We start from the raw sequence: 288,358 nt of genomic DNA, 5'->3' as shown, positions 1-288,358 counted from the left end.
AGAGTTTATGAGCAATGGAATGGTGGCTGTATTCTTAACTCTTTACTGAAGGCTTGTTTCCTTTGAGTTCTCATCTTCCATCTATCTTTACATCTATCTATCTATCTATCATCTATCTATCTATCTATCTATCTATCTATCTATCTATCTATCTATCTATCTATCCATCCAACTTCTATCCTGGTTGTCCTGGAACTCACTCTTTAGACCAGGCTGCCTGGCTCCCAATTTTTTTAAGTGTAATAGCTTCTTTTTTTAAATTAATTTTTTTGTTTATTTTACAAACCAAACAGTTTCCCCCCCTCTTCTCCTCCTCCTCCTCCACCTCTCTTTTTACCCTCCCACCACCACCATCCACTCCTCCTCAGTCTCAGGAAGGGGTAGGGCCTCCCATGGGAGTCAACAAAGCTTGGCACATCAAGTTGAAGCAGTACCAAGCTCCTCCCCCTGCATCAAGGTTGGGCAAAGCAATCCAGCTTGGGGATTAGGTTCCCAGATGTCCAGTGTCCAGTTTAAGAGCCAAGGACAGGTTCTGATCCCACTGCTGGGAGCCCCGCAAACAGACCAAGCTACACAACTGTCACAGACATGCAGAAGGCTAAGATTGGTCCCATGCAGGCTCCCTAGCTGTTGGTCCAGAGTTGGTGAGCTCCCAGAAGCTCAGGTCAGCTGTCTCTGTGGGTTCTCCTGTCATGACCTTGATGACCACCCTCCACATGCTGGTACAGTCCCTCCTCCCTCGGCCCAGTGTTTGGCTATGGATCTCTGCATCTGATTCTATCATGAATGTTCTCTGATGACAATTAGAATAGTCACCAATCTGATGAAAGGAGAGAAGGTTCAGGCACCCTCTTTTTTATTTAAGGACTCTTAGCTGGAGTCATTGTTGTGCATTTTGGGGACTTTCCCTGGCACCAGGATTCTCCCTAACCCCAAAATGCACCCACCAATCAAGACATCTCTTTCATTATTCTCCTGGTCCATCCTGTCCCCAACTGGGTGAGCCAGATCGCTCATGTTCCCATCCTTGTACCTTCACCCCCTCCGTCCCACCACTCCCATCCTCACCCCCAGTTTGTCAAGGAGATCTCTTCTATTTCCTTTTCCCAGGGAAATCCATGCTTCTCTCTTTGGGCCTAGTTTTTCTGGGGCTGTGAATTGTAACAGCTCCCAACTCTTATCTCGTTATACAAGGCAGTCTCCAGAATACTGACAACCTTTGAGTTTATGGTTAATCTCAGTTTAATCTGAGAGCTTGTCATAAACTTATTCACAACATAGGCTTCTGGTTCTTCGGTAAAAGATGGTTGCCCTTCATTCATCCTCCCTTTTTCTTTGCGGTCATATTTCTTTTCTGATCAGATTTTAGAAAATGTTTTCAACTGGGGAGGTGAGGGCAGGAGGATCATTGCAAACTCCAGGCCACCCAGGCTGTGTAGCAAGACCTTGTCTCTAGAGAACAGACATGCCCCTCAAAGTGCTCCTTTAGGAACATTTGGATTAGAAATTGAGCAGGGTGGTGGTGGCACAGGCCTTTTATCCCAGCACTTGGGAGGCAGAGACAGGTGGATCTCTGTGAATTCGAGGCCAGCCTGGTCTACAAAGCAAGTTCCAGGACAGTCAAAGATTTACAGAGAAATCCTATCTTAGAAAAACCAATAAATAAATAAATAATAAAAATAAAAAATTGAAACCAGCATTTGTATACTCAAAGAATATGGACTGTGTGTGTGTGTGTGTGTGTGTGTGTGTGTGTGTGTGTGTGTGGTGTGTACAGTGTTAGGGACTGAGTCAATAGGCTAGGGAAATACTCTGCCCTAAGCTACATTCCTGGCCTATTTCTACTTTTAAACATTAGTTTCTCATCCATATAAAAAAGAATAAGCCATGGATATATCTGGTTGATGTCGATGTCATTTTGCATGACTTTTTAATACTTTGATTTTATTTATTTTCCAAGTTCTTTTAAGAATGTGATGCTTTTATTATTAAAATGCCTTTTTTTTCCCCACGTTAAATCACAAAATGGCTTCGGGTCCATATGTTTTATGTGTGTGAACCTCACTATATTTAAAACATATTTGCAGGCTCTTGGTAATTCCCCACTGACAGCATCCTATTATGTAACATGAACCTATTATGTAATATGAATACGTTTTACTTCACTAATATCTAGTCACCCGTTCCTCTCTCGTTTCAACTGCCGTACACGGGACAATAACCATCCTTGTAGCTACCTCCCTCCATACTGCTCTTACTTCCTGAAGGTGCATTTGCAGACATGGCGGCCTGCCAAGGATTTGTAGAGCGAGCTCACTTCTCATGGCATTTTGTACATGTGCCAAATTCCTCCACAGAAACTTCTCCCTCATCTCACCCCCTCCAGTGGCAATGTTTGAGAAGTTAGACTTTTCCCTCATTGAACAATAATGAATGTTGACTTTGTAATAACTGTGGGTTTAAGCATTTCCTTGTTGCTTCTTTATAAGTCTTCTCTCACTAATTGGCTGCTTTGGGATTTTGTCCATTTGAAAAAAATCTGTTGTTTTTTTAATATAAAATGGATATATATATATATATATATATATATATCCATTTTATATTAGGGATCAGAATACTTTGTTTTTTTTCAGTAATTTTCTCTTTCAATTTTGGTGATTGGTGGGTTTTATTTGCTTATTTGTTTACTCACATGACCTCACATCATGTGGGTAAACTGTATTTCTTGGCATGTGATAATTACCTTTTCATCTGTCATCTGTTCTCCTGTGTTATCCCTGGATTTCTCACATCCTGCCATACATCCATTCATATCTGTCACACATCCATTCATATCTGTCATACATCCATTCATATCTGTCACACATCCATTCATATCTGTCATACATCCATGCATATCTGTCATACATCCATTCATATCTGTCATACATCCATTCATATCTGTCACACATCCATTCATATCTGTCATACATCCATTCATATCTGTCACACATCCATTCATATCTGCCATACATCCATGCATATCTGTCATGCATCCATTCATATCTGCCATACATCCATGCATATCTGCCATACATCCATGCATATCTGTCATACATCCATGCATATCTGTCATACATCCATGCATATCTGTCACACATCCATTCATATCTGTCATACATCCATTCATATCTGTCATACATCCATTCATATCTGTCATACATCCATGCATATCTGTCATACATCCATTCATATCTGTCATACATCCATGCATATCTGTCATACATCCATTCATATCTGTCACACATCCATTCATATCTGTCATACATCCATTCATATCTGTCACACATCCATTCATATCTGTCATACATCCATTCATATCTGTCATACATCCATTCATATCTGTCACACATCCATGCATATCTGTCATACATCCATTCATATCTGTCACACATCCATTCATATCTGTCATACATCCATGCATATCTGTCATACATCCATTCATATCTGTCATACATCCATGCATATCTGTCACACATCCATTCATATCTGTCACACATCCATGCATATCTGTCATACATCCATGCATATCTGTCACACATCCATTCATATCTGTCATACATCCATGCATATCTGTCATACATCCATTCATATCTGTCATACATCCATTCATATCTGTCATACATCCATGCGTATCTGTCACACATCCATTCATATCTGTCACACATCCATGCATATCTGTCATACATCCATGCATATCTGTCACACATCCATTCATATCTGTCACACATCCATGCATATCTGTCATACATCCATGCATATCTGTCATACATCCATTCATATCTGTCATACATCCATTCATATCTGTCACACATCCATTCATATCTGTCATACATCCATGCATATCTGTCATACATCCATTCATATCTGTCACACATCCATTCATATCTGTCATACATCCATTCATATCTGTCATACATCCATTCATATCTGTCACACATCCATTCATATCTGTCACACATCCATTCATATCTGTCACACATCCATTCATATCTGTCATACATCCATGCATATCTGTCATACATCCATGCACATCTGTCATACATCCATGCGTATCTGCCATACATCCATTCATATCTGTCATACATTCATGCATATCTGTCATACATCCATGCACATCTGTCATACATCCATGCATATCTGTCATACATCCATTCATATCTGTCATACATCCATGCACATCTGTCATACATCCATTCATATCTGTCATACATCCATGCGTATCTGCCATACATCCATTCATATCTGTCATACATTCATGCATATCTGTCATACATCCATGCACATCTGTCATACATCCATGCATATCTGTCATACATCCATGCGTATCTGCCATACATCCATTCATATCTGTCATACATCCATGCATATCTGTCATACATCCATTCATATCTGTCATACATCCATTCATATCTGCCATACATCCATGCATATCTGTCATACATCCATGCATATCTGTCACACATCCATTCATATCTGTCATACATCCATTCATATCTGTCACACATCCATTCATATCTGTCATACATCCATTCATATCTGTCACACATCCATTCATATCTGTCATACATCCATTCATATCTGTCATACATCCATGCATATCTGTCATACATCCATGCATATCTGTCACACATCCATTCATATCTGTCATACATCCATGCATATCTGTCACACATCCATTCATATCTGTCACACATCCATTCATATCTGTCATACATCCATTCATATCTGTCACACATCCATTCATATCTGTCATACATCCATTCATATCTGTCACACATCCATTCATATCTGTCATACATCCATTCATATCTGTCACACATCCATTCATATCTGTCATACATCCATTCATATCTGTCACACATCCATGCATATCTGTCATACATCCATTCATATCTGTCATACATCCATGCGTATCTGCCATACATCCATTCATATCTGTCATACATCCATGCATATCTGTCATACATCCATTCATATCTGTCACACATCCATTCATATCTGTCACACATCCATTCATATCTGTCACACATCCATGCATATCTGTCACACATCCATGCATATCTGTCATACATCCATGCATATCTGTCACACATCCATTCATATCTGTCACACATCCATGCATATCTGTCATACATCCATGCATATCTGTCACACATCCATTCATATCTGTCATACATCCATTCATATCTGTCATACATCCATGCATATCTGTCATACATCCATTCATATCTGTCATACATCCATGCATATCTGTCATACATCCATTCATATCTGTCATACATCCATTCATATCTGTCATACATCCATTCATATCTGTCATACATCCATGCATATCTGTCACACATCCATTCATATCTGTCATACATCCATGCATATCTGTCACACATCCATTCATATCTGTCACACATCCATGCATATCTGTCATACATCCATTCATATCTGTCACACATCCATTCATATCTGTCATACATCCATGCATATCTGTCACACATCCATTCATATCTGTCATACATCCATGCATATCTGTCACACATCCATGCATATCTGTCATACATCCATTCATATCTGTCATACATCCATGCGTATCTGTCATACATCCATTCATATCTGTCATACATCCATGCGTATCTGTCATACATCCATTCATATCTGTCATACATCCATGCGTATCTGTCATACATCCATTCATATCTGTCACACATCCATTCATATCTGTCACACATCCATTCATATCTGTCACACGTCCATACACATCTCCAGTGGTATTTTAGGTGTGCAAATGTTTTGAACGCACATTAATTACAGTGTGCTTCCTTTGCAGCTTTGCGAGGCTTCAGATTAAATTAAAATCTGGTGTTATTTTTCCAGCATGGTTTGTTCTATAGCTAAAAAATTTAGGTTAGTTTTTTGTTCATGTTTTTTCTTTTTTTCCTTACTTTTATTTTCAAGGTATAATTTACATACACAAAGTTGACATGCAAAAAATTGCAGAGCTCGGTGTCTATTGTTGATATGCGAGCTTCGTGTCCATTTAGTGTGTGTGTGTGTGTGTGTGTGTGTGTGTGTGTGTGTGTGTGTGCGTGCCTCATAATGTAAGTTGTAACACTCTGGCAATCCACAATGCTTTCATGCCCCCCCCCCCACATCATAAACCTTTCCTACCACTATAGCATAATTATTAGAATGCTTTCCTATAAATTCATTAAATTTAAACGTATTCATGATTTATATTCTGTTTGTTTGCTTCTTTGTCTAAGACTGGGTCTGTAGCCAGGTTTATCTTAAATTTGTAGTCATCCTCCTGTCTCCACCTTCCCTGCTTTAGCCTCCCAAGTGCCTGACTACAGGTGTATATCACCATACCAAGGCCCAACTACATTTTAATATGTATTTCTTTCTTTTTTTAAGATTTATTTATTTATTATATATACTGTATTCTGCACCAGATCTCATTACAGATGGTTGTGAGCCACCATGTGGTTGCTGGGAATTGAACTCAGGACCTTTGGAAGAACAGGCAGTGCTCCTAACCTCTGAGCCATCTCTCCAGCCCCCTTTAATATGTATTTCTATGATGAATGTGATGCTTAATTTTGATCATCAACTTCATTGGATGCGAGACAACTAACAGATGACTGCCACGTGGGACAGCATCAGAATTGAAGTCCTGCCCTGAATATGTAGAGTACCATCCAGCATGCTGGAGGATGGGTGGAAAACACTAGAGGAAGAAGGGGAGTCATCCTGAGCATGCGCCCTCTTCCTAACGAGTTTGTCCATTGCCATGTGACCCCATGGACACCAGATTCCAGCTTCTTCTGTTTCTCAAAAGAACTCAAGCCAACGATTCCCCAGAGCACTTCTAGGCCTTGAGCCTTGGATGGGGAAAGCACCACTGGTTCCTCTTTCTCAGCCTTCCCCATCCAGCTCCTTGAATTGAGAAGCTGCCAGGTTCTCTGCCTCTCCCGCTGGAGACGGCCATTTCTGGACCACCCAGTCTCCAGTTCTGTAAGGCAATCTAATAAATCCCTCCTGGTCCCCTAGAGAACGCTAATGCCATGAATAACAGAAACTGCCTTTTTGTGTCCATTTCTCCATTGTTTTAATCCTCATGAAAAAGAGTTGGAGGACACTTTTAAAAATTGAGTTATATGAGTTTTATTTTTCTTAGGTTTGTAGAAATTCTTTTTAAACGTTTTAGTCTTTCCTTAACACTCCTTTGAGCTCAAAGGTCATGAGTGTATTTTTTGTTTGCTTGTTTTTTAGACAGGGTTTCTCTGTGTAGCCCTGGCTGTTCTGGAACTCTCTTTGTAGACCAGGCTGGCCTTGAACTCAGAGATCCACCTGCCTCTGCCTCCTGAGTGCTGGGGACAAAGGCGTGGGCCCACCATGCCCAGCATCCTTGTGTGTTTTTGTTTTGTTCTGTTTGGAGTTTTGTTGTTATGATGAAGGGTTTCTCTAGCATTGGCTTTGTGGTATGGGGTGACATAGGTCAGAGTTGTCCCATGTTGTATACTTAATGGACCCAGAACTGAGAGAGGACAGCTTGTATTTGGGAGTCCCTTTATAATTTCTGTTTTCATAGTGGTCCTTGAAGTGATGGGCAGATGATACGTGATATCCTTTTCTTTTACCAAGATTTTAAAATTGGAGTTGGAGGGATGGCTCAGAAGTTAAGAATGACAAACTGCTGTTCCAGAGGACCCAGGTTCAATCCCGGCCCCCATATGATGGCTCACAGCCACCTGTAACTCCAGATCCAGGGGATCTAATGATGCCCCCTCTGGCATCTGAGGGCACCACACACATGTGTTGCACCATACATATGTACAGTCCAAACACCCATAAGCATAAAAACAAAATAAATAAATCCAAGCCAATTGAAATGTAATTTCAACACCCCTCTGTGTTGACATGCTGCCTCTAACTGTGAGTGAAAATGGACCCTTCCTCCTTGATCACAATGATTTTCAACTTGGGTCAGTTCACACCTTCTTAGGCAACCTGCTGGCCCCTGGCTCCTGGGGTGTCACCACACTGATGCATCATTTAGTGTGGACACATTATCGGTACAGAACACTCCTGGACTCGAGCAATCCTCTGCTTTAGCTTCCCGAGTAGCTGGGACCACAGGCAAACCCTTTCTTCTTTATACTACCTTTGGTATGTATTTTGACACAGCAATGTGAAAAAAAATAACTAACATATTATATACCTAAACTTGTGAAAACTTTATTGGTGAAAACAGGGTTGAAAGTGGAAAAAGTTTAAGAAGCCACGATTTTGTCCACCTGCAATCTGTTTAGGTAAAAGCTATATAAAAGCATGTTTATTGAAGTTTTTATTGCAGGGTTACAGTAAACGTTGACTGATACTTGACGTGATTACTGTTGGCCATCACAGTTCATTGCTATTTATTTCTGGGTTTTGTTATTGTTTGTCTATCTATCTATCTATCTATCTATCTATCTATCTATCTATTTATTTTGTGCCAGGGTTTTCCTATGTACCCGTGGCTGTCCTCAAACTTGTTCTGTAGACCAGACTGGCCTCAAAACTCAGAGGTCCACCTGTTTCTGCCTCCTAAGTGCTGGGATTATAGGAGCCCATCACTAGGCCCAGACTGGTCATCACATTTTGATTTCAGCTATCAACAGGGTATGTCTAGTTTAAATAATTATCTTTTGTAATAATCCAAAACATTTAAGTCAAGAGCCTTTACAAATATGCAAGCTTAATTTAAAATATGGCGGCTCAATGGACATACATAAATTTTACTCAGCCCTTATGTCAAACATGCTGAGTTATGAAGACCTTTGGATTAAAAGCAAAGAGACCTTCTTCAGCAAGGTCTATGCTATTGATTGGCAGTGAGGTGTCCACTGCAGGCTCATGTGTATGAAAACTTGGTTCCCATCTGATTGGAAGATTTTTGTGGCCTTCAGGAGGTGGGCCTAGCTGACAGAAATGGGTCACTGAGGCATGGGCTTTGAGGATTAGGGCAGCCCCACTTCCAATCTTCTGTTGATGTCCTGATCGACCCAGGTGTGGACAAGAAACCTCATGTCAGCCACTACAGCCAAGAGCCATTCTTGTCACGTTCCCCCACCACGGTGGATTGAACCCTCAAGCTGCAAAAGAAAATAAGGTCTCTCCAATATTTGCTTCTTAATCAGGTCACAGAGGTCTGAAAAGTAACTAAAATGACCTAGAGATGGTGGTCAGGACAGATGGGATCTCGGGAAAACATGATGAGTAGATAGCTTCAGAATCTGGAAGCTGCCCACGATTGCTATAGGGATAGAACTGTGTCCTCACTGAGACTCCTGGTATTAAATACATGGCAATGATACCTCTACTTTGCTTCTTGTCTTTTATGGATGAATTTACCCTCGGAATTTCTAGATGGAAGGAAGATGGGTAGGATGACACATACCTATAATCCAAGCACTTCAGAGTTCGAGGCAGGAGGATTGCCATAAATTCAAGGCCAGCCTAGGCTACATAGTAAATTCCAGGCTAGCTTAAGACACATGGTCTCAAATGAAAACAGAAACAACCCCCAGTAGATGGCCCATGGGCCATAGTTTACCAGGTCTTACTTGAAGGGATGCGGAAGAGATCTTGTCCATTCTAAACCATCCTGTTTTGTTCATGGACCCTGCTTTCCTTGCAAGAGTCTTATTCCATGGCTTTTTATCAGTGCTCACTGTCAGGCCTTAGGCGTGGCAGGGTTGCAACAGCAAGACCTGGCTACAGTGGTTGGCTGGATTGTAGTGTCAGTTATGTGGGCTCCCTTTCCTCTTTCTGAAAGAAGGTGTAGCATTGTCGTGTGACAAAACCTTTCCTGGGAGACACAACACACACATCTCACCCCAGACAGGGAGCCCACAACAGACCAAAGTACAGATATCACCAACGGCCAGTGACTTTTATTGGGGTTACTTACTGGAACGTGGGTGAGGAGTTACTCACAGAAGCGAAAGTTACTCACAACAGCTGCATCTGACTAAAGCCCACTCTAGCAAGGGTGACAGCCCACAAAGGTTGGAAAACCTGGAATACACTGCAGGCAGCTCAACATGTTGGAGAGAGTCCTTTCCAAGTGGCCCAAACCTCTTCCAGGAAACTCAGCTCGGTTCTGCTTCTCCCAAGCAGGTGGTCTGGTCTCAGAGTCACCTTTGCAGCTTTTGCTCTTCTGAAGTCTTTGCAGCATGGCTTGACTGAGAATCTTTCCAGACTCTCAGCTCTGCTTTCTGTCAGGGAGGGGCCTAATGAATCTGATCAGTTTCAGGGACTTCCTGAAGCTATTTTGAGTTGTTTACCTTTTTGCTTAAGGTTCTTCTGCCCGGTAATGGTGCCAAACGCCTTTAATCCCAGCACTCAGGAGGCAGAGGCAGGTGGATCCCTGTGAGTTCAAGGTAAGCCTGGTCTACAGAGCGAGTTCTAGGACTGGCTCCATAGCTACTGAGAAACCCTGTCTTGGAGGGAAAAAAAAGCACTTGTCTGAAGGACAAGTTAGAATGTTAGAATGTTTCAATGGCTGGAACTATTTCTCAAAAGGCACAGTGAGGAGATGAGCCTAGAGATGACAGAGTCTTCTGTATGAACTTAAGAATGAAGCTGATTCTATAGAAGGCAGAGCCAAGAAATTTTTTTCACATTTTGGAGCTCCTGGATCAAGTTTGTTATGCCAAACACCCCCGACCAAGGCTTGAAAAAAAATTTGTTTTATTATTTGTAGTATGTGTGTGCTCCTAAAGACACATATAGATAAAATTTTAAATAAACTAATTTTTTCTTTCCTGTGTTTAACAATGATATCTTGAAATTTGCATGCAAATGGATGGAACTAGGAAAAACCATACTGAGTAAGGTAATTCAGGGCCAGATATACAAACATGTTATATACTCACTCATAAGTGGATATTGCACATAAAGCAAAGGATAGCTAGCCTATAGTCTACAATCCCAGAGAAGCTAGGTAACAAGGAGAACCCTAAGAGAGACATACATAGATCCCCCTGGGAAGGGGAAACAGATAAGACCTCCTGAGAAAATTGGAGGGGGTGAGAAGGAAGGGGAGAATGAGAGGGGAGGGGAGAAGGGAAGGGTGGAGGAGAACATGAGGGAATGGGATGCTCAAGAAGGGGGAAGGACAGTGAGGGAGAGGAAAAAAAGATATCTTGATTGAGGGAGCCATTAAAGGGCTATCGAGAAACATAGCACTAGGAAAATTCCCAGGAATCCTCAAGGATGACCCCAACTAAGACTCTAAGCAACAGTGGAGAGGATGCCTAAATTGGTCTTCACCTGTAATCAGACTGGTGACTACCTTAATTGTCATCATAGAACCTTCAACCAGCAAGTGATGGAAGCAGATACAGAGATCTACAGAAACACTGGGTTGAGCTACCTGAGACCAGCTCAAGAAAAGGAGGAGTAATAATGTGAATAAAGGGATTAAGACCATGATGGGGATACTCACAGAAACAGCTGAGCTAAGCTAGTGAGAGCTCACTGACTCTGGACTGATAGTGGGGGAACCTGCATAGTACCAAACTAGGGCCACTGAATGTGGGGGACAGTTGTGAGGCTTGGAGAGTCTGTAGGACCACTGGTAGTGCGACCAGGATTTGCTCCTAGGGATTGAACTGGCATCTTGGAGCACATTCTTTTTGGAGGGATACCTTATTCGGCCTATATATAGGGGGGAGGCCCTTGTTCTTGCCTGGAAGTGAAGTGTCAGACTTTGTTGACTCCCCATGGGAAGCCTTACCCTTTCTGAGCAGTAGATTGGGGAGGTGGGGGGGGGAGGTGGAGGAAGCGGGAGGAGGGGAGGGAATGGGAACAGGGATAACTATGTAAAATGAGAAAAAATTGTATTAAAAAATTCTTAATAAAAAAAAGGAAAAAGTGTGTTCAAGTTGGGTTCTGTGTCTCACAAAACGGAAGCAAAATCTCTTACATCATACACTGGTTATATTCACTAAAGGGAAAAAACCCAGCATAGAGGGTGGAGACAGCCAGACTAACTAGTTGGCACCTGAGGAGTGGCACCTGCATACACTAGCTTGCACACACACACACACACACACACACACACACACAGATACAAATACACACACATAATATTAGTTTTAAAAGGTGAAGGTTGGGTTTTAGAACATCTCATCAAGAGTTGTGCATATAAAAGTTAAAGTGGCAGAATCCTGGCACCAGAAGGAGCTTCCCGAAGGGAGAGCAGGACGATGCTAGAAGCAAGGACCTGGTAAGAGATACTAGGTTTCAAAGTTCACCTCCTGTGTGAGTGTACCTTCATTGTTCTTGGCTCACTAGACTTTGGCGAGTTGGCTTTGGCAATTCTGTTTCTTCAAGGAATTTGGGTTAACAAAAACCAATCTTATCACAGATGATTCTTTTTTTATTATTTATTTATATTTTATAGTGTTGGTGTTTTGTCTGCATGTCTATCTGTGTGAGGGTGTTGAATTCTCGGGAAGTAAAGTTATAGATATAGGGTTGCCATGTGGGTTCTGGGAATTGAACCCAGGTCCTTTGGAAGAGCAACCAGTGCTCTTAGCTGCTGAGCCATCTCTCCAGCCCCACAGAAGATTCTTATCAAGCATGGGCTGTAATAGATGCACAGTGGTGTGTGTTTGAGACCTTGGGTACTGCAAAAGGGGACATTTTATAGTGACAAGGGATTTGTATGTGAAAATAGACGTGGATTTACTTTAGCTTGTTTCATCCTAGCCCAGCCCACAATTAGTGACAGACAGGAAGTCGGGGTCTTCAGTTACAGACACTAATGATGTGCCCGTGATTCCAGTCGGGAGTAAGCTTGACCTGGAAAATCTGTAGGAAAGGAACAAAGTCCAAGTTTAGCAAGACAATGGAACAACTGTGCATTCTTAGAATCTTCTGAAAATAAAATAAAACTCAAACCATTAATGAGACCTTTTACGACCTAACACAGCAAATGAGAAAAACATCAGGCCCACAAAACCTCATCATGTCAGCTGCTTAACATAATGAACCCCTTGTGGCTCTGAGCCAGAACTGAAGAACTTTGGCCAACATTCTAACTCTGTTTGGCCAACCAAGGTCATAAATAATCTCTCATGTGATGCTGCAATTATAACTTTAAAACACATGTATTGTCCAGCACTGAGGCAGAGGATGTATGTGTTCTGTTGTGGGCATGCAGAGGTTAGAGGACCACTGCGGGAGTTGGTTCCACCATGTGCAGTCTTGGGATGGAACTCAGGTCCTCAAACTTGGCAATAAGCACCTTTACCTGCTGAGTTGTCTTATGCTCTCTCTGTGGCGGTATCTTTAAGAGGCAAATGGAAGTCATAACATTAGCTTATACATTCTGATCACTTTCCAACCTCTCAAGAGTGATTTTTACTTATGTGATCGTCTTAGAGTTTGCAACCGATAAAAACAAAGAGATGTTACTTATTCAGGAATCTACATGGATGAAAATGGCGTAGTGTATGCTGATATATCCCTGATTTTGCATTGGGAAGTGCAATGGCAAACCGTAAAAGAACTGTTATTTAGCCTAATAAAAGAAAATCCAAAGAGTTTCTACATAGACTACTCCATATGACTTTACTTCTTTGATAATTTTTATTTTTATTTATTTATTTGTTTGTTTTTCAAGACAAGACTTCTCTGTAGCTTTGGAGCCTTTCCTGGAACTTGCTCTGTAGACCAGGCTGGACTTAAACTCACAGAGATCTGCCTGTCTCTGCCTCCTGAGTGCTGGGATTAAAGGCGTGCACCACCACCACCCGATTTATTTTATTGGATAATTTTTTTAAAATACAGCAAAGGAGACGCTTCTCACATATGCCCAACCTGCAGGACCAAGAAGTCACAATGGAGTTTAGGATTCCAAGTAAACTGCCAGAAAAATCCTTAACACCTGCCCCTCCCCAATCGGCCAGAACCCCAAGAACACTGAGGCTACCGATGCCAACAGCTCCTACTTGACCCATCTGTGCCCAGCACCATGTGGAACTCACCAGAGCCAGAGAGGTCTGAGAAGTTCACCTTTCAACTCAGTAGAGCAGTGCCCACACTTCACCAGTTAGTGCTGCTCTCGACCTTGGCCAGAGGAGCTTCTGCAGTGGGCAGCGGTTCATGCCGAAACTCTTCAGTAATACGGAAGATAAGCAGCGTGTGGGTGCTCAGCCCTAAACAGGACATTTATATGAATTCACCCAAGGCTGGAGGGGGCGGTATCATGGAAGATGAGAGCCAATAAAAGACCGGAGGATGGGAAGGAGTCCTGTGAAATGCCATCTTCTGGTTGTGACAATGGCTGCCTCATTCACCAATTCACGGTGCTTATGGGACCTGCGCAAGTTCAAGCCAACGGGATCAATCACTATTTCAGTAAGCAGCGCTAAATGGACCCAGCAGGTTACAACAACAACAAAAAGACACCAGGGTGAGGGGATGTGTTGGGGGTGTCAGGAGGGAGGGAGAGGAGAGGAGAAGGGATGGAATTACTCAATTTACATTGTTTCATGTATGAGGTGGTCAGGAAAGAAATAAAGGATTTAAAAAGATAATTACAAAAATACAGGTCATTATTGCTACAATGTACAAAAATAAGCAGTCTGATTAACATAGCTATCAGGTTTGTTTTAAATTTTCAAAAGCCTGGGACGACAGTGATCTTCTCTTTAGGTTATAAGCGTCCTGAGATAGGAAGTAAGGTGATAGATTGCGGAAGTGGGGGCCTAGCTGGAGGAAGAAATGGAGCCAGCTTAGGGTCTGAAAGGACAGTGTGGGAAGTGAAAGGTCGCAAGCAAGGCACAATGACATACATGTGACACATATGTATCTGCCACAATGACGCTCAAGTACTTTATCCATTAACATAAGAAAGCTAACTACAAAAATCAAAATGAAAGCATACAATCCTTTCAGTATATCTTTTATTAAAGTTGTTTCCTTTAAAAGCTGCCGGGAAGGCAATGGCCAGGTTTCTTGTTTATGTGGGGCACAGTGCCTACAATACCAAACATGCAGCTTTTCAGACTTTTGCCATTTATGGTCATTTACACACATGATGCTTTGGTTGAAATGTGATGGACAAGTCCCGTGGACGTGCGTGTGGGAAATTCATTTTGATCCTGTGGTATTGGTCACAAGGCCCCTATTGCAGTAACCACTGCCGCTTTATTTAACAATGTCTTATTTCTTTGTAGGCTTTAACATTTTGGAGTAAAGATTGTTTGCCCGTCCAACAATGAGCCACAGTATTTAAACTGACCAACCTAATATTACAGCTACTTTGAGGTAACCAAATGTAAACTAAAAGCCTCAATTAAGATGGGGCAATGTTGTTTAACTTAGCATCAGTAGTTCGGTAAATTTAGATTATTATGGAAAAATCCTTATAAAAACAACAACAACAAACTTTAGGGCTAGGGGTGTAGTTCATTTGGCTAAGCGATTGCCTAGCATGCATAAAAGTTCTAAGTTCGGGTTCGGTCCCCAGTATTGCATATGGCAGACTCAAGCCTATAATACCATTACTTGTGAAAGTGGAGTAGGAGGATTAGAATGTTGAACTCATCCTCTACTCTGTATAGAGAGTTTGAGGCTGACCTGGGTTGCACGAGAACCTCCTAATACAAATACCGAAACGATTTAGATTCTAATGAAACTATGGAATCAAACAAGTTTAAACCAATAATAACACAGCAGGTGGTGTTCTACTTCCTGAAGTCAAATTTCTCCCAATGTGAATGCGGCTAATCTGTTGCAGGTCCTTCTTTCTGCTTTTGTGTCCTACATATGAGCTGTGTGCTGATTAATGCGTCATTGGAAGCTGTCACAAAACCTCTACTCACAATGTTCCTTGTGACAACATTTGGTCTGTTCCTGGGGTGTGCTTGACATAAGTGTTCTTCTGGACCTTTCTCAGGAGCTCAACCGGACGAGCATCATTGTGCTTGCCCTTCAAATTCTGCTGGTATCAGGTTAAGGTACTCTTACATCAAATGACTCATGTCAAATGGTCTATGAGAACGCGCTCAGCTGTGAATAGAGAAAGAAGCTTAGTGTTTGTAAGACGAAAAGAATTCTTGAGTGATGACTGTCCATTGGCTGTTGGGACATGCCAGCTCTCAGTAGTGTCATGGGCAAGGCTCTGACAGCCGAGACTGTGCATTCAATGACAGCCTGTTTCTCTACTTTCTGCTTCTCCCACCCATGTTTAGGCACTCTGCAACAGCGTGGTTCATTGCTTCTATTAGAGATTTGTGTGTGTGTGTGTGTGTGTGTGTTTCATACACATGAGTGTGCAAGTGCATGAGCCTCTACTCTGAACAGTCAGAGGCCAGAACAAGTTATCAGGGGTCTTCTCCTATGACTCCTTGCTTATTTATTTGAGACAGTCTCCCACAGAACTGGCAGCTCTCCACTTTGTCTAGGCTGGTCAGGCAATGAGCTCTCAGGATCCACCCATCTCTGTTTCCCAATACTGGGGTAATGAGCATGCATAGCCATGCATGACTTTTCGCATGGTTGCTGGAGGATTCTAATTCAGGTTTTGGCTCCTTATGCTTACAGAGCAATGATTCTCAACTAGCTTCTTAAGACTTCTGCTAGAATTTTAGCTAAACTGGATGGGGTGGTATTGGTCTGTAACCCTAGCTAAGCTGGAGACTGAAGCAGGTTAAAAAGCTCAAAGGTTAACCTAGGTTACAGAGCTAATTCAAAGTCAGTCTGAACACCTTAGCTAGGGCTGTGTCTCAAAATTAAGCACAAGAAGGATGGAGTGAGGATGGAGCTCATCTATGAGCACCTGTTTGGCATACACAGATCTTAGGCTCCATCCTCAACACTGGAGGCAGGTAGGGTTAGATAGACAGTGTTGTCTGAGTTTTCTGATCTTGCCTGGTTCCTGCAGTCGTTAAGTCCAAAGAAATCGCACAGAGGTTTACATTAGTTATAAACTGATCAGCCCATTAGCTCAGGCTTCTTATTAACTCTTATAACTTATATTAGCCCATTATTCTTGTCTATGTTAGCCATATGGCTCAGTACCTTATTTGGTGGGGCAGACACATCTTGCTTCTTCTGTGGCTGGGACAGGACTGCATCCTTTTCCCAGAATTCTCCTGTTCACATTGACCTGCCTCTACTTCCTGTCTGGTTGTCCTGCCTATACTTCCTGCCTGGCTACTGGCCAACCTATGTTTATTTAAAATATAATTGACAGAATACAGACCAGTGTCTCATACCAAGTTAGTTAGATAGTTACATAGTAGGTAGATGGATAGATAGATGACAGGTAGAGAGATGATAGGAAGACAGATAAGTAGGTAGACAGATAAATAGATAAGTAGGTACATAAGTAGATAGATAATAGAGCAATAGATTAGGAGGTAGATAGATCAATGACTAATAAAATGCAGAACTGGTTAGAATCTCTGTATACAATTACATAAAGTCCTTGTAATTTATTGGTTGGTATAGCATAAACTGGACTACTAATGTGAACACATGTGATATTTAAATTATTTATTAATTTAAATTATTTATTAATCATGCTTACAGTTCCCCCAAATCCTGAGTATATTTCAACACGAGTGACTTGTTCTTTTGCACACAGGTCTGCAGTCATCTGGGTCAGCTCTGTGTCATGAGACATGTCATCTTGGCTCCGTTTTAGTCTTTTGTCGGATGTAAGGTTCTCTGTGTCCAGGCTGAAGGGATGGCTGCTGGTTGGCACAAACTCTCTTCAGGGTAATTTCAGGATGTTAGAGGTTGAGCCAAAGACGAGAGGACCTTTAAATCCTTTCTTTGTGTGTGTGTTATATTATCCTGCCCAGAGCAAGTTATGTGGGTCAACATCAGTGGAGGGGGAAGCATACCACATTACCCTTGTGTTGTTAGATTTATGTGGCTGAGGGATGGGGAAATTAAATGTAGGCAATAATCCAATCTAGTCTACAGGGCTTCACTTTATATGAACTCTGTCTGTGCCCCTCCAGTCCTCTGACCTCATTTTCTGTTGCTAATATGCCCAGTGGGAAAAAGAGTACTTTCCATAACAACTAAGACACAAAGGAAGTAGACAACTTCCAGGGAACTTGACAACCATAAATCTAGAAGCTGGTATAGCTGGTTTTCCATTTTGGCACAACTTCTGGCTTCTTTATTAGTTTATTTTTAAGATAAAATTAATGTTTTAACATACTTATTAGGGAACCCCCCCCAGTAATGCTGGAGATCCAATGCAGGGCTTTTACATCTTGGACAAGCACTGTACAGCTAAGTTACAGCCTCAGCTCAAACAATAGACTGAAATGTATTTTGCTTTGTGTTTTTGTAGTGCTGGGGTTAAACTCAGTGCCTATACCTGCCAGGGAAATGCTCTACAACTGATTGGTACTTTCCAGACCAATTTTGTTGTGATATGGTGCATAGATAGCATTCTCCATTTAATACTTAATGTAAATCTATAGCATAAGTGATAATAGGTAAGAGCTTCCATTTATAGATACATTTAGTTGACCCAGTTCATTGCTGGGAATATAATGATATGTTTGTTATTGAAATAATTGCTAATTGAAGTATATTATGTTCTTATTTTCTAATAATTATAACCGATCAGCTCACAATAATGTGGAGATAAGCAGACCTTTGAAAATATGATGACATAGTGTTCTAGTTTTGTTTCTTTTGCTGTGATAAATAAAATACCCTGACCAAGGGCAGCTTAGGGGAGGAAAGGGTTATATGGCTTACACTTCCAGGTCATAATCCATCACTGACGGAAATCAAGGCAGGAACTCAAAGGAAGAATACGAAGGCAAGCCTGGTAGCTGTTTTGTCCAGCATTACCTCTGCCCAAGGAACTCACTTGATAGCCAAAGAAGTAGAGCAGGACCCTGGGAGAATTCTGCTTGCAGCTGGATCCCATGCTAGCTCATACTCAGCAAGCTCTCTCGTACAATTCAGGACTACTCGACAACTCCCACAGACATGCTCATCTGACTTAGACTGTTCTTCAACTGAGACTTTCCTCTCGAAGGACTTTATTCGGTATCAAGTTGACAGTTAAAGATAATTAGGGTATATATATGTTCATTGATATCCTCTGACTTCCTTGGTATCTTGTCAGTTACACCATTTGTAACGGGGTGCATCAGAGAGTGTTATTTCTGCTTGCTCAGTTTTAGAACGAAAAAGTTGTGAAATGCTTTTTCAACAAGGAAAATTTGTTGGAAAACGATTTTTCCTCAGTTTTGGCTTAAAAGTTACTGCTTAATTTTTGTTCTTGGGTAAAAGCTAGTGTTGTTTAGGCCAATCCAGAATTTCTAGGATCCAGTGACCCTTCTTAAATTAGCTATAACTCCTGACACACTGAGGCCTTCCATCCTTTCTATCTGGCAAAAGTCCCCCAGGGCAGTCTCTAAATGAGAGGTTAGAAAGTGTACAACCCAAACAAAGCCTACCGCGTTTCAGTACTATCAAGGCCGTCCAGGGAAAATAACCATTAAACTGATTTTTAAATGGCATTCAAACTAAAATTTTATTTGCTAGTGAACTGTGGTGACCTACATCCTCCTGTAGTCCCAGTACTTAGGAAGCCGAGGCAAGAGGGTCACAAGTCCAAGGCTAGCTTGACAGCACAGTAAGTCCTGTCTCAATAAACAGGTGAGGAAGGAGGGAAAATATGCATGACATAGATGTCCAGGGACGGGAGGTGACATAGATGTCCAGGGGCGGGAGGTGACATAGATGTCCAGGGACGGGAGGTGACATAGATGTCCAGGGGCGGGAGGTGACATAGGTGTCCAGGGACGGGAGGTGACATAGATGTCCAGGGACGGGAGGTGACATAGATGTCCAGGGACGGGAGGTGACATAGATGTCCAGGGGCGGGAGGTGACATAGATGTCCAGGGACGGGAGGTGACATAGATGTCCAGGGGCGGGAGGTGACATAGATGTCCAGGGACGGGAGGTGACATAGATGTCCAGGGACGGGAGGTGACATAGATGTCCAGGGACGGGAGGTGACATAGATGTCTAGGGACGGGAGGTGACATAGATGTCCAGGGACGGGAGGTGACATAGATGTCCAGGGGCGGGAGGTGACATAGATGTCCAGGGGCGGGAGGTGACTGGGTGTCTCTGGAAAGAGTATTTCCTTCTTCAAAGGAAATAGATGCGTCTGAGAGTCGATGTGATGAACGCATAAAGCAAAGAGGATGCAACTGAGAGATGGCTTTGTGCTCTTTGTGGTGGCCTTCTTAGAAGAGCATGGCCGAACTCCTAACCGCCCTCCGAGGCTCTCTTCGCCGATTCTGGAACCTCACAGTAGATCTCAGTCTGTTTTTGTTGTTAACTGTTTTGTTTTAGAATTGTTGTCTTTTGGTTTTGAGAGGATAGCCTCTCAAGTCGCCCAGGCTGGCCTTCAAATTGCCATGTGGCTAAGGGGGCTTTCCAGGAGTTTGCCACCACCATACCTGGCTTGTTTGGTTTGTGTGGTAAATGAATTCACCCTTCAGGAGAGAATGGAAAAATAGTTTGTTGAGTAGACTTTAGTAGCAGTGGGCTGGGCAGTAGGTAGAGTGACTGGGTTTTTTGTTTTTCATTTGTTTGTTTGTTTTGAGACAGCATCTTACCCTGTGGCTCAGGCTAGAATGAGACATCTTGCTTTGCTTTCTTTTAAAATTTATTAGCATTATTTTCTCTCTTTCCTCTAGCTATTTCTTTGAAACTGTCTTACTCTGTAGCCCAGGTTTGACTCAAGCTTGTTAAGTAGCTGAGGCTGGCCCTGAATTCCTGATCCCCTCAACTGGTGGGATTACAGGTATTCACCACCCGCTCGGTTCTATGTGGTGTTAGGAATCAAAGACAAGACATGGTTTGTTCTAGGAAGGCATTTTACCAGCTGGGCTACTTCTCCAGCCCTCTTCCTTCCTTCTTTCTTTTCTCTTCCTTCCTTCCTTCCTTCCTTCCTTCCTTCCTTCCTTCCTTCCTTCCTTTTTTCCTTCCTTCCTTCCTTCCTTCCTTCCTTCCTTCCTTCCTTCCTTCCTTCCTTCCTTTCTTTCTTTCTTTCTTTCTTTCTTTCTTAAAAGATGAGGTCTCATTATGCAGCCCTGGCTGGCCTCACCACCTTCTAAGTGCTGGGACTACAGTGGTTTGCCACATACTCTGTTGTTGCAAGTTTGAGCCTCTGAGATGATGTTATTTAGACTAAGGATTGAAGCACGAAACACATCTTCTAGGCAGCCTGGCAGTGCTTAGGAGTCCAGTGCATACTTAGTTGTGATGGCACATATTTCTCTTATCAAGTTTTTAATTTTATGTGCATGGATGTTTTGCCTGCAGGCATGCATTTATACCACACGCACACTGTGCTGGTGGAGGTTAGAAGATACGGTTGGATCCCTTGGAGCTGGAATTACATTCAGTTGGGAGCTGTCATGTAGGTGCTGGAGGCCTAACCCACATCCTCTGCAAGAGCAGAGAGTGCTCTTAACTGCTGAGACATTTCTCCAGCCCCAATGGCTAATTTCAATTGTCACCATGACAGATCTAGAATCATCTGGGTGACAAATCTTTGGGACTATCTAAAGGGGGTTTCTAGATTATTTAGTTGAAGAGGGAACACCCACTCTAGAAATACACCCATTGCATGGGCTGTTTTTCTGACTCAGTAAGAAACTAAGAGTAAAGGAACATCAACATTCATCCTTCTGCTTCCTGACCCCGATGCAATGTGACCACTCACCTCACAACCCTGCCACCGTGCATTCCTCACCATTATGAACTTTAAGCCAAAATAAACTTCTTCCTTCTTTAAGTTAGTTTTTCAAGTATATTTTTATAGTAACTAGAAACGTACCTAATACATTGGTTAAAAAAGAGTGTGTGTGTATATATATATATATATATACACACACACACATACATACATACATACATACATACATACATACTATAATTGGGGACTTGCCAATGAAGTGTTTGTTTGTTTGTTTTTTGAGACAGGGTTTCTCTGTACCTTTGGTGCCTATCCTGGTACCTATCAGAGATCCACTGGCCTCTGCTTCCCTAGTGCTGGAATTAAAGGAATGTGCCACCACTGCCCGCTCCAATAAAGTTTTAAACACTGCCTATCCTTCAGTTTTGTTTTCATCAATTTTTTCATATGTTAAAAATTCTTCAAAATTGTGGTTAAATTTTTTTTTAAATATTGATTTATTATGTATACAATGTTCTGTCTGTGTGTATGTCTGCAGGCCAGAAGAGGGCACCAGACCTCATTACAGATGGTTGTGAGCCACCATGTGGTTGCTCGGAATTGAACTCAGGACCTTTGGAAGAGCAGGCAATGCTCTTAACCACTGAGCCATCTCTCCAGCCCCCCCCTTTTTTTTTAAATATTTATTTATTTATTAAATTTTTTTTGAGACAAGTTTTTTACTATCTACTGTTGGCTGGGCTGGAACTCACTATGTAGACCAAGTTGGCCCCGATCCCCTTGTTTCTGTTGCCCCAAGAGCTGGGATTTCAGGCAAGTGCCACAACTCAGCTTAAAACTATAGCTCTTGAAGGCTGCATTTATAGTCTGTTTTCTCTTCAGTCTGTAAAAGTCTTTTCTTTGTCTTTTTTTTGGAGTTCTTGGGGTTGGGGTGGGGATGGGGTTACAGAGTCTCAGGTAGATCTGGCTGGCCAGCTTAACAGTCTAACATTATTCAGCTAAGGATGAATGACTTTGAAATCGATCCGTCTTGCCTCCATCTCTCAAGTTCTGAGGCCAAAGGCATGCAGCGTCATAGCCATCCTTTCCTTGCTTCCATACAGGAGACATCTATTATAGCTTAGCCATGTTCTACTGTCCCCTGGGGTTATCATCTTGCCGGATATACTCAAGACATTTAAAAAAGGAGAGGGAAACAAATTCTCATGACTTATCTACTCTATGTGGGCAAGATGTTAAAAAAAAAAAAACTTGCTAAGATGAGAAAAAATTACCTTCTCAGAAACAGAAAACTGAATCAGAAAATGTAAGTTACAGTTTCTCTGCGAGATTCTTTGAGATGAGCCCAAACCAGGGAAAACAAAGCAAAACCAAAACCAAGAAACTGTCCACTACACTTGCAAGTCAGTAATTGCAGTGTGGCGAAACCATGTTTTACTCGGAGATAAACAAACAACTGTGTCCAAAGGTTTTGCAGTGGATAAACCCAGCAGTCTGAAGTCCTGCCGTGGGTTATTTCCCCATGCCACATTAAGATGGCCCAGAGAGTGGTTCAGGTTCACATCCATTGCTAATTGCTCTGAGGCTGAGTTGAGTTGACAAATGATCCCTCTGAGGCTGAAACTAGTCCTTGCGGGTATTCCCAGAGTCTGCAGCCCTGACCTTGCTCTTGGCCTCTCAAGTCCCTTCCTCCTGATGGTTTCTTTTCTTTATAGACTCGCTCTTCTGTGATGCCTCCAGACTTCATTCTTGGATGTCTCTTGATTTAGAAGAAGCCTCCAAATGCCTCCTAAACCTGGCGGATAGGATCTCTTCCATCAAGAATATTTCAAAAAGGAGGTTCTTCTCCGGTGACAGACAGCAGCAACGTGTAGCAAGTGATAGCTGCCTTCACATCCTACTTCTGAGCAGTCGATCCTGCCCTTAAGGACATTTCATAAGGAGAAAGGCTTTTGCTGTGAACACCCAGAGCCCGGGACTAGTCAAATGCGAGGAGGCTTCCTGTGGGGAAGGGAAACTCCCCAGGTTCTGAGAGATAGAAGAGCAGCGCAGGCTTAGCAAGTGTGCTGACCACTGCCAGTCTGGTATCGCTTTCTGGCCATGGTTAAATGACATAGCAAACAAGTGAGGAACACTTGGGGCTGTCCTCGAACCAGAAGGTTTTCCTTTGAGCTCTGTCATCATCCCTCTGCCCACAGAACCTAGTGCTTGCTTCTTGGAATTGTGTCTTCATCCTCAGATTCCCGGGCTTGTGTGAAAAAACACTCGACTTTCTCTGGGCCTAACAGGAAGACATTCTTGGGACTTTTACCTTGTCTATCTGCCATGTCCAGCACGGTTCCTGGGACAGTGAAGGAATGAAGAAAAGACAAACAAAGTCCCGGACAACAGAAAAGCCAGGATCAGATGGAATGGGCTCTCTGATGGAGAAAGTGTAGCATCCCAGAGCTCGGTATGTTTTTTATATACCATGGAACAGAGAGGTTATTGCACCAGCTGCATACTTGGTGTTGTTATTACTCACAGATAAACAAGGAAGCAGGGTTGATAGTAGACACCTGGATCAAAGAGTCTGGCGTAGCTAATCACTGCAGGAGATGTCTCTGTAGGGAAGCAATCTTCATACTGTGGATATCCAGGGAGAGAAAGCTATGGTGGAAATTCCCGGTACACACAGAGGAAGGCTTTGTCAGCCCTCTGAGCCTTGGGTGGATAAATGCAGAAGACTGCCATTTTCCTGTGAGTCTGAGGCTCAGGTGTTTGCCATGGCTGGGTCCATATCAACAGACACCTTCATGTAGGACGTCGTTCACTCAGGGCTTCTTCCGCTCTTCACAACTACCTTCAGCCAGAAGAGTAAGAAATGAATATTCGGCACAAACTCCGGCTCAGGAAAAACAAATCCACATTTTCCTGGAGAAGGCTCTTGGATTGCGAAGGTGGATGGTTAAGGCTTTGAAGTAAACAGACCTGTAAAGTGTCCAGATGGCTACGGAGTAGTCAGTAAAAGTTGAGGAAGTCCCAGAAGGCTTTCTCATAGCCCAAGGGAGTCTCAGGAAAAATCTGATTGTTTTCTTTTTGCCTTAGGCTGGCTGGTCAGTGGCTTTCTGAGCTATTCTCACTTCCTATGTGTTCATGGAGACAACTGCTGGGGGCGGTAGCGACTCCTTTTCTATGAATAACACAAGTACTCACATCCACGCAGCTATGGAGTGATGGATTAAAGTCCTGCTGAAAGGTGAATGTACGTTCATGAGCTGTACTATTAATTAATGCCCTTGAAGAATCAGCAGCCAGAGAGTCAGATAGTTCTAGATTCTTATTTACTCATTTACCTCCCAAGTATTTACTGCTCTAACTTACTAACCCAAGTCAATTTTAATGTGTGTGAGGATGTTAATAGATTAATAACATGTTAACCACGAACTGAGCTGTATGTTTGTATTTATAATTGGTGTGAGGAGAGATCTTCTAAAATTACATTTACTTACTTACTTTATGTGTGTATGCATAAGAGTTTTCTCAGACTAGGTGTGGGGCTGGTCAAAGGACAACCAGCAAGAGTTTCTTCTCTCCTGCCGCCCTGTGAGTCCCAAGGATTGAACTCGGGATATCAAACTTGGTACCAAGGGCTCACCCGTTGCATCATCTTGCTGGCCTACGGGGATGATCTTAGTATATAGTCACTTCTTCTTAGCTGTTCCTCAGAGCAGTGCAAAGTTGCTGCCATTGAACCCTTACCAAGAACCTCTTCACTGTACCTTCCCGGTACCTCAGATTCAAATGCAGAGGTAGGGGGTGGGCCAGGAGAGGTGAGAGTCTTTCAAGGTCTTCCTGCAGGACTCCTGAAGGACCCTGTGCCCTAAACTATACCTATAATATCCATGAGCCCAACTCTCAGAGGACGAGAACCCCAGTATGGCAGGTTTGCAGAGGCGCAACATTCAACATGTGATATTAAGTTTTCAAATGCCGGGTAAGCTTTGCTGGTAGCTAATAACGCTGTTTCCTTTTAAGAAAATTAACTTAGTTTAGATAGCAGGGCTTTCCTTCCCAGTTTAAGATCCAGCCATGGCACTTTCTTTATAAAATTAGAAGAATCAAGAGCGTTCTTCCAAAATCTCCACCCTCTCAGGGTTGAAGGGAAGAGGAAGTGGGTGACAAAGCTTGGGAATTTCCTATATTTGTTCTAAGATATGTTCCCATTTTCTTAATCTTCCCACCCCACTCCTGGAATAAAATCAGTACGTGTTTGTTGTGCCTTGATGTTTAAACCTAGCAGGAAGAGAACTAAAGCAGCCATGTGCTACAGTCTCACTGCTAATCCTCTCGAGACGATATATTTATTTTCTATGAAAAAGAAAAAAAATCTCAGTTTTGCTTTTTTTTCCCACAAGAGTTCAATATTGTTATAAACACAGCAAAAAAGGCAGTTCACATTGCATATTTGTAAATCAAATTTCTCAGGCAGTCCTCATTGAATTTGAAAAACAAATCTTTCTTTGGGTACTTTATAATTCCTAGAGAATAAATTACTGTTATCAGAGAACAGCGAGCTTTCCCTCCGTTGCAAATGTGCTTGCTTACAAGCTGTTAATACCCAAGAAAGAGAGGCTCCACAAATAAAGACTTTATCCGACTTATTTGGAGACAGACTCCCAGGGCCGAGATGATAACTAAGCCATACTTTCATGTAGGTGTTTACAGTGGTGAAAGACAGATTTACCTTAGCTGTCATATAATTGATCCAAATCAGAAGAGGAAGGAAGTACAAAATGGAAGGGAAGTGGCTAGTGCAGTCTGTGTGTGTGCATATGTGTGTGTGGACTAGTGTACACGCATGTGTGAGAAGGCCAGCTTGATCACCCTCCACCTTATTTTTTATTGAATTAAAAAAATTTTTTTAGGTATATGGGAGTTTTATCTACACACGTCTGTGTGCCACATGTATTGACAGAGACCACTTGTTTGTTCCCGGCTGCCCAGACTTGAAATAACCACACAGAAACTGTATTAAGTCACTGCTTGGCCAATAGCTTAAGTATATTGCTAACTAGCTCTTACATCTAGAATGAACCCATTTCCATTATTTTATATTTTATCATGAGGTTTGTGGCCTACTGGCAAGGTTCCAACTACCAGTTCACGTCTTTCCCCTCTGGCTGTTACATGGTGTCTCGTGACTCTGCCTTCTTTCTCCCAACATTCGCTTCGGTTCCCCCACCCCACCTAGCTCTACTCTGCCCTATCACAGGTCAAGCCAGCTTCTTTATTCATTAACCAATAAAAGCAGCACATACACAGAAGGACCTCCCACACCACACATCTGTGCCTGGTGCCCTGAGAGACCAGGAGAGAGCATTGGATTCCCTGGAAGGTTATGAGCTGCCATGTAGGTTCTGGGAATTGAAACCCAGCTCTGCTAGAAGAGCAACAAGCGCTTTTAACTTCTAAGCCATCTCCTCGGCATCTTTACCTTAGTTTTATACACAGGGTCTCTCATTGGATCTCATCAACTTGGCTAGACTGGCTGGTCAACAAGGCCCTAGAACCCACCCGTCTAAGCATCCTGAAGCACTAAGGTCACCATGACTGCACATCTTCCTTTGATGTGGGTGCTGGGATTCCAAACCCAGGTCTTCATGCTAAGCAGCAAGCACTTCAGTGGCTGAGCCCTGGCCAAGCTCTGCTGGATGAGGTTTTTACAAAGGTTTTCCAGAAGCCTCAAGCAGACATTTCTGTTTGGGCTTCATTGGCCAGACCCGGTCAGAGGGGCATCCTCCTTCCATTCCAGAGTGCACTTGAGAAAGCATCACTGCCCTGTGTACAGAAGAATGCTGGTTACAGAGGTGGTAAAACGTGTGCTCACAGAGCCAGCCTTTTAGGCCTGCCGCCACTGACTGGGACTCTTTACTGAGGGCTTGTCATGTGGAATTGTTTTAAACAAACAAAAAGTTCCAGTTTAAGAATGCAATGTCCTCACCACTTATTTCCTCTTTGAAATGATAGATCTGGGCTGTCTTGTCTCTAAATAGCTACTTTCGTAGCTTGTGTTTTAAGAGCAGCATATCTTAGATCAAATGACAAAATGAAGGGAAACATCTTGTGACCTTTGGGGTTTCAGTCATTTGAGAGGTTTTTTTTTTTTTCTCCGAGACAGACAGTTGAGTATTTTGGAATATTCTGGTATTTATTTATTCAAGTCTATGGCAGAACCATCATGAATAATGGATATATGACAAAAAAAAACAAAACATGGAACACACATTTCTGAAATTCACTTTAGCTTATTGGACAATAACTCAGTTTTAGTTGAAGAACTTTATTTCTTAGGAGGCAAGCATTTTAGTGATTGACATGGGAAAATTTTTCATGGGTAGTTCCTAAAGACATATGAACATTGTTGATCCCCAAAATATCTAACTTGAGTAGCAGGCCTTTCTTTAATTTTAGCCACTGGGCAACTCAGGGCTTAAAACATATTTCTTTGTTATATAATTTTGAGAATTCCATATATGGATTTAATGTAACTTCGTCATATATATTCATGGCCCCATTCTGCCACTTGACTCTCCCCAGATCCATCCCCTACTCCCTAGCCTGGCCACAAATTTGTGTACTCTTTTTTTTATAACCCACTGGGTCCCATTTGTGCTGCCTCTGTACTCATGGGCCTGGAGCCATTCATTGGAATGTGGTCGGCCCATCAGGGGCTACATCCTTAAAGGAAATCAACTGTCTTGAAGAAGCTATCAGCTACAGTAACTCTTCAGCGAGGGGTGGAGCTTCATGAGCCCCTCCCACCTCCATGCTGGGATGTTGGTGGGTTTACTCTTATACAGATCTTGTGCAGGTAGCCACAGCAGTGAGTGAGGTCGCACATGTCTGTAGTCATCTTGTCTTATCCAGGAGACTGTTTGACTGGTTCTCCCTGACCTCTGGCTTTTAGCCTCTTTCTCCCTCCTCTTCCATGATGGACCCTGAGCCTTGGGAACTAGGGCATGATATAAATGTCCCATTTGTGCCTGAGCCCTCTGCAGATACTTATTCTCTGCTCTTCGGCCAGATGTGAGTTTCTTTGTGAACCACAGCCTGGTGCACAGAGAAACTTCTATGATGAAGTCTGAGAGCTGCCCTAATCTGTGGGCATGGAGAGAGGAATTTAAAGGCAACTTGATGCTGTGTCTATACAGCAAAATAATAGCTGTAGATTCAACCCATAGGACCTATGCGTTTTCCCCACCATGGGTTCTTGGCCATATTTATAAGCAGCCTCTGCCAGAATGTTTCCTCCTGTGGAATGGGCTTAAGTTGGGACAGAAAGCAGATCGCTCTTCCCTCTGGTTCCATATTTCTTGCGTTTTTATTTCCAGTGTTTCTGGTGCATCCTTCCAAAGAACACGGATACAATATATTTTTTAATACTCCTTCTGTGGGAAAATGTACCTAGTTCTCAACAGGGAAGCCACAAGTGAAACTCTTGAAAATAATTCAGATAGACTGAAAAATCCAACACATGCATGTTCCTTGCGGTCTGTTTTACTTGACTTTGTCTACTGTTTTCTAGTGTTCAGGTATTTTTTGTTTTTGTTTTTATTTTAGGCCCATAAATCCTTAATACAGTTTTTTGTACATTCTATCATTTACATCTGGAAGAAACTCACTCATTTCATACGATATCTAATACCCATTTATGCTCAACAGAATTATTCTCTGTTGTTTGGCAAGATGCTCAACGGGGAAGAGCCCTCAATGCTCTTGCAGGGAGCTCAAGTTCAGTTCCTACCACCCACATCTTTTGTTTCTGCAGTTACTCCTACTAGTTGTGGTAATGTATACCTGTAATTCAGGTGCTTGGACAAAAGAGGCAGGAAAATCAAGGTCATTGTGGTGGCTAGTTTTAATTGTCATCTTGATACACTCTACAATCACATGGGAAGAGAATCTCAATGAGAGACTGTGTAGACCGGCTTGGTCTGTGGGTGTTTCTGCGGCTGATTGTCTTGATTACGTCAGTTGATGTGGGAAAACCTGAGCTGTGTAAGCATGCATGCATTCATTGTTCTAGAATTCTCTGTATTATTATTAATATTGCTTATTAAGAGCAAGCATGCATGTATTAATACATTATACTATATTATATTATACTATATTATATATTCCTTATTAAGGATCTCACTAATCAGTTCCCACTAGCTCCTGCTGCTGTGACTTCCCTGCTGTGACGGACTGTGTCCTGTAATTGTGAGCTAACAGATACTCTTTCTTCTCTAAGCTACTTTTACCAAGAGCATTTTATCATAGGACCAGGAAACAAAACTAAGATCATCACCTTGGTAATGCAGTAACTTTGAGGCTAGCCTGGACTAGAATCTTGTTTCAGGGCCTGAGGAGATGACTCAGCAGTTAAGAGCACTTGCTGTTCCCAAGAGTAGTACTCACATGGTGGCTCACAACTGTAGTAATAGGGGCGGGGCTGCGTCCCCAGCACCCTGGCCGCCTGCTAGCTTATGCCCGAAATAACAACACACAAACTGTATTCATTTAAACACTGCTTGGCCCATTTCTATCTAGCCTCTTCTAGGCTAATTCTCACATATTAATTTAGCCCATTTCTAATCATCTGCACAGCACCGCTAGGTGAGCTTACCAGGGAGATTCTAGCCTACATCCATCCTGGGTCGGAGCTTCATCGCATGTGCCTCAGAGAGCAGAGCTATCCCCGCGTCTGCCCAGGAGAGGGGAGCATGGCGTCTCTGAGCTCACTTCCTCTTCCTCCCAGCATTCTGTTCTGTTTACTCCACCCACCTATGTTTTAACCTATGAGGGCCAAGCAGTTTCTTTATTGCTTAACCAATGAAATCAACAGATTGATATATGACACTCCCACATCACACAACCATCCATAAATCCAGATTCAGGAGAACTAATGCCCTCTTTTGCCTCTGTGGTCACTGGGCGTAAGGGTCATGCACGTTCAAACATGTAGGCAAGCTGGGTATGATTGGCTATGCCTTTAATCCTAGTACTCGGGAGACTAGAGCTCTGTGAGTTCAAGAACATCCTGATCTACATAGGAAGTTTCAGGCCAGCCAGGGCTTCGTAGTGAGATCTTCTCTTAAATAAACAAAAATAAGAACCAGGCACAGTGGCATACACCTTTAATCCCAGCACTCAGGAAGCATAGGCAGGATGATCTTTGAGTTCAAGGATAGCCTGGTCTACAAAGCAAATTCCAGGACAGCCAGAGCTACACAGAAAAACCCTGTGTTGAAAAACCAAAAGAAAAAAAAGAGAAAAAAGAAAACCGAAAAGAAAAAGAAAGGAAGGAAGGAAGAGAACTCAAAGAAACAAAAATGATACAGCTAAAATACTCATACATCTAAAACAAAATAAATCTTTAAGATCTTGTCTAAAAAAAGATTTAATTTTGAAACAAATAATAGAAAATTTGCTTGAACTAGCTTAGACAGAAATCATAATTCATTGTGCCCGTGACCACATTGTGGTTGAAGGGCCTCAGCTAGCCACATCTCAGGACACCAGAATGTAAGGTCAGAACTCTGATGGGACTCACTGCTTCTCAGTTTCGTTCTCTCACTGCAGGGCAACATCTTCCTTCTAGAGGTCATTATCTTCTGGTACAAGCCTTTTATCAGGCATGTGGTATGCAAATATTTCCATTAAATCTGCAACTTGATGTTTTTTTTTCCTTTTCTTTTTAACCCCTGTAAACTTTTATTCAGAGCAGAATAATGGTGGCTCAGCTGTTCTGTGGCATGTACTTCACTGAGGGGACCCCAGGGGAGCCAGCTGCAGCCCGGTGAGGAGGGTTTGGGTAGGGAACAGCGTGGTCCCAGGCTGAGCTTTCTGATCTGCCCCACTGGTCTGCAAGTGCTCATAACACTAAAAACAGCCACTGCAGTGTAGCTGTGTCCGGAAGAGGGGCTCAGACAGTTTTAACATGAAGCACGCACAGCTCAGAGGGAGTGCACGCAGCCCTGAGTCTCGTAGCTCTGCTCACACTTAAGTGCTCTGCAAAGCTGAATGCTGGACCTGTGAAGAGGCGTCCTTGCTCTTCTTCCTACTCAGTGTCCCCACATCACTTAATGCTGCACCATCCAAAGAAGGGACAACAGACCTCCAGGTGACTTCACATGTCTGTCCTGAGTAACAGACAGACACACTCCTGTAACACAAATAATAAAAACCCAGAGACAGGTATTGGGGTACAACCAGAGCGAGATCCTGTCTCCACGAATCCTGAAGACTCCACACCCCGCACTCCACTGAGTTCCTGTCTCTTCCCGCTTATGTTCCTCTCTCCACCCAGCCATATCACTCCTGTCTCCACCTGCCTAGTGCTGGGGTCACCTTTGTGTGAGCTCTGTTTCTCTTTTAGACAGATTCAATCTTGTGTAGCCCAGGGTGGCCTTGAACTCACAGAGATCTCTTTGCCTCTGTCTCCTGAGTCCTGGGATTAAGGATGTGTGCCACCACTCCCTGGCCTGTATGGTTGACTAGTATGCCTGCTTTGCCCTCTGATCTTCAGGAAAGCTTTATTTGTTAAAACACAAATAATATACCACTCTACACTCCATACCTCTGGAGGTGGTACTGTTTGTGGGTTAGTATATTCCATTTCCCACAACTCTGGGAATATGCTTTTCTTTTTTGTCTTTGTCTTTCTCACTGTATTTTTTCTTTCTCTCTGTATTTCTCTCTCTCTCTGTATTTCTCTCTCTCTCTCTCTCTCTTTCCTCCTCCTTTTCCTTTTTGTTTCTTCATTTTTTATTTAAATTTTCTTTCTTTTTTTTGTTTTGTTTTGAGAAAAGGTCTTAATATAGCTCAGGTTGGCCTCAAATTCATGATCTTCAGTCTTAGCCTCCCAAGTGCTGAAAATCTGAGGCCTGTGCCACCGTACTTGGTACTCAGCAATGAAATAGCAACTGCAGTCATAATGCACAAAACCAGAAACAGACTAAAAGATTAATATATTAAATTTAATCAACATGAGAAACTCCTAAGATATACATATTAGATGTAATCAAAATGAGATACTCCTTGGCATGCCTGTACCCTCAGTGTTTGGAAGACTAAGACAGTGAGTTTGAGGCCACTGTGGGCTGCATAGAGAGATTTTTGTCTCAGAACAAAAACAAGGACGTGGAATGTAGTCCAGAGACTGCATGCTTGCATAGCATGTTCAAGGCTATCTCTCAAAGCCCAATTACCCACTCTCTCAAAGATTTCGGCTTATGTTATCACCGAGAAACTTCATAGTTATAAGCCAGCAACCAACCCTGAGATAATTATTTTTAAATATTTATTTATTTATTTATTATGTATACAACATTCTGCCTCCATGTATGCCTGCAGGTCAGAAGAGGGCACCAGACCTCATTACAGATGGTTGTGAGCCACCATGTGGTTGCTGGGAATTGAACTCAGGACCTCAGGAAGAGCAGGCAATGCTCTTAACCACTGAGCCATCTCTCCAGCCCCCCCTGAGATAATTTTTGTAAATTGTACATTTTTAGTCAATTTTCCTTTGCCATAACAGAATTCTCAAGCCAGAGTTATCTCTAAAGAAAATAGGTGTGTTTAGTTACCGTTCTGGATGTTCAATAGCTTGGCTCTGACATGTGCTTGGTCTCTGATCAGGGCCTCATTTAGCTTCAGTTCAGGGTGACAAGAAAAAGGAGAGGCTGCAGTGTATGGAAGAGAAACGAGGATGAGGGGAGGCGTTGGTCTTGCGTGATCACCATCTCCCTCTTGAGCCATTTTGCCAGGAGGACTCAACCTCCATGACCTGATTACCACTGAAAAGGCCAACCTCTCAAGACCTCTGCGTGTGAGCAATCAAGAGAACCGAGCACATGTGAGCCACAGAACAGTGTAGGATGTAGGCAGAAGTTCAAAAGTTATTATCTGCCTATGAATATGCAGTTATTCTAGTACTACCTGTTTGAAAAGAGGCCCTTTCTCCAGGGACACCTTTGTACCTTTTCTGAAGACTGGTTGTCCTTGTAGAGCTGGATCGATTTCTTATCCTTCTTTATTGCTTTGTTTATTGATCTTCATCAACACCACACCCCTTGTCTCCCACTCTTCCATGGTAAGTCAGAATCAGGCAGAGTTAGCCTTTCAATTTGCTGCATTTTTTTTCAAAGTTGTTTTAGCTATTTAGGTTCTTGGCATCTTCATGCCAACTTGTCAGTTCCTTTCAAAAGGACAGCTGGATTTTTTTTGATTGCTTCTTATTTGTTTGTTTGTTTTGAGACAGGGTCTCGCCGTGTAGCCCAGGCTGATGAGGAAGCTGGTTTAGTACCACCCAAGTGCTAAAGTTACAGGCATACACTGACCACAGGTCCTGTTCGGAGTTTTATGTTTAAATATAGGCAAAGGAGTTCAGGGGTAGTGCAGGCCCATGTATAATCTCTGCACCTGGTACGTGAAAACCGGAGAATTGGAGGAGTTCAAGGTCATGCTCAACTAGGCAATTGAGACCCTGTCTCATATATACATGTGTGAGTGTGTGTGTGTGTGTGTGTGTGTGTGTGTGTGGAAAACGTTACATAACATCCAGGTTCGGTGGCATATACTTATAATCCCATCTACTCATGAGGCTAAGGTAGGATATTGTATAGTCAAGGCTAGCCCATCTCCAAAGATTTTCACATAATGTGAAACTCAACAATTTAGCTCTTGCCTTTCTTCCTTTTCTTTCTTTCTTCCTTTTTTTTTTTTCAAGACAGGATTTTTCTGTGTAACATCCCTGGCTGTCCTCGAACTTTGTTTGTAGACCAGGCTGGCCTCAAGACATCTTCCTGCCTTTGCCTCCTTAGTGCTGAGATTAAAGGCGTGCGCCACCATGCCCAGCTAATTTAGCTTTTCTTCAACACAATTCAGTGAATTTACTTACAAAGTTGTATGACCATCAACATTATTTAATCCAGAGCATTTTCATCGCACACATGCACACACGCACTCCAGAAGATCCTTGTGTCAATCAGCTGTCCCTTTCTAGACCCCTGTCACTCTCCCAGACCCCTTTCTGTGTCTGTGGATTTGATTCATCTGGAGCTTTTCTGTAAATGAAATCCCACATGCTGGAAAGACGTCTCAATGGTTAAGAGTGCATGCTGCACACACATGACAAATAAGGTTTGGCTTCCAACACCCGTGTACCAACACAGTCCTCCGCATGCCCTACACCAAGTAGCGTGGAGAAAGATAAAAGAGCTATATGCCAGCTAAGCGACACCCAGCCCTGAAAATGTTTCATGCCACCGTAGGTTGTGGGATTTTTCTTTTTTCCTTCCTTCCTTCCTTGCTTGCTTCCTGCCTTCCTAACAGCCTCTTTTTTATTGCAAATATATAGAAACACAAATTTTTGTATATTTTCCACTGGATTTTGATGTTTCTAAATTAATCAATTTTTTTTTACATATATGGATATTTTGCCTGCACATGTGTCTATGCACTACCTTCATGCAGTGCCTGCAGAGGCCAGGAAAGGAATGGGATCTTTTGTGAACTACCATGCAGGTGCAGGATCAAACTCTTCCTCAGGAAGAGCAGCCAGTACGCTAAGTCACTGAGCCATGGCCTATCCCTTTCGTATTGTTTTGATTTCTATTTCCTCTTCTTCTTAATTATTTCCTTCCTCTGCTTACTCTGGTTTTAATTTGCTTTCCTTCTTCTAATTCCTTAAAGTAGAAGCTTTAACCAAATTAAAACTTTTTTTCCTACTACAGGTCCTTAATATTATAATTTTCCTTCAAAATTGTGATTCAGTTTTCATTTAGCTCAAAACACTTTCCAATTTTCCTTTTGACTTGTCCCCTGGCCCATGGATTACTGAGCAATGTGGTATTTTATTTCCAAATATTTGAGGATTTTTTTTTCTGTTATTGATTTCCAATTTAATTCTACTGTGCTCTGAAAGCCCATTCTGTGTGATTGGAATCCCGTTTCGTCTTAGGAAGACATTTGAGTGGTCAAGAATAAAAATAAATTGTCTTTGTACTGGGTAGGAAAAGAGAGTTGAAGAACGTTCAACAGAAATTTCTATCTAGGGTTGAGGGGTGTTGCTCAGTGGCAAACCGTTTGCCTGGGCCTGAGACCCAGGGTTTGCCATCTCTATACCACACACTTAAGAGACAAATGATGCTCTCATGCATCAGGCAGCCCCTTTATACTAACTAGAATTTTAGAAACTGTGTACAATGACAAGAGCAACTTGGGGCAGGGAAGAGTGTGTTTGGCTTAACCCTTTCAATCGCCCTTTCAATCGCAGTCAATCAGTGAGGGAAGCCAAGACAAAACTCAAGGTAGGAACCGAAGCAGAGACCGTGGAGGAAATACTGCGCAATGACTTGCTCCCGTGACTTGCGCAGCCTTCCACAAACAACTCAGGAGCAGCTGCCTGGCAGTGGCACTGCCTGAAGCGGGATGAGCTCTCCCCCCCCCCCCCCCCCCAATCAACCACTCGTCAAGAAAACGCTCCACAGATATGTTCACAGGCCAGCCTGATGGAGGCAGTCCCCCAGGTGGGGCTCCCTCTCCCCAGGTGACTCTAGTCTGTGGCAAACTGACAAAGAACTAAAAAGCCTAGGAACGGCTGGTGTTTTGTTTCTCTGTCCAGACTCCTGGGCCTGACAGACTACACTGAAACCTAGCCTGTCTGTCTTACGTGCTGTGTTTCTTGCCTGGGCGATGGCGGGATTGATAAAGTCTCCCTCGCAGTCCTGTCTGTGGATATTGAGATATATCTTGTGCAGCCCTTGGCATCTGGCCCAGTAGGATGTACGCCTTGAAAACATCAGCCATTTTTTAAAAAGGAAGTCACTGACAGATTCCGGGAGGACACTTCCGGTTTGTTTGTTTTTTTAAATCTCCCTACCCTCCAGTTTGAGGCACTTGATATATGTGGAGGGAGGAGCATAATTCAATTACAAACAGCTTTGTGGACAGAGCACAGTATTCGGTCCAGGTGGCATTATGAGCACAGTTATCCAGGCTCTATGTAGTCTGTGCTGGCTCGATACCTGTCACGGCATCACCACACACAGTTCTTTAGGAGGGGGCTGCACTCCGTGAGAGCTCTGGGAGCCCCGTGCTGGGTGGTTAAGTGAATTTGGAGCTGATGTCTGTTACACACTCCAAGGCGTAATTTGGAACCTGCAGATCTTGTAACTAAACCACTGCACTGCAGAGAGGCAGAAATACAAGGGTAAAATTACAGCTTCTCAAAACTATGCTCCACAGCTTACCAGGGCTGCCTGATTGGATCTCCCTGTAATTGCGCCTTGACTGTGGGCTACAGAATCTAGGTGGTTTGAGTATAAAGCTGTCTCATGAGCTACTTTTCTCTCTTGGAAGCTTTACGGTAGCCAAGATTGGCAAGCATGGCTAGGTTTTGATTTCTGGATTCAAACTACAGAGAAAGGTTTTTTTTTTTTTTTGAGGATTAGTAATAGATGTTATTTGACAAAGCCTTAGTTTCCATACCAAAAGATTATAATGGGCATGTAATTTTTATGGTTTCAACATATTGGTTACTTCTTAGCATACTTTGTTGTGAGAAGGAAGATACTGGGATGTTCTATATCAATTCATTAGAGGCAAAGTTTTTAAAAACGTTATGTTTATGACATCTTAATTGCATATTGAGTTGTTACCAGGTTTCTGTTGTCCATCAGGTAATGTGAATTATGGCTAAATTGTTAATAAAAGTTAAACATAATTATTAAAATTACAGTTGGGCTTATATAATATTAAAAATACTTTATTCACATTTTATTTCTATATTGCTTTCATAATCATCTTACATAAAAAACCCAAATGGACACATTTTTCTTTTTCAGTCTAGCACAATTAAAGCAGGGAGTAGGAAGCTGGGGGGTTGACTTATTCAGTGAAGTGCTTGCTGCACAATCATGAGGCCCTGAGTTAGATCCCCCAAACTTGTGGAAAACAGTCCCATGTGGTGTTACATTCCTCTAACCCTATGTATGGGAGATCCTTGGAACTGGCTGGCTAGCCAGTAAAGATGAATCGTGGAGCTTTAAATTGAGTGGAAGACCCTGTCTCAAAAAGAAAGGTGGGCAATGACAGAGGAAGATACCTGGTATCTTTCTCTGGCCTCCACACACACACACACACACACACACACACACACACACATGCACATACACACATACACACACACACAGACACACAGACACACACACACACACACACACACACACGCACACGCACACGCACACACACATGTACGCAGGCATGTACACACGTGAATGCACACGCAAAACAGAGAGGGAGCAAGAAAAGAGCAGAAGAGAGCTGGTTCGTTGACGTCACAACACTGCTTTACTAAATTGCTCTTTAGTTAGATGAGACACAGATCCAGGTTCTATGCAACCAGAAGCCTAAATCATTTTGGAACATCTCTTGCAGATAAAAGGAATACTCATAAAGTTCATTTTTGCAAACTTTGCAAATAAAAAAATAAATAAAAGGTGCGTGAAATACACCTTTTGAAAACATCAGTGAAACTTCTTTACTGGATCTGAGAAAAGCAAAGGAGGGACCCTAAGGCTTCAACTTTATTCACAGTAATCCAATCCTGACTAAGATATATCACGAGGGAATCGGTGAGCAAGTTCCAACCCCCCCAAATTAATGAAAAAATCTGGATCTGGTCCGTGGGGATGGGCAATAGTGCAGGCTGTCAGCTACCTGCATGGAATGATGAATTATTCTGTTCCTGATAGTGTTCCCTCATCAGGTTTTATTTACTTGAGTATGATAATTTGAAACATTAACATTTTGCATTTTCCCAAAAGAAACAGCCAAAATTATAATTAGCCACTTTCATGAGGTGTGAGAAATGGATAAAAAAGGATTATATGTTTTCCAGCGTTTTTCTCAGTGGAAATTTTCCTCCTGAAAACTTAATAAGTTTGAAAATAATTCCCCATTCATATTTACTTTTGTGCTTGAAGAGTGTTATATGCAAATATTAGGTTTAACTGCTAGGTTAATACAAACAGGAAAGTAAGGATCCTAAATTTAAAAACAAGTTCTCTATAACTAGAAAAGAACATTTTTTTTCAAGGCATGCTTAGAGCTTTTTGACCCAGAGAAGCAGACAATGAAGTCACTATTGCAGGTGGAAAAGACAAGCAATCTCTACAGAACATTCTAGAATGCGAGTTTCCAGAGTTTCGTGAAGATACTGGGACATGCGTGGAATGATAGATTTGGGGCCTCTTTTCTGTAAGACTGATTAGCTTGTGCTAGCTGTACACAATCAAGGATTTCACCGTGACATTTTGATGTATTTACATAAGGCATTTTGATAATATTCACCCAGCATTGTCCTCTGTCCCCCCAGCCTCCCATTCATCTCTTCCCAGCTAGCCCTGACTCTACTTTTGTGTCTTTTTTGGTGTGTGTGTGATCCAGTAAGTTCGGATAGGGTTGCTTACATGGCTCCAGATGAATCAGACATCTCATTATGTAAGCAGGCTGGCTTTGAACCTGCTTCTACCACTTGACTCCTGGGATTACAGATGTCCAGCCTCCTCCTCTTTTACCTCCTATCCTCAACCCCCCACTCCCACTCTGAAATGATCTTATTAGGTAGCTGTGGCTGGCCAGGATTTCACTGGTTTTGAACTCACAGAAATCTGCCTTCTTCTGCTTCCTGAGTGCTGGGACTAAAGGCATGGATTGCCATGCTTGGCCTAGCCTGCCCCAACTTAACATCTCAACGGATGTCCCTCATCTGAAACATGGATGGATCCTGGGAAAGGAAGAGAGAGGCCCTTGTGTCCCTGAGATGATTTGACATGGCCAGGTGGAACCGGACTGTGACTGAGGGACTTGCTTGGTCTCTTCAGTCTGGGCTCTAGGGCAGTCACTGCACTCCTCAGGGGGGCTTAACTGGTTCAGTGCCTTCTCTTGATATCACATTAAGAATGTGTGCAACCTTAGAACTGTGAAAAGCAGGAAGAAGAACAAGGTGTGTTGTTGTACGCCTGTAACTTCAGCACTCAAGAGACCGAGGTAGAGGGTCAGGAGGAAGAGGCCAGCCTGGGCAATGTAATGAAACCAGCCTTAAAATCCAAAACACACAGAAACGAAACGAGGGGTTCATGGGGGAATAATGTAGTTTATATTGAATAATCCACTGTTTATCAAATTTAGTGCACTCCTCACTTTTTCCACCATGGGTTTGAAGCAGGTCACCTGATACACACCTTGTTTTAAAGCACACCGTAATGCATGTGACAAAGAGAAACAGAACAGGAAGCGATAGTGCTGAGAAAAGGGCACAGATAGAATACACAGCCCATCCTGATGCTGTTCTCCAAGGATTTAGCTCAGAAACCAACTCTGGCTGGGCTTGGGATGCGGCTCATTTGGTAGATTGCTTGTCTAGCATGCTCAGAACCCTGAGTTCAGTCCCAGAACAATATAAGCCAGGGTTGGTAGCAATTGCTATAATCCCAACATTCATTCTTGGCTCCAGAGTGAGGGAGAGGACGGCCTATACCACATGAGACCCTATATCAAAATCTCTCTCTCTCTCGCTCTCTCTCATACGCACGCACGCACGCACACACACACGCATGCACATACACAGACACGTGCACACACACTCGTGTATGTGCACACACAGAAAATTGACATATAAAGAAAACTAGAATTTATAAAAAATTACATAATTAACCATGAGAGAAAATACTTTGTTTCTTTCCTAACATCAGTTTTAAAATTAAATTTCTCAAATGAAACTGTCGTAAATAGTATCTGTACCAAGTAGAGTAACGGGCTTTTCTTTTTTATCTTTCTTTCTTCCCTTCCCTCCCCACCCAGAGACAGAGCTTCTCTGTGTAACATATCTGGATGCCCTGAAGCCTGCTTTGTAGATCAGCTGGCCTCAAACTCACAGAGACCTGCCTGCCTCTGCCTCCCAAGTGCTGGGATTAAAGGCGTGCGCCATCACTGCTGGGTGAGTAATGGGTTGCTAAGCTGTTTATTGCATTGTCCGTTGACAAGTGCTGGATTTTCAGGCGAATCCTGGGAGACACCATGAAATGACCCAGATATAGTTGGCTAGCAGCTAAGCAAAGCACAGGCCTAAAATGAACAGGCTAAAGTTGTGTGGCGCAAGGTCCCGGTCCCTCTGACTTGGAAGATGTTTCTGCCCCTGGTTCTGGTTCAAGCTCTGCCTTGTTCTTTGCAAACTTTATGAATGATAATTGGAGAGCTGGGGGGAACTTATTTTCAGTTACTATGTTTGAGATTTTGTTATCTTCTTTCTTTTTACTTTTAAAGTCAGCATACAAAGGTTTAGAACTAGTATTATGGTTCTGTTTTAAAACAGGATCTTGTTAATGGAGCCCACACTGGCACCAAGCCGACAGTCCCCCTGCTTCAGCTTCTTGTGTGATATCCCCACTTTGATCCCGGAGTACATGTTCTTAGTTAGGGCGCACATGTGTGAAGTTTCCAAGTTGCAATGCCTGTCGGTTGAATGTATGGTACGGACTTGGAGGGGGAGGCAGAGTGGGATAGTAGCATTGCCCATGTACATCCCCTTTCTGATGGTTATACTTCCTAGTTTCTGAAGATAGGAGAGCAGGAGGAAGAGGAACATGATGGAATTCTGGGGACAAAATTTGGGGAACGTGGGACTTGTCAGAACATATGACGCGGCAATCACCCAAGGGCTAGAGTAAGAGGCAGGTGCCTGAGCCACCAGAAGAATCATTTCAAAGGAATGAGGGTGAGACAGCAGGTTGCGGATAAGGTTTGTGGACAGGAGACCTAAAGCAGATCCCTCTAGAAGCCTAACTATAAAGGAAAAGTGGGGAAATGATTATAACTAATTAATTAGACAAGGACAAAGAAATGTTTTAATCTTCTAATGAGGGAGACAAATACAATCTCTATCTATCTATTTATCTATCTATCTATCTATCTATCTATCTATCATCTATCTATTATATTCAAGTAATTCTAGCCCAGGTTTTCCTCAAATACAGAATTCTCCTTCCTTAGCCTCTCAAGGTCTAGGGTTGTAAGCGTGAGCCACCACTCCTTACTTGGTGTATTTCTGCTTTTAAAAGACAGGTTCTCAAGTGTCCCAGACTGGGTTGAATTCTTGGTGTAGCTGAGAACGGAATTAAAGTTCTTATCATCCTGCCTGTGCCTCCCAAGTGAAGTATAAGTGTGTGCGACCGTGAGCCCAGTCTGGTTTTAGGTGGTTGTGGAGATTTAACTTAGGCCTTCACCCGTACTAGGCATGCCCTCTACTAACCAACCTACACCCTCAGTCCTTGGGTACATGTTAAATGTTAGAGTGGAGAAGTTTGGGCTGGAGCGATGGCTCAGTGGTTAAGAGCACTTCTTGCTCTTTCAGAGGATCCTGGTTCAATTCCCAGTGCTCACATGGTGGCTCACAACCTTCTGTAACTCCAGGGGACTTGATGCCTTCATCTGAGTTCCGTGTGCACATACATACATGCATGCAGGCTAAACAATAAAACAATAATATAAATAATAATATTAAATCAATAATATAAATAAATCTAAAAATCAAAACAAATAAAAGCCCCCCCCCACAAAATAAAAAACAAACAAAAAACCATACATAGTATGTGGTTGCACACATCTAAAATCCTAGCACTTGGGAGATAGAGGCAGGAGGATGAAGAAATTTAATATCATCCTTAGCTACATATCAAGTTTGGCAGCAGCCTTGGCTACATGGGTCTCTGTCTCAAACACAGAACAGAAAGTGTGGAGACAGTTCTGTTTGCTGCCCCGCGTGGCTGTGAAGCTGGGAGGGACTGTGAGGAAGTCTCCTGACGTGTGGCTAATCGGTCTTTTTGACTCTGAGCCGCATCTGCTTCCCGAGTTCCTCCTGTCCACCTGTCCATTCCTCTCCCATGTGCATCTTCCATCTGTTCTTCCTTATTTCTATTGGCTGAGCAGGTGGGCATTGCCGCTGGGGCTCTGGGACTACCGGGCTCTCCCTGACTCCTTTCGCATCCTTCTGGGATTGCTAGTCCCTGGGGGCCTGGTATCTGCGAGTTCTGCATTCAGTCATCACAATTGAATGGGAGTAGTTTGCTTCCTTTCATAACTCAAATACAGACATTAGCCTTCAATCATACATATGTGCAAATAGAAGCTCTCACATGTTGGGAAGTTCAGTGGCCCATGATAGCAAGGCCTGACTGGGAGTTGAGGGCATGCATGTTTTGCCAAGGAAGTGACATTTGAGCCCAGATCCAAAGCTCCAACTGAACAAAGAAGATAAGGAGGAGGGAGGATGGTCAGAGTGGAGAAAGCAGAGGCTCTGAGGCTTGTGTTACTCAGTGGCTGTGACGTGAGAGAAGGAAGGAAACAGGAAATGGGGCTGACAATATGGCAGGGCTTACGTCCCTGGGCTCATTGTGGTCCTCCGAGATAATCCTAAAGATAATTGTTGAAAAGCCTGAAGGCTTTCGGTTGGGGAGGGATGCAATCACATTTGCCCCTTGAGAAAGTTCTCTGGCTAATTGAAGACCAGGCTTGATTTCTATCTGCAGGAAAATGACCACGTGTCTGTGTCTGCAATCAGGTTTGCTGAAGTTTCCTGATGGGCGAAGGTTACTGTTTCTTAGCTGATTCCATTCCTAGGCCACAGGATCCCATGGACCGTATCCCAAAGGGCCTGTTGAAGCTTTCTTCCATCAAGATGATTTGTTGTTTTCCGTTTGGGCTAATGATGTTCAAAACACACCCAAAGTTAGATTTGACGCAGAACCAGTGTTTACTGTGTAACAAAGGGCTGGAAAATGTATAGCCTATATGTGTTAGTCATACACACACCATACACACACACACACACACGCACACACCACACATACACACACACCCCCCTACCACTTCAGTGTTATAACGAGCATCTGGATTTTCCCTTTCCCTTCTCTTCAGATGAGTAGGAAACACTCAAGAGTGCTAGCCACCTTCTTACAGATGCTGCGTCCGAGGACCTCAGGAGTCCTTTCTTCTCATGACTATTGAGTCCAGATCTACAGTGTCACAACCACTTAACCACCAGTGGCATTAAATTATCCAAGAAACACATCGGTAGAATGTTTTCCCTGTGCTGTATTTACGACTTACCAAGTAGGAAGCTGGGACTAATGTTCACGAAAAATAACATTTAAAGTCCAGGGTTGAAGGTCAGCTAGACACTATAGTTAAAAAGAGTACAAAGTCGTCAAGTGACAGGAGATTGAGAGGTTATGAGTATGTGTTCATGTGTGTGTGCATGCATGTGTGCTGGTGCATGTGGGCACATGATTGTGGCTGGCTAGAAGTTGACATCTGAACTGAGGTCTTCCTCAGTGGCTTTATTATTATTATAATAATATTATTATATAATTATAATATATAATAACATTATTATTTTGAGACAAGGTCTCTCCCTGAACCTGGAGATCATGGCTGGGCTGGCTAGCCTGACAGCTGAAGGAATCCTCCTGCCTTCATCTTTCCTAAATTGGGATTTATAGGAATGCTCCACTACGTAGTTGTTTTTTTTTCCTGTTGGTTTTAGAGGATTTATTTAACGTAGCTCACAGTTTCAGATCTTTCCGTCCTTGACTGCTCTGCTCCTAGGCTGTGGCAAGGCAGAGACACAATGTCGGGAGGGGGCATGGCAGAAAAATGGCCTATGGGAAGGAGACAGGAAGTGGCAACAGCAGACATCCCCTCCAAACCTTATGCCCCCAGTGACCTACTTCTCCAGCCAGACCCCAAATTCTACTTTTAGTACTTCCCAATAATGCTATCACAATAAGAAGCCATCAGTGGGATTAATCTAGTTAATATATCTCTGTTGTTGGGGGAGGCTTCTGTCCTGCCCGGTCCCGCAATAAACACACAGAAACTATATTATTTGTAATATTATTTGGCCAATAGCTTAAGTGTATTTCTGGCCAACTCTTCTATCTGAGATTAACCAATTTCTATTAATCTGTGTATTGCCACATGGCTGTGGCCTACCAGCAAGGTTCTGGTGGGTTCCAGTAGAGGCTTCTGTCGCTGGCAGGCAGCTACATGGCTTCTCTCTGACCTTGCCAATCTGAAAAGTCTTAGTGAAGGTAGAAAAGACCTAAACAAGAGACTTTGAGAAGTGGAAGGAAGGAACGCCACGCTTGGGGTAGATGAAGCTCTCAGGATCCATCCACGGCCCATGTCGGTAGCATGGCCTCACTTGCAGTGAGGGCCCAGACATGTTCAGAGAAGAGCACATTCCAACAGTGCCCGCCTAAGCCGAGTGTGCCGTGAGCCCCATCCCAGGACTGCAGCCCAGCCTCCCCTGCTCTCCACCACTCTTCCTACCCTGTAGCATGGTTGCCAGCTGGCTGGGGGAGTGGGAACACAGCTCCTATAATTCTGCTCACAAAGGGCTCCTGCTGGGAATTGGGAAAGGTTTTAATTACAGAAAGCAAGCCTTTCATTCCCAGCCCCCTCCAGCTCCCTGCTTTCTTTCCTCCTTCTTAAGCAGGGTTTTGCTGTGTAGTCCAGGCTGGCCTTGAACTCAGTGACACCTCACCCTCCTGAATGCTGGGATTTCATTACCACATTTTGCTTCTGAAAAAAAAAAAAGGTCTGATAAAATGATGTCACTGGTTGAGAAGCGGAACTTAAATTCTAGACACAACCAAAAGGTGGAATAAACAGAATTCGTGGCCTATATTCAGAAAGTAATTTAAATGTTGGCTTTCATCACCCATTTAAAAATCTGCTTAAAGGCTGGGTATAATGGCACATGCCTTTAATTCCAGCACTCAGGAGGCAGAGGCAGGGGAATCTCTGAGTTCAAGGCCAGCGTGGTCTACAAAGTGAGTTGCAGGACAGCAAAAGCTACACAGAGAAACCTTGTCTCAAAACACACACACACACATACACCTGAACACAGTGGGTTTACACCTGTAATCTTGGCACTTGGGAAACTGAAGCATGATTGTTGTGAACTTAAGGCCAGCTTGGATTACAGCATGAAACCTGTCTCAAAAAATACAAAACGAAACAACAGCAAAACACCCTCCCAAAAGTGCTGGAGAGATAATGCAGACAGAAAAACCTCTTGCTGCTGAAGGCTGGCAACCCGAGTTCAAACCCTACACCCATGTAAAAGACCAGACGTGGCAGCACACATGTGTAATCCTGGTAATCCTATAACAAGATGGAGAGACTCACGCAGAAGCTCGCAGGCCAATAGCCTAGGGTCTGCAGTGCAGCTGATGGAGTAGGAGAGACAGTCTCCACGAGATGGAAGATGAGAACCCGTCCCTAAAGGCAGCCCTCTGACTTGTGCAGTGGTACATCCATGCCTAAGTAACTAATCAACTAATTACAAAGATTTTAAATACAACAAGAGGGGATGCAACTCAGAGGTATGGTGCTTGCCTGGCATCCTTGAGACCCTGAGTTCAAGCCCCATCACTGATCAAAGATGGAGGGGCTAGGGTTCTAACTCGGTGATAGAAAATTTTGCCTAGCATATTGGAGGCTCTGGGTTTGATACTCAGCTGGGAAAAAAAAAAGTTGGGATCGCTCCAGGATTACAAACTCACAAAAATATCTTTGCTCTCTTATTAAGTTATATGGGAACACAGCTGAACTGTATTTTCCAATTAAGGGATAAGACAATATGCTTAATTAAACTAAATAACAATGATCAATTTAGTCTCAATAGAATTTGGTAAGTAAATGTTGTATATAAGGGATTTAGATATAAATATATATAAAGACCTGTTATATCATAATGATGGCAGTCATCCAGTTAAGAAAGGGGTGGGAGCCAAAGATTTGGGTCAGTGATAGAGCGCTGAAAACCTCTGGGTTCAGTTCTGAGCACCACAGAAACAAAACTCAAAAAACCAGAGTAAAAACCTGAACAGACTTTTTTTTTCCCCAGCATTATCTTTTCCCAGAGATAAACAAGTGGCCAATAAAACACGAGATGTCCAGTATCGCTGGCTCTCAGGGAAACACAGACCAGGACACATCCAGTAGACTGGCCGGACTGGTAATGAGTGGTAATAACGAGGGTTAGTGAAGAGGTGGAATCCTCAGTCACTGGCGGTGGGAATGCAAAATGGTGCCACCGCCTGGGAACACAGCCCGTAATTCCTCAGAGGGCTAAACACAGAGCTCCCATATGACCCTGCAATTCCACTCCCAGGTATGTATACCTGAGAGACAGGAAAGTGGACGTCTACGCCGAAGCCCGGAGGTGAGTGTTTATGCCATTACTCACAGCAGTCAGTAAGCAGAGACCTGGATCCACATAGCACAGCCTATCCAAAACAATGGGATATTATTTAGCCATAAAAAGGAACCGAGGGGCTATAACATGAATAAACCTTGAAAACATTACACCATGAGAAAGATGCCAGCTACAAAAGATCACAGATTGATTCCCCCTATCTGAAATAACTGGAGTAGGTCAGTCTGTAAAAAAGACTGGAGCAATGGTTGCTTGCGACTATGGGCTTGGGGAGCAAAGAGAACCATTTGTGAGGAGTGACTACTTGCTCCAAATAGACCGTGGCGCGTTGGCAGGATCTTCAATATACTATATACAATATACTATCAGCAGGGATAGAATGCTGTATAGAATTTTAGTATTGCTTTGGGGCAGTCTCACGATATAGGTCAGCTGCAGCTGGCCTTGAATTCCTGATGGGTGCTCTCGTCTGATTACAGATGTGTGCCATGAGTAGTCTGACTTACACTGATGTTTAAACTGTTATTCATGGTCTCATGATGTCAGGGAAGAGCTGGTGGGAACATTGCCTTTTCACTTCAAGACCTTTATAGTATTTCATATCAAGACTTTTTAAAAAAGGACAGCAACTGTCGCCTTTGCTCTCAACCCTATAGGTGGTCCAACTAGGTGATCTGAGATCATTAATGTTATATATTGTAAAAAAAGAAAAACCAACAAAACAAACTGTTGTACAACCCGGGGAAGGTGGAAAAAGTTTGTCTACTAAATATTTTGTTTTTCTTTTTTCCCTTTTGGGTTTTTGAGGCAGAGTTTCCCTGTATAGTTCTGGCTGTCCTGGAACTCGATCTATAGACCAGGTTGGCTCAGGGATCCGACTGTCTCGGCCTCCTGAGTGCTCCTATTAAAACTGTGAGCCTCCACCTCCTCCTCGGCTTGTGTAGTAAGTTTCAACCAAGACGCTCTTTTCAGGCTCCCTGCTTGCTCTGCTTCTGTCCTGCAGAGGGGCTAACCAACACCACTTTGGAGACTGTGCTGCAATGTGGAGAACTTGGGGACAGAAATAAAAGGACAAGATTCCTTTTCGGAGCAAACACAGCGATGAGGCTAACGTGATCTTGAGTTTAGGGATATTGGGCCCAGTCTCCTCAGAAGCTTCTTAGCAGGTTTGAGTTAGTTGGGTGTCTCATGATTATAATCTTCCAGGCCCTGGAATCCGGCTTCTAGGTTCTAGTAACCTAACTCAAACGTTTGAGGAAATGGATGAGAGGCAACTGTCTGCCCATCTGACAGGACAGGATAGGTAGCCACTAGGGAAACACCTAGAAAAACTCTTGAACCATTCTGGAGGTCTTCGGAGTTTGTTTGTTTTTTCCGTTCCCTCCTCTGTACCTCATATTCCTAGTTGGCAGCCCAACTCCTGGCTACTCGGTGACAGATTGAGGTCTTCTTCTAAGTCCACCAAAGCATCCCAGAAATCTTGGCAGCCTTGCAGGGAGAGACCATGGGGACCCAGACAGGCCGCCCAGCATTCCCCGGGTAGCAAGACAGAGACTCAGCCGCCACCGCGGCAGCACAGGTGAGCAGCCGGATCCGGGTTGGCCCCGTTGTCCCGGCGCCTCCGCCTCCGCCTCCGCGGCGCCCTGCTGCGTCCCACTCGGGCCTGGGATGCGGGCGGGGACTGGGCCCCGGCGCCCGGGGGCTCGGCTGGGGGCGTGGGCGGCGTCCCGGGAGCTCGGGGACTGCGCGAACGCCCCAGCAGAGTGCGCTGGGGCGCCGGGTGGCCGCCGGCCTGGGAGCGGGGCGCGGCGGGCGCGGGAGCCGCAGGTGGTTCCCGGCCGGCCTTTCTCCTCCCCCTTCCCTTTCTCCCGCCGCCCTCCCTCGCGCCCGTGTCGGCGGCACTTCCCCCGCTTCCTCCTCCCTCTCCAATCCGGAGGGAGGGAAGGAGCGGCTGCGCTTTCCTGCCTACAAACTTCCAGCGGGACCCACCGCGGCAGCCAGGGAACTGCTCCGGGAACTTCCTCGGCCGCGGTGCTCCGGAGCCCTGGAGGAGGCACGTCGCCGCGCGGCACCCAGCTAGGGTCTCCGAGCTGTCCCCGCGCCTCCTCGCAGCCCGGCCTCGTCCCCGCAGCAACTGCACTGGGACTCTCCTTTGTGTTGGATGCGGACCCGCGCCCAACGCCCTCGGGGCCCGGCGTGAACGCCGTGATCGCCGGTCCCCCGGCGCCCCGCGTGCCCAGCCATGCCTTTTCACCAACGGAGCGTGGAACCCGCGCGGCTGCGCCGGCCCGAGGAGACGGCGGTGGCTCGGGCTGCGGGCGCGCCGCTCTTCCGCTCGCTGGAGCAGGTCAGCTCGCACACTCTGGTCTGCCTGCTCGCCCAGCTGGCCGACCTGTCGCGCTGCGCCGGGGACATCTTCGGGGAACTCGAGGGCCAGGCGGCCGCGCTGGGTCACCGCACCGCCGAGCTGCACCGCCGCCTAGACGCCCTGCATGCCGCCACCGCGCGCCTGGACCACCGGCGAGTGAAAATCCGTGAGTGGCTGATGGCCCCGGGGAGGGCACCGCGGCACCGAGGCGCTTGGCCAGCTGCTGCCTCCCGCCCCCTGGCGGCCCAGGCTCAGCTCTCCGGCCTCTTTGGGAACCCATAGGTGTCGGGGGACTTGGATGGGAGGCAGTGCAGGTGGCAGGAGCGTGTGGCGATTCTGGCTTCCTTAGGTTGCCTTGGTGGAGTAGGCGCGCGAGTGTGGCTTTTGGGACAGCTCATCCCACTGCTCTGTCGGTGGGAAATTGACAGCAGCCACTCTAAACGTAATGGTACCCCGTCGGAGACGTCAAGGGATATAGGATGGTTATAGGGCTGCCTTACACTTTAGGAGGATCTGTTTGTGGTCAGTCTCTGGGGACTGCAGCGAGCATTGGGGTGGCTTGTCGTCGCTGCCTGCTGCATACTGTACAAGTGGTCTTACCTACAAAGAAAAGCGTGCTAACTTGAAGATTTTTTTTCTTTTGGCCTTGAAGTTTATTTCCTCCCAGACTGACCATCCGCTCTTTATTATTTTTTAAGACCTTGACCTGGGATTCTGTCTTTGTTTAGCTCTCTTCACACCCCCCCCCCCCCCCAAATTAAGCCTATGTCCTGACATAGTAATCTCCAAGTGCGCATTTCATTTCAGCGGCTTTAACTGGCTCTGATGAATGAAGCGACTGGAATTTCCTGCTGGCCCAAACAGAGAAACTTTCAGTATGATGTCTGGGTGGTTTCTCTCTTTTCAGTACGTGGCCTCGGTCATAACACTTAGTGCAAGGAGTAAATTGGTGATGGTTGATGGATTGCAGGGTGGGAGGGGAGATACTGCTGTAACAACCCACGCCTAGGTGTCGGCAGCTCTGCATGAAAAATGGTCTCACTTAGAATCACTCCAGACGTAATCCGGAGTAGCTTGTTTTCCAGCTTGCTAGAGAACCTGAGTCAGGCTTAACTATCTTGCAGCCTAGGAGTTCAGATTTTCACGAACTTAAACGTACTGCATGCCCCTGAAATGCGTCTTTCCAGGTTGTGCATTTATATGATAGCTTTACATTTTTGGTTGGCTCTATTTAGAGTGTGTTAAAAACACATCCATGACAGCTTCTAACTCAGGAGAGTAGGAGGGGCTGAGGGGGTCAGGGAGTCAAGGTGATCTAATAATTTGTTGGGGACAAAATCAGATATATTTTGTCCATGTGAATGAGGACCTTGTGCATACAGATATTGTGTCCTAGGGGCCCTTCACTGTCTACCTGGTAATCCTGTTGGTTTCCGTGCCCTTTCTGTGTAGGGTGTGTGTACCTGGCTGAAGGAGAATTTCATCCCTGACGCGCAACGTGGTGAGGCAGATCTAGCTGCTGGGTGAACAAGTCTAAGGGAAGTAAACAAACCAAGGGGACACACTCTAGTGCAGGGAATGGAGTGTTGCCCCATCCTGCAGTTGCTAAATAAGGCCAGTTACCATTTTTAAACTAATTTTTAAGAAAAATAAACAACATTCCTTGATATTGAAACTTTCTTTGCTAGTTTCTTTTGCATTTAAATATATTTTCCCCTCCCTGTCCTCATCTTCCTCCTTCCAAGTCTCCTTCCTCTTGAACACACAGTCTTTGGTCATCCAGACTGGCCTTGAACTTGCTGTGTGGCGTCAGCGGGCCTTGAGCTCTCGATTATTCTGCCTCCAACTCTCAAATGTTGTTACACGCAAAGATGTCGCCTCCAGCTCCCTTTCTTTTCTTTGAATATGTGTGTATTCCAATGAGCTATATTGCCCAGCAGTCCCCTGAATTCTCCCTAAAGTTGTTCTCGAAGTGACTGAAATAACTCTCTTCAAAGTATTCGTGAGCATGTTAATCTTAAATGGCTTTAATTTCACACCAGTAATCCTGGCTGATCATCTTCATAGACTTTAACAAAAATAATTACTCCTAAGACCATAGGTGTGCATACATACAAAAAGACGAGTTATTAAAGACATCATTAGATTTGGCCCCATCTTTGTATAAAACTTTTTTGTATGCTAAGAAGCCATGAGTCACCTATACATTCATTCAATTTAGCATCTGCAGGAGAATTTGAAAACAACGCCTTGCCTAACACAGTGGCTTACACCTGCAATTCCAGCCTTGGAGAGTGACTGGCCTTGAACCCAGAATTCTAGGAGTAAAGGTGTGTGCTGCTATGCCTGTCCTTGAACTCTGAGCGCTAAGATTGAAGGTGTGCACCACTGTGTGCCTGACTTCTTGGTCCTTTTAAACCAGGTCTTCCGAGTCACATCCTCCATTGTGGGCCTTTGCACTGGGAATTTACTATAGATGCCTCCGATTTCATAAATGTGTAACCAGAGAAGAAATCCAGTCTTGAAACCATTTGTCCTGGATGAGGGCTAGAGCCCATACCTCTGATTGACTTGCCTGCTGTCCAGTGTGTGTGTAGCTTCCCTTTAGGAGTGTTTGGAAACAGAGATCAAAGTGTAGACCAACTGTCTTTGGGCTGCCTGTGAACCTTAATTTTATCCCTCTGGTAAGACAAACCTGTTAATGAGCCTCCCGTGGAGAAAGTAGCAGTCTCCCAGTGCACAAACGCTAAGAGGGCCCCGAGCCAGTCCATTCATGGCTGCGGGTGTCTGCCACCCTACGAGATGGAGCAATCCGAACAACACAGACTGTTTGGGGCACTAGATCAGCGTGTTAGGCTTCTGGGCCAGCCCTGCCGGCTCTAAAGGTTAGGAGGAGGATTTCTTCAGGCTTGCCTTTCTTCAGATGTCATAGGTCCTACAAAGCTCAAGTTAGGAAAAGCACATATTCCTGCTTGTCCATGTCCAGTGAAGACGCCTTTGATGCTATCTGATGATCCTGTATTGGGGAAAGTGGCCCCACAGATCCAGAATGGACCCTGTAATGGTTGCTCTCTGTTGTCAGCTTGACTTCCTGTGCAATTAACTAAACCCCAGTGGCTGGGTATACCTGCGAGACTTTTTTTTTTCTAATTAAATCATTTGAAGTGGGAAGACCCACTTTTAATCGAGATCTTTGGAGGTGGGAAGATCCACCTTTAATCTGGGCCACACCTTCTGTCCTATATAAAGGACAAGGTTAGAAGGAAACTCTTCATCTTTGCTTGCTTCTTCGCGCTCTTCACTGGAGAGTCTATCCCTTCACCGGCTTTAGAGCCCACTTCTTTGGGATTCTGGCATCTACTAAACACCAGCTGAGACATCCAGCCTAGTGGACTGAGTAACTACCGGATCCCTGGACTTTCTATGGGTAAACAGTCATTGTTAGACTAGCTGGAACACAGCCTACACACTAGTCTAATAAACCCTGTGTGTATGTGTGTTCATTTTTAACACTGCATTTACAAGGGACCGAAGTTGGGTCTTTTACACCTACTCTTTTCAGCCATCCAACAGTTGTTCAGAGTCAAGGATGGCAGCATGTCTGTTTTTATAGAGCTTAGCGCAGTGACTAGAAGGTGATATTAGTACATATATATTTAATTTTTTTTTGATTTTTCGAGACAGGGTTTCTCCGTAGCTTTTGTTTCCTGTCCTGGAACTAGCTCTTGTAGACCAGGCTGGCCTCGAACTCACAGAGATCCGCCTGCCTCTGCCTCCCGAGTGCTGGGATTAAAGGCGTGCACCACCACCGCCTGGATATATTTAAATATTTAAAAATGACATTTAACGTGTGATTTCGTGTGTGAGTGTGTGTTTGTGTGTGCACACGCTATGACACATGTGTGGAAGTCAGAGGACAACTTACTGCAGTGTTTTCTCCTTTCACCTCGTGGGACCCAGGGGTCAAACTCAAGGATTGGCAGCAAGTCTCCTTTACCCACTGACCCTTCTCACTGGTTCTGTTTCTTATGAAGTAGAACGTAATTAGTTTTGCTGCTGACTAAATACGGCTTTATTGAAAATAGGAACAACAGGCAGAAATATGAATAGTTATGTCTGGGCTCTGTTACCAATCAAGAGACTTTCCTGGGCAGAGGTCAACAGGTATTCCGTTAGCAGCCGTGTCTTACTAAGGTCTGTGGAAGAATGTCTCCTCCACCCCCTGAACTTTGGATTTGACTTAGCACATTTTAGGAAGTGTTCTACCACTGAGCTGGATCCCCTGACCACCACCCCTTTTTATTTTTAAGTTCTGAGACAGCATTTCTACAGGTTGTCCACGGCCTTCAGTCACTCTGTAGCCCAGACAGCCTTTGAACTCAACCATTCTCAAAGCTCAGACTCCCAAGTAGCTGGAATTATAGGCCTGTGGCTTTGCCTCAAAAATAGTCTAACTGGGATACAATTCCCTGGATTCACCCGCTTCCAGCACATAGGCCAGTGGTTTTTGTTCACTCAGAGATGTGCAGCCTGACCACAGTCCATATTATCACATTTCCATGGTCCTGAAAGAAGCCCATCACCGGGAGCCATTCTCCGTCTCCTCTCGACCTTCCTACCTCCGGGCCACCGCAAATACACTTTCTGCCGCTGTAGACTTGATTGCTCTGAACATTCCAGACAACTGTACTCATGCTTTCTGTCATCTTTGTCCAGCTTCCTTTAAGAAGCACCGTGTTCCCCAGGCTCACCATTTGCTGCTCTCCGTAACCAACAGTCACCGTCCCGTGGAGTACGCCTGTGTCTTAGAAACCTGTCATTCGGATTTCTTATGTGCTTCCAAAACCACGTGAAATAGAAATAGTATTTTTCTTTTTTTAAATATTTATTTATTTATTTTGTTTACAGTGTTCTGTCTGCATGTGTGCCTGCAGGCCAGAAGAACTCATCAGATTTCATTACAGATGGTTGTGAGCCACCATGTGGTTGCTGGGAATTGAACTCAGGACCTCTAGAAGAACAATCAGTGCTCTTAACCTCTGAGCCATCTCTCCAGCCCCCGCGAGGCTGTATTTTAAAGCCCATTTTATAGATGAAGAAATGAAAGTTCTCGGACTCGTAAAAGGCGCTAATAAATAGGAGAGAGTAAGTCTCGTGATTTCTGCTCTGAGCTCTTTTCAGGTGGTCTTAAAAGTCCTTACTGGGACTGGGCATGTAGCTCAGTGGTAGCTTGCTTGCCCAGCGTGCATGGAACTGGTTTAGTCCCTAACACTGAATATAGTGGCACATGCCTGAGATTCAGCCCCTGAGAGACAGAAGGAAGAAGATAAGAAAGTGAAGGGCCTTCCAGGCTACATAGTGAGTTTGAGGCCAGCCCCTGAAACCTGGTCTCGGCAACAACAAAGAACTTCTTGGGTGAATATGAAGGCCTGTTTAAAGAGAATAGGAAAAAGGCAATTTGTTAATCTGTTAAAGTAACAGTTCTAGAGTGCCAGCTCTTCCCCCACCTTCACTGAGAGGGCTTTGCTGTGCTGCCTGTGCGCTCACACAGCCGACCTGGTATACTCTGTATCGTTTTTAGAACCTAGATAGACGGCGAGGTGGGGGTGGGGAGCTCAGTGGTGGAGCATGCACTTAGCATGCACAAGGCTCTTCCTGTCTCTAGCAGTTGGCTTCCCTCTGAAAGGGGTAGCTCTTTGGCAGAAAGATTGGATAGGCATCGTCTTTGCGTAAACAGGTCTAAGAATCTGGTAGACGGTGTAGGCTAATACTTGAGCAGTGTTCTAGGTGGTAGTTGCGCCATCCCACACTCTCGACTGACCGTCGTCCTCTGACCTAACCAGAGTTTCTGGTCTCAGGATGACTACCTTTCCTTCTTCATCAGGATGAGTCGCTATAGGGTACATGGCAGTGTACTAAAGACAGCAGAGATGTAGATGTCACTGAACTTCTAAGAACAGGTGCTGGTTCACTCTTAAATGTATGTCCAGTAAACTTGGCATAAGCCTTGCTTTCATACTAGAGCGGTGTTGGTGAAAGTAGGGTCTCCACCCACCTTTATCCCAGGAGAGTTCTTAAATTTATTAGCAGAAACTGATGGTAGCAGAGTGGGCAGACTGTGCCATTAGGTTGAGCAGCCTGTGTGAGATCAAGCATTTCTTTTTTTTTTTTTTTTTTTTTGGTTTTTCGAGACAGGGTTTCTCTGTGGCTTTGGAGCCTGTCCTGGAACTAGCTCTTGTAGACCAGGCTGGCCTCGAACTCACAGAGATCCGCCTGCCTCTGCCTCCCGAGTGCTGGGATTAAAGGCGTGCGCCACCACCGCCCGGCTAAGCATTTCTTTTTCTACATGCTGTCCTTAAGAATTGCCTGCCTATGCCTAGTGTCGTGTGTTGGGGAAGATTATTTTCAGGTGTGTGACTTTTGTTTACGTTGCATTTGTGTAACTCTGTGAAGCTGTGCTATTGTGCCTGTCTAAATCGCCTGACGGTTCTAATAAAGAGCTGAATGGCCAATAGTGTGGCAGGAGCAAGTGTAGGTGGGGGGGGGGGCAGAGAGGATAAATAGAAGGAGAAACGAGGTGGAAGAAGAGCAAGAGAACAAGGAGAGGAGGACATCGGGGGTCCGCTACACAGCCAACCAGCTAGTCACGGAGTAAAGAAAGTTATACAGAGACAGAGAAAGATAAAAGCCCAGAGGCAAAAGGTAGTCAGGATAATTTAAGAAAAGTTGGCAGGAAACAAGCTAAACTAAGGCTGGGCATTCATAACTAAGAAGAAGCCTCCGTGTGTGATTTGTTTGATTGTTTGGTGGTGGGCCTCCCAAAAAGCCAAAAAAGCGAAACATCACACAACAGTGTGGTGGTACACGCCCTTAATTCCAACATTTGGGAGGCAGATCTCTGCAAGTTCAAGGCCAGCCTGGCCTACTCAGTAAGTTCCTGGACAGCTAGAACTATGTAGAGAAACCCTGTCCCAAAAATTAATAAAAATTGTCTGCCTAGTCTTAGTATCACACACCTGGTGGGGGTATAGATAAGACCCTGTCTTAGAAGAAGAGGAGGAGGAGGAAGAAGAAATCTCTTTTTAGATTCTTATGCTAAAAAGATTGAGTATTTATGATTAAATGGACCCTTTTTAATCAATATTTTATTCATTTGTTTTTATTTTCAGTATGAGAAACCCAGAGCCTTCTAAGCTACAGTCAGGGTGTTTTGTTGACGCGTTGGCATGTGGATGTGTGGATTCACATGCCGGGGAGTTAGTCATTTTCCAAGCATCAGGCAGGTACTTGTTTTAAGTTCGTGCGTACTCTGCCCACAGCACACTCATGCTCTCTGCAGACTTAAAAAGCGCCAGTGTCATTACGGAAAGAGGCCTGTGTTTAAATGCATTTGCCATATGCTCCGATTAGGAAAAAGGGAGTTAAGTTTTGAGTTAGGAGGGTGTATCCTTTGTTGCAAGACTGCAGTCTACTTGCTGATTCTTGGGACGCAATGCCTGGGAAGTATACAAAGCCTCCTCCGTCAATGTTATATGATAATGTAGAGACAAATCTCACATTAATTTCGTCTGCATGTATTGTTTTAGGATGGGAAGTAGGAAATGAAGACATTTTAAACATTAATTTAAGAAAGTTATTTTTGTTTGTTTTTCAAGAAAGGGTTTCTCGAGTAGCCTTGGCTGTACTGGGACTCACTCTATAGACCAGACTGACCTAGAAACTTATGGAGATCTACCTGCCTCTTCCTCCTGAGTTCTGGGATTAAAGGCATATGCCACCATTACCTGGTTTTATTTTTAATTCTATATAAATATATATAAAGTGTGTGTGTGTGTGTGAGCGCATGCCCATGAGTGCAGCACCCATAGAGACCAGAGGCATCAGACGCTTAAGCTGGGGTTAGAGAGTTGTGAGCCTCCTGACGTGAAAGCTAGGAACTGAGGCATCTCTCCAACCCCTGGGGGAAAATGTAATAAAAAAGGAAATAGTTGAGTTCCTTAATATTTTGGAAGAAGATTTGAAAGCAGAAAAGTAAGGCACTATATTCCATATGTGTGGGTACCTACAGTGTCCAAAAGTCCTGGATGCCCTGGAATTAGAATTACATGAGGTTGTGAGCCACCTGACCTGGGTGTTGGGAATGGAACTTCAGGTTTTTGGAAGAACAGCCACTTCTGCAGACTTTAAAGACCTTAAAAATATTAATTTTTTGATGGGGATGGTGGTGCATGCCTGCAGTCCTAGTACTTAGGCCGGATCAAGGATCACTGCATATTGGAGCCAGCTTTGCTGCATAAGGAGATCCTGTTTCAAAAAAGGTTTTTTTTTTTTTTTGTTTGTTTTTGTTTTGAGGCAGTTTCACAAATCTTTAGGCTGGTCTCACACTCTGTACACAGCAGACAACCTTGAACTTCTGATTTCCACGCCTCTACCTCCCAAGTACTGGAATTGCGGGCCTGTGCCTTATGCATGGTTTTATTTGACAGTGGGATTGAACCCAAGGCTTTGTGCTTGCCAGACTAATCCTCTTCCATCTCAGCTACTCTACCACTCTACCCTGAAAAAAAAAGTCAAATTGTAAGTAAAATATAAGATGTCTTGCCTCTAACTCAGAGGCCGAGGAACTTACTTAACTTTGTCTCTGCTCAAATTAGTTTGCACCCTGGCACAAATGAATTCTGCAGAAATTGAAGTTCAGAATCAACGAAAGTGTGTGGATGGCCCTGCCACTTCTGTGTATTGCTTTCATTGGTTCTCTCTCTCTCTCTCTCTCTCTCTCTCTCTCTCTCTCTCTCTCTCTCTCTCTGCCTCTCTTTCCCCCCTCTCCCCCTCTCTCTTCCTCTCTCTCCCTCCCTCTCCCTCCCTCTCTCTTTTCCAACCCCATTTCTTTCTTGACTGGGTCTTAAGTAGTTTTAGGCTGGCCTTGAATTCTTGATCCTCCTGCCTCTGCTTCCTACGGGCTGGGATCTCAGGCACCGCCACGCCTGGCTCCCGGTGGTCCACATTTCTCAGTGTTCCCCGTGGCAGTGTTTTGGAAAACTGTGGCTGTGGAGCTGGGCTTGTCTTTCAGTGAACTCCCAAGGAGAGGGCATGGAGGTCCTGGGCTTTATTCCCTTTCCTTGTGGAATTGTGACATGTTCCCACAATAGGAGGAAATAGAGGCTAAAGGGCTTGTGAAAGAAAGAGGACAGCCCCATGGAGGCCCCATCAGGAGGACTGGCAGCCTAGGCCGAGGCTGAACCCATATGAGACACAGGAAATCCAAGCCCTTCAGGCAGGGTGCATCTCGGGTCAGCCTGCCCTCACATCGTGTGGTACATTGTCAATACTACCTGAGCCAACTGCCAATGATGACATTCCTTTTTTCAGGGAAGAGAAACATATCTAAATCAACATGCTTGCTTAGCGGGCTGCAGCCCCTGAGTTCCCGCCCCAGCGTTGCAGAGTGGTGGAAGGCTATAATCCAGCACTTGAGAGGTGAGGAAGGTGAGGAATTCAAGGCCATCATCAGCTACAGAAAGGGTTAGAGGCCAGCCTGGTTTACAAAAGACCCTATCTAAAAAAGAAAAAGTTCGTCATGTATTTTTGAAGTTAAAAAAAAAAATCACAAAGTCTGAAAAGGTGTGGTGGCATAGTCTGAGCAACATAGAAATGTCTTACAAAAGGCCTTTTGGACTCTACCCTTAAAGAAAAGGTGTGCGTGTATGTGTGTGCACACATGCATGCATGCACACCAAGCATGCGCAAATGCACACACACATACACCATACACATACACACACATGCAACTTGTAGGAGCCTGTTCTCTCCTGCCCCAGAGTTCCAGTTCCAGAGCTCAGGTCGCAATTTGGGTAGAAACTGCTTTCGCTTGCCAAACCATCTTGCCGTACTCCCCCCGCCCCCCCCAAACCCAGTAAAGTCCTAGCAGATGGGCAGATGCGAGACCAGTATGCATGGTTCAGTGAGAACCCTGCACACACACTGGTCACCCCATTTGCCGCTGTTGCCTTAATGACGGGACAACTGAGGTAGCACCTGTGTGCACGTTCGTGGCCCTCTGTCCCACTGATGGTTGGTCCAGGAGGTTGGGCTACCGCCGCTCGGAAGACGAGAGCTGACCAAATCCCAAGGAGAACCGGTGGGAGAGAGAAATGTGAAAATATTACCGATGGGAAATCCAAACATCCTGCCCAAATTCTGGAAGCATCTGTAGTCCCTGACAGGAGCGTGGGTAGGGCTTCCTTTCTGTCTTGCACAAATGTGAGCTTGGGGGCTGGGACTGCCCGCCCTTCTGGGACCCTCGTGTGGATGTCCTTTTTCTTCCTCAGGCCCTTTCTCCGTTTCCTCCCATTGTGGGAACTGGGAAGCCAGCTCAGTTCTCACTGAACCTCCTAGCAGTGGGAGAACCCCCTCTCGGCCATGCCGCCACTGCCTGGGTGGTGGCTGGTCCTGGGTCTTTCTTGAGTCCTCTGCGCAAGCCCTATTCCCTGGTTCCACTCAGCACTGACTGCTCAGCTCTCTGCTCCTCTGGGGCCTTTTGGAACCACGAGGGCCGTTTCATTCATCTCCTTGTTTCCCACATGGTCTGAGTCATGAGCAATCACCCGGGCTCTGTTAAAAAAAAAAAAACAGATTCTCAGACCCCGCCCCTGGAGAGTCTGAATCAGAGGCTGGTGTGAAGCCAGGAACAGCCTGGGCCAACAAGGTCCCCAGGTGACTGTGATACACCAAGTTTTGGAAATACCAGGCTGTTGTGTATTAAGAATCGGTCCAGGTGGTGGAGCGGCTACCCATTCACAGAGTGCATGGTGGGGCTAGTGCCTTCTTGATCCCCAAGTCAGTCGGACAGTAGCCTTTTGTTGCTGTTTTCTGTGTTTGAGCTGCAGTCTGGCTAAGCAGTTCAGTCTTCCCAGAAACTCAAGACCGGCCTCCCTGCAAATGCAAGTCTTATACTAGCTCTAGAAGATCTGTTCTGAGTTAGAAGTGGCCATTTTTAGGGGACACTTGCCTCGAAAGACCTGTTTAGGTTGTGGGATGGCAGCACGCCCACGAATACAAAGTTGTGATTTGAAACATTTACAGTTTATCTTCTTCTAAAAATTATGTTTTATAAACAAGCAGAAGCGAGATATGTTGGCAGATACCTGTAATCCTGGAATCTGGGAGGTAGAGCTGGAGGACCGGGGTTCAAGGACATCCGGCAATAGTGGATGTCCTTTCTACAACAAGACAAAGAGAACCTCTCTGGTTTGAGACACCCCCACCAGGAGTAGTGGTGATTTTGTCCCCTGTTCTAGATTGCTTTCACAGACATAGACATGTTTTACTTTGAGAGGACAGACCACTGTTTTAGATCGTTCCCATGGGGAAATCGTTTATCATACTTCCCCATTTTGATTGGAAGACAACAAAAAATGGTGTGTTATCAGCAACCCGCAAAAGCTGAGCCGGGATGAGTTTGGTACTTCTCTCTGGCTAAGTTAGGCATCCGTTAAAAATGCTCCGAGGGCACAGACTGAGAGTTGGAGGAATTGAGTTAAGTAGGCGCTGGTCTATGTAATTGGATTACGCGTGATCACACGGAAGCCTGAGTATCAAAGTTGAGGTGTTCCGGAGTTTTCCCCGTGGATGCTCCCAGCTGACGATCTGGCTGCTGGACTATATACAGATGAGGAAACCAGCCTGTACTTCTCAGGATATCCGCTGTACTAATTAATCAGCTGGCGGACTCCGGAGCCCAGGGCTGCATTCATTACTCCTACTTCATGAGTGCTGAAGTCTGTGGCTATCAGTGTGCAGCTCGGATGGACAGAGCATGCATTTTCATTGAGTTTATTGAGTAGGAAACATATTTGCAATGTCCAAAAAACATACTTCAAAGGGCGTTTGGAGAAAAGTATCACTCCTGATGATGGCCTTCTGCCTTGACCCTCCAGCCCTCTGCCAGCTCTTCGCTCTTTTTCTGTAGCTTTCCAAGATTTCTTCACACAAACAGAATTTCAGGGTTTGCTCTGTCGTCTTCACTGTTCTTTTCTATGTCTTTTTGTTGGTTTCTAAAATTAACCACTTGTAAACCATACTTGTGAATTTCAGGTCAATCTGTTGTTGTTACAGTAGTCAATTGAATTGGGGGAAAAAGATGGAATTCAGATAGATTGCTAAATCCCTTATTAAAATTTTAAAAATGGTTAATGCTTTTGTTTTTAGGTCTATTTATACACAAGCTTTCTCAAGAGATGCTTGAGCATTTCCTGCATTAAGAAAGGATGTGGGGGTGGGGCCGAGGGAATAACTGGGTCGGCAGAGTGCTTGCCAGCATGCCTTCTAGCTGGATATCCTGATGTTGAGCCTGAACGTCTCCTGTGGGATGGAGGGATGCTGATCTAGGTAGGCGTGCATTCGGATTTGGTGGGGAGGGTTTTACTATGAGATAGTGACCTACAGTCTGAAACGTAAACGCAATGGCTCTCAAGGTCTGCCTGTTGGCTGCCGTGTCTTAGGTGGTACTGTCACAGTGACACGCGACAGGCACAGGAAGGAATTGTTGGAGTTACTTTTCTTTAGTCGTTAACCTGAGATCAGCCAGTGCTGATTTTGTTGAGAAGTGGCTGGTGAAAACATTATCAGTGGTGGCACAAAGCTTTATTCCCAGCACTTGGCAAACAGAGGCAGGGGGATCTCTTGAGTTTGAGGCCAGCCTGGTCTACAGAGTGAGTCCCAGGACAGCCAGGACTGCACAGAGAAACCCTGTCTTGAAAACCCCAAACAACAAACAAACAAAAACATTGTCAATAAAGTGTGGATCGAGAAGCAACTTGTGGTTACACAGTCTACTTTTTATAAATAAAAAGAAAAGTGAGGTCAGCTATGATGGGCATGTCTGTGAGCCCAGCCTTCAGGAGTCTGATGCAGGAGGATCATGAGTTGGAGGCCACCTTTGCCTACATGGTGAGACCATGTCTCAAAAAAATAGACAAAGTTAATGGAAAAGCTTTTGGTCTTAGGAGATACATTTCTGATTTGAACATTAATGTATATTCATCCTAAATTTCAAACCAGTTAAACAGAAGAAACAAAGAATACAAAAAAAATTTGTATTGGACAATATTGCTGTTTGTACAGATAGACATATGTATCTTCATATCTATTGAAGTATAGCAATTGATAGTATGTATCTCTGTCTGTCTGTTTATCTGTCTGTCTGTGGTATCCACGGCCTTGCACATGCCAGACACTCTTATCACTGAGCATCACCAGTGACCCAATTGGTCACATTCTCTGTACATAGTGTTCAGTTCTGACTGTCCACCCCAGCCTATATTGTAAGAATTTCTTCATGTCACAAGCACCCAGAGCCTGTCTTAAACAGGAGAGGCTCTGGGGTGTGTTCCTGACAATCTTATTTTGCATCGACCATTTGATGTTATCCTGGAACTAGGGAGAAGCTGCGACTGCCCTGGTGATATCTGGTGTTTCTTTTCCAGACGGTTGGTTCTTTGTAATCCGCTAAATTTCACTCACAATACAGTGTCTAGGAGGACGCGTGCTCGAGAACCATCAGTAGACTCTTCGCTAAGACTCGGAATTTATTACTGTCTTCTGGAAAAACCAACCGTTTTTTTATGTCTAGGTTCACCTCAGAAGAACAGTACTGTTCTTTACAGCTGGTCATGGTGTGGAGACAGTTAGCCATGGCTGTTTCTCATTCCTTTTGGGCCTAGTGGAGGAGTATGTCTATAGGACGAACATGTTATAATGCCGCCTCTTCTTTCTGGTTAGCTTTCTCCCTTTCCCTCACAAAGGAAATAAACTCTCCTAGGACTGTCGGTGAGTGGGAGGGTGCTGGACAGACTCGGATAAGACACTGGGCCCCAAACAAAACAACAACAACAAAAGGACGGAAAAGAAAAAAGCAAATACCCATTCCCGTGTTCCCTTCAGCAGAGAGGCGATTAGCCATCTGTCTCCAGTTTGCTCACCTTGGTGGGCGCCTCGTTTGTCAACATACGTGTGTGTATATTTTAATTTAGTCCAAGATTTGTAAAACAGACGGCTGTCAACTATCTCCTGTCTCCAGCTTTGGGTCTTGTTTTCTTGATAGCCTTAGATCTCTTAAATGCAGAAGAGCTTAACGGAAAAATACCGGGTAAGGAGGGATGGGGGAGTAGGGGCTAATTACCATGGTAAAGGTAGCTGAGGATGGAGCTGTGTAAATGGGTTGGGAGAGATGTCTGTCTGTCCTGCTAGTACTTCTTAGATAATCTGAACATATTTGCAAAGTGCGAAGCCCAATTATAATGTTTGTAAGGTAGCATCTATGACTAATATTGATAACATGTCTATTATGTCCCCATTTCATTTAGCGTTCATAACATTTCATAAGAAGGCACACACTAACATCCTGCCTTTTACTGATGACGAAATGGTGGCACAGAAATGTCAGTCTGTTCACAGGTGACTTGCCTTGTCTGGAGAGCTGAGTTCTTAGCTCTGTAATATGATTAGACATTTTATTTGGATGTGTGTGTTCATTGGTACCTGTGGGAGACCGACTCCATCCCAAGATGCTCCAGTCTCACACACAAAATGGAACTTTTCCCTCCAAAATTACTTTCAGTGGTTGAACATTTGATCCTCCTGCCTCGGCCTCTCAAGCGCTAGCATCACAGGCTTGCCAGGCCTGCTATTTTTGGTATCTTTAAACAGGGTCTTACTGTATAGCCTGGGTAGCCTTGAATTTAGTGTGTCCCTCTGGCTGGCTTTAAACTTCTGGTGGCCTCCTGCCTCAACATCCCAAGTGCTGGGATTATAGACATACACTGCTATGCCCAACTTCTGCTTATTCATTGTGATTGTGAGAAGCATCTTACTAAGCTAGGGCGTAGTAAGTATTTTCTATTTTGTTTTGAATCTTTGAAATAAATGATTGTGCCATTTGCCCAATAGCATATGGCCCTCAGACAAATCAGTAGCCCATGTGACCATGCCGTTGTGAATCTCCAGAGAGCGAACCACGTTTGTCTGGTTCTTTGCCCTGCACTGGAAGACAGTCTAGCCTCTGAACACGGAGTCTTTGTTAGTGCTTCCTGTTCTGGCCTCTTTTCCTCTGCCAGGCATTCATGGTCAGGGTCAGAAGACAGGAGTCACAGGAACAAATCCAATTTCAGGCTTGTTTTTGGTTAAGTGATATGCTAAAGAATTCTCTCTTCTCTCTCCCCAGACTCACTACATTCTGGTGTATGTACACTGTGATTCTGGTTTTACTTGGTAGTGAGTGGAGGGCCAGAAACAATGATAACACTAGCTCTCCAGTGTCTCCCCCATTCTGCCTCCTCCCTTTCCTTCCTCTTCTCTCCTCCTCCTCCTCCTCCTCCTCCTCCTCCTCCTCCTCCTCCTCCTCCTCCTCTTCTTCTTCTTCTTCTTCTTCTTCTTCTTCTTCTTCTTCTCTCTCTCTCTCTCTCTCTCTCTCTCTCTCTCTCTCTCTCTCTCTCTCTCTCTCTGAGACAGTGTTGCCTGTAGCCCAGGCTGACTTAAAACTTGCTGTATAGCCATGATGACCTTGAACTTCAGATCCTCTTTATTCATCTCTGGACTGCTGGGTTACAGGCATATTCCAACATACCCAAGTTTATGCATTGCCGGGGATCAAATCCAGGACCTTTCGAATGTTAGGCAAGCACTCCGCTAACCGAGCTATAATCCCCGTTTCTTTTACTGGTGAAAAATACCATTAACTGCTTGGTTAAGAGAATTGTGACCCATGACCCTTGAATGAGCAGTTCCCAAGCGTGACCCTGGAGCCTGCAGGTGTCTGCACCTTTTGGGTATCTATTACACCCCGTTCACCGCCGAGGCACTGATCTGAATCTCAGGTCTGGACCCTGCTGGCTTTCTTTTTGCCCGCAGCCACCTAGGTGCTGTGAGTCCATCCTGGGTTTGAAAATGGTTCTGCAGATGGCCCAAGACTGGAGGAGCCAATCAGCTTAGAGATCTTAGCATGCGGAGAGACTGTGCTTGGGATGGGCTGGAGCTACCAGCACTCAATTCCCAGCGGCTTCTCAAAGGAGCTGCTCCCTGGTCAGCAGGATATGGGGCTTCAGAGGGAACAGTGGGAGCTTTGCTGGACAGTAAGGGGTGCAGCTGGTGACCTCTCTGTTTGGGCATTAGTAACCTGGCCTCGGGCTTGCCCTTTAGTCTGGGAGCTAGGGTAATTTCTCTTTTCCCAGGAACTTCAAACATCGTCTAGGAGTGGGGAGGTGATTCACTCCAACCACAGGGCAGGGATGGACTTTTGGAACAAAACCCCAAGAGGGAGGGTTACTGTTTTTGAATACTGGTTGCATAAAAATTCATTTTGAGATGTCAAGTAGAGACCATATATTCTAGTGCTACTAGAAAAAGGTAAGAAACTTCAGGGGATTTTTTTTTTTTCGAGACAGGATTTCTCTGTGGCTTTGGAGCCTGTCCTGGGAGCTAGCTTTGTAGACCAGGCTGGTCTCGAACTCACAGAGATCCGCCTGCCTCTGCCTCGCGAGTGCTGGAATTAAAGGCGTGCACCACCATCGCCTGGCTTTCAGGGAAATTTTTACATAGGGATGAGCCAGATATGAATAAACATGAGGCAATTTTATAAGTGTGAATTAGTGTGGTGCTTTATTGCTTGTAGTTTTACCTTAACCCATTATAACTCAACTCTTCAATGTATTTTTATTTCTATTATCTGTCTATAAACTATCTCTTAGTGTGGCATAAGCTACTGCAATTTGGGGAGATTAAAGAGAAGTAGAACGGTTTGACAAAGGGCGGTGGGGAATAATGGCTAAGAAATGAGATTTATTAGCTTGTGTTCCCGAGAAAGTGACTCAACCTCTCCGTGCCGGGTTTTCTCCTCTGTGCAGTAGGCCTTGCACCAACACTGTAGCCCGTTATTTTGGATAAAATTATGTACCTACATAGGTGCCTGGCCTGAATGATGAAACTGGCAATGACGAGTAATAATTATCAGCTGGTGCTTTGCTCCAGTTGATTTTTCCTTTTGTTTCTGAGCGTTTTTAAATGTCTGAGTTTAGCTGGGCATGTTGGACCAGCCTGGGCTAGAGAGTGAGTTCTAGGATAGCCAGGGCTAACCTGTCTTGGGGGCCGAAGAAACTGAGGTGCTAGAATGAAGGACTGGACTTCATTGTTTGACTGGACTTTAATAATATGATGTTTATGTTCTGGCTAGTTGAGTTTTCTAGCGACCTGATGGGTAGGTTTGATATTATTTTGGGGTTCAAGGATTTTTTTAAAGATAACGTGACCATTGACATGCAGGTATAGAATCTTAGGTTGAAATAGTCAGTATGTTCTCAAAAAGGCATTTTGAGGATGTCTGATAGGAGCTTACTTTATGTCCCTTTTCCTCTTCTCAGGTTGGGATGACATCGGTGAGTTTTTATTTGGGGGAGTTCCAGCAAGTTGGGTTTATTATTTGCAGAAAATGTCTAATTTAGAAACCTGCTAAGTGACAGCATTTAATTTGTGAGCAGCTGCTGGTCTTCTATTTTCTTCAATAAAGCACAAGTATCAGTTTCCATCCCTGTGACAAGATTCCCAAGGAAATAGTGTAGCAATGAAGACAGGTTTGTGTGGCCTTAGCATTTCAGAGGCTGCAGCCCAGTGTTGCAGAGCCGCACCTCTTTGGCTCTATGATGACCCCGAGGGGGATGAGCAGAGAGAGAGAGCACACGATGGTTTAAAGGTGCTTGCCGCAGGGTGCCCGGGAATAAGGAGGAGAGAGAGGAAGCATCCAGAACAAATGTGCTCTTCAAACAGTATCTCGCTGGGGCTGGGGAGGTGGCTCAGTCAGCGAAGTGCTTGCTGTGTGATCACAAATATCTGTGTTTGGATCGCCAGCAACTGTGAAGGGCTGGGTGAGGCAACAGCATTGGGGAGGTGAGGACAGGGGCGGGGGCAGCTGACCAAAGGAGTGAGGGCCAGGTTCTCTGGGAGAGCCTGTTTCTAAACATAAGACCTAGAGCAACTTGAGGAAGGCTCTGATGTAGATCTCTGGTTTCCACATGGATGTAGACACACACACACACACACGAGAGAGAGAGAGAGAGAGAGAGAGAGAGAGAGAGAGAGAGAGAGAGAGAGAGAGAGAGAGAGAGAGAGAGGAGGCATAGCAACCTACCTGTTCACATCAGGCCCCAACCCCTGTTGATTCCACCACCTTCAGAAAGGACTATTAGGGTAGGCTGAGTCTTCTTCAAGTTGTCTTTTCAGGGACATTCTAGATCCTAACTGTAACATCACTCTGTCCTCACCCACTCCGCCCCATTCCACCCAAGCCTGTTTGTCATCATGTAAGAATGTGCACTGGGGAGACCCAGAGATGGCTCAGCTTCAGAGCACTGACTGCTCTTCCCAAACACCCAGGTCAGATTCCCAGCACCCACATGGCAGCTCACAACCTTCTCTAACTCTGGTTCCAAGGGATCATGTGCCCTCTTCTGGCTTCTGTGGGCATTGCACAAGCAGGATGGACGGACACATGCATTCAGGCAAAATCCCTATAAATGTTAGAATAAATTTTCTGGTGGGAAAACGACAATCAGGATGCAAACATGACACCCCTCCCCTGACTAAGTGATGTGATTTAAGGACATTATTTATAATATACCTCGTTTGGATCAGGCCTCTGGGTTCCATTTTCGATGGCAGCAGGGATGTGTTTGGGTATATGTGTGTGGGGGAGGGTGTGTCTTTATGAGATTATGGCATATGTGTGGGTACAAGCCTTTGGAAGCAGGGATAAAATCATCAGCAAGGTGCTTGGGTGTATGGGATTGAGAACAAAGGCCTTGTGCTCTCCGAATCCGGTATTACGTCAGAGCACCAGGGCAGGGGTGGAAGGTGAGCCACCAGGCATTGCAGAGTCAGTGTGGAGTGATGGGAAGCTCTAGGTAGAACATTTAGGTCTGAGTGCTTGTAATCTACTAGCTGCGGAAGTGACTCTGTGGTTTTCTAGGACTGGCGAGATGGCTCAGTGGGTAGAGGTGTCTGCCACCAGACCCGGTGGTCTGAACGTGATCCCACACGGTGAGGGAGAGCACGGATTCCTGAGAGCTTCCGTGCCCACCATGGCATTCATAGGTGGGCCCACACTCAGACACACCCTGTGTGCATTATCAACATATACATAAATGGAATACATTTTTTAAATAAAACTATGTTTTCTAGGGAACTTTAAACAGATGACCAACAGCTGTTTCAATAGCTCGCCTAAGCCAGTCGTGGTGCATGCCTCTAAACCGAGCATATGGGAGGCTGAGGCAGGAGAGTGTCGTTTTTGAGGGGAGCCTAGAATAAGCCATGAGACTCCCCTTCAAACAAGAGAAAAGCCTGTTTAAATTTTATTTTTGTTGACGAAAATTATTTTTTGTGTCTACATAGTTAATCCTTTTCTTGAAGACCATACCTGATGGTTTATGATTTAGTATCTCGAAATTCTATCTGCACATGAAATACAAGAAAACATTCATTTGTTTTTCTGTAGGAATACATTTGGGTTGAATTTTTGTTCAGAGACTGCGGGGTGCAAAACGTTGAAGAACCCTCTGGCTTCACTGTGCTTTTCTTTATAAAAGGAACTGAATTGTTTACAGAATCCAAAGAACTTTGGTAAAGTACACGCCTTTAAATCATGCTGAGCTTGTTAAAAAGGACCCCTGTCAAGTTTCAGGTAGCTTTACATGTCAAACATGACTTGGAAATGCCCCCCCCCCCCGTGACTGTGTCTCAACAATTTATGTTCTTGAGGGGGATCACTGGGAAGGAATTAAATTCTTGAAGGTCACAGTTTACTTTCAACTAGGAATTCCAAAGTGAAAATGAACTTCTGTTTTTTAAGTTGAAGTTGGAAAAAAGTTGCAATGAAGGGTTTTCTAACTGTGCGGCGATTGTATTAAATGGAATTGGGCTTCCCCGTCTCTGGGAACTGGGCAATGATTGTATTAACTAGGACTGGGTTTCCCCATCTCTGCAGCCAGAAATGGAACTCGACAGTTCTTACACTGTTTTCTTTCTTTGGCAGACTTTCTCACTGGTAACATGAATTGGTAAAAATGAATCTTAAAGAGCATGGGAAGATGTCACACACTCATTGCAGTACCATTTAAGCCGGGCAGTCGGAGTCTAGGTGTGGAATGCCAACTGTCTTCTCACCTTTTCTTGCTAATGGATCTGACAGAAGATGGAAATTGGAGTAATCTAGAACGATTTTTTTTCTATATTAAGTCCTTAAAAAGGAATATAATTTAGCCAGGTGGTGGTGGCGCACACCTTTAATCCCAGCACTTGGGAGGGAGAGGCTGGTGGGTCGCTGAGTTCAAGGCCAGCCAGGTCTAGGGAACAAGCTCCTGGACAACCAAGGCTACACAGAGAAACCACGTCTCAAAAAAAAAAAAAAAAAGCAAAACAAAACAAAAAAATCCCTACCCTTCTCCCAAGAAAAAAACCATAAACCAATCAACCAAAGGACTATAGTTCATGTTTTGGGAGTTACTATTTATTTATTTTACCTTTTTGAGATAGTGTCTCACTTTGTGGTTTGTCATAGAACTCATAAGGCAGCTCAAGCTGGCCTTGAACTTGTAGCAATCCTCTTGCCTCAGCCTCCTGGGATTACAGTTGTGAACCCATGTTCTCGTGGTATTTTGGCGACACGGGACAGAACCGGGAGCCTTGCACTACAGTGTGCCCTCTACCACTTAGCTGTACCCCAGCCCCCAAGTAGTGCTTAAAATAGAACCATGCCTGTTTTAGAAAGGATAGGGCTGTTCTGAATTCCCTGTCAAGTTCCTTTCATTCGGATATTTCTTTTGTACTTTAGTAAATACTAGAACGTTCCCTCATGCCGATTCCCTTCTTTTTTTGGAGATTTCAGTCTATGATTTCTGGATCCTTTGCTTTGGGCCCAAGACAAGGCTGAAACTTTATGATAGAAGAGAATTGTTCATCTCCCGGCATCTGGTAAAAGGGGGGGGGGGGAGGAGAGGAGAAAGGAAGGGGAAGGGATGAGACCTGGGAGGCATTCCTCTAAAGTTCCACCTCCTCCCAGTCAGGCCCCACCTCTCATACTTTCTACTCCTCTCAGTATCCCACTCAAGTATAAATTCATCTGTCAATGAATCCACTGATTTGGAGGCCCAAGCCCAACCATATCACTGCTTTGGGGCCCAAGCCTTGCTCTATGTGTTTTGGGGGGACTATTTTGTATCTCAAGCACAGCAGTGGATCCCTGCCTCTGGAAGCCTCCTGGGAAAGGTTAGTTGGAGCATTAGTTTTGCGTGTCTCCCGGCTCCTGTAATTAGCGATTTTGCCAGGCTGAAGCCCCCACTCTTTGTATTTTGGAGATGTTTCTCTGCCAAGCTCTTTAATCTTCTCCATCCCAGCATTGCTATTGAGAAGCCCAGTCCTTGGCATCTGATCCTTTGAGTAGCTGCTTTTCCCCTCTAAAAGCTTTTGTGGTCAGCTCTGTGATCCCCCACTGCTTTCAGAACTTTCACACACCCTCACCCTTTGGAATGCATAGATGTCTTAATTAATATCTGTTGGCTACCTGATAAGTCTAATGTTTTCTAAATTCTGGAAAAAGTTACTAAATTAGTTTTTTAAATCCCTTATTTTCTTTGTCTTTTTTGTACCCCGATTTTGAATCACACTTGAGTACTTTTCCTGTGATGGCTAGGCGTCTTCCCTGTCTGTCCTGTGAGAGTGGGGGAGGGCAGAGGCCGGTCCTCTGGATGGGCAGAAGCCTCCTGTTAGTAATGAGGCCATCATAGGCTACAGTGATGATAGTCCCTTCTAGTCTCTTTGCTATAAAAACGAGACCTAGCTGTCGGTTCCCTTGGGGCTGCGAGGAGGGCAGGCTGGAGCCTGAGCATGCAGAACTTTCTTCATCTGATCCCTGTATTTTGGTATGTCTCAACTGTGTATTCTCACCCCAGAAAGCCTGTTTTAACATCTTCTGAGGATCAACGTCCAAGCTTCTGCCAGGATGGGAAGAGAGGATTCAAGCTGCCTCAGCAACTTGGTTGTTCTTTGAGACAGTGTTTCGTATAGCCCAAGCTACCTCAGGCTTTCTATAAGCTGGTGCTGGCTTTGAATTCCTCATCATTTTGCCCTTGCCTCCCAAGTGTTACAACGACAGCCATGTACTACAGTGCCACTATCGGGGTGAGTTTTAACCAAGTCAGACTCAGGCTCTTCCCCCATCCCAGTCAGTTCACTTCTTCTCCCAACAGTCTCACCAGCATCCACACCCGAGCTCCGTGAACCAGCAATATAAATATGTGGGTTCACCGTGGCCCCAGGATGGCTCACTTCGGCTGTGTCAAGGGAATATTCAGCTGGTCACTGCTCTCAACCTTTGGTTTTCCAGCTTCCCCAAAGCCTTCTTTCTTTCTGGTGCCTCAGCCTCCATCTTCTGAAGACAGTCTCAGCTCCGGTGCTGGGGGAATGGAGAGATCTAGACTCAGTTCAGGCCTTTAGAGCTCTGGGCATACATCTTACCCCTGCTTTCTCCTTTCCTCAAATACAGCAGATTTCTCCCATGCTTTCCGTAGCTTCCTTGTTCCCCTAGGGATGAAACCATTCTGCTAGCCGTCCTAAGGGATACCCTTGAGACATATAAACCATGTACCTTTCCTTTTTTCTTTTCTAGAATGTCTGAGTTTATCTTTTCCCGTGCCCCTCCCCCCCCCCCCCCACTTACACACATTTTTTTTTTCCTGTTCCTTTGAAAATTCTTAGTTTCATCTTGGCATCCTAACACGTACCAGTAATCCTGCAACTTGAGGCAAGAACATCACCATGAGTTCAAGGTCACCCTAGGTTCTAGCATAGCAGTCTACAGGGCAATATTCTGTCGAAAAGCCCTCATTTCATTTCTGGCTTTAATTCTATTTTAAATTAACAAACGATGATGATATGTAATATGGAGTACAATGTGCCATTTTGATACACGTGTCTGTTGTGGAAACATCAAATCATTCATTCAGTTCTTCCTTGCTCTTTCGGTATTTACCCAACCCCTTTTGAGGAATTACCCCAAGATAATAATGAACAGTTAACACTTAATTGATTCAAGATATCCTGGCATGGTGGTGTTTGCCTTTAATCCCAGCACTATGGAGGCAGAGGCAGGTGAATCTCTGAGCTCAAGGCCAGCCTCGTCTATGGATTGGTTTCCAGGACAGCCAGGGCTACAAGAAACCCTGTGTCTTAGTTAGGATTTCTGTTGCTGTGAAGAGACACCATGACCATGTCGATTCTTATAAAGAAAGCATTTAATTGTGGTGGCTTGCTTCCAGTTTCAGAGGTTCAGTTCAGTCTGTTATCATGATGGGGAGCATGGCTGTATGCAGGCAGACATGGCGCTGGAGGAGTAGCTGAGAGTCATATATCTTGCAGGCAATAGGAAGTCAACTGACTCATTAGGTGGTATTCCTAGTATAGGATACCCCACAGCCTGGCCCCACCCCACCGTGACACACTTCCTCCAACAAGGCCATACCCACTCCAACAAAGCGACACCTCCTAATGGTACTACTTCTTAATAGATTATGGGGGCCAATTACATTCAAACTATCATACCCTGTCTTGAAAAACCAAAACCAAAAAAAAAAAAAGAACTAGTTTTTCTTAGTTTTGACTGAGACATATTTTTAAACATCACGTTTACTCTTCACAACAGCTTATGATTTTTTGCAGAGTACATTGTTTATTATGGCGGTAATAGGCCTGGAGTCTGGACCTTCCTTCGCCTCTGCTTGCTGGAATGCCTGCAGAAAACAGTTTGAATTTTAGGCAAATGCTCTATACCACTAAGCTCTGCCTACCACCCATAAACATTTTTTTCTAGCAATGGGGCTGGTGGGATTGCTCAGTGGTTAAGAGCATTGGCTGCTTTCAGAGGACCTGGGTTGAATCCCAGCACCCACATGGCAGCTTACACAAGTCTGTACGTGTAGTTCCAGGGGATCTGCTGCCCTTTCCTGACCTTGGAGGGCATTTCATGCACATTATTCAAAGATGTGCATGTTGGCAAAGCACACAAACACATAAAAGTACAACAATAACAAATACACACACACACACACACACACACACACACACACACACACACACACACTGCAATAGAGCCTTGCTAAGTTTCCTAGGCTGACCTCGAACTTGTGATCTCTGTCTCAGCCTCCTGGGTGGTTGGGATTATAGGTGTGTGTCAAGATGCCTAGCTTCTTTTTCTTTTTGAAACAGTGTCTTTCTATGTACCCCAGGTTAGCCTCAAGCTCAATATGTAGCCCAGGCTGTGTTAGCTGTTTGAGTATTAGGATCATAACTGCCACCAAACCTGTCAAAACAATTTCTTTGCTCTGTCTCACTTTGTCTTTCTCGCTCTTTCTCCTCATTTTTTGTTTATATTTTTTGAGATTTATTTTTATATGTTTGGGTGTTTTTGCTTACATGTATGTTTGTGCATGGTTTATGTGCGCAGGCACGATGCATAGCAGAGGCCAGCGGAGGTTGTCACATCTCCCGGAACTGGAGTTACAGATGGTTCTTAGTTGCCGTATGGGTATTAGGAACCAAACCTGGGTCCTCTGGGAAAGCAGTCAGTGCTCTTAACTGCTGAGCTATCTTTAGCCCCTCTTCCCTGTTCTCACTTTGACACAGAGTTTCCCTTTGTAGCCCAGGCTTGCCTCAGCCTCCACTAGGCAATGAAAGGGTCTGGAATCCTCTCCTTCCTTCAGCAGTTCCCTGTTTTGACTCCTGGGGATTTGGCGATTGATTGAAATCGAAGAAGAGGGGTGAAAACAGTGTGGTTGAAGGAGCCCTGACACTCTATCCTCCCCCTAGAATAATGTCTCAAGTGCAGGGAGTTTCCATTCAGTCGTTCCTGAGAGGAATTGCGTTGTGCTGAGTGATGCTCATGCCGTGCTTCTTAGTTTTTGTAATTACAGCTGGATAGAAGTTTCGCTTGTTTCTTATCTGAGATGATGGTAGAATTGGAAAAGCCAGCATTTCTGGGGTAGACTAAAAAGCAGTTGTTAGTGACAAAACTTGGTCATTTTCTGCTTTAAACAGTGTCAACGTGGCTCCATTAATTTTTTCCCCCCTTGGGCTGAAGATGTAGCTCATTTGGTAGGGTGCTTGCCTGGCATACAACAAGCCGTGGGTTCAATCTCTAGCACTGTATGAAGCAGCTTTGGAGGCACGTGCCTGCAGTTTCTGCGTCAGAATGGAGGGATAGACGGAGTTCAGAAGTTCAAGGTCATTCTTTTAACTACTTAAGGAGGTTGAGGCTGGCCTGGACTACATAAGACCCTGCTAAAAATAAAAATTAATTATATCCCTTTTTTTGTACTGACCAATTATAGAAGGAAATAGCTTTTAATTACAAAGATGTTATTATATAAAAATATGCCTTAAAATGCCTTCAACTGAAGAGGTAATGTAATTTGTTATTGAACTTTGAACTCCACATTGGTGAGACAGTTTAACATTCTACTTTGTTCTTTAACCTTCTGCTCATGGTTTTAGTTAAATTCTGCTTCCCTGGTCTTCCACGGAGAGCTTCAACTAGCCTAGGCCTTTGCCTTTCTAGGGAATTATCATAGTACAGGGATGTTGACAGGGGCTTACTGAGGACCTGGATCCTGTGGAGCAGAGCTTTATAATGCTCATGGTTGCAGAGGCAAGGATGTAGTTTGATCTTTAAGAACTTGATAAGATACTGTTCTGTCCACCTCAGAGAGGGCATTCTCTATCTACCAGTCACACCAGGGGAGAGTGCCTTTAATGAAGTACTGCTAAAGACATGCCTGGGGTTAAAAAGAGAAAGGAATCTGGAATCTGTTAGTTCTTCTATGAACCATATTTTTCGTTTGCACTTATATTAGGCATGATCAAATTCCCATTGAGAACATTCTAGTGTTACGGTCTACTTCTCTCCGCAGAGAGGGTCACTGTCAGCACTTTGGTATACATCCTCTCCCCCTGGGGGCGCCCCCCACCCCAACATCAGCATGCTCACACACTTCTCTCTTTACGAACACGATGGGGTCATATAACACACAGAGTACAGCTTGAGTAGCTTCTCCGCTGCAACAATACGGTTTGCAGTTTTCATGCCCATATACATTTTCTTTCACAATTGCCGGTTTCTCATTGCATGGGTCTTACATAATCTGCTTTGTTGTTCTCCAGCTGGTAGACATGTGGGTTGCATTGCAGTTCTGACCATCTCCAGTCGGGCTGCAGGGAGCATTCTTGCCTGTATACTCTGAAACCCACCACCTAGACCTGTTGTAGAGCTGCCTGTTGATGAGGGTGGGGTTAACTGGGGAGCACAGAAGGTTGCTTGACGGAAAATAGAGTGCTCAATTTTGGTCTACATGATGAGTTTCTTTTTATTTTGTTTTATTTTATTCTATGTGTGCGAGTGCTTTGCCTGCATGTGTATTTGTGCACCATGTGTATGTCTAGTGCCCATGGAGCCAGGAGGAGGGCATCAGATCCCTTGGTACGGTTGGGAGCCCCCAAGTGTGCTGGGAATCAAACCCAGGTCCTCTAGAAGAGCAGCAAATGCTCGTAACCACCGAGGCCTCACTCAGCCACCCTGCCCCAAGGATCTGAGTGTTTGAGTCAAACCGTGAACTATTTTCTGATTCCTTGGTCCCCTCCCTCACCTTCTCGTGGTCCATGTATTTGCTGTTCTTACAACATCCGAAGTGTCTGCTGTGGTACTTTGTAGGTGGTGTTGCCTTGTGGACCCCCTTACTCCCAGTCAGGCCCTGCTGTTTATTAAATACATGGTCAACTACAGTAATAGGGAGAACTGCAGGGAGTCGGGGGTTCCCCTGGGGAGAAACTTAATCACTGAGGGGAGAGACCTAGGCTGAATTCTATAGAATAGGGGTTGAGAGTGTAACACAGTGGTAGAGTCCTTGACAAGTATGGTAAGACTCTGGGTTCCTCCCTCAGCACGGCCAAACAAAACCAGTCCATTCTCTCTATCTGTTGTCTGTCTCTCTGTCATCATCCATGTATCTATCATCTATCTACCTGCCAATCATCTGTCTCTCCGTGTCTATCATCTCCGTGACTTCAGCTAAATGGTGATGTATACAGCCTATTGTTTCTGTTTCTCCAAAGGACCCCAATGTAAACACTGCGTTTTCTGTTTACTGAACTTGATTTTTAGGGTTCAGACCTATTCCCACTCTCTGAGTTGACAGACCATGTCCCCTGTACAAAAGTCACCGATTCTGCTCTTGCTCCCCAAGTCCCTGTATATTCCTAGAGTTGTCACCATCTGTACGCACTTCCTCAAACAAAGCAGCACTTGTTCCTATTTTCTTGTAGAGCCAGGTTCCCAGCCCACTTGGGCGAATTTGGCACTGAGTTTGTATTGAGGGAAAGACTTGAGTTCTGGCCTGACTGTTGAGTGTGGTCTGTGGGGTGCGGTGGGGGGGGGGGGTTGGGGAGTGGCTGAAGCAAATGGGGAAGCACTAGAAGAGACACACTGGAGAACATGTGTGACCCAGACGCGAGGGGAGGACGCGAGGGCAGGGTCAGTGTCTTCTGGTTTAGACCTTGCACTGGATGGCAGGTGTGATGTGCCTTAGGATTTTGAACACCCCCAGGAACCTCACTTTAAGCCACTGTGAATTTGCTTTTATTTTAAACCCTTTAAATATTTATGATTTAATTTTACCCGTACAAAGCCAAACTGGAAAATAATTCATAGAGACATTTAAGATGAAACAAAAGGAAATTCTTGTGAGCTCATCACCGGTGTTAACTGTGAATATTATTTGTGGATGTCTACCTAGCATCATTTCTGTGAGTAACTGTGCATTGTACTGTGAAACAGATTGACTTAGTTGTATTTTACGTATGTGTTTTGCCTGCATGAATATATGCACAGCACGTGCGTACCTAGTGCCTTTCGGAGTCCAGAAGCAGGTTTTGGATCCCTTGGACCTGGAGTTACAGAAGGTTATTATGAGCCACCGTGTGGGCTTGGGGACTCGAACCCGGGTCCTCTGCAGGAGCAGTGAGTGCTCTTAACTGCTGAGTCATCTCTCCAGCTCCACGTGTGTTGTTTTTAAGACCTGTGTAGGTTTCTACGAGAGAATAATGTGTGCTGTTTAATCAGTTTCCTCATCATGAATACTGAACCCTCTGTCATTCTGAGCAGGGGTTCTGTGTGAGCAGGTGTCTGTGTACTTGGTTGTTCTCCAGAGGTGAACTGCGGGACTAGGCATCCTGTAAGTTGAGGGACCGCCGGCTTGCTTCTCAGTATGCATTGGTTCCAGCAGTGTACGATAACTGAAGTACAGTCTGTATTTAAGACGGGCTTTTGTCAATGTATCTCAGGTTGCCCCTGAGCTCACTATATAGCCCAAAGTGGCCTAAATCTCTCAGCAATCCTCCTGCCTCAGCCCCTCTCCTCTGAGTGTTGGGATTACAGGTGTGTGCCACTACGCCCAGCTTAAAGAAACAGAGTACAAGACTGACTTTTGCCCCCCTCTTTTCCTCCCTCCTCCCTTTCTTCCATCTCACATTACCCACGCCCCCTGTCATTTCTGCATCAGTCCACGCCTCCAGAGGACCGCAGGTTTGCTGGGCAAGCAGCGCTCTACCACTGAGCTCCACTCCAAGCCCAGTCGGCTTTTTCTCAGCTGTTGACTATTCTGTATAAACTCTCGTTCAACCTGTTCAGCCATTAGTGGTTCCACTGGGATAAGCTAATAGGCATTCTAGACCCGAGCTTGTCTGAACAAAAAGCTTAAGGATCTAACACCTGAGCAGCCAGTTTCGCAGCATTCACGAGTGACTCACTTACTTGCCTGACACGAGAGAAAGTGGGAGGAGGCAAAGCAATCGATTGAATTTCCTGTAAAGGAGCCGTACTGTGGCCTGGAAGACTGCCCCCAGTCCTGCCTTTTGGCGGATATAGACAGGACGGCGTAAATCACATCCTACGTATTGTCCGAAGATTCTGAACTGTGATAAATGACAGGGCTCCCTACTAAAACAGTGCTGTCATTTACCACAGTTCAGAATCTTAGACTCCGTTCCTTTTGTATCTTAGTGTGTCTTTAGGAAGAAATGATTAAATATCAATAGTTAGATTGTTTTCTTATTAATGATTATGGTTAAGTTATAGTTGTCATGTGATGATGTCAGGAATTCTCCAAAGGGAAGAACAGGTGAAAGCTACCATGTTTATTTCAGCTTATTTTTCTCAGGAAGTTTTCTTCCCTCCCTATTTATATTTTATGTGAGTGTCTGTGTGTATGTGTGTCCTCTGCACACAGAGGACAACTTGCAGGAGTTGGTTTTCTCCTTCTAGCCTGTGGCTCCTAGGGACTAAACTCGGGTCATCAGACTTTACCCACTGAGCCATCTCTTCAGCCCCGGGAAGGTTTTTTGTTGCCAATAAAGATACATTTACTTAAAAAAAAAAAAAAAGAAAAAAAAAGATACATTTACTTAACTAAAGAGTTACCATTTATTTTAAAGTTTTTTTTTCTTTTGGAAGCCAGGTTTATTCCAGGAATACATTTGTGTCATTTTAATTATTCGAGGCTCTTCGCCTCTAGTTTCCTCCATTTTCCATGTAGCTCCGGGGACGTTTGTGAAATGTAAGATCCGCGATGACAGAATTAGTTTTAGTGGTTCTTATTTCTGTTTTCTGCCACGAATCAGTGGAATGGAGGCAGATCCATGATGAGAGAAATGGAATTGGAATGCTTTCATGCTCAACACTTTTTGTTTTGACTAAAAATCATTGCGTAGTTGTTGGAACTTTGAAGATGTGTGGTGACTTGAAGTTATTCCTCCGTACCAATAAACACGGTCTTGGGGGACTTGAATGATGTTTTCTGTATTTTTCTCTCCAAAATTCCAGGGGAGGGATACTTTTATTGTAACTTTCTCCCCCAAGTAGTAAGGTTAGGGAGGTCACAATCTAAAAAGTTCGGAAGTAGGAAGGAATGTTAACCTGAAGTTTTCTGTGCCTGGACTACCCTGAGGATCATCAGAGCCTTAGCCATCATCCTGGCTTCACTTGGCAGTAGAGGAAATAGAAAGAATCCCTGACATGCGTCGGTACTGCAGGAAAAGCGCCATGGCGGTTGCACGTCAGAGAGAGAGTACAGGTTGTTAGGGGTCTTCAGCTGCATAAATCTCTGGTCGAGATGCAGAGGAGCAGGAGGGAGTGGGGCGTTGTGGGGAGAAGACCTCACACGACTTGTCTGTTTCAGAAAGGGCGTGGTGGAGAAAGTGACACTCCCTCTCTTAATTGCTGGACTTCACATTACGGTCAATTAATGTAATAAGTAAAATGTCATAATGTGTCTGCCGCCACGTGTTCAAATTCCTGTGTGTTTGTCCTCCGGAGCCAGTCGTTACATGTCACGCTCCGCATTAACCTTGGCTTTCCTTCGGTTGTCGGGAAATATTCATTTTTATTTACAGCCACCGTTGCAAAAGGTCTTAAATTTATTCCTCCTTTCACTACTAGCTAAATGTCTTAGTTGCCTCTTTTATTGCTGTGATAAAATACTTTGGCAAGCAGCTAAAGCGAGCCAGGATTTATTTTGCAGTTCCAGAAGGAGAGAGACTGTCACGGCAGAGAAGACAGAGTGGCCAGCAGGGAAAGCATGGTAGCAGGATCAGGTGGCCGGCTGGTCACATTGCCTCTACACTCAGGAAGCAGGGATGTGGCTGGGTTACAGAGCATCAAGGCCCAGGCCCAGGGACTCACTCCTCCAGCTGCTAGACTCCACATCTTAAAGGTTCCACATTCAAGCAGTATTTGGCAGATGTGGACCAAGTATTCAAGCACATGAGCCTCTGGGGGACTTTTCCCATTCAAACCTCCGCACCAAGAGAAGTGTGGCGGTGATTATTACATAAGCTAAGCATCATAATCAACATCTCAGCTTACTGTGCCTTTGCCAGGCCTTTCACCCTTTGTCCGTCTCTGTCAATCTTGGGCCATGCTCTGGTCTTCTCTGGTGGAGTACAGATCAGATAAGTAGGCTGGGAGACCCAATAGGCATGGGAAGACAATGGGCTTTAAAACACGAGAAATTCAGAAGAAACCAGTTGTTCTCCTCATTCCCGCTAAGCTCCAAGAAGTTCCTTTTATTTTGGACTTTGTCAAATGATTTCAAATTTGAAGTAGCTGGCAGTCTGCTATGTGGACCCAGATGGCGGTTATCTCTGTGAAGGAAATGAAACCACTATCTCATCCGCATGTCTGTATTCATTTCTGTATTTATTTACAGTGGCCAGGACAAGTGACAAGGAAAAACAGAAAAAGAGAATGTGACATGTATACACACACAAACACACACACATACATACACACACACACACACACTGAACTTGAAAGACATACTTAGTGAAGTCAGCTAATACACTATGCAAAAAACAGCCATTGTGCAGTATTACTTATATGATCTGTAGGCGTTAAAGAGGTTAACTTCATGAAATCAGGATAGAATGGTGGTTATGGGAACTGGAAGTGTCAGAAGGTACCTAGTGACATACACTTTTGGAGGGTAAGTTAGGGAGAGCTAATGTTTGCGGTGTGCAACTGATGTGTGAAATTTGCTAAGACAGTGAGTCTAAAGTGCTCCCGTCACACAAAGCCCAAAGCCCCCCCGGAAGAGTGCAGGGGCAAATACGTTAATCAGGGTGATTGTGGTAATTGCTTTCCTCTGTATACATGTGTTCACCCATCCTGCTACACACCTGCTGTAGTGTGGATCTAGAATGTGTTATAGAGGTGTGGTCACAGTTGACCCCACCGGGAGGTGGTTGAGCCTCTCGCCGAAAGGACTTCAGTACTTTGGAGGTTTGCCTTTGAACGGTGAAGTAAGGCCCTAGCTTCTCCTTCCTTTCCTTTTACTTCGTGTGTGTGTGTGTGTGCACGTGTGTGTAGGGTGTGCACACACAGCCATGTGTGTGGAGGTCAGAGGGCAACAGCAGGTGCCTTCTTCAATCAGCCTCTACCTTGTGTTTGGAGGCCCGGTCTCTCCCTGAAACTAGAGCTCACTGTCGGAGCTGGACTGGCTACTAAGTGTGTTCTGTCACATTGATGACTCTGCTTCCCCAGAGCTTCGCTTTGCAGGTGCACACCACCATATGTGGCTTCTACAGGGGTGCTGGGGATCCGAACTTGGGTCCTTATGTTCGCATGCAAACGCTACAGGCCTCCAAGCAATGGTACCAAATGATCCTGCACGCCAAGAGAAAACCAAGCCTTCTCTTTACATACTGACTTGTCTTAGGTATTTTGTTGTTGTAGCAGTAATGGAAAACTGAGATACAGCTTTTTGTCAGTTATACCTCAGTGAGGGTGCAGGTGGAGGGCAGTTAGAAGGACGCAGACCAGCTCATTCATGGGCTGTAAAAAAACTCTGTGAGAAGCAGAGGCTTCACCTTTAGATAACTGCAGATAGCTCATTTTTCCCATGGTAGGGTTATGATTTTCTCATCAGATATCCTCTCTTAAATCAGAAACATGTGTTCAGGGATTTTAAAAATGTTTTCAAATATTGTATCCCAAAGCTTTTTTTTTATTAATACAATTGTTTTCCCATTTTTTGGTCTCTCTTTTGTTTAGTTATGTCTCAGATGCTTCGGGAAAATTCTGGCAGCATCTTGCGTTATAGGAATAGAAGGTATGCTTTCTCAGAGGCAGTAGGCAGGTCTACTGTCCATTTCATTAACGCTTTAGATTTTCAAGTTTGCACATTCAGTATTCTAAAAGGATTAATGTTGACTTCAGGGCTGACAGGCAGCTAGCAATTTTGTATCCTCTGCAATGACTGACCCTCAGCCCTTGTGATGTGTGGAAGCCTCCTCTCCCTTTCTTTCCCTCTTTTTCTTTTTATTTATTGATTTGTGTTTGAGACCGGCCTCCCTAGTGTTGGGGATTACAATCCTGAAGCCCTATGCATGGCTGCAAATGAGGCCTTCTGCTGTCTCCATAAAAAAACGTTCTTTGGTCTTGAGTTTCTAATGTCACCCAGGAACACTGGGAGCTTGCTTATAAAGCCTTTCAGAACATGTTTGAGTTTCTCTAAGAAGTCCTGGATAATTACAAACATAAATTACAAATAATTAAAATGCAAGCCAGGCCCTCATTAACTCCAGTTCTGTGAAATCTCGGCTATCCGGCTGCACAAACATTGTGCCCGTTCCTCATGCTCCTTGGGGCAGCAGCCCTCCTGTCAAGGATCTTGCTTTGACCGTAAATCATGCAGACTTCTCAGAGGGACACATCTGTGTGTGATTGCCTTGTTATGCATGAGCTTGGTCAGCAGGGAGATCCTGTGTGTGCGTGCGTGCGTGCATGCATGTTTTCTGGGAGGGATGACTGCTAAGATACATTAAAGGAGTGCTGTGTCCGTTTTTAATCTTCTATAGATGACTGTTGATTATAACACCTGGTAAAACCGGAAGTGGGCATTTCAAAGGCGGCATGTAAGGAGGCTTGTTTCCCTCGTGGTTGTTGTCTTAAGAAAACTGGTGGCGTTGAGAACCTGCCTGCTGGAGGTTTCTTCATGTTTCCTTAGCTGGAAAATTAGGATGTACTTACTGTTATGATCCAAAGAAGGTTCACCTCCACAAGAGCTGCCAAAGGCAGGGGAGCCAAGGTATATTCAAGCCAGGAACTGGAACCCAGCTTTTCTGTAGGGGTGAATGGCAGAAGCTATGTGTTGTGGACGTGGATGCATTGTATGTTAGCAGTTTGTGTTTCTTCTCGTTCCTTGTGAGTCTATCTCGTTGGCCTTCTGTTTCTCCATTGTTCCAGATCCTCTTCACCGCAGGACCAGTGCTGAGTGTGTCTCTCCATTGGTGGTCAACATCTGGAATGCTTTCCGTGGCTCAGAGACGCACACACTGGGGGTAGACAAATAGACAGATAGACGGATGACGTTCCTTTTCTTCCCGACAGAAGATCTAACGGTTGTTTGCGGTTACTCAGCTGGTCATTGCATTAGTCACAAGGCTCCTCTGGTATTTGTGTGTGAAGTGGAGGAGGGAGGCCCTTTCTCATAAGTGTTCCTCAAAGTCACAACTTGACTGCTGTGTTTGTAGCTTGTGTGCATGTGTGTGTGCGTGCGTGTGTGCGGAGCTCATGGGTACTATTGTATACGTCTACCACATTTGGGCATCACTCCTCAGAAGCCATTGCCCCTCTATTTTCTTGAGATAGGGCCTCCTAGTTTCTGGAGCTCACCCAGTAGGCTAGGCCACGTGGGGGTCCTCTGCAATTCTCCCATCTCTGCCTTCTCAGCATTGGGCCTACAAATGGGGACCACTGAGCTAGCTTTTTTCACATGGGTTTTTGGGCTTGAAATCAAGTCCTCAAGGCCAGTGCTTGACCGCTGAACTCTCTCCCCAGATCCACACCTCCAGGATTTACTTAAGCTGGCTAAAGCAAAGAAGGGAGGGCTTCCTTCTACCAAGCGTGTCTTTGGGTAAGGCACTCTCTTCCTGATGCCTTCTGCCCACGTCGCCATGGCGAGAACTGTGCATGGCTACCGTTGTCTGCCAGGGCATCTTGTGATTTCCTCTGCGCACATGGTGGCTAGGGGACACAGTTGGTGCTCTGTTAGCGGGAGGGTGAGTGGAGTCGTCCTGGCTTGACAACACAGAGCACATCACAGAGTGCGACTCTTCCTGTTCTGGCTGTATTTGGTTACAGTCCTTCTGAAATAATTGGACACATAAAACTATAAGTACCCCATCTGGCCTTACTTAATTCTTTTCAGTTTCAGTTATTAAGATGATAAAGAACAGGATTTATTGTGTTAGAAAAGAGAGACTGGTTGTAGTTCTGTTTCCAGTGATTGCTGTCGAGTATTGTCTGTTATCTCCTAGTTCATCTCTGTTATCAGTCAGGTAAAAGCCTTGTTAAGTTGGCTTCACACGTGGTTAAAAAAAAATAAGATTAAAAGGCCAAAACCCAAAACAAAGAGCTGCCATTCCACAGATTCTTTTGTAGTCGATGGACCATGGTCAGTGAGGGAGCTTGCGGTCTATCGGACCAGATCAGAAGCTGGGAGAGTGGGGCACGTGGAATACGAGTTGGATGTGGGGTCCAGGGCTTTACCTAGAGGGTGACAGCGGAGAGGAGAGTGACAGTGGAGAGGACCCATGCACTGTTATTGTTTAATTTCCATGTTTCTAGTTGTTGTTGTCAGGATCTGTTTTTATTTATGTATGTGACTGTATGAGCATGGGTGATTGCCCAGAGAGTGCATTGTGCCCCCTGGACCTGGAGTTACAGGCTGAGGTCAGCCACCTGATGTGGGTGTAGGGAACCCCCAAACACCTTTAACCTTTGAGTGAGCTCTCCAGCCCCTTGGTTTTGATTTTTAAAAGACAGGTGAACTCAAGCGGTGAGAGAACTCACTGTGTACCCAAGGAGAGTGTTGAACTCTTGATCTTCCTGTCTCTAACTGCCAAAAGCTGGGGTTGGAGGGGTGTGCCACCCAACCAGTTTTGGACTACATTTTATGATGTCAAATTGGTATATTCAAGGAAGATCTTATCACTTTAATGAGGAAAGAAAAAGACTTTACTATTCAAGTCACTTAGAAACGTGTTAATTCCTGCATCTCTTTCCCTCTGGTTTTGCTTTTTTGAGCACTAAGATTTTTTGCCTATTAACCATACACCTTAACATTGTGCCATACCTCCAGACTAGTCCTTTTTAAAAATACCTGCATTGTAGGTGCCCCAAAATCTTAGTTCTTAAAATAACCACTTAGGCTTTGTGACTATATTGTGGGTTTTAGTTTCTGTAACATCAAATACCAATAATATAATAAAGTTAAACTATTTATGCAGAAAGAAATACATCAAATAGATTGTGAATGGAGCTCGGTGGTAGAGTACGGCACGTGTCCAACCCTGGGCTCAGTGCCTACCACCATTAACCAAAACACCCATGATATAGAGATCAGTGCTTTGCATTGATATGGATCTTGGTTTATTGATATAAATTTAACATCAGTTTTGTTATATGTATATTTCTACCCTAGATTAAAGTATTTTGTTTGTGCAGCTCATTAAAAATGCAATGTATTGTTAAAAATAGAGTTAATAGATGGTCATTTATAATAGTCAAACTTGCAATCATGTTAGGTTGTCTAGATGTACAGAGATATATTTTAGATGAATACTTATTCTTCAACTCTTTCAAAGACTACAAAATATGGCATTTAAAATATTTTAAGAACTTAGGACTTTTCATGACAATGAGACACATCTGCTCCTGGCAGCACCAATCTACTTCAAGAAGATGATGGAGTTGGTTAGCCATTTGGGCAAGAAACTTTTCTTGCCTGGACTGCTTGATGTTATGCTGTATGAACTGAACATGCAGGACCCACAGAAAAATCACCGCTGAACTTGCCTAAAGGTGAGATAGTTCTTCGGGGTTCCTGCTTCATGAAAGAGTCTGCCAGACATTCTGCAAGACATAGTCTGCAAGACAAAGAAGAAAGTGACTGACAAACTGCCAATATAGGGGGAACTGTCTTTGAAATTTTCTGCTTCATGGAAAAGTCTGGATACTATGGGCCTGTAGGCTGAAGATGGATGCCCCAACTGTACAGAAGAACTTTGGGTGGCTGTCCAGGAAGCAAGATGTTTTGGAAGTTGCTTGCAATGTATTTCCTTTTAGCTTAGGTAATATTATATCCTTCTGGAGTCTTTGATGGAGTTGAAGAAAGACAGCTTTATTATTATAAAAAATTTATATATAAAACTTTAGACTGACAAAGATAGGATAAATGATAGAGTATTTTTCTTAATTTGCCAAATGTAAGTGTACTAAATATTGTAACTATAGTTCTTGCTTTATAAATGGTTTGTTATATGTAATTTTGCTGTTAAAATTAAAACCTTCCTTTTTATTTCAACAGAACAGGGGAGATGATATAGGAAGTCCGTCTGTATATTTGTTGCTGTTATTGGTTAATGAATAAAGAAGCTGCTTTGGCCTGTGAAAGGGCAGAATAGATCTAGGTTGGAAAACTAAACTGAATGCTTAAAGAAAGAAGGCAGAGTCAGCGGAACACCATGCAGCCACCTGCGGAGATAGACGCAGGAACTTTGCCTGGTAAGCCACAGCCATGTGGTGATACACAGATAATAGAAATGGGTTAATTTAAGATGTAAGAGTTAGCCATAAATACTCTTAAGCTTTTGGTCAAACAGTATTGCAATTAGTATAGTTTCTATTTGGTTATTTTGGGTCTGAGTAGCCCGGAAACAAACGAGCGGCTTCCGACTACACACCCAAGCATAGGATCATGTCTGAGGGACCAATGAGCTTTTTACTAACATCCCTCAGCTCAGCCAACCCCTAGCACACATGCCCAGAGTATGGTCTCATTCTTCTCCCATAATTAGAATCATATCTATCTTGTTCTGCAGCTGGAATGGCACCCCCAGTATAACATATTTTTGTGATTCTCTCCTCAGCACACAGGGATTGTTTTGTTTTCTTCTAGGATGGCGCCACCCTCTTCCAAGGATTTTCACTTTATTTTTATATTTGTTTACTTATTTTTTGTGTGTCTATGTGCCACTGTGCCACAGCACACATGTGGAGGTCAGAGGACAAATTGTGGGAGTCCCTTTTCTTCTACCACATGGGTCCCAGAGCGTGGACTTAGCTCTTTAGGCTTAGAGGCTTAGGCCATGACCCACTGAGTCATTCCCTCCAGAGTAGATAGATGTATAGGTGTGTATATTAGGGGGCATATGAAGACATAGCCTTCTCGTTGTACTTTCACATCTACTTCAGCAGCCGTGGATGTACCAGGTCTTTTAAAACGTTCTTTTTCTAGCTATGCAATGGGATTAGACTACAGCTGCTTCCTCGCCTGTGGTCACTGAGTTCTGGGCGTGTTCTAGAGCAGCGTATCCTTGAATCAGTGGCACATTGCTGATGTCATGCATCTGTGTGTTTATGCTTGTATGTACCTGCTGCACTGTGATGTCACACGTGTCCCTGGCCCGGGGAATGCTCTCACAGAGAAATCTTTCACAGCGCCTCTGCAGCACCCTTGATTTCTGACCTGACAGAAGCAACAACTGATAATTGATAATAGCATTTAAAAGGTAGATCGATGTAGCATCAGTACTTTGCAAAAGGTTACGAACTGAAGGGCCTTTTTATTGTATTCATTTTCTTACGTATCGTTTGTGTGTGAATACGGATGTGTGTGGTTGTTCCATGAGCCATGGCATGCAAGTGGAAGCCAGAGGACAACTCCCAAGATCCGGTTCTTTCCTTCTCTCACAGATCCCTGTGGTCAATCTTCAGGCTTGGTAGCAAGTGTCTCTAACCACTGAGCCATCTCGCTGGCCCAAGACCAATGATGGTTAAAGAGACACCTAAGTGCTTAATGATGGATGTCTCCTGATTGGACGTGGGGTAGCTTGTCAGGAAAGCCCTGTTGTTGTGGGCGCAGAGCGAAAAGTGACCGTTCCACCCTCCAGGAAGAATTGCACCAGGCCATCTACTGGCTCTGTGTGGACACTTGGGAAAGCGAGGGTGGTGGAAACCCTTGGATCCCAGATGTTACTCCCCAGGGCCAGGCACTGATCCTCTGGCAGCCGATGCTGGGAATTCTTAGCTCAGCACCATTGTGATGCCGCTCTCACTTGGCTTAGGAAATTACCTGTTGGTGATCATTATTATAAATGGTGGCAATTAAACATTTCGGAAAGTGGAACATTCTGCACGTGGGTGTGTAATGATCTGGCGGGTGTTCCTGTTTCGAGAGTGTGAAGCCTATGGATAAACAATGGCCTTTCTGTTAGAAAGCCTACCCCCACTTCTGTCTGTTCCTTTAGAGGTGGGTGTTCCATCCCTAGCAGGGTAAAGCAATGCAATGAATATGCGTTGTCCTGTGTGCTTCCTAATACTTTAAAAAGCTGTCTAATTTGTTAGTATTATTATTCCCCTGTGTGTGTGTGTGTGTGTGTGTGTGTGTGTACAGGCACACGGGTACCATGGCATATGTGTGGAGGACAGAGTTGGTTTTTTCCTTCCACTTTATGGTCTGACTGCTGCGTAAACTGTTGTCCCAGCTTAACAACATGCAGGCCTACGCTTTGAGAAACCTCCACTGTTGCATAAGAGGTACAGTTACCCACATGGAGAGGTCACAATGCATGTAGGGAGGCCTTCGTATACAGAGTACGAGGGGAGCCTGTCAGTCCGTGTCTCCTAGCTAAGTCTAGCCAGGTGAAGCAATTTCACACAATGACCACGGAACAGAAGAGAAAGGAGCTACCAAACTGAGCCTAGCCTGGTTTGCAGAATTGTATGGAAACAACTTTTTTTTTTTAAGTTTCATCTCGAGAGTGGGTTGTTATTACAGCAACAGATAAATGAAGATTCTCCTGGACTAATGGTCACTTAAGTAGCCGTTTGGCAACAGCTTGTCTAAGCATGCTGTCACTGTATTATGCACTGTTGACTAACAGAGTTACATCACAGGGCAAGGAAAGAAATGACCCAGCCACCAGAGGCTTGGGCGTTGCTGGATGTTATAATGAAGCATCAGCTTTATCACCATAACCCTGGTGACTTCTTAGGAATAATGGTGGGTGTTTCAACATAGAAAAGGCGACAGTTGAAATCGGGAAGCTGAGAGAAACGCAGGCAAGAAATAGACTGCTTTTTCGGCTGGTTGAGCATTCATCCCTCCCTCCCTCAGTCTTTCCTGTAGGATGTTTGAAGCAGAGTGCCTGGGGAAGTCCACTGGTCCAAATGTTTTGCCTCAAGCACACCATTTCCCAAATCTGCCTGTAAGCTGCTTTCTTAAAAAAGTGAATAAGCTTAGGGAATAATTATTCCTCAAAGTCCACACAACTCCCAGGCAGGCCTTTGTTCTGCAGACAGAGCTGATTCATTAAGTGGCATCAAGATAATTGTCACGATTTAAAAATTTAAAAGAGACCCCGGAGCCTTTGGCTCCGGTGTAAAACTTTCTGTTGCTTTCCTGGCATGGTGCCTCTGGCTGAATATTTCGTGCTGTACATTGCTCCATTTTTGGGGATTTGTTTTGTATTTTTGTCCCCAGGACAGGAAACTGCAGAACAAAATATATTCGCTTTGGTAACCAGTGCTGGCCTGGTGGTGACCCCCTCTTTTTAAGTGTTTATTAACGAAAAGGACCCGACACTTGGAGACGGTGCTCTGATGGATGCCAGCGACCGGCCAGGGCTTTATTCTCCCGTCACAAAGACATGGTAAAGCTAGGAATCACTATTTTGACACAAGCAGAGCAACATTCGCATTAACAGTTGCATAACGTATTTCTTTCAGGAAACACTGTGCTCGGTTTTAATTAAAATTCTTGAAGAGTACAGTCTTCATTGGAACACACCCGCCTTTGCTCCCTCTTGGGATTAATCCATGATTGTGCAAAAGTCATTTTATAGAGAAGTGTTTTCTCACTAGAATGTCACTGCAGGCAGGCTTCTGCCTCCGACTGCTGAATTAAAGGTGTGTGATATCAATGGTCTCTCTCTCTCTCTCTCTTTTTAAAATCATTGTTTTGTATCTCACAATCCCAATTCATTTACATCAAACTAAATTTGAGATAATATATTTTTAACAATGTTTTATGTCCTTCCTTCCTTCCTTCTTCCCTTCCTCCTTCCCTCTCTCCTTCCCTCCCTCCCTCCTTCCTTCTCTTCTCCCCTTCTTCTCTTCTTTCTTTCATGCTAGGCCATTTCTGTTGCTGTACCACGACATCTTCCCATCATGTACAAATTTGTGTGTGTGAGTGTGTGTGCGTGTGCAGGTTAGAGGACAACCATGGTGTGGTGATATTTTGTTTGGGTTTTAACAAATGAAGCTTGTTTTGAAGATCAGCGTGAAGAGCTAAACCACAAGAGGCCAGGCAGTGGTGGCACACACCTTTAATCTCTGGACTTGGGGGACAGAGGGATCTCTGTTAGTTCAAGGCCAACCGGGACAACTCAAAATTGATCCAGTCTAAAAGAGAAACAGAGCATACACAAAGTTATCCCAGCACTTGGGATCCCACACCTTTAATCCCAGCACTAGGGAGGCGGAGAGAGGAATATAAGGCGGGAGGAGACAGGAATGCAATGCGGTCTAAGGCAGTTAGTCTGAGGATGCGGTCTGAGGACAGGATCGCCTTTTGGTCTGAGCACTGGTAGAGGTAAAAGGTCTCTCTAGTGATTGCACTGCTTCTCTGACCCTTCAGCGTTCACCCCCTGATAGCTGACTCTGAATTTTTATTAAGACGAATTAGAATTCATGCTACGCTTAGGTGTCATCTTCAAGAGTGCCACCCACCTCCTTTGAGACAAGGTCTCTCATTGGCCTGGAGGTCACCAGTTAGGCCAGCTGGCTGATCAGCAAGTCCCCAAGGGTCTCCCATTCTCACTTCCATATCCTCAGGCTTGTGAGGCGCACAGTCTACTAAACGGAGCAAGCGCTCTCCCTTGCCCCAGAGAATCTTTGCACTGACTTCGGTATGGCAGAAGAAGTTGCTCATTGAATATCCTAACTGTAAAATGAAGGGTTTTGAAACTCTTTTCTCCACTTTTCCTTGTTCTAAGATTTCTGTTTTCAATTGACTAACAGAAATTTGAGATATAAGTTTTGTTCGTAGTAAAAAGGTAAAAGTAGCTGAAATACCTCTTGGAATCTCAAACGGGCTCTGCCTTCCTTCTCTTGAACCCCAGGGAACCGGCTGGTGCTGACCAAGTCCAGCAGGCAGTGCCTGCACCCAGCAGCCTTCCTAGCCAAAGTCCCTGCTGATGGCTGTCACCTTACCTCTGGGCTATGGATTCGGCTCAGTTTGTTTCTGTCCCTGATGTCTTCTGCTTGGTTTTGCATCTCTCCCGGCTGAGCCCTTTGAAAATAAAGCCTTCAGTGTTGATGAACAAATTAAGGAGGCAGATGCAACATTTCAAGCCATCTTAGAGTAGTATCCTCGGGAGTGAGTACCCTTTCATTACACTGCCTTCCTCGGAACTCTTAATTTCCTTCCTGTAGTTTCCCTTCAGTAGCCACAGCCTTTCTCTCCTTGCGCCTCGATCGCTGTCTTAGCCTCCCATTGCGTCTCCTCACTAATTACCCCTCGTCCACATTTCTGTTCTACTTTTCACACTTTCTAAAGCACCATGGTACAATGGACAGGGTTTGGTGTATCCAGAGTTGACCTGGAACTACCTATGTGGTTAAGAATGACTTCCAACCTTTGATTCTCCTTTTCCACTTCCCAAGTCCTGGGATTATAAGTGTGCTGCCCTGCCCAGTTTAATCCAGTGCTAGGACTTGAACTCAGGGCTTTGTGCTTACTAGGCGGGCATCCTAACAGCTGAGCTACATCTCCAACCCCACGTTTTCCTGTGTAAAATTTATTTCTATTGCCCTGTTGGTGTAAAATCTGAACCCTTTGCCTAAACTTTGAATTTCACTGTAATTTCTAAGTCTGTGTGCTGTTATTTGGGAGAGCTGGTGGGTCAGAGTTGACCTGTGGTCCCCACAAAATACTCTGCCTACAAGATCCTTACTGTTTCATATTGTTTGATCATCACAGTCCCAAAACCATACAGTGTGCACTGCCCACTGACCCTGTCTGCGTCACAAGACCCGACGTGGGAGCGTTTGTGTGTGTGAGCCCTTCTTCCAACGTAGGTTGTTCTTCGTCTTCCGCTACTCAGACCCATTTTGTAAGCATGTAGCCAAGCTCTCCATTCTCTTCCAAGTTTCCCCCTTACTCATGCAGATGTGTTTCTATTTTTCATTAAATGCAAATTAAATTAGAGAATGTCTTTATAAGGTACTGAGTGTTTTCTTAGTCTTATATTTGAAGTCTATCTATCTATCTATCTATCTATCTATCTATCTACCTACCTACCTACCATCTATCTATCCATCCATCCATTCATCCATCTATCTATGTATCTATCTTGTATGTATCTATGTATCTATCTATCTGTCTGTCTGTCTATCTTGTTGAAACACACATAAAGTAAATTCCGATTGAATGAGGTTGCCTGCGAATCTATTCAGGTATTTAGTTGTCAGGACATAGTCCAGCTCCTCTCCAATAACCTCCTCAGTTATTAAGTTGATTTCTAAATGAAGTTAGGAGTCCAGTATGGTTCATACGGGAAGATTTAATCAGGTACCACAACAGCGGACTATTTTTTTAAAAAACATTAACCATTAACGTGACTGGCAATGTAGCTCAATGGTAGAACATTCTCAGACTTGTATGAGGCACGCAGTTCAATTTCTAAGATGGAAAAAAAAAAGGCAAAAAGCCTCCCCCCATATGCAAAACATGATATCTTTCAGAGAACATGGGGTTGTTTCTGGCACTGATTGTGGGTGTCGATGGAGAACCAGGAGATGTTTCTCAGGTGTGGTACAGATACTTTGGGTCCTCTCATACAAACATGGAAAGGGGGAGGGAAAAGAGGTGGAGGGAGTGGAGCGGGGAGGGGCAGCAGGGAGATGTAACTGATGATGTGAGCTCTCTCTAGCTGCCTTCACTGCACCTTCCTCTCAAAGCACCAGGATGTAACTGGTCGGTATGCTTGCTCAGCGTACACAAAGCCCTGAGTTCCATCTGCAGCACCACACCAAGTGGACATCTGTGCATGCCTGTAATTCCAGCACTCAGGAAGCAGAGGAAGAAAGATCAGAAATTCAGGATTGGCTTTAGCGACATACAGAGTCAGAAGTCATCTGAGCTACATGAAACCCTGTCATTAAAAAAAAAAAAAAAAAGACCTTGTCCAAGCAGCCAAGAAATGCAAGAAATGGGATGAGCCTAGCTGGAGGATTGTGTCCCGGCTCAAATGATGTGCTCTCTTTACGCTCCCGTTTACAGCTAGCGGGGGTTGGCCCCCAGCATCTCACTGGCCAGTCTGCTTTTGTGCGTTACTAAAATATATCTTAGAGCAAATAAAAACCACACAGACTTTACCAATTATTTAGTCTCTAAACATATGTATTCTCTCCTCTTCTTCCTCCTCCCCCCCTCCAGAGCTGAGGACCAAATCCAGACCCTTGAGCTTGCTAGGCTCTACCACTGAGCTAAGTTCCCAGCCCCAGAAATATGTATTCTCAAACAACAAATTGTGTGCCGTTCTGAGTGGCAGAACCTCATGCCTCTCCCTTCTGTATATATCTATGTTGTGTGCCATCCTGCCAGCAGTCACCTACCTGCCGGGGTCATTAGATTGCCTGCTATGGCCTCACAGTTCTTAGGTTTAAGTAACCCTTACGTAGGAGGGTTACACACTATGTCATATTGCCCGTGATTCACTGAGAACCATCTTACTAGGTAAATGTCATCTTACATCATCACAAGGATAAGGCTGGGGGACAGTACAATAGGTGTTTTGAAAGCTGGGTGCACCTGTAGTTCCAGTTACTTGGGATGCTGAATGAAGAAGGAACAGCATTTGGACCCAGGAGTTTAGGGTCAAGCTGATAAACAGTGAGACTCCTTTCCGTTTTAAAAAAATCTTTTTTGAGGCACTAGAGAGATGAGTCAGTGGCTAAGAGCACTTTTAGCTCTTGCAGAGGACCCAGGTTCAGTTCCCAGCACCCACATGGCAATAGTAACTTCAGGTCCAGGGGATCTGATACCCTGAGCACCTCTGGGGACAGTATATGCACATGGTCCACATCCCTATATATATACATAAAGTTAAAAATAAATACACAAAGTATTTCTGATCTATGTAGTGAAGTTACATTCCCATAACTGCTATTGCAATGTATTGTTGTAATTGTTTTGGTCCTTAGCTGTTGCTGTGCCTAATACATAAGTCACACTTCATCACAACTGTGTGTATATGGGAAAATACATACATACATACATACATACATACATACATACAGGAATTGGTGCCTGCAGTGATTTCAGGCATCTCCTGGTGGTTATAGGAATTCATCTCTTGTTTTTCTTTTCCTCCTTGCTTCCCTCTCCCTACTCTTTTCTGTCTGCTTCCTGCCTCTTCTTAAATGTTCCCCGTGCTGGTCTTCATCTTACAATCCCCCTGTCTCAGTCTCTCCAGTAGCCATTATTATGGGCGAGTGCCACCATACCTGGCAGAAGCAGATAGTTTGTGTAAGTTTGGAAAATTCAGTCTGATAATTCATTAGCTTGTGTGCACGGATGGGGTCAGTGTTGAAGATGCCTTCAGTCTTACCAACCAGTAAGTTGACTTGTGTCTCCCTCGTGTTAGGGATGTTGGCAGGTGTTGTGAAAGGATTGAGAAGTCCTGTGACATTATGGAAGAAGTTTGGCTGCCCTGGCTTAGCTAAAGATGAGCATGCCAGCTTCCTTCCTTGTACCAGGTCTGCCACTGTGTAAGCCAGTGAACGTGCTCAGCAATTCCATGACTGCCAGGGAAGGTACAAGGGGAGAGGGGAGAAATAGGAGATAATATATTCTGGATGGCGGGGCCTGAGGCTGTTCAGAACAGGAGAGGACCATGAAGTTTGTGGTGCTGCAGCAGTTGGCATGGTAGCCCAGAAAGCTGGAACATGGGGCGCTGGCAGCTCTCCATGGTATTGCCATCTGCGCACCACTGGTGAGGAACCAGGAAAGGTGGGTGAAGCTCTCCTGGGTTTTCCTGGTGAGATGTATGTAGCCTTTTGGACAAAAAGCCGAGTTGCTTAGTAAGAAAAGTTAGTTTGTCTGTAGAGTTGTTTATAAGGATGTAAACCACTGATCTCAGGGGTGTCCCTGTGTTTTAATTGTTTATAAGTAAAGTCATTCTGTGGGGATTTATTTTGTGGTAAGTGAGATATACTATATCCCCTCTTTTCAAAGGCTTTAGACAGTGCATTTTGTCTTTTATTTTCTAAGATTTTCCTAATTGCTCCCAGGTGGAGAAGAATAATCTGGCAGTTTCCAGATGGCCACTTAAAAATAAATAAGTAAATACACAAATTTCCTCTAGGTTCTTGATTGCCCACCCCGCGTCTCTCCGCATCTCCAGGCAGATCAGCCATTCCAACGTGAGCGTGAATGAGCTTTAGCCCAGATTTAGCTTTCTGAAAACAGATGGTGCAAAAGAGGAAGGGAAGCCACTTGCCATCCCCTCGGGCCGAGCCTGAGCGTGTTTGTCCTCATTCATGCAGAGGCAGTTTGTCTCTGTTTTGGCCTGACTTCTGGGAGCCCAGAACTCTCAAAAAGATGTTTTCTTGAAAATAGGGAGTCCTTTTCTTGTTTGTCCGTGTATTCTTGGCTGAGTTTCTTATATTCTGGCTGCTTTGGCTCATTGGTACCCAGCTGGGTCCGCAGTGGTGGAGAAGGCAGCGAGGGGTGGGGGTTGGCGCAATGGAAGGCCAGCCTGGGCCTCCGAGGAGAGATGCCCGTCTCCTGAGGAATAGCGGAACCCGGTTCGCTTTGTCCATCAGCTGGCTACTTAAAGCTCTCAGCTGATTTAAGTAGCTTTTCTGGTCTCTCCCTTTTTAAAAATGTAGATTCAGTTGGACTGGAACTCTTTTGCCTCCTTGACAGTCCACATGCTTTTCTCATTGAAAGTAAAATGGTTGATCAAGTTCAGCAGTATCTTTTTTTTCTCTTTTTTTAGCTCAAGCATGTTTCACAGTTGGACAAATATTAAATTGTTTTTTAACAATTTCTGTCAGCAATATGGCCAAAGTGAAATTGATTATAAAAATGGAAATGGTTACAACCTCAAATGAGTTGTTTCCCTTTTAGCATATTGAAAACACACATTGAGATACGCATCCAAGATTATAATTATTTCTTTGAAAGATGTCTTTGAAAAGAGTAATCAACATGTGCAGTTTATAGGACGTTTGCAGTTTAGGATCTCTTAACAGAAACTTGTTTATTTTGGAACGAAGAAATTGTGTTCCACCAAAGCAAACTGGGAAAACATCTAATTGAAGAGCGTGTTCGGTTTTTTATTTTATTTTATTTTTTTCTGTTGTAGTAGTAGTTAGGAAGCCGGGTCTCACACAAATCATTTTCTTATTATGGTCTCTTTGCCTGACTTGAGGCTTTTCACATTGTTAGAAAGAAATCCTATTATCTCGATAGCATTTGTAACAATTACTCCCACAAGTAAGTATGCATAGATAGTTCTGTCCAGGGGACTGGGGAGATGGCGCAGCCAGTAAAGTGGTTGCTGTGCGCATGCGCTCAAGAATCCTCGCCCCCTCACAGAAAAGCCAGTGCTGGGAGACAGAGACGGGCGAACCCGGGGAGTCACGAGCCATCCAGTCTAGGTGAAATGATGAATTCCAAGTTCAGTGAGAGACGTTGTCTCAAACAAATGAAGAACAACAACAAAACAAGTAGAGAAGAGATTGAGGAATACATCCCAGGGCCAGCCTTTGGACTCGACATGTACCTTCATAGCAAGCAAGCGCCCCCCACCCCACCCCTCGTGTGTGTTTGTGTGTATGTGTGTCTGGAAATTGCTTCTCTTTCAGCAGTGTTGGGGAACAACAAATGATTTTTGGTCTTTTCAGGTCATAATTGTATTTGCCTTTCTCTGAAACATATCTGATGTTTTTTTTTTAAAAAAACAATTATTAACAGGGAAAATCAATTCTGCATATTAACTTTGATTATATAAGCAATGTTAATGAATGCTGACAATTGGAAGATGATAGTGTTTTAGCACACGGAGCTGGATCATCAGTCCCAACAGGCAAGGAGAGGCGGTTTAAAATTTTTGACACTCCGTTAAAGCCTTTCCCTTACCTAGCAACATCACATGTGCCTTGTGACTTAGCCAGACTTACAGTCTACAGAGTCAGAGCATCTGCCAGTACCAAGTGCGAGGAAATGACTGAGCTGGTTTTTGGTCTTATCCCGAGATGGAAGGGATTCTTACACTGACATTCTCCACGAGCTGACTGTAGAGTAGAATTAATTTAAGCAGACCCATCGGGGGGTTTTAGATGGTACCGTACAGGTGTTTCGTCCCCGGATCAACAGGTGTTTATTTGTGGGTTACAGGATCAGATGAAATGATTGGGACACCCCGGTGCCAGGGATCATGTGAGCACTCAAAACCTCAGAAGACAGCTTCTGACCTGTTCTCCATTCCAACAAAGGGTGGTTGTGGCCACTGGCTGTTAGGTGTGCAGGGATGGATGGCTAGTCCAGGGCTGGAGGTGGGAGGAAGGGAACGTGGTGCTAGCCTATTCTCAAAGCACTCTGGCCCTGAAGGAGTTCCCATTCTAGAAAGAATACTGAGCAGTTAGCCAGAAGGACTCAAGTAAGTTCTAGACTGAAGTGTGGGAAAGCCCCAATCAGGCTGGAGAGATGGCTCAGCCATTGAGAGCACTGACTGCTCTTCTAGAGGTCCTGAGTTCAATTTCCAGCAACCACATGGTGGCTCACAACCATCTGTAATGAGATCTGGTGCCCTCTACTGGCCTGCAGGTATGCATGAAGGCAGAACGCTGTATACATAATAAATAAAAAATTTAAAAAATAAAAATAAGGGGAAAAAAAGAAATTCAATTCTGATAAAGAATCCTTCCAGGGACCTGCTGCAGTTTTGTAGACACTACCTCCGCTGCAGTGCAGGGCCCTCAGAAATGACCTTCACCCGGCCTTTTCCTTCCATAGGAGAGAAATGCTAGACAGGGTTTGGATCATATTTAGTCCAAGAGAGAGAAATGGGAAGGGGAGGTCATTTCTTTTCTTTTTTTTTTTTTTGGAAGATTTTTTTAATGATTTCTTTAACTTTATTTTATGTGCATTGGTGTGAAGGTGTCTGTGAGATTGCCCTGGAACTGGATTTGCAGACAGTTGTGAGATGCCATGTGGGTGCTGGGAATTGAACCTGGGTCCTCGGGAAGAAGAGTCAGTACTCTCAACCACCGAGTCATCTCTCCAGACACTTGGGGGACCGTTTCCAAGCAGGGCAGAGGCTGAGTAGCTTTTAGCATGGGGTCCTGTGATATATTAATTGCCCACTTAGGAAAAAGGGGACGCTCATTATTCCTCCCCCGTGTGACATGATTCCTCTAGAAATCTGCTTTATTCGGTCTTTCCTCTCCATCCCCACGGTGTACATACAAATCACTCTTAAGCCAGTGGCACCAGGAAGGGATCCCCGATCTCACCATCCAGCTCTTATGGTCCAGGGTTGTCTCAGCCTTGGACTCTTGCCTTTGCGCCTTTTCCTTCCCAGTGACACCATAAACATGCACGCTAGTCAATTACAACACGGAAGGGCTTGGATGTAGGTAAGTAGTAGAAGAACGTGCGTGGCTCTGGGTTCAGTTCTTAACACTGTAAAAATGAAAGGCTGAGCAGCAAGCACACGCCAGGCAGAAGCTTGGGAAGACCAAAGCACTGAGCATCCCTGTTGCAAATGCAGGCCCAGGCACCCTTGATGTCCTCCGTCACTTTTGGTCCTCGCCCTTCCTGTTAACCTTGGCCATGGCTGAGTATCTTGCCCTGTCCACCTGCCCTCCGCTACACCCATTCGGCTGTTATTTTCTTAGTCTGAGTGACTGTCAGGGCCTTTCAGCCGGCCTTTTGCCTGCATCCATCCATCCTCATCTCTTTTCTCCTAGCTCCACCTACCTCTCAGTTCCACCTACACCTAGCTCTGTAAATCCAGACCACACCTTCCCTGAAAGTCTGGGGTGGCTTCTCTTGACTTTATTTACTCCCTGAAGCCCCTGCTGTTGCTGACACCAACGCTGTAGACAGACTTTCCTACTGTATTTCTTTCCGCCTCCTGTAAGGATGCTCACTCTGTGGCTCTGCGAGTCTGGGGAGCATGCATCCCTTTGCTATTGACTTTGTTAGCCAGTGTGCCGTGTACAGGTCTGGTACTTACCCTGAATAGTCGACACACATTATTCATCTCAGATTGCTCACACTGACTTCAAGTTTGATTTGCTTTGTTGGAATTATTAAGAGGCAACTGAGTCTTATTTTTCCTGTGCATCATGGGTACATTCTGGCTTCCCTTTGTTTTATTTATTTGAGAATGAAATACACACAAATCCCCTCAGCAGACAAGGGTATGTCACTGTCAACTTTACCTGTGTCTTCCAGTCGTCTTTTGTGTCATTGCCGACATTTTCTTACTCTTGATGACTTATTCTCTGTAGCCATGTGTGAGACTTGAAAACGGTGAGCTTGTTCCTTCTGAACCCACTCCATCCCGTTATAATTCCATGATGTTGTTGGGATCAAACTCAGTTCGTCAAGTGTGGCAGCAAGGACCTTCATGCACTGAACCATCTTGCTGGGCCAGTAACAATTTCATTTGCGGAGGGCATGGTCCTTGTTTATAGGAATTTCTGCTCATAGCGACTGTTGTAACCACCTATGCTGGTCTTGTGATGTGATCTGTTTCAGTCATTCAGGTCATGAATTACTTTTCTTGTGTCCTCGATAAAACCACAGTTTGCTTATGTCCTGGGCCTGTGATGACACTTCCTTTGTGTCGATTTGCTCTCAGGCCCTTGTGTCCCTTATATCATGGTGAGGGATCCCTTTTGCTTGCATTGTAAGTGTTTTCTTATTCTGTTACTTTGGCAGACACTACCATCTTGATCTCAGTTCTCCATCAGTCCCACCTCCCCTCTCATCAGCATAGATGGGGGTGGGTTCACAAAGCGGAGGAGCCTTGGCCATTGAAGACCATGGCTTTTCACCAACTTTTGACTGTGTCAGAAGCCTGCTGGGGGAACATTTTCCAAATCTGCAGGACTCTCTTCCCACTGAGTCAGAAGGACCTCCAGAGCCTGGGGCTGAGCCTGTCACTCTTGAGCAGATCTCTTTAGGCACAGTGAGGGGAAACTGATACATCGGGTGTTTTTCCTACGTCGTGTGGATGTCTACAGACGTTGTCAGTAGAAGACCACCTGTTTTTATCAGGGACTAATTGTTAGATAGTGATGTCTAAAGTGTAGACCTAAGTGGTGGTGAATTTGCTGATGGGGTTTCCTTCTTCCGTCTCCTTTCCCTTCTCCCTTTCTCCCCCTTCTCCTAGTTTCTCTCTCTCTTTTTCTCTTTCTCTCTCTTTGAGATGAGTTCTCCCTATGTAGCCCAAGCTGGCCTCAGATGTGCAATCTTCCTGCCTCGGTGTCCCAGGCACTGTGGTTTACAGACATTCATCACCGCAGCTGAGCCTCTTTATTCTTTTTAACAAGCAGTGTTGAATTGTGTTGTCTAGACTGACCCTGGACTCCAGCCACCCAGCTGCCTCCGGTTGCCTAGTGGCTAGAACGCCTGTCTTATCCCAGCATCTTTGGTGGTACTTTCTCTTTTTGATGGCTTTCTTTTTTTCATTTTATTTTCCCGGCTCTGTATCACCATAGTTTTAGTCAGAGCCCTGGAGTGGGTTGAAGGCTTCCTGATGAATTAGGTGCTGATGGTCAGGTCCAGGGCCTGAGAATGAGTGACAGCTGTAGATGTGAGTGCCGCCATCATGGCTGTGTGGTTCCTTGTGCCCCACCGACCACAGGTCACTTGCTGAGAGCCGATGTCCGGCACACACTTTCCTATGTTGCTATTCTGGAACAAAGGAAGCAGATCACCGCAGCTCTGCAATATCCCTGACAGGTTCAGAGCTGTCAGCCTTAGCTCCTAATAGTCTATTATCTTACTTCGTGTGGTGTTTCCCACAGTCTGCTTGCCTCACAAACGCGCCTTCCGTCCCTCACCTGTTCTCGCCTCAGGACTTGGGGTCTAGAAAACAGGGCTTGTTCTGTATTAAATATGGAAGGGGGAAGATAATAATAGGTGGTTGAGCCAGTGAGATGTGTTTGCTGCCTTTGAATGGCAATGGTGACTTGGGTATATGTGTGTGTGTGTGTAGTGTGTGTTTGTGTGCATGCGCATGCATGTGTGTAGTGTGTGTGTGTAGGGGTGGTTTTAGGGAGTGTGGGAGGGACAAAGGATTTCCGGAGCAGTTGCAGAATGTAGCTGGTCTAATGTCCTGTGAGGTTCTCCTGGAGCTAGCAAGAACACCAAGGTGGCTGACTTCACTTACCTGTTTCTAGTGTGCTTTCCCTTGCTGGGTTCATTCTTTTTTTTTCTGTGATTCACCAGTATTCCCCAGGACATGTTAGCCATGCTCACCTCTGTGGCCCTGTGCACCCTTCCCCGCCTCCAGGGTTTCCTCTCTCCTCCCCCCAGGTACTGTACTACTTAGCTTACCTCACCTACTTTTCTATTTCATTATGATTTGCATATTGATTTTCTTGTGTGTGAGAGGTCATTTGTCTTCCCAGACAGCTGGCTACACACTGGGCAGCCATGCTTTTCTGCCCCTCCTGCGCCCAGGGGAGCTGGGCTGGTGCTTGTGGTCCTTCTGTAGCCACAGCAAGCTCCTGGAAAGAGCCCTGCGTTTCACCAGCGCCTTTCCTGGCCTCCCAGCTGGCTGTCAGATTAACCTCTGCCCTCGACTGACTCACCACAGAGAGCTGTGGGTTGTCTCTTTGACCTGCTTCTACCAGCCCAGGCTGTTTTCCTAAACCATAGTCGTGGTGGGAGGAGGGGATGCAGGCTGCTTTCAGGCATTCCATCGATCTAGTGAGACCTGTTTGGGGCCTCTAGCCTCTGGTTCTGGTGTTGTCTGTGGGCCTTGTAGGCTGGTTTATCCAGAATGGCAGGAGTGTCCTGCACTGCTAAATGCTCACCTGAATACTTGGGGAGGGAAGTTGAACTAAATGAACTTTTCTCCTCACCCTGATACTCTCTCATCAGGGGATGGAGCATCACACTAGCCCATGTTATCTCTGTTAAGAATTTCCCTTCTCAGGAGACGGGATACGCTTCTTGACTTCACTGTGTTTCACTGAATTCTCCTTGCTCAAGAAACACATGTCAGGCTAGGGCTGTAGTTCAGTTAGTAGAAGGCCGTTTGCCTAGCATGCATGGATTTTGCTGCATAACCATTTTATTTATTTATTTATTTACTTATTTATTTATTTATTTATTTACTATTTGGTCTGAAAGGCTTGATGTCAAGCTCCCTTGGCTAGAAACAAAGTGTAACCGTCCAACATTGTCCTGTCCAAGCCCGGGGACTTGAGGGCCCTCTCGTGGGAGGAGGGCTGGGCTAGCATTCCCTCTCAGAGCTGGGAATCAAGCTCAGCGACCTCAAATCCTAGTTTGGTGGCATAGGATGTGGTAGTTGAATGTACTGTGTCTCAGTTTCTTGAGTGATCAAGAGATGCCTGATGGGGCCTCTGAGGGGCCTCAGAGGATGAATCCCCAGGAATAAGGCTTGTCACCCAACAAGCCCTTGTTTCACTCACTGGCTACAAGCTACACAGATCCCAAACACTGCTGATTCACCCTTTTCTGATACAGTGAGACAGTGAGACATTCGGAAGCAGGCAGCGCTCAGGTTTCAAGCGGCCATCACCAGATTCTAGTATTTTCTGTCACTTCCAGTTACAAGAGGACTCGTCACATTAAGCAGCACTCTTGGCTTCTAAGCAGGAAGGAGAAAGTCAAAGGAGCGAACCAGCTGATTCTCAGTCCTTGGAAGGAGTCTCCTTCCCTCCATTTCCGCTGCTGTCTTGTTGGTCAAACTGTGGCACACACACCGCCTTATCTACAAAGGAGGAAAGGGCTTGCAAATTTTAGAGTAGGCATAACACACACACACACACACACACACACACACACACACACACACACTCCTACACCAAGGAAGAGTTAGGAAAAAAGTGATGGCCAGAAAACCAGCTAGTTATAAGACCCACAGTGGTCCCTATTGTACCTGTTTTGCTGACCTTGAGTGTAGCTGTTTGGGATCACAATTAGCAGACACTGGAATGGGAAGCCCCGCTGGGAGCTCATTCCTAGAAGGAAGCCACAGTTTGCTTTCCTGGGCCATCCTTGTTCATTCTCTGTTCACTTATTCTCTGTCCTCCTCCTGCCTGCTCAGTTTTATTCTCTCCTCTGGCTGCCAAGGCTTTTAAGGGAGCACTCAGGCAGTGACAGTGAGGGCCCCATCCTCTCTAAGCTTAGATGTAAGACAGCCCGTCATCCATGCTGGGAACACAGGTTGTCAAGGACTCTGTGGTGTTTCCAGGCCTCCCCCTTGTTGTTTTTCCTCCTCTAAAGAAATTCTCAGGCCCACATGTCTCCCAGCTTTTCTGGCATTCCATTCCCATTCTGAGTTAATGAGATAGAAGGGCCCCCATGCCTGGAGCTGTCTGCAGGGAAAACTAGCTCATCCTCCTGGACTCAGGCACTGTATTTCCCATCAACGGTGGCCATCACAGCAGTGATGTGCTCAGAGCTTACCGTAGTCCCTGTGACTGTGGGGAAGGCCAGGAGGCTAGATGACATCATCTAGAACTCCACCTCACCCAGAAACAAGGAGAACCTTCTCGGGATGGGAACAGGTACTGGAAACATAGGCCGGGCCTTGTTGTGGGCTGGAGACCAGCAGCAGGAAGTGTCAGCCCCATTGATGTGGCTTATTATACTTGCTGAGAGCAGGCTCCTACCCTTCTATGCTAGGCAGGTTCTCTAGTGACTTCTCTGGATTCGCTCTGGATCTATTTTGGCTGCGTTGGCTCAGTACTGAATGAATGCAGGTGTAACCCAGGTTAGCTCCCTTGGCTTGGTTAAGACTGAAAGTGGTATCCCTGAGCCCACCCTAAAATAGGACCCTCCCTTCAAACGAGTGGCTTCTAAGTACAGCTAATCAGCAAGGAAGATATTTAAACACAACAAACCGGCTCGTTTATATCCAGATCTTTACTTTTGAGATGGTGTCCTGGTGTAGTCAGGCTGATCTTAAACTCATCATTATCTTGCTTCACCTTCCTAATTGCTGGGATTACAGGCATGCCCTACCTTGTCTGCTGGTCCTGAGGAATGTATTTTTGATGTTCACCTATAAAAGGTAAATGCTACTGTGTGAGGCTAGTTAAAAGGGACAGTGATTGGAAAGTAAATGTGATATGTGATTATCTATCTATCTATGTCTGTCTCTATGTGTATATGTGATTATCTATCATCTATCTATCCATCTATCTATCTATCTCATCCATCCATCCACCAATCATCTATCTATGTCTGTCTGTGTGTGTATATGTGTGTATGTTAAAGTCTTCTGATAAGTATGTAACTTTATGGGAGAGCCCATGGGTAGCACGTGACAGGTCCTGGTCCCTTCATATCCCCCTTCTCAAAGGTAACATCTTTTTTTTGTCATGTATCTTTCCAGACATTTTTCTGTGCACTTGTATTTACCCATGATGCTATGATGCTATAACTTTCTGCTTTTACTAGAGCATTTTATATTGAAGACCACTGTGTACTGATATATTAATACTTCCTTTAAAAACATTTTCTTTGTTGTTAAAATAAGAATATATTATAAATAAAATCAAAGTCTAATTCTCCCTTCTCTTTCTTCCATCCAGTTCTTCCCACGTGTCTCAGATATTGTTCTCTCAAATCCACGGCCTTTATTTCTTTGTTGTCACATGTATATGTATTGATGCTCATGCTTTAGTTACTGTATAGTTTCTATATCAGGAACATACTTAAGTCTTGTCCCCTTTTGTCAAATATTTAGTTTTCCATTGCTATAGTTCACATATGTTCATGAAACAATTTGTATATAGTTTCATGGGCTTCTGAAAACTACGGTTTCTTTTTACATGCCTAATATTTTCTAGCATCTGCTAGAGTTCATGTAGGAAGCTGTGGCATTGAGGAAATATTGTCAAGAGAATGTCTTATCCATGTTCCACGTTTCTTCCTCTCCTGGAAGGAGGGGCATTGTCAGTTTATCTGTATTGTATTTTGTTTAGTTTTTAAGTTTGTTTTTAATACACTTGTGTGTGTGTGTGTGTGTGTGTGTGTGTGTGTGTGTATACGTGCATGTGTGTAGGTGAGTGCATGCAATGGCCTGTATGCAGGTCAGAGGACAGCTTGTGGAGGTGACTTTCGCCTTTTACTCTGTGAATTCTGGGGATTGAACTAGTTCTTCCGATTTGGTGACAAGAGCCTTTATCTGCTGAGCCATCTCACTGGCCCTGTATTATATTTTGATGAAATAAGTTCTGGGTTATTATCTATCTATCTATCTATGTATCTATCTATGTATCTATCTATGTATCCATCTATGTATCCATCTATGTATCCATGTATCTATCTATGTATCTATCTATGTATCTATCTATGTATCTATCTATGTATCTATGTATCTATGTATCTATCTATCTATCTATCTATCTATCTATCTATCTATCTATCTATCTATCTAATACATTGCAGAATTTGGACTCCAGTGGCATTTAAAGGGAGATTTTTCTTGGGTTTTGGCCGAGTCGCCCCTTCCCAAGTAGTACCTGCAGTTTGTGGTACATAGAGGCAGGTTAGGAGTTTTCTAATGGGACGTTAGCTAGACCAAGTACGAGTGAGAGTTTCAATATAGAGAGTAAGTTGTATCAAGCTTAGTAGATGCAAGAAATGACTGCCACAGATCTACCACTTTATAAGGATGCTTATTTCAGAGAGAAGGCCAACTCTTCTGGGTTTGTTTTATTGAAGCATATTCAGCTTGCTTTTTAAGACTGTAAGTCCATTGGCACATATGGAACTTGAAAATGAGATATTCTTTTAAGGTCCAAAATTTCTGCATCTGTGCATTAACAGCTTTAGTGTTTAGGGTTTTTGGCACTAAGATGGAAAGCCTTCAGACTGTTTTGTTGTTGAAAACTGGCTGCCTTTATCTCAGAAATTGCTTGGTAGGAAAAACATGTCATTCAAAGTAGTTTTCATGGCTTTTTGATGGACAGACATGTTAGTGCCTTTCAAACAGTCTAAAGCCCCGTTAAGAAGCTCTCTTTTCTCCTGAGCTAAAATATGTGCTTACACAAAGCAGTTTCTCTGTCTGGAGTTCCTTTGTTGGGATTCAGTGGTGCAGAACCATGTGCCCTGCTGAGTGGTCATGCTGGGTCCCATGGCTAGACAGGGAAGGAGGCTGAGGGGGTTGAAGATCAACTTCTCAGTGCTTTAGGAGAGCAGGGGCCCTTCTACAAGTATGCTTGGGAATGCCTCCATAGCTCCCAGGGGGACCTCCAGGGAGGCTGTACCTCCTAGGTCGAGAAGAGGCATCCTATGTCTAGGTCTCCACTATGTGATGTTATAACTGGTTTTGTAGCATTGTGAAAGACGCTACAAAGTTTCCATTTGGCCTCCTAAATATGTTCCCTTTGCGTATCTGTCCTGAAACACCTTGACTTTTAGCTCTAAAGGTGCAAGGGTGGAAAGAGTCCAGCCAGAACCTCCACCCACAGTGGTGGCCCCTGCCGGTCCAGCGCTGTCGCAGCACGTGATGCCCACCGCTTTCTTCTAGCTTTGTTCGTTTCATGCCAACCACCTTGGGTCACCCACCCCCACCACCGGAGTTCCCCAAGCTTTGATGCACTGTAGAAAAAAACTCAGAGCAGCAGCATTTCAATCCTGGCAGTTGCCATCCCCCTTTCGGCTCCGCTTCAGAGGTGCTCGGCCAACATTAAGGTACAGTTTGCAAACCCAGAACTTGTGTTGCTCTTAGATTTATGTGGACTCTTTTGCTTGTGGATTAGGGAAGTGGCTTGTGGCCAGGCTTGTTTGAGTGCTGCTCTGTATAAATAATTCTATTTTCTTTCTTTCTTAGATATTTCCATCTTCCTTTGGTGTGTTATATCAGGTGCTGATATATTTAGAAATAATCCTCAGAGCATTGGTGTCAGACACTTGCGAGAGGGAGACTCCGGCTGATCCGTCTTTGTTCATTGTGTTACGCCGTGGCTTGCACTCAATGAATGAACGAATGAATGGATGTATTACTTGAGTGTCAGGCATGGTATTAGCTTTTGGAGATATACAGCAGAATGACACGGGAGAGAGTTAAAGAGGGAATTTAGGCAGTGTAGCACACTCTGTAAGAACATATGGCTCATAATGGAGAGCCCAGGGCACGTGCTCCGGGAGGAGATCCTCTCTTGGCTCATGAAAAGAGAGGTGACTCAGCCAGATGCAAGTGTGGCGGGATTCTACTAGTCACCAAAGGTATAGGTGCAATAAATGGCTTGACGTGAGATGGGATAGACAGATACTGGGGACGCTGGGCTCAGTGGTTGGTGTCCAGGGATCTGTGAAATGGACCAAGCTCTTACATGGAGGGCCTTGTAGAGCGTCTGACCATCCAGTTCCTAGCTGTGGAACTGATGCGGACTAGCATGTTCAGTGTGTTGATTTAGTTGGCGGACCTGTAGACTTGCCAGATGAAAAGACATTAAAAAAAAAATCACCACGGATGCTGTGGGATTTCACATCCCTTTGTTTTGCAATTTTACAAAGATGGCTGATGAAATTAATTAATAGTAGCCTGCAGCAGACGGACATGAGGCAGTGGTAACAGTTCCTTTTCTCTGGGGGAGAAACTTTTCAGTGGTCAGGACATGTCTGGACACAAACGGATGGTAAGGCTCTATTGCTGAAGACAGCGCCCACACAACTCATTGGACATACAGAAGTTGAGCTATTGTCTACCAAGAGCCATCACTTCTTGTGTTCATGATACTGGAAGGTACTCTGCTTGCTGCCAAAGGAGAGAGGCAACCACCAACCATGCTATAAAACCCCTTCTACAAGATTGACCCACCTGCAAGATACGCTGGTGCAATGGTGACGCAGTTTTGTTATTTGTGGGAGTAACCAACTAATATCTGATTTGAGTTCAGGTCTACTCCATGAGATGGGACCCTTACTCAGTGCTGCTTGGGTGGCCAAGAAGAGACCGTCTAGCCCTGGAACCTAGGAGAAAACCAAATACTACTGTTCTACTGAAGGAATCTAGCAACAAAATAACCCTTAATGGCATTCTGCTATACTCATAGATCAGTGCCTTGTTCAGCCATCATCAGAGAGGCTTCCTCCTGCTGTAGATGGGAACAAACACAGAGACCCACAGCCAGACGTCATGCAGAGAGGGAGAGACCTTGAACACTCAGTTTTAAAAGGGGTGTCTCCATCAAATCCCGTTCCCCAGGACTCAGGGAGCTCTGTGCAAAAGGGGGCAGAGAGAGTGTAAGAGCCAGAGGAGATGGAGGACAGCAAGGAACCCAGGTCTTCTAGACAGCAGGGCTGGCACACATGTGAACTCGGAGACTGTGGCAGCCTCCACAGAGCCTGACCAGTCTGCACCAGATGGGGGTCCTAGAGCCTCCACAGAGCCTGACCAGTCTGCACCAGATGGGGGTCCTAGAGCCTCCACAGAGCCTGACCAGTCTGCACCAGATGGGGGTCCTAGAGCCTCCACAAAGCCTGACCAGTCTGCACCAGATGGGGGTCCTGGACACAAGCCCCACACATCGCTTTCCCAGGGGATATCGCCCATTCATAGCCACGTGCAAATGAAAAACTAGTTTTCTCTAAGGGAGTCAGTCTCATTGGGGAAACAGACTGCTCTTAAGGGTAGGTCCCGTGCCCAGAAGTAGATAGATGATCAATCCAAGACAAATTCCGCAGCATCTTTAGAGTTTCTTTGTTTCATAAGGTTAAGTCAAAACATTTTTTTTAAACCTTACTGGTACTTTGCATATATTATAGCTTTAGGTTTTGAATTTTTATAGGATTCCTGTGTCAAACGTGTGTTTCTTGTTTGGTTGTTTTGTCACATTCATTTTCTTTCTCTCTTTCTTTCTTTGAGACAAGAGGGTCTCTCTGTGGAGTCCTATTTGTCTTGGAACTCACTATGTAGATCAGGCTGGCCTTGAACTCTCTGCCATGCCCGCCTGATTTTTTTTTCTAGGCAGAGTTTCTTTGAATTCACAGCGATCCACTTGTCTCTGCTCAGCATGGCACATGCTGGGATTAAAGCATGTGCCACTACCACCCAGCCAATTTGTTTGTTTTTTAAATTTATCTATTTCATTATTCCTTAGATGCCTGTTGTTTTCTAAGGAGAAACAGAAAGGGTGTGTATCTAGATGAGAAGGAAAGTATATGAGGGGAGGGGCGGGAAACTAGGAGTAGAGGGAGGGGAATCCATAATTACTATATATATATATATTTTAAGATTTATTTATTATGTGTACAGTATTTTGCCTGCATGTCTGCCTGTAGACCAGAAGAGGGCGCCAGATCTCATTACTGATGGTTGTGAGCCATCCTGTGATTTCTGGGAATTGAATTCAGGACTTCTGGAAGACCAGCCAGTGCTCTTAGCCGTGGAGCCATCTCCCCAGCTCCTAGAATATGTTTTATGTGGGAAAAGTCAATTTACAGTAAAAGAACAAGAAGAAGTGTGTGGGCGCTGTGGATAGCTGTCAGTAGTAAAACGCTTTCCTAGTATGTGCAGGGTTCTGGGTTCAGTCTCCATACCGGAGCAGAGAAGGGATGGAGGGAAGCTTCAAGACATTCTGGTGTTCCCTTTGCACCCACTCTTGGCATGAGCAGCACACGTGCTCCGATTCGTAGGTGCTTGTCCTGTGGCAGCTGGCACAGTGTGGGACTTTGGGGACGGTCATGGCTTGGATACGTGAGATTCTTTGCCGACTTGTGAAGTCCCTGCCTCTGTGGTCAGTACTTTGAGCTCACAGAGATCCCAGTTTTGGGAAGAAGCACGGGTAACTGTCCGAGTATTCCACAGTTGGAAGTTCAGAGAAGGAGGTGGAAGGATGGGCAGAATGCAATTAGAAAAGGTCTGGTCAGCAAGAGACACAACGACAGCAACAAAATTACAAGTATATGAGACACTTGTCTTGAGCTGCTTTTTTTTACACCTTTGAAACCTGGACAATGAAACGCTCTTCAGAACAGTGGCTGAATGTATTTGAGATGGCATGTCTCAGAGAATTTTGGATGTCACGCGAAGAGATACGCTGCGGGATGATGGCATTAAGAAACATCTCTGGGTTCATCTCCTTATTTAGCTTCTCTAGGATCACAAATTATAGGCTCAATGTCCTTTATTTATGGCTAGAAACCAATTATGAGTGAGTACATCCCATGTTCCTCTTTTTGGGTCTGGGATACCTCACTCAGGATAGTGTTTTCTATTTCCATCCATTTGCATGCAAAATTCGCGAAGTCATTGTTTTTTACTGCTGAGTAGTACTCTAATATGTATATATTTCACACTTTCTTCATCCCTTCTTCCATTGAAGGGCATCTAGGTTGTTTCCAGGTTCTGGCTATTACAAATAATGCTGCTATGAACATAGTTGAACAAATGCTTTTGTCATATGATAGGGCATCTCTTGGGTATATTCCCAAGAGTGGTATTGCTGGGTCCAGGGGTAGGTTGATCCCGAATTTCCTGAGAAATCGCCACACAGATTTCCAAAGTGGTTGCACAAGTTTGCATTCCCACCAGCAATGGATGAGTGTGCCCCTTCTTCCACAACCTCTCCAGCAAAGGCTATCATTGGTGTTTTTGATTTTAGCCATTCTGACAGGTGTAAGATGGTATCTCATAATTGTTTTAATTTGCATTTCTCTGATTACCAAGGAGGATGAGCATGACCTTAAGTGTCTTTTGGCCATTTGAATTTCTTCTGTTGAGAATTCTCTGTTCAGTTCAGTGCCCTATTTTTTAATTGGGTTAATTAGCATTTTAAAGTCTAGTTTCTTGAGTTCTTTATATATTTTGGAGATCAGACCTTTGTCTGTTGCAGGGTTGGTGAAGATCTTCTCCCAGTCAGTGGGTTGCCTTTTTGAAAAAAGAAAAAAAGAAAAAAGAAACATCTCCATCTACATAAGGAAGTAAACTACAGGGTACGGCAACGACACGAGATATTTCAACCATGTTATGAGAATGAAAGATGGCAGATACCTGAAGATAGCACTGCTTGGAGAAGTGCACTGGATAAGGCAGAGAGGAAGATCCCCCCCCCCAAACCCCACTGGATAGACAGCAAAAAGGAAGACTGCGAAACCTTGGGTATGACAATAACACAAACATCTAGGACTGCCCAGGATAGGAACAACTGGAGAACCACCATAAAGGGGCTGCCTGTGCATGCTTCAGCATTGCCGGGGCATAAATGGTGATGATGAGTAACACTTTGGCACTTGGCGACTCCTCTCGTTTGGGGAATGGCTGATGCTGTTCTTTCCATGAGTGGAAACTGAGTCCGGCAGACGACAATGTATGCTAAGCTAATGGTATCCACATTGTCATCTCTGCCAGTTGATTTAGAGAGCTCTTTCTGAGGATGCTTTGCTTATTTGCCCTGAAATGTCCATTTCCGGTTTATGGCCTATCTCTAGGGAGGAATTCTGTGTTAATCTCTCAACAGTATTTTGAATGAGTGTGATGATGACTGTGATTCTAAACATTTGTGAGCTGTGATGGCTGAAAACACAAACCAGAAAGTCTTGCCCTATGCACTTCCGTGTTGATTTTCTTTCTGCGCTGTTTGTGGGACATGATAAATGCCTTCAATTTTTGTCTAAAATTAGGTGAAACAAAGGGTAAGAATAATCCCAGCACCTGGCAGGTGTAGGCAGAGGGATCAGGAGTTCAAGGCCATCCTCCTCAGCTACAGAGTAAGTCTGAGGGAGACATGAGATCTGTCTCAACAAATCAATCAGTCAGTCAATCAATCCTGGACCTGAATAAGGTGATTAGCAGGTAAGGGTACTTGTTGTGAAAGTAAGTAGACCTGAGTTCAAATCCCCAGCACCCATGTGAAAACTGGGCATGGCTTGATGCAGCTGTAAACCCAGGTGGGAGGGCAGACAGAGACAAGTAGGTCCTGAGAGCTGGCTGGCCCACTGCCTCTGACTGGAGCAATGATCTTGAGTTTCTGGGGAAGACTCTGCCCCCAAAGTAAGGTGAAGGGGCTGGAGAGATGTCTCAGCACTTCAAAACACTTTCTGCTCCCATGGAAGACCTGGCTTCAGTTTTTGTCACCTATGTGATGACTCACAGCTGCCTCTGTCACCTGATCCAGGGGTTCCAGTGCCCTCTTATGTCCACAGGACATAAACTTAATGTAACCCCACCCTCCAAACATAATAAATAAATACATTGATTAAAAAATAATGTTGGTGGGTGTGGTGGCGCACACCTTTAATTCCAGCACTTGGGGAGGCAGAGGTGGGTGGATCTCTGTGAATTTTAGACTAGCCTGGTCTATAAGACAAGGAGAGGGTCAGGGCTATGCAGAGAAACCCCCATCTTGAAAAGCCAAAAAAAAAAAAAAAAGAAAAGAAAGAAAAGAAAGAAAGGTAAAGAGCGATAGAAGACTCCTGGCTATACTCTTCTGGCCTCCATGCACATGTGTGATGGATGTGTGCACAGACCAGACACAAACTATAACAATAGTGTTGGATCTGTGTGTGTAATATTAGCAAATGCAGATAGGAGAAACTCAAGCTGTACGGAATTCAGGAGTCACACCATGGTCACCAGATGGAAGACTCCCAGGTGGATTGTAAGTGCAATGTCACCCCCACCCACATCTCAGCAGGTTTATTTTTTTTTTAGAATAAGTTATTCAAAGACGAAGAACAGACTTTTCAACAAGTGATGCTCCTCTGATTGGTTGTCCGTGGACAGAAAATGAACCATCGCCCAAGCCTTGGACTTTATGCAAAAACCAGCTCAAAAAGGATGACACACAAGTGTGAACTCAGGGAGGATCTAGGCAAAGATTTGTAGGAGGTTTTAGAATTGATGTCAGAACATAATCTAATTGCGAGGCAGGTAAAGGACATGCAGAGCTGTTTCTCTTGGGAGGATAAGCTGATGACAGATGTGAAGATGGTGTTTATTTTGTTCTTTGGTCTCATGAGAACGGAAGCTACAATGCGCTGGCCCCGCGTAAAAAGTACCGTGGTTCCTAAGACACCTCAGAAGAACCCTAAGGAAAGAATGCTGGATGAAGGGAGGAGCCAGTGTCTAAAGAAAGTGTACCTTTTAATTTCATTTCTGTGACATTCTTGGCCTAATGTGATTACAGGGTAGGGGTGCAGCCAGTGTTTGTCGGAAGTTAGTTATGGCCTCTAAAAGAATAACATGAAGGAGTCTTGCTGTGAGATTGTGTTGATGGTGGTGGTAGTTCCAAAAGTGATGGGATGAAATACACACACACACACACACACACACACACACACACACACACACACAAGATTGTATATAATTGGTAAAAGGAATAAAAAGCACCTTGGTAATTTCCTGGTTTTGCTTTATACTCAGGTTAAGTTGGGTTTTTCAGGGTCACAGGGTGGATGAAACATGCAGGGGATTTCCCTATATATTTCTTTTAAGTTGATGATACATAAAATGTATGTATTTTAATTATATATTGTGAGTGTGTATGTGTGTAAGAGAGAGAGAGAGAAGAGAGAGGGAAGGAGGGAGGGAGGGAAGGAGGGAGGGCACCTCATATGTGGATGTCAGGACAACTTTTAGGAGTTGGTCCTCTCCCTCCAGTGTGGGTTCTGAGTATTGAACTGGGGTCAGGCTTTCGTGGCAAGTGCGTTTACCAACTGAGCCATCTTGTTGGCCTTTATAAATTATTTTAAAGCAACAAGCTTAAAAAGAAACTTGCTATTTTCTCATTGTATATTTAAAACCCTTAATTCTCAGGTGCCGTCTTTCAGTATATGCAAAGTGTATTTTTGTAGTCCTGAGAAGTCGCGATACCCTTCTTGTGCTTTGGGGACTTGTCACCCAGCAGTGCTTCTCAGCAAAAAAGTTACACATTTATATTTCCTTCCTTAACCCTCATTTCTCTGTTTGTCCATGAGCTCCTATGGTACTGCTGCCCAATAAGAAGACAGTGCCTGTTATTGACCTTAGTCATCAATTCTGATTTGCCTAGGGGCGATTTCATCGGTATTCCTCTCCACCAGGTGCAGAGCACCTGGTCCAGCAACAGCAGGTCCAGTCCCTTCGTGGTACTGAAAGCCCACAGAAGGTTAAAGGGCTCCCTGTGGACCGTCAAGAATGTTCTCCATATCCTCAGTGATCCAGGGTGGTTTAGCTTGGCATTCAGGACATAAAACCAGAGAACATAACTGAACAGATTCTTAAAATAACAACGGATATGGTTTCCGTGTAGAACAAGTTCCTTAAAAGTCAGGTGAGGAGTGCAGGTGGCCAGTAGGGCTGGGTGTGAGAGGTCCTGAATTCCACGCTCAGCTCCAGAAAGGGGAGGGGTGCCCAGCCATCCTGGCGAGTGTTCTGTGTGTTAATGTCATTCAGAGTGGTTGATTCTGTATTCGTTCCTTAAAGTTTGTTTGACTTCTATTTTGTAACAGGTTTCTTTAAAAAGTAATCAAGGGCAGCATAGAACACACACACACACACACACACACACACGAGAACAACAACAAAAGCCAAACCAAACCCTTTGTTTTCTTCTGTGCCATGTGAGCATAGAAGATGGTGATTTATGATTCACTGAGATGTGCGGGTAGCCAGCCCTCTTCAAGTAGGTTTGTATCCTGATGCTCAGTGGTGCACCCAGGGCTAGGGTCTTAGGGTTAGGGCCAGGGCTAGGGGGTTAGGGTTAGTGCTAGGATTAGGTGTTAGGGCTAGGGTTAGTTTAGGAGGTAGGGTTAGGGTTAATGTTAGGGCTCAGGTTAGAGGCTAGTGTAGGGTATGCCATATTATACAAAAATGATGTGTCCATTTTTTACCAAAGGAATCTTGTTAGATAGTCCACGCTGTCCCTTCAACTTGTTATTCCTTCTGTTTGAGACTGCAGAATGCTAGGGTTACAGGCACCTGCCATCACAGTCAGAACTGGTGTGTTCTCTCTTCTCTCTCTCTCTCTGTCTCTCCTAAAAAATGTAAATGTGGGACTGGGGAGGTAACTCAGCGGCTAAGAACCCGTCTGCTTTTCCAGAGGACCTGGGTTCTGTTCCAGCACCCGCCCGGCCTTTCACAAATGTCATTGACTTCGGTTCCAGTGGATCCACTGCTCACCCTCTGTTGGCCCCTGAGGGCAATGCATATGCACAGTGCCTCATACCTTTGAGCAGATCACCCAAACGGATAATAAGAATAGGGTAGGTGAGGTGGATAAAGGTGTTTGCTTCCATGCAGCGCACAACGCCTGTCTGCGCTCTATGCGCTACCATACAGTTTGCGAGCTTTGGGCAAGGGACTGGAGATTGAAACACACAAAGACTCACAGAGACAGAGAGACAGAGACACGGACCTCTAGTCACTGGTAAGAAACCCTTTATTCAAAAGCACCATGGAGGCTTATATACCCAACACGGCCAGGTGGGCCAACAGGTGAAAACCTTATCCTCTGATCCTCAAGGCCAAGGCAACCCGTGCTCGTGAAGCAGAGCTGGTAAACAACTTTGACACAGCTTTCAGTAGCTCAAATCAGAAGGAAAGTAAAGATCTCTAGCAGGGAAGAGCAGCTGGAGGCCAGGACTCCAAATGGTCCCAGCACTTCCATGCCCAGTAACTCGAGGTCAATCTCTGGAACCGGCTTAGTGGATAGAGAGAATCAGCTCTCCTAAGTTGCCCTCTGACCTCTCCATGTGCGCCTTAGCACACGTGCACACACGTGCACATAATAAACAAGCGTAATTAAAGTAAACAAATAGAGAAGTGTAAATGTCTAAAAGCCGTTGGAAAGCCCTTTGCTTTTTGTTACTCTGCATCCAAGAACTCAGCCGTCCCGTGTAGTGCTGATAGACCCGTCATCTCTTGCTGTCGGCGATGCTGACTGGAACTGAAAGAAAGCAAACTCTATTGCTCTTGGCACTGACTGAAGAGAAAGACATGCAGATAGTACTGGAAATTTACTTTCTGGTCCCTTCACAGATACTGACCTTAGCCAGCTAGGGCCCTTCCATTGAGATCAGATTGGAGCCGGCTGAAGGTTGTCATTTGATCATCTCAAGACAGTCAGTGAGAAGCTAGAGGTTTCTCAAGTATCTAGGTTACACTGTTGGGCAGATAAGTCAATTCTAATTTCCCCAGCACCATGATTCCTGAATATGTTATCGGAGGAAAAGAATGGCTCCAGGTATAGATGAACATAAAATACTACGTTGTTCAGTCTTTGTCTTGAAAAAGAATAAAATTCATACAGTTCCACATATTGGAGTGTTTTTTGAGCCTGTACTCCATGCTGATGCGGAACAGTGGCAGGCATTGTATCTTGTCTTTACAGCTGAAGTTGGCTGCAGACTCCCGGCGAGTTACTAATGACCTGAGAGGGCACTGGAGGGAAGGCCAGGCCCTGAGTTCACACCTTAGATGCCTTCTTTCCAGGCAGTGGTGGAGATGCAGGAGTGACCTGAATTAGGAAGAAGTGTATATCCAGTCATTGGCTGTAATTTCATCTTCGCCTCGCTGCAAGGGGTGTGGGTACGATTCAGGCACCGTACTCCAGAGGGGGAGAGAAGACAGGCAGGCATCATTTGTGTGCCTGGTGGACAGATCATTCCACAATCACGGTGGAGAGAAGGCCCATTCCCCCCCCCCCCCCCCAACACACACACCGGAAGCACTTAGAGAAGTTTTCGGAACACAGAAGATAACTTCACATACAACAGCCACTGGGAATTTCCAGCAAGATTTGGACTAAGGAGGGCAGGCAGATGGCTCTGCTCAAGTATGAGAACTCTTAGGGCAGTGCTTCTCATCCACAGTAAATATTTTGTAGATTCTTTTCTGTCTCAAACCTGGACTTTAATAAGTAGTTAAAAAGAGGAATGTAAATGTTTCAGTGTTAGGGATCAAACCCAGGGCAACACGCTCGCCAGGCAAGCGTGCTACCTCTGAACCACACAGCTGCCTCTGGAATGGGGATTTTCTGAGTGATGTAACACTCTGGTACCTTCAGATTGGAACCCTTTGTCCACTGCCCTGAGTCTATGGTGAGGAAAAGTTACAGGAAAGTCCCTCATGGATTTTCGTCATTCACTGCTCAGGCGAAACCACACGAATTCGAGAGTTGTGACCAGTCCTTTGGGAACTCACATGGATGTATAATTAGCATGACGAGAATGCTGTATGCCATGCCATAGGCAGTGATGAAGTTTTCACATGTAATGAAAGTGGCTGATAAGATTCTAAACTCAGTCAGGAAAGTTGTTTTTCTAGTCAGTGTATTCCTGGAAAATTTGATGTTCCCTAAAAGCAAGCACAGATGTAATGTTTCTGTAAAACAAAAATGTGCTTGTATGAAAACTGTTTGAAGTTTTTTTGTGTATCTATGTATGTGCATGTGTATATGCTCAAAGGTGTGTGCGTATGTGTGTGCATACGTGTGTGTGTGTTTTAAGGGGAAGAAGAGGGCAGCCTTTGGTTTTCTTCCTCAGGTGCTCTCCACTTTGGTTTTGGGGACAGGGTCTCCCGCTAGCCTGGAACTTGCCATGTATCTGGTTTGGCCGGCTTGTGAGCCTCACAGACCTACATGGTTCTGCCTCTCAGGTGCTGGGATTACAAGGTCGCAGCACCATACCTGACTCTTTTGTGTAGTTCTGGGAATCGAATGCAGGTCCTCAGGCACCTTACTGACTGAGCACCCAGCCCCCATTTTTTGCTAAAGCAGCTGTAACAATTAGTCTAGATCACAACACCTCAGTATCCCTCCTGGCTGGCTACCAATGTCACCTGATCATTATAACAATCCCAAATGCCCACACTTTTCCAGGATGCCTCCCGGGGAGGGACATCACTCCTGGGAACTCATGTTCATGTCTTACTGCATCCTGAGGACTTGCTTTTCAAAGCGGGAGCTTCGTCTTGCCTTCTGATGTCTCCGTAGCTCATGGGGCGTAGTATGCGAAGACTGGGTGGTGGGGGTGGAGATTGTACTCTGGGAATTTAGGCAAAGACGCTAGGGAGTGTCTGGAAGATGTGCATTAATTCATAAATGTGAAGTCACTGTGTGATGGGAAACAAGAACTTGCTTGTTCTTTTCCTGATCATTTGTGTGGCCCTCACTTTTTCCAGTCTTGAAGATCAAGGTAAACACCTTTGTGAAAGGATTGTTACTGGAATTTCCCTTGGGAACACCTAACCGCTCAATATTATTGACTGTACCCCTTGGCAACCACCTAGTTGAGGCCATCACAGAGGAATCAGTCACTGGGTGACTCAGGGCCTTACCTGCATGCTAATGACCACTGTGTGCCAGCAGTCACAGCGGGACAGAAACGGCCTTTGCCGAATTTATGATAGTGGTTTGTTCTAATGTTATCCCAAATAGTATTATTTGGGTTTCATTTCCAAGAATGTAATTCTGAACACACTCCCGAGAATGTACTCCTCTGCATGGCCTGTCCCTAACCCTGCTGCAAAACCTTGTTTGCTCAGGTAGCCGGCCTCTTGGCTTCATTTGTCAGGACTAGCTAAACACCAATCCTCTATGGCAGAGTGCCCTCCTGGGAACTGCGGGAAGGGAGGGAGGGAATGAAGGAGGGAGGGAGGAAGGGAGGGGATGAGGGAGAGGAAGGGGGGAATAAGAGACTATGAGAATGATGGGTCCTATTGATTAGCTGGCTTGAATGCTGGGCTCACCAATGTTCCAGGGCAGCTGGCTTTTCTACACTGGTTTTTGATATTGAACTCAGGTCCATATGTTTGCAAGGCAAGCACTTTACCCACTAAACTATCTCCCAGGCTCAGAAAGGGTCTTATTTAAACTTGATTATCTTTGTAAAGATCCTGCCCTACTTGCCTGTCTTTCTCTTGAGTCGGAGAATGTAGTTCCTAAGAATTCTAGACGCCTCCCCCTCTAGCGGTATGGACTGTGGGTCACAGGAGATGCTCTGCAGAGAGGAAGGCACACATCTGAGAGATTCTTGAGCTGTCACTTCCAGTGTTTTCTGGAAGTCACTTGAGGTCTGTTGGGGTCAGGCGTGTGCCAGCTCTTGAATTCCGTGAGCGACTGTGTGGCCTTCCAGTGTGTTTCCTTTGTCTAAACTTGTTGAAGCTGGCGGTGTTATTTTTACCTGAGGAATGCTGCGGGTGAGTCAGAGTGTGACAGATATCATGTCTGTTGCTCTCATGTGACTCGATGGCATCCTTGGCCCGGAGAAGAGAAACCCACTATCATAGCATCCTAAGGAGATTCAGCGCAAGGTGGGATGGATGGAGCTCACGGTCCCTCTCAAAGTACCTGTTACTACTCAGGTGCCTTCTTCTAGTTAGGTGTCATGAATGCCATAGATGAGAGAGATGTAAAGAAACCGAGAGAGTCAACTGTCCATGTTGACTCTCAGCTCTCTTTTGCATAGAAGAATTGTATTTGAGGGAAGACCATGCGTTCTGATTGACATGCTGAGTTTGAGGGTCTTGGTGGGAGTGGCTCTAGTGACTGGAATATGGGCACCAGGGGCACGATTGGGAAGTCACTACTCTGGAAAAAGCGCCAGAGAGAAAAAAAACCATAGAAAAGGTCATGCATGAATATCACGTCTCTCTCCCCCGTCTGTGTATGCGTTTATGTAAGTGTGCAATATACATGATGCACGCACATGCATATGTGCAGATGCACACATCCTATCTGTTCGAGCATGTGGAAGTCAGGGGAAGATGTTGGCTGTCCTGCTCTGCCCCTCACCACTTTATTCCTTTGAGACAGGCTCTTTCAGTGAACGTGGGGCTTGGCCCGAGGCCAGAGAGCCCAGCCTTTCTCCTGCCTCCACCTTTACCCACTGCAGCAGTGTGGTAAAGACATGTGACCATGCCTGGTCATCTTTACATGGGTACTGAGCGTTTGACCTCATGTTTGCACAGTCGTCTTTCCAGCCCCAGCCCGTCACCTTTTGAAGGATAATGAGACAAAGGGGATCCGCAAGAAAGAATAAAGCAGAGATGCAGCCATCCTTTGTGACCAGTGGGTTTAAACAAACCCAACGCACGTTTCTTAGCGTAACGAAAAGCTGAGTTGTGTGGTGTTCCAGCTGGGAGGTAAGAACTGCGCTGTGAAAGCGGAGGTAGCGGCTGGCAGTGGTCCTTGCAAGATTGTAGGGGAAGGGAACGAGTGCGGAAGAGAAGTGATATTCCCATAGGAAGGGGCGTCCACACTCCTGCATGTGATAGGCAGTATCCATAGGTCACGCTTTATCCCTGCCACTGGCCACATGTTCTGTGGATGCCATTTGTTGGCTCCTTCCTTCAACTATGAATACATTTTTTTGAGGTTTTTTTTGTTTTGTTTTGGCAGGGTTTCTTTGTGTAACAGTCTTGGATGTCCTGGAAATGGCTCTGTAGACCAGGCTGGCCTCAAACTCACAAAGATCCGCCTGCCTTTGCCTCCCAAGTGCTGGGTTTAAAGGCATGCGCCGCCACCACCCGGGCGAGAGAGACTGTGAGTTTTAACTGAGATGAGTTCTCAAATCTTTCTGTGAATCTAAATCTACACAGTTCGTCCACAGTCGGTGCAGTGACGGACTCGAGTGTGCCTGATTCTGAAGCACCCGGCCTCATACCCATCTCCCTGAGAGGTCTCTGTATGACAGCACGGATTCAAAGCATTGCTAGACACAGTAAGCACAAGAAAGTGCAGGAACAGAGTGCAGGGCGTATTTTGCATTTTAAAAGTCTGTTTGCCAAGCAGCGGGCATTAGTGAGTTAAGTGAATGTTAATAGGTTAAAACATTGTAACTGTCTGTAAGGGGGACAGAGGTCTTGTTTATGATGGATGGAAGTTGGTCTAGGGTTCGTTGTGGACCAGGAAAGATGAGCAGAAACTTAACTCACAGGAGGGCAGGAAAAGAGAACAAAGAGAAGCCAGATGGGCAGTTTCTATAAGGTCGCCGAAGTTTGGCCAGCACTAAGGTAAAGCAGTTAACTTGCGGAGAGCGGAGTACAAGAATCAGAGGGCGCGAGAAGCTTGAAACCATAGTGATGGGAATGTCAAAGGTTAATCCAGGAAGAGAGGAGGCCCCTCCCTGTCCAGAGAGAAAGCATGCAGAGAGATGAGAAAGAACTCCGTACGTCGGCTACTGAATTCTGCCGCTTAGGTTTCTGCTGGGCAACTCTAATGCACGTCTCATTTTGCAGAGCAAAACTATGCAGCCTGCGAAAGTTCAAGCTTGCTTGGCGTTTATGAGGGAGAGCCTGTCAGCCCGTACCCCTGTCCCAGCTTTCCCGACTGCTAACCGTAGCAGCTCAAACTACTTGTCGTCTTGCTTTATCGAAGGTCCTGGGTATTTCCCACTCTACCTGGTACACAGTGGCCTTTACTAGCGCATGCTCATCTTATGTGCTTTTTCTTTTCCACGCAGCACCAGGCAATCAAGGCCTTCCGATGTAGGGACCTCATCCGTTCCCTGGCTTGTTATCATAGAGCGTTCATTTCCACATCTGGAGTTGAAACTAAGAAATCAGCAGTTTGTATCGATTGCAGTTTTAGAAATGATATGTGTCACTCTGTCACTTTTGAGTACAAAACTGAATTTCCGTTCATTATCTAGTATTAAACCTAGGATAACTTAGCGGCAAATCTAGTAGATACTTTTTATTTGATATTAATTGTGGCTTTGTCAGACTGATATGTTACATAGAAAGTATTATTTATATTTTCTTGATTTTTGTTTCTTCTAAAGAAAGTGCATGCACTCAGTTGTTTTTGCTTTCCATAGATCCACTTAAAATTAAACTAAATTAAAATTTCTATATATGAGTGTGTACCATACAGATGCCTGGCATCAGTGGAGGCCAGAAAAGAGTGTTGGATCCTTGGGACTGGAGTTACAAACAGTTGTGAGCTGCCGTCCGGGTGCGGGAATTGAACTTGGGTCCTCTGGAAGAGCAGCCAATGCTTGTAACTGCTGTGTCAGTTCAGGCCCCTTGAATATACAGTTTTATGGTGAGTGGATTGGCTTGTCCTGTTCCTCCCACTGACTCATATTGCGGTGTTCAAACAGAAGTAAGAAGGGCGGTGTCGGCACTAAAATAACTGTGTAAAACTGGAGTGCTGTCAGGGTAAGACCTGCTAGAGGTGAGACGTGGGGATGTTCGCTTTGGTTTTGAATTAAAGTTCTGGGATAACCGGTAGCAGATCTGAGCCTGGGCATGGTGTTACGGATCTGTAATCCCGGGACTGGGAGGCTAAGAAAGGGAGATTGTGAGTTCAAGGCCAGCCTGAGAACAGCAAGAACTTGTCTCAGAAGATCAGGAGTTGAGTACAGTTGCTCTGTGAGAGAGTGCTTGCCCAGCACATGCAAGGCCCTGGAATGAATCCTTAGCACCACACAATCAGTCGAACTGATCTATCTGAAGGAGGAATTGTCTAGTGATCGTTTCGATAAAATAACTCACACCACCAAATTTCGTTGTTCTTTATGGTCTATGTTGAAAATTTCGGAAACATCCTTAGCTATGTTTATTCAACAGATGCTAGTGCGTTTTGTACTAAGCCCAGTATTTCCATGGGGATCTGCCTCCTTAAGTCGTAGCATGCTCGCCTAGCATATGTGAAGCCTGGCTTTGATTCCCAGCACCACATAAACTGGGCATGGTGGTATAGCACTCTGGAGGTGGAGGCAGGGGGATCAGAAGTAAGGTTGGCTAATGACATTGTTTAGTAGATAAACACACACATGCGCGCGCGCACACACACATGCGAGAGAGAGAGAGAGAGAGAGAGAGAGAGAGAGAGAGAATAAACAAAAGGACTATCTGAAAAAAACAAAGCCAAAAATATTAAAAATTAAAATCTTCAAGGTCATCTTTGACTACATAACAGGTTCAGACCAGCCAGACCTGTGTGAGACCCTGTCTCCACACAATGGAGAAGCGACCGCCACGCAAGTTTTATTGTAGGATTATAAAGTGGTAGTCCTGAGCATTTCAAATTGGCCTCTTAGGTTTCTTATGGGGCTCAGGCAAGTTAGGATGCTTGCCTTTTCCCTGCTGCTACTGCCTCTAGAACCTCCTTCCACCCCCATCTTCTCCCCCCCCCCCACCTCAAGCCCTCTGTTGAATGTGGGTGAGAAGTGGGTGTGAATTTAAAACTTAGCCCGGCTTTGTTAACTTCCCGGCAGCAGCTCTGCTGTTCCCTGTGGCAGGCAGCCTGGGCTGCCTTTGGTGCTGCCGATTCCTTCAGGGTCTTTGGTGATCTTGCCAAGCGCCCCCCCCCCCCCCGCCCCTTTATAACTTTAAGCGGCTTGCTAAATGAAACGCTTAGTTCCCTGGCATAGTTTTGACTATGTCACGGCAGCTTGGCACTCCATCTCATCCATTGAAATCATATTTCGATTTGTTCACATAACCCCTTAAACCTATTTTTAGATTTTTAAAGTGCCTTCCATGTACTGGATGGAAAAGCCTTGATTTTCAAAAATTATTTCCACATGACCCTGGAGGCCCCCATTGTACTTGGAGAGTGGGGTGGGGGATTGCATTGTTTATTCCGTGAATACATTGTCTTGAGTTCTGTCTAGTGCTGGTGGTCAGGAGCACAGCTGCGACAGCCCTCGGGGTGGCGATGTAAGCCCTTCATTATTGCAGTTGCTGGACCCAAGAGCTCCTGGCTTATCCCACTGGCCAGGCAGGGAGAATCCAGACTCCCAGCCTTCTCGTTAAGCTTTCAGGACTGTCCCTTCAGTACCTGATGGCATTCAGATCAGTCCCAAGAAATCCCTTTCCAGTTGATTTGTGTGAGACCTGCAAAGGAAAAGACGCTTTATCGTGGATACTTGGATACTTTTTCTTTACAGTTTCTGAAAACAGGTTTAGGATGCCCCCTTTCTTTCGCCTCCTTGGATATGAGGGAAAGGATAGCGCTCCAAAGGGAGGGATCCAGAAGCCCCGCCATGCTAACAGGCACGAGGAGAAAGGGAAAGTTGGGCTGTATTGGAGCTCCCTCTGTCTGTCCATCATAGTTCTCTTCCCTTACCCGGGGGATTCCTTTCCACAATGGCAGTTATATGATGTCAGCTGTAGCCTGGAAATGCCAATAGAATACGTCAAAAATAAGTTTTGCTTTGTTTTTCTTTTTTGTTGCACACCCATCAGTAGGATGATGTCATTTGCTACTATGCCACTGCATTCTGGCTATCACACACTGATCTGTCTGTCTGTCTAGTGTATCCACCCCTATATACTACCTCCCTGTCAACCACCTAGTGGACTCTTTGGGTAGCAGTTTGATGGTTGCATATTGCTTGTATTTAGGCCACTTTTTTTTACTTAACGGCTCGAAAGCATCAGAGTATTGATGCTGATATTGTGGATAATAACAATGAAACTATAAAGTGATTCTCCTCAGTGATGGGCGGAGAAAAAAGGATGACATCCCATGACCATTACTACTCTCTTGTAAACTTCATAGTTGCTCCTTTATCACCTTTGATCTACTCCTGGGCATCATTTGTGAATGAGGCTTTGTCATAGGTATCTGTATAGTTCAATACTGTCGATGGTTTCCGGTAGCCGCCGACCATTCGGGAGGCTGTGCACGGAGGCTGCGGGTGACTACAGAATATAGATTCTGCAACACACCTGTGCAGAGAAGGAATCGGACCCTCACTTTTCACTTTCTTATCAGGGCACTTCTCCCGCTTCCCTAACAGTCTCTCGGCTTTGTGCTGGACCATTTTCACTCTTTCCTTCTGTGTAGCCGTGTCTTGTGAACTCCCAAGGTCCCAATGAGGAGCAGAAGGAGGGAGAACATGAGCAAAGAAGTCGGGACCACGAGGGGTGCACCCACCCACTGAGACAGTGGAGCTGATCTCCTGGGAGCTCACCAAGGCCAGCTGGACTATTACCAAAAAAAGCATGGGATAAAACTGGACTCTCTAAACATGGCGAACAATGAGGGCTGATGAGACGCCAAGGACAATGGCACGGGGTTTTGATCCTACTTAATGTGCTGGCTTGGTGGGAGCCTAGCCAGTTTGGATGTTCACCTTCCTAGATATGGACGGAGGGGGGAGGACCTAGGACTTACCACAGGGCAGGGAACCCTGACTGCTCTTTGGACTGGAGAGGGAGGGGGAGAGGAGTGGGGGGAAGGGGAGAGGGGTGGGAGGAGGGGGAGAAGAGTGGGAGGAGGGGGAGGGAAATGGGAGGCTGGGAGGAGGTGGAAATTTGTTTTTTTTTTATTCTCCTTTTATCAATAAAAAAAAGAAAAAGAAAGACATCGGCATAGGAGAAACTTCTTTTATAATCTAGCCCAGTTCTTCCCATTGTGTGTAGGCTGATTCTTAAAACTTTTAAGTATTTTTAAAATTTTAACTATTCCCTTCTTTTTGTGCCAATCTAGTCTCTCTGACATAATGTTGACCTAAGTAGTTGTTTAGCAAGCAACTAGTTTCTACTTATCGATGACTGACTGACTTACAAGACCCACAGCAGGGGCTGGAGAGATGGCTCAGAGGTTAAGATCACTGGCTGCTCTTCCAGAGGTCCTGAGTTCAAGTTTCAGCAACCACGTGGTGGCTCACAACCATCTGTAATGAGATCTGATGCCCTCTCCTGGCATGTGTATGCATAATAAATAAATAAGTTAAAAAAATACCCTTCACACAATAACATTGGTGTTGGCAACGGGGGCAACTTTTTACTTGTGAAATTTTAGCTGAAAATTGACCTCTCAAAGCCCAAGAAACGCTGAATTTCTCGTTCTCTGAATAAGGTCAGCTCTGTGTGTGTCAGGGTTTGTCTGGCTGCTTGGGCACTCACGGAAAGCTTTCTATGTAGCCCGTTCCTTGTTAGTGTCGGTGGGCTCAATCGCTGTACATGCCCTACCAATTCCATGTGTATTATCTCTATCGGCTGGGGAAGCAGAAGTGGGTTCAGCTCTGCTGCTGTTCTTTCGGATTCTGTGCCCTTGGCATTAAGCCCACACATCTGTAGCGTTAAAACTCCTATACTCAGCCATGGTTGGAAAATACCAACACAGACTTGTGCACTCGGATCAAAGCAATGCACTCAGAAAATGCAGCACACGCCCATCTCGCACCTCAGAACAGGTAAACTAAGGCTGGTTTTGCTCGGAGCCAGGGAGTTTGAGAAGCCCAGGGAAACTGGCATCCCTGCTGGCGGTGGGAGGTAAGGCTGTCAGGGATTTGGCTCTCTTCAACTTTTCTCCCAGAAGCTTTCAGGGACTTAGCTAGCCCTGAAATAGCTGTGAATGGAAGCCTGATTGTTCTGAGCCGTGAGCGACCAAACAAACCGGCAATTTCCAGAAGTCTTTTTCTCTCGCCTGCAGCACCCACTTCCTCCACCCCCAATAATTAATGTGATCAAATACCCCCCACATCTTTAGAAACCCGGGGCGTAATCAGCATATCAAAGGGTGGGAAGGTCCCCGCAGTTGGAGCAGGCCAGCAGTCCTTAACAAAACCTTGTCTGAGGTAAACAAAACTTCTTTGCATAGGAAGAGACTTTCTCCCTTTACCTACAGCTGAGCAGTTTCCCCTTCGCACCAGTTTTGGTTAGAGAATCAGCCAATTCACTTTTTGATTCTTTACATTTCTGAAGGTTCATTTTGGACAGCTGAAGCCCGGCTCAAACGCCTGTTTGAAGTTGGGCTGAATTAACAACTGGAAGTCTTGGCAGTTTACTAATTCCTGGCTGGATCCCCCTCTTTTCTTTGTGAGGCTAAATACTATAATCTTTGACCTGAAAGGAAGAACTTTACCAACAAGTAAATATTTAAAAGGCCCCATGAAGTATAATGTGTGTGAGTTTGCGCCCGGGGAGTCCGCCTGCTGGATCAAAAGGAATGACTCCCTTCTCATCTGCCAATGAAAGGGAGGCGGTTGCTATACCGTAGGGCTGATAGGAAATACTTTTAAAGTGCTAAGGGTTGGAGTTCTCTTTATTTTTAGGTTCAGCTAGCCGCTGATGTGAGTGTTGCCTGGTAAGTCGTTATCCCCCAGAGTCTAAGTACTCAACATGACCGAGTTTGCGCGATGGTGAATGAATGAACTCTGTGCCACCGAGGACTACTTGGAACCCTGAGAGGAGGTGGAAGCGTGACTCACGGATGCACTTGAACTGTGGGTCCAGGTGTGTGTGCGGTGGGTGGGTAGAGTGTGTGTGTGGGGGGGGGGGCGGTACTAACTTCAGAGCCAGTCCTGAGCCCTGGTTGAAAAAAAGAGCTGGGATTGGGGTAGGGAGAGCACTCCTCAGCTTACGGTGCTACTGGCCACCTCCAAGGAGGAGGGCACAGTCCCGCTGTGCAGAATGTCAGGGGTGCATCACCTCTCGGGGGGATTTCCTTCGTCTTGAGGCTTGGCCTGTCTGGACGGCACTCGCTGTTTGTACAGAGTAGATGTGTTTGTTCTTCAGGCCTTCAGATGAGATTCATCCAGACATCTCAGGTTTAAGATTTGGACTGGGTTGCTTAAAAAGAAGGATTTGGTTAGGGAAGCCCATAAGAGAAGGGGAGGGGGTGGGAGGCAGTGAACTTCTTACCAAGGGAACCATTGGTAGCAAAGGTGTGGGCAGCTCGCGACCTGTGGAACATGCTGCCCTGGGTCGGTGCTCTTGGAGACTGGCTCATCGTTGTCCCCAGAACTCTGAAATTTTCTCCAGAACTCTTAGAAACTGGAAGGAGCTCCTTGCTACCTTGCTCTATATGCCATAGTGTATTTAGAAAATGTTTGGACCGGCCTGTTAAGATGTGTTCATATTTGCCTTAAAAGCAACTATTAACCACTCGCCACTGTCAGTGTTTAGTTCCGGTTACACAGTTCTTACGGTTTGTTTGTATTAAGGGGACCGACTCTCAAGTCCTATAATTTTTATTCCGTTATTTTCTTTCAGTCGGGCTAGATTGACAGGTACTTTGCAATGTCAGCTCTAGGCCTGTTAGAAATGACTATGAAAACTTTTCAAAAGGTGATTCTCTAGTTTAGTTTCGAGACCCTGTTTCACGCATCCAGGACTGCACCAAACTTGTTGCATAGCCAATCGTGGCCTCTGATCTATGTCTGCCTCCACAGTGTTGGGACTGCAAGCAGGCACCACCACACCTAGTTTCTGGTCCTGTTTATGCCGTGCTGTGGCCCATATCCAGGGCCTTGTGCATGCCAAGCCAGAACTCGAGCAACTGTGCTGCACCCCCAACTTACTTCGTTTGGATCAGTGGGTGATGCTGTTTCCTTAAAGGTTATGTACAAATTAGTTTTAATGCCTTACGTGAATAATTATGCCCCAAATAAATGTTATCTGGAGATAAGGCTAAATAATTAAATATTCCTTCTTGCCTTTACAGCTAAGATCAAGTGAAGTTAAATAGTATTTGAAACTTTGTATGATTTTATTTCTTCATCTATTCACCTTAAGACTGCAGTGTAGTACTATCTTCCAGTGCTCTTGTTCCTTGGAGATCTGGCACTACTAGTCCCTTACCCGTTCTCTGGTTGATTATAGTCTGCAAGTTCTCAAAAAGATGCTTCTGAAAATGGGAGTGATTTCTTTGGGTAGGGATGGCCTCTCAAGAGTTTTGTGTGGTTTGCACCTCTCCCACTAGGTGGCGCCATTGCTGTGCTTTGGAGAGGCCTGCCTGAGCTGCGGCTGTCCGTGAACGTAAAAGTTGAAATCAAGGTCCGGTTCTGCCTAATGTAAATATTTGTGACGTCTGCCACTCTGTGTTATCCCGGCATGTTTCTAAAACGGGAAAGGAAAATACTAAAAATCTTCCCTCCCACGTCAGCCAACGAATGTTTATTGTGACCTCGTGAAGTTAAAATTTGCTCATCGCTGGAGTCAGGAAGGGGGTGATGCAGAGACTGGATTCTAAGAAACCAGGCAAACCCAGGGACTTCTGTGTGCGCAATTTCTGAGGATGGAGAGAACAGCCACTTGGGAGGCTCAGAGGTTATGCTTCCAGGAGACCATAGGAGAGACTAAACTCCGTCACGACCAAGTTTTAGTATGTGTGTGATCGCTAAGGATGGATCCATCTGTCTCAGACACATGCCACCTCTCCCTGTCTTTTTTTTTTTTTTTTTTTGCCCTGCCCATTTTTTGTTTTTAATTTTGTGTTGCTTTGTTTTTAATTGTATGTGTGTGGGTATTTTGCCTGTATGAACGAAGGTCTATGCACCATGTTGCATGCCTGGTGTCTGTAGAGGCCAGAAAGTCCCCCAGAACTGCTGTGATTGACAGCCGTGAGCCACTTTGTGTGTCAGGGAATCAAACCTGGGTCCTCTGAAGGAACAACCTGCACTCTCGACCACCGAGCCATCTCTCCACCGCCGAGCCATCTCTCCACCGCCGAGCCATCTCTCCACCGCCGAGCCATCTCTCCACCGCCGAGCCATCTCTCCACCGCCGAGCCATCTCTCCACCGCCCAGCCATCTCTCCACCGCCGAGCCATCTCTCCACCGCCGAGCCGTCTCTCCACCGCCGAGCCGTCTCTCCACCGCCGAGCCGTCTCTCCACCGCCGAGCCGTCTCTCCACCGCTGAGCCGTCTCTCCACCGCTGAGCCATCTCTCCACCACTGAGCCATCTCTCCACCACTGAGCCATCTCACCAGCTTCTGTTCTGTCCGTTATGTGGCATCCATGCTGTGTCCAAAGTGCAGTAGAACTCTGCGGAATTTTATTTCTTGCTCTGTTGAAATGCACGGTGCTTCAGTTTCTAGTTGTGAGGTACACACAGGTTTGAAGTTGAAGCTGCTTTCTCCTCCTCCTCCTCTTCCTCCTCCTCCTCCTCCTCCTCTTCATCCTCCACATCCTCCTCCTCCTCCTCCTCTTCTTCTACTTCCTCCTTTTCCTGTCTTGAAGCAAACAAACAATAGCCAACAACAACAACAAAAACCAACCTGTTAAAGACACGAGGAGTATACTCCACACAGCCCAGGAAGACAAAAGCTTTGAAAACACGAGTGTAGAACAAAAGCTTCCAAACGCGCGCGATCTACTGGACAAGGATCGCCCCTCAAACATGGCTCCAGTGTTCCACACGGTTGGGGATCTAGGCACAGATACATCTGAGCCAGGTCCGGCCCGGCTGTGTCTCTAGTCTTTGAGTGGTGCCAGACTATCAGGCATTGGGTCTGCCGCTGCCCTGGGCACTCACCAGTGGGCACCCATCAGTCTTCCTCTCTGCCCGCACCCCTCCCCCACCCCTAGGAGCCTACCGGATAAACATCTGGCTTTGGCCAAACAATAGACTTACGTATTAATTTTTAAGCGACACTTAGGTGGTTCGTGAGTAATGTCATTTTCTCCAGCGACATCTGGCCTGATCTGCCATGCCTGCTGTACTGGACTGTGACTGCCTGTGTGCCGACACAGTGTTTCAGTGCTGAACAAAAGATTTGGTTGGTATCACTAACTTTCCCTTTTGAACCTGTGTTGAACCAGGTGTGTTTTTCTTAGAGACCGTAACCTAGAATGCCACGTAATTGCAGAGGTCGAGAGGGACCGGAGGGCCTGGTACCTATTATTGTCAGTATTAGTTATATTTGTTTGCTTTTTGAGGCGGACTCTCATTCAGCTGTGTGGCCCAGACTGGCCTCTCATTCATGGCCGTCTTCTTGCCCTAGCCTCCCAAGTTCCGAGCTCCTGGGGACGCACGCTGTCCTCTTCTTATTTACTTCTTTTTAAAAGCTAAATTGACATTCTTCAGTTTAGGCAGGGTGGGCCTTTGCAGTTTTTAATTTTTGGTAGTAATTTTTATTGATTTGCCAGGATTTTGCACTTTTCTGTAAACCATTCATTGCTTCACATTGTTTTGGGGGAAGAAATACGTCTTCTACCAGCTAGGCAAGATGGCAAGGGCAGCAGCTGACAGGTCTTAGTGTCCACCCGGGTCCCCACCCTTTAACAGGCCTGATGTAATTGTGCGCCCTGCTCCTGGCCTTAGCCACCGTCTTTTGTCTAGTAGCCATATCTGCTTAGAGCACTTTGAGATGCCCTGCTGCCGGGTTCCCTCTACTGCTGAAAAGAACTTGCCAACACTCAGGCACTCTGGGGCCGGCAGGTTCCCATCAGCCTTCCTCATGGTGGAGCAATGAGACCCTTGATGTCTAGCACGCAGTGGTTCCAGTAGGGACAGGAGACCCATGTGGGTGTCCTTGTGATCTCTATAGCTCTGTGTTCACGTTGGGGCTTCAGGAGACAGTGCTGTCCTTGTTTATGAGTCTCAGTAGGTGACAGCATTGCTGGACTAGAGAGGAGAATCACCCAGGGAGAATACTGTAAGGCTGGCCTTAGCTTTTGCTTGCCCGTCACCACACAGCCCCACCTGCCATCAGTGGAGAGGACCCTGGTGTTTGCTTTGTGGAAGCCGCTCATCGTCTCCTGACGTTCCTTTTTGAGCGCGTGTCCGGGGAGCAGCGCAATCCAGTAACAGAAGGTTCTCTCAATTTGGTGTCTCCATTTTTGCCCGTGGGGAGCAAGTGTTGGGAGTGTCTTAAGTGCTCTTTGGGCCTTTCTGTTTTCGGCTCAGGGGCCGAGTTTACCACTTGAAGGCTGGGACGCTGTGGCTGCCAAGGGGACAACTGGGGTAGTCAATATCAATTGGGATCCTCTTTTTTAAATCGTCTTTCTCACTGGGAGATCTTTGAAACCAGATGGGCAAGTTGCCAGTGTGCGTGACGACAAAAATTGTTCTGTGAAGAGGAAAACGTCAAAACAAAGCCATGGAAGCCACAAGTTCCACAGCTGGGAAGTTATTTTGTGTTCTTCATGCTATGTGTATGTGGGGGAAAGAAAAAGGTCTCCTTTCATTTCCTGTGTTCTGAGGCTGAGCTACTCGTCGAGTTGATCGGCCACCACGGTTAGCAGCAGGAAGGTCGTTGAGTTATGCACAGAGATTCTATATAAAGTGAGACTCCTAGAAGGGGCGAGTGATGGCAGCTTCGGTAACCTGAACTGCAGAGAGGGAGCATTTGGGCTTTTGGAGGTGCGTGGTGGTACTCCTCCTGGGAGGGGCAGGAGGAGCTTCTGGCGAGTATGGTGGTGTTGTATAGACGCATTCTCTCGATATTCAAGGCCTTTTGGAGCAGCTCTTGGCCTGGCACACATTCTGAAATGTAGACTTCCTTGCTAGATACAAATTGCTGTGACAAATGGCCTGATTTTCAGAACGACTTCTGTGTCAGCTCAAGTACACCAAAGAGGTGTATTTTGGAAGTGGCATATTCTAGTCTACTACGTTTATATTTTCGGGTGGTGTGTCCCAACCCTCAATGTTTCCATGTGCCCATTTGGGGATTTCTATGTGTCCATATTTCCAATTCCATTTCAATTTAAGGTTGTTAAACTAAAAGCAAATTCTTATAGACATAGCACGTGAGGGAAACACAAACACCGTGCCAGTCGGCAAAGTTTTGGTATATTCAGCTGTGAGGTAGCCCTTTAGTTATCCAAAGGAAGGTACAGGGAGAGGATCAGGTGCTTGGGTCATGAGAGGAGTCAAGACTGTCAGCCCTTTCCGTGCAGAGTGGAAAGTTTAAGATATTATTTAGAAAAATAACCTAGCAAGTATCCGGGCAGTATAATTCTGTTTATGAATCGCAAGCAAACGAGCCACTGCTTCATCTCAGTAACCACGCAGATGCGTAGAAAGAGAACGGAGAGACAGGTTTGGGAACAATACACACCAAAATAAAAACTCCTCGCCACAGAGTCATAGGGAAGACGCGGGGTGCAGATGTGGAGCACTTTCTGTTTTATGAAAAACTGAAGCAGGGCTGGGGGGGAACAGTCTTGCTGTGCAGGCACAAGGACCTGGGTTCGGTCCCCGGCACCCATGTAGACACGGTATGTGCTTGTAGCCCTAGCGCTGGGAAGGCAGAGGAATGGGGATCTCTGGGACTCCCTAGCCAGCCGGCCTCGTCCACTCAGCAAACTTGAGGCCTGTGAGTGGCGGTTTCTTGATGAATCCAGGTAGACAGCTCCTGAAGAATGACAGGCAAGTCTGATGATTGTGCCTCCTTTCTGGACCCCTTTCCTGCTACTGGGTTGCCTCTCCCATGGGTAATATGAGGGAGATGCCTATATGCCTGGTCTTATTCTAACTTGATTTGCCATGTTTCGTTGATGCCCCAGGGAGGCCTGCTTTACTGAAGGGAAAGGAGGAGGAGCGGATGTGGGGAGGAGGGGCTGGGAGGAGAAGAGGAAGGGGAAACTTCAGGCAGGATGTAATGTATGAGAGAAGAATAAATAAGAAAGAAATAATTGGTGGTGGGGGAGATGAGAGTCAAAAGGGAACTCTGGCTCCACGTGGACATGCTCACATGTACCTGTGCACCCAGAAAAACACACGAGGAAACCGAAATAGAGAAAAGTAAACAAATAAAAAAAATAAAAAGTGTTAAATGTGGAAATTTTGACTAGTATAATTCTGAATGAAAGTTAAAACGTATACTCTGTGTTTACCATAAAACTTGCATGAAATACAGAAACAGAAAATAAAACATGACGAGCGCTCATTACACACACTCCCCTGTGCTCCCTCAGATCTCTGAGATGTCTCATCCCAGGCCGTTCTCCGTTCACTCGACACCAATACCTTGAAGTAGATTGTTGAAAAGAAATTAGAAAACTCAGAATGTATAAGACTGCAAAAAACAAACAAAAACAGAATTCCAGTTTCTTTGTATAGAGATGGATAGGGACGGTACAGTTGTAAGACACCCCCCCCCCCCCCACACACACACTTCCTTGTATTGCTCTCTGACATCGCTGTACGATTCTCCCTCACATTTGGCGTAACACACAGCCGTGTACTCCCTGCTAGTCCTGGAGATCTGAGGACTGTGCTTTCTGTATTGCCTCCAGCAAGCTCCAGCTCCCTGGTCCAGCAGCCATAACGGATTCCCTTCATCTCACTCTCCCTCCTCGCCTTCACCTGCCTCTTCCTCTTCAGTCCTTATCTCCCTGTCTTACGTGGAAAGGATACCTGAGATCTTATTAAGCACTCTTCCTAGAGAACCCTTAATAGCCTCATCTCAAGATTTTTTTTTTATTAAAGGTCAATTTGGTTCATTTATTTCATGGGTATGTGTAGTAGAAGGAGCGAGCCGCATCCCGCCGCCCAGCTAGCCTAACCTCCGAAATAATAACACAGAAATTATATTTCTAGCCTCTTATTGGCTAACTCTCACATCTCGATTAACCCATTTCTATTAATGTGTGTTGCCACTTGACTGTGGCTTACCGACACATTACCGATGCTAGGAGTCTAACTAGCATCCTTCTCGGGCAGGAGAATCATGGCGTCTGCCACACTTCCCTTCTTCCCAGTATTCTATTCTGTATACTCCGCCCACCTAAGGGCTGCTCTGTCAAAAGGCCAAGGCAGTCTCTTTATTCAACCAATGAAAGCAATACAAATACAGAAGGACCTCCTACACCAGGTATGTATGTGTGCCAGGGTGTATATATGTGTAGCATTGCATACAGGTACCTGCGGAGGCCAGAGGAAGGAGTTGGAGCCTCTGGAACAGGAGTTACATGATCCAATCACAGATGCATACCCTCTCCGCATAGGAGGTCACGCAGGCACTGCCTCCTACCTATACTACAACAAAACCGAGCTGTGGCCTATTGTTTATGTTCTACCGCGGCACCGCTTGTGCTAAAGTATATGCTGGCAAAATCCAATGGCGTGATAGCCAGTTCTTGGATTTTCGGGGTTTTAGCAGCTGGTTGTAAATTACTGCCAATTTGAAACTGGCCTTGGTGGGAGTCCTTACACCAGGAGAACTGGCAAATACTGCAAATCCAGGCTTCCTTCATGCCTCAACTCCCACCTCAGAGAGTCGCTTTTCCAAGACAGCACCCCTGGATCAAATTTCTCTGATCCTGAGAATCTCAGCCTGGAGTATTTCTCATCACAATAACTAAACTCGAGCCCTGACTCGAGGCACTGCCGTCTTTTCAATCCCTCTTGCTGTTATGTTACAAGTAACTGGATATCTGTGACCTACAATAAACATTATTTTCCTCCTGAGCTAGCACCTATCTTTTGTATTTTATAGCCTGGCTCAGTTCCTAGGAGGGGATCAATACATATTTGAACGGATTCCTTTATCTGGTCTCCTGTCCTCCTCCGGAGATGACTCTCAAACTGATAGAAACTGAGGCCTAGGCAGCTGCCCTCTCCCGCCCACCCTGTACACATAGATATTTGTATTTACTTATATTTACTTATTTGGAGACGAACTTGAATTTAGGTTCTTTTCATTTGTGTTTTGAGTCAATGTCTCCCTGTGTAGCTCAGGCTGGCCTCATGTTCCAGGTCCTTCTGCCTCAGTCTCTAGAATGCTGTGATCATGACCCCTGACAAGAATTTGGGTTCCGAGTGACACCGATCCAAAGCATTTTAAGCACTTTGTACCCAGTTCTGTTAACTGGCATTGTTCAAAGGCTCGTCTAGCTCGCTAGAGTCACTGCTGCTGGTGTTCAGATGGGCGTGGGCTTCTGACTTGGACTGGTAGTGTAGTGAAAGCTGGTTGGCTTGAAATCAAGCCTGGGGGGCGGGGAACCAGCTCACCCCAGTGTGCGGTGTAAGGCAAGCTGAATATAGTTGGGAAGCTAGAGCCAAACGGAACGAATGCTTTGGGAGGTCGCCTGGGTTGACTGAAAACATTTTTGTCATAAACATCTACCAGGAAAAAAAAATGACGAAAACCAAAATGTCTTTTCACTGCTTCTGACCGGTTAGGTTAAGACAGGCCCTCAGGAGCCCCAGCCCATCTCTCTGGAGAACCATGGAGGATGAAGGGCTGTTCCTCTGATTCTGATTTAGTGTTCACTACAACAGTGGGGTAGATCACTGAGATTATGGCGTTCTGGGAGACGAGAGCAAGTATTAATGTCTGGACAAATTAAGAAGGGCAAGGAGTCTTTCCTAAAACAAAGCCTTTGACAGCGTGAGCGGTGAGATTTTGTTAGTCACTTCTTAATTCAGGTTGTGTTTCTATTATCAGCTTCAGTTTTGATTTGGGGGATTTGGTGGTAAAGGAATGATCACCTTGAAGAAGGTCTAGTTACGTCCTTATCTTAAAACAGAAGCTCAAAAGAAAAGCTGTACAGGGAAATGAACGGATGGCTCCGTTGTTCCCTCCTTCACGGGGAATCCCTGTCCTGGGGGACATGTTGGCTCAGAGGTAAACCGTGCACTGCTATCAGCTGACTACTTTTGGAGTTCAGAATTTCGGGCCCTTCTCAGATCTGAATCAGACTCCGTGTTTTAATAAGATCCCCTGGGATTTATGTGTTTAACAAGCCTTATAAAGGCCTGATTGAGGAAACATTAATAACCATAGCAGTCACTGCGGAGGCCACCAGAAAGGTGTCAACAGCCACAAAGTCTAGATTTTCCAAGATTGCTTGGTGCTTCTTTTCAGGGTTTTACTTTTGCTCCTCTTGTATCTGAAAAGTCACAGTGTTGATCCTTGGGAATTTTCTGACCTGAACCTCTTAGATGGGGGTTAAAGTGGTCGCAGACCTCTACTTTTGGGCCATTGGCTGCTCCACAACTTCCGATGGTCTCTGTGCTCTGGCACCATTGTTCTGTGTACCGCTGCTGGCGATATCCCTCGCCTTGTGCCTCACCTCAGGGGACCCAGGGTACTGCTGCTGCCATATTGCTCCTGTATCAAGTGATCCCCTGGGGGCTAAGGCGCGGGGTGTCAGTTCTTCATGGAGGCCTTCTCCGACTCACTGATGTGTAAGGGTAGACAAATGCGTGTGTTTAGTCTCGTCATCTGAGGAGAACAATATTACTCATTCATGGAGAGGGACAAATGACAAAAAGCCAGACCTTTTATCCCAAGTTGACACAGAAGTCATGATCATACTGCCTTACTCCCCGGAACATCAGGGTTACCAATGTACATGCCCATGCCAGATACTTTGCATTTTTAAGATAGGTTCTCCTGTAACCAAGGCTTGTTTCAAGCGCCTTCCACCACCAGGGATGGCCTTGATTTTCTGATCCACCTTACCTGTGTCTTCCAAGCGTTGAAATTACGGACACGTACCACTCCCTCCCCACTCCCTGATTTAATATTTCTTCCTGTTGAACATTGGTGCAATAGCTGAGATTTTAGTGTATCGAGGAAGAATTTGGTTGTGGTTATGGGAGCAACATGGCCTTGCTTTTGTGGGGTTTGTTTTGTTTTGTTTCTTAGATACAAATAACTTGGGCTAACCCAGAGTTTGGGAGGTCCTGACAGGAGGATCAGAAGTTCAAGGTCAATCTTGGCTTCATAGGGAGTCTGAATCCAACCTGAACAACTTGGAACCCTGCCTCAACCAAACACCAAACTAACCGAGCAGCAAAACAACCTCTCCACACCCCAAATAAGACAAGCAGTAACTATCTCACACCGTTTACTTTTGTATGGGGAGAGAGAGACTTTTAATTATTAGTGTGTAGAAATTACATAGAAAGATTTCCACTTAACTCTGCCCTTAAATTATTCATAAGAAGTGACAGTTGGGAAACCGAGGGCACCCTGTCCCAGAAGGTAAAGGTCCCTGAGGGTTGTCTGGGAGATTTGGATGGTAATGTGATAAGGGCCACATTGCACTGCTTCCCCCTCCCCACCCCCCAGTCCAAGCTGCCAGTAGCTGTGCCTGCCTGCCGCCCCCACCCGCTTTGTCTCTGTTCAGAAGTCTTCACTTTGGCTCCCCACTACCCCCCAGGGTGACCAGACCACCCACTCAGCAGCCCCACTGTTCTCTATTGGCCTCTCCTCTCCCCTTCTCTCTTCCCTTCCTCCTTCGGAAGAGCAGATGAGGTACACATGGAAATTGAAGTCACAGCTCTCGCTCGTGTGAGGGTGTAGAGGCCAAAAGAACGCACAGCACTTGAAACGAATCCCTGCTCTTGGCTGGCATTTTTACGCAGATGGCAAGTGGAGTAATTTCACGCCTGATTGGTGGAGGGGCTTGTCTCCTCGTATATCCTGTCATGTTTAACAATTTTTATTAGATGGAAAACTTTGACTTGACTACTCTCGGTTTTCAGGATGCTGGTACAACACGCCAGGCTTCTCAGTGTATCCAATCCACCCGCTGACTTGGGTAGAAAGCAAATCTCTTCCAATTCATGGGCACTGACTCAGGAAGATGGTTCTAGAACTTTCCCTAACCACATAGTTCAGTTTTCATAGACAACTTTAAATTAATTTATTATTTAACTTATTCCTAAAATAATGCATTTTCTTCTAATGTTGGTAGTAGTTACTGGTAAGTGACCCCAAAGGGCCAAGGCTTCATATAAAAGGGGCAGTCGGCCATCAGCCTGACACAGACCCATCCTAATGTCGTCATCCAGCCATTCTGACCCTTGGGCTGCAGTCACACAAGTAAAGGACAAGGAAACTAGTGGGAGGCGGCTGTGACAAAGCCCTTGTATTAAAGCCACGCATTTCATTCTGCGAGGCCGCACAGGCTCCATCCCGCTAAACATGTAATTTCAGCAAGCTTGTTTATCTGCCCTCTCTGTGCCTGACGCAGAGCCGTGCTGCGTGGTAGGGAGCGGGATTGGCACAGGGGATGGCAGCAGAAGTTGCCCTGTGAGAGCCTGATGGCAGGAGGGGACAGGGGAAAACCCATCACAGTGAGGAGCGGGATCACATTTCCTCAGCAGGTCTGTTGACAAGATCTGAGAAGGGTGTGTTCTCCGTAGCTTTCTGTGGGGGGCGGGGGGAATGGTTGAATTATGACATTTTGAGATTTTTGAAGATGATTGAAGTTATTTGAGAAAACCATCGACACTCTAAAGCTCATACTACTCCCGAGTAGCATTTTTATGAAGAGTACAGCATTTTCTAAGTGCACTCGGGCTCCACAGCGCTGGCTGAGAGCCCATTGGTTAAGGTGTGTGTCTGTGCAGTTGCTCAGGGAATGCAGTTTGAATGAACGTCGTAGCTGAGGCAGCCCACTTAGGCTCTTCCGGAGCCCATGTGGCGCATGAATAAAACTGAATCCTTCAGGGCTGGCTAGAAGTGTTGCATTGGCCAGACAGCAAGTTTGACCCAATAGTAATCTCACTTGAAGTATGTGGCTTTCTTTGTATTAGCAAATATGCAATCATGGAGGCCAGCGGTTCTCAACCTTCCCAATGCTATGACCCTATGACAGTTCCTCATGTTCCGGTGACTGCACCCCCCACAACTCTAAAATTATTTAATGGCTACTTCATAATTGTAATTTTGTTACTGTTATGAATCATAATGTAAATATCTGATATGTGACCCCAAAGGGGTCGCAACCCACAGGTTAAGAACTGCTGATTTAGACCATAGCCTAGATAGTACACGGAGGATTGGTTCATCAGTTCTGTTGTGTGGTTTGGTGGAACAGTATCTCTAAATCCAGTTTCTTCATTTACCTACATCTAGGATAAAATTGTATTTTACAAATAACTTCGGTCCATATAAATATAAGTGACTTTAAGAGCGAGTCTTGAGTCTTGGCTCTAAATAGGCCCATTATCATTCTTGGTGGCTTGAAGTGAGTTTTCTTCTTGCCCCTGCGTTAGGTTCTTGCTGGACGTATGTGAGACTGGGGATGTGTGAGGGGCAGGCCCTGAGTACACGGAGACTGTGCCCGTACTCGAAGAGGCCTGCAGAAGAGAACACAGCTGTACCTTTGGTGCAGGGAACAGCAAGGGGTTTATCACAAAGCTCAGATAGCTGTACATTACAACCCTAAGATGTGGACAGCAAGTTGGAGAGATCTCTGCTCAATGTTTGGGGTCCACAGGTTCTTAGAGGGCAAGAGTCCCACAAAACTCTGTGATGCTGAACAGCACTGAGGGTGCGTGCACTTTTCTATAGTGCTTTTAAAGATTCCTTATTTTATATTTTTAATTCTTTTCCCTTCTTGTTTTCCAGAGGCAGGACGTCATGTAGCTCGGGGCTGTCTTTTTTACATTTAGAGGATGACCTTGACCTCTTGGTCCTCTTGCCTCTACCTCTTCAGTACCAGGAGGATGGGTGTACACACCTGTTGTATTAGGAGCGGTGGGGCTGCGCCCCCAGCACCCCAGCCGCCTGCTAGCTTATGCCTGAAATAAAAACACACAAACTGTATTCATTTAAACACTGCTTGGCCCATTTCTATCTAGCCTCTTCTAGGCTAATTCTCACATATTAATTTAGCCCATTTCTAATCATCTGTATAGCGCCCCTAGGTGCTCTTACCGGGAAGATTCTAGCCTATGTCCATCCTGGGTCGGAGCTTCATCGTGTGTCTGCCTCAGAGCACAGAGCTATCTGCGTCTGTCTGGAGTGGGAGAATCATGGCGACTCTCTGATTCAGCTTCTTTCTCCCAGCATTCTGTTCTGTTTTCTCCACCTACCTAAGGGTTGGCCTATCAAATGGGTCTAGGCAGTTTCTTTATTAATAAGAAATCACTCCCACATCACACACCACCGCGTCTGATGGTGTCATTCATTGTCTTTGCACTGGCGATAATGGTCAGCATAGATAGATCATTGCAAACTAAGAGCTGAAGCAGACGCAGTACACCCGGTAGGGTGAACCTCTGACCAGGTGATGTCTGCTATAACTCACTCCACATCCCTCACCCCTGCTCTGCCATGGCATGTGCTTGTATGCCTCAGTTTCCTTGTCTGTCACTTGAGGGGTTTAAGCTACAGGATCTCTTGAAAATCCTATCAGTGCCAACTAGGCTGTTTGGTCACTTGGCTTTTCAGTCCCAGTGTCTTCCTCTGGTATAGCACGAGAAGTGACCGTCCTAGGGACACTCCGCGCTGTACGGTCTTCAGCGAACATCCCGGTCCTGGTATGCCGGAAGAGAACCTCTTTTGTAGCCCTGGAGAGTTGGAATAGACTTTGTGATGCGGAGTTTGCTTTTAGAACTTTTGGTTTGTTTTCCCAGACAGAGCTTCCCTGAGTATCCATGGCTGTCTTAGTACTTATTCTGTAGATCAGGCTGGCCTCGAACTCAGAGATCCTTCTGCTTCTGCCTCAGTGCTTGAATCAAAGCAGGTGCTGCCTCTGGCGCCACCACCACGCGGCTGCTTTTAGAACTTTTAGTCGGTTTATTTTCAGCGAACTTGTTATTGTTGATATGACTAATTCTCTGCTTGTTGCTGTCTGCCACACTCTGAGCATCGCTCTGGGGCAGGGAATGCTGACATTCAGGACCAAGGCATCACAGGGACCTAGGGGAGGAGTTATATACACTCCAGTGCATCGTAAGGTAGCTTCTAGGCGCTTTGATTTAGCTTGCAACCAACCATTTGCTCTAGCATTGTTTTCAAATAGGTTTCTCTCTTATAGGGTGGCCATTGAAAGGTCCCCGGGGCCAGGCTGAAGAGGGGTGCTGTGCCCCACATTCTGCCTAGGGGTGGCAGGAGGGGAAGCAGGGACAGGTGCACACGTGGCTGCTTCTCACCTTGGCTGGAAGCAGGAAGTGAAACCGCTTACCTTATCCTTGAGAATGGCATTCCTAACCCCCCACTAGGACTGCTGGCAGACTCCAAAAGGGCTTCTGGTGATCACACCTCTTCAGACAAGTGGGTCCATTGATTTCTTTTTTGTGAACTGCAGGCAACTACCTTCCTCACAGGCTTGCATTCCCATTGCTTTGCAGGAGTTCAGAAGTTTGAGCTACCACCGAAGTGTGGTCTGTGGAGGGGCGGGGCTCTCCGTCGCCAATGAGGTGCCTTCAGTCCTGGGCAAGCCTATCATCTTTCGCAGGAGTGCTTACTCTGTAATCCAAGCGAGAGCCACGCAGCCTGTTTTATTGTTTGTGGAGTCCTGCGGCTAGGAGCGCTTCCCAGACGGGAAGGAGGGCAAGTGGGCGGTTTATGATTCTGCCCTGTGCCAAGACGACAGAGCCGAACCCTTTGATTTCTCCCAAGTAACCTGTGTGGGTGAACTTTAAACTGGGGACCTGCTTGATTCTGGATCTTTTTCTGCCTGGTGGGGAGTTAGCTCCTCCACCAGAAGCTGGCTTTCTGCCTTCAACAGGAAGGATGCCCTGGAGAGGCGTAGGATTACATTTAGGGATGCTAGCCGAACAGCCAAGTGTCGGGGTACCTTGGCTCTTCTTTGCAAAGTCTTGGCAAGTGTGTCTTAAATGACCACAGCGTTTCTTTTTTAAAAGCTTGTACTTCTCTTTATTTTTAATTTTTGCCTGTGGACCTCTCTCCAGAAATTGGTGCTGCAATGTGGCTAGAGTAAACCATTTTTTTTTAAATATATTTTTTTTTATCCTTCATTTTCCTTTTTCTTTTAATTGGGCACACAGAAGCACAATGCCAGCCCGACTCTCAGCATTGTCTGGCTAAGTGGGAAGGGACAGGCTCCTTTCAAGGACCCGGGCCAATTCGAAAAAGCCAGCTTTTTGTTTGTTGGGCTGCCCTTTGTCTCTGGAGGATTTTGATGCGAAAGAAGATGAAAAAGGAAGGCGCCTCAGGTTCCTTCAGACTCAAGGCAAACCCAGGCTCTCTCTCACGTGCTGTGAGTTGGATAAATTTCTCCTCCCTGTCCAGGCAGACAAAGAGGCTGTTTCGCAGTGACGGAGAGCTGTCTGTTTGTGGGCAGCAGGTGGAAGCAGATGATGAGACCTGGATATACAGAACCAGAAAAGGTGACTTGGTTTCTGCTGTTGTTATTTTAAATTTAAACATCTTTTAAAATTTTTCTTCTATAGACTTCTTTGTTCCTATCAATGATTTCTTGTCATCTCCCCCCCCCCCCAAATTAGAAGTTTCTTGTTTGTTTTTGTGTTTGAATTCAGAATTTGGCATCATTTATTTGTTTACATATCTAAAATAAAAACTCCCTCAACAAGATTCGGCTTGTGACTATAGCCTCCGGAGAAGGTTAAATGGCTGTTGTTTGCTGTGGGCGCTCTCCCTTCCCTCCCCAGTCTGTGTTGTCCTGTGACTTGGATAGAGTGAGCAAGAAGACATCACACCAGATGGGATCTTCTAGCCTGACGGTCCTGGATCAGTCATGAGCTCCTGTTCTGCAACCGCTTGGAGAAAACTTGGGGGTCTGTGGATGGTCTTTTGGCAGCTGTCTCCTGAGAAGATGCATGACTTGTGATTGAGTGCTTGAATTAGACAGGTGCTGAGTGTGATGTGGAGGGACACGGACACACAGGGGAGTCCCTTTCAGACCAATGTTACTGTCTGTTCTCAGGATTAGCATGTTAGGCACCACCCTTCCCCCCCTCCGGAAGGTAAGGAACACAGGGGGCATTGTGGTATTTCATAAAACCCCCCGTTTTCTGTATAGAATTCCTGACATCTGTCTATTAGGATACGGGCTGTAAGACCTGGATTGTTTCTCTCTGTGATGGTCTCTGCATTGGTTGTTGTCCAAAGTCCAGCAGGGAAGCACTCCTGTGTGTTACAAAGGAGCCGGGTCCAGACATTGCTGGGACTGTGTGGGACTTGTTTACTGTGTTCTCTCTCTGCCAAGAGAAACCTTGCTAGAACCTCTCAGGGACCCATTCTTGCCCCTCTTCTGGGAATCCAAACTGCAGAAATGTGAGTTAACTAACCTGGGTCCATGATCATTCTGAGTGCTCTGGGAATGAAACACAGCTCTTCTATAGGGACGGTGGTGTTAACCTGCTTCTGCCTGCCTGTTGAACTTGTCGGTGTCAGAGGAAGGACTCGTTACTATTCTTTAAGACGTCGGTGGCTTATTGCACTAAGGAGATGGTCATCAGTGGTCCCCCATCCTGAGCTTTCATACCCAAGTTTTGAGTCCACCCTGTGCAATCGCCAGTGTCGAAACAGGCATTTCTCTTCTGGCTGCAGCTGTCTAGTTTAAGTCTGGGAGCTGCTTCTCTAAATCAGGAATAAGCTGTGGTTTGGTAAGTGGCTGGCCCATCGTGTTTGAAACAAACATGCTTGCAGGGTGGACCCCATAGGGCTGTGGTTGCGAGGGAGTGCACTTTTGACTCCTCTGGTCTGTGCCAAAGTTGCTTCTCAGGACTTATTTTGCTTCAAACCAACCTGCCAAGTTTCTGTTGAAGACAGTGTACGTGTGAGCATGTGGCTTTAGTACTTCAGTGTCCGTGGTTCATCCAAATTGCATTAAAGGGAGAGAGAGAGAGAGAGAGAGAGAGAGAGAGAGAGAGAGAGAGAGAGAGAGGCGGAATTTGTATGCGTTGCGTTGATTTGGAAAGCGAAGCGAATACTGTACACTTGACTTGTAGAGTATAAAGAAGTCGTTGTGAAGAGCGGGGGCAAGTCTGAAGGAAGGGAAGACTTGTATATTTCCAACACAAAACTCCGTGCCTTTTATCCCTTCATGTCACAGGGGGCACTGCCGCTTCCTCCGTGTAAACGGGGTCCACCACAGCGTGCGCATTTGTAGGCTCTTAGAAATAATTGGCCCAGAATAAATATTATCATTTGGACATATGGGGTGCAGGGAAGTCTGTTAAACGCTGTCTGTATATTACAAATCGTAGACTTACATTCTGTTTCCATATTTAGCTTGCAAAAGAAAATTGGCTCTCTTCCTTGACACACTGTCTCAGGGGCATGTACTAACAGTTGGGCTTTATTCCTCGTAATTCTTCCCCTTGCAGAGATGTAGAAGTGACATTTGTTTACATTAGCAGATCAGAAGAAGAACCTTCTTTAAGGCAAATCAGGCAAGGCTTTGGGCTTTCTTCTGATGGGCATGACTATATAGCAGGGATTTCCAGTCACCGCAGAGGGTGCCCAGTGGCCATGTTAAGATTGGGTTACATATAAAAAAAAAAGCACCTAAGACCTACTGGTCTGATGGGTGTGTGGGGCGTCTCCTGTATCTAACTCCTAGAATGTAAACAAGTCTTTGGATTCATAAATGCTTTTGACAAACTTCCGTCCTCCCCTCCCCCACTACCTTCAGTCCTGGCAGGCTGGGTGGGCAGTGGTTACCCGAAAAGTCAACCTTCCTTGCATTCTGTGGGGTGTGGGGAGGCTGGTTCTGCCACTGCCTCTGCCTGCCCGCTCCCAGCTGCTTCAAGGCCAGACTGTTGTTCCTGCCCTCTGTCGCCAGGTAACACTTTACAGCACAGCCAACCTGTCAGATCCTTGGTGAATAGTAAGCTGTAGAACACATCCATTCCTTTTGCAAAGTAGAAGGCCTCTTCATGGTGAATCTCCAGGCTGAGGAGTAACAGTTACAATGCAAGTGCTCACATGATTACTTTTGAGGGGAGTTTATTTATTTCCTTATATATTTCTTGAGACAGGGTCTTTCTACATAGCCTTGGCTGTTGTGAAACTCATTTTGTAGCCCGGGGTGGCCTCAAACTCACAGAGATCCACCCGCCTCTGCTTCCTGAGTACTGGGATTAAAGATGGGCGTCACCACTGCCTGGCTTTACATGGTTGCTTTTGAAGATGACTATCAGGGCCATAGCCTTTGATTTTGTTATTTACACCCCAGAAACTAAGGTAAAATGATCGCTTCAGATTTCCACGGATTCTTTTTATGTTAGAGGTGACCAACAGGCATCTTTCTGCTCCATGACTTTTCCCTGTGTATCCGAGTATTGAATGTTGCCCGAAGTCGGACTGGAGAAAGCTCAGAGGTTAAGAGTCCCTGCTGCTCTTGCAAAGGGCCTGAATTCCATTCCCATGACCCAGGTCAGGTGGCTCACAACTGCCTGTCACTATAGCTCTAGGGGATCTGACACTTAGAGGCCATCTGCACTCACGTGCAGGTCTCTCCTTTGCCTAGAGACATATGATTGAACAGTAGAGACGCTACCAGAAGATTCATATAAATAGGCTCAGAGCCATCACCAGCGAGCGAGCACGTGGACTTATCTTGTCACAGCACACAAGGAGTTAGAATGGTTTCGTACTGACATTTGTGTTTAAGGAGCTAAGAGCGAGTGCTTAGCACGGTGATCAGTCCTTTTGTTCTCGCTGCGGTGTGAGCCACTTCAGCGGACCCTGCTTCAACTTTATTAACTGTAGAAGCCAGAACGTGAAGCCGTGAGAGGCACTGACTCAGGAGAAAGCGGGGAGTGTGGTGGCACGGGGGCCTTGGGTGTAGCTTTCTTAGCGGTGATGGGGAGGAAGGCTGGTGAAAGGAACCTTGCTTACTGAGTTCTGGGGAGTGTATGCTTCTGTGGAAAAGCACAGGGAGGTGTCTGAGGGGCAATTAAAAAAAACTGGAAAAGTACAGTGTGAAGGTTAGAGAAGGCCGGCACAAGGGATTTTTGTCTGAGACCTTTCCGTGTTTTCCGTGTTCTTCTGGCTGTTAGCATGGAATTAACCAGCGTTTAATTAGTGATTCCTCACCACTGCCACTGAAGGTTCTCAAGGAAAGCTAATGACCCGTGTTCGTCCTATGCTTCCCCTTTCCTGCTCACTGCAATAGAATAAAAGATGTGGGGTAACAATGGAGGCCATGGGGGTGTCTTCTCATTGGGCAGAGCACATTTCGCTTCGCCCAGTTCTCTTTTGGATGGGTAGAGGCATGATTGATGACCCTGGAATTGACAGGTCTACCAATAGAGAGGGTAACCCTTGTTTTAAATAACATTTGTATTTTTTTCCCTGTGGATTTTTATCATCATCTGAACTTAGTGACATGACCAAATCTGACTTGTCTATATTTCAGTGTCTCCCCACCAACCAGCCTGTAACTTCAAACACGGGACTAGCGGTACAGCTCCTGTAGACTGCCTCACAGAAGTGAGGTCCTGGATTCAATCCTTGGTACCTCCTGTTTTATACCCCCCCAAACCAGAGGGTAGCCTTTGTGGACACCAGGGATAAGGAACAATTTGCACCCTAGGTCATCAGTTCTTGAGTGTAGGAGCTGTATGTAAATTGTATGTAGGAGCGATGTGTTATTACATCCCAGTACCCCTCCTCATCAGAGAGTTGCGGAGAACAGCCCCACTGGCCATAATTGGATTAGTAATGACCAGATATCATAATGAAGAAAAATGGCTTGCCAAGACCCAATGCAGCAAGTTCAAGTTCCTATTTATATAATGTTATCTGGGTTCTGTTTTAAAAAAAAAATAGTAAAACACCTTTAAAATTGTGAGACTTGAGAAGAGCACAGACGTTAAGGAAGCCTAAATATTGTTAAAGGAACATCGCAAATTTGTGCTTTGAACTAAGCAAGCATTACTTGTTCTGAGGGTCACTCTGTTTATCAGGAAGGTGGTTAAATGGATTTTCATCTTAACAGAAGCACCAAGACAGATGGCCTCAGAGCATGATGTCCTTCTTAAATTCCCACTGAAGCTGGCATCTGTGGAAGAGACAGCGACAGCCACTTGGTATTTTCTCTGGTCCACTAAGACTGCCCTTTATTGACCTTTGATTATTTCTTTTTACTTTGAGGTTGGCAGCCTCTGTTGCTTTACTACCTTGCGACCTTTTTGGTCATTAAATTGTGGCAGTTTTGCTGAAATGATGTTCTTGGTCTAATATCCTCCCTTCATTAACTTTAAAAATTTGTGGGCTTGTTTGAGAATTAGTGACTTCCTCAAATGACTGGAAGTTTGTTAGTATTCAAAAGAGGGGGCTTTCTGCCAGGACTTCAGTTGAAAGTGAATACTTTTGCTTTTCTTCTGTTGTTGAAATGCCTTTACTAAATGAAGAAAGACCTTTGAAATGGCATTATCTGTCTGTCTGTCTATCTATTTGTCTGTCTGTCTGTCTGTCTATCTGCCTGCCTATCTATCTATCTATCTATCTATCTATCTATCTATCTATCTATCTATCTATCTATCTATCTATCTATCTATCATGAGACAGGTTCCTACTAGGTAACCCAGGCTGGCCTAGAACTTGCTATATAAACTGGATGGCTGACCTTGTTCCCCTGCTTCTGGAGTGCCAAGATTAAAGGTGTGTCCAATTCTAAAACCCAGCTTTTGAAAGTTTTGTGTGGTTTTTTTTTGGAGAAATCCTATTATTTATAAGTATTCAGTATTGTTTCTTATTGTTTTAGAATACACCGTGTTTCTATGTAATTCTAAGGGTTTTCTTCGACTATATTTTTCATCAAACTAAAGGGTTTTGTCGTTTTTTTTTCTTTTTTTTGAGACAGGGTCTTATACTGTAGGTCTGGCTGTTCTAGAACTCACTGTGTAGACCAGGCTGATCACTGTTCTGGAGACTCACTGTGTAGACCAGGCTGATCTGGAACTCATAGAGATCTGCCTGCCTCTGCCTCCCAAGTGCTGGGATTTAAAGATGTACACCACCATGCCCGTGAGAGATTTTTTTTAATGATTGTATTTTCTATCAAATACTTCAACTCAGCACGGTCTTACCTGTTGTACCTCCTACGGGTCTGCTGTGCTTACAGTCACCCTACCTGTCCTGATCTAGCTACATCTTCAGTCCTTTCCCGGGCCTCTCTCTTCGCTCCTGCTCTTTGCTCTCATTCCGTTTTGATACATCCTTGAGCCTAGGATACTTCCAGAGGGATTTTTCTAAAACGCGTATTTACTTGGATTAAGCCTTTGGGGCTCACCACTGTCTATAGAAAGCAGCCTTCTCGCTTTAGAGCACAGAACCTCTGTGCTCCGACATGCGTGTGCCCTAACTCTTACATCGGGACTAGGGATAAGCTTACTGCTCTCTCTCAGATCCAGGAGTTGTATTGCATTACTTCCTCTTCCCATTCCCAGAATGCCACAGGCTCCTCCCGTGCCTGTCGACTTCCTATTACTCTGGGTAGTCTCCCTAATCCCCTCCAGGCCAAGCGGATTACTTCCTTTCCTGCTATTTCTCTGCCTTCCTCATCCCCCATAATTGCCTTCATCATACACTGGGGTATACTTATTTGTCTGAGTCTTGAACTTGACAACCAAGCCTTTGAGGACAGAAATTTTCCCCTCCTCTCTCCCTACATGGCTGGGTGCTTAGTAAACTATGGCTAAATGGGGGAACTGTAACCTATTTGGATTCTTTGACAGTGCTGTTTGCATAAGCCAGGCACTGCGCGCTTGTGATTTTGGCCGAAGCACCAGCAGGTTAGAAGTAGCTCTCTGTTTAGTAGCTGAACTCAGAGTGCGACAGAAGCCAAGGTTGGCTTTGCAGAAACAGAACATTGGCGGCAGGCTGCTGTTTGCTGTTGCTGCTCTTAGGCTATGAACACATCAGGTACCTTGTAGAAACATCTGATTGTTCTGACTGATGAGTAAAGTTGACTTTAGTGAGCAGAGATGAGGCTTGAGGTAAGGAGAGGCTGGGTGTTGTTATTGTGGTCTACTCTGAACCATTTTCCTTTTGCTTTCGCTATGGTGAAGGCCGGGCTTATTCTCCGACAGCATCAGTAATTCCAAGTAATCCAATCCAGTGCAAGTCCCGACTGGGAACCCCTTGGTAGTTTTCCTTCTCACAGTTTAATGGCTGTGTCTTTGATGTATTCTCTAAGACGCATGCCATGTGTTTCCTGCTTGTCACTGTGAGCCCCCCCCCCCCCCCCGCTTGGACACTAAGGTTCTCACTGTTACAGTACACAGTGGCATTTGGCCTCCCCTTTTCCTAGAGCATCTTTGCACCTGCTTCTCCTTCCCTGTCACCTGTCAGTCCTCACTCAGCAGTCAGCTCCAGCTTTAGATGCTTGAGATGGTCACAGTAGGCTCTCCTCCTAACCGTTACCTCTCCCATCCCCTCCCACTTTGGAAACACCACCATCTAAAATATTATGTGCTTTATGTGTTTATGTTAACTATCTCCTCCAAGTAGAATTTAGCCTCCCAAACTTTATTATGAATGGTATACTATCTGTTTATAGATCAGTAGCAGGTATTGTTTTTTGAATGAAAATGTGAATGAGTTTTAGATACCGCATTACCCTAGAGCAGAGGCTCTCATCCTTCCTAATGCTACGACCCTTTAATACAGTTCCTCATGTTGTATGAACACCAACCATAAATTTATTTCATTGTCACCTCATCACTGTAATTTTTGATCCTGTTATTAATTAAATGTAAATATCTGATATGGGGGATATATGATTTGTGACCCCTGTGAAAAGGTCATTCGACCCTCCCCCCCCAAAGGGGTCACAACCCATAGGTTAAGACCTGCTGCCTTAGAGATTGGATGTGGCTGGATTTAATGGTACTGGCAGTTGGGTTGTATCTCTTTACTCTCAACAGTGAAGTGAGTTAGAACATACTTTGCAAGAGGTTTCAGTATAGAAACAAGTGTCTTTAGAGTGGTTGTATAACCAGGTGTAAGCTATGTCTTCCTTTACGTAGTCCTCCAGAGAACCTATACTTCAGAATTTTGGTCAAATCCCGAGATAAATAAAATATTAAATTGAAAGTCGTGTCTGCATCGGTCAGTTCACGCCTAGTTATTAGCCTTAGTGGCTATCTGGTGAGAGCTTCTCAGGCTAAACACTACCTAATAACACTCTATGTGAGTTAACTCGTTTAAAAGATATATTGGCCAAGTGTCACAGATGGTCATTAAAAGTAACAACTGATTTGATAATCAGAAAGGGTCAGATCATTAGAACGAAACTGGTTGGGACATTTATTCAGACAGAGAAGTGATGTCGACAGTAACCATGGATGTTTTGGGGTCATGGACTCAGTAGTTTGGTTTTGGGGGGATGTGCTTCCTACCTCTTCGAAGTTTCATCTTACCCTGTGTCATTTACTTTGTATGTTATAGTGATATATTATTTGTGCTTTAATAAATAAAGCTTGCCTGAAGATCAGAGGGCAAAGCAGCCACACTAGTCAGGCATATAGGACAGGGAGTGGTGCACACCTTTAATCCTAGGACTCAGAGACAGGGGCAGATGGTTCTCTGTGAGTTCAAAGCCATCCGGGGCCACACAAGATTGAATCTGTCTAAAAGAGAAACAGAGCTCACACAAAGGTGGCCCCAGCACTTGGGATCACATGCCCCTTTAATCCCAGCAGAAGGGAGGTGGAGACAGGATATGGCTGGGTAGAGAGAGGAATATAAAAAGGAAGGAATATAAAAGACAGGAAATCAGTGGAGGATGGAGTCTGAGGTTAGTCAAGGGCATTGCAGGATCTCTCTTTCGGTCTGAAGATTTGGTAGAGGTAAAACTTCTCTCTAGTGGTTGGCTGTTTTGCTTTTCTAATCTTCAACTTGAACCCCAATATCTGCCTCTGGGTTTTTACTATTTGTGCTACAGTACGTCAGTGTACAGGCATGGTGGGAATATGGGATCAGTAGACCATGGGGGTGTGGCAGGCTAAATGGAACAGGATTAGGACCAGACCGTTTGGGAATTATGTCATGAGAAGAGACAAAGTGCTGGCTGAGACTTTTAAATACTCACACAGAGAAAGCAGTTATTGATGTGGGAGGGCCTTCTGTCTATGTGTTACTTTCATTGGTTAATAAAGAAACAGCCTTGGCCTTTTGATAGGACAGCGGCTTAGATAGGCGGAGTAGACCTAACAGAATGCTGGGAGAAAGAAGCAGATTCAGACAGACGCCATGACTCTCCTCTCCAAGACGGACGCTGGTTAGACTCATGCTGGTAAGCCACAGTCAAGTGCTAATACAGATATTAGAAATGGGTTAGATCAATATGTGATAGTTAGCCAATAAGGGACTGGAGATAATGGGCCAGGCAATGTTCAAATGAATACAGTTTCCATGTAATTGTTTCGGGCATAAGCTAGCCGGGAGCCGGGCAGGACGAAACAAAGGGCCCACACTCCTTTTACAACAGAGTGGTACCGAGACGAAAAGCAGGCCTGCTTGCCTTATCACTACAAGTTATGGATACAGGTTTCCCAGTTAGACTGTCTTTATTAGGGTTCCTCATAGATTTATAGTGACATGTTCCTGGAGGTAGTGACACCTGAGGTTTTTTTTTTTTAAAGATTTATTTATTTATTGTGTATACAGTGTTCTGTCTGTCTGTATGCTTGCTGGTTAGAAGAGGGCACCAGATCTCATTACAGATGGCTGTGAGCCACCATGTGGTTGCTGGGATTTGAACTTGGGACCTCTGGAAGAGCAGTCAGTGCTCTTAACCTCTGAGCCATCTCCCCAGCCTGACATCCGAGTGTTAAAAATACTTTTAAACATCTTTTAAGCTTTATGAAAGGCAGTTGGTTGTTGCCTTAGGTTTCCACTCTTTCTCATTAAAGGTGATGGTAGATGGAGTCTGCTCTTTAGTTTCTTGACCGCCCAGACCTGAATAATCACACAAAACTATATTAATCATAACACTGTTTGGCCAATGGCTTAGGTGTATTCCTAGCTAGCTCTTACATCTTAAATTAACCCATTTCTATTAATCTGTGTATCATCATGAGGCTGTGGCTTACTGGAAAGGTCTTTGGCATTTTTCTCCTTCAGCACCTACATGACGTCTCCCTGACTCTGCCTTCTTTCTCCCTGCATTCAGTTTAGTTTTCCCGCCTAGCTTTATTCTGCCCTACCATAGGCCAAAGCAGCTTCTTTATTAACCAATGGTAATAAGACATACTCATAGCATACAGAGGAGAATTCCACGTCAGGTGACATTTGTGGCGATCACTGCCTTAATGCATTGGATTGGAAAATGCTTTAATAACCGACTCCCCTACTGCTTGCACATATGTATACGCCTGGATTGAGGCTGGAGAAACCTGGAGCTGGCTATGTGATGTCTCTGGTCAGACCTGGACACTCCGTACCACTCTTCTCCTCCATGCGGTCAAACTCGGCATTGGCAGAACAGTCCCGCTCACTTCATGGCTATCTGACAACTGACTAGTTATGATGGGCAGTAAGCAAACAGTTATTTGGCTCTTGCCTAGTCACACTTGAATGTTTAAACATGGCTGGTATGTGGTGAACCCCCGTCCAGTGCAGCAGAGGGGTCCTGGTGAAAGCTGTCTTCCGTAGAACTAGGAGTTTGTTAGTTCCGTTTCCCAGTTGGGTTGTGAGGGTAAGTTCCCCTTACCCTCATGGTCCTGTGAATGGCAGATAGTGGGGCCTTGTGTTTTAAAAGCCGCTCTTGCTTGCTTCTGAGAAAACCACACTCAGGAGCAAGCCTATTCCAGGGGCAGGCCAAGAATAGGCTTGAATTGGGAGGTTACCCAGAGTGGCGTGTCCCTTGGAGTTTTCCTATAGGAGACACTCAGGAGGGTGGGAGTCAGCCTTGCCATTTGCCTGCTGCCCTCTCAGTTTCGAAAAAGACTACACTGAGAGCCGGAATGAGTGGACGATAACGGGCAAGGATGGTCATAAAGTCGAAGGAACGGGCTATGAGTAGAGGTGCCCGTCTCTGATGACTCGGTTCCATTTCTCAGTTTGTTTCCTGCATGACTAATTGTTTTAGATGCGTTTTAAGCCACAGCTTAACATTTCTTAAAGAGGTTGAAAAGAATACAGAGGGAGATTAAGACTTCAGCCGGTCACTGGTTAACAAATTCTAGTTGTGCAAAGAGGCCAGCAGGTGTGAGTTGTTCGATGGTCCATCCTTGCTGTGGGACAGCTTAAAGTAACAACCGCAAGCAACTGAGATTATATGTAAACCGTATCGTTTAGTTTTTGTCTAGTCCCTCGCCTCTGTCCCCCTGAGATTCTCTCTCATTTCGTAACAAGAAACTCATTGGCTCAGGCAGAAACTGGGTTTCCAGTGTTCCTGGGGTGCATTTTGAGATAAGCTGGAGTCCTTCCCGAACACAGGTTGAGTATTGCTTTAGTCTTGATTGGCCGGGGATCTTTTTACAAAGCACACAGTACAGTTGGCAAGTTCACCTTCACGGCTGGTTGTGGCTGGAGCTTGGTTTGGTTGCTGGGATCACCTTGCCTGATGGTTTCTTATTTACATAATCTCCCACCCTGCTCCTGGCAATAGAAAATACTGAGCTCTGATTTCCTGGAGAAAGAGATTAGGTTTCTACTTTAAAGCAATTGTATTGCTTAGTTAGTTAACACACTCTACTCCAGTATAAAAAGGTGGTTGAAATGTTTTTCTTCTTTCTTTCTTTATTAGCTTCCTTAGCATGTTTGCCTGAATGTTGCCCAATCTGAGAATTCCGTCTGTCTGACTTACAAGTCGATTTGAGATGGTATTCCTGTTTGGTGTACCTCTTTGGTCGTGAGGCTGGAGTGTTTTGGAGTGTCTGAGGAGATGTCTTGCCCTGAGTGTTCCTTTGGATCATCTGATCTTGATCACATTCCACTGTCTGATACCTGTGTTGGTTTATTAAGTCACTGTAGTCAGGGAATGCCGGCACCACTTCCTGGAGAAACACTGCTGCTTGTGTTCTTGTTTGAGCCACTAATACCCTGAACAAAAATAGGACTAAAAGTTTTTGTTTTTTTTTTTTTTTTACTGGTTTCTCAAAATTAAGCTGTCTCTTCCCCCGACACTGCCCCAGAAACAAATGGTCATTTTAGAAGAGGGAAGAATCTTCTTCTTTTTTTTTTTTTTTTTGGTTTTTCGAGACAGGGTTTCTCTGTGTCTTTGGAGCCTGTCCTGGAACTAGCTCTGTAGACCAGGCTGGTCTCGAACTCACAGAGATCCGCCTGCCTCTGCCTCCCGAGTGCTGGGATTAAAGGCGTGCGCCACCATCCTACAGCTGGGAAGAATCTTCTAGAATGGAACCATGGTGTGAATATTTAGCTCTCAGTCACCAAAATGTTGATTGTCAGTCTGGTATGTTCTGATGTTTAACTTGTGTCTGAATCAATGTCCTTCACCAGTTTCCTAGTCTTCGTGTGGTTCACCTGTGTGCATAAACACAGGCTTCATGAGACTGGTGACCTGCCCTGAATGTCTACATGGGATACCCCTGGTTTCCACTTATTCTCCCTTACTAAGACTGAAATGTTAGTCCTGACAGAGTTAGTTGTATTATTACTCAATGGATCACAGTCTTGAGTCAGTAAATGATACCTTGTGTCAGCATCAGTTTTCAGTGGTGTCTCCTCTGTGTCCGGGACAGCTCCTCCTGCTAAGTAGATGTGACAACTCGCAGGTGGCTTGTTGCTGCAGAAAGGTCCAGAAAGCCTCAGGTACTTTGAGATCCTATGTGGATTAGGCCTGCACCTCAGAAAACCAGCTTGTGACGGTGAATACGGAAAGAAGCATTTCCTCACCACTGAAATTCCTCCTCTGGGTTCCCTCTCTGCCAGGAGCCCAGGACCAAGTGAGCGTGCAAAAAGCAGCTCTTGAAAAATGGCAGCAGGCCGAGCATTTTCCACTGCGAGCCTCATTGCCTGCCTCGGCGTGACATCGCGTGACATTGAAGGGACTGCTAATCACGACGGCTGATTCCTTGCACCTGCTGGCTGACCCTAGGGGAAGTCTGTGAATAGCAATGTCTGGCCAGTGTCTGCCTTATTCATTATGCTTGTTGTCCAGTCCCCAGAAGGGAAGAATTAGTGGAGATATTATATTCACTTAAATTTCCATATGCGTGTGCACGTATTCATGCATGTGCATGTATATATGTGTGCATGTGCAGGCCAGAGGCCAATGTTGAGTATTTTACTCTGTTGCTGTCTACCTTTTCTTTTGAGACAGTGTCTCTCATCCTATCTGGATATCAGCAATTAAGCCAGAATCGCCGGCCAGTGAGCTCCTGAGGCCTTCTGGTCGCCATACAAGCCCCGCCCTGCACAGTGGTGGGGTGACAGGGCTGCCACTCCAGTATTTTATGTGTATGTCGGGGATAAACCACAGGTCCTTGTGCCTGTATGGTGCGCACCTTACGCACCAAGCCATCTCCCTAGCCACTTAAATCTACCCCTGAATTGTTAGACTCTAGCCTGTCTGCAGGGAAGAGATTGTTTAACTAGAAGCAACATTTTCTTAGCAACATTAAGTATTTGATTAAGCCAGTGGCTGGTCGGAGATAATCACATTGACACTGTGCTAGCCTGAGTCAGACAGGAAAGCACTGTTTTTGTTGTCCTTGGGATTTCTATGAGCATTCTTCCAAGCCAGGAAGAAAGGAAATTTACCGTGTGGAAAGCTGAAATGTTTGGTCCCGAACGTCGCTCTGTATTGTCCTGTGTGTGTAGAGCCTGTTTGCAGATCAGACTTTACACAGGACCTGCACACAGGTGATCTCATTTCACCGTGATGACAGCCCTGTCCGATGGGAGGACAGGTGGCATTATCCCTTCTGTAGTGAGAAGACAGGTCCTGGAAGATTAAATGATTGATTTGTAGCCAGCCAGGAAAGAAAGAGATAGAGGGGATTCGAACCCACTTCTTGCGGTTTAGTTCCACCTTCTTCCTGTGTGACACTGCAACTCTGCAGTCCAGGGATGCAGTTTGATTTTTTTTTTGGTGCGGGGGTAGGGGACTCTTTAGTGTATCTGTGAATAGTCGCCACCTGGCATGGTCCCGACGGGCACTGGGCTTGGGAGCATCTTTGTCTTGGCAGGAACTGAATCTCCACTGTGTTGTCCCTTAGTATTGTGACTACTTCGCGTTTCTCCTTCACCATTAGGCTTTCTTTTTTTACCCTGTGTATTTGATTCCGTTTTTGGGTCACCATGCCATGTACTTTGGTGTTTTGAATTTGTGATCTTATGGGAGGGTCTGGGCAGTCTAGTTTATCCCAACTGTATTGATCTAGAGACTTCTGAGATCCCGAGCTACAATCCTGAGTACCCTGGTCAGAGGCCAATGTGATTCCTGCTTCCTGATCTCATTTCCAACGCTTGAGTTTGTCAGAAAAGTGTTCCTGTAATATGCAATTGTCTTATACGTAATTATCTGCTGTTGGCCTCTCTTTTCTGGTCCTGTTGAATTAGTGTATGTTTACATCACTGTGCAGTCCTATGGCTGCATGTAGGCATCCCAGTTCTTTCTGTAAACATTGAAGCTTAAGCACGCCTGTAATCCCTCTGTGTTAAATTGGATCACCCATCCCAGCATCGTTTACTTAGAAAGCGAGTTTAACTTCTTAAGCCTCACCGTTAACCACAGTCCCCAACAGCGCTGAGCTTTCTTTCCCCCATGACTTTTCTCGTTCCTGCTTGCAGCTGGTATTGGGTCGGTCACGTATATCCATCTGGTAGACATCCCTCCCCCAGACTTTCTTCTCCTTTCTCCCTTCCTTCTTCCTGTTTTTGAGCTGAGGACTCATGTCCTCGGTGGCATGTTTACATTTGTGGTCCTCCTGCCTCTGCTGCCCTAGGGCTGGGATTGCAGGGGAGCACCACAGTGCTTAGCCAGAATTTATCTTTCATCTCTTGCTTTCACATCATTTGATTCTTACAAATAGAGAAAGGGTGAAGAAAGGTAGCCTCTGTTCCTGACAGCCACATCTCCCATTAACATTTTGATCCCAAGCTTCAAATAACAGTTGACCCTCATGAATACAGATGGGAAATTACATGGAGTAAGACTGAGAAAGTTGATCATTACTATTTTTTTTTACTCTGTGAACTGCTAATAACCCCATTGGAGTGTTTTAGTAAGTAGTTGTATGTAATAACTGAATCAGGAATGGGGGGGGGGGGACTCCTGTCAGTCTTACCTTCCCAGCAGGCATAGGGGCCGAGGCTCTTAGAGCCCCGTGCTATTATTCCTTGTCCCACAGACAAGCAAGGAGCAGTCAGGTGAGTCAGATGCCTCAAGACCCAGGCCTTGCATTCTTTCTCCCATCTTAAATGGTATTGAGAGTGTACTCTGTTCTATTCCTTTCTTTGGCTTTTGACGTTCCTGACTGATGTGTAGAGGTCAAATGATGGATTTCTCTTCTGACCTCCCGGGGCATGCTTTGCGAGTTTATTCTGTGTCCCCCAGAAGGCTTTCTAAGCAAACATGCCTGGGACAAGCGACTTAGCATTGCAAAGGCAGAGGGGGAGAAGCCTCTGTCCTGGAAACAGGCTCTCAGTGTCAATTTTATTTCACTCAAAGACAAAATGCATTCATTCCGTGGCAACATGGGAAGGGGTGGGGAGAGCAAACCCATGTGCCTGGAGCTGCTGCCTCTCCTTTGTTTGAGCTGAAGTCCCTGGAGACAGTCCAGTGACTTTCACAGAGCCGTCAGGGTCGCACCTGCCTCCGAAGACACAAACACATTCTTCAGCTTTCGGTGTGGCTTTCTGTGTTTGACAGATACCTTTTCTCCTCTTGAGTGATTATAGATTTATTATAGTTAATAGTTACATTTGTAGGTACACAGAATAACAATAGAGCACAAGGCAATTTCAGCCTTTTTCCCATAACAGAATTGTAAACCACTTGGGTTAAAATTTAACTTTACTGATGCTAAGCCAGAGAGAGCCGGGAGGTGGGGGGCACAGCAGAGAGGAAAAATAAAGAGGCGCTGGCCGTGTTCCACCTGATCCGAGCAGAAGGCTGTGTTGTGGGATGTCGGGTGTTCTGCAAACCGGGGGACCCTGTGATCATCCCCAGCCGCAGCAAGCACTCCACCCCTGAAATCGCCCTACCAATTTTCAGAATCATTTTTTGTGCCTAATTTTAAACTCCTGAGGACAGAGGAAAAGACTCAAGAAGGCCAACTGCGGTGGTTTCCTCAAACCATTATCGTGACCAAATCCTATGGGTCCTGAAATAACTTTTCCCATTTCAAACTGCCCCGCTCCTTAGGAGACTTGGCAGCTGGGAGGGAAATGATTAGTTTCTTCCTTGAAGTGTGGTCACTCGGGTTAAAGTGGGTCAAAAGTTGGCGAGTGCGGGGATTTCAGAAATAAGCTACCCTTTAATAGAAATTCTGTAGGTTTTATTTGTTTGTTGTTTGCTTTCGAGACAGGCTTGCCCTTCCTACAGTTCTGCCTCTCTCTCTTTCTCTCTCTCTCTCTCTCTCTCTCTCTCTCTCTCTCTCTCTCTCTCTCTCTCTCTCCTGACCGTTGGGATGAGAAGAGTGAGTTACTACATTCCCTGAAATTCTGTAGTTTTCTTTATGTCTTTGAGTTTTCAAAATATATAAATATTTTTTTAAAAAAACTATCTTAAATTTCTAAGTCACAGGCACTTAAATATTAGAACAATATACTTAGTTCTCTAGATAAAAATCATCATAAATTTAAATTTAGTTTACTGTATCCTGCTAATCAATATCTCAGTGTGTCTATTTATTATCCTTTTAACCTTTCTGCTTGATTGTAAGTGGTGATAGCTGGACATTCTCTTTGGTTTAGAATTTGCTTTATGTTGTGGCAGAACTTGGGGCTCTCGTGACTGGCTGCCGCATGAAGGAATAGCTCTGATCTATGTCAGTCCCTAAGTTTCAGAAGGTGTCTTCTCAGGGGGAAGAAAAGAGAGTCAGAAGTTCACCTTTAATTCCTCAGGTTATCCAGATACCTAGGGAAAACACGATGAACATGTTCTCAATGGTTCAGTTTGGAGGGGTCCATTTTTCTGAGGTTATGGGGCAATACTGGGATTGATCTGTGGATTGTAGAAATCAGCCCCCTGGGAGGACATTGATGAAGTGTAGAGACGAGAGCCCAGGATGCTGGGGCAGCCCTGTGCATATTTTTCTGTCCTTTAACCTGCTCCCCTTCACGATATGATGCGTGTGTCATAGCCACCCTGACGGGCCGAGCTCTGAGAGGAAAGAATCAGAGACCCTGGCAGTTCTGTTTCTCCCTCCTGTTACAGACCTCATTGTGACTTTCCTAAGAAGTGGGATTTGAGGTCATTGTTGTGACATAGTTGGGCCTCCTCCCTCCAGCTGGACATGCCAGCCTTAATATTCTTATAATACACACTTCCAGAAAGATCATTTTCTTCCTTTCCCACTTTTGTCATCCTCCAGATATTTAATTAGTGCAGAAGGAGGGTGGGGACGACTGCTTTCCGAGCTGGTGATGGACTTGCCTTGGGAAAGAATCTGTCTGTGTTAGCAAATGAGCACAAAGAAGTGATTGTCCCTAAAAATTATATCATTAAATCAAATTATTAAGAGTCATCAACTGAGTCCTCAAGAGGCTGTTGTTATTTGATTGTAGGAACTTATGGGTTATGTTGTGGCATTGTGACTTGTGTATAAATAGTGTCAGGGACTTATTAATGAACAACTTTAGTTTTGTTCCTGAGACAGGGTCTATGTAGACCAGACTGACCTCAAACTCACAGAGATGCTTCTGCCCCTGCCTCCCAATGCTGGGATGAAAGGTGTGAGCCACCAGGCCCCACCAATAAGGAGTTTTAATAAAGGCATGCAGAGGGAGAAAATCACTCCAATTTATTTGATTTTGAAGAAATGCATTAAATATTTACACTTTTTAAAATAGAAATACCAGTAGGGTTGGATATATGTCTCATCTGGGTTTTGTATCTTTCTGTTATTCCTTGCTTTTGCAGAGACTGGTGAAGTAAGAGTAGCACGGATTGTATGCGGTTATGATCCAGGTAACTGCTCACCTGGCCTGTCGTGTTCCAGGCACCCTTTGTGGGCAAAGGAACAGGGCCTTGCCTTGAGGAACTCTGATTTTAGGTGAGCCATGGGTAGCTGGATGAGTGAGGTGTGGTTGAGGGCCCCAGGGGAATGAGTTCTTTCTGGAGAGGGAGCTGCTCACGTAAGTCTTTAGTGAAGTGAGAAAACTGAGTGGGAACGGGGCTGCATTCCAGACAAAGCAAATGACAGACTCACCAGAGACGCCAAGGTGGGAGACCCTGTGGACGGATGTGAAGCTTACCGAAGTGGCCGCTTAAGAGGAGGTGTGGCCAAAAGAGTTGACAAAATGAATTGAGTCTAATTCTAGAGGCATTTTTATTGCTAGATGAGGAGTGTGAGATTTGTCCTTTGTGTGTGTATGTGTATACGTATGTATGTGTGTATGCATGTATGTGTATGTTGTATATATGTGTATGTCTATATGTGTTCATATGCATATATGAATGCGTGTACGCTTGTGTGTATGTGATATATGTGTATACATGTGCGTATCCATGTATATATATGTTTATATGCATGTATGATATATGTGGATATGCATATATGTGGTATGTATGTATGTGCATGTATATTACATAAGTGGAGAAATAACTTTCTCCCCAAGGGAGAAAGAACAATTAGAGTCCTTTTAAAAGGATATAATAGGAATGAAAGTGGATTGGGGTCAGATTTAGTAAGAAAAGAAAGCTAAATGACTGGAAAGGTATGAAGGAGGCTCTAGCTTGAAGCAAAATAGCCAAAGGTGCTCATTTGGGTTTTCTCTTTAAAAAAAAAGGAAAGATTTATTCTGCCTTGTGACTACAGAGGTTACCAGCAGGTTCCAATGTTTTTTGGCCCATGGCAGAGTAGAATCATGGCCGAAGGGGACCATTGCTCTCCTTGTGGCAGCCAGGGCTTAGGGAGTCTCCTCCAGAGACCTGTGTGTCCTCCACCTAGGCCCACTTCCCCAGAGTGCACTCAGCTGTGAACTCATCACCTGCTCATCCGTTGATGGAGTTTGTTTCTCATGATCTAATCTCTGTTCAGTAGCCCCGCCAGCTGGGAACCAGACATTCCGCACACAAGCCTTTTCCTGGGGATGCGGTATCCAAGCCATAACAAATCCTGCCCCTGGCCTTGTGCCTGTTTCCCAATGCAAAATACATTTTACTGAACCACAATTCCTGCCAAATGCCCAACAGTCCAACGTTATTCGAGAGTTTTAACCTAAAGCCTCTTCTGAGACCCAAGCTGTGAACCCATTGTCTCTGTTGTTTTCTCTCGTTGTTGCTATTGTTATTTTACTTAAATAAAATTTTGCCTGTACAATGGCCCAGGGTAGGCTTTCCCATTTCAAGCAGAATACATGCAGACATAGAAAGGAAGGATATAGCTAAGCAAGAGCAAACCCCAGCAGGGGAAACGTTCAGTCCTACAGTTCCAAGCCTGCCAGCTGGGGGTGGTGCGAGATCCCACATCCTTGCAGGCTGCAGCCCACATGACTTCCTTCCTGGCCCATGTCTGCTTGTGTCCTGCAGCTTTCCTTGGCAAGAGTTCTACCTTGCTGACCCCTTTCAACTTCTAGAGTCTTCTCTTGAGGCCCCAGCTTCCCTCGTACATGTTCTAGAAGGCGAAACAGGGACACTTCTCACACAGGCCACCAAAGCTCTTTCCTGACTAGCCTGCCTCGGGTGAGGCTGCGCTGATTCCCTGGGCATCCTCAACGCAATTTCCTCACCCAAGGGGGGCACCTAGCTCCCTTTTGAAAGCCTAGGTCTCTTCAGCAGCGGTGCCCCCCAGTCTTGCTGCTTTAACGCGCTCCTTTTCTGGCCTACACCCAAGCTTTCCAAATCTCTCTGATCTGTTCTTAAGTTCATATTTTCACTGTAATTATGGCTAAAAGTAGCCAGCAGTACTCATGCCACAGCCTGAAGGTTGTCCTCCCTAGATTAAGTGGTCCACCAAGTTTAAATTTGGCCTGATGTCAATACAGACGTCTTAGGACACGGGAGAAAATGTGACCATATTCTCCATCAGAATGTGACACGCGTGGCCCCTAGTGCAAGGCCCAGTAGAGTTCTTGTTCCCATGTAAGGCTGTATGGCCATAGTTTACTGTTGGTGGCATTTTCGTTGGCATTCTAGTTTTTGGGGGCTCCCACCCCAATCACCTGTGCGGCATTCCAGGTACTCTCTAATCTCCATCTCCAGACTTTTCCAAATTGCTCGCCCAAACCAATTCTAAAGGCCTGAACCCCATGGTTAGGTATGTTGTCACAACAAGGAGCCTGCTTGCTGGTACTGAGTTTCTGTGTTAGCCTTTTTTTCTTTTAAATCACTATAATGTATATTATATTGGCAAATTGTCATGAGTTGCTTGAGTTCACTGAGAAGCTGGCCGTGGAAGCAGAATTCTCTTCTCATACACACACACACACACACACACACACACACACACACACACACACACACACACACTTCAGACCCTAGTATGTTTGTCTCAGTGTCCTCCAAGGCTGCTTGCCTGGGGATCCAGGCTCAGATCATGGTTGGAGGAGCCTGCTTTCAGACCATCGATCTGTTCTGTCTGCAGGGGTGGCCGGGCTAGGATCACCACAGTGATGGGCTAGTTTAACCTATCCAGCAGGGGCTGAGAGTCTACTTAACACACATGAGGACCTAAGTCCATCACTAGTGTTTCAGTGATGGAGAGGCTGCTTAATATGTTAAAAACAAAACAAAAACCTAAGATTTAATTCTAGGAGGAATGAATGGATGAACTAACCAACTGGAAGAAAAGTGAAATTAGCTAATTTAAAGTTATAATGTTATAATGTTATAATTCGATGTCTTCTTCCTCTCGTAACAGGTGATGGGAAAGGCTTAATTGGGTTCCTCTCTGACAGAGTACTGATGCAGTCACATGTACAGTGGTAGGGTGGGCTTGAACTTGGGTCCGCATGCTTGTGCAACACACTACCCCTTCCTTTTTTTTTAATATTTAGTTATTTATTATGTATACAATATTCTGTCTGCATGTATGTCTGCAGGCCAGAGGAGGGCACCAGACCTCATTACAGATGGTTGTGAGCCACCATGTGGTTGCCGGGAATTGAACTCAGGACCTTTGGAAGAGCAGGCAATGCTCTTAACCACTGAGCCATCTCTCCAGCCCCCACCTTCCTTGTTTTTGAGGCAAGGTTTCTCCCATTGTTTCTGTGGCTGTGCATAGGACCTCCCTGTTGATTCTACTTTTTCTGCCTTCAGTTTTTACAGTAAAAGTGTGGGATTACAGATACAAACTGGTGTCTGACCTATTGGGTGGTGTCCAGGATTTAAATAGGGTCAGCATGCCTCTTTGGCTTCTTTTTTAAGTTTTATGTGTCTGTCTATTTAATGTGCATTGGTGTTTTGCCTATATATGTGTGTGTGTGTGTGTGTGTGTGTGTGTGTGTGTGTGTGTGTGTGTCTGTAGTTGGAGGCTTTTCATTCATTCCTGGCTTCCCTGACCCGAAATATTCACACAGAAACTGTATTAATTACAACACTGTTTGGCTATTGACTCTAGCTTATTCCTTGCTAGCTCTTACATCTTAAATTAACCTATTCCTATTATTCTATATTTAACCAAGAGGCTCATGGCCTACCCTACAAAGTTACAGCTGGCAGTTCACATGTTTCTCTTCTGGTGGCTACATGGTGTCTCACTGACTCTGCTTACTTTCTCCCAGCATTCAGTTTAGTTTTCCCACCTAGCTCTACTCTGCTCTATTACAGGCAAAAGCAACTTTTTTATTCATTAACCAATAAAAGCAACACATATACAGAAGGACTTCCCACATCATATATCTGTGTTAGGATATCAGATTCCCTGGAACTGGAGTTGCAGACAGTTGTGAGCTGTCATGTGGTTTCTGGGAACTGAATCAAGGTCCTCTGGAAGAGCAGTCAGTTTTCTCAACTGCTGAGCCATCCCTTCAACTCCCTCTTTGGCTTTTTTGATAAGAGGAAATTTTTCTTCCATAATTTTATTATTTTTTTTTCAGGAATGAAATAAGTTAATCTTTAATCACTTTTTATATGTGTTATGCAAATTCATCCCTAATTTATCCTCATCACACTGATGAAATCAAAATTCTTGTATCCAAGCCACTATCACTGGAGTGCTTGGAAGACAACTCTCAGCAAGGTTGGCTGTGTGTTGGCTACCACTCTGTCTGGTAGAGGTAATGCTAAAGTTTAACATGAGGCTGGATGCTGTAATCCCACAAGGGAACAAAGAGGTTGCCGCCCTGACTTTAGTGTTGGCAGGGAACACTTTGTTTTGTCCAAAGGACTCTGAATTCTGTACCTTGTGCATCATTCCAGCCTGCGCCTCTGTACTGGAGTTTGGACAATTATTTATTTTCTACCTCAGGAACAGTGATCAGTAGTGGCAGAATAATTTTAATTCATAGTCCTTAATTTTTTTCATCGTTTGAACATTGTATTTTTCATGTTTTATTCTTAGCTATGTTCACAGTTGGATAGTCAGAAATAAGGGATCCATACTCCCTCCCTCCCTCCCTCCCTCCCTCCCTCCCTCCCTCCCTCCCTCCCTCCCTCCCTCCCTCCCTACCTCCCTCCCTCAATCCCTCCTTCCCTCCGTCCCTCCCTCCCTCAATCCCTCCCTCCCTCTGTCCCTCTGTCCCTCCCTCCCTCCCTCCCTCCCTCCCTCCCTCCCTCCCGCCCTCTCTTCCTCTCTCCACGACAGGGCTCCTCTTTGTAGCCCTGAATGTCCTGGAACTAGCTCTTGTAGACCAGGCTGGCTTCTGACTCACAGAGATCCACTTGCCTCTGCCTCCTGCGTGCTGGTGTTGAAGCTGTGAGCAATTACAGCAGGCTCAAAAGAAGGGAGTTTGAACATGTCTGCAGCAACGGAAGGCCGCTCATGACTTGAGAAGACTTCACGCTGTGCAGGTAGTGATATCTGTAGTTTCACGAATTTTATAAAAGATGGTGTTGGTGTCATTTGGGGGTGTTGTATTAAAAAGGACCCCCCTTTTTAAAAATCCAAGTAAAGGTATAGCCCCAGAATAAAGGGGCATTGAAAAAAAAGAGCATTTTAGTCCTCTCTTTAAGCATACATTGAAGATAAAATGTCCCTTTCTCCATGATTTTTGCCTTGTTAAATATAAGGCTTCTTTATTGAGTTACCCCAAATGCAGCGCCTTGAACTGTGACATCACAAGGCATTGCATTTGGGGTAACTCAATAAAATGGCATAGTTCAAGAGAACATTTGTTGAAACCAGGGGGAGCAGGCTACATTGGTTTTGAAGGCTTAGGGGATGTTCTTTGCCTGCCTTTCGCGGACTCCGGTGGCTGGGTGTGTTTCTTGCCTTTGGGAACATCGTGCTACTGTCTGACATCATGTCACAACCCTTCCCCATTTCTGCATGTCTCTCTCGGAATAGGATGCTCTCATTGGATACGGGGGCCAGCTACCCAGTCTGTATCACATCATCTGGATCCTGAGTCTAGTCACATCTGTAAAGACCTTGTTCAAAATGAGGTCACATCGTGAATGATGATGTCACATCGTGAAGAGAGAAGAGGATATTGGGTGGGCATTGTTGACCATTTCATGAAATTATACCGCCTCCCCTTTTCTCTTCGAGACAGAATCTCGTGTATCCTGCACTAGATGAGATTCAAATTGAGTGTGTAGCTAGGGATGACTTTGAACTTTGAGTTCTCCTGTCTGCTCCACCATGCCCAGTTTGTATAATGTTGGAGGTAGAATCCAGTGCTTTATGCGTCCAAACCAGTACAGTCCTTCTGTGAATTGAACCCTAAGTTATACCTACTTTATTGTGAGTGGCTCACGAGGTCAAGTAAATTAAATGCTAATGGGCAAAAACCTATTATTGATTGTTATGAGTTTGGGCTTCTATTGCTTAGTTTTACTTGAATTGACTCCTAAATTTTTGTTCAAGTTATCTCCCCCTTTCTGCCCTCCCCCCAACCTTAGCAATCTTGGGGGTCCAGCCCACCACTGAAATATAGCCCCTGCTCCTGTTCCACTCATCTATTCCACTAAACTACAAAAAGTCAAACTGTTCCTTTCTTTCAAACTGGCATGGTATACCTAACAGTATGCATCTGTGTATTATACCAAGAGATTATTGGAGCAGGCTGGAATCTTAAGTATACCAGTACTTACTTCATTGTCTTCACATTTACGGGCAGTGAACTGCTTAGACGCTGTCTAGATAGTGATGTGGATACTATTGGAATTAGGATCTCTTTGCTTTCTATCACAGTATACGTTCCTGTATATAAAGTCATGTATAACAGAAGAAAGGTTTAAAATATAGGTATCTGTGGATAGTCATAAAGTATATTTAAATACATAGGACACCCCACTTCCCTGACCACTTGTCTGAGCCTGTGTTCAAGAGCCTTAACTCTCCGAGGTAGGAATTCTGCTGTGCCATTTAAAAAGTTGAGCCTGGAGCTAGAGAGGTGGTTCGGTTATTAACAGCACTGGCTGCTCTTCCAGAGGATCTGGGTTTGGTTCCCAGCACGCACAGAGCCATTTACAGTGGCCTGTAACTTCAGTTCTGTTAGATCCAATGCCCTCTTCTGGCCTTTGTGTGTACAGCGCATATATACTACACAGGCATAACATGTAGGGAAAACACGCATACATATAAAGCAAAGATAAATAAATGTATATTTTTGAAAAGTTGAATCTCACCTACAAGAATATTTTAGGAGAACCTCTGCAGTCCATACATCACACGGAAGACCACTCAAGATACAATGACCCCTGACTCATCAAGTAAGTGACATAGGGTGACATGGAAGAGCAGCCCAGTGTGGTTTTTAATTTGATACTGCTGCTGCTTAGGTAAATAGATTGTCTCCTAGTTTTCTGGACTAACTGACCCTGAAGGCTCTTGCTTCTCCAGCCTATCATTTCACATCCAAGTTCTTTGTGTCCTAACTCCTTCTGGCCACAGACCTCGTCTTCTATTTCCTTCAGATCATAGGAAGTGCGATGACTTCTCCAGGATAGGCAACTTATCGGCTAGCTGCTGTCTGTGGTACAGGATAGCGAGGAGCAATTCAACAGGGATCTACCGATGCCGAAAGGCAAAGACGCATAGAGCATCTACACAGGGCAGCCAGGGCTGCAACTGGCCACCAGTACACAGATAGACAGAGTAGGTCTGTGAATCAGTTTCCTGTATCCTGTGGTGTCCAGAGAAAGACCCGCCACCAGCAGCTGGCCCGTGAACAATGGCCGCTTCCTGCAGTCGGGGACTTTACAGTGTATGTGGGAAGGGACTCCCAGGGCCACTCAGGGTTCAGATGGAACTCTCAGAGTGCCCCGGAGCCAGTGTCTGTAAGACTATTTCTTTTCTTTCGTTTATAACCCTCTGATGGAGAGTTTGCCAGGGTGCCTTTAGCCTTCCATTGTAAGTGAAGAGATTGAACGACCCAGTTGTGCAGTAATAGTCAGAAACACACACACTCTAATACTGACTTCCCCTTTTGTCTGAAAAAGTGGCAGTGTCATAGACGTGTGACATAGTTCACACTCCTATCCTAACACGCTTATCCATAGCACTAGTAGGCTGTGAAGAATGAGAGTCAGTGTGTGCACGGGGTTTACTATTTGGTGTGATACGAATGTTGCGTACATTTTCACTGGTTTATGTATATTCAGCTATGCGGAGTGTTTAGTATTCTAATGTTTAGTGTTAATTGCATGCTAGTATTGGATTGTTCCACATCAGAGAAGAGAGGCGAGCCCGTGACAAAAGAGGAAGAGGGACGGCAAGGTGGGAAGTGGTAATTAATAGCGAACAGTTACACGGAATCTGTGTGGCTTGTCCTGGGAAGAGCCGCATCGGCTGCGGTGGAAAATGCTGAGCTATAAACACAAACAAATGGGCTCTCCGTGGTCGCGGGTGGCTTTGCACAGGATGGATTGTGACTGCTGACCCTAGGCTCCCCTCGCTTCTCTAGAAGATCCCGGGCTGGTTCCTGGCGTGAAATAACGGACAGATAGGGAGGTGTCAGCAGCGGGGCCAGAAAGCTGGGATTGGGTAGTGGCTTCCTGTAGTAACAGGCGCTGGCTGCCTGCCTGAGCTCTCTGGCGGTGGCTGCTGAAGAGGTGGGTGGGAGACAGCTGTGCCTAGCACTGCAGGCCACATCGGCTCCTACAACACCAGCCCCTCCATGGAACTGCGGAAGAATGTTCTGCCTGAAAGGTGAGGGGGCTTCACGTCCCTCTGGGAAAACTGTCATTCAATCCACAGGGTTGGATCCACTGCAGCTAGAATTTGAGGGAGTTTAGTATGAAAGTCAAAAAGTCATTGTTCTTTTTTTTTTTTATCGCAAACAGGAAGAAAGACCTCCTGCTGGAGAGATGGAATTCTTTTAGACAGAAAGATTTCTCCTTTAAATGTGTTTTGTGTGTGTTCTGTCATAGACGAAAGTGGTTAAAAGTTGAAGATGAAAGTTTTTGTTGTTGTTGTTGTTTTTAAATAAGTTCCATAATGTAAGAATTGTTTAGTGATGTTCTGCGAGTCTTGGAAGAGATGTTTTCCTGTTAGGAGTTACTCATACAGAAAGTTAGAGCAGGGTAGAGGGGGAAGGAGTCCATTGCTTTCAGCCTTAACGTGTGAGTTCAGGATTGAAACCGATTGTGCTGTAGAAGACTCTTCTTTTTTCTGGCTACATGTGAGTTGTAAGAGTTCCCAAGTATCCTGCATGAGGAATAACTGAGTATTTGTCGGGATTCATGGGTAACTGATGGTTTTTTTAAACGATCATTTTATTCCTTGAATTATTCTTCTTCCAGGTCTTGTCACAACGTCTTTACTTGGGGCATGAGAAACTGTGCTGTTTCTGTGAGATTGTTGAGATGAGGGAGTTAGCAATGAATTTCCTTGGAACAGAAGCAAGCTAAGTTGCTCATATCTTTCTGTGTATGTCATTCTGGTGATGTTAAACTCATGACAGCTTTTCAGTTTGGAGAAAGAACGTGTCCCTGGTTTGTTTGCTATGCAGACCACTCCTTTGTTCTCGGTCTGTTAATAGGGTGTAGACATGGCTCATGGGAGTTCTTTCTGTCTTTGTCCAGCTTAATTTTAATAGCTTAAGACTTGTCAGAGTCTTTAATGTTCTGCTTTAAGCTGAAGATAATTGTTGATGGACCAGGTACAGAACTGACCAAATTGAGGGGGACAAGAATGAAAAGAATATCACATTTTTTTCTTCTTAAACATTCATTCATATTATTATTGGCTTTTTCTTCCCTTCCCCTTCTTTCCTTCCTTCCTCCCTTCTCTTTTCTTTTGTAGGTTTTTCTCTGTGTAGCTCTGGCTGTCCTAGAACTTCCTCTGTAGACGAGGCCAGCCTCAAACTCTCAGTTCCGCTTGCCTCTGCCTCTCAAGTGCTGGGATTGAAGGCTTGCACCACCACTGCCCAGCCTCAATTAATTCTTGCAATAGAGATTTGTTATGAATCTCTTGGGAGACTTAATCTAAATGAATTTGAATATTCCTAAAAAGTAGTTTTTGATGAAAGGGATTATGAAATCATTTCATGTAAACTGATTTTTTTTCTTGTGGGATAAAGGTGTGGGACATCAACAACGTTATTGGATAAAGTAACATGCTATCTAGTGTGATTTCCACAGTGCAGTTGATGTCATTACGATCTAGTGACAGCTCAAGGTTAATAATTTTAATTGAATGGAGGTGTGAAACTGTCATTGGGTGTGACCTCTAGAGCCACAGTGTATTTTGTTTTCCTCTGTCTACCCCTTAACAGCAATTTCACTTTGTTAGAGAATTGACCAACACCATGGCCTTAGCCTCTGTGTCAACTTAGGACGGATTTAAAAGCAAAGACTATAACATCCTATGACAACTAAGTCCTTTGATGCTAACGTGTGTGTGTTTAAACATGGAATTCACGTGAACAGCTTAAATAAAGCCCCCTCTTTGGATCTCTAAGCATCAGGCAAACTACGGATAATTCACACTCTTCCTGTCCTTTATAGCCTGCTGGCGCACAGTGATGCATTGTAGATGGCCCTGTGTGCGACCTACTGAGGCAAACCCATGAGGAAATGAGATTAAGGTCAGGAATATTGAGGACCACTTGTTGATGGGTGGTGTTTTTACTTGGGAAAAGGGGTGTGTTTTCAGTAATGGGCTTATTTCTGTTGCTGGCTCATGTCCTGGGGGCTATTGACTATGTGGTTGTGAATAACATTGACCTGAGAGGAAACATGATTGTCTTTCTTTGGGTTGAAATCGTGTTCCTGTGTATTTCTCATAATTGCTGGAAGAAAACATTCTAATCAGATAGCCTGCTGCTACACTGACGCAATTTTCCTTCTTTTAATTGAGGCTCTCTCTCTTTTTTTTTTCTGAAGTCAGTTTTCTTGGCTTTCAGTCACTTTTGTGCTAGTAACTGCCTGTATAGAAGTTCCCTTTGCCATGGCTATGACTAGAATAGCATACAGTTGTTCTGTATCTGTGAAACTGATAGATTGTTTAGTAAATCTAGTCACTGTTTGCTGTCTCCACTGAAGTATCTCAGTATATCCACCCCACCCAAATTAATTTGTCTGAGCAACATCTGAGCCCCTGGTCTGTGGGAAGGTGCCTTCTGAAGTTCTGCCAAGGCCCCTGTGTTTAACAAAGGCCTGGCCTGCATTTTCTAGTCAGTGATCCATCTTGACCCAAGATGGAACTTTCTGGCTGACCAAACAGTATCACTAATAGCAAGCTACCGTGTGTTTATCGCATGTATAGTCATAGATGACTGTTTACAAAAAACAACTAGAATTAAGTATTTACCACTAAAATCACACAGGACACAGTTATCTCTAAGATGGTTAAAACCAAAATTTATTAAATACAGTACAGCAACCTGATTTTATAAATAATATCTTTAACTTTTTCCTGTATGGGGTAGATGTTTAAAAGTTTTCTAATCCATCACAGCCTGGTGTCTCATAAACATTAAATCATGTGTTGCATGACATCACCACAAGGTCACACACTAATCATACTTGAGTTTTGGACTTCAGCAAAGTATTGTCCCAATGGTGCTGATAGCAGAAAAGTGTGCAATAATTTACTAAAGCAGCTGTAATTAGTTACAGGGGTCTACAGGTCAGACATCTGAAATCAGGGTATTGTCTTGACATGCAGACACTTCTACCCAAATGAAACATTCGCTGTGGGAGACGAGAAAGGGGATCATAGAAGCTATGGGAACTTTCGAGGCTTAGGAAAATGGTAAGGTTGGGGCAGAGGAGATAGCTTAGTGGATTTGCCTTGCAAATGTGAGGTCTTGAGTTTAGATCCCAGAACCCTTGTTATATATATATGACTGTCTTTCATTGTATGTATGTATGTGTATGTATGTATGTATGTATGTATGTATGTATGTATGTATGGTGCATGTCTATGCACCCAGCACTCCTAAGGCATGATGGGTGGTGGGAACAAGAGAATCCTTGCAGGTTTGCAGGCAAGGGAGTCTGGCCTAGGTAGAAACAATAAGAGACCCGTCTCAAACAAGGTGAAATGCATAGACTAGCAACTGAGCTTGTCCATTCTTCATATATGTGTTGTGGTATGTACAATCATATCCACACATGTTCCTACATTACATACCACATAAAACACACAATTAAAAAAAACCTACAAGGTTCAGAAGACTTTTCCCCACTCTGTGTGTGTGTGTGTAGCAATTGTTGGGAAAGAGGAGACCCCTGGTAGAGTTGCAATGCACCCTGGGCAGACGCTCTGTAAGGATGTAGTTTTTGTGAACGGTCACCCATACTGGGATGGACGTTTCAAAGATCCAGCTACCTTGGCGTCACCATGCTTCTGTAAAGAATCGCAGTAACCTCAGCCGTCCTCTGTTAGACTTGTGGGATCAGTTAGTTCTTTGGTTTGTGGTCTCTGGAGTGAACAGACAGTTGTGAACATCTTCCCAGTAGAAGTCATGGAACATGGTTCTAGAAGAGAGTCTTCTTGAGTCTTCCATTTTTGGCGGACCCAGGTATTCCACCTATTGTAACAGCATCCCCGCATTTCCTGCTTGTTTTCACGAGACCTTTTCTGTATGTTCCTCTTTTGTTTTCGTGTTGAGTGACTTGCTCAAAGGGCACCAGTTACTTAGGGCCCACTCTAACATGTCTAGCCTCATTTTGACTGAATACATCTGCAGGGACCCTGTTTCCCGATAAGGCCATATTTTGAAGTTCTGGTGGATGCAGATTCTGGGAGGACGCCATATAAGCCTGTGTAGCAGAACACACATAAAGGCTGTGAACTGCGTTTGCTTTAGAAGTGATGCGCTGGGGTAAGGTGAGCCCAACACAGCTGCTTTGAAGGTGGTTTTGAAACCTGAAAATGCATGTTTAAGGCCAATTTGTGCAGAGACCGATTGGAAAGCTACTCAAGCCCAGCCATGCAAAATAAAAAGTTGGCTCTTAAGTTCCATTACACGATCCTGTTTCCTTCATGAACTTTTATCCTGTGGAGAAGGGGGGAAAAAATTGAACTTAAGTTTGCTTCAGCCAATGCAATATGAGCCAAAACTTTAAACAACTGTATTAGATAGTCCAGGCTGTTGGATGATTTACCTTTCAGGATTCTCATGTTTGTGTTATTCTTGAGTTAGAAACATAAATCAATGTGTAGAAAAAGATTGTACTATGGAAAGGGTGAATGCAGATATTGCTTACTGACTAAGAATCCAGTCTTTAAGGTATACTGTAAGCCTTAATTAAATGAATTTTATATTGGATTTTTTCCTGGTTCTTCGCTTTTTGCAGGGATTTTGAAGCAGGGATTGGTGTAGGGCTGGGTGCTTTCCCTTCTCAGCATCAGTGTGTCTTCCGAGATCTGGAAAGCAGGTTTGATGGAGCGGGAAAGTCAGGAGTTCTGTGCAGTGGGGTGTGTCCCAGCCGCCTGCCTGCTCCACAGGACAATCTTGCAGATACCCTTTGTGTCACAAGTTACAGATTTAGGAAAGCCTCCAGCTTGTCTAATAATACCGAAGAGTTATGCCGGAGAGCAAGAGCATGGCTGTGAAGCATTCCAGGCATGTGCTCGGAGGGCAGTTCATGCTGGAAGCAGCCCCCACCTCTTCCTAGACGTGCTCCCTGGGATCCAGCGCAGGCCTCTTTCCAGTTGTCTCCATGTATGTTGTGTATGCAGAAGAATTCCTTAGATTCCTTTCTTGGCAGCATTTAGAAACCAATGTCAGGAATCAGAAACAGATTTGTTTTTTCTGTGCTGGAACAAGTGCATTTTTCAAGTGTGCTAACAAGCAACCATTTGCTTTGGAAGGTCTCTTGCCTCCCCCACCCGCTTTGTTTGAGACAGGCTCACTGTGATGGGCCAGAGCTCAGACTCCTTCTGACTTGCCTCTTCTCAATGTTGGAATTTTAGGTGTGCCCCATACCCAGCCCTTACACTTCCCTCAGTTCCACAGTGAGCCATCAAACAGTCCCTAAGCCGAGTGCCTGCTGTTTTCTCCATTGGTTCTTAGCATCGTTTGAAGGTAGGAAAAGCAAAGCAACACTGGGAATATCACAGTTGTGGAATTCTGGGCATTTTACTTTACTTCATGCTTTCAGTATTTGGGCGTTGTACAAATTAGCAGATGGTTTCAACCATTTCTTATAAAGTGTCCCTCATTCCTGCACTCTCCACTCATTTAAAAACTATTATTGATAGGCAGTGATCTGCAGCGCCAAGGGGAATTTGCACCTGCAATTTAAATGAGCACTTTCTTTTTTTGGTTTTTCGAGACAGGCTTTCTCTGTAGCTTTGGGGCCTGTCCTGGAACTAGCTCTAGTAGACCAGGCTGGCCTCGAACTCACAAAGATCCGCCTGCCTCTGCCTCCCGAGTGGTGGGATTAAAGGCATGTGCCACCATCACCCTGCTAAATGAGCACTTTTAATAGATACACTGGTGAGATCTTGTATTTGTGAAACCAGAGGGAAGCAGGTGGCTTACAAGGAGCCAAATCTGTCCTTGTTGATGTGACCATTACAGCAGAAGCCAGATCACCCTGCTGAGCTGTGGCATACTCCAGGAGATGCTGTCCTGAGGGCAGAAAGAACAGTTTCTGGCTTTGCTGCACAGAGTGCACAGGCCTTCGGATCTGTCTATTTGTACTTCCTGCTCTATGCAGAGATAAAGCCGTGGATCTTTTAGGGGAACCGAAACAAGTGACTATATAAAGTCCTGAAAATTATGGCTTGGATTTCCATTTTACTGTGGCCAAGGGGCAGGGACTCCCTGTGTAGTGGAAGAGGACCCTGAATTAACTCCTAATTCTGTCTCCTATGTGATGGGATTGTAGGTGTGGGCTATCACACCCATTCATTTTTTGCCACACTGGGAATAGAGCCTAGGGCCTTGTGAATGGTAGGCAAACATGTTTATCACAGGAGGTATATCCTTCTCTCCATTTCTAACCTCTGCTTGTTTCATTTCTTTGTGGATTTCCATGTCTCTCTGTTGGTTTTTTTTTTTCTACTCGCCTCTTAGCTGGCTTCCTCTCTGCCAGCCTGTATTAATTATTTGCCAAAATACCCAAGAAAAGTCACCTTTTAGCTATCAGTTTTAAAAGGGATATAACTCACCATGTGGATGGAAAAGGCATGGAGGCACGAGCCCGAGGTAGTTTGTTGTGGGATATTTGTACACTGTGTGATGATTTATTCCTGCGATTGGTGAAGTAAAGAGCTGAAGGGTCAATAGCTAGGCAGGAGGTTTAGGCAGGATTTCTAGGAGAGAGGAAGTAGGAGGAGGAATCAAGGCACGAGTGAAAGATGCCAAGAGATTCGAACAAACAAAACATGTAGGGCCAGGCAGTGGCCTTTAATCCCAGCACTCGGGAGGCAGAGGTAGGTTGATGATCTCTGTGAGTTCAAGGCCAGCCTGTCCTACTGAGGGAGTTCTGGACAGCCAGGGCTAACTGAGAAACCCTGACTCAAAACACAAACAAACAAATAAAAAGAGGAGCTCAGGAGGAGAGATAACAGCCACAAGCAACAGGGCAGCAGGTAGATGAATAGAATTGGGTTAATTTAAGTTATAAGAGCTAGTTAGGAACAAGTCTAAGCTATAGGTCAAGCTTTCATAATTAATAAGAAGTCTCCATGTCATGATTAGGGTGGTTAGTCACTCACATAGTTTCCATAGTTAAGAAGCACTGACTGGGCAAGAAATGGGACTTCGATACAAAATCTCAAGACCCGCTCCCAAGTGACCCACATGCTTCAGTGAGATCCTACCTTCTAAAGGTTCCACCAGCTGGGCACGTAAGTTTTCAAACATATGAACCTATAGACCTTTCATATTTGCATGACCACAGTATCAGAGATTCTCCGTGATACGACATCCTGCAGACTCTGCCCTAGTCCAAATGCATGAGTCGTAGTCCTAGCACGCCTTAGTAACAGTTGTAGGAGAGAGGCCGGAGTGCTTAGAGCGTTGTGATAAAAGCTGTCATGCTACGGCCATGGACGGTGCACAAAGGTGTTCAAAGATATGATGCTTGCTATTCTAAACAGCCAGAGAAATGAATGCCAAGAACGGTCTAAAAGTCTCTAAACGATAGCTTTGGCATAGTTGGGCAAGATGTGGTCTTGAGGGTACAAGGAATATTTGTGAATGAAAACCGTAAACAACACAATTAAAATTAAGATCTATTCATTTGAAGTTGGCAGCGGTACCTAATAAGCTATTTTAGATGTCACCAGTTTAGTCTTCTGTCTGGTGATTACCTAATATTACCAGTTTTTTGTTAGCCTAGGTTGATATCACTTACTGTTAAAATAGTGTTAATCTCAAGAGCCATCAAAACAGAAGGGTGAAGTAGTTTAACATTGGGTTGAATGGTGTGTGTGTGTGGGGGGGGGGTAGGTGGAGGGGTGCCAGGCAAGAAAAACGGAAGTGCCCATGGCCACTTCTCAGTGCTTTCTAATGACAAAGACATTGACAGCACACAGTGAGCTCTAGGAACTGTGGGCTGTGATGTCATATACCCGAATATATATTTACATGGACAGCTGTTTTCCTAGAGGCTCCAACCTTGTTCTAGTGAAGTTTTGCAAGGCAGCTTTAAAAACAATAAGAAAGTCGTCCTCTTTTGTGATGGAAAGAGGCTGTGTGGGTCCCTCACTGTGTCATTTCTGAGCTACAATCTATTGCCAGCTTTGGTGCCGCTCAAACTATAGCATAAAGTTACAAGAAACAAAGCTTGGTGTGTTGGCTCAGGAGCGTGATCCTGGCACTGGGGAGGTTGAGACAGGAGGACCGTCTAGATTCTGAGACTGATCTGAGTCCTGTAGTGAGTTCCAGGATGGCCTGAATGACCTAGTCCCAAGCAACAAGTCGTGACAGGAAAGTATTAGGAGGACACGTGGAAGGAGATACAGACAGAGCCTGAGAGGGGTCTCCTTGAGAAAGAGAAGGCAGAGGGTGCAGAGGAGTCTTCAAGGAGCCAGACCGGTGTGCTCAGGAGATTGCCAAGATGGGAGAAGATGACTAGGGAGACCGGATTACACTGGATTCTAATGTGACTCAAAGCTGAGAATAGTGGCTTTTCTGTCACCTGTCATTCTTAACTGAGAAAGGAGACTGCTTGTAGGAGAAAATGGAGTATGGCGTATGTGGAGGCATCTTACCCAGGGACGCTGTCACTCAGTCCCTTCTTGTCCTACCAAGTTCTTTTTTTTTTTTTTTTTTTTTTTTTTTTGCTTTGAGCCGACTCTTGTCTAGTTTTAACAGGACAAAAGACATTGTGGTCCATTCTTTCTGAATATGTGGTAGCGTATCCAGGATATGCACTATTTTATGCAACAAAACTGAACATTGTCCCAGGACAGCTAATTTATAGATCAAGATTTATTCAGAATTTGTTGCTATTTTGAAACACCTCTGAATTTCATTAAGTTTAGCGCAAACCTTGATAAAATTAGGGTGTGGATGCTAATTTAGTGTTACTGACTACCATCGCCCCCCCCCCCTTGTGAAAGCCTTCTGACTTAGCCCTGATGCACTGGCTGAAACAGCCTGGCCTGAAACTCTTTAGACCCAAGCCTTTCTGCTTTTTTGTCCACCCTACAGGCAATTTTGCTCATGCCAGCTCTTGGGGACATTTCCTTCACCAAGACCGACTTTGGACCAAAGCAAAGCCTGAGTCTTTTTTTTTTTTAAAGATTTATTTATTTTATTTCATGTGTATGGGTATTTTGCCTGCGTGGATATATATGTGCACCCTGTGCATGCCTGGTACCATAGATCCCTGGAACTGGAGTTTCAGACAATTGTGAGTCACCGTGTCAATGCTGGGAATTGAACCTGAGTCCTCTGGAGGAACAAACATTGCTCTTAACCACTGAGCCATTTTTCTAGCCCCGCCAGAGTCTTTTAAAATGGGTTCCTTGAGCCATTTTTCTAGCCCCGCCAGAGTCTTTTAAAATGGGTTCCTTGATAATCATGACCCAGATATCTAAAAAGATTAACATCCATTAGTGAAGAAAATCGCAAATCTATCCTTTGATCAGATGAGTTTAACCCTGTGTGTGTGGGGGGAGGGGGAAATCTCCTGAGCCTCTGTCTTCCTAAGACACTGAAGACTCAACAGCAGACTCTATAAAAGTTGAGCATTTAGGTGTGAAGTATGCAGCAGTCTTGTTTAAGCTTGATTCAGGTGTTCTAAAGAGTTGTTGATTAGACGCATTTGTGCCTTGTGGAATAAAGACAGCTTCGCAGTCTATGTGCAGAACTGTGTTTTCACACGGGCAGATGTAGTTCTTATTTTCCACGGCAGCATATTCACACCGCCCTCGTGAAGCTTTCTGGACTCTAAGTTGTATAAATACATCCAGATGAAGAGAAAAGCATCCCAAGTCGAATATCCTGGCAGAGGCGTGTTCGACTCCAACGATACTTTGAAAGCCGTGTACGCTGGAGGAGCCTCCTGCTCGTTCTCTGACTGCTCCAAGGGAAGCTTTTGCTGCCGCAGCAACGGAAACAAAACCTTTCACTTTTGGAAACGTTTCCTGGCAGAACAAACACTTGATAAAAATTTAAAGCAAGATTTGGAATGCTCAGACGGTGCCTTTCATAAAAGGGTTTTATTTTCACAAAACCTCTCCACATCCAGATGAGAGGAATGTGCCGGTGGATAGCTTCATTATTGCCTTTCGAGGTTGAGAGCTGGACCTAGGGACTGATAATGAGCTCCTCTTGACATGAGAGTCATACTCTGTATGTTTCTGTCGGAAACGGGCAGCCCACTTACATCTGAGAGAAAAGAGTGTTAATGTCAGCAAACCATAATGCATGTTCCTAGATCCAAAGCAATGCTCTAAGTGGAAAATTCCACACCTGCCATCATGGGCTGGGTCACAGTCAAAACCACAGGTGGCACCAAAACTCCAGTACAATGACTTTAATACACAGAGAGCTTGTGTTTTCTGCTTAGACTTGGGGCCCACCCCAAGCCGTCCCATTTCTTATTACACCACCAACCTTAGCCCTCAAAAGTTAAAAAAATAAAATAAAAATCTGAACTGCTTTTGATCCTGAGTATTTCGGGACCAAATCCTTATGCATACATGAAGTGAAGACTCTGACTCTGACTCTCTCTCTCTCTCTCTCTCTCTCTCTCTCTCTCTCTCTCTTCCTCTCCCTTTCCTCTCTCCCCCTCTCCTCCCTCTCTCCCTCTCCCTCTCCCTCTCCCTCTCTCTCTCTCTCTCTCTCTCTCTCTCTCTCTCTCTCTCTCTCTCTCTCTCATCACAGTATTGATAAATGCTATAATGATTGGATCCCAGTAAGTGTATTACAATGACTTCAAGCATTCAGCTATAAAATATCAGTTTGATATTTGTCACCAGTTTTAGGGATGCCTCTGATGCTAGAATTATCTTTTCTGCTGACCAAGACAGTTGTGCTGCTGGGGCAAATATTACAGGCTTTTCATCTTTTTCCCACTTAGGATAACTATCTGCCTGAGAATGAGGGTATCTTAGCTGTTCCCCAGAGCTCACTTATCTCCATGAAACTGTAGAATGAATTCATTGTTGGAATGTTATTTGAAAAAAGATATCTGCGAGCTGGGAGGAGGCTGGAGCCCTTAAAGTAGATGGGGTTGCTTTGGTATGGAACGTACCCAAGGAGTCTCCTGCCGACTCATTTAATGAGATCCTTTAAGTTATTCTTCTTAGTTTTGGAAGGTGACTTTCAAGTTTTGGGCCTCTAATGAGCAGCTAGCTGCCTTGACTTGGACCGCAAGCACGTACCTCTGTGTGGTCTAAAATTGGGTCAGATTGTATAGATACTCCATGGAGAAATGAGAGGCAGGCTCCTTGCTGAGGCGGAGTGATTCTTGCTCTAAGTGTCATGTTAAGAATTTTCTAGTCAAGCAAGCAGTGGTGGCACACACCTCTAATCTGAGCTCTTGGGAGGCAGAGGCAGGCGGGTTTCTGAGTTCAAGGCCATCTTGCTCTGCAGAGCAAGTTCCAGGTTAGCCAGGGCTACAGAGAAACCTTGTCTTGAAAAAAAAAAAAAAAGATCAAACTCCCTTTCCCCTCAAAAGAATGTTTTAGTAGGGTGGAGAGTCCTGAGTCCTGTTGTATTTTCTAGCTAGATAATTCAGTATTTAGTGTAACTCCAAAGTTTGTATGAGTAGTCCACACCGTTCTGTGATGCTTGCAACACAGATATCCAGCCACCTCCTCCACGCAGCTACCTTGACTACACTTCAGGAACGTGGAAACTCCGCACAATGCCTCCCTAGTCCAAAGCACACCCCTGTTCCACCACCGCCTTCCTTGTTTCAACAACAAATCGGTCTCTCCAGTTGTTTATGCCCTAAACCTTGAGCTCATACATCCTGCCCTTTGGTCATTATGTAACATTCCAGCCTACTGGCTTCTATTAAATGGTTTCAGAAACCTGACTACCTCTCATTGCTTTTGCTTGCCCTGCCTGGGTCTTCCTGGACCATGGGAACAGCTTCCCTTTACAGCCTATTCTCAACCCAGCAGCTGAATAATTCTTTTAAAGCTTCAGTGAGACTGTGGCTGCCCTTTCGCCTAAGACTATATATATGTGTGTATATATATACACACACACACACATATATATACAAGCACACACACACTCAAGGCTCCTGTTGGCAAATTCTCTGTTTTGAGAGTGCCAATCACAGACTAAAGCTAAGCCATCCGTGGACTGCGGTGCTTTCTAAGCTTCAGAACTTACACTGTGTCTGATACTGTGGAGGAAAAGACAAAGGTTTCTCTGCCAGAACTACGGTCTCAAGTGAGCCATATTCTTGTCTGATACTCATGGAAGGTATTTCTTTAAAGTGATGTCACATTTTCCTACATTGTGAGAAAGAGGTGGGGGAGGAAATCACTCCATCTCATTTTATCCTTGAGGATAACGTCTAAATGCAGCTATAGAGATTTCCCTTTGGGCTTTATTAAGTAAGTTTAATAGAATTTCTGTTGAAATCCTGAAAAAATGACTCTAATGGCTTTATTGAGGATGATCCAGCTGGGGTGTAGGGGTGTGAGTGTGTCCAAACTGGAAAGCCCAGTTTACACGCTTCTTCACAGCCAGGGTGGTAGGTCTCTGCATGTCTGGTGGGCTGAGTTTGGTGTGTGGTCAGATGACAAAAGCCACTCAGGGCAGAATGTAGTGGCTTCCTCTTCACTAGTAGCGTGTAGATGTAGGGCAGGCTCCACCCGGGCTCACAGAGTAGCATTAGATGCTCTTTGGGACAGGGACCACTTTCTGTTGTGTGGTGTGGATGTGTTGAGGCACTGTGGCTTCCCTAGCAGGGTTTAAGTAGGTCCCTCCAGGGCTTAGCTAATTAACTTAACCAAGAAGGGTCTCTGGATACCTGCCATTAATGGCATATTTAAAAGGACATTAGCCATTGCCTTCTGTGAACACGCTTTCCTAAGGATAGCTTAAAATATAAAAGTGGGATCACTATTCTCAACGGGACCGAAAGTACACAAGCATTAAATAAAATAAAAATGCTATTATTTTTCTGAATCTCATGTTGTCATTTTGCGAATCTTATTTCCTAGAACAACCCTGTAGGGAAACCCAGTGAAACCTAGGATAGTGGCATACAAATGTAATCCTCGGACTTGCGAGATAGAGGTAGAAAGATCAGAGTTTAATGTCATCCTTGGCTATATAGAGAGTTTGGGGCCAGCCTTAAAACAAAGAAAAAAAAAACAAAAACAAACAAAAACAAAAAAACAAAAACAAAAACCCACCACCACGACCACTACCAAAAACCAGAAAAATGTAACGAGAGAAAATTGTAATGAGACAGTTTAATCACTGATTACAGGAATCACAGTTGCAGGAAGAGGAGCTGGTAACAGAGGAGGGAAAGAAAGGTTACAATGTTTCTAGGAAGTCCAGTGTTTGAGCCCAGGCTTTGTGGTGCTGGAGGAGACATGACCCAGGTGAGCACTTGGTCTTTGAAGTGCTTGGCCACCCTCTGGGAAATGGCTGCTTCCTGGCCCCTCTTAAGCTGTGCTCAGAAGTGGTACCTTCTCCTCCCAAAGGTCTGAGGATTTACTCACTTAGGGCAAACATACCCCTTTGTGTTAAGAACTTTCCTCTGAAGGCGGAAGTCACAAAATAATCCCACACCAGTTCAGAATTATGAGTAATAAAGGGTTATTTATTTAAGGGAAACTACAGTTCACTGTCCTAGATCACAGTCCTCTGCGTGAACAGGAACAGAGTCTAGCAGCCGGAAGCAAGAGAGCAAACGCACACTTTACAGCTGCATTTACAGTCTAAGAGACCACGCCCAAACGGGCTGGTATCTTAAATGCTATTGGCTGAAGAAGTGGAATGTGCTCCCACAACAGTCCTCCATTTTGAAATGTTCAGTTTTTTTAAAAAAGGAATTTCCAGGGATAATCTAATGGATGGGCAATTGATCACAGGGGGAAAATGATTTTAAAAAATGTAAGGTTATTTTCTCTTAGGAAATGATCATTTAAATGTGAATTATTTTCATATACTATCTATTTGAAATTTCATTGCAATCTTATTTCACTTGGTTGTCTACCCTCATTCTAGGTTTTTAGATTCACTGGATATTCGTAGAGCTCTACTCTAGGTGCTTCCTTCTATTTTGCTGTTGTAATGTTTGTTCTGTTTCCTCTATAAAGACACTCACAACCTATTTGTACCTGGTACCAAGCAAGGCAGCCGCTTCCTGTGTAGGACCCATGGCAGAGTGCACTCAAGGTGGTCTTATGAAGTACCTTGTTGTTTGGTTGTAATAGGGACCTTATAGTTTTATTCTTTACTGTTTTCTATGGATATTAACAAATACAGGATCATCTGGCCTCTGACAGGTTCTGTCTGCAGCTTTTGTCTTAAAATGGGATCTGTTATTTTAATGCCAAGTAGAGATCTTACTGGGTCATAAAAGGTTTGTCGTTTGTCATGGCAAGATGCTTCTGTAATCCTAGTACTCAGAGCATGGGGGGGTTATGCTTTCAAAGCCATCCTGGGGTACATAGGAAGGTCCCTGTGTCAAAACCCAGACATATGTGTGCATGTGCTCATGTATACACACATACACACTTTAAAGATGAATGAGCCTAGGAGCTTCTCTGATATTGTATATTACAAGACTTTTTCCTGTGAAGCAGAAGACCCTTCACCTAAGAATCAGAGGATGCTTCAGACCCTGGGACTAGCCTAGCATTTGACGATGTTGAAGAAGCTATTTAACCACTTCCAGTTGCATTTCTCTTCAAATAAGAAGAAATAAATGCTCTGTCAGCCTACCTGATGGAGTGATTTCATGGGAGATAAAAAGAGATAGGTGCCTGGAGGTGGCTGGAGTCTAGGAATCCTTTTTGCCTTCTCTTCTGTCCCTGCTAATGGCCCCTCATTCATAGACCCCTTTCTCTCTCCCCATCCTCCAAGCCACTGCTGCCTTAGCAGCTCAGGTCTTTTGTTGCTCAAGAGAATGAGATTCCCGACAAGGTCTGACTCATTACCTAGACCCTGCGAAGTCCATCCTGACGGGAACACAGACCACAGTGTCTTTCTTCTCTGGTTGCAAGTCTGTAGGTCTCAATCACTGCCACCGCATATCTCTCAGGATAAAGTATCAGTTTATCCGTGACCCGGAGGGGCTTTTGTGGAAGGTGTCTGCTGCTTTTCCCCTCCAGTCCCCACTCTGCTGAGCTCTTCCTTCTTCCTGTTCTGCACTCTTTTTTTCACGTCCCCCAACCCTCTGTCTTGGTGTTTTGTTGGGGCTTAGAGGACTCATTTCAGATGGTTCTTCCTCTTGGACGCTTTCCACCACATTATTAATCCCTCTCTAGTCTGCTGCCTTCTTGTGCCAGTCCTGTAGAACCTAGAAGGCAGGGTCTGTGAGTTTTTTTTTTTTACTGGGTTCAATGCCAAGACTCCAACAAATATTGGCTGAATCAATTAATTATTAATTGGAAAATGATGAAAAATATAAAGGAGAATTTTGGCGTGTCATCTGGCTAAGTATTAGAAGCAAAATAGAGAGCGTTAGCCTACGCCTTGTTAGAAGTGACACGCTAGTCACACCAGGAGTACCACCACCATGTACTCTCTCTGGTCTCTGTAAATAATTATTTGTGGAGTATAGGTAAACAAAAACAAAGATTTCTCAGTAAGATTATGTATCTGGAAAAGAGAAGATTCTAGTTCATAAAGAATCAATAGATACTGTTATCCAAGGCAAGGTGTTCAAGACTAGGTGTCTAATATTTATTGTCGTGAATGGTGATGCAGGTAAATATTGGATGATTGACTCATTTCCTGGTACCGTCTGCTGTAAGAAAGCATCATAGACTGACTGGTTGGCTTACAAACAGCCAACAGCGCTGCTGTTGGTTTTAGAAGGTGGAAGGCTGAGATGGGGGACCATCAGGGGTCTCCAGAGTTTTCAGTGTTGGGGCTGTGACAAGAGAGTGAGAGAGGGCCCTGTTTATGAAGGCACCACCCTCTGACCTCACCTCTCCCAAATTTGGTCACTTTAGAGATTAAGGTTTCAATGGGGAAATTTGGGAGGGGACAAACTTTCATTCCATTTCAATCTGTAATTGATTATTACAGCACATGCTCTCTGTGTGTTCTCTGGAATTGATGGATGTGAGTCACAGAGCATTCTCTATTCCACTGTGCCAGTTGCAGTGGGGGAAAATATTAGACCGCCATAATCTTTATCCTTTGGTGTCATGCCTGTTAGCATGTTCTGCTGTATGGTGAAAGGAGACTTTGCATCTGTAATAAAGGGTAACATTACAAGCTGGTGATTAGCCTGGATTATCCAGACTGGCCTGATGCAGTCACAGGAACACTTAAAAAGTAGAGCTGCCTCCAGCTGATGACAGAAGGGAAGAGAGATTTTGAACATGGGAAAGAATGTGTGTCTTGATGCTCAAAGGAGCGGGGCACCAAGAAGTTAAGAGAAGCAACTGGATACTGCCACCAACCTGAACAGGCGATGGAATAGCTCCACCTTGGTGGCACCCAGGCTGAAGCCTGTCCTTCCCACCCCTTGCTTTAGGCCTTATGAAACTGCCCCCACAGATCCCAGCCAAGCCTTTGAATCACCAACTTACAGGGATGTAGGGAGGGGGATAAAGGGACATTTATTTCAAGGTGCCAGATTCATGGTAATTGGCCCGAGAGTATGTGACTTTCATAAAGACAGCACTGATTGAAAATGGCTTCTCTTACAGGCTATGGAAAATTAATATAGCAAGTAAACAATAAATGGGGTTGGAAGGGGATTGTCTCGACGTGAATCTTTCGATTGGGAAGAGCTCACTTCCACAAGGCCTTAATATTGAATCTTTGACTGGAATTGAATGCCTTTTCTGACACCTGTCTGAGACACTTATTTCTGACTGATCCAAGATCTTTCTGTAACCTTTGGAACATCCAAGGCTCACTCCAGAGTGCTTCTCAGACTTCTGGGGGTTTCCATGGAAAAGCAACCAAAGACACTAGATGCTATTATTTGCCAGCTTTGTTCTGGAGCATTAACAATAGTAAATCAAAGGAGGGGAGATGGTTTTGGGCGGTAGAATATCAAAAGTTCATTCTCAACATCTCCATGTGTTTTGTTGAAGCATGCTTGAGATGTTTCCTTCTGGGCAACACTGTTTTTCTAGTGTTGCCTTGTGAGAGCGGGGCTTTCTTGTCAAAGGTCCCCTTCAAACCTCAGATACTTGAAACATACTAATTTTTTGTCAATCAAACACAAATTTGATTTTTTTTGCCTCCCTTTAGAAACTCTAACTGAACTTTCTTTCTGCAGTTCTAAGAGCCAGTCATTTGTAACTGTTATAAACAGGATAGGCCAAGTCTTTGGCAGTTGGTGGAACAATTGGCTTAGTATCAAAGCCAAGAACGGTTATGTCTGTGTCGGATGGTGACAGCGGCTAGACCTGAATAGAGTTGCTAACTCCCACCAAGCTCTCACCTCTGTGGAAACCAAGTGACTAGTGAGTACATTTGCCTAGAGGGGAAAAAAAGATCATGAATTACTCCCTTTAAAACACAGGATAGAAAACCATTGGACTGATCAGAGAATAAAAATTCAAGACAGGCTGCTGACTACAAAGTTTTGGAAACAAGCGTGCTGTTTGCTTGCTTGTCGCTTTACATGTATAATGGATTAGAAAAGTTATCCTCGCTTTTGAATTGAGCTTATCATAGAGGAGGTGTGTGTGTGCGTGCATGCGTGCATAAATGCTGGCATTGAACCCAGGACTTTGCACATCCTAAGCATGTGTCCCACCACTTAGCCTTACCCCTGCTCATAAAGGTTACTGCACTTAGTTTTTTAGGTAGGGTATACATACCTCTTCCTGCCTTTTGAAGACTCTCCTATCTTAGCAGATTTATCCCCCCGCCCTGAAAGAAGCCCTTATTTAGTGTACAGCACACCTCCTGCGCATTCAGATTCGAAGGACACGCTGGCAGGCAAGTCACTCTCTAGCTCCTTTCTTGCTCAGCCGTAACACTCAGCACCCTTGATAACACAGCTCTGCTCTGAGTTTTTTTCCCTTTCAAAGAGCATTTTTTTAAATCTTCCTTCTGAATAGAAACCTTCTCACCCTTCCTTCTAGTCTTTCACCCTCCTTTATTTCTCCATCACCGAGAACGGTTCTCTGTGTCTTGTGAATATATTTAAAGAGTAATGTAAGACATACGGGCTTGGTATTCGGGGCTTATCATGTAATCATCTAGAATTATGTTTACTTATACAGCCTTATAATTATGTCAAAATAGCTTGCCTTCTCTGCGTAATTATTACATGTGAGTCTTATGTGTATAATTCACTAGTTTCTAGTAGATTTCAGAATAGCCACTGGAATATAGCCCTTGGACTTCAGAGGTCTTAGAAGAGGTATGGCTGGGGAGCAGGGTTTAGCATCTAGTCTGGGGGGGCTTTCTAATCACTAATACCTTTGGCTCCCTCAGTGGAAGTACATGGCAGTGGGACAAGTCATTTAACTTCCCGGGGTTCAGCGCTTTTCATCTTTTAAATGGGTGATCCCTAACCCACAAGTAGCTTCTGGATTTTCAATGGGGTAATGCATGCACAGCTTGTCTAGACTTGGCTACTCCCAGTAACTGTTAACCTTGCTTGCTGTTATGTGTGTGTTAAATGCTACGCGGCCCCTGAACGGTTGGCAGTGTTTGTCACACTGCAATGCCAAAGGCTCTTTTCACCTTGGGTGTTCGGTCTTTTAAGTGGATTGCTATGGGGCAGAGTGGGTACCGGTTCTTTCTCCCGTTCATATGTAAATGTGCCCACAAATGCCAGGACAGGGTAATCCTGCCTGCCCTCTGACATGCCATTTCTCTTCAGCCATGAATCAGCCCCTATCCACAGATGTAAATGAGGCCGCTGCCAGCCTCAGAAGCCCAACTACATTCTTTTGTCATTCTAGATTTAAGATGAAAAGACTCCCCACCCCCTTCACTTTTGCCTTTCCTTGGTCAGATTCCCAGAACCCCGTTCTGAGCGTGCTCACAGGACTACCTAACCATCTTCTGAGCTCTGGTGTTCGGTGGTGGTTTATTTTCCTTCTATATCTTCATTCAGTTTCATACAGAGCTACAAAAGATGTCCTTATTGGTACAGAATGCAGCCCAGCCCCCAGCTCCGGTCTTGACCTTCTATGTCAACAGGTTAAAGAGGGGAGGCTAAAGAGCCTCCCCAGGGATTTCCATGTTGCTTATACAGCTGGCTCGATTTGCTTTCTTGTTTAAACACTACAAAGCAAAGACAAAGAAGCAAATGTTAGACGCATGACAGGGTGTAGTCCCCTTTAAAGACTATCTCGGAGTTACCAAGCAGCAGGAGAGAAGCTGGCGGAATTTTCAATGCTAACAGGAATAACAGAGATGTATCCGTACCCCCAAGATGGAGTTTTGCTTGACACACAACCATGCGTCTGTTTATTTTAGAATTCATTATTATGCCAGTTAAAAATAGAAGGAAAAAGAGACTTAAGTCCAAAAGCTCTTTTCAAAATGATGAGAGAAAGTTTAATTTCAGAAGTCATGACATGTGACCTAAAGTGTAGTTTCAAACAATAACAAAGAAATAAAAATATAAGGTCTCAACTTGGGGAAAAATATACGGGAATGTAACTAATGCGTGGAGGAAGCTTATAGTAAAAAGGAGGGGAAATGGCAGCCACCGGGTTGTTTCTTCTATTTGAAGATTTTCTTGGTAGAAGATAATATAGAGGCGTGACCCTGGTAACAGAAGATTGGGGTGGATATGGGAAAATATGTTTTAATATCATAGCTTGAGTACTCGAGAGTATATTTACGTTTTAATTTTCATTATTATAATCATTATAGCTGAATATTTTTAAATTTTTTCCTGCTAAAAGTTTCTTTATCTGGTCCTGAGCTGATGTTAGAACGTCCCTGTGTGTCCTGGTGTATCAGGCTAGCTAACCATCTTTTTGTATTTTGCAATCAAGTACTTTCCGGGTTCTTATGTTTTAACTTTGAGTGAATCCTATAGTGAACTTGTCAGTCCGAGTCCTTTCTTTCTTTCAGAGGCCAGACACACTCTCTTATCTGTACCACACAATATAGTGCCTAAAATAGAACGAGCAGCTTACTAGCCCAACCCTGTCATCACTGAAGTGATTGCAGAGGTGAAAAAGGCCAAGGCCCAGGAGGATGGGGACTCCACTTTGGTCTCACTGAACAAAGCGAAGACTAGGAATGTCTGTGCTCATTCAAAGGCGTCTGTCCACCAGAGTTTGTAGCTCGCCCGATTGTTGCTTCATATAGACTCCTCTGAGACCTTTTTCACACCTGCCCCCGCCCAGCATATATGCCACACTGTGCAGCTGTCCATGGAGGACAGAAGAGGGTGTCGGATGCCCTGGAGCTGCCCACTGTGGGTGCTGGGGACTGAGCTTGTGCTCTCTGGAAGAGCCCTCTTAGCTGGCCCTGGTTATATTTAATTTTTAAAGTTCCTTTTGCCCCCCTGTGCGCCCATCTGCTAGGGAGGAAAGCTTGTGAGCCGCTCTAGGGGTGTTTCCTCTTTGGAAAATCCTACGGCAGGCTCCCCAAAAGCCAGCTGTGTGCTCACCTTCTGACCCAGGACAATCCTCTTCCAGGTGCACACCCATCTGAGGGCAAACCTATGCTGGCCAAATGCTGGGTATCAGAATGTCCATAGCTGCGCATTTTTCCAAACACCCTAAACTTGGCTAAAACCAAACATCCGTTAGCAGCGCAACAGGAAGTTTATACAATGTCATCCCACCACACCACACCACACCACACCACACCACACCACACCACACCACACCACACCACATTCATACAATATAACGGTAAGAATAAATGTCATGCTGTTTTATACAACCACGTAGCTGAATTTCACAGACATAGAAGAGTGTGATTCCAGGCATAAAGCTTGAAAACCAGCAAGGCTAATCATGCTGGCTCAGTCTGGATGGTGGTTCAGTTGGGGGGTAAATTACTCAATGCCACAGTGTGAGCCCTGTATGCTAGCTAGTACTTCAGCTCCCACTGTGTGCCGAGTCATGGAGACTTGAACATAGCTTGTGCGCATCTTTGTACCCAGCGTAAAGTGTGCTTGGCCTTTAGGATTGGTTTTAGTTTTCATAGCTTCTGCTTTGTCTAAGTGGGGCTCTTAGGGCTCTTAATCACCTAGGTAAGTATTCTTTTCTACCGAAAAGAACAGCTTCCAGAGTCTTGGATGTGGTTGGAATTCTCGCCCCAATGCTTGGCCCACTGAAAGTTGGTTAGTTCGAAGATCACTTAGCTTCTTACATATTTTCCATTTCTTCATTGCAAAAAAAAAATGGGACCAGGAAGAGTTGACACACCCCGGGAGTGTGATGAGATCTCAGTGAGATAATGCACTCAAAATGCTCAGCTTAGAAGAACTGTTGGCTTCTAGCTATTATTTTTGTCTTCTTTCCCTAAAGAGTATTCTGTGCTTCTTAAAACATGAAACAATCTTGCCATCTGGCCTCAGGCTAGACCTACAGCACAGACCCATCTCCTAGGGTTTGGGCATTCCAAGCCTTAAATCCTCAGAGGACTTGTGCCTCACATTGCCTGTCTGCTTCACTACTGCAGACATGGTGGTTTCCGATTAGCACAGCCAATCAAGAATGCCCTAGCCCTTCATACCTACAGCCCTTTGCACTTCATGCAATTGCTTCAGAAGGACTCAAGGTGGGAGTGACTTCTTTTCATAGGCATGACAGGTACAATGTGAATTTGGAAAGCAGTCTTCAGAATCACCATTGTGGATTTACCAGCACAGAGAGATCAGATGTTCTGCCCAAGATGCCCTCCGAATGCAGAGCTGGGATTAAAGCAGTCTGTGGCCCCGGGTTTAGGGAAGCTGTGTCTAACTGGAAGGTCACTGATTTATTCTTAAGATTTTTGTTTGTTTATTCAGTATTCTTTGTAGGCAAAAGTTCTGTGGACTAATATTTTGTTTATTTTCATTTAAAATGAGCTACTGACTTTGTTACGTTATTGTCATTATGCTTTATTATTAAACTTAACACAGGACATAACTGAATTTTTGGCAGTAACTTACACTGGATGTCAGAGCTTATGATGGAAAGCCCTGAGAGTGTTCCTTTCGTTTCGGAAAATATTTAAGGATCTGGGATAACTAAATGTGAAAGAATTTAAAAGGTAATAGGGAAAATTTAATTGATCTTCCTACTGACTTTTCAAAGAATGGCTCTGAAAGTTTTTGCAGAGTTTTCCTTGTCTCCTTGTAAGAAAGTGTTTCAGGGATGGGGGTATAGCTTAGTGGTAGAACATTTGCCTAGCATACAGGAAGCCCTGGGTATTGTCCCCAGCTCTGCATCATCATCGTCATCATCATCATCGTCATCATCATCATCGTCATCATCATCGTCATCATCATCGTCATCACCATCATCGTCATCACCACCATCATCACCACCATCATCATCATCATCATTGTCATCACCATCATCGTCATCACCATCATCACCATCATATGGAAGTGAAACAAATACTTGCTTCTCCACTCTATCTGAATGATAAAATTGAGAGAATTCAAAGCTCCACCCATGCGAGTGTTCGGGATTGTTCTCTAACTACACGTTAGAGCCGCTCACTGGTGTCAAGGGTGTTGAAGTACAACTGACTTGGTTCAGCCTGTAGACCTATGCTGGTCTGTAGATGTCACAGATTCATCTCCCCCACCCACCGTGTTCCCCTGCTGAGCTCTGGATGAATCTATGCTGTGCAAATGCCATTCTAGCCTTCGTGGATTGGATGATGGTGGCTGCAAAGCATTCTGCCCATCCAAGATGACATTTCTCTGATTTAAAGAAAATAAGAGTTTTATGAATATTTAATGTTTCATTATAATATATGGATGTTTATGAGGAAACCAATATTTTTGAGTTATGAGACACATAAACAATCCATTTGTTTTGCAGCATTGTCATTTGGGTTTGCTTTCGTGGTGCTGAGCAGCTAACAGGGCCTTGTACGTGCTGGGTGAGCACTGTACCAGAGTCTCACCTCCAGTCCCAACTTTGGTTTTGATTTGGTTTGGCTTCTGAGGCAGGGTCTTGCTCATACTGGCCTCCGGAGTATGTTTTGTAGCCCAGGCTAGCTGGGGGTTCTGATCCTCCTGCCTTCTGAGTATTGGGATGACAGATACGTGCCACCATGGGTAGCTTTCTAGTAAAACGTAAACAACAAAATTACCTTAGCCAACGAAATACTGGATGGGAGATTAAAATTTTCTTTATAAGATCATTTTGTAGTATGTTCCTGGTAAATTATGCTTTGGAAAAAATACTGTTGCTGTTGACACTGTTACTGCATATATGGTAAAACATTTTTCAGCCTTAGTCAGAGAGACCTATTTATGCAGTGATACTTAGGAAAAAAAAAGTGTTTTCTCAATAGATGCTTAGCCATGGGGCGGTTTTTCTCTATTAGTATTTTTGGATGTGTGAATGTTATTATGTCACTGAAGGGTCTCCTCATAAGCCCCCCCCCCCAGAGGAGCTATAGACAGTGAAAGGTTGCAGAGCGAGGGGGGAGTGACATTCCTCAGTGATGAAGCCACTCAATCAAATAACCCCGACCCATGTTGATGCCAGCAGCCCTAATGATGAAGTGAGTAACCAAGGACATGAAAGCAGGAGAGAGCCTGGGGAAGGATCTGGTGGGAAGGTGTAAAAGATGATGATGTGGGGCGGCGGTTGGGGAGGGGGAGAGGCCTTGACATTGTGTGTGTGTGTGTGTGTGTGTGTGTGTGTGTGTGTGTAAAAGTGCACATTTTAAGAAGGTCACTGTGTCAAAGCTTGGGTTGCCCACCCCTTTCCATAAGAACGCACAGAAAGTCAAGAGCAAACACTTGCAGTTGTGTTAGTTCTCTGTAGTGAACTTTCTTGCCAGACTATCTTTGGATCGCCAGCCCCCAAATAATGATGCAGAGATTTCTTATTAATTATGAAAGCTTGGCCTTTAGCTTAGACTTGTCCCCAGCTAGCTCTTATACCTAAATTAACCTGCTTCTATTAATCTGTGTTCTGCCATAGAGGTTTTACCTTTTCTCAGTACAGAATGTCCCACTTCCTTCTAGTCTGCTGGCAAATTCCATGCCTCGATTCCTCTTCCTCCTCTCTCTTCCCCCAAATCCAGTCAATTCTCTCCTGACTTCCTATTGGCCATTCAGCTTTTTATTACACCAAACACAGCAACACATCCTCCTAAGGTGTACAAATATTCTGTACAAATATTTCCCCCTTTTTGTCTAAATGGAAAGAAAAGGTTTTAATTTATATCCTTTCTTCTGTAGCCTTCTTAAAATTTTGTGAGTTTGGAACATGTATTAAAAACTGATTTTGTGGTTTTACTTTCCAGTTCCCTATAAAATGCCATTCATAGAAAGAAACCTGGGTTGAATGGACACACTTAGAATTTGGGGTTGCGGAACACAGTGGGGTGAATTCTTGTTGGGCTATTAATGTGATTTGAGCAAAAGGTTGCTCTAACTTGCCTAGCTTCTGATTCAAGAGGTTTAGTATAGATAACTACTGCTGGATTTAGATCAGACTTGATGGGTGGGGCACATCATGTCCCAGTTGATTTTGGAGCATGCCAGGAGATGCTCCTGATGCAGTTCTTGGCCTGCAGTGGTGGCTTTCACAGCCTAGCTCATTTCACATCCTACCTGACTGGCCTGGCTTCCAGGCATCCTTACAACCCCATGAAAGTTTGCAAGTAGCCCAGCCCTGGTCTCCTGCCAGTCTAGGAGCGGTATTCTGACTTGCATGGCATCAGTGCTGACCAGAAGGTGGCAGCAGCTGCATTTTACTGTAGCAGCCCTGGCTGGGTATCAGGTAAATTTATTCTCTGTCCTTCCGAGAGATTTAGCAAGATGATTAAGATCCTTTATGAGTTGTGGTGCATGTTTGTTTGCATGTCGTTTTTATTCTCAGTATTACTCGAGTGGATTCGGTTGTTTGTCACATTTTCCTCCATCATTGCCTTCATATCTGCCTTTAAAAAGCGCTGTCTGTTTCGGGTCAGCGATCTGATGTTTCTTTCCAGAATACAGATACTGCTTTGATTTGGGTGTATGTTCTTTATCAGAACATTTTGACGTACCTGAGAGTGGTATGTGATTAAGGTTGGCTGAAAATCAGCATTTTAATAAAGACCAGATAAACCTTTTATTATGGCAGCTACTTTGGTCACGACTGCAGTTTCTGCAATCCCCTCGTGAAAGGGGGCTCATTAGTGTGGGGCCCACCTTGCTCTGTTGGTTTCTCATCAGCAATAGTTCACTGTGAATGCACATTTTTGTTCTGTTGTTTTTCCACTTTCACTCGTCTCTGAAGTCTTTCTTTTTTTTTAAGTGTGCCTGTGTATGGGTGGGGATGCAGGAGGCCAGAGGAGACAGCTCTGTGGAGTCGGTTGGTTTTCTCTTTCCAACTTGCCATGGTTTCTGGGGGCTGAGCTCAGGTTGTGAGACTTTCCTGGAATTCTCCTAATTCCTTTTAAGACAGGATATCATATAGCCCAGGCTGGCCTTAAAGTCATTGTGTAACCAAAGATGACCTTGAACTTCCGTTCCTCCTACCTTTACTCCCAAGTGCTGGGACCACGAGCATACAGTGACTCTTGACTTCTAGCCCGATGATCCATGCATGCTAATCAAGCATTCTGCCACTGGAGCTATATCCCCAGCCCTCTAAATTTCTTTTTCAATACGTAGATCTCTATCTGTCACAAAAACCTTGATGTTCAACTATTTCCCGCTGAGTGAAGCCCAGCCGGCAGAGCTCTTCACCAGTGTTAACGATCCCACTCTAGTGAGATCTCTCTCGAGACATCCCTGTGAACCCACACGTTGTCATCCTTCTGGCCACCGTGTGATCTGAGGAGGGTTGGATGCAGACAGCAATGTGAGTAGACGGGTATGTGGTACTTACAGGATGCACAGAAGAGGCTGGGGGTCAGACCCATGCCTAACTTTCAGGAACTACTCTTTGAGAACAGGCTGGCCCTGGGAGCTGACCCTTACTGCTGCCAAATCTGGTGTCCAGTGTTTGAGCCCAAGACCACACAGCTTCAGTGGCACAAGCCCACCTTCTACCTCTATAGAGGTTAGGTACAGAGACTTCAGTTACTTCAACAATCCAAGTTACTGCTAGAAATGACAGAGTTCATCATGGACATCTACTTTGCAAATACTAGACTAGGCGCTGACAGCTGCTTGCAAGAAAGTCCAGAAAATGCAATGTTCTCCACAAGAGAACTTGCCTGGGACTATGAGAGGTAGTGTGTGCACCATTGGATATCCACGACTCCATGTTTCCAGCTCATCAGTCACTTGCTGTCTTCTTCACGCTTGCGCTTCTCTCCTTCCTGTGTAGCATGTATAACATGCTCCCTCTAGCAAACTCTTCCTCATCAGGGTCTCTTGTTGTAATAAGAACGGCGGTGTTGCGTCCCTCCACCCGATTAGCTTTATACCCGAAATAATTACACAGAAACGGTATTCTTTTAATCACTGCCTGGCCCATTAGTTCCAGCCTCTTATTGGCTAGCTCTTACATATTGATCTAACCCATTTCTAATAATCTGTGTAGCCCATGAGGTGGCTTACCAGGGAAGATCTTAACCTGCAGCTGTCTGGAGTGGGAGAATCATGGTGACTCCTCGACTCTGCTTCTTTCTCCCAGCATTCTGTTCTGTTTACTCCACCTATCTAAATTTTACCCTATCAGAGGGCCAAGCAGTTTCTTTATTAATTATCCAATAAAAGCAACAGATAAAAAGATGACCCTCCTCCATCAGTCTCTAGTGCATGGATCGCCAGATTTTCCTTGATGTTACTTCTGCATGGCTCCTATTCCAGCTCTGAACTCTCCAGTTTATGCCTAGATGCTATTTTATTTTATCTGTCTTCTTCTAGCCAATGGGATTCTTCATTGATTGCTCATTCCTTGTATCACCTGATGGACATGCTAACTAGAATTTCCAAAGCCAGTATGAGTGTAGCTCCTGCGTTCCAGGAGCACAGTCCTGGTCCTGGGTTGGAGAAGCATCGTTATCGCATGGCTATGTGATGGACTAGTGCACGCTTCACTCCAGAAGCGTCTCAGAGATGGGAGGCAAGGAAAAGCTTCCTGAGAGGTCGTCCTCTCCTTAGAATCCGCAGAGCCTGGGGCAGTGCTTGGTGTGTTGAATCCTTAATGAATTGCAGGGCTGCAAATGAATTGAATGATTTCCTTGTCATCCTGACTTTTCCTCTGGTTAAAAGCTTTTTATTGATTTGAAAGCCCACAGGTACTTTAATGTTACTATTTTTTTTTTGTAATGCCATCAGAGTGAATCCCCGAGGGCTATTATCTTTAAGTTGTTTCTTTTCTTTGTAAAGATTTATTTATTTTTATTTTATGTGTAAGAGTGTCTTACCTACATGCATATAAGTCACCGTGTGTGAAGTTCCTGTGGATGCTAGACGAGCTTGTCAGATCTTCTAGAGCTGGAGTTATAGGAGATTGTGAGCTACCACATGGTGCTGAGAATCAAACCCAGGTCGTCTGCAAGAGCAGCAAGTGTTGCATCTCCAACTTCTTGGTTCTTTACTTGTAGGAATTTATTAATTTAATGAAATAATGTTATTTACATGCCTACATGTGTTAACTATGGTGTCACACTTCTAGACCCTGAGGAATAGGGAATTCTGCCCTCTGTGGCATGGTCAAGGTCATTTGTAACTGGGGGATTTAGTCACTCAACAAAGATAGATGGTAGCTGTATGGAAGAGAGCTACAATCACTGAGAGGAATGGCAGGTCTTATCAGAGTTGAGGGATCAGGAGAGATTTGTTGTCTGAAGAAATGACAAACTGGGCTCGAGATGGCTCAGTGGTTAAGAGCACTGACTGTTCTTCCAGAGGACCTGGGGTTCAATTCCCAGCACCCACATGACAGCTCACAACTGTCTGTAACTTTAGTTCCAGGGGATCTGACACCCATGGCAAAACACCACTGTACATAAAACACACACATACACATACACACACACATATATATATGTACATATATACACATATGTGTGTGTACACACATACACACGCACATGCACATACGCACACATAAGAAATGACAAGCTAATCTTGAGACCCAAAGGATAGAGGAAAGAGAGCCTGTGAAAAGGTTCTCCAAGGTTTCCTCCACCCTCAAAGTGCTTTCTCATGAAATCCTCTCACCTTGTGCTGGTGAGATTGGCAATAATGAAAGGCTCTTAGGGGGTTGGGTGTGAGTGAACAGCACACATACAACACAGTAAGAACATAGAAAACTCACTGTGGGGAAACACAAGGAGACTCAGGAGGAGAAGCTGGTCTCTCCTTGAAGCCTGGGGGTTTTAAGGGTCTCCCTACACCAATTTAGAATTGGTCAGTTTGAACAAAGAAATCCAAGGTGGGTGATAAGTCCACAAGTTTTGGTCTAAAACACATCTTGGCCTGGTCTTGAATTTGTCAGACTGATCCACAGCCCAGGGATTCTAATAGTAGGAGAAAAATCCCACCAGGTCTTTGAAACCTCCAGGTTTTTGTTTCAGGACAGGAAGGTGAAGAAGAAGCCAGCCATCTTGGAAGTTCACCATTTTTATCATCCAGTCATGGTCCCTCTCCACATTGGAAGCAGTTTCTTAAGGGACAACTTTATACTAGTTAGAAAATCATGGCACCGTAACCAGTATTCCTTTTGCATTCTCTAGGCTCCTCCCGACCCCACACATTTCTGTTACAGCCCCTTGTTTCACATTCTGTCCATCGGGCCTGGCACTGAGGTTGGTGCTGTGCAAAGTGAACGGTGCGGATTTGACTCCGGCCCTCTCAGAGATTTAAACAAGGGGGCCTGCCCTGTGCAGTGTGCAGAGGGCATAAAATAAAGCTGCTTAAAAATTGCTCGAGTTTAGGGATGGCTAATCGATGCTGCGCTGTGAATGGATTCAGGACAAGCATATTTCATTAGGAGTATGCATTTGTTGTGGAGACCGGAGGTCATGGCCAGGGAGACCCGATCTAGACAGGATGGAGGGGAATTCTCTAGTCTTCCTTTGATCACTGTGGGAATCTTCCGAAACCTCTCTCGCGCCATTTGCATAGACCTGAGAAGAATTTGTAGGGGGCTGCTGAAAAGCAATCTTCTGCCCCAAGACTTCCCAATGGCCCCCTTCACCGCCGTGGTGTTTTTAGCACATTCTCCACATTTGCCGTCTCTATGAATGAAGCTTTCAGGTTGCCATTCAACATGTCTGGTCCGGGGTGCATTCTAAGTCCAATTATACAAGAAGCTATTTGTAGCGGTCAGCAGCTGCAAAATGAAGAGGCTTTTTTTTTCCTTTTGAGGGTGTGTGTGTGTGTATAAAATGCCATCTCAATGAAGCTAAAAGTTCAGAATGCAGAGTGATCCTGTCGAGGAGTTGGGTTTGTAACTGAGATACAGGGGGTTAGCCCGGGGAAGAACTCCCGTTTACAGTCTCCTAACATGGACCGTCCTGTCGAAGTGTGATTCGTGTAGACGCCCGGGAGTTTGTTCTAACAATGAGTGTAATATACGGTCCAGAGACTGTGGCTGATGCCGCTATCCAGTGGGGTACCATTGGTGAGTATGTGTCTCTCCGCCTGAAATAATTAAATGTCAATCAGATTAGAAACGATTGCGTATAAACATCTAGCGAGGGTGGAAAGGGAGAAGCGTTTTAAACCAGGCTGATCGCTGGGGAAGATGATTAAAAAGACTTTGCAAGTGAAAAGTGATGGTGACGGTTTTGCAACTACTTCATTTTAGTTTAGTGCTGAGGATCCGACCCAGAGCTTTGTAATTTTATCCTGTAGTGATTTCTATGGCATGCTGCATTGAAAGAGATAGATGTCTCAGTCCTGCTGATAAAGTTAAGTCCATTTGGCCCTTTTAAGAGGCTTTATATAGTATCAGAGAGATTTGGGAGAACTATCGGCTACTGTAAGATCCCACTTTATTTGTTTTCTTTCTAAATGTCTTGCCTTTGGATTCTTTGTGTGGGACCGGGTCTCACTATTAGCCCAGCTGACCTGGAGCTCACTGTGTAGATATCAGGCCTCTTGCCTGTCAAGTGCTGGGGTTTACTGGCGAATACCACCAGGCCTAGCTCCCTGGATAGCTTACATTCCATTTTATTCTGGTTCTAGGGTTGATTGTTTCTGTCTTAACTGTTAGCTAAATTCTTTTTAAACTTTTCTAATTATGTGTGTTCCTGTGTGTGTGTGTGTGTGTGTGTGTGTGTGTGTGTGTTCATGTATTTGTGTGCTTATAGGCTAGAATGCTCCACTTGGTCAATTTTTTAAATTATTATATATATGGGTGTTTTTCTCGAAAGCATGTCTGCAACTTGTGCATGCCTGCTACTACCCACTGAGGCCAGAATTAGGGCAATCAGGTTACAGATTATTATGAACCACAGTGCAGACGCTAGAAATAAAACTGGGGTTCTCTGGAAGAACATCCATTGTTCTTTGTTGCAGAGCCATCTATCCAGACCCTGTCTTACTATTTTTAGTGATAGTTTCTCTCACTGGCCTGATTTGGCTACACTGGCTGACCAGTAAGGTCCAGGGATCTTTTTGTCTCTGTCTTCCTAGGGCTGAGATTATAGGCATGCGTGGCTGTGCCCAGCTTTTATCTAAAAGGGTGCTGGGGTCCAAACTCAGGCCTTTATCTTGTGTAGTGGGCACTTCACCAACTGAACCATCTTCCTAGCCTACTGTTGGTTAAGGTCTTCAAATAATTTTTTTCCCCACATTCCCCACTGTTTTTCATAATGGAAGACAGATAGCAGGTGACTTAGTTCTGTAACCTAGCGCTTGGGAGCCTGAACCAGGAAGGTCTTAAGTTACAGCCAGATGAGGCTAATTACGGAGCCCTTGTCTCAAAAGGGGATAGGGAAAGAGATTAATAATACAATGATCCAAATTATGAACTCGCCCCTTTGACCAGAAGTGAAACATATTGTTAGGTACAGAAAGAAGGTGGCTCATCTTGATCTTGCCTATGATTACTTTGTTGCTAAGTAGGAAATACCACCCCGCTTTTTTTTTTTTTGAGCTCCCATGATACTGAGTGGGAGGGGCCAAGCATAGCATTCTGAGAATCACGACAGTTGCCTAGCTTAACCGGTACTGTCATTTTGATAGGGTGCCCCTTCTCCTTGCAGCTGTGCCCCAGTTGCATTGCCCTCTCCTAACAGGGAGTGGCCAACAAGCGTGCCGTTGCCGCTGCTGTGTCAGCTCAAACATTTACCCTTTGAGGTTAAGCGTTAGGACAAAGTTACACAGATTTAGAGATGCCGCCCGGCCACCCATCTCCACCCAGTGCTGTTCTGGTTCTGGTCCTTCTCATTTGTGGTTTATTTACCCCAAACGGTTAGTTGTACGAATTGCAAAGAGAAATTAGCGAAGGACTGTTGAGGATGTGAGAGTTCGGGAAGGTTTGACTAACTTAGTCTTCCGCTGGCTCACTAGTGGATGCCCTCCGCAGTCCAGATGAATTCCAAATGTCCGCTTCTGCTGGGCTGCTGCTCTTTGCCCCGTGTCTCACCTCCAGCAGCTTTGCAAAGCTTCCGGAGCCCTTACATGTAATTGGGGACTATGGTTTCTCTTTGAAGAATCTCGCTGCTGTCTCTCCCCTCATTTAGGAAAATACAAATTAACAAAAAAAAAAAAGAAAGAAATGAAGCTCTACACTGCTCAGAGGCACATTCTCTTTGCCCGGATGAACCTTTCTCATTCCTAGAAAACCAAATACAGGGGGACTTTTTAACTGTGAGTACTGTCGGCTCATCAGCAAACCAAAATAGCTCATCTTACCCCCCCCCCCCCACAGGATCGTTTAGCGTGTGAGGCAGCCCGTCTCTCTGCAAGAGCAGTTGCGCACACACACCAGCTTATTAATTGTAACATTCATCACGACCATATGCGCGATGATATAAGAAATCACAAGGAAAAGAGAGAAGGAAGCCTCGATGGTTGTGTAACTCTGCAGAACACAAGTTCATAAGGGACCCAGCCTTTGCTTGCTAAATTCTTGGCGGTAAAGGGATAGGGGGCGGTTGAGGGGCTGAGCCCTACTTCACATGCTTTGAGGAATCGAACACCATCCTAAGCATCTCAAACCCTAATTCTAGTGTCCTGTAAGTGTTCACATGTAATAATCACGGATTGTGGAGAACTGGGGCAGTGAGCTGTCTGATTTCTCCTTGCTCGCTTTAACTGCGCTCCCTGTTTTTGAACAGTGTTTCCGAGCCATCTTTAGATGAAAGCTCTACGTTAAGACCCCATTGTTAAAACTGGCTGTAATGGTGCACGCCATTAATCCTAGCCCTCTGGAGGCAGAGGCAGGTGGATCTTGGCCAGCCTAGTCTACAGAGCGAGCTCTAGGACTGCTAGGGCTATACAGAGAAACCTTGACTTGAAAAACAAACAAACACCAAAGGACTCCGTTGTTGAGACTGGGAATGTGGCTGAGTGCGTGGAGTACTTGTGGTACAGGAATGAGGAGGACCTGAGTGTGTAACCCGACCTCCTTTTCATAATAATGTAAGTACTAATAGTTATATAATATCAGCACTAAGCACTTCTTTAACTGGGCTTGGTTGCAGGTGGTTTTTGGTTATGAGTATCCATTAGTCTCTCTGGAAGTACAGTGTCAACCTATTCAAATTCAAGCTCACAGGGCACAGAAATTATAAAAGACCCCCTCCCAAGACAAGGAATTCTTCCGAGGGTGAAAGAAAGCTAGAGCCAGAGGCTGCCCCAGGGTCACTATCACATTGTCAGCCCAACCGCATCCTCCTGGTGTCCCCTGTAGGTGGCAATGTCCCCACATCTCATCTTCATGTCAGTTTCTCTCAGGTAGTTTTTTTTGGTTTTTTGTTTTGTTTTGGTTGTTGTTGTTAATCTTTTCTAAGAAGTCTTTTTTTGCTCTTCCTCTCTTTCAATCTTTTCAAGTATAGATTCTTTGTAGGTTTGGTAACACCATCAACCAGTCAGGTCCTTCATATTATCCGGTGTTCACTAATCACATGCTGCTTTCAATTAGAGTTCCAGGATACCCTGTTATACTCAGGCTTTTTATTCTACGTTGAGATTTCCTTTTTGCCCCCTAAAGATTTTACAAAAACAAACAAACAAACAAACAAAAATCATATTTTTTCCTTTTAGAATTTAGAATTCATTTCTCTTAAATTAGTTTTTATTCTTAGTATATAATTATGTTAGGCTTAAATAGTACAAAAAGTATATTTTAATTTTCGAGTCATTGAACACGATTCTCTTCACTGAGATACGCCAGAGCAGTGAGATCCTTCATATGTATTCAGACAGTCAACGAGTTAACTTTGCAATTAAACTCATTTATATGCAGCTCCGCCCACATACACTGTTTCTTTCAGGGAGCCTGTATGTAGCTCATAGGCTTGGTAGAATGAATTGGCGCATCAGTGCTTCTTGGATACAAGGATGTGAGCTACTCAACACGCTAAAGAATAACTGACTCAGGTGTAAGGGGCTACAGTTAACGAAATGGTCCATTTTCTTTCTGTAAGGTGCACCTTGCTCTTTTAAAAAAAATTATTTAAAAGTTTTTATGTGTATTTTCTGTGAATGAGTGTTTTGCCTGTTTGTATGCATGTGCACCACATAGGTGTGCCCTGCCTGTGCCCTCAGAGGTCAGAAAAGAGCATCAGCTCCCCTGGAGATAGACTTACTGATAGTTTATAAGCCACCGTGTGGATGCTGGGAACCAAAATCAGGACTTCTACTAGACCAGGAAGTGTTCTTGACCCCTGAGCCATTTCTCTAGCCCCACAGGTTGCTTTTCCTTCAAACTGTATCTGAAGTAAAATGATGATACATTTTTAAAATAAAATTATTAAAGCTTTGTCAAGGAACGCTTCAGGAAGATTAAGCTTTGGCCATTATCGGAACAGTGAATAGAGCCATGGCCAGCCGTAGGCCAGGGATCAGGCATCTAGGGAGGTTAATAGCCTATTAAAGATGTTGAGGGGAAAAAATGAGAGTGGATTCCACAGCCACATGGCCCCTTCCTAACACACGGAGGATACAGCAAACTAGAGACAAGATATTCAGTTCCGTGGGGAGTGGCCCTGTGCTGCACTGCAGGCTGCTATTGCAGAAGCAAGGAGATAGGATGTGCCTTCTAACTCGACTCTGACGCCAGGGGCCCCTGAAAACTCCCCTTTGGACTTCCCAGGCAGGTTCCTTGCACACAGTTAACTCCAGGCTATTGCTGATCGACCCGCTTCTTGTGGGCCACGCTTCTCTATCATCTCAGGAAGCCCCTGGGTGGCCCTACCCTGTGCTGGGGAGACTTTGCACCCTTGCAGGCCAGCTGAACTTTGAATGTTCCTTGTCAGCACAGGGGTTCTTTTTCTCTTCTCGCGGCATGTTTTCTGATGGCCTCGCCTTGCCTTTGCTCCTTGTTTGTAACACGAATATCATGGCTTGTGAAATGGGCTAAACAGATGGGTGCGGTGGGGTTAGGTTAAATTATTAACCAGACTCCACATGCAGAGTGGAGGGGGTTTCTCAGCATCCGCATGAGCCGGCAGAATGGATAGGAGATCAAGTTCCCCCTAAAGGACGATGTGTTCTCATCTCTGACGGGGGTTCCCTTTCTGCCGCTCACCACCTCCACCATCTACTGGCATAGGGGGCTTTCCACTTGTCCCTTGCAATATGTCATGGGCACACCCATTAAAAATTCATTGGGAAACAGAAGAAACATATCCTGCGAAGTTCTGGAGCCTTGATGGATTTAAATGCGCTTTGTGAAATAATATTAGTGAGACAACTAAAATGATTCTGCGTGGAGGCTTGCCCACATGCTTTCCTTCTGGGAACAGTATCTCTGAGATATTACCTTTTATAGGTATGGGTGTGAAAAGTAAATTATGTTCGCTTTAGCATTTTCTGCAATCTCTTGCCAAGTATGCACATACAATTTAATTGAATTGACCCGGAAAGCTTAGAGTGTATGATAATTTTCAGTTTGCTCAAAGAGCCCCCGAATAACATAATGGATGATTATTTGTAAGAATTTCAGATTATATTTTAACTACATATAAAGGTAATGAATGTGTAGATCTAAAGAAGATGTGTATAGTCTTCTAATTTATTTTTGAAAAACAGTGTTTATTTGTTTGTTTGTTTGTAAGTGTTTTGCGTACATGTACGTATGTGTGCTACATGCATGCAGTGCCTGAAGAGGCCAAAAGAGTGTGGCAGATCCCTGGAACTGCAGTTATAGACATGCAGGAAGTGCCATGCGGGTGCTGGGAATCAAATCCCAGTCCCATGTGAGAGCAGCCAATGCCCTTAACCACAGAGCAATCTCTGCAGTCTCTAGTTTTCTAATTTAGATGTTAAACTTGCTTTTTTAAAACAGGCTTAAGGTTAGCAAACAGTAAACCCACTACTTATAGCTTGGGTTGGGCTGAGGAGATTTCTCTTTAAGGAGCTGAAGTTCTCTGAGATGTGTTATATTTATCTTGTACTACATAATTCTAACCAGAAATGTATGTTATGTATAATTTTTTTTTCTTACGTCTGCCTTTCCTTCCTTTTCCAACCCAGTCAAACACAGTACTCTTTGGCAATTATATATTTTATTTTCTGTTGTTGAAGATTTCAGTGTGTGTGTGTGTGAGAGAGAGGGTGGGGGGAGGGAGGGAGAGAGAGAGAGAGAGAGAGAGAGGGAGAGGGAGAGGGAGAGGGAGAGGGAGAGGGAGAGGGAGAGGGAGAGGGAGAGGGAGAGGAGACATCTATGTCTAATTGCTACATGTAACTCCTGTGTGTAACATTTGAAAATGTCCCTTTTTGAGAACACTCCCTCATTGCTGGTGGGAGTGCAAGCTGTACAGCCTCTTTGGATATCAGTATAATGATTTCTCAGAAAATTAGGAAACAACCTTCCTGAAGACCCAGCTGTACCACTTTTGGGTATATATCCAAAGGTTGCTCAGCTATGCCACAAGGACATGTACTCAACTATGTTCATAATGGCATTGTTTGTCATAGCCAAAAACTGGAAACAACCTAAATGCCCATTGACTGAAGAATGGATAAGGAAAATGTGATACATTTACACAGTGGAGTACTACACAACAGAAAAAAATAATGACATTTTGAAATTTGCAGGCAAATGGATGGAGTTAGAAAACATCATTTTGAGTGAGTGAGGTAATCCAGATCCAGAAAGACAAATATCATATATACTTACTCATAAGTGGTTATTAAACATAAAGCAAATAAAACCAGCCTACAAATCACAATCTCAGAGGACCTAGACAACAATAAGGACCCTAAGAGAGACATACATAGATCTAATCTACATGGGAGGTAGAAAAAGACACAATCTGCTAAATTGGGAGCATGGGGACCATGGGAGAGGGTTGAAGGGGAGGGGACTGGCAGGGAGGGGAGCAGAGAAAAATGTATAGTTCAATAAAATAGATAAGAGGGGGGGGAGAGAGAGAGAGAGAGAGAGAGAGAGAGAGAGAGAGAGAGAGAGAGAGAGAGAGAGAGAGAGAAAAGAAATGTTCCTTGTAAGTCAGTGTTGTCTAACAGCCTGGAAGTTCAGGGATTGGGAGAACTTCTAATGTCTCATTGTATCTAATATACCAAGGAGCTGACATTTTATGAACCTGGGGATAAGGAGGTAATGCCGTAGAGGCTCTGTGGGGGAGTTCTGGAAGCTTCCATGGCTTTGCTGTTAAGCACCTTCTAGTTTTGTTTTTATTTTTTAACTTCATCATATAGTTTTTGTCCCTCAACATGATATGGTTGTGCCTAGATGAAAGAATGTTTGGGACATGAACAAATAGTGTCTAGTTGGGGTCCCCTTCCCTCACCCACTGTGGTATTTCAGATAGAACCCAGACAGCCTTGCTTATTCTAAAATGACAATGCTGACTTAACCTTCCCACCACCCTGTTGGTTTGTTTGTTTAATTCATACGTTAGGTATCTGTGAGTTAAAACATATTATAGTGCTTTTAGTGCTGTGGACCAAACGTGTTTCAGATTCCAAATACATATGTGTACACAGCGAGATACCTTGGTACCCAAGTCTGAAGTTAGAATTCAACGTCTGCTTTCTATCCACTCCTATATACAATCTGAAGGGATCTCTAGATCGTACTCTTGCTTCACCTCCGTTTTGACTGTGCCCCATCTCGTGCTAAAGTCAGGCATTAAATTTTCTACTATGACATAATATAGGAGCTTAAAATGCTTCAGAATTTGGACCACTTTATGTTAAAGATGTTCAGCATTAAGGGTGTTGAGGGTGCATGTGCTGCCAACATAGACAGAGAAACCTAAGCGTTGTGAAGAAACTAAGCTGCGGATGACTTTTTGATCTTACCTTTTTAGCATGGATTTTGACACACATAGGCCTTCCTGGTGACTTTCTCAGTGCCACCTAACCCCTGGTGACAAGCAAGGGCCTTTGGGTATCCTCTTGTCCTGCTGTAGTCTGATCTTCCCTCACCATTGCCCCGAGAGCCTCCACACAGTACGCACAGACCTAAGTCTGACGACCGTACCCTCCCTTCACTTTTCCACTGAGACTCTTCTGAAGAAACGAGGGCTCCTTCATCATTTCATTAGGTACTTCCTGTCCTCGCCCCATCTCCTGCATTTCCTCATTGTTGCCACCGCTTTTATCTTTTGGGGTGTGTCTTCCTGTCTTCCCCACTGGACTGTGACCATTTTTTTTTCCTGAGGCAATCAAATCTTGGACCTTGTAGCCATTCCCAGTACACACCTAACTACTGAGCTATATACTGACTTTTAAGACAGTGTCTCCTGTGTAGCCTAGGATGGCCTTGAATTCAGTGATTCTCACTTTCACCTGACGCATGCTGGGATTATAGGCACATGCACCTCGGTAACCCACAGTGACCATCCTTTATCCTGGACCTCTGACACAAGGCAACTCATAAGTGCTTGGCATAAAACTGTTAAAAGATTGGGCATAAACCACTGTCGTATTTAAGTAAGTTTTTTGAACTGATGTATTTGAGGTACCTGCCTGGGGAGGTGATAAAATGATGCCCTGAAGAATATATGTTGTTAGTAAAGTTGTTCTCGCTCCTTTGCTCCGACTGTTCTGAACTTGAACTCAGAGCTTCACACAAGCCTTCTGCCTCCTGGATAGCAGAAAGTAGAGGCGTATATCACCGTATGTGGCCTATAAGGAAAAATATTTAGTTAGTTAGTTAGTTAGTTAGTTTGATTTTTCGAGATGGGGTTTCTCTGTGCAGCTCTGGCTCTCCTGGAACTCGCTCTGTTGAGTAGACTGGCCTGAAACTCACAGAGACCCTGCCTGTCTCTGCTGGGATTAAAGTCGTACACTACTACCGCTCCGCTAAGAAAAACCTTTAACATTTATTCCTAAGATTTTATTGATGTGAAAGAAGAAGCAGAACAGCTGGAGCTTTATAATAAAGATACATATTTCACGGCACAGTACTGGACACAGAATCTCAGAATTCCGTGTCAGAATAAGGAGACACCATGGTTATTGGAGCTTAGAATTTCAGTGTCTCATCCGCCGCAGTTCAACCAGGATTGTTCAACCAGTGTTGCAACATAGTTTTTTGTTGTTGTTTTGTTTTTTAATTTACTTATCTGTGTGTGTATGTGTGTTCCTGTGTGTGGTCAGAGGCCAAGGTTATATGCCTTCTGCAATCACTTTTCTCTTACCTTTTGTGAAGTAGGATCTCCCACTGAACCGGAAGCTAGCCTGGATGGTCTGCAAGCCCAAGGATCCCCCTGTCTCTGCCTCTCCAGTGTTGAGATTATAGGTGTCCACTGCTACCCTTGCTCTTTTCACGGGGGAGCAAGGGGATTGAACTCACGTATCCATGCTTGTGCAGCATGCACGCTACTGACTAAGCCAGCTCTCTAACCTGAAAACTCTTTGAGAATTAGCATTTGATGGCACTAGAAAAAAAATGCTATCTGGGTATAACTCAAAGGCAGTGCGGGGAGCAATCATTCGAGGAGCTGACAGTTGAACTCTGAGAGGAGTGGAAAGATAGTTGCTTGCCATCAAGCCCAGCAATATGAGTTTGATTCTTGGGACCCTATGGTAGAAGGCAAGAACTAACTCCTGCACATTGTCCTGTGACCGTCACCCATGTAGGCAAATGCATACACATGCATATGCATGAATACCACATACACACAAATAAAAATCCAAAAATAAGCATAATTCTTTATTAAGCATGAAGCTGCTTTGCTGTTTTCTGAGATTTTATTTGTGTATTTAATGAACACAAATGCTTACTACATACTGAGAACTATTCCATAGACTCTATTAATAGAAATGTATTAAGTTCTGATAATAGCCCTGGAATAGAAATACAGTCCGTGCCTCCACTGTCCTGCTGACCTAACCAAGGCATGGATGGGTGGTTGTCGAACTGAGGTCTTCACCATTGTGGTATTCTGTTACATGCAGATGCTAGGGTATCCCAGCTGTTTTGCTGATGTTGCTGTTAACATGGCTGCCTACACCTGGAGTGGGAAGGGCCGCAGAATCATGTATTTCCTGTTGAATGTCTAAACTAAGCAACTTCAAAATGCTAGACGTTTGCTTAAATAAATCATGGCGGGAAGGCATGCAAATTATATAGTAGACATATGTCCCTGTTCTCAGGCTCTATATACGATATAAAAAGCATGAGATGGCGGTTATTTGGGAAGACTTTATAAGTAATAAAACTTGATGATTAATTAAATATATAATGCCAAAACATAACAGTGTGTAACAGTTGATAAACTTGATAATTCATTTGATTTATTGATTGAAGAGGATAATGTGTCCACATTTCCGGCTGGAAGCCTGCCTCGTGTCCCTGATTTTACCATTGGCCCGGGTATAACAAATAAGGGCTAATCTTCCCTAACTGTGCCTACTTAGCTTCGGGCATTCTGGAGAGAGAAGGAAATGTTCCACTCTTGTTGCGGTTCATCTTCTAAGAAGGGAAAGAGCACTTCTTTAACCAGTCCTGGAGGGTTGGAGATGTGGGTCCCCAGCCTGAAGAACAGTCTTGCTTTGAAAATGAGAGCCAGTGGGATTTACCGGTTAGTTTTGTTTATTGCCATGTTCTCCTTCAAGCCTGCACCCAGACCCCGTTATTTCAGTGAGGACACCCTGACTTATTTAAAACCCACCCAGACCCGTCCACTTACTTCCCATCATCCTCTTTTGCCTACTTTTGCCCAACTTTTCTTTTTTGCTCACTGAATGTACCACTCTCTGATCGGCCATATGGCTGGTTTCTTGTCACATAATACAGGCCTGATGAGAGAGGCCTGTCGTAGACTCACAATACTTACCTGGTTAGCGAATGTGTCTGCGATTGCATGCTGGTTCTTGTGTGCACAAGAAGCTGTGCGCTGTATGGGATCGAGTGTATTCACGGTCTGCTGTCCTGAACAGTCTCTACTTTCAGGTGGAAAGTTGTCTCTGAACTTCAGAGTGACATCGAACCTCAAAAAACTTGTAGATGGTGAATTAGATTATTTCTTTACCTACCGAACTCAACCTGTCTCTAATGCCACGCTCAGAGCAAGGTCTCAGTCACTGATAAGTCTGAAGAGGAACTTTGGTCTCCTTGTAAGACTGGGTGTCATTTGAGTTACCGCCTTGGTTGTTACTCATTTGCCATCTAGCACTTCGATGACTTTTAAGGAAAGTCATGTAAAGGACGAAAGAACACATAGCAAAATTTCTCCGGGTGTGACGATATGTTAGTTTCTTTGGTTTTTGTTCGCTTTTGTTTTTCAGATGGTGCTGTTAAAGGGAAAAGAAGCTTTGAGGGGCCATCATCCCCAAGCTTTCCCTAGGGAAGCCCCTTAAATAAACTGCCATTCTTTGACTTAAGAGCCTTTGTTATAAAGTAAATGTTTTGAATTAGAGGATTATTGCATTTTTCCATTCAGTTACAAGTTTGGCCCCAAGCTATGAACTAAGAGGTTCTTTTCTGTGCTCAGTGGGGTGAATGGGAGGTGTGTGTCCTGTGCTCCCCTTCCTGGCCCCTGATCTGTCTTCAGCTTTTCACATCTTTCTCTTTCCCCCTGGGCTGTATTCTTCTAACAGTGCCTTGATTTCCCTCTGGTTACATTCGACTTTCCTCAGTCCTGAACTGAAGTGCGTTTGAACTAAAGAGTAATCCAAGTAATGTTTATTTAAAAATACAACCCGGTAAAGCTGTGGCGGAATTTCTAGAACCAGGCTGTTGGGTAATTACTGCATTTAAAAGAGATTAAAGTGATTTGGGTAATGTTATCTAATTTCTTCTTTGGAGTAGCGAAGTTAAGGGGTTTTGTTTGTTTTTTTAAGAGTCCGTGCCAGCTAGAGGCAAATGAGATCACACTTCCAGAGCCGGGCGCTGAGAGCTGTGACTAGCCGGGGTGAGAAGACAGGGCACCCTCATTTGCATAAAAATGCCACTAAGTCACGACAAAGCTCCCTGGAGATTCTTTTCTAAACTAGGGGAAGTTCTGTTGGGAGGCAGAGCCTGGGGGTGTGGCTGGCAAACAAAGGTTGGTTCATTTCCCCTGTCTCAGCCCTCACCCCTTACTCCCCAGTGGGCTGGAAAGGAGCAGAATCAACATGGGGTTGCGCTCGGACTTACTGGATCCTGTAAACAGACAAACAAACCAACCAATCTGGATGGACATAGTGGCCTCGTGAATGCGGGGTACCCGTGTGTTTCATCGTGACAAGCCATCCAGAAAACCAAATCTGCCGTCTATGTGTGCAGAGGAAATGGAATGAATGGGCCGGGGAGCCGAGCAGTGCTTATGCAAATGAGTGCTGTGATTGGCTTTCTCTCTTCCTGTTGTCGCTGGCCACTCCTAGCCTACAGATCAGGTTTCAGTGGGAGTCTTTCTAGTTCAAGGACCTGCTTGTGGTTTGTAACCACCTGACTATAAACTTGACCTCAGAGTTACGAACAGCTCAGGGAGGTGGACGTCGTCAAAAGGACTGCGACCTGATGAGGAAAGTTAGAATCCTGGGCTGTAGAGCACCGTTTGCCACCTGCCTGCTGGACCCAACTTCTAAAGTGACTTCAGATTCCGAACCTATGTAGGGGCTGCAGACAGAAAATGGTGGTCTTCATTAATGCAAAGATTAAATCTTTCTTTAAACGTTTCAAGAAGAAAAGTAAGTTCTGGGGAATGTGTGTGTGTGTACGTGTTTGTGTGTGCATGTGTGTACGTGTTTGTGTGTGCATGTGTGTGCGTGTCATGTGTGTGTGTGCCCTTCTGAGTGCTGAAATCACAGTAAAAGAAGATGAATTGACCTCCACTGTATGCCAGTCGCTGCAGCGCCTTGGACAGTATGATACGGCCTTATCCTGTCTTATTTATTTATGTTTGGGGTTTAAGTGACTTTGTTTCTTTTATACTTCTCACAAGAAGTACTTTAAGGAAGAGAAGGTCTTTGTGTTGACTCTGCCTTGATAGACAGTGTGTGGTTTCTGGGCATTCAGCTGGCTGAGTGGCTGAGTTAAGGAGTCCATGGGTAACGCGTCACATTGTTCTGGTGGGGATGACCCTCTAAAGCCCCCTGGTACTCTCGGTTATGGATTTTTGAGCTCGAGGACATACTGTCTAGACGGATCAGTAACTGTCGTAAAGCAGTGAGCTCTTGGGTTGTGGCTTCTTTGTGTACTTCCTGTCAGTTTAAATTTCCTTAATCTCGGCGCCTCTTCATTCCCGTGAAAATTTAATTTTACAGTGACATGGTTTTCTTTTTCCTATTATTTCAGAGTGGCTTTGTGTTGCCTTTTGATCAGTGACACGACCTGGCTAAATGTGCATCCAGGGAGTGGGGCGTGGGATGTCTCTGCTCACAGACCTTGGAGAACACAACAAAGGACGGCACTCTGGGCCCATTTCCCGCATCTCTCTAGCTTGAAGCCTGTCTGTGGAGGGAATGATAGAGATCTATCTGCCCTGGCAGGAGGCAGGTAGAGGGGAAGAGACAAGTGCTCTTTCAGAGGAACCAGTTCTTGTGTCTGTGGCCTGGGGCAGATGGTACAATTACAGGGGCTCAGATGCCAGCACTTGGATTTGATTTGTAATGAGCAAAGTGGGGGAAGTTTCCATTTTCCGGCTAAGGCAATTAAAATTTAAAAATAAATAGGCATTAGCAAAAGCCATTGTAATCAATTCTCTGTGTACTTTGAGGGACTTCTGGCTGCTTGGAGCTGTGTTACTCTCTGAACCATAGAGCAGAGTGAAGACCGCGCTTTCAGATTTTATATATTAAGGCTGATGGTGTTATGAACCATGCGGAACTCTTGTCCAATATGTAAAACAACAGGGGCCTAATTTATATACCATCTTTGTCGAACATTATAAGCAGAAAACAGCATTTCTGTTTTTAACTTTATGCCTGGTTCTCAATGTGTATTACCCTTTAGCAATTTATGGAGAAAGCAGCTCCTTAAATCTTCAGATCCATAGACTTTTAAAATGTGGTCGCTACAGGAAAATTACTGAAAGCACGGGTTACAAGTGTGTGGGAGCCAGGCTAAGGAAGGCGCAGTTCTTCCATGGGAAGAGGGCCGGGGGCTTGCTCGTTCAGAATTCATTGTTTCTTCCCCAGTCTTGCTTTACACAGGTTATTTCATGAGCAACCTTTGTCCATCTGGGCTCTACTGTAGACCTGGTTACTGTGTATGGGGTATGTTGAGCTAATTTTAAATAAGTTCAAACAGAGTCATTAGTTCATTTTGTTTTTCATGTTCCTTTGAGATGGTGTTTTATGATCTTGTTCCCAGGCATACATTCTGTTGTTTCAGGAAACTGTTCTCTGTAGGGCACGGTCAGGGTAGACTTCTGACTCACCGCCCCAATGTCTGCTGGCTCTACATGAGTTAGATTTGCCATCCTGGGTAAATGCCCTGTCCAGGGGCTTCCTTTTACGTGGGTCTGTCTAGTCCTTTCTATGCATAAGTATGTGACAGACATATAGAAAGTATTAAAGTGTTGTTGATGACTACATTCTACGCATACGCCAGCACAGATTGTGTTGTTGGGAAATAGGGAACAAAAAGAGATCTCCAGCCCTAGTAGGAGTGTAAGCAAATTATCTTAGCGATTCCTCTTAGGCTCAGTGTGCCTGTTATTCCCCTCCCACCAAGACTTTGGACTCTTTTGTGTTGGAAAAATTTAATTGACTCGCTTTGTGTTGGTAGAAGTCAATTGCATTAGACATTTTAAAAAATTACAGTGGAAGCAGCCCATGAAAGCATAAATGAGAGAATTTTACATTGCAGATCTTGTTCAAACCGAATACACTAAGTCCTAATTTTTTTATTTGTGCTTGCAACAATGGTGTTTTTAAGTTAGGCAGTAGAAGATAGATGTTTGGTCCCAACCTCATGATGGGAAATTTGTTTCTGATTTGTTTAATGAGACAGCCACATTGTACCATTGGCAAACTTGGTTTGTTGTCTGTGGATAAGGAGGAATGGTCAATTTTGTCTATCATTTTTCTAACCTGGGAGCGGGAGGAGGAGCTATGGGTCTGGGAAGCAGGGAGCTGAGCAAACATTCTATGAACATACTGTGTGGTAGATGGGTGGTTGGTTGGTGCTTTTTCTTTACAGACAAAATCACTCGAGCCTGAGATGAAATCTAGTTCCCTTGTTCCTGGTGGGTTCTTACCTGTGAGTGTGTTAAATACCACAGTCTTACCTTTCTCTGGTTGTTTTTGAAACAAGGTTTCACTCAATGAATTCCAGGCTCACCTGGAACCCACTATGTAACCCAGGCTGGTGTTGAACTTTTGAGGTTCTCCTGCTTCTGCCTTCTAATGGTTGGAACTGAAGGCATGAGCTGTCGTGCCTGGTGACTGGGACCTTATCTTAATGTAACCAATTCAGGGTCAACAACTGACGTGTGAATCTCTTCTTTGTCTCTGTAGCTGTTTCCAACCTAGATGAGGAGAGCCGATGGACCGTCCACTACACAGCACCATGGCATCAGCAAGAGAACGTTTTCCTTCCCACTACAAGACCCCCCTGTGTCGAGGACCTGCACCGCCAAGCTAAGCTCAACCTCAAATCAGTGCTGAGGGGTAAGGCAGCCATCGCTCTTCGCTTGCGTGGCTTAATTGATAATTGTTAAGAACTGACAGCATCACTTTTATCACGGTCTGTAAAAGAAGAGGTATGGACATTGAATGTCTCCATAGATACATCCTTACATATGGCTGAAAGCTTCTGGTCCTTGGAAGACCCTTTTTACTGACTTGTACATTTGCCTTCAAAGAACCTAATGCTGCTTAGAAACCCCTCCAAATGTCTAAACCACCAGCATTAATCTAATCCAAAGAAAATAAACGTCTGGGCCAGGGCTTGCCACTGCCCTTAAAGCTGCATTATGTATTGAAAGCAACTTTGCTAAAGCTGGTTCTTTTGCATGGTTGGAAGGCGGGGTGGGGGTTGTATGTAGACATTGACATGATGCTAAATAGTCGAGGAACCAGAACTTGGGTATTGTGCAGTAGGGCTCTCTGACCATAGATTCTGTTGGCAGTGTCTGCTAGGAAGTATAAGAGGTGTGAATTCCTACCGCTAGTACACGACTCTCACTTTAACTAATGGTTGATGTTGAAAACAGCAAATGGGTGTAGCAAAGGGTCTTTGCAAAGGTGATAGGAGGCCAGGGGATTCTTCCAAGGTAAAGGGTCCACTGGGAAAGTAGAGACTTGGTAATAAGACAGCACACCAAATTTCTTACCCTTTGGTGGACTGTTCCAATTGGCGACATTTGGGACATAAATAAACCAAAGAAGTATTTGAGGTTTCCTTGAAATTTAATGAAACTGTTTCTAATATCTATTGTGGAAGACTTGAGTCTTGAACAGTTAGTTTTGTCACTGAATCAAGGAGAAAGCCCCGTGAGGAACCTCTGGCTTTATGTGAATTTTTACTGTTGTACCAGACATTTACTAAGAGATTTATTATTTAATGTATCAGCACAGCGATACGATGCATGCCTATTAAGCAGTTACAGTGCTAGGGAATAGACTAGCTCCCTGAATGTCTCATCTCGTTTAATCTTCAGAGTTATTCTACATTTGCTCTCACTGCACCTAGATGCAGGAAAAATTCACTAAGGTAAACTTGCCTAGCATTTCTAAGTTAGCTACAACAACCAGGAACTAAACATGACCTGAATTTGTAGTTTATAGTACAAATCACACCATGAAAAGTATTCAGGAGATAAGCCAAAAGCTGCTCTTTGGGAATGAAAACAAACAAACAGAAACCCAGATAACTTTTGCTTGGAGACAATCAGATAACAATCGGTAGATTTGCCATTAAATTATTGCTGTTTTGTTTTGCTTTAGTTATTTTACATCTATCGTCTATTTGTCTACCTACCTACATACATATATACATATATTTGCCACTGCAAATGTACGTATGTCAGAGGGCAACATGCTAATTTGTGGGAGCCAGTTCTTCCCTTCCACCATATGATTCCTAGGGATCAAACCCAGGTCCTTAGGTTTAGTGACAAGCACCTTTCCCTGCTGAAGCATCTTGCCCACCTCTTCCCCCTTTAATTTTTATGGTATATACCTTATCTTGTTTGCCTCAGAGTATCTTGTTTTAGACTCTAAAACTTAAGGCATTTGTGACGTTCTCGTTTTCATTGAGCCAGAGTACCTTAAATGTTTAATGACTACGAGCTTAAACAAGAAGAACAGCATTCGCTTTGTTCATTCGCACGACCTTGGAGTTGTACTTTGAGCTTCATCACCTTGGTGACACTGATTGCTGAGCGAACATACATCTAACCACAGTCGAGGACTGTGCAGCTCCCAGCGGTTCCTCTTTAGTTTGTTTCAGCTGGTGACATCTCTACCTTCATTGCTCTCCTCCCTCCCCCAGGTAGTCACTGAGAAGGTGGCACGGTTCCCAGGACAGATCCTTAGGCAGTGCCTCTCTCCTACCCTCTCTCACATCACTCTGCCCAGCTTCTGAGCAGCCAAGCAATTGCACGGGCTGGCTCATAGAAAGTTCCCCTGGGAAGGTATGCGTGAATCTGAAGATTCAGGCCCACCTGGTTCTTGATCACTCTACAGGGAACTGCCTCACTCTCAAGTTCATGTATCTTCAAGTCCCACATCAGAACTGTCCTTCCCTTAGGAGACTGAGCATCTGTCTCTGGATTCTTCAGTTCCCCACAGGAGATATCACCACCACCACCAGTTTCCCCAAAACTGGAATTTTATTTTGAAAAGATCCTTCCAAGATAGTTTTTGTAATGCCCTCAAGAGTTTCATCAAAGAGATATTCTTGTCATAAAATTAATAACTTTGGAAAATTTTTTGGACTGTACCTTTTAAAGTCTGGATTTTTCAAACTTCTTTTTGAGGTTTAAAATATGGCTTTGTGAACTGCTAATGGGTAGGGTGGAATGAGAAAGAACTTCTGGGTTCTCTTCTGTTCAGTATGTACTTCTGATAGCTTTTGATCCACACAGAACTTTGTGTCCCACTTCCCCCGCATCCTCTCAGCAAACAGAGAGAATACAAAAGTGTATCCATTGCCTCCACACAAGTGAAGATTCAGCGTGTCGGGGGAAGGAACCCTAATGATGTCGCCAAGTATTTCCACATATGCGTACCGTTAAGACTTGATGTTGAATGAGTTACCAGTTGAAGTTAATTCTCCATGAACGTTCTTTTGCTCAGAAATTTAGAAAAGTAATTATCGATAGTGAGCAATCTATTTTGTTCTGCCTCCTAATCTCACAGTGATCTTGTCTTTAATCTTAAAGAAGTTCCAGCATTTCTTTTTACTAAATAGACAAGTACTGTCTCATTATGACTCAAGTACTCTTATGAATTATTCCATCACTCTTCAAAGGAGAGGAAGCTAGACTTGCTTAGTTGTAAGGACTACAAAGTGCAAATGGAAGTGGTACTAATGGGGTAACAAATACATGGTGAGTGGTTACTCTTAACGCAATATGGAGTGTTGAGTAGTCAGTCCAATGACTACGGAAGGCACATGCTTTGGAAAAGTGTGCTATGCAAAGGTTAGGCATAAGTTGATGCCCCAGGGCAGGTAGTAGATAGACATCATTAGTTGATATTTGAGCATCCATTTTGTACTTACTCATTTGCTTGCGTGTCTCTTCACTTGTTTATTTAGACAGCATCTTGTTCTGCTTGATAAAACAGTAGCCTCATTTTTAGATCAAATGTTCGTTTTGTTGATGTGTTTCTAGTGATTTAGGTCTTGATTTACTACCCTTGCAGATACATGTGTGATGGTTGAAATTAGTGCCCCTAAAGGGGGTAGCACTATTAGAGGGTATGGCTTGGTTGGAGTAGGTGTGGTCTAGTTGGAGGAAGTGCGTCACTGTGGGGGCGGGCTGTGAGGTCTCAAGCTTCCTTCAGTGTGACAATCAGTCAACTTCCTGTTACCTAAAAGATGTAGGGCTCTCATACTCCAGCCCCACATCTGCCTGAGTGCTGCCATTCTCTCTGTCATGATAATGGACTGAACCTCTGATCTGTAAACAAGTCGCCATGATTAAATGTTTTCTTTGTAAGAGTTGCTGTGATCATGGCGTCTCTTCCCAGCAGTGTGAAACCTAACTAAAACTTGTTACCGAGATTCAAAAATAGTATTTTGCTGTTTGGTTGGTTTCTTTCTTGGATTCCTTTTTTCTTTCTTTCTTTCGTTTTTCTTTTTTGATTTGCGTATTTTTATATGTATGAATGCTTTACCTGCATGTTATCACACAGGTGCCTGGTGCCTGTGGAGGCCAGGAGAGGGTGTTAGATTACCTGGAGCTGGAGTTACCTACCGACTGTTGTAAGTCAGTATGTGGGTAGTTGGAACAGATCTCTGGAGCCATTATTCCAGTCCCTTGTTTGGTTTTATCAAGGCATCTGGCTTACCAAGAAGAGTGAGGTTTTGAAGATGTCTCGATTATCCATGAAGAATTCTTTTAGCATGGCCCTTAATTTCCAGAAGATTCCACCTTTTTATCTCCATAGCTACTTGAACCTTTATGCCATTATTAGAGACAGCTTTGATGAAAGGTACCCCCTTTATAACCAATTTTATCTGCACTGTCTTTAGCTGTCTAGAAAGAGTCCTAGTTGAGTGGGAAGGGGGAATCGGAAACTCCAAGAGAGAGGGGGTCCTTGTTTGTTTCTCTATAGTTTGAAGACTTCATTTGACGAAAATGAGCATATTAAAGACTGAAATAAAGGCATCCTGTTTAAGTCTCCGAAAAACTCAACTTGAGAGAGATAAATACAGTTTCTCACAGTATGTTTAACAGATAATTTAGTCACTGTGGCTGTGTATACTACTGCCTGAATTAGTTCACAGAGCATCTGCTGTTGGCATCAGGAATGTTCTTGTAGTCACAGTTCCTTGCTGAGAAATTCATTTTAGCGGGTCAGCTTGCTCCGTGGCTACAGGTACCGTCCTGCACTTCTACCAGGAACAGAACTGCAAGCCCAGTGTGGGGATAGGGAGCGTTGAGTTATCCCTGTGTTCTTGTCAGGTCGGAGTCATGTTCATCACACCTGAAAGGACAGGGCTGCAGATTTACAATGTGAGAAAGCAACCACTTTCCTCCGATGACTAGAGATAAGTGTGTCAGCCTGTATAATGTTCAGCGGGAGATAGCTTTCTCCAAATTAGGTTTCTTATAGGGCCTGCCAGGTTTCCGCGTCCAGTCTTTTCCCTGGATCTAATGAGGAAGATCAACTGTTGTTGTACCATCTTCTCTGGGCAGGTGGGTCTCTGAGACCTCACGGATATGCCTTGTGCCTTGGGCAGTCGATTCTTGTCCTGGAGATCCCGAGATGGGAATCTTTGTGGGCGTGGCTTTGTAGGCCTTGATTGAACACTTTCACTTTTAGAATAACACAGCTGCCTAGCACTGCAGACAGTGCCTACTTACTTGCGCTAACTATGTTAGTTCTTTATCTTTTATTTTTCTTTCACATTTATTTATTTATTTATTTATTTATTTATTTTTGGTTTTTCGAGACAGGGTTTCTCTGTGGCTTTGGAGCCTGTCCTGGAACTAAAAAAAATTAGGACTTGAGGTGCTGGCGAGATGGCTTAGTAGTTAAGAACCTGTACAGCTCTTCTAAGAGGATCTGGGTAGTTTCCATCACGCACATGAGGTAGCTCACAACTGACTGCAATTCCAACTTCAAGGGATCCATCACCTTCTTCTGGCCTCCACCAGCACTGTACGCACTAGTAATTTGCGTAAAATTAGCAAATGTAGCATAAAATACACAAGACAGGTACAGTTTAACAAATAATTTTAAAGCAAACATCTATCATAACCATTCCTAAGTTAAGAAAAAAATAGAATGCCAGCTAAAATGTAGAAGCACCTATTCTTGCTATCTAAGAGAAGACTGGTTCTGGAAAGTGCGTAGGTCACACGTGTAACCCAATCCTGACATGTGTATACCAGGCATACGGGATTTGAGTGTGTCTCTTAGTTGGTCAAGTTTCCTTTTTCCATTTCATCTATAAATTTCTTTTTAGTATATTTTCATGAGAATAAAATGAACTTCAGTATGTAAAGAATCTCAAGGTATTTTAGTTCATTTTGGTGGCACACAGAACTTAGCAGAACACAGGCCTCTTTCTGAAATGGTTGTCAGGTTTTAGTTAGGGCTTTCCATAAATGCTCTACTCCCAGCGTGCATTGTAGGTGGGGAAGGAGAGAGGAGAAGAACAAGGAGCGATGTAAGATGGCAGGGAAATCCATAAAATGATGCTGTGGCTCTTCGTCATCCACACAAGTACGATGCATTTGCCCCTATTCCCCAGCAGCCTCTGGACGACACCCTCTGGTCAGCCGTCCCTCACATTCAGTAGACAGACAAACCAAAACCCTGAGAAGGGATATCCAATCTGCAGACCTATTGTGATCTCAGACCACTTGGGCATCCTGAGGAAACTTGTTCTTTTCGTGTGTCTTTAGCCAGCTGCCAACATCCTGCAAGTTCACAGGGACCCGGCTCACCCTGGGAGTTTAATGGTCCAAGGTGGATTTAGTGTCTTGAGGCAGTTCCTTGAGGCGATTTCCATGAGCTCATTGTGGCCCAAGGTAGCCTCACCGTTGTTGCTAGAATCTTGTTGCTAGAATCTTCTCTTCACTCACCCTGATGTTCTTAACATTCAAATTAGTGCAAGAGAAACAGAGAAGCACATCTCAGTGACATTTGGTGCTTGTTCTTAGTGTTATATTAGGCTCGAATGCCTCAATAGACTTAACATATATGAAGTATATGTTCTGAGGGGAAATGATGAAAGTTTGGAAATAATAGGTAAATGACTTACCACTTGTAGCTGGTGTTCTGGCTAGCTTCTGGCTTTCTGCAGAACATTGATATTTTCAAGAAAGCAGGGTATTGCTAGCTAAAGAAAAGTATGGCAAATTCTTATGCACAAGTAATATTAAATTATGTTTATTTACATATTATTCAAAATCACTTTCTAATTGTTATTTTGAGATAGGGTCTATACAGCCTAGCCTGGCCCTGAATTCACTATGTAGTCTAGACTAGTCTCAAAGTCATAGTGAACCTCCTGTCTCAGCCTCGAGAGTGTTGGGATTTCAAGCACACAGTACCCTGCCTAGCTCCCATATTCTAATTTAAAAAAAAAATAGGTATATAGTTGGGGCAGAGGCTAACGATGGGCTCTGAAAAGAGGTGACCACAGAATATTAGTCATAAAAAGCCACAGAACAGAGGTGTGAGATCCAGCTGTCTTATTTCTCTCAACCACAGCAGCACTGGGTTAGAGTCTTTCTCCATGGTCAGTAAGTATTCCAGAAACTGAGATGGGGGGCCAGAGTTGTTAGTACACATCTTGAGAATCTTATCTTAATTTTGTTCCTGGCTTCTGGAAAACAGCTTATAGTTGTAACTCCGTTTCTTCCTAAGCTTCAAAATTCCGATCGGCCTCAGCTCTGGAAGGGTGACATACATGCAGATTATTGGCAAAGAGACGTGCCTACTGCTGAGCCGAAGCCCCGACAAATCAGAGTGTTTAAAATCAAGTTTCTGTTGCTATAGATTTTTTTCTTTTTCTAGGCAAGTCTCGCAAGTGAGTCACAGGGCTGGATGTTGTACTGGAGCCAGAGATGAGTAACTCTTGTTTTCTTCCAGCCGCTTCAAGCCAGCCAGGGAGATAAGACTGTATGAGTAACTGGTACAAGGTTGACGACGGCGGTATTATTGAGCCTCACCCTCCCCTTGGGTGTAGACTTTAAAACATAAACTCAATCATTCCTCTGCTTCATTTGAAATTCTTTTCTAGCTTCCGTTCAGGTCTTTAAGACCACAGCCTGTGTGAAGTGTCCCCTGTGTCCTGTACCAAATCATCCTGTCTATTTCACAGACCTCTGACCCTCCTTGTAAGGTCTTTATAATTTTACAAGGAAGTTTGATAAAGTTCTTTACCTAGAATGCTCTCTTGCTCTCCCCACCCCCCACCGTGTGTTCCCATCCACTCTTTGCCCTTCTGAACCATGGCCTGTCATACCTGGCTGCCTCCCTCTCTTTGATAGTCCCGTAGGCATCTGAAATCTCCACGAGCTCTTCTGGACTTCCCAGTAACCCTTTTCAACTCTTCTTCCTGTTCCCACAGAACCTTACTGCGCTCTATTCAAAAAGCTTTAAACCAGTCGTGTGATTATGTTTCCACATTTATTCACCCTCTAAAGCAAGACTTTTAGTAGCTAGACTTTGTCCCGTGTATCCCCAGCCCACAGTCTAGCACACGGAACTAGAAATGCTCCTTCATTTGTGTAAGTCCCAGTCCCCTACAACTTCAGAGAGCTGCGTCAAAGCTAATGACCAACCATGAGACTGTGGTAGGAACAAGAGAGAGAATGAAGGGCTGGCGGTGGGGTTCAATTTACCCTGGAAGCCTAATTGTTTTATATCTACAGAGGTTGCAGCAGCGAAGAGAATAATTGGGGAAGGATAAAGTCACCAGGACAGGGCGGTCACCCTGGTGCTTGTAGACTGCCCGTTGACTCGGTCACTAGGAAGTCGTTGGTGACCTTTGAAAGAGCAGTTAAGAGGCAGTGAACCAGAGAGCAGTGTGTAGCACCAGAGGTGGTACCGTGTCGTTTTAGGGAATTGGGGAAGCATGGGTTGAGTTGGAGCCAGAAATCACGTGGTTCCCTAAGAGAGGCGCTGGAGGCTTGCTGGAAACGTGGCTCCGCTGCATTGTTAGCCCTTTGGTGAGAAAGATGACGTCAGCTGATAATCTTGCGCCCAGTGCTAGACAGTTTAGTTAGGCTGACTTTTCAAAGGGCATCGGCCACACAACTGAAGCCATTCCGCTGTTTTTTTTTAATGTGTCCGGCATTCAATAGGCTTAGAATGTTTATCGTTAGGGGAAAATGCTCGAAACAGGGCCTTAAATCCCTTTTTAAGAAATATAGAGGAACAGAGACAGAAATATGAGCTTAAGAGAATGTTGATTATGAAGGAAGCAGTCTGGTTAATGTGTCCTTGATGTCTTCCAGCCACTACTTCATAGACCATGATGCCGACGGGTGCTTTCCTTGATGTCACCTGTGAGAGGGACATCGGGGGCTGGGAAAGTGAAGCATCCTTGCTTAGAGCTCTTTCAGACAGATAAAGAGGACGCCCTTCTCCCATTTTAATGGGAGTTACTAACACACAAAAGACAGACCAGGAGTACAGACCTTCAGATGATCCGGGCCTTAACAAAGCGCCATGGATTGTTTGAACAAAGGCTTTTTGTTTTGTTTTTGTGTCCACAGCCAGTCTGCTGTCTCAGCAATTCTATTTTCACTGCTGATAAAGTAACTCGAGTGGCCTCTGTGCTCAGTCCCTGTGGTAGAAAAATGCTACTCTGAAGGTCCCTAGATAAGGGCCTCCGTGGCTCCCCGTCCAGCCAAGGCTCCGCTCTTGGCCGAGAGTCTCTGCGGGCTGCCTGTGTTGAGTGACCTGGCTGGTCTCCTCAGCTGCTTAGGTGGCTGTCCTGATTCTAACTTGAGGGGAGATGGCCCGCCCTGCGACTTCTCTGGTTGTGCTCGGCTAGGACGCCAGCCTTTCACACACTCAACGTTCGTCATGGACACCAGTCAGAAGCCCACATTCCAGTCAGATTCCACTCTGCAAGCCTACTTAAATTAATTTGGGAATGTAGAGAGAAGAGGTTGTAGAAGTTGGATTTCTGTGACGGCAAATGACATTTTAATAGTAATGCTTTTGAGGGTGTGTGTTTAAAAAAAAAAAGCCGAGGATTAGTGGCTTAGGTACTGGTCTTTACTTACTAAGGCCCCTTACCCACCTTATTAATTATAAAGAGATATTAATCAAAATGGCTTTTAAAAGCTCCTTCATTGCCACATATTTTTCTCACATATGGAATCTGAATTTAAAATTACACATGGATATATATATATATATATATATATCTATATATATATATATATGCATGTGCATACTCATAAGTATATATGTATATAAATTGCCCGTGGTGTTTAATGTCAATGGGGGTGATATTGGTCCCAGCACACAAGATAAACAGTGTGTGCGAACACGTTAGTGTTAGTCAGCAGATTTGCTTCCATTTGACGGTTGAGCTGATGGCCAACAAGCAGGGTGTTCTCTCTCTGCGACCTCCACCTTCCCTATCTTTGTCTGCATTTTGCTGAATGAGCTGTATAAACTGAAAGGAGAAGTTACTTGGAATTGGGTAAAAATATGTTTTGGCTTGTCTCCCTTCGCGGGAAAACCCGTCTGTTTGAATGGTGTCGTTCTGTTCCTCTCCCCCTCTCCTGTACTATTCTTCCCCAAAACTGACTCGAGTGCTTTCTCTGGAAATTTTGTTTTCCTGGGACATCTATCTGTTCTGCCAGGCCAGATAGTTTCTGGGAATTACCCACGATGCACTTAGCTTTTTAATTTTAGCATCTGGGTGGTTAGTGTGTTGGGTTTTCCTCACTGACAAAATACACGAAGTAGAAGACTTTATGGGGATGAGATGGGGGTATTTTAGCCCAGCATTTCAGAGGGTTCCGTTCTTGGCTGGATAATTGAATTTATTTTTTTTTCTAGGCAAGTAGTAAGGCTGAGAATTTTGGTGACAGGGCAGGCTGCTCACAACACAGTATGGAAAAGCTGGGAGAAAGAACAAGACTAGGAAACAAGCTGTGCCCTTCAAAGGGAGGTCTCTAGTGACCTGCCTCCTTCCGTCAGGCCCCATCTTTCATAATTTCTGCCTCCAAAACTGTCCACTCAGCTATGAACCCATCAATGGATTAGTAACCTATTGATTAAGAGCCCCCACGAGCCTGCCACTTTCTTAAAGCCCCACTTTCGAACCCTGTCTAGGGACCAGTCCTTCAAAACATGAGTCCTTGGGGACATTTCATTTCCAAACTACAACAGTTCTGGAATGTACTGAGGCTCCATTTCTTTGAGTAGACATCCTAACTAGCCGTTGAATGTCATCACCTCACCCCACCTTCTCATTCTCTACTCTTACTCTGAGCTTTGAAAGGCCTCATCTACCGGGCACTCATTCAGTCCTTTATTGCTCCTCGTTCTAACCTATGCTCTTACCACCCCTCACATGTGAAGTGTCCTTACTCACTGATGACTTAGACTATCAACTAGACAGGCCATACGCCTTGGGTAAACTAAGGCAGAAGGTGTGGCCCAGGATAATGTGTAATGAATGATGGTTCCAGGACTTCTGTTGGGGTTGCATTCATGACCCTTTTAAGGGTACACTACTAAGTGAATACAGGAACTCTTTCATTTGATAACTCACTGGATACCTAGATACCTACCGTGCACCTACACTGAGTGAGTTCACTTAGGACTTGGAGATCTTTGGGAGACTTTGATATTTCCGTTTAGAACATGGAAAAACTGGAACTCAAGTTCGGACCATTGGACCCGTTAAAGGGCTCACCGTATTTAACCGTGTTGAAAGTTTAGGGGAAGCAGTTTTCATGTACGGGATGGTAATAGCCTGCAGGAAGCTGCCTCTGCATTTGGAGGTGAACTGGAATACCAAATACAAGTTAAGACCACCAAAAATTTTAAGGATGTCTTAGCATGTAACACATCTTTGTAAATAGCAAGAATTAGAGCTTTTTTGTGAAACAAAACAGTTAGGAAGTAAAAGATATCAGATACAACGTTCCTCCTCCATCCCAGATCTGTAGCCTGTCAGCCAGATTCAGCTTCATCCTGTCTTCTTGCTAAGGTACTGTCTACTGAGAGACTTAAGCTCACCCTCTGTCCTTTTGGGACTTTTAAAAATGGTGTGTGTGCATGCGCGTGCGTGCGCGCGCGCACACACACACACACACACACACACGTTTTGGACATGAACAATCTTGCCACCCTCTCGCCCTTTAAAATAATCTCTTACATTGAAATATGCTTGAAGTCTCCAACTGTAAAAATTCTGTTGTCCTCTTGGCCGGGGAGTAGGGAAAGTCCCTGCTTGCTGCCTCCTCCAAGTAGAGAAGCCCTCATTGACTTTTGTCCTCCCTAAGTGGTGTCACAGCAGCCACCTTTAATTTTGTAGAGCGTTATCTGTCTCTGAGCCTTGCTCTCGTGTGGTGGCCCTTGGGCTAGCAGCATGAGCATCTCCCAGGGGATGGCTAGAAATGAATGTTCTTGGGCCCTGCTCCCGACCTACTGAGCACTGGGAGTAGACCCGACGATGCCTTAATGAGTCCACCCGGGGATTCCAAGGTACCTCAATCTGGAGAAATACTGTCCAAGTTAGGGGAATTTAATTAAACAGCTGAGTTTGCAGTGTCTTGAAGATTAGAACAAAACCCACTATCCTGCGGCAGCGACTTGGAAGCTTGGGCTTTTGCATCTCTGCCTGCTTACTTGGTTTTCCCTTAAGTTAGCATGGCCTCAGATGTAGAAGGACATTTAGAGGTTTACTAAGAAATGGGTCAAGGCATTGCAGGCATTGTGGGGGTGGCCTGTCGCACAGAAATTACTTGAGTTCCAATCTCTAGCAGATAGGAAAGCAGTCGGACTCAGGGTTACATACCTGTAATCTCAGGATTGGGGAGGCAGAGATAACAGGACCCCGAGCCTTGCCGATAAGACATGCTGGCCAAATGGGTTTAGTGGAAGATTTGTCTCAAAATTTTAAGGTAGAGAAGTAATTGAGGAAGGCACTTGTCAGCTTGCAGCCCCATGTGCACGGGTACCTACATATAAATGTAGATACATGCATGTGTGTGCATGTACACACACAGACAGAAAGAGAGAGAGAGAATCTGTCAACAGAATCACAGACCCCATGGTGTGACTTCCCTTCCACCTTTTCTCCTGAAATAAAACTCTGGCTAACTCTCTTCCCCTCTTCAGACAACATAAGACTCATTCCTGTCCAGAGCCCCTCCCCACTTGACACTTGGGCCAGAGTTGCCTTCTCTCGGATTGGCTGGACTTTCTTCACCTAATACTAAGCAGATCTTACTCCTGTCAGCTGGGACACCAGGAACAGACCCTCACTTTTAGAAACTTCCCAAGACATAGGCAAGACTGTTAAAGCCATGTGTTTTTGCTTTGTCCTTTGTGTTTGATGTTGCTTTGGATGCTGAGGATCTATGAAGTGAAGCTTAGGGAGAAACTGGTCTCTGCGCCGAATATACTTGCATCGCAGGGTAGCTCCGACTTGAGTACTTGGAACACAGCAATGTGTTGGATGTCATTGTTGAGTGTGCCTTTATAATTGCATACCAGCGCTTACTTAAAGCTGAGGAGAAGAAAAATCATTAGCCCCACAGTAAACAGAAAGGGTATGTTCATCTGAATTCTTAGCATTTAAAATTTCTGTCATTATCTAGAAAACAAATACCTATGGACAAGATTCATATAAGTTGGCTAAATGGCTTGGAAATTGCTGGCACATCTATAGACTCTTAATTATCTTCAAGTTTGTTGATGCTCGGAGACAATTTAAATAAATTGAAGTAAACTGCATTAAAGGATTTTTTTTGGAAAATTCAAATGTGTTTTTGGCAAATTCATTATCTGTAAGTGGCATATGGATTCAGTTAGATTCCTTCTCTTTTACAACCTCGTCAAACCCAACAAATTAATGAAGTGAGAGGTCAATTTAAAAATGCATTTTGTGGTGATTTTTTTTGAATACTTTCAAGGCGTGATATGTAAGTGCAGTCAGTTTTTCCTTCGGGCTTTGCTAAAAGCACAAAACTAAATTATCTTAGCTATATCATACCTGGCCCAGCGCTGGGCTGGAATTGATTTTTTTTTTTCTAGACATAAATGCCTGTAGCCTACACATTCTCAGTTCTCCTGGCCTGAGATGAAGACGTGCTGGCCCTAGACCGTGCCATTCTAAATCTGATGGAAAGTAAGTGCGATAGAACCCTGGACTATGAGAGACTTTGCATCTGGATTTCCTAAGATAGGAGACGGATAAAATGCACACCCACCCTGCTTTAAGTCACACGCGGTTATTTTAAACACGAATCAAGTAGTGAGAGCAAAGGGCTTGCTGGTTTTTAAAAATGCAGGTGTTATTGGCCTTAAAACCCAGCGATCTGAAAACAATGAGCGTTTTAGCTGCTGGCTTCGGGTAGGGCATCTCCACTGAAGCGGCGTGTGACGGCCATTGTCCTTGCAATTAACTCTGCAGCTGGGGTTCGCCCAAAGTTTTATGACCTTGAGTTCTAGTAAGAGGGTTATGAAAGATTTAATACTGTTAAAGAGAAACCATACTCGGATGTTAAAATGTGGCATGTCTAGAACCCTGTGCTGCTGTGGAATCTAGGCTGGTGCTTTTGACCCGAGCCTCTCCCAACTCCCCAAGGAAGGCGCCCATCCTCATATAAACTGTCCCTGCTCCACTGGCCTGGGAAGGGTAAGTTAGAAAATGTCCTGGGTCCTTTTGGCCTTTTGGTTGCAAGTTCTTCTTTCATCATCCCTTTGTCTCTCTCACATGGTTTAGGAAGTGTGTGCGTGTGTGTGTCTGTGTCACACACAGACAAAAGGCATACGTTGAACCTTTGTACCATGTGGGGCACAGTAGGACCTAAGAAGGCATGAGCTATGACTTCTTCCTTTGAATCCCCTAAAGCCTAGAAGGGAAGGGAGATGGAGATGAATATTAATGAAGATGGAGGTGATTTCAGTGGCTCGGGAGTAGAAGGCAACTGTCCCAGGAAATAAGTCCCGAAGGTAGAGTCACCGCTGTGATTCTGACAAATTCACCATAGCACGGGTGTGTGTGTGTGTGTGTGTGTGTGTGTGTGTGTGTGTGTGTGTGTGTAGGGGTGTCGCCTGGAGTCATGAGGCATGGTTCTGTACAACTGAGGATTTGAGAACAACCTCAGAAGGGCAGATAACATTTTGTTCTTCACTCTGAAGGCTGGGAAGCCCAAGATCTGAGAAGGTGCTCTTGCTATTCTAAGTGATACAAGGACGGAGAAAGGATAGCCATCCCTGCTGCCTTATTCCTTCCCAAGATAATGGCACTTGTCTGTGAGAGTGGAGCCTTCATAACCAAAGCATCCATGCATCTCTTAAGGTTCCCATTTCTGGAACCATCAGGGCAGCAGTTAAATCCCAGCATGAGTTTGGTGGGAGCCATAGTTCAGGGAGAAATGAGGATGATGTAATCTCCCATCCTAAGCAATGCAGTTATGCATGTTATTACTCCCAGGAGAGAAAAATGAGCTCCGAGGCCACAGCACCTGGGTTCCATTGGTGGTCCCACCATGCATGGTGCAACAAATTACACTTTTGTCTCTATAAGTTTTCCTGTGTACAATGTGACTGTTCTAGTCTGCATGTCTTAGAGTCATGAAGAGTAATTGACTTTATGTGTAGTGAGAGATCTTAGGGCAGTGACACAGGAAGCTTTTAAAGTGGGTGTAACTAACACACGGCAGTTACTGTTATGACTGTTGTGAGTTTTCACGCCTACCGTTTCCTTTCTGAAGAATGGCTTTTCTTGGGACAGAAAAGCAGATGTTACATTAGCAGGGTTGCACAGCCATCGAGTAGTTAGGTGGGTGCCTGTCGTGCCCGGGGCTTGTGAAGTGTCTTTCCATGTGATGCACTGAGGTTATTGCCAAGAATCTACCTCCCGACACAGATTTCTAGAAAAGTCTTCGATCATTTCCCCCCGGCTTATCCTTTTCTAATACTTCAAGGCTGTTGTGACAACTTATCGTAAAACCGGGTGGCTTAAAACAAAGAAAATGTTTTATCGCATAGGTCTAGGGATGGAGAGTTCAAAATTAAATTGGTGGCAAAGGCTTTCTCCTTCCATCCTCTCTGGGAAATCTTCTTTGCCCCTTCCAGTTTCTGGTGGCCCCAGCCAGCTCCAAACTCTGCCTCTAGCTTTACGTGGCTGCTTTCCCTGTGTCTTCAGAGGGCCCTCCTGTCTCTTCACCTCTTCCTCTAAAGACATCAGCCATATTTCACTAGGCCCTACTCTAACAACCTTATTTTAACCTGGTTCTACCAGGAAGGATTTCCTTTCCAAGTAAGCACATCGGTATACAGGCTGAAGACTTCTCTATATTTTTTGAGAGGACACAGTTCAATGTATAAATCATATTTTTAGACCAGAGAACCTTCATTTTTTCTTCTTTGCTTTGATAAGTATCTGTATATTTTGTGGGTGCTGACACTCTTATAGAATAAACCATTCTTAATCATGAATCTTTGTGTCATGTAAAATTGATTAGATGCAAAATCATTTTTATGATTTCGGGAGTTACATCGGTTTGAATCACTTAGCCCTATTATGGACTGAGGGGTATTAGAAAGGTTCCAGCCATTTACGGAGAGAGGACTCCCCTAGAAGTGTCTTGCATTCTTAGGAAAAGAAGTGCTCCCAGCTTCATGGTGTTGTGGTGAAGGTGTAGCTAAAATTGGTTAAAAAAAAAAAAAGCACAAAATCTTAATAATTTTACAGCTAGCAAGCCAATCTGGTTACCTGCTGACTTTCAGTAATGAATCAGAGTAGGTATGATTTACGGGCGAAGTCTAACAGCAAGGGTATTGGGGAGAATTGTTTTGCACACACTCCTGATAGTGGGCTCTGTGGAAGTTCTTGTACCCCAGGGTCTAACACAGTGCCTGCGCAGACAGAGGACTGGAAAGTCTTTGTTAAATTAATGTCCACTAATGGAACTCTAATGTTGCGGTTCAACAGATTGGAATCTGTGTCTCTAAGAGACCCAGGGGCTGCCCCTAGCTCTCACATAGAGTAAGCTACGTGTTAAGTCTGTCTGGATTCTAGACAGTTACTTGACAGCTCTAACGGTCTTCATAATAATCAGTCCCCCTTTACAGAAACAGAAGGTTCACTTTCGTTGAAGTTGCGGATTGCTTTTCAGAAGTTTCTCTGCCTCAATTTAGAACTGAAATAACACAGTAAGAGACGAGGTAACAAAAATCTGGAAACTACCGTCAGTGCCATTATTCCTCTATTCGGTAGACTCTTCTGTTTTGGAATATTATCATTTCCCTAACTTCTTTCAAGTTAGGACTAACTGTCCAGCTTGTTTTACTCAACAACATTGGAGTTGATGGAGTAATGTTTGCTCTTTTGGGGGACCTGCCACCCTGCTCCCAAATGAGACTTAGTCTTATGAATGCTTGCCTTAACTTGGCTTATTTCTAGCCAGCTTTCCCTTCCTTTCTTTTTCTTTTTTCTTTTCTTTCTTTCTTTTTCTCTTTTTTCTTTTGTTTGTTTTGCTTTTCAAAATAAGGTTTCTTCGTAGCCTTGGAGCCTGTCCTGGAAATCACTCTGTAGATCAGGCTGGTTTCAAACTCACAGAGGTCTGCCTATCTCTGCCTCCAGAGTGCTGGGATTGAAGGCATGCACCACCACTGCCTGGCCTAGCCAGCTTTTCTTAAATTATCCTGACTACCTTTTGCCTCTGGGCTTTTACCTTTCTCTGTTTCTGTATCTTTTCTTTCCTTCTTATTCCACCTCTAGCTGGGTAGCTGCCTCCCAGAATCCTCTTCTCCTTCTCTTCTAGCCCCCCTTTTCTTTTTCTCCCCCTATTTATTCTCTCTGCCTGGCAGCCCCTCCTATCCCTCTCCTGCCTAGCTTGGCTGTTCAGCTCTTTTTTAGACCAATCAGGTGTTTTAAACAGGCACAGTAACACAACTTCCCAGAGTTAAACAAATGCAACATAGAACAATGCAACACATCTTTGCATCATTGAAACAAATATTCCATAGCATAAACAAATGTAACTCATCTTAAACTAATATTCAACTAATAACAATGGCGTTCCTATAACTTCCAGGCAGAAGAGCCAGTGTGAGCAACACCAGATTCTCACTGCAAGTCCCAAGTGCGTGACCTCTGTCTGCCTGCCCTTAGGTAGAGATGGTGACCAGACCCACCGCCAGCTCTGACTGTGTGAGGATAGCATAACTACTTTCTGCCACTGAGATTTTGAAATTGGTGTGTTAAGCCACTGAGAGTCTAGGACTTTCGGTAGCTGCTGTATATTCTAATTCATTGTGACTCCTCAAGTAAATTTAGAAGCAGTAACACAGAAAGAGGGAATTCGGTAAGAGTGCCCAGAGAGAAATGAATTTTGAAAATAGCTCTCAGAAACTTATCATAATAGGTTATTTTTTAGATCTTATGTGGTGTGTGTGTGTGTGCGCACACGTGAACATGTTCGTGCAGGTACATGCGAAAACAGAGATTGACATCAGGTATCTTCAGTCCTTCTCCAACTTGTGTTTGCACTGTGTGTGCACTGTGTATGTACATACGGAGGCCAGACATAGATCAGATGTCTTCCTTTACTGAGATCCACCTTATTCTTTGAGACAAGATCTCTCACTGAACCTGGAGCTAATCATGCATGGCCACACCTGTCTTTACGTGTGTTCTAGGAATCCAAACACAGATCTTCTCTCTTGTGTGGAAAGAGTTCTTACCCCCTGAGCCATCTTCCCAGCCCCTCTGTCTTATTTTTTTGAGAGAGTCTTACATTGAACCTGGAGCTCCCTGACTTGCCAAATGGCTGATTGGCCAGCAAGCACTCGACACTTCCTGTCTGCCTCCTCCATACTGGGCTTGCAGGAGTGTGTGCTGTGCCCGGTGTTGTACTGGGCTTGCAGGAGTGTGTACTGTGCCCGGTGTTGTACTGGGCTTGCAGGAGTGTGTGCTGTGCCCAGCGTTGTGCTGGGCTTGCAGGAGTGTGTGCTGTGCTGTGCCCAGCATTTTGTATTTATGCTAGGGATGCTTGCTCAGGTTGTTCCTCCTTCTTACAGTAGATTCTGTTGGCATTTCTAAGGTAAATTCTTGAGGTGGTTAGACGGCTGTCTTGTTTAGGATTCTTTCCTTCTGTGTTTAAAAGTTTGGCTTACTGGAAATGTTTGCGCATGCTCCTTATGCTAAAGAACTTGTTTTTCTTCCTAAAAGGAAGGAGGGGAAATTTCATAATTGGGCAAGCAGAGGCCTCAACAGTGATACTTATTCCAGCAGTCCTTTGAGAACATTAACTTAGTTTTAGCCTTCATTTCTATTTCAAGAGTGTGCGCTAAAGATGGGTCTGCTCCTGTGTTCAGGGCTTGTTTCTGTCTTGCAGTTGCTGGTAAACCCTGGCTGTGAATTATGGGCTGCCTTGCAGTTAAGTTACTCTCGTTGTGTTTGAAGGGTCTTTGTTTTTTCATGGTGGTTTGTTCCACTCTCCTCTCATTTATTAGCACACAATACATTCAGTCGTAATGAACAGAGCCATGGCTTCAGAAGCCAAGATCTACTGCAAGTTGATAACGGAAATTCTCCTAAATTTCCCTTAGCGTTGGAATAAGTAACACTAGAGTTTTGTGAGTTTACTTTATTTCAGAAATTGCACCAGAGAGAGAGAAAAAGAGATCATCTGCTGATTCCTAAACCTCCACTAGTGTGTGTTGGACCTCAGTGTCCACATTTCTCTGAGATGAACGTCATGCTCTGTCTTCTGCACTGGGTGACAGAGGCACCACAACTCGGTGTCCAGAACTCATGGTTGCTAACCTCCCATGATTCTTAGGGTTTGGGAGGTTATTCTGAAGTACTTGGGCTTTTAAGATTTAACATGTGTCAATCATTTTAGCCAAGTTTAGTATTCCTCCGCATTTCTCCCAAGATAAGAACTAATGTCACTCTTAGAATTGGGCTAGCCCACGAGTCTCTACTTCCAAGAGAAAGAAATCTTATATTTCAAATACAGTCTCACATGTTATCGATACAGAAACAAAATTTAAAGTATTTTCATTTGTTTGGTTGGTTTTGTTTATTTTGAGGCGTGGTCTGTCTTGGTTAGCCCAGGCTGGCCTTGAACTTTTGTTCTTCTGGCTTCCACCTCCTGAATGCCGGGATTACTGGTGTGTGCGACCGTACCAGTTCACGCTCTTCACCTGCTTACCTAGTGTGGCCAGAAACCGTGATGGTGAACAAGAGTTTCGTTTAAAGGCTTCGGTGTCTGTCTTTATTTTCCTTTCCTTGTTGGGTATTTGAAAAGCCTGTGTTGCAGAGGCGTGTAGCTGTAGATGGTCATAATTTGTGGTGGCTTGTCTTATAAGATTTTCCTGCCCTTAGAAGACTCAGTGGTAAAGAGATGGTTAGGACGGTCCATTTCTAGGGCCACGGCAAAGTGAATCTAGCAGCACATTACATGCCGAACCCACCGGGTTGTGCTAAGGTATAGGATGTAAAACTGTTGAATTGAGTGTTACTGTTTTTAGCCCTCCCTTAAGGAAGGTATTTAAAGAAACTAAATGAAATATTCAAGAATCCCAGCAATCTCCAGAGAATACCATTTGGAAGATACCCTTCGTGTTTCCTATAGCCTCACCTCAGTAGACTAAGGCTCTAAGCCGTTTGTATTTATCTCAGAGTAATTGATAACTGTTGGGGAGCTGGAAAATATTTCTCCGCCTAAAGGGCTAGATTGCATGAGTGAATTTTCATCTCTACACTCGTGATAAATAAATATATAAATAAATTTAATTTTAAAAACAGTGTGGCTTCTGGAAGCTTCAGGCACTTGAAGACTGTGCTTTAGAAAGTGTTATGAACACTTGCCAGCCCCATAAGTGGCTGAAGCTGTTCCTTAGCTGTCTCAAGGCGTTCATCTTCCAGTTACCTTGACATTTTCAGAGAGCTTAGTGACTGTTGTCAGGGACTTTTTTTTTTTTTTCCGTTTTCAAGTCTGATATATAGTTCTGAATTAGAAACTTCCTCCATCCATTCCCCTTGCAAGAAAGAAGAAAGAGGTCTTTTATTTTCTGTTCGTAAACAACAACAAAAAACTCATGATTTTACCTCTTCCTGAAGTGAGTGTCCTTCTCTAGTGAGGGTCTGTGTAGGTTCTGTGTTAACACAGGAACTGTGGTGAGGCTTTAGTTTGGTTCTGGGCTTTTAGGTGTATGGTTTTTAGAAAAATCTCTGTAAAGAGAAAACCTTTAGAAAAGCACCCCCTTTTTTTTTTTGCTGCCTTTGAAGTTGAAGGGAACTATACTTCACTCCTCTTTCCTGGCATATGCCTCAATAGGTCTGGCTAATAACTGGGAAAGCTCCAGAAGCCATTGGTGCCGTCCCCACACGCTAGCCCAGATAACGAGAGTTCTTGCCTTGGTGTCCCTTGTGACTTTAGCCTGTGACCCCAGCCTCTTGCCCATCAAGACACATGAACCTGTTAATTTCCGTGCTGCCGCCAGGCATTCCTCTGTGGGCTGGCAGATATCTGCGGCTAGCACATCACTTCCAATGAAATCCCACACAGCAAATTTGATATCAAAATTAAATTGCAGGCCAAGTGATACAGCACCTGCATAGCATCTTCAGGGCTGTGAGTCTCATTTCCAGGACCCTGTGCTCTCCTCCCTCCTCCCCCTGCCCCACCCCATCGCTCTGGAAAGCGATAGCAACACAGTCGTTAGATGATCTCTCATATCACCTGTGCTAAGTCCTAGAAACAAGCGTGGCTTGGCCGTCACTTGTGTAATGGGTTTGGAAAAGCTGTTATAATATAATCAGTAACTCTGTGGCAAATACAGTACAGCAGCGAAGGCCCTGGGGTGACATTCTGATTCACTCCTTCCTTGCCTAGCATACTGACTGTGTGTTTTAATTATGCTAACCTTCCGTTTCCTGGGAACAGTGTTGCTGACAGGTGTTTACTGCGTAGGGTCGTGGTGCGCTCTGAAGACCCACTTAAAGTGCATTGGCGCGCCATTTAGTGCCTTAATAACCCTTAATCGTTTATAGCATTAGTTTGAAATTCTATTTTGCTTAGGAAAATATTACTGGAAAAGTTAAATAACGTGGACTTCCAAAAATTCTGGTTTCTAATGGCTTCTTGCCCTTGCTGCCCGTTCTTTCTGCAGAATGTGACAAGCTGAGGCGGGATGGATGCCGAAGTTCTCAGTACTATTCTCAGGGACCCACCTTTGCAGCCAGCTCCAGCCCGTGTGATGATTATCAAGATGAGGACGTGGAAACAGAGCGGAAGGTGAGGCTAGCGTCTGCACGGGCACCTGCAGCGCGGGCCCCTGCAGCACAGGCCCCTGCAGCACAAACCTCTGCAGCACGGACCTCTGCATTGCACCGTGCAGCAGAGGAAAGCTTAATGACCCAGAACAAACTGTTCCTTCTAGTTGAGTGTTGTCATAAGTTAATTTCTTGGTTTTGACGAAAGCACCCTGACTCATGTATGATTTCGTGCAGATGGGAAATGGGTGAAGAGCCCCCCAGGAGCTCTCGATACTCTGCTTGCAATTTATCCTCAAGCGTAAAATTGTCCTACTTTTTACACAAAAGAGAGGCAAGGCCATGATCCAAGAGATGCACAAAAGCAATGTTCCCTCTGTACATTTGTACATGTTGAATATCTATTGGGTAGCAGAAGATGTCTTGAAAAAATGTTTTGTTTTTCTTATGACCCGGAGCTCAACCACCTCTTAGAGAGCTCTGCGCTAGCCCTATACCTGAGCGGGGGAGGTCTGTATAGGTCTGTAGAGATCACCGTTGGAGGGATTCAGGACATGGCACCCAGTTCTGGTGAGGGTCCTCTTGACTGTCATATCACGCTGGATGTAGTGACAGGAATAAGGTATCAGAGAACAGGTCACATCTCATAACAGGATGCAAGAGAGTGGCTGGGCGGGTCCAACAAAAACTACCTTAGTTCTCCTCCAGAGCACACCCTGAATGACCTGTCAACTTGCCAATAGTCTGACTGTTTGAGAGTCTTGCCCCTGGAACCGTCCTCATAGGACTAAGCGTGCAAACTTGTGCCATAGAGGCATAAGCCATATATTCAAACCCCTAACAAACATAGAAAAACCCTGTTTTGAAAGTGGTATGTTGGGGCTGGGTGGTGGTGGCACATGCCTTTAATCCCAGCACTCAGGAGGCAGAGGCAGGCGGATCTCTGTGAGTTCGCGGCCAGCCTGGTCTACAAGAGCTAGTTCCAGGACAAGCACCAAAGCTACAGAGAAACCCTGTCTCGAAAAATCCAAAAGAAAAAAAAAGTGGTATGTTGGAATAGGCTGGGTGGGGAAGTAATGCCTCTACTTAGTTTTGTTATTACAGTGGCCAGTTCACTTGGTGACTCTGTGTACCTTTGGGTTCCTTTTCCTCATGCTGCCTCTTGTCGCACGCACAAGCGACATCAGAAAGTATGCTCCCTCGGTTCTAAATACATATGAGATATATGTATATATATATATGTATATATATTTGTGTGTGTGTGTGTGGTGGAGATTTTTATTTTCAGTGTCTCATTTTCATTGTAGTATGTGATGTGGACAGACAGTGAAATTAATTAAAGTAAGGGGATTGGGTTTGGCTTAGAAAGCACTTTTTGAAGATTTATTTTGATTGTTTTACTTTATGGGCACGCGTGAATTGGGAGTGTATGTCAGTGCACAGCATGCTGTTGCCTCGGAGGCCAGAAGAGGGCGTCAGATCTCATTGCCTTCTTTCCCACCTGGATAGTGGTGTGTGTGTGTGTGTGCATAAGTGTGTTTCCTAAAGGGTATGTTGACATGTTAGGCTAGTCTTTTCCTAAGGCATACAAAAATGGTTGTCTACTATTATATAATGGGACAAACAGGCATTTCAAAGTTGATCTGTTCTTGAATATCAAAAACTCTTATTCTTCTTTATTGGCACAAGTAGGGAAAATGAAAAGCAGAGGTGAAGTGTACAGTGAGATTTGTGTATATCCAGGGAGACCTCAGCCTTCCACTGATCCCCACAGCAGGAAAAGCCAATGGTGGGCCCAGAAATAGCGCCTAGGAATGAGCCAGAAATGGTGTCTGGGAGTGGCACGGTTGTATAAGCTGTGAGTATCCAAGCGTAAGGGGTCCCTGGCAGCAACTCGGTTAATCTTGGCAACTCTTCAAGATTCTAATAGAATGGAGACCTGATTTCTAAATTCTTACTGGCTGCTTACTCACCCTGACAACACAGGGGGATTTGCTTTCACTGTCTCCCCTGGAGCAGGAACCCGAAAGTGTGACCACAGACAGAGCTCTCGAAGCCTACATGTTCTTTCTTTTCTTTCCTTCTTAAAAAGTTTAATATTTATTTGTTGTTGCATGTGCTGGTGTGTGATGGTATGTGTGCATGTGTGTGCTGGTGTGTGCTGGTGTGTGTGCTGGTATGTGTGCATGTGTGTGCTGGTGTGTGCTGGTGTGTGCTGGTGTGTGTGCATGTGTATGGTGGTGTGTATGGGAGACGGTGTGTGTGTGTGTAGATGCACACATGTGAAGGTCAGAGACAAACTTTGGGGAGTCCTCTTCTTCTACCGTAAGTCCCACCTTTGGTCATCATGCTTGCACAGTAGCTCCCTACCTGCTGAGCTTCCTCGCGTTCTTTCTTAGCAAAGGGATCACAGGCTCCCTGACGTGTGTGGTAGAAGAGCTGTTCTCTAAGAACTTCAGACGCTCCCTCTGGGTCCCAGACGTGGACAGTGTCTGTACCACAGCCTTCCTATAGTTGAGCTCTCAGGAAAGCACAGGGCCATCGTAAAATCTTGCTTCTTTGCTCCCATAAAGTTTAGTTACTTTTGTAATTAAAAAAATCCAGGTTAATGCTTGTTCATTGGCTTGAAATCCTTGGAATACGTACGCCGTTACTGACGTTTGAAAGGAACTGTTCTTGTCTTTCTGTATACACCAAGTGTTACCAAGTTTTGGTTGTTTTGCTTTGGTTGTTCAGTCTGAATTTTATCTTAGTTTGTTAAGCAGTTCGCTTCAGATCTGAGGAAATAGCTTAGAGGCAGAATACTTGCCAGTCATGACCAACGTCTCCCCCACAAGAGACATCATAATAAATGTGCTTCAGAATAAAATAAATATCAAGTTGTTTTGTATTATAAAATGTGTTAGTGTTATCTAGATACATATTAATTCAATCGCAATAGGCCATGCCATCTCAGTTCCCTTTCTTGTTTCTGTGACAGCAGTACCCAGCGAAAGAAACTCAAGGGAGAAAGGTTCTGCCCACCATTGTGGGGAGGTCGGATGTAGAACTAGAAGCAGCTGGGATACCTTCGTGCTAGTGCTCAGCTTGCCTTCTTCACTCTCTTGCAATCCCCTGTCCAGGGAATGGCGCCGCCCATAGTGGGGAGGTCTTTCCATTAGGAAAATCCCTTGTAGTCCTCGCAGACAAGCTCACAGGCCAGCCTCGTCTAGACAACCCCTCATCGAGACTCCATTCCTGGGTCCTTCTAGATTGTCTAGATTTAGTTAACAACTCAAACTAACCATGCCACCAACATATTCAACCTCCTTTTCCTTCTTCCCACATTTTAAAAATTATTTTCTTTTAGGTTAGGGTACAGAGTAATGGGTTTCATCCCGTTATCATCATACACAGCTGTCATTATTCCGTATTCCCGTTTGTTCAGCCTCCATCTCCTCTCCTGGTGTCCCTTCCCATCTACTGTTTGGTTCTCTTTCTTCCCTCCGTTAGTCCACTCTTTAGCTTTCTTATTATCCTGCTTCCTCCCTTCTTTGCTTCCCTTCCTTCTTCCTTCTCTCCTTAAACCCTTGCCTTTGGGCTAAGTCTTTCCATGTTTTATTAACTCTGGTAATTTCTAGATTTTGTGTAGCACAAAAATACTTACTTGGGGCCAATGAGATGGTTCAGCCAGTGAAGGTTCCTGCCACCACGCTTGATGACCTGAGCTCAACCCCCAGAACCCAAATAGAGAACAGCACCCACAAGTTCTTCTCTGGCTTATACACACACACACACACACACACACTTTTTAACATAACTAACATTTTTTTTCAACCACTCATTTGCACCTCAGTATTGTATACCCAGTCTGGTGCTCTTAGAGCACCTAGGTATTTGACATTTTAGTAATATTTGGAAGAGAAAGTCTTCTGACCTGAGCTGTTGCATCAGGGAAGAGATAACTGTGGAATTAGATCCAGGAAGTGTTGGAGAAGTGGTGAGTCACAGTTCCCTTATTAGTAGGTGAGCAATTTCAGGACTCATCTCTGCTGCACTGTTCTGTAGCTCTTTCTCCAGCCACGCAAGGCTTTCGTGGCCCTACTGAGAAGGTTGAACATGGAATAATATTGATTTTTTTTTAATAGACAGTTCATTCACTTACAGCAAATATTTTATGAGGCAGCTCAATACGCCAAGCATTGTTCCACATCCTAAGGCTCCTTCCTGCTATTGAAGGAATAACAGCAGTGAACAGTTGGAATAATATAGTAAGTACCAGTGGTTATGAGATCCTTCTAGAGCATCAAGACTGCCGTATTAGATGGAAACATCCACCAAGGATGCAGTGGATTTGTCATTAAAGCAGAGCTTGGGGTGAAGTGTAAGAAAACCCACCCCCAATATCCCGGGAAGACCCCTCTAAGGAGGAGAGACAGTAAGACTGGAGACTGTAGCGTGCTTCCTGTGGGAACAGCTGGAGAGAAGGGCAGGAGGGTATCGGGCAAGGGGGAGAGAAGTGATGAGGACCGTGGGAGAGGCAGCCAGTGACCTCAGACTGATTGATTCTGGGTGAGATGAGAAGTCACTGGATGAGTGGAGCAGGGAAGTAATGTGCTCTGGGTTGCTAATTAATGTCGTTTATGAAGATGAGCTCGCAGGGAATTGATGACTGATGCGAAGAGACCAGACAGTAGGCGACTGCCGTAATCCAGGGAATAAAACACGCGTGGGGACAGGGGCAAAGGTGGCAATGGTAGAGGCTCAAAGTGTGTCTTGTGGACATTGCTGAAGTTAAAGCAATTGAGGATGAATCTGTGCTTTTTCTTCATCTTGAAGTGCTTGTTAGGAATTTTTCATTGTTTTATCTTGAAGTGCTTGTTAGAAATTTTTCATTGTTTTTCGTTATTATAGGAGTCTAGCCCATTGGCCCCGCCCTTTCCGCGCCTGCGCTCCTCTGACCCTGGTTTCTACCACGTGACCCATCATCATAGCCCCACCTTTGTCTGTTCTTTCAGCTGTGCTGGTGTTTCTTCCTCTGTCACGTGACCAGTGAAGTCTCACTTCTGGTTTGATCCAGGCTTCTTCCTGCTTTCTAGCCTAATTATCTCAACAGGCATAGAGAGAAGCCCCAGGGCATCTTAGATGCACCGCTAGCGGATGACCCTAAGCCAACTCTAGCACGCTAACTCTTCCGCTTCTGCTCTCTCAGGTTGCGCGTCATGCCTCTCAGGTCTCCAACCCCTGTTCTCCCATGGCTGGTGCAGCCTCTGGAAAACCAAGGCAATCAGAAACCACATGGCTGCCCCGCTTGCACCTGTTCCTATGTACACTCACCTGTCCTACCACCACGATGGATAAACGGTTGCTAGTCCTTTTCTCTCCCATTGTATCCCAAGTGCCCAGTGTTTGGCATGCAATAGGCACTTGGTGTCTTCCTAATGGAATGAATATGGCCAACCTCTAGAGAACGTTAGATGTGCAATTTGCCCCACCCTCTTTGGCCTGATGGCATCTTTCTTGCTTGCACCATAACCATCATTAGGTGAACACCCCGAACTTTCTTTCATCTTGAAGGAAACTTCCTTTAATCTTTCATCTCCCTCCAATTCCACCAGGTTTTCCGTTCCTCTTTATTTCTCCATAGAACTGTCTAGACTTGCTGTCTCGACTGCGTGTCTTCAGAGTTTCCCTTGAAGCCCTCCAAACCGCCACCCTTAGCTCACCACTCAAACTACCCTCGTGCCCAGTAGGCACTTCCGGGGTTCCACACCAGTGCCTCTCAGAATGCGTCTTCTCCTGTCAGTAGCATTTGACATCATTTGTGAATCTTCTTGGAGTATTTACTAAGCTTCCAGAAGACCACATTTCTTCCTAGTTCCCCTGCCCCTCATTGTGTGACTTCCTAGTCATGACTTCTCCTTTTCTTCTAGATGTCTTTCTAAACTGATACAGTAGGCTCAAATATGTGCCTCTATTCCTCTGTAACAGATTCATGCCTTGGGTGATCTCAGTGCATCCCCTTAGTTCTAAATCTCATGTGTGGAAGTTTTCTAAAATTCATTTTTTTTAAAGGCAGAATCTCACACTGTAACCAGGTTAACCTGGCACTTATAATGTAGCTTGACCCTACTGCTTCAGCCTCTGAATACTGCTATTACAGATGTAGACTCTCTTGCCCAGCTTTAAATATCAATTTCTTACCTAAACATAGACATTTATCTGTTGACTGTCCATCTTCCCTTACCATAGATTTATGCAAGTCCAAGTATGTGGTTCTCAGAACCCTCTTAAAAACACACCAAAAGAAACTCAGTCACGATAGCCTTTTCCATCTCGGTGAACCCGCACCATCCCACCAGGATTCTCAGTGAGAAACATCAGGCACATCTGACTATTGTGTCCACCACTGCCAGAAAACTCAGTGGCATTACTAATTCTTAAACTGCCTTTAAAAACATCTCAAATTTTTTAAAACCGAGCTGTGGTAGTGCACGCCTTTAATCCCAGCACTCGGGTGGCAGAGGCAGGAAGCTCTGAGTAAGTTCGAGGCCAGCCTAGTTCCAGGATAGCCTCCAAAGCTACAGAGAAACCCTGTCTCAAAAAATTGAAACAAATAAGCCAATAAATAAAACCCATCAAATGTGGGCATCCTGCACAGCGTAGGTCAGCATGTGGTCCATGAGAGCAGGTATAAGGCAGGTGAGCTAGTGAGGACCGCTCAGGTTTGAGCTGGTCAGTTCTCTGTGTACCAAGCTGGCTCGTAGTAGGACAGAAACAATGGGGAGAGTGACAAGGAGTTTGACTTGTTGCGTGGCTAGTCGGAAATCATTCACCTTTGATTTTATAATTTACGTGATATATCACATCTGACCCCAGAAAAGAGGGAATGTTTTTACAGGCCTGTCTTATGGAAAGTGGGCAGGGTGGGCTCAATGGTTTGAAACTGTTCCTGATCAAAAGGGAAATCTCACTTCTTTTTTTTTTAAGATTTATTTATTTTTATTCCATGTGTGGGAGTGTTTTGCCTGCATGTATGTATATGCATTGTGTGTGTGGGTGTGTGTTTATGGGAGTGCAATGTCTACGGAAGCCAGAAGGGGGCGCTGAATCCTCTAGAACTTGAGTTTCCACCAGCTGTGAGCTGCCAGTGGGTTTTGGCAACTAAACCCATGTCCTCTGCAAGAGCAGTAAGGACTCTTAATGGCTGAGCCATCTCTCCAGCTCCAAGTTCAGTTCTTCTTAACAGATTAGTTTAACACAAAGCCAGCTCTTGCCAGAGACTATAGGAAGCAGATTGACTGGCCAGTCTGTCTGATGAAGGTCAACTTTATCAATCATAAATCACTAGGAAACACAACCAGGAGCTCATTAAAAGACAAGTACTCCACATTTAACTGTGGTTTATGTTAATGACGATGTATGGACTTAGATAAAGTATGGCAATTGACTATTAATACTGAAAATATCAATAAATCTTGGAATAAAAATCATGTAATTCAAAATAGTAGATATAGACACGATATTTAATGCAATTTAACAACCATTCCCAATAAAACCCCAAAATGGAGTGGGAGTCAGGGAGATGGTTGAAGAATGCCTCCCGTGCCAACCTGATGACCTGAATTCTATCCCCCAAACCCAAGATAAAAGGAGGGAGAGAACCCAATCCTAGATGTTTTCCTCTGGCCTCGCCGTGCATGCTGTGGTGTTTCTGCAGGTCCCATCAGAATGCAACCTAAGAGAAGGATGCTCACTGCCACGGTCACTCCTTAACCCTGACAGGGACGAACTGTACAGCACAATTAGAAAAACGGTACTCTAGCAGGCATTGTCTCTGCGTGGCTGAGTGCTTCTAGGCACTCTGTGAGATCCTGAGTCCAATCCCTTGCACTGCTAAACAAACAACAAACAAACGTCATATCCCATATCAAAAACAAGCACACCATTTGGAACGTTTGAGGTTATATTACTACTCTTGGCACATTTTAAGTATGTGTTCTTGTTAAATTTAGAAAAACTGCGAATTCTAAGCTAGTATAAATAATGCAGTGCGATGATTTAGGAAGCTATCAAGTGAATATGCAGAAATCAGTAGCCTCCATATCTATAGTCAGGGTAAGAGGAGCCAAAGGTAACTTTAGTCGGGAGTGTATGCTCTCTGTACAAGTAAGCTGTAGAATAGTATGAAAGCGCAGAAATATGAGGTGAGGAGAAGTTCTCAGAGCAGAGGTCTCAGTGCACAAATGCTGTCGTTTCTTCCAGAGTTGATTTGCTAAGTTAACTCTATAGAGAAGGAGATTTGCTCTGTTCTGTCTTGGGGCTATTGGAAGAGGACCATGGGGAAGCTGGGCCCAGGCCTTGGTAGCAGGGGCGACTGGAAAACAGAAGAGCAACAGGAAGGGAAGCTACCTGTGAAGATTTGTAAGCTGTCGGGAATCTTGCGGTGTGGGCCCTGCATGTAGGGGCCAGCAATACTTGATACCAAAACCAGAATATAGTTAGAAACGAACTAGGTCTTCACTGGGTGTCGTAGGTCATCCAGCTGATGCTTCACATCAGATTGAGTCCTGTGAACAAAGATGGAGCTCTATGTCCTATCTCTGTTCTCTCATGTTAAGTCCTGTGAACAAAGATGGAGCTCTATGTCCTATCTCTGTACTCATTTAATGTCAAGGCTGCAATTCAGTTCTGACAATGTTTTAAAAAACAAAACACTTCATTCTCAAAGGGTGCTAACAACTTTAGAAAGTGCAGAAGAAGCCACCCTCAAGGGCAAATTCTCCCGGGAAAACCCTGTTGTGTTTCCTAGGGAGGTTGGGGGCAGCCTGGTGAGGAAAGACTGAAGAACACAGGAAGTACAGGAGCTAACACATGCTTAGGCTGCACAGGAGGTAATGCAAAGCATCTGATTTGCATCCAGCAAGGATTGCATTTCCCGAAGTGCTTGGTGTAGGGGCTCTGACCTAAAATGTAAGTTGTTGATAGAGCAGAGGGTGATGGCCAGACCCTTAGAAAAGAGACCCCGAGGGGTGGGTATTCTGCTTATTTACTGGGGCTAATTGTCCTAGAATAATTGTCCTAATTATTCCCCATGCAAGAACTCTTGCCGTGTGTAAGGCTCGACAGTCTGTTTAAGGGGTGAAGAAAGGTAATTTGCTAATGAGAGCCACATGTCTTTGATACTAAAAGCAGTAATGCGGCATGGCAAGAAGAAAGTTGAAATGATTTCCAAGTGTCTGTGCTGCCCGTATCTAAACAGCGGACAAACATGCAGGAGCGAAAAGTGCCCTCAGAAGCGGGTATTTCAGACATTCCAGAAAATGCCCTGTATTTCAGCTGTGGAATCGCAGAAGTCCCCGCTCTTTGTTCTTGCGTTGACTCTTCCCTTCAGCATTCAGTCCATGTGAGGTTTGCAGAGCGATCTGTTGCAGGTGCCAAAATGCTTCCCGCAGGTAGATAGGCGGGCTCTCCAGGTGCCATTGTGGGGGGCTGCATTGGACGGTGTGTTCGTGGATTCTGGGAACATGCACAGAGGCTCCATTGTCTGAGGGAAAGGGCACCAGGTGCCAGTTACTCAATCTCTTGCATAAAATTCATCCCCAGAGTGATGAGTTGGATTGGAATTTTGGCAATCAATTGTTGGCCTTGGTGGTAGTAACAGAAACTGAAATTGTCTTTTCTAGTTCCTGTTATTTTTTTTTTGTACCGGCATCCTGGAGGTGTTTTAGGTTTCGTTAAAGGAAATACTTAAAGCAAAGAAAGACTTTGAAGACAGCGGCAGGGGCCTCACTCCTTGCTGTAACCGGAGGCTCATTTGAACCTGATGCAGAGAGCACAGGTTCGAGACAGCTTCCCCACCTGTTCAAGCCGGTTCCTTTGCTTTCTTAAGTGTGCTTTGGTTTCTTTCACTGTAAAGAGATGAAGCCACATGTGGCTCGCGGGGGACAGCCCTGGTTTGCAGCTGCTTGCCTGTGTAATTATTAATAGCTCGGCTCTGCTCTCAAAGGCGTTGGAGTTTTGATGTAGATGGTATCTCACTGTGCTCTATCCCCCAACCCCAAAGAGTGTTACAAGGGTGAGCGGACGGATGTCCGGAAAGCCCTGTGTGTAGTGCCCGGAACGACATACTGTGTGCTCACGTAATGATGATTACTTTTATTAAACTGTCCAAGCCAGACATCAAAGAACATGGCACAATAGACAATGTCTGCTTTATGAAAATTTGGCCACCCTCCCAATCATCTTGTCTCTTATTCTGCCCACATGGAGTTTTCTGCCTGAAGCAATGGATTTGAGTTCTTTTGGCAGCTACTAAAAAAAAATATGATTATCCTGACTTTGCAGCTCATCCCCATCCGTAGGTACAGCTCCTACCAGCAGTCCTGCAGTTTCTAACTTTGTGATCCTAGCAGCACAGCTTAAAACTTTTCCAGAATTTGTCCCCTCATTGTCTACCGTTTTCCTTAAGAATCCTACAAAATGGGTGTTTTGATGCTTGTGATTGTTGTTTTAACGGTTTGGAATTTGAGACTCAGAAACAGGGAACACTTTCACACAATCGCACAACTAGAAGGCGTCAGGGAGAGCATGGGTCCAGGGCTCCTCAGACTCAAATCCTTTTTATTGTACCGTGTTACTTATTAAAAGGGTAGCATGGCCAACCTGCCCCCTCCCCCAATTTCTTTACTTCCGTTATGCCACTTTTGGGGCTTCTTTCTATCTATGTATCTATCTTTGGTTGGTCTGGCATTCCTAGTTAAGGATTCCGGAGGGTTTGGAGAGAGGAGCACCTTGGCATGACCTACAGTGTGAAAAGAGACTATACTGCTGGAAAGGGAGGGGTGAGGGTGGGTGATGAGCAGAAACAGGAAGAGGAGACAGTTACTGGGCTGGTTTAGGAGCCAGGGTGTTAGGAGATGTTGTTTGTCCTCCTCCAGTCGCTAAAACAAGTACTAAGTAACTTTTTGTAAGAACAAAAAGGTTGTTAATGTCTTGTAGACTGGAGGTTTCTGCCCACGAATGCTTGGTCTTCTTGTTTGTGGGGCCTGTGGAGAGTCAGCATTTCATGACAGAAATGAAGAATCAAGCAAAACCATCTACGTGTAGCCAGAGGACAAATACATCAGCAGGAGGAGGAGCAGAAATCCAGTCTCCTCTATGAGGGCATTTTCACCATGAACCAAAATCCTCTCATTTGGCCCCGCCTCCTAACAGTCCCAACATGGTTAGGTAGGATGAAGCTGGGAAGAGGCCTCTAACACACGGGGGATGTAACACATGGGGTAGATAACCATCCAGACCACATCTTTCTTAATAGAACCCATAGGAAAGACTGTCACTAAGACTCAGCGGGGGGTTCCTGGTCCCTGCAATGTTTGTAAACAGATTGGATCTGGGAGTTGAATCTTTCTGAAAGTCATCCACCCTGGCCTTTTCTGGGTTGGATGGTGGTACCGAGGAACAGCCACATTGCCCAGGAAATCTGCTCACCAGAGAAGAGAGGGTTTTGGGAGCTTGGTAAAATAGATTTGCTTTGTGAGTGAGCTGTCACACTGTAGCCAGCCCTGGGGACGATTCTTCTATGGCAACCAAAACTGCAGGGAAGTCCTGCTTCTCTGTGAAAGCGGTCCACTCTGACATCATCCAGAAAAGTAGGTTAGTAGGCCTGCGGAGCCTCCTCCGGGTGCTGAGGAGACAAGAGTGGTGCTTGTCGCTGGTCCTTGGTGATGTCACCTGGGAAAGGAACTCATATGTCGTCCACCAGCCCAGGCCTCCATAGCGTTTTTGCCAGGAGTTGCTTTCTACCCTCCAAATTTATGCTGCCTGTTCTGCTGGAGTAAACTTCTAACTCACTCGATTGAGATTCCACCTCAGACACGTGACTGTTTTACAAACTGCCATGATGTTCTCAAATGAAATCAGTTTTAATATGCATATGTGTGTGTCTGCACCTTGCAGATAGAGAAAAGTGTTAAAAGTCCGAGTTAACAAGAGTGTCGAAACTGCAAAAAGTCTGGAACCGATGGGTTTACACCAGTGGGTTTAGCTTCTGATGCCTCAGAAATCCATTTGATCAACTTGATGGTCTACTTATTTTATTATTGTATGAGTGTGAGCAAGCACATGCCATGTGGCATGTGGAGGTCAAGAGACAACTTGAAAGACTCGGTTTTCCCCTCTCATGTGAGTTCCTGGGATTGAACTTGGCAGTGGGAAGTACCAGTACCCACTAAGACATCTTGCTGGGAATTTTGTAAGATCTGTGTGTGATCTGATCATCAGACTAGTGTTCAGGTTAGTGCTATAGTCTGTTGTCAGTGACACACGCTCAGCTTATACAGAGAGTCTATTTGTCTAGTTACAACTATTAATCCACATTTTTGTAGATTACAAAGAAACTAGATGGTCTTTTGTGTTTTGCAAGTTAGCAATGGTAAACATAGATATTGAGATACTTAATTACACACACACACACGTTTTCGAGATTGGGGTTCTCTGTGTAGCCCTGGCTTTCTGTGTCTGCCATGCCATTGTATTTAGCAGTCACGACACATGCACATTTATTAAGACATTTATTAAGAGTCCCTCCTGGAGCAGAAGATGGCGTTTCAGAGAGGCTGGGACTTTGTACCATTCAGCCTTGTCCCTAGACCGTTTTTCAGATTTGTGTCCCTCAAGCAGTAGAAGGGATGGGTATTTTTCAGGCAGTCTTTTTTCATAACAGTAAACGGTGGTTGTAACTGGAGGTTTCTCTTCCGCCTGCCATTTTGCAAATAACCACACTGAGGCTTAATATTAATTACAAACTGTCTGGCCTATTAGCTCAGGCTTATATTAACTAGCTTTTACAACATAAATTAACCCATTTCTATTATTCTATGTTTTGCCATGAGGCTTGTGACTTGTTACCTCACATCTTGCTTCCTCGGTGACTGCTGTTGTCTCCCTGACTCTGCCTTCTTTCTTCCTGTCTCTCTGCTTGGATTTCCCACCTAGTTATATTCTGGTCTGCTATAGGCCAAAGCAATTTCTTTTTTAGCCAATGGTAATAAAACATATTCACAGCATAGAGAGGAACATCCCACATCAAGTGATGGAAGTGGCCTTGTGTCTGAGGTGACATGATGATCTAATTATTCTTTATTAATAGAAACTTGGGAGGCAGATATTGGGGTAAGAACCTGAATGGTCAGAGAAGGGGTGGAGAAGAAATCAGGGATCTGCCGTTTCTTCTGTTCCTCCATCCAAAAGGCTGCCTTTCTAAGCCCCGCCTTCCTGCTCCTGTCTCTCCGTCTCTCCTCAGTCCTCTAAAACCTCCATGTTTAATTTTGGTCAGCTAGTGGCTCGCTGCGCCTTCTGATTCAAAGCAAGCCTTATTGTCAGAATACAGTCAAAATATCACTCAACGGTGACAGACTGATGTCTTTCTGTATTTCTATTTCTTCCATGTGTTCCTTACATCCTACAAGGCATCCAGACACGCCATTTAAAGCTAGATAAATCTTTATGAATGCAAACAAGTCATGAGTGGGGGGGAAGAGAGAGAGAGAGAGAGAGAGAGAGAGAGAGAGAGAGAGAGAGAGAGAGAGATTCCTTACCAATACTAAATAACAGTTACCTTTGCTCCAGGGCCTTAGCCAAGAGAGGTTAAAATGACCTGGGAGCTGCTTACACAGGTTCATGACCCTATCTTTTTCAACAACTAATTTCTATAGTGGCGTTTCAGTTTAAATTCTATAAACTTGATTATTCCTTTCACGTTTATTGGCTATTTCCTCACAGCAAGCCAGGAATTTTGTTGTCGTTTTGTTTTAAGCGTGGTGCATTTATTTTGAGTTCTTGGGCCATCCTCATTACAGAACTGGCTGCCCGGGAGCTCTGGTGAAGTCTTGTTTAAAATGCTTGCCAACACAGCTTTCTTGCTTACACGTCTTCGGGTATTGCACAGAAGGGCACTGAAGAAGGCCTCTTCAGGGAGAACGCAGCTAAAATGTTGTCCTTGAGTTCCGATAAGGCCCAGAGCGCAGCGTTAGTGAGCCTCTTAGAACTTAACAATTTCACACTGAGTTTTTTAAAGCCCACATAGATAGCTTCATAAGCACCAAATGGTTGAACAATGGCTCCATCGTTTTGTGTGTGAAGCATTCCTGGAGGTCAGAGCCTAAAGGAAATAGGATTGAAGCTAGAAATTGCTTTGAGCAAAACTGAGTTTTAATACAGATAGAAAGTGGTGGCCTTAGCGATGACATTTTTTCGGGCTTCTGATGTTAGACAAAATCCATAGGCTTTTAACCATGGCGGAGTTAAGCAAAACTGGAAGGCTATAAAGATTCTGTAAGTCAGCAAAACCTCTGCTATGCCGGCATTCTGCAGACGAAGGACACAGCGAATCATGTGTGGAAGGTCACGCGGAGATTATTGCTCTGCTCTTAGAAGGGGAACGGTTTTGGGACTTGCTTTAAGTTAGTCTCATTTTTTAAATAACTACTTGTAGCTGTTCCTGCTAATTACATACATTGTTTCTCTCTCCCACGGCAGTGTTCTGTCTCTTCATCTGAAGAAGAAAGATTTATCAGCATCAGACGACCTCGGACGCCAACCTCAGCTGACTTCTCCGACCTTCACACTCAGACAAACTGGACCAAGTCCCTGCCGCTGCCAACACCAGAAGAGAAGACGCGGCAGCAAGCCCAGACAGTCCAGGCTGATGTGGTTCCTATTAACATAACTGGTATGTTTGCAGGGTGGACAGAGTCAGGGTGTCCTTGGGAGAGTGCCTTTGGCTTTGTTAGCTCTACGCTGTCAGCATTTTCTTTATGCACCCAAGTGAAGAGCTGTGGGGTGGCCTCCTACTCTTTATGTGATGAAGAAAACACTAGAACTGTATATGTGTGTATGTAAAAAAAACACATGCTGTTTGTTAAATAAGGGAGAACTCGATGGTTCAACCATTTGTGGAGAGATGGCTTTTGAACTGCACTGTTCTTAACTAAGATTTTGGTTCTGTAGGAATATCCTGTCTTTGTGGTCCTTAGCGGCAAAAACTGTATACTATCATAAGAAATATTTCTAGAAATGAGAAGGAAATGTTTCATTCTGTTTATACTGATTATTTTCTTACCTTTTGTTTGCTCAAATGGAAAAGAAGGAATGTTTGAGATAAAGGCATCAATTAAATTGTAACCAAAGCATATCTTTAAAAAAAATCTCAGTAGAATGATAAGAGAGTATGCCTCAGTTTCTAAAAGCTGAGTCTCAATCCTCAAGTAAAGATTCAAGGGAATGACTTTAAGAATTGGCACATTGGCCATACTGTGGCTACTAATTGTTGAGTTGAATCATTGACTCTTTAGATGATTAAGGCAACAAGTAATAGAACACAAAGAGCTCCAAGCTGAGCATAACTTTAGAAGAGCTGTTCACAAAGAGCCCGGATTTGCCGTCTTTATTCCGCCGGTGTCTCCCAAGAGAACTGGTGAGCAATGTGAGTGAAGGGGCACAAAATACAAAATGGTAAAGCGTGGAAGGACTCTTAAAAGAAATCCCTCACTAGCTCAGAATTGAGAAATAGATGGTTATTTATTTAGGAGTAAACTCACAAATCAGAATCCTCTGCTGGAACTGAGAACAAAACCTGAATCCATCAACCAGAGAGAAAACCGACATAGGCTCTACATGGGCTTATATAGTATAAGAGGCCATGCACCAGTGGGCGGGTAACCACTGGCTGTAAGACTTCCTAGAGCAGTAAAGAGTTCATAGTAGCTGGACCAGGCCCCGAGTTTAGTCCTCAGTGTGTGTGTGTGTATGTCCACACACATGAACTCATATTGCCATCAACTATGTTGGTGTATTACATAGGAATAAGTGATTAGTGTCATATACACAGAATCCACACAAAGCCTTCTCTCTATGTCCTTAAAACTGGCTGACCGAGAGGAAGAAGTTTTCATTGACTATTAGGATGAAAGCCTACTGCATCCTATCTTTTGAGGCTATTACTGTTGGAAGGCTTGTTACCATGGTACCAGTAAACTTGCAAAGCATAATAACATTTAGATAAGATGTGTTGTTTTTTTTTAAAACAGAGTATATTTAGAAAGTAAGTGTAGAATTTTCATGGAAATTTAATAAATACATAAATTAGTTCCAATTCCATGTACATATTTTACATTTTTACAAACTTACACCTTAAAGAAACAGCATGACATTTTAACTCATTTTCTTCATAAACAGCATTGCTGATGTCTATGAGCATGGCTCCCTTCCACCTAGCTCACGTCGATAAAATATGACCGTTCTGAGTAGCTATGCTGGAGAGCAGTGTGGTGCTTATTCCTGACGTCATTAGGCATCCGCATGCTTATATTTTCCACAAGAACACGGGTCATTTGATGGATGAAAAGCAGAAGAAATGTGTCTATGTGATTGAAAGCATCAAAATAATCCTATAAGCCATGCATATTATGTCATGAAGCATGACAGCCCTCCAAGGAATGAGAGTGAAGGTTCTGCCTTGAAGTGAGGAGCAGGAAGCTAGAGTAAGGAGGGGTTTAGGCCAGAAGCAGTGTTTGCAGTGAAATGCCTCCTCGCAGATGGCTCACCCAGGTGTTTCTCTGAGCGTTCTTACCTGTCTGGCTGGCAAATAGACAGGAAGTACATAGATAGATATAAAAGGAGGCTTTCGAATGCCACCCACCCTAGGTGAATGAATGCTGATAATTAACTGGGCAGCGTGAGACTTGTTTTTAATCTGTTTTTTAATCGTGTGGCTGGCATTTTCACAGAGCGCCAGCATTAACATAACAGCTGTATACGTATTGATCTGTTGTCTGCGTCTGTGTGTTCACGCAGACATATGTGTTTCTGAAGGATGCATTTCTCTAGTCTGGTCCAAAGAAGCAGTAAGTTTAAAGCTTTCACTCCAGGTGGTTGGGCTGGCACGGGTTCTTCAGCCTCCTACAGTTTATTTATTTCTAAGATTCCAGATTTCTTTAGATAAAAATGCCACTGCTTGTAGGAAATGGCCACGTGCTTGTGAATTTTGGTGATACTGATGCGCTCACTTGGTTTTTCAGTACGGCTTTGGAAGAACAAATGCTGCCTCGTATATGACGCCTAGCAGGGTTAGAGATACAGAGCAGTGAACCACTGCCTGCAAGGGAATTTAATCCCTTTAGTTACAGTCTTTCGGAGACTTGGTATGTTCTAAAGGTTAAGAGGGGAAATGTTTTAAATAAAAAGAACATGTGACCGTGTGCGCCATCATCTGCCACATGGATCAAGTCTTTCACCTAAACGATTAGTGCACAGGTCCACACGCTCTGAAAGCATTTGTTAACTGTTTAGCTCCGATGCTGGGCTGAGGCTGTGTGTCAGTGATGGGGAACAATTCAATTCAACAGATAATAATCTCCTAACGACACGGTACTGTCGAGGATGCCAGGGTCCACAAGACACAGCCTCTACTTAAGGAAGTGTTTGACCCCAGCCTGTGTCAGAGCCCTTTCTTGGTCACAGTGTGAAGCAATGAGAATGTTGTAGATAGATTTTCATCCTCAGTGCTTTACAGTTTTCTTAGTGATTGGGTGATGGTTGTTTTTTTATTTCTACCCCACCCATAAGGCCAGAAAACTGGGGATGAGGTGCAACTCTCTGAGACTGTTTTGTCCACGTTGGATTTGCCTCCCTAGAGGGAATATCTTTTCTTTGGTTTCAGGAAACTAATAAAGCACTAAACGACTTCCCCTTTGCAGTGCTGGTGAAGCTGTTGTGTCTGTGTGGTCTGTTTATCCCCGAATGGTACCTACTGACGCTTCAGGCCCTGCTCTGAATTGCTCCTGCTTTTCTCTGTGCAGAGCAAAGTTGCAAAGATTTGCAACTTACACGTATTTATTGGTCTGTTCCTCAGTGGGTGGTGTGTGTTTAAAAATGACCTCGTTTTAATGAGGCCAGGCTCACACTTCATTCTTATGAAGTAGAAGTTTCATTGTCTGCCGTGGGTCCACTTTGAAGGCAGGACAATATTATCAAACAAGAGTGACCAGTTCACACTTCTCTCGTGCACAGGATGGTGCTAGAAGTATGGGATTTCTATGAATATGTGTATTTTTAGATGTCTCATTGTTAAGAGAATAACTGTGTAAAAAGCCCAATCCCCCCCAAAAAACTTCCTTTAGCCAAAATGGCAAATCATTCAAATGAGTCTGTAACTGATGCTGGCAGAGACCTTGTTACTTTCTGGTTTCTCACAGTGCGCTAACCTGCTTGGACTCGGGTAAACTGCTCCATGGACGCAGTCCTGGGGTGCCACAATCTGAAATGGGATTGACTTTCAAAGATGCAGATAAGAATTGGGGGTGCAGCACTTGCCCAGCCTGTGTCAGACCCTGGGTTCAAGCCCCTAGCACCCTAAGAAATTGTGAAAAATAAAGGGAGAGTTGAGCTTTGGAAACAGCAGTGTTGCTGGGTCTCACTACGGTGGAAGGGCTTTATCATTATAAGGCAGTCTGGTTTCCATGACATCACCTCCCATCCAAATTCTTAACCTTGTTGACCGACATTTGATAAGCTCCGGCTTCCACTTGCTTTAACACACAAGCATGATACTGGTCTCTATGGGATGACCAGATGAGTACAACGTTTTTGGTTGCCCCTGGCACATACACACTGATGCAGAGTGATCCTTGTGATCTCTTTACGAAGCGCTCACTGGCCAGGTCATTCATTCTCCAGTGACAAACAATCACCCTGGCAGTGTGTCGTTAGCAAATTTGGAGCTCGTTTGGGAGTGAGTCGGAGGGGCCCTCCTTTGGAGGACACACCGCAGACCCTGGAAACAGCCTTCCGATGATACTGTGCTTCCCGCCTTTGCTCATCCTCCAGCCTCCATCATCACGTGACTGGCTAACCTCATTATTAATACCTTCTTATCATTTTACAAGCTTCTGGAAGGACGTGCATGGTGTCAGCTTGCTCGACAATTAACATTGCTCTGCTTCTTCTACTATTCTACGTTAGGGGAGAATTTCGATCGTCAGGCCAGCCTTCGGCGGTCTCTAATTTACACAGACACTCTGGTAAGACGACCGAAGAAAGTCAAAAGGAGAAAGACTATTTCAGGAATCCCTGACATCATTCAGAAGGAGCTAGGTACGGTTCATCAGCATTGCATTCTCTTGTCCCTCTTTACCGCACTAACCTCATGTGGTTCGGTCAGTTCCACACGTTCCGTGGCCAGCTTCTGGGTGAGGTCTTGGGGGAAGTGGTCCCTGTGCAGAGGACCTGCTTTGGGGAAGAGGGATGGGGAGGAGATTCCATGGAAACTTAGCAACGTGGAAATTTCGGGCCTCCATCATCCTCTCCAGGGACCTTGACTTTTAATTTAGATCTTCTATTTAGCTCTTGGGCTTTCTCGGATGGAAACCTCATTCTAAGAGTCTACCTTTGGAGAAACACTGGCTAGGTTGTCCGACAATGCTGGTGGCATGTTGTCCTAAGAAGTGGCAGTCGGAGGTTGTTTAATGGTGGATGCCAACGCTGCAGAAAGTGGTCATGAGGGCACCTGCTGCCAGGGCTAATGGCCTGAATTTGGTCCCTGGGACTCACAAAGTAGGAGAGACTCAACTCCCAAAAGTTGTGCTCTGACCAACACATGTGTGCCATGGCACATGGGGCATGTGCACACGTGTAACAAATACATGCAACAAAAGTGTAAAATATGTTCATATATGTTTGGCAATACCTCCATCGAAAGCAAACAGTTTCACAAGCTTTGTTAGTTCAACTTGAAAACAGATCAGGCTGGTGGAGTTGTTAGCTCACTGTCTGCTTGCCCTCTGCGCTCATGCTATTTTTCCTTATGCTATGATAACGCTTTCATCCACCTCCTGGAACCAGCTCCTCCCCGCGTGTTTCCATGTGGCCCAGCAGGAGCGACAGCAGGGACAGCTTAGCACACTCCAGCGCCAGGCTGCTCCGGTGTGCATCCTGACGTTTATTCATTCTCTGAGTATCCCTAGACACATCACTATCTTTCTGGGTCCCCTTCTTAGTTCTAAGGTCACATGGGATGATGACCTTAATAGAATCTCTCTCATAGGATTGTTTGAGCACCAAATGAATTTATATACAGGATGTACTTGGTCCCCGGTACACTGTAATGGTCACTGTTCTCATTGTGGGATGTAATGTTACTGTCCTGAAATTCTCTTATTCTTCGTCAGCTTGTGGACTTATAATAGTTACCCTAGCCTGATGTTTTAATTTACTTTTATTTACTGCTGAAGGTTACACTCGAGAAATGCAAGAGTCATTATCTCTGAAATTGCTTACAAGTCTTTGAGTCAAAATGAGCTTACCCTAGCAGCAGTGATATATATTAATTGCATGCCTCGAGGTCCTGTTTTAGCTTCCAGGGCTTGGAGATTGCATGTATTCATTTCCCTCCAGGGTTGGTATTTAAATACCTTGTAGGAGGAAGGATGGACCTACTTTTCCTTAAGTGGCATTTCCGCCCCCCCCCCACCCCCCCCGTACCAGCATCCAGTCCTAGAGCGTTTATGCCCTCCCTTCTGGACCGTAGAAACATTTGGATAAGAACGGTACTGTATTGCCTCTGCTGTACAGAGCTCCAGTGACCTTGTTCCAGTGCAAGGGTTTCAAAGCAAAGGCAGGGTCTGGAGAAATGACTCAGAGGTTAAGGGAGTTTACTGCTCTTACAGAGGACCCGGATTTGCTTCCCACCCCCCATGAATGTGCATGCATGTGCCCACACACAGGAAACAAAACAAACAAAGGACAACAACAAAGAAAACAGAACAAAGGCAGGACCGGGCATGGTGATTGATACCTGTAATCCTAGCACTTGGAAGGTTGAAGCACTGCACAGTATTCCTGAACTGTCTGTAATCTGCACTGCACAGTATTCGTGAACTGTCTGTAATCTGTGCACTGCACAGTATTCCTGAACTGTCTGTAATCTGTGCACTGCACAGTATTCCTGAACTGTCTGTAATCTGTGCACTGCACAGTATTCCTGAACTGTCTGTAATCTATGCACTGCACAGTATTCCTGAACTGTCTGTAATCTATACACTGCACAGTATTCCTGAACTGTCTGTAATCTATGCACTGCACAGTATTCCTGAACTGTCTGTAATCTGTGCACTGCACAGTATTCCTGAACTGTCTGTAATCTGTGCACTGCACAGTATTCCTGAACTGTCTGTAATCTGTGCACTGCACAGTCTTCGTGAACTGTCTGTAATCTATGCACTGCACAGTATTCCTGAACTGTCTGTAATCTGTGCACTGCACAGTATTCCTGAACTGTCTGTAATCTGTGCACTGCACAGTATTCCTGAACTGTCTGTAATCTATGCACTGCACAGTCTTCGTGAACTGCCTGTAATCTGTGCACTGCACAGTCTTCCTGAACTGTCTGTAATCTGTGCACTGCACAGTATTCCTGAACTGTCTGTAATCTGTGCACTGCACAGTATTCCTGAACTGTCTGTAATCTATGCACTGCACAGTCTTCGTGAACTGTCTGTAATCTGTGCACTGCACAGTATTCCTGAACTGTCTGTAATCTGTGCACTGCACAGTATTCCTGAACTGTCTGTAATCTGTGCACTGCACAGTATTCGTGAACTGTCTGTAATCTGTGCACTGCACAGTATTCCTGAACTGTCTGTAATCTGTGCACTGCACAGTATTCCTGAACTGTCTGTAATCTGTGCACTGCACAGTATTCCTGAACTGTCTGTAATCTATGCACTGCACAGTATTCCTGAACTGTCTGTAATCTGTGCACTGCACAGTCTTCCTGAACTGTCTGTAATCTATGCACTGCACAGTCTTCGTGAACTGTCTGTAATCTGTGCACTGCACAGTATTCCTGAACTGTCTGTAATCTGTGCACTGCACAGTATTCCTGAACTGTCTGTAATCTGTGCACTGCACAGTCTTCGTGAACTGTCTGTAATCTATGCACTGCACAGTATTCCTGAACTGTCTGTAATCTGTGCACTGCACAGTATTCCTGAACTGTCTGTAATCTGTGCACTGCACAGTATTCCTGAACTGTCTGTAATCTATACACTGCACAGTATTCCTGAACTGTCTGTAATCTGTGCACTGCACAGTATTCCTGAACTGTCTGTAATCTATGCACTGCACAGTCTTCGTGAACTGTCTGTAATCTGTGCACTGCACAGTATTCCTGAACTGTCTGTAATCTGTGCACTGCACAGTATTCCTGAACTGTCTGTAATCTGTGCACTGCACAGTATTCCTGAACTGTCTGTAATCTGTGCACTGCACAGTATTCCTGAACTGTCTGTAATCTGTGCACTGCACAGTATTCCTGAACTGTCTGTAATCTATGCACTGCACAGTCTTCCTGAACTGTCTGTAATCTATGCACTGCACAGTCTTCGTGAACTGTCTGTAATCTATGCACTGCACAGTCTTCGTGAACTGTCTGTAATCTGTGCACTGCACAGTCTTCCTGAACTGTCTGTAATCTATGCACTGCACAGTCTTCGTGAACTGTCTGTAATCTATGCACTGCACAGTATTCCTGAACTGTCTGTAATCTGTGCACTGCACAGTATTCCTGAACTTTCTGTAATCTATGCACTGCACAGTCTTCCTGAACTGTCTGTAATCTATGCACTGCACAGTCTTCGTGAACTGTCTGTAATCTGTGCACTGCACAGTATTCCTGAACTGTCTGTAATCTATGCACTGCACAGTCTTCCTGAACTGTCTGTAATCTGTGCACTGCACAGTCTTCGTGAACTGTCTGTAATCTGTGCACTGCACAGTATTCCTGAACTTTCTGTAATCTGTGCACTGCACAGTATTCGTGAACTGTCTGTAATCTGTGCACTGCACAGTATTCCTGAACTTTCTGTAATCTATGCACTGCACAGTATTCCTGAACTTTCTGTAATCTGTGCACTGCACAGTATTCGTGAACTGTCTGTAATCTGTGCACTGCACAGTATTCCTGAACTGTCTGTAATCTGTGCACTGCACAGTATTCCTGAACTGTCTGTAATCTATGCACTGCACAGTCTTCGTGAACTGCCTGTAATCTGTGCACTGCACAGTATTCCTGAACTGTCTGTAATCTATGCACTGCACAGTATTCCTGAACTGTCTGTAATCTGTGCACTGCACAGTATTCCTGAACTGTCTGTAATCTATGCACTGCACAGTCTTCGTGAACTGTCTGTAATCTGTGCACTGCACAGTCTTCCTGAACTGTCTGTAATCTGTGCACTGCACAGTATTCCTGAACTGTCTGTAATCTGTGCACTGCACAGTATTCCTGAACTGTCTGTAATCTATGCACTGCACAGTCTTCGTGAACTGTCTGTAATCTGTGCACTGCACAGTATTCCTGAACTGTCTGTAATCTGTGCACTGCACAGTATTCCTGAACTGTCTGTAATCTGTGCACTGCACAGTATTCGTGAACTGTCTGTAATCTGTGCACTGCACAGTATTCCTGAACTGTCTGTAATCTGTGCACTGCACAGTATTCCTGAACTGTCTGTAATCTGTGCACTGCACAGTATTCCTGAACTGTCTGTAATCTATGCACTGCACAGTCTTCGTGAACTGTCTGTAATCTGTGCACTGCACAGTATTCCTGAACTGTCTGTAATCTGTGCACTGCACAGTATTCCTGAACTGTCTGTAATCTGTGCACTGCACAGTATTCCTGAACTGTCTGTAATCTGTGCACTGCACAGTATTCCTGAACTGTCTGTAATCTATGCACTGCACAGTATTCCTGAACTGCCTGTAATCTGTGCACTGCACAGTCTTCGTGAACTGTCTGTAATCTATGCACTGCACAGTCTTCCTGAACTGTCTGTAATCTATGCACTGCACAGTCTTCGTGAACTGTCTGTAATCTGTGCACTGCACAGTCTTCGTGAACTGTCTGTAATCTGTGCACTGCACAGTATTCCTGAACTGTCTGTAATCTGTGCACTGCACAGTATTCCTGAACTGTCTGTAATCTGTGCACTGCACAGTATTCCTGAACTGTCTGTAATCTGTGCACTGCACAGTATTCCTGAACTGTCTGTAATCTGTGCACTGCACAGTATTCCTGAACTGTCTGTAATCTGTGCACTGCACAGTATTCCTGAACTGTCTGTAATCTATGCACTGCACAGTATTCCTGAACTGTCTGTAATCTGTGCACCAGTGGCAATGGCACGCTTAGTTCCCTCTCCAAAGCTTGGTTGTATCTCATTCTCTCAAGTCGTCTCCCCTCTTGAGGTTGCAGCTCCTACCTGTGAGAGAATAACCAGTGTCCAGAAGCTCAGCAGTTGTTGATGGGTCTTGGGATTCCCAGGCAATGCTTCTCCATGAACTGGAGAACGTGGGCGTCAAAGGAGTAGCCATAAAACTAGGCAGCTGAGCTCTCTGTAAGCCTTCAAGGCTGCCTTTCCACCCAAAACAGTAGGTTCTAGGTGACTTTGTACAGCGTGGAAGAATAGTTTGGCCCAGGTAAAGATACACACCAACACAGGCATTCTCAATGAGTTGTCCTCCAGTGTCTGTTACATGAAACCAAAACCCTGATAAATTAGGGTATTCTGGGGGATTTATCTTATTATTTTATGTGTATCAATGTTTTCCCTGTGTGTATGGATGTGGGACGCATGTATGCCTGGTGCCTGTGGAGGTCAGAAGAGAGTATTCAATGTCCTGGGATTAGAGTTCTTTCAGCTGTTGTGAGCTGCTATGTAGGTGCTGGGAATCAAACCCAGGCACTGTGTGAGATCAACCAGTGTACTGCTGAGTCGACTCCGCAGCCTAAGAACTAGGATCTTTCATCGCTCTTCCGACCAGGAAGAGCCAATAGCTCAGTTCCTTATTTGCTCTTCTGAAGTGATCCCGTCCATCAAAGTCAGTTGCACGTTCTGCAGTTATAACATTGTTTTTAACTGATGAAGAGTTTTGCCTGTGACGTGGGATCACCAGTAGTGATCACCTTTGCCATATTGCCTATTCTACAGCCTTTGCCACATAGGAGGAGGCAATGGGAACCACTGTACAGTCTACGATGTGCCTGGGTGACTGCTAGGGGGCACTGTGTCTAAGAGCAGGTGGCTCAGGAGATCCGAGGCAGGAGAATAACAAGTTCAACATCTACTGGGAATACAGGCTGAGTTCAGGGTCAGCGCAGGTAGCTTAGCAAGCATGTCTCAAAGTTAAAACTCCAGAAGAAGGCTGAGGGGGCCTGGGCTGTGTGTAGCTCAGTGGCAGGGCACTTTCCTAGCACGTGCAAGGCCCTGGACTCAGTCTACAGTATTGGGGCAGGAACCAAAACAAACTAGAGGACAATTGGGGCTGGTGATGTAGATCAGATGGTAGAGTGCCTGCATTGTATGCACGAAGCCCTGGGCTTGATCATCACCCTAAAACAGAGGTGATGATACACGCCTGTAATCCCAGCCAGCATCAAGGAGGAGAGGCAGGCAAGCAGAAGCCCAGGATCACCCTCAGCAACACAGAAAGTGTGAGGCACTTCTGGGCTACAATGGGAGGAAACTTTTTTAAAGGAAGTGATTAGATAACAATTCTTTTTTTAAAAAAAAAATTTAGCTCTTAAAATTTTTTCATATAATAAATTTTGTTCTTCCCCTCCAACCAATTCTTCCTTGAACTTCCCTTTCTCCCTACCCACCCAACTTCATGTTCTTTGTCAAAACAAAACAAAATGCACATGCGTGCAGTCACGTGTGCGCACACACACAGCTATGACCAACATGGGGTCTATTTTGTATTAGCCAATGGCTCCTGAGCCTGAGTGTGGTGATCCATTGTTCCTCCATTAAGCAACTCATTTTCCTTCTCCTTGCAAGTGTCATTTAGACATAGCTTCTCGGCTAAGGGTGGGGGCCTTTGTCCACTTCCCCTGCTCAGTGCTGGGATCCTGTCTGTCTTGGACCTGTGTAGGCCTTGTACGAACTGCCACATTCTCTGTGCGTTTATATGTGCACCAGTTGTGTTCAGTCTAAAAGACATTGATTCCTTGGAGGCATCCTTCACCTCTGGTTCTTACAACCTTTCCACTTTCTTATTTCTGAGTCTGGGAGAAGGGTTTGGTGAAAACATCCCACGCAGGACTGAGTCTTCCAAAGTCTGTCACCCTCTACATATTGTCCAGTTGTGGGTCTCTGTGTTAACTCCCACGCACTGCAGGAAGTGTCTCTGCTATGGGCTGAGCAAGGCACTCATCTCTGGTTCTGCAGTATGTCATCAGGAGTCAATCTTTTGCGATGTTCCCTTTGCAGAAGAAAACATGGCCACTTTAGCAGTGTCGGGTATGGGTTCCCATCCCATAAGTGGGCTTTAATAATCAACAAGTGTTGGTTACACCAGGATATCATGCAGGCAGATTGCTAATGTCCCTGGAGGAGTTAATAGCCGGGTGAGACTGATGACTGCTTTTCTCCTCTGGTAGCATGGAGAGTCCTTTGCAGCACTGTGAACATTATTCAGTAAGCGGGGAGAGTCTAGTTGGGTGGGCTCCATCTCTCCATGTTTGATAGCATAAGTATGTTGCGTCTTTAGCAATAGAGTCTCACCATCAGGGTGTAGAGGTAACCAATAGTATTGGCAATAGCCTGTGACGTTTAGCAAGGATAGAGGGTCTGGGGGAACCATTTGGCCAAAGACTCAATAAAATAACCAATATCTGGTAATAAGGATTTTACTTGGTAGTATATAGTGTCAGGGCATTCTCTTCCCATATTTTATGGTTACTACATTTAAGTTCCTTTTATGTCTATCTGTCTGTCTGTCTGAACTTCTACAGTAGTAAGTTTCCATATGGCTTTTCAAAAGGCTTTTATTGCATTCTATTTTTAAATATTGACTAGAAGATTTGGTGGATAGAATGAGAAGTAACATTTGAATAAGATTCTACTTACATGTTTTAAATTCAAATAAATTCCATGAGCTCTGGTGGCACCTGAATGACTGGCCTTTATTCCTAGTCTTCCTTTTGTAGTTAGTTTTGTTTTATTGTTTTGTGTTTTGTTTCCTTGGTTGGTTGGTTTTGGTTTTTCGAGACTGGCTTTCTTAGTGTAACAGTCCTAGCTGTCTGGGAACTCACTCTGTAGACCAGGCTGATCTCAGACTCACAGCGATCAGCCTGCCTCTGCCTCCCAAGTGCCGGGATTAAAGGCGTGTGCGACCAGCACCCAGCCATTAGTTTTGTTTTCTTTTGGGGGGGGGCGGTGTTGGGTTTTCAAGACAGGGTTTCTCTGTAGCTTTGGTGCTTGTCCTGGAACTAGCTCTTGTAGACCAGGCTGGCCTCGAACTCACAGAGATCTGCCTGCCTCTGCCTCCCGAGTGCTGGGATTAAAGGCGTGCATGTACCACCACTGACCGGCACTGAAACTCATTCTTTAAAATTATGAGAGAGTTTGTTTTGGTAGCAGAAGTTTTGTGGTCCTTCTGATAGGTTTTATATGAGTTATGTCTCATCCATTTTTATAGCATCTTTAAGAAATATTGTTGCTTTAAGAAGAGCTCTGGAGCCCAGCTGTAGATGATGAAGCATTGTCTCTGGCTCTGTTTTCAGAACCTGGAATGATTTCACACCTTACATTTTACCCAAAGGGATCCAACTTTTGTTTGTTATATTTGAACAGTTTAATAGTAATTGTTGAAAATCTACCACAAAACTCTGCAGATTTATGGGGAGGGGATTGCACTTTTTAACCCCTGCCCCCACTCCACACCTACGTGCAAGGATCAAGCCCTGGGTCTCGTGTACCAAGCATGAAAGAATTCTATTCCCAAACTGTATCTCCAGGTGACTTCCATGGTATTAAAGAAAAGGGCCTGTTATGGAACGGAATTGAGATATCCTTGAATGTTCAGAACTTTTAACTGTACCTACACAAGCCAGCCTCCTGCTGCGGTGGTTAAAGCAAAGTAAAAGAAGCTTTTCTATAGGCCTTATTTGCTATCTTGATGAAACTCTTAGCTTTGGGTTGGTGGAAGTTAGTGGTCTGCTAATTTAATAGATCCCATAAGGTTTTGATCAATTAGTCACAGGGTGTTAGTTCTAACACAGAGGCAGTCAAGGAATGACTGTTGATGGGTCTAAAGCTTGCTCAGAATAGGGTAAGCAGCCTTTGGACTGGCAACATCCCAACCTCGCCACACCACTGTAGTTCTATGTAGTAGTATGAGCGGAGGGGCTGTGACCCCAGCACCCTGGCCGCCTGCTAGCTTATGCCCCGAAATAATTACATGGAAACTGTATTCTTTTAAACACTGCTTGGCCCACTAGCTCTAGCCTCTTACGGGCTAATTCTCATATTTTGCCTAACCCATTTCTAATAATCTGCATAGCACCACTAGCTGCACTTACCGGGAAATATTCAGCATGTCTGACCTGGCGGCTTACTCCATCGCATCTGCTTCAGAGAGCAGAGCTATCGCATCTGCCCGGGAGAAGGGAGCATGGTGTCTCTAAGCTCACTTCCTCTTCCTCCCAGCATTCTGTTTTATTTACTCCACCCACCTATGTTCTAACCTATCAGGGCAAGCAGTTTCTTTATTTAATTAACCAATGACCTTCCTCCATCAGTTCTAGTTAGTCCATCAGTCTTTGCAAGAACAGCTTCTGTAGTAATATGAGCAGCGGGGCTGCGTCCCCAACACCCCGGCCGCCTGCACGGCTAGCTTTACCCGAAATAATTACACGGACACTGTATTCATTTAAACACTGCTTGGCCCTTTAGCTTTAGCCCTTACTGGCTAATTCTGATATACCAATCAACCCATCTCTAATAATCTGTGTGCACCGGTCTTACTGGGAAAGACTCAGCATGTCTGACCTGGCGGCTTGTTTCATCGCATGCGTCTGCCCAGGAGCGGGACATGGCGTCTCTGCTGAGGCGTCTGCTCCCGAGAGGAGAGCTGTCGAGTCTGAGCTCACTTCCTCTTCCTCCCAGCGTTCTGTTCTGTTTACTCTTCCCACCTATCTTCTAACCAATGAGGACCAAGCAGTTTCTTTTTATTTAACCAATGACCTTCCTCCATCAAGCTTCTTTCCCAGCATCCTCATGAACATTCCTTCCTGTTGACCAAGCATCACATGGTGAGCACGTAGGGGACACATATTATTTGTTAACTATTATAGGCTCATTCCCAGGGTCTGATGTTGATGAGGCTGAGTCAGGGCCATTGCACTCTTGCTGAGAGACACCTTTATGCACATGTGTATGTGTCTGTCTGTTTTCAGTGAATACAGGTCATCCCTGCTAGCAACACAGGTGTAAAATGAGTCTCCATTGTCACAGTAAAGGAAAGGGCTTTTTGCTAGGGAGCCTTCTTTGTACTGTGGCATCTCTAAGATTGATGAGCGTACACACACACACACAATGATGGTTATGTTTTGTGGGCAGGGGGAATTCTCAGGAATCCCAACCCCTGTCCTTCTGAAGGTAGCCAGCAGTGCTCAGCAAAGCCTGAGTCTTGATTCCTTTACTATTTACGTCCAAAGCCTATCAGCTGGTCTATAACTTGTTGTTTTTCATTTGATTGGAGTAGAAAAAAATTTGATTTTTTTCATTATTCCTTTTCTTTTTCATATGTATACTGTATATACACTATTCCCCCCTCCCATGGCCCCATTTCAAATTCACGATTTCATGTATATATATATATAAAATTTATATGTATATGTGTGTATGTGTTTGTGTACACATACACACTTATGAATGTTAATACTCCCTGCTGAGTTCATTTAGTGTTGCTCTTCTGTGTGTTTTTAGGACTGACCGCTTCATGTTGGATAACCACTCAGAAGTTCTCTCTCTCTCTTTCTCTGTCTGTCTGTCTCCCTCTCCCTCTCCCTCCCTCCCTCTCTCCCTCAGAAGGCATTAATTGCCTGTAGCTCTTCCTCTAGAGATGGGCCCCTTGAGATTTCCCCCACCTACAATGTCATGTTGGTCATGTTGTCATCGTTTGGGTCTTTCTTAGTCATAGTACTGAGATTTCATTGTTGAAGCTTCCCTTATGGATATAGATAGAAGATATTACCATGAAGCAGACTTCCTGGTCCTCTGGCTCTACAACCTTTGCCCTCCCTTTTCCTCGATGTTCCCGAGCCTTGGGTATATGGGTTGTGCTATCAGCTGGGGCTGGGCACCCTGCAGTTAATTGTTCTCTGCACTTTGGCCGGGTGTGGGTTTCTGTAGCTGTCACACCTGCTACAGAAGAAGCTTCTTTCCTAGGAGCGACACTTACCTGCGACCGTAAGGAGAAGCATTTTGAACCTCATTAGGAATGACATTAGTCTAGAGATGTGGAAGTAGTAGGTTCTTGGGGAAAACCTTTCCCAGACCTGGATAGCTGAAGGTTTACAGTGTCAGGCCTCAGCTCCTTTCCGTTGAGTAGCCCTTAGGACCAATTAAATCAGCGGTCCTCAACGTGTGGGTTGTGACCCCTCTGAGAGTCAACTGACTCTTCTTTCACAGGCGTTGCCTAAAACTATCGGAAAATACCGGGTTTTACACTATGATTCATCACAGTAGCAAACAGTTATGAAGTAGCAATGAACATAATTTTATGGTTGTGGGGTCACTACGATATCAGGGACTGTATTAAAGGGTCGCATCATTAGGAAGGTTGAGAACCACTGGATTAAACAGCTGTTGGTTCCCACTTAGATGTAAGTGCTGCTGTTGCATTCTGGGGATGTCTTGCCGTGCCCGCTAATGCTGTAGTTTGTTAAGTCCCGCAGCCGCGGAGGACCGCTGATGGCTCTTCCCCTGGGCAGCTTGCGTAGCATCTTCCATTACTATGAAGGCTCATCCTAAAGGAGGCTTTCCGTTCCGTGCCTCCAAGTCCTATGTCCATAGGAACTTACCTTCCACTTCTGGGAGGAAACTGCGGGCAACAGCAATGCCCTCCCTTTATTGTTTGGGGAGTCACTTGGACTCCCCTGACCAACAACTTAAAAGGTTTCTTATGCCTGGTCCTGAGATTTTTGTTAGATATAGTCTGTATCTCCTTGAGAGAGCATTATCACCCCAAATGTTGTGAACGTATCCAACTTCATTAAACCCATGTGCGCAACACATAAATGTTATGTACAGTTTTAGGGAAATGTAAACTATGATTCCCTATGACTTTTTCAAACATTCTTAGTGTTTTTTTATCCTTTCTCCCTCCCCACCTAAAGCTCCCCCTGTTCTCATTTCCCCTTTCCTATGACCTGTAACCCTTAATCCCAAGATGATGTCATAATATATGTGAATATCATGTTAAGAGTTTTCATATTTTATAATCAGATAGAATTATATATATATATATATATATATATATATATATATATATATATATATAGTATTTGTTTGTTCTTCCCATGCATATTTCATATTGACTGGAAAAAAAAACTATGAAGCCATGGTTTTGCCACCATCTTTAAGGATTTGATTCATACTGGGAATTGGCTAAGTCTTGGCTTTGTGATTCTTCTTTTTTAAGCTCTGTTTCTCCCTGTGTGGCTTGAAATCTGCTTATTTACAGTTACAGTTTTTACCGTCCACTCCCTTCTTGTTTCATCCCTTCTTGTGTTTCTTTCCTTTTCTTTTGAACATACTACTCTCTGGTTGGTTGTAAACTCTGAGAAATAAATATCCCTAATTTGAGGAAATGTTCCCTGGATCGGTTCCTTAGCTCTTCCCCCAACTAGAACACAACAGATTGCTGTTGAATTTTGAATGTCACCAACAGACAGAGGATAATGGCTAAGACGGATAATGACATGCCCGAAACACAGATGGGCCCGTAAATCAGTTTTCTTTCTCTGAGGACCTCCTTCTGCCATGGAGAATCAGTGTAATTAACACTGGTTTCAGACCAGTATCATTTGAATGGTTTCTCTATGGCCCCACTGTCTGACCGCCCTATTTATTGGGTGCTGCACTTTCCACTGTCACCTGAGTGTTTACTTATAGTTATGGGAGGGGGCAGTTTTGGTGTCTTGGGTGTGGATGTGTGAGTGTGTTTGTGACATGGCGTGTGGGTATGTGTGGGGGGCCAGTGCCCCTGCAGACGTCTGTGCATGTGGAGGCTATACCCACTTTGCTTTTTGAGACAGGGTCAGTCACTGGTCTGGAATTTACCAAGTAGGCTGAGTGGTTTCCCAGTAGGTCCTGGGATCACCTGACTCCACCTCCCTAGCCAAGATAGCTACCCACCTTGCTGGGCTGTTGTGAATGTTTCTGGGGATTGAAGTCAGATCCTCATGTTTGGGTGACAAGCACTTACTTACTGACCTCTCTCCTTAGGTCCTGTTGTTTATGGGGATAAGGTATCACTCACTGTATAGCTCAGAATGGCCTAGAACTCAAGATCATCTGCCTCTACCTCCTCAGGATTGGGATTATAGGTGTGCACCACCACACTCTGCAAAAAACAACAACAACAAAAAAAAAAACCCACTTATTTGAAAAGAAAATCTTCCACAGTACTTTGTAAACGGAGACTTCTTGTTCTCTCCTGGCCGCCCAGACCCAAATAACCACACAGAAACTCTATTAATTCCAACACTGCTTGTCTTATTAGCTCAGGCTTCTTATTAAGTAACTCTTACAACCCATTTCTATTAATCTGTGTATCACCATGAGGCTGTGGCTTACCAGGTAAGGTCCTAGAGTCTGTCTCCTTCTGCAGCTACGTGGCATCTCCTTGACTCTGTCTACTCCCTCTATATATCTCTGTTCAGATTTCCTGCCTGGCCAAGACAGCTTTATTCATCAACCAGTAAAAGCAGCACAAATACAGAAGGACATTCCACATCAGTTCTCAGTAACCATGATCTCAAAAGGAGCACACAAGAATGCTATGTGCATCAGTCATGTTATAGGATGATTTACAGGGCTGATTAAAAATAAAAGTATGTGAACTTGATGGTAATGGTTTGGAGACACCAGGAATAGTTAAACTCCACTGGGTACCAAATCAAATAGAAAAGGCTGTGGGGTTTTGTTGTCGATGGTGTTCTTTTTGTTTTATTACAACAGAATCAGAGGGGACTGAGGGTTACAGGTAATAGTAACCTATGGCTTTCTCTTTTCAGATAACAGGCCACTTTCTGCTTTATCGCCAGCATCAGTCACTGGCCACGATGATGATGGTAGTGGTCATTTGAAGTACACCCCAGACCACTACTCCACACTAGGAAGGCTTGATAGCTATCGGTCTATGGGGCAGTGCTCGGAAACCAGGGACTCCAGCTGTCAGACCGAAGATGTGAAAGTCATCCCGCCATCAATGAGGAGGATCAGGGCCCACAAAGGGCTAGGCATAGCTGCCCAGATGAGCCACCTCTCGGGCTCCTCTGGCAACATGTCTGTGCTGAGCGACTCGGCCGGTATTGTCTTCCCCTCTCGCCTCCATAGCGATGCTGATTTCCACAGCCTCCCACGTTCTGGCGCGAGAGCGAGCTCCTATTCGCTGGAGGCAAGGATGGGTGCCCTGGGCTCTGCTGACGATATGGACGACACTTCTCCCTACCAGGGGGGTAGCTCACGGGGACATGAAAACTTTGCACATTTGGGAGGTGCCTCGCGGTCTGGAATGCTTTCGCGGCCCAAGTCGCAGCAACTGACATTCCTGGAGAGCGAAAACATCGCAAGCCCAGCCTGTGTGGTTTCACCTCACGCAGCCTACTCCACCAGCGTCATCCCCAATGCCACACTGCTGTCCTCTTCAGAGGTCATTGTCATTCACACTGCCCAGAGTGCCGGGCAGCTGGACAGTAGAACGCCTGGCTCATCCACATACTCAAAGATAAAACCCAGAGACCGCCCGGCGCCCCGATGTTCCGTGAAAGATGACCACCCGTCCCCCAGTCACCACTGGAGTGAGAGCCATATCGTTCATTCTTCGGGCCCCAGTGCCACCACACTGTTAGCACGCTGCGATTCAGGGGGCTCTCTAAATGCTCCAGCAAATCGGGAGAATGGGTCTCAAGCCATACCCTATCATTGTAGAAACAGCCTGAGCTTCCCTGCCCACCCCCCAGATGTGGATGGCAAGAGCGAGTCTAGTTATTCCGGGGACAGGGGGCATGGCGGCTCTGAGCCCTGGGACTGTAAAGCCTCCAGCAATGGGCGGTCATCCCCTCTGAAGCCACACCTGGCCACACCTAGTTGCTCTACTCCCACGAGTAACATGAGCAGCTGCAGTTTGGACCAAACATCTGTCAAGGAGGATGCCAGGTCCCTGTATTCCGAGGACCACGACAGTTACTATATGACCACTCCCAGTGATGCTGGACACGAGACTGGGAACTCGTACGGTATCAGTGACGGCTTTGGGAACCCCAGACACAGTATGGTCAATGTTTTTGATGGCAGGGCTCCGAGAAGCCAAGGGGATCAGGCCCATCCCCAGGATAAATCCCTTTCCAGAAACATCTCTCTGAAGAAAGCAAAGAAACCCCCTCCGCCCCCATCCCGGACAGACTCCCTGCGGAGAGTTCCTAAGAAGAACAGTCAGTCAAATGGGCAGGTGCTCAGTGAGAGCCTCATCGCCTCGCTCCAGCACTCGCTGCAGCAAAGCCTCGCTGGCAAGGGCAGCAGCTCCCCTTCCCAGAGCCCCAGCAGCGACTGCGAGGAAGCCTGGCTCCCTCGGTCCCGAAGCCAGAGCGTTGTCAGCGAGGGGAGCAGCATGACCTCCACGACCGCTCCCAACGTGTACGCCCTATGCGGGGCAACGCCATCACAGAGCGACACAAGCAGCGTCAAGTCGGAGTACACAGACCCTTGGGGCTACTACATTGACTACACAAACTTGCCGGAAGATCCAGGGAACCCCTCAGGCGGCTGCTCAGCTAGCAGGGAGGCGCCAACTGGAAATGGGCCCGTCGGTCACATCCAAGAGGGCTCCAGAGTCCCAATGTCCCAAGTGCCTGGTGGCTCCGTTAAACCAAAGATCACCTCACCAGAGAAGTCACAGAGAGTCACCTCTCCATCCAGTGGGTATTCCAGCCAGTCGAATACACCCACAGCACTCACCCCTGTGCCTGTGTTTTTAAAGTCAATGTCACCAGCAAATGGGAAGGGGAAGGCCAAGCCCAAGGTACCAGAAAGGAAGTCGTCTCTAATCTCCTCCATGTCCATCTCTTCCTCGTCCACTTCTCTCTCTTCTAATACTTCTACTGAAGGAAGTGGCACCATGAAGAAATTGGATTCAGCCCTAGCCTCGCCCCTTGCTCCTCCCCCTCCTCTCCCCTCTCTGCCTTCTCCCTGTCTGGCAGACAAGTCCCCTTTTCTTCCACCACCTCCTCCCCTAGCAGATTGCTCAGAGGCCTCTCCTCTGCCTCCCTCCCCGGTGTTCCCCCCTCCACCTCCAGAAGCCCTTGTTCCCTTCTGTTCCCCCACTGACAGGTGCCTTTCTCCTCCCCCCACAGCTCTTAGCCCCCCTCTTCCAAGATCCTCACCTCCTTTGCCAGCACCTCCTCCACCTTTCTTTCCCTCATCGGAACCCCCTCCCGCCCCACCCCTGGACCCTAAGTTCATGAAAGACAACAGGCCTTTTTTCAAAACCTCTAGCCAGTCCGAATCCTCCAGGGAGGCTCTCCGGCGGCCTGCCAACAAGGAGGAAGGCTGCCGACCCCCCATGCCCCTGATCACCACGGAAGCGTTGCAGATGGTGCACTTGAGGCCAGTGAGAAAGAACTCAGGCGCCGAGGCAGCCCTGTTTTCTGAACCATCAGCTCAGGAACAACGAACTCCGACTGCTCCACAGTATCACTTAAAGCCATCTGCTCTCCTCAAATCCCGAAATAGCATAAATGAAATGGAGAGTGAAAGCCAGCCTGCCTCTGTGCCGAGCTCGCTCCCGACGCCTGCCAAGAGCCAGAGTCAGGGTGACCATGACAGTGCAACCGAGCGTGGTGGCCTTCTGAGCCGCAGTGATGGAGCTCCGTGTGCGGGGCCCAGCCTCCGGACCACTCTGCTCCAGGACTCTTCACCCAGCAGGAAGCCACCTCCCATCTCCAAGAAGCCCAAACTGTTCCTGGTGGTACCACCTCCGCAGAGAGATTTCACAGCGGAGCCCACAGAGAACGGGAGCGAAGCCTTCCCAGGCGTGCCCAGCCCTACCAGGGCAGAGGGGGAGGCTGTGCAGAGCCAAGAGGAGAAAGCTAGCCCAGCATCCCGAGCTGGTTCTCATGCTACGGCCCCCACCCCCAGCAGTCCGGTTCTGGAAAGAGGAGCTGCAGGGTCCTTGTCCCCTGGCAGCGTGGAAACCAATGCCCCCATGGTCCAGCCCAGTGCCTCACTGGGACCCACACAGGAAGAGTCAGCCAAGAGCAGCGTGGATGATGAGGGCAATGCGGAGAGCTGCCTGTCTCAACAGGGCAGAGAAGGTAAGCCTGGCTGCTCTCTCCTCTGCCGCTCTGGGGCTGAGCCAAGTAGGGCTGCTCAACACTCAGTGGAGCCAGGTGAAGCAGCCCAGAAATAGGCGAAAGCCAGCACTGTGTGGGCTTCTAACACACCAAGCTGCTTCGTGAAATTGTTAAAGGGCTGTGTGTGTGTGTGTGTGTGTGTGTGTGTGTGTGTGTGTGTGTGTGTGTGTGTGTGTGTGTGTGTGTGTGTGTGTGTGTATGCGCGCGCGTCTGCAGCAGGCTGGGTTCCGAGTAGCAGCAGTAATCTCTCTGCAGAAGCGCTACAAAGAAACATTCTAACAAAATTCAAGAGCAACTTAGTCCAAAGTCTGTTGCAGCAAAGACTGAGCCCTGACTCTGTCGGTTGAGTGTTGTGTCTCCCTCTTTCTGTAAAAACTCAAACTGCAGACCCACCCGGCTATCACGTTGTCAGGAATGGCAAGGAAGCAGCGTATCCCAGAGCCCCGCCAAGGACTCAAGTGCCAATCATCACATCTTGTGTTTGCCCATCTCTCTTCTCTCTAGCTGGGCTGCTGGAGCCCAACACAGCTGCTGCTTCCTCGGACGCCGGGAACTTCTCTAAGGAAGAAGGGAGTGATGGCGTGATGACCCCCACTAAGCCCAGGACCACAGAGGACCTGTTTGCAGCCATTCACAGGTATCCCAGACTTTTTTGGTACACTTTAATATACGAATTTCCTCTTTTCAGTTGGTGCCTTTGTTGTCCTGAGGTTTTCCTTTGTCAACCAGGCATTCAACTCTACTCATTTTTAGGTGCCTTTCTTATACTTTGATTTCAAGTCCGATTTCTGTTTTACTTTGTTTCATTGATTTCTATGATGGCATTGTGGACAGTGTGTTACCTCCTGGTAGACACAGCTGTGGCTGGCAAGGCACCTAGTGTGTCAGTCATGTGACCCAGTGTTTACTTACAAGATTCGGCTCTGGACTAGGGTTAAGAATACTGCATTCTGGGAACTTAGGGTACACAGACTAGTTCTACAGAGCCATGTTCCCAAGAATGCTATCGTTGATTTATTTATCATTATTTGTTTGTTTGTTTTAGAAAACCCATAATTTCATAGTGCTTTCTTTTCTGGCTCTTTCAATGTTTCGTCAAAAGTATGTTTTTCTTTCTTCCTTTCTTTCTCCCAATTCCTCCCAGATCTGCCCTTGGCCAACTTTCATATTTTCTCTCTCTCAAAAAAAAAAAAGTTGTTTTTTTTTTTTAAAGCCATTCGAGCTGCCCTGGCGTGTGGTTGATATACCCAGTATCGCTACATTGAAGAAAACTGACTTTTTTTCTCCCAGCAGCTATCATTTGTGAATAGCTTCTTAATAGGTGTGTGACTTTGTGCCCACTTGCCCTCTTATGTGCTGGGATTTTGTCCAGCTAGAGTTTATGCACGTTTTATATAGACTAAGTTCATTTGTAGGTCTGCCCTGTTGTGTCTGGAAAATGCTGTTTCCCTAAAGTCATCCATCACATCTAAATCTGACAGTCTTTCCACTTGCTCCTTCCACATCCCAGAGCTTTGCTGGTCCTGATGCAGGACCCAGCACTCCACAGTCTTTCAAGGGGTAATGGTTCTTTTGCAGGAGCAACAAAACAAAACAAAAAAACCTCTTTAGTTACTATATACTCCTAGCGCCACCTGCTGGCTTTTAAAAGAAGTACACTCAGTCGGTTGTCAAAGGGAATTGTTACCTGTGTTTAAATGGTTACCGATAAGTGTAACTGAGTGCACACTGCAGCCTCGTTTATTACGTTGCTGGTCTCTATACAACATAGTCTCTGCATAGCAGCATCATACTAGCAAATGCTAAGATCGAATATGTACAAGCACTTTAATGCTATGGAAGGGAATGCTCTTGCAGCTTAGATTTCCTTACTTCCAGGGTTTCTGATAACTCTTGTAATGTTTCTATGCTGTCAAGACTTTGTTTTGACCTGAGTGATGGTCCCTATTTTCCTTTGGAGACGAACTTCCCTATAGAATCACTTGATTCTCTGGGTAAATAGCCCTTGCCAGCACAGCGCCCGAGAGCTTAAATGAAAAGGTTGTTGCATGCAGTAGAGCGTCCCACCCTTCCCTGGAACTCTGTGCAATGCAGAAGAGCAGGGAAGCAAGCTGGGGTCTGAGTTATAAAGTTGAGTTGACAAAGAATTATACACATGTCTATCTTTTCTTGGTTTTATTTTTGTCTCCCGGCTGTAGTGTTGTTCTAAAAGCCCCTAAAGACCACTTTACCGTTGCTTCTCTGGTTTCTTTGATCTCATTAGAAATAAAAAGGGAGCCAGCTACCCAGTTCTTTCTTGAAACAGGGAGATGAGGAACGCATCTTCCGAGAGCCAATTAAGTGGCATTTGTAGTGGTTTACGCAGATGCTTCTAACTGTAGCCGTGTTGGGCACATAATAAGCCCTCGACAAATATCTTCTGAATTAATTGAAACCAATTGGAACTTAACTGTTAGGAAATTCTTCTGAGACCCAATGTCTTTCATCTAGGATGGAATGCACTGGGTTTCTAAATATATAGGAATCTGTATTTATAATCACAAGCCGCAGGGATGTGTGTTGCCAAGTAGCTGTGTGTACCAAATACCCGGTCTCAAGGAACTCCAACTGTTGTGGAGCCCAAATTACTGCAGATTTTTTTCCTAAAAATATTTCAAAGGTCCCTTCTATATTTTATTTTGGAGAATGTGTGGCTTCTGCTTCGGGGACAGTGCCATCTATGACAGATACAGAAACCAGCCCGTTTCGTATGATTCTCTGCACACATGGGACAAAATTAAAGGCCAAGTAGCCTCAGGAGTGGACTGAAAAGAGAGAGCTCAGTTATATGCCGGTTTCTGTTGTCGGGATTAATAGCGAATTAGCCGATGTAATCCAAGTCCACCTGAAGCCTGGGACACCTAGAACTTTCCCTTCGTGTCCCTCAGCACCTCTATCCATAATGTCATATAAAGACTCCCCAAACTGGAGCGTAGCTTTCCAGTTTTATCATGCAAATCAATTCTCTTCAGATTGAAGGCCAGATGGAAAGTGTAGAACTCCAGTTGAGGTGTGAAACTTTAATATTTATTGAAGCAATTAGACTTTAAGCCATTGTTAACTATTTAAATGCCGGTTATAGCCATCATCTTTAAAAACACAACACACGCGCGCGCATACACACACACCACACACACAGAATGCACAGACAACAGAAGTTTAAATTTAATTCACTTTGTCGGAGGCAGCTGCCCCCTGAGAAATAGCAGTCATTTTTTGTTCGTTTGTTTTTTAAATCTCGCCATCTCTTTTAGTTCTATTATCTACAATTAAAGGCCCTAAATTTCAGAGACTATGGCTATGGCCTTTTGTGTCTCAGCACCCTCTGACCATTTAAAAGCAAATCAAAACAGGCTAGTGTCTAGAAGACCAGGAAGGCAGAGTTGTTCCGGCAGAGATGTGTAGTTACATGTGAGGAAGGTCTCAAGACTTGAGTTGTACTAAGTACGTCTGTGTGGGTGGGTGGTGGGGTAGTAGTTGTCTAGACTTCAGTTTCTTTTTTAATCCATGATTAGACTACAACCTTTGCAAACCCTTTTCCAGCTCCAAAAATCTGAAGCTGTTCTTACTTCATTCGCTGCTCCTGTTGACCATTGTGCAGAAATATTGAACAAACATACTTTCGGCACACTTCATGGGGGTGGGAGCATCTGGTGCCCTGATCGGTGGCAAATAATATCAGAGGAGCTCTTGGGCTCCTCTTTAATGGTTCGAGTGTGTGTGTCTGTGTGTCTGTCTGTCTGTCTGTCTGTCTGTCTCTCTGTCTGTGACTTGCACAAGGTGTGACAGGAAGATGACAGGTGATTGCCGTAAGGATTGCTAAGGATTGACTTTCAATCTCAATTTTGTTTTATTGTAGATCCAAAAGGAAAGTCCTTGGCCGGAAAGACTCAGAAGATGATCACACCCGAAATCACTCTCCCTCCCCGCCAGTGACCCCCACAGGTGCCGCCCCTAGCCTGGCCTCTCCGAAGCAAGTCGGCTCCATTCAGAGAAGCATGAAAAAGAGCGCCACCAGCAGTGACAACTTCAAAGCTCTGCTGCTAAAGAAGGGGAGTCGCTCGGACACCAGCGCTCGCATGTCAGCTGCGGAGATGCTCAAGTCCACCGACCCCCGATTCCAGAGATCCAGGTCGGAGCCTGCACCAGACGTCCCAGACAGCCCGTCTAGCTGCTCCCCCAACAAAAACAGGAGGGCCCCGGAGGAGTGGGCCAAGAACGAAGGCCTGATGCCTCGGAGTCTGTCCTTTTCAGGCGCTCGCTACAGCCGCAGCCGGACGCCACCCTCTGCGGCCAGCAGCAGGTACAGCCTGCGGAACCGCATCCAGAGCAGCCCGATGACCGTCATCTCCGAGGGCGAGGGGGAACCTGCCGAGCCAGCAGACAACAAACCGCACAGGACCCTGGATGCTGCCAGGGGATGCTCTCTGGACAGACTGGAGGGGCAGAAGGTGGACCGGGACAGCCTGCTGTGTAGGGAGGAGTCCAGCTCTGTGGATGGAATAGGAAGGGCTGAGGGCAAAGGTCTCTCAGAGCACTGTGGGCGTACTGAAGAGTTAGGGTCAGAACCTGCCTCTCTTGATTGAGGTTGGAGGGAAGTGTATCATTCTCGGAAGTCTCTGTGGCCTTTTCCTGGCTTGTGGGGACCCCACTCAGCATTGGTGTTGGGGAGGTCTCGGCCTTGCGGGTCATTTAGGACTCACTCGCCACGTGGCTTAAAAAGCAAGTAGAAGCTTCAACTTCTGAAAGTGCTTCCTGGGGAAGATTTTTGTCGTTTGTTTGTTTTTCTCAAAAATGCCGGGTGTGTGGATATGTGCATTTTGAACACTTCATTCTAACACGTACACACACTAACATTGTGTATAGAAATAAGAGAAAAAGTCAGAGCTAAGGTAGAACGTCATGGAGATGATGGTAACTGCTTTCAAAGCATTATGGGTATGGGAATGAGTAAGTTCACTGGGGAGAGATTCGAAGCTGTTACTTCTAAGAGGCAGTGGGGCTGGTTCTAAACATGGAACTCATGGAAGCCAGGGAGAGGCTGGGAAATGGCTAAGCAACTCATTGGTTCAGGTACTTTTCCGGGGGAGGGGCTTTGCTATTGCTGCTGCTGCTGCCGCTGCTGTGGCTGCCTTGGCTGCTCCTTCCTCCTGCTTTTTCTTTTGTAAAAATAACCCAAGTAGAAGTGTTGAGGCCGTGTCTTGTGCCAACTGCACACACTTCTAGCCTGATGTCAGAAGCATGGGTGGATGCTTTTTGTTTTGTTTTGTTTTTTACATGAATTCCCTCGAGTTGCAACCAAGCCCTCCACCAGCTGAGGTGACGGGGTAGTAGAATGCAGCGAGAGAGCCAAGAAGAGCAGGGTCTCTGAGAGGAGGGTAGGGTAGTGAGTGATGCTGCTGGTATTGTTTCCTGCTTAGTAAATGAAATATTTTCGGAATTAATTCAGAAAACTTGCACTGTAGAGCTGTGGGCGGAGCTTTCCCTTTACAGAGAGTTTTGTTTTAACACCAGACTTTAAACTTCCGTGTGACCGTTTGTCACTTGAAATGTCAACATTTGCTAACTTTTGGATCTCCTTTTGGTTATACCAAAGAAAAATAATACAGCTATTTTTACCCCCCTTGAACTGCTTGCAGCATCATGTCCTAACTTAGGTTTACCAAAATCTATTATATATTATCTCACTTTGAAGAAAATGCTGACTCTTGTTAGTGAAAGAAACTGATAAAATTGGTAGGGCTTGGCTATTAATTAGCCCCGGGAAATGAGTTTTTAGATTAAAAAGATTTTTTTTGCACCATTTGATTTGTGTGGGTTTTTATTATTATTATTATTTGTATTTGTTTATGAGCTGAGTCCTTTCCAGGTTCTTCCCATCAGAATTTCAACATGCTTGAGAAGTGAGATAAAAGTGTGCAAAGTGTTTGTTTACCATAATGCCCTTGCGCCCCTTGTTCTGTCCCAGGTTTTGTATATCCAGATTAAACCAGTGGTTACACCAAGCTTCTGTAGCCGCCAATGACAGCTTGTGACAGTATGTGGAAGTTAAACCACACAGGCCAAAGCACCACAAGGTGTCCTATACAGAACCCTTCGTAGTGTTTGACGTACATCCTTGTGGGAAGGAAGAAAACGACTCTCACCCTCTCTAGAAAACAGAGCTCTTCTCACAGCCACAAATGGCAGCTTGACACATGACCACAGGGATTTTTATTTTTAATCCTCTGGGTCTATTTTCCACTACCCGGGGCACACAGATCATTTCTTGTGAAACTTAGAAAGCTTATATGTTGGGTTCTGCATACCTAAAAAAAATATGAGAATGGTGCTGGGGAGATGGCTCAGAGGTTAAGGGCACTGGCTGCTCTTCCAGAGGTCCTGAGTTCAATTCCCAGCAACCACATGGTGGCTCACAGCCATCTGTAATGAGACCTGGTGCCCTCTTCTGGCATGCAGACAGAACACTGTGTACAATAAAAGTTAAAATGGTGTTGTTAAAAAAAAATTAGAATGTATGTGGTTATCAGAAATCCTGAACTTAATATATCAATATTTGTTTGAAGGCAAGATGAGGAGCATTAGAACTAATTAGAAAATGATTTGAAAATCCCCATTTTAAAGATATTTATTAGCTTTTTAAGTTTGTTTTGAATAAAACACTTGTAAAGTCAGTATTTGAAACTTTTTTGTTTGTACGTGCATTTAAAATTTTTTAAGTTATTGATGAAGTACCTATTATAAGTTGAACATATTTTTCCTTATACCCTATCTCTCCCTACTTCTCTCCCACTAATTCCTGATCCCCCTGGATATTTTTATTCCTACTTTCTGTGTGGCTATTCCACTCCAGAATCATTGAGTCCTCGACTGGATATGAAGTGAAAAACAGTGAGAGCCAGACGGTGCTGGGGGTGGGGCAGAAAGGAGAAAGACCATCACAGGCTTTGGGCAGTGCCTCTAAAGACATAGGGAAACCCACCTGAAGTGAACATCCGAAAGTGTTGAGTGATGGGTGGACCAGTGGTCTAGCTGGTGTGGTTTGTGGAGGGATGTGGTTTCACAGATGTGGGTAACATACAGGGACAGAAGAATCTTGACTTGTGGTGTGTCCTCGGCTTTGCTGCTTCCCTGGAGTGAGGACCACCTCTGCTAGTGGGCTAAGTCATTCTCCAAGGCATGTCCTTGGCTTCGCACCTAGGTCATACTCCAAGCTTCATGAGAGCTGAGTGGATGGCCCTTCTCATGCCCGAGAGCTAGAGAAGCACCAGGGCGAAGTGTCCACTTCATTTTTCTAAGAATTAGAGTATTTGATCTGTCTGTAGTTAGTTGACTTCATGGCCATCCTCTGAGTATGCCTGAAGAATTTTAATTGAAATATGGGGACAAGAATGAACACACACACACACACACACACGCACGCTTGTTCTCCATATCCGTCCTGTATCCATGAAGTCAACTAACTACAGATCAACAAAAAAATCTGCGAAGATGATGGAGTGGGCTTGCTTTTCATGAGTGAGTCTCAGACATTTCATAACTGTTCGTTATAGGAATTACAACAAAAAAGGGGTCATTTCAGAGTCTCCATTTTCTCCACCCACAGGCGATACCCTGCACTCTGCAGCTAGTATCCAGGGAAGCAGGATATACTAGATGGATCCCATTGTCTGTGCATGTATATTTGTCTCAGCCTACGTGGAAATAAAACGTTTATATTGCTGACATTCCATGAACACGCCCCCTAAGGGGCGGGACTTATCCCTACACATTTGTATCTTAGGACGGGTGTCGCTAGTTCTGCCAACTCTATGATGCAATGATTCTTACAGGATCTAAGTAACACCAGTTAGGGGCACCATACCACTTACAGTCCCATGTTTCCATCTCCCCCAGCATCCTATGGTTTTCCAGAAGCTATTGGTTCAGTCTTATAGGTAGTACAACCTGCTTTTAGGACCAGATGTGCATGGATGTGGAGGCCAGAGGTTTGATGTTGAATGTCTTCAGTTGCTCTCCATCTTAGTCTTTGAGACAGGGTCTCTCTTTGAACCTGGCGCTTGATTGAGTGAGGTTGTCTGGTCGGTGAGCACCAGAGATCTGCTTGTTTCTCTGTCCCCGGTCCTGGGATGACAGGTGCCCAGTGCCATACCCAGCTTTTTACGTGGGTGCCAGGGCTCTGAATCCAGGTTCTCATGCTTGTGTAGCGAGCACGTTACCGGCAGATCCACCTCCCTCCCTTCTGATCTAACACTCAGTACACACTACATGCAGTCTGTTGGGTGTTATTTTCTTCCCTTTCCTTCAATTTTTAAAATTTACATATATGAGTGCTCTATCTGCATGTACAGCTTTATGCCAGAAGAGGGCATCAGATCCCACTGTAAACGGTTGTGAACCACTATGTGGTTGCTGGAAATTGAATTGGAGCATCCAGTGAACTTAACGGCAGAGCCATCCCTCCGGCCCCATGTGTTGTTTTCTTTACCAAAAATATCTCTGGTACCACAGGATCTACCAAACCATACGGCCCAGGTGGCTAATTCCTTTACATCTGTCACTTCCAAAGAAGCCTTTCAACCAAGGACAACTCAACCTCTCTACTGTGACAGCATTCACTTGGGGACTCTACCTGATGTCTTAAGCATACCTTATTCCTACTCTGGCTTAGTGGGGACACAAACTCCTTCCAGTTCCAAGATCTGTAAATTACTTACTGAGCTACTTTCCGGTTCTTCAGTCTGGGTAACTTCTAAGTTTGGGTAACTTCTTTTTATTCTTTCACATAGTCAAGTGCAACTAACTACCCAAGAAGATTCACAGAAGAATGTTCTGTATTGATCTTGCTCTGCCCCCTGGGTTGCTTTTGCTTGTTTTTGCATCCCTCCCCCACCCCACTCCTGCCCATCCACCCCCTTTAATTGTGCTTACTATGTCAAACAAACTCCACCAACATTGGTCTTTCATGACACTGATTTCTGCCTCTCACCTCACTGCCTTGGCTGGTTTCTGCCTCCCCATCCTTTCTTTGCTGCCTAGAAAATGCCTAGAAGACATTAGCCTGGGCAGTCCCCATGAAGATGTCATTTCCTCCTTCTCTGAAAGATCACATCCTATATCCAGTGAGCGCCAATGTCTATACACAATTATTTTACATATTTTGTCTGGAATTTTGCTTTAAGATATAAGGGTCGGGGCTGGAGAGATGGCTCAGAGGTTAAGAGCACTAGCTGCTCTTCCAGAGGTCCTGAGTTCCCAGCAACCATATGGCTTCATAATGAAACCTGGTTCCCTCTTCTGGCCTACAGGCATACATGCAGACAGAATACTGTATACATAATAAATAAATAAATTTTTAAAAAGCAATATAAGGGTCAATTGAGTACCTGTTTTTCTCATTATAGCCAGAAGCAGATGTTGCCCCATAAGACACCTAAAAGGCACTACTCAAGATCACACTGTTTTGTTTGTTTGTTTACTACCATAGTTGGGGTAAAGGAGGTTTAGAGGACTACACTTTCCCCAAGAGGAAAAACACTATGTGGTTAATTTACCTGCCAAGCAGGTCAGAGTCAAGTCAATTGTAACAAAAACTAAGGAGCTGGCTCAGTGGTTAAAACGCTTATGAAACATAAGGACCATAGTTCGGGTCCCCAGAGACCATATACATGCTTGGCGGAGCTGGCCAGCCACCTGGGATTCTAGCTTTGGAAGGCAGAGACAAACTCCCCAGGGGAAGCTGGCAAGTAAGATTAGCCATATCATACATTCTAGGCTTGCCTGAGAGGCTGTGCTTCAGTGAATAAGGTGGAAGAGTGGTTCAGGATGGTTCCCAACATTAACCGTCCGACTTCACAAGGACACTGTATGTGCACATGGAAATAGGGAAAAAAGACTAGGGAAGGAGCAGCCATGAGACCATGGACACAATGGGGCTGTTGTAGGCTAAACCTTGTCTAGAAGTACCCTTCTGTTCCAATTTCCATATGCCTCTTCCAGTTTCACAAGGACGAAAAACCACAAGACTTCTTGAGGTTTCTGGGTTTTGAATGCTCGCTCATTCATGCAGGGGCCCAGGATGCCTCTTTGTCCTTTGTGGGTTCTTTTTACAAACAGACTTGCTGAATTATCGCAATGACCTTTCCCCTGGGATCCAACACCCCTTCTGTCTTGAGCTTGTGACCAGAGAATGAACTTCACTTTGGAAACTGCCTGTTGAATGGGTATGGTCTCACTTGCTCCATCTCTCATTCATTCCTAACCCCACTGAGGCATGTAAGATAACTATGTCTGTGATTAGGTTCCTATTTTGTCCATTCTACTAAGAATCTCCACAAGACTTTACAGATCGCGCCCCCTTGACCACCGTTACATGGTCACCATGCCTAGCTGCTTCAGTTACCATTGTACCTGACCCATTGTGGTCTCATCATCCGCATTGTTCCAATAAGCCAGCTGAGGTCCACCTCAGTCTTTGCTTCCAGTGTCTTCACCATAGCCCTGGTGAATATTGAAGTCCTGCCCTCAAACAGAATCCTCTGATGGGACATCTAGCTCAGTGTCCCCTTTCTAGCCTGCCTCCTTCCCTGGTCCGTCCTCTGCTGTGTGGCCACGACATCTTGGTCTTTCAATATTTCTGTCACCTCTAAGCTTTTAGGAGCCACCCCTAGGCTGTGAGTTTGAACTGCCTTCTGGGTTTTCTCATTGTGCTAAATTCTGTTTCCTGAAAGATATCCCAAGAAGTCCCCCCATCTTATTTAGTGTCACAAACCTGATGTCTTTGATCAAGTATCTTTAGAAGAGCGGTTCTCAACCTTCCCAAGGCTGCGACCCTTTAATACAGTTCCTCGTGTTGTGGGGACCCCAACCATAAAATCATTTTGTTACTACTACATAACTGTAATTTTGCTACTGTTATAAATCATAACATAAATATCTGTGTTCTCCAGTGGTCTGAAGTGGCCCTGTGAAAGGCTCATCAGACCCCCAAGGGGGTCATGACACCCAGGCTGAGAACTGCTGCCTTAGAATGCAATCCCAGGAGGATTCCCCAAGCAGACCACTTCCAGGACATGGTGGCCCAGATTGGCAGCATCTTCGGCACATAGCCCTTTAGTCCTTAATCAGAGCCTGCACAGCCTCAGCAGGTTACAGTGGAATTTAAGTCTGGTTACAAACCTAGAAGGCAAGAGGAGGGGCAAGGCCAGTTCTTGAGGCGTGCCTATTGCTCTATGTGGGAAAGAGCTTCACACTGACTTTCCTTGGGCTAGGACAGAGGATGGAGGCTTGGATAGCTCTGTATCTTAATGACTGAAAGTGGTCCTCCTGGAGGCTTAAGATGTTCACAATCTTCTAGGGAGGCAAAATTGTATGGCTGGGGCTCGGATGCAGGTTGGCTGCTAGCATCCTTGCTTATTGTGCATCAAGGCTTAGATTTGAGCCCTAGTACCTCATACACTAGGTGCATTAGTTGTTGCTGTCGTCCCCTGGGAAGTGACAATGTCTACTCCTTCTCCTGAGGCCCCAACTTTGGTTTTTTCAAACTTTACCTACCCAGTAGAGAGTCAATAGTTTTTTTTTAGTCTTACTTACCGGCAGGAGTATGGGAGACCTTAAAGTAGCCACCCTGGAAAGTCTGCACCCAGCTGGGATGATAACTTCCCTTCCCCGTGGAAGCCCTTCCCCTCATCTTTTCCCACCTACATGTTCTAGCCCCTCCCAGAGACTCAGGTCACAAGCAATTAGGGCAGAATTGGATACAACTGGTTGGGAGGCGTGGCTAGTCAGGTGAGGGTAATGACCCTTCCTCTCCCTTCCTTCTGAGAGGGAACATTACCAGTCCAACAAGCCCAGTTGTAAGACTCCTGAAGATGGCAGCAGTTTGGCTCAGAGGATACCTTTGTACAACAGTGATGCTGTCCTGAAATCTCAGTACCCAGCTGGCAGAGGTAAGAGGAGCAGAAAGTCAAGGTCCTATTCAGCATAGTGGCTTAAATAAGAATGCCCCTAGTCTCAAAGCTCTGACCACTTGGTCCCTAGTTAGTGGTGCTCCTTGGGGAGGCTCAGGAGCCTTGCAGGATGAAGTATATCACTGGAGGCAGGCTTTGACCACTTGCCACTTCCTGCTCACTCTGCTTCCTGCCTTTTGGAAGATGTGAACGCTCAGCTTCCTGCTCCTGCCCCAATGCCTGCCTCTTCCTGCCATGCTTGGATTCTTATCTTTCTGGAAAGGTAAGGCCAAGTGAACCCTGTCTTCTGTGAGTTGCTTTTAGCAACCGCAAAGGAATGAAAGCAAGGAATTCAAGACCAGCCTGGGTTAGAGATCTGGCCTTTAAGAAAAGGGGGTGGTGGTGGTGGTGGTGATTATCTATCGGCCTGTCCTCACTGTGTTTTAGCCTCCTGTGTTTGATTCTGTCTGGGTTCCACAGACCTGGCCTGGTTGGACATTGGCTGGTTGGTAGTTAGCTAGTTTTACCACCGGAGTTCACACTTGACCTTTAGATTTTTCTGCTTGGCTCCACGGGGGAAGGACTTGGAATAATTGATTTTGGGTGTGCATCAGTGCCTGTGCTACATCTGCAAGTTCTTGTGTGTACATGCATGTGGAAGCCAGAAGCCCGTGTTGTTCTTCAAGTATTGTCACCTTAACTTGTGAGACAGTGGCTCCCATTGGCCCGAAACCCGGGAAGTAGACTAAGCTGGCTGGCCATGCTGCAGTGATCTCTTCTCCCCGAATCCACCTCCTCATCAGTAGGCATGTAAGAGTGAAGCTCCACACCCAGAAATTTTAAGTGGTTCTCAGAATTGACCTCGGGTCCTTGGGATTTTTGTTTCTTTGCTTCTTGAGGTGCTGGGGAAGGGCCTAGGCACCTTGGGCACGGCTAATCTTGGTTGTCAACTTGACACACCTGGGAAGAGGGAGCCTTAATTGAAAAGTTGCCGTCCTCAAATTGATCTGTGGGCATGCCTCTGAGGACAATTTCTTGGTTTCTAGTTGAGCCGACATAGGAAGGCCCAGCCTACCATGAGCAGTGCCAACTCTGGGCAGGTGAGCCTGGGCTATACAAGAATGGTCACTGAGCCAGCTAGGAGTGGCAGCAAGTGTTCCTCCATGATTTCTGCTTCATGTTCCTGCTTTGGGTCCCTCCCTTGGCCCATCTGAATCTCTGCCACAACTCCAAACTTCAGAAAAGAAGCGGCCATTCTCGGGTCACAGTAACAAGCCACAAGTAGGATCGATGCCAACCTCACATAAGTACACCACTTTGCAAACAGGCCACTCAGCAGCGTCCCAGCCCTGGTAACTGCACCTCTTCAGCTACACAGCTCAATCCATAAATGCTTTGGAAAGCCCTTTAATCCCTGGACTCTAGGTTTCCCAAAACCCTACGTGAGGTCAGCAGTTTTCTTTATCCGAAGAGCTGGTGCCCCAGAAGCTGGTCCATTCAGCAAGCAGCATGTACAGCGTTTTAGTGTGGGCACCGAACACAGCCTCTTCCTTTGCCACGGTCGCGTCTACCCAGGGTGAACGCTCTGGTCCCTGGCTCTCCTTCAGGAAGACCTTCCCTGGCCATGCTGTGAGACAGCCACATAGTCTTCCATGTCTCACGGGCTCATTTCAACTCTCTCTCTCTCTCTCTCTCTCTCTCTCTCTCTCTCTCTCTCTCTGTGTGTGTGTGTGTGTGTGTGTGTGTGTTTAGTTATAGGTGAACATGCGCATATGTGTATGGGAGTATGTATGAATATGGTATACATTTGGAGGCCAGAGAACAGCCTTGACTGTCTTTTCATCAGGGAATGTTCACTCTTTTTTTTTTTTTGAGGCCAAGTCCCTCACTGCTTAGAACTCACCAAATAGCCTAGTGGCTGGCCAGAGAACACTAAGGATCTGCCTGTCTCCAATTCTCCAGCACTGAGCTTCCAAGAACATACCACCACTACATCCAGCTTTTTTCCCCCCATTTGTCTGTCTTCATTTTAATGTGAACATTGTAGGGAGGTCCTCCTGTTTCTATAGCAAACACTTTACTGATGGAACTCTCTCCCCGGCAGCCCTCATCTCATCTCTTGATAGCACATGCCATAATTTCAAGTCATCTTATTTCACTGAACTTCCTCACTGTCTAGGAAGCAAAGTCCCTTCAGACAGGGCCCCCATCCTTCAGGAACTCCACTGTGTTTTCAGCAGGCAGCTGGACTCAGTAGATAAAGGAACCATGTTGATGAATAGCAAGTCAATGATGAGGGACCATGAGCATTGCCCCAGCAACAGTCCATACTGATCTGAACCATGGAAATAAATGCCATGTGACGGAACTGCTTGGGTGTTGGGACGAGGCAGATTGGAGGTTTTTAAGAAGCTAAGTAGTGACTGTAAAGAGATGAATGAACGCTATGAGTTTCAGTGAATTCTTGTCAACGAAATATCTTCTCAAAAACTCGCCTCACTTGTGAAGACACAGAGGACGGTATAGAAAGCAAAGGGTACATGGGACCGGCCACCTTAATTCCTGAGATGTGGCCTTACGGCCCAAAGCTCCAAGGACACCTTTCGTCACTCTTTCCAGGGCAACTAGAGAAAGAGGCAAGGAGGTGGGGGTACTAAGCAAGCAAACTGGGAGCTGTCCTACATGAGAGTCAAGGAAAAAGTGGGATTTCTTGTTGGGGAATCAGATTTCCAAACTCAGAGTCCATTCTGGGTGCAGCTCTTGGAGGTACTGAGTTTGCAGAGAAGACGGGATCTTGTTCATGGAGCAAAACTAGACCAACAGCAAAAAGGAAGGCTACGACTTAAAAAAAAAAGTCCCATTGAGAAGGGAAGACACAAGAAGAAATGTTAGCACAAAAGAAGCTACACAGTCAGGGTCAGCATGAAATTAACCAATTCGCTGCTGCGAAAAATAAATGCTGTCTGGATCTAGCAATTTATGGTTGAAATGGTTTTAGCTTCTAAAGGAAGAAAAGAGGAAAATGGAATAGGCTGAGCTTGAATGGGAGCAAAACACAGGTTTTTAAAAAAAACATTTTTTCATTTTAGCCATCAGAAATGGGTTCCTCTCATTTAAAATGGAAATTATGCATGTTTCATACAGGACTGCAGGTTAAATACTGGAAATATTTGCCTCCTAACAGCAGAAGTTAGTGCTGTGGACTTTTGCCAATAGGAGAGACTAAAGGCGTCCCCCAGCTAGAGAGCATATATATCCATGCTATAAAAGTCACTTCTTTTTGGCAAGCATAGATATGTAAGGTATTAATAAATTCAACATGCAACTCAAGGAAATAATGCCAAGAATTAAAGAAATTACAGATTTTCATATCTGTAGTCATTTAAAAACAGAAATATAGCTTGTTTTGTATAAAAAATGATGGTATCAAAGTTTCTGTGCAAGCTCAGTTGGCCTGGTGAGGAATGAAAGAACCAGGTCAACGTGTGTCCCTACAGTTTTGTCTGGGGGAACTTACTTAAGAGTGCTGTGCCTCAGTTTCCCCTTCTATAAAATACTGATACTCACATGTAGATTATTCTGCAGTTTGACTGTGAGGATTCAGACGAAGCATTCAGAATAAACTACGTAAAAACCAGCAACTATGAGGACATTTCGTGGTCTAGAGCAGTGCTTCTCAACCTGCGTATGGGTCAGGACAACGTTGACAAAAACTCTATCTCCAAAAGTATTTATATTATGATTCCTAAATGTAGTAAAATTACAGTTATGAAGTAGCAATGAAAATAATTTCATGGTTGGGGGTGGTCACCACAACATGGCAGCAAGAGGAGGGTTGAGAACACTGTTCTACTGGAGAGTTTAATTTTACAAAGATACCTTCTGACAGTCAAGTTAGATCTCATACATTGTTTAGCCACATCCAATCGCCTGGCGCCTCAGCCTCCTCTGTGACTATTTCTCCGGAAGCGACTGTACACAGTCAATGAGAAGTAAAAGCCGCGCCACTTGTGAGCCGATTTAATTACCAGGACATCCCCGAGACCTAACCTACTTTACCCCTGCTCTGAAAGCCAGCATCCCAGGAGCCTACATTGGAGTGAGACAGCGGCCAGGAACAGGAAGGTGATTTGATCTTCCCAACATGAGACCTGACAGCACAAGGAAGCAAGACTTTCCAACCTCCTTGATTTCCAACCCACATTGGAAAGAGGAAGAATTTCCTTAAAACCTCTAGAAAGACTACATGAAATACTTGAAAAAATTCAAGTGGATACTAAAATTAGGTATTTGTGTGTATTT

General features: G+C 44.8%; 1 protein-coding gene across 6 annotated transcripts; it reads left to right on the top strand.

The window, feature by feature from the left end:
• Positions 1-48,910: 48,910 nt before the first annotated feature.
• Positions 48,911-278,789, top strand: Nhsl1 (NHS like 1). Of its 6 annotated transcripts, none has more exons than XM_075948232.1 (8): positions 48,911-49,641; positions 214,000-214,152; positions 235,504-235,628; positions 250,127-250,319; positions 254,609-254,740; positions 268,734-272,030; positions 272,574-272,706; positions 275,968-278,789. In XM_075948232.1, exons 1-8 carry the CDS (start codon positions 49,350-49,352, stop codon positions 276,692-276,694), a joined length of 5,052 nt encoding a protein of 1,683 aa, XP_075804347.1. In that variant the 5' UTR covers positions 48,911-49,349; the 3' UTR covers positions 276,695-278,789. The 6 variants fall into 6 exon arrangements, with proteins under 6 accessions (XP_075804347.1, XP_075804364.1, XP_075804353.1 ...); XM_075948238.1 differs by lacking the exon at positions 48,911-49,641 and adding an exon at positions 142,204-143,065; XM_075948266.1 differs by lacking the exon at positions 48,911-49,641 and adding an exon at positions 168,956-169,042.
• The last annotated feature ends 9,569 nt before the right edge of the window (positions 278,790-288,358 follow it).

This window comes from Microtus pennsylvanicus, chromosome 1 (assembly GCF_037038515.1).
Source record: "Microtus pennsylvanicus isolate mMicPen1 chromosome 1, mMicPen1.hap1, whole genome shotgun sequence".
Lineage (NCBI taxonomy): Eukaryota > Metazoa > Chordata > Mammalia > Rodentia > Cricetidae > Microtus > Microtus pennsylvanicus.
The sequence above is the reverse complement of the archived record's forward strand: the minus strand, read 5'-3'. Positions and strand labels throughout refer to the sequence as shown.

Excerpts from the sequence above, each read along its gene's own strand:
- Nhsl1 (XM_075948232.1), top strand. The coding sequence starts at position 49,350 with ATGCCTTTTCACCAACGGAGCGTGGAACCCGCGCGGCTGCGCCGGCCC. Across the intron at positions 235,629-250,126 it reads ACGTGGAAACAGAGCGGAAG|TGTTCTGTCTCTTCATCTGA; the intron begins GTGAGGCTAGCG and ends CTCCCACGGCAG. Across the intron at positions 272,031-272,573 it reads GTCTCAACAGGGCAGAGAAG|CTGGGCTGCTGGAGCCCAAC; the intron begins GTAAGCCTGGCT and ends TCTTCTCTCTAG.